This window comes from Daphnia pulicaria, chromosome 3, assembly GCF_021234035.1.
Source record: "Daphnia pulicaria isolate SC F1-1A chromosome 3, SC_F0-13Bv2, whole genome shotgun sequence".
In the NCBI taxonomy this organism is placed as follows: Eukaryota; Metazoa; Arthropoda; class Branchiopoda; order Diplostraca; family Daphniidae; genus Daphnia; species Daphnia pulicaria.
The window spans coordinates 8,096,194-8,300,235 of NC_060915.1; the positions used below are offsets into that span (position 1 = coordinate 8,096,194).

At 42.3% G+C, this 204,042-nt stretch overlaps 11 protein-coding genes and 9 long non-coding RNA genes across 39 annotated transcripts; 11 read left to right on the top strand and 9 right to left on the bottom strand.

The window, feature by feature from the left end:
- The first annotated feature begins 9,508 nt into the window (after window positions 1-9,508).
- Window positions 9,509-17,687, top strand: LOC124329060 (vegetative cell wall protein gp1-like). Of its 3 annotated transcripts, none has more exons than XM_046788014.1 (8): window positions 9,509-9,763; window positions 9,866-10,108; window positions 12,610-13,537; window positions 13,904-14,019; window positions 15,270-15,419; window positions 16,160-16,364; window positions 16,480-16,689; window positions 16,821-17,687. In XM_046788014.1, exons 2-8 carry the CDS (start codon window positions 9,989-9,991, stop codon window positions 16,916-16,918), a joined length of 1,827 nt encoding a protein of 608 aa, XP_046643970.1. In that variant the 5' UTR covers window positions 9,509-9,763; window positions 9,866-9,988; the 3' UTR covers window positions 16,919-17,687. The 3 variants fall into 3 exon arrangements, with proteins under 3 accessions (XP_046643970.1, XP_046643971.1, XP_046643972.1); XM_046788015.1 differs by having other exon boundaries at window positions 9,510-9,763; window positions 15,270-15,407; XM_046788016.1 differs by lacking the exons at window positions 9,509-9,763; window positions 9,866-10,108 and adding an exon at window positions 10,144-11,671.
- Window positions 17,688-18,167: 480 nt separating this feature from the next.
- On the bottom strand, window positions 18,168-19,015 carry LOC124329269. Its single transcript, XR_006916716.1, has 3 exons — window positions 18,842-19,015; window positions 18,539-18,666; window positions 18,168-18,320 (listed from the first exon to the last, which is right to left on the bottom strand). It is a non-coding gene; the product is annotated as an uncharacterized LOC124329269 (long non-coding RNA).
- A 692-nt stretch (window positions 19,016-19,707) lies between these two features.
- On the bottom strand, window positions 19,708-24,463 carry LOC124329031 (breast cancer anti-estrogen resistance protein 3 homolog). 2 transcript variants are annotated; one of them, XM_046787955.1, is made up of 11 exons: window positions 24,175-24,463; window positions 23,975-24,089; window positions 23,418-23,502; window positions 22,646-22,730; window positions 22,444-22,553; window positions 22,221-22,368; window positions 21,261-22,124; window positions 21,040-21,154; window positions 20,818-20,971; window positions 20,568-20,736; window positions 19,708-20,507 (listed from the first exon to the last, which is right to left on the bottom strand). In XM_046787955.1, exons 1-11 carry the CDS (start codon window positions 24,256-24,258, stop codon window positions 20,007-20,009), a joined length of 2,430 nt encoding a protein of 809 aa, XP_046643911.1. In that variant the 5' UTR covers window positions 24,259-24,463; the 3' UTR covers window positions 19,708-20,006. The 2 variants fall into 2 exon arrangements, with proteins under 2 accessions (XP_046643911.1, XP_046643912.1); XM_046787956.1 differs by lacking the exons at window positions 23,975-24,089; window positions 24,175-24,463 and having other exon boundaries at window positions 23,276-23,502.
- An 11,011-nt stretch (window positions 24,464-35,474) lies between these two features.
- On the bottom strand, window positions 35,475-41,212 carry LOC124329076 (fez family zinc finger protein 1-like). 3 transcript variants are annotated; one of them, XM_046788053.1, is made up of 5 exons: window positions 40,755-41,212; window positions 39,718-39,863; window positions 38,816-39,626; window positions 38,237-38,418; window positions 35,475-36,879 (listed from the first exon to the last, which is right to left on the bottom strand). In XM_046788053.1, the coding sequence occupies exons 2-5, from the start codon at window positions 39,827-39,829 to the stop codon at window positions 36,266-36,268; spliced, it is 1,719 nt and encodes a 572-aa protein (XP_046644009.1). In that variant the 5' UTR covers window positions 39,830-39,863; window positions 40,755-41,212; the 3' UTR covers window positions 35,475-36,265. The 3 variants fall into 3 exon arrangements, with proteins under 3 accessions (XP_046644009.1, XP_046644006.1, XP_046644007.1); XM_046788050.1 differs by having other exon boundaries at window positions 38,798-39,626; XM_046788051.1 differs by lacking the exon at window positions 40,755-41,212 and having other exon boundaries at window positions 38,798-39,626; window positions 39,718-39,988.
- Window positions 41,213-42,836: 1,624 nt separating this feature from the next.
- LOC124329198 (lysozyme C, milk isozyme-like) lies at window positions 42,837-45,415 on the top strand. 2 transcript variants are annotated; one of them, XM_046788253.1, is made up of 5 exons: window positions 42,837-42,942; window positions 43,395-43,602; window positions 43,827-43,985; window positions 44,067-44,160; window positions 45,149-45,415. In XM_046788253.1, the coding sequence occupies exons 2-5, from the start codon at window positions 43,440-43,442 to the stop codon at window positions 45,366-45,368; spliced, it is 636 nt and encodes a 211-aa protein (XP_046644209.1). In that variant the 5' UTR covers window positions 42,837-42,942; window positions 43,395-43,439; the 3' UTR covers window positions 45,369-45,415. The 2 variants fall into 2 exon arrangements, with proteins under 2 accessions (XP_046644209.1, XP_046644210.1); XM_046788254.1 differs by lacking the exon at window positions 42,837-42,942 and adding an exon at window positions 43,129-43,211.
- A 10,885-nt stretch (window positions 45,416-56,300) lies between these two features.
- On the top strand, window positions 56,301-62,116 carry LOC124329086 (zinc finger protein Gfi-1b-like). The gene is made up of 5 exons (XM_046788067.1): window positions 56,301-58,764; window positions 58,975-59,265; window positions 59,386-60,200; window positions 60,282-60,432; window positions 61,319-62,116. Exons 1-5 carry the CDS (start codon window positions 58,617-58,619, stop codon window positions 61,582-61,584), a joined length of 1,671 nt encoding a protein of 556 aa, XP_046644023.1. The 5' UTR covers window positions 56,301-58,616; the 3' UTR covers window positions 61,585-62,116.
- Window positions 62,117-82,954: 20,838 nt separating this feature from the next.
- LOC124329289 lies at window positions 82,955-94,937 on the bottom strand. The gene is made up of 3 exons (XR_006916736.1): window positions 94,856-94,937; window positions 87,362-87,367; window positions 82,955-82,964 (listed from the first exon to the last, which is right to left on the bottom strand). It is a non-coding gene; the product is annotated as an uncharacterized LOC124329289 (long non-coding RNA).
- LOC124329272 lies at window positions 93,327-94,934 on the top strand. The gene is made up of 4 exons (XR_006916719.1): window positions 93,327-93,427; window positions 94,148-94,331; window positions 94,392-94,707; window positions 94,860-94,934. It is a non-coding gene; the product is annotated as an uncharacterized LOC124329272 (long non-coding RNA).
- Window positions 94,938-96,305: 1,368 nt separating the features above from the next.
- LOC124329281 lies at window positions 96,306-98,415 on the bottom strand. Its single transcript, XR_006916728.1, has 6 exons — window positions 98,324-98,415; window positions 97,904-98,055; window positions 97,717-97,766; window positions 97,490-97,650; window positions 97,253-97,412; window positions 96,306-96,496 (listed from the first exon to the last, which is right to left on the bottom strand). It is a non-coding gene; the product is annotated as an uncharacterized LOC124329281 (long non-coding RNA).
- A 943-nt stretch (window positions 98,416-99,358) lies between these two features.
- Window positions 99,359-151,831, bottom strand: LOC124329000 (rap1 GTPase-activating protein 1-like). 4 transcript variants are annotated; one of them, XM_046787883.1, is made up of 14 exons: window positions 151,789-151,831; window positions 151,043-151,254; window positions 149,447-149,814; window positions 149,291-149,380; window positions 148,839-149,042; window positions 122,898-123,000; window positions 122,144-122,239; window positions 113,299-113,532; window positions 112,514-112,657; window positions 106,127-106,309; window positions 103,075-103,313; window positions 102,003-102,154; window positions 100,755-101,884; window positions 99,359-100,670 (listed from the first exon to the last, which is right to left on the bottom strand). In XM_046787883.1, the coding sequence occupies exons 2-14, from the start codon at window positions 151,235-151,237 to the stop codon at window positions 100,515-100,517; spliced, it is 3,294 nt and encodes a 1,097-aa protein (XP_046643839.1). In that variant the 5' UTR covers window positions 151,238-151,254; window positions 151,789-151,831; the 3' UTR covers window positions 99,359-100,514. The 4 variants fall into 4 exon arrangements, with proteins under 4 accessions (XP_046643839.1, XP_046643840.1, XP_046643843.1 ...); XM_046787884.1 differs by lacking the exon at window positions 149,291-149,380; XM_046787887.1 differs by lacking the exons at window positions 148,839-149,042; window positions 149,291-149,380; window positions 149,447-149,814; window positions 151,043-151,254; window positions 151,789-151,831 and adding an exon at window positions 141,452-141,785.
- Window positions 147,309-157,739, top strand: LOC124329045 (calcitonin gene-related peptide type 1 receptor-like). 5 transcript variants are annotated; one of them, XM_046787985.1, is made up of 14 exons: window positions 147,309-147,575; window positions 147,745-147,823; window positions 148,062-148,272; window positions 154,746-155,085; window positions 155,156-155,351; window positions 155,474-155,618; window positions 155,725-155,792; window positions 155,870-155,958; window positions 156,101-156,149; window positions 156,233-156,311; window positions 156,379-156,464; window positions 156,577-156,613; window positions 156,678-156,821; window positions 156,902-157,739. In XM_046787985.1, exons 3-14 carry the CDS (start codon window positions 148,138-148,140, stop codon window positions 157,334-157,336), a joined length of 1,803 nt encoding a protein of 600 aa, XP_046643941.1. In that variant the 5' UTR covers window positions 147,309-147,575; window positions 147,745-147,823; window positions 148,062-148,137; the 3' UTR covers window positions 157,337-157,739. The 5 variants fall into 5 exon arrangements, with proteins under 5 accessions (XP_046643941.1, XP_046643940.1, XP_046643939.1 ...); XM_046787984.1 differs by having other exon boundaries at window positions 147,309-147,565; window positions 147,634-147,823; XM_046787983.1 differs by having other exon boundaries at window positions 147,309-147,565.
- A 351-nt stretch (window positions 157,740-158,090) lies between these two features.
- LOC124329056 (testis-expressed protein 10-like) lies at window positions 158,091-160,326 on the top strand. Its single transcript, XM_046788004.1, has 5 exons — window positions 158,091-158,339; window positions 158,399-158,761; window positions 158,835-159,234; window positions 159,329-159,649; window positions 159,705-160,326. Exons 1-5 carry the CDS (start codon window positions 158,106-158,108, stop codon window positions 160,268-160,270), a joined length of 1,884 nt encoding a protein of 627 aa, XP_046643960.1. The 5' UTR covers window positions 158,091-158,105; the 3' UTR covers window positions 160,271-160,326.
- On the bottom strand, window positions 160,251-164,267 carry LOC124329002 (ubiquitin conjugation factor E4 B-like). Its single transcript, XM_046787890.1, has 9 exons — window positions 164,137-164,267; window positions 162,867-164,066; window positions 162,264-162,803; window positions 162,000-162,196; window positions 161,727-161,916; window positions 161,499-161,663; window positions 161,031-161,439; window positions 160,756-160,943; window positions 160,251-160,689 (listed from the first exon to the last, which is right to left on the bottom strand). The coding sequence occupies exons 1-9, from the start codon at window positions 164,167-164,169 to the stop codon at window positions 160,393-160,395; spliced, it is 3,219 nt and encodes a 1,072-aa protein (XP_046643846.1). The 5' UTR covers window positions 164,170-164,267; the 3' UTR covers window positions 160,251-160,392.
- A 232-nt stretch (window positions 164,268-164,499) lies between these two features.
- LOC124329238 lies at window positions 164,500-166,546 on the top strand. 4 transcript variants are annotated; one of them, XR_006916609.1, is made up of 3 exons: window positions 164,500-164,514; window positions 165,486-165,878; window positions 166,007-166,546. It is a non-coding gene; the product is annotated as an uncharacterized LOC124329238 (long non-coding RNA). The 4 variants fall into 4 exon arrangements; XR_006916611.1 differs by having other exon boundaries at window positions 165,771-165,878; XR_006916610.1 differs by lacking the exon at window positions 164,500-164,514 and having other exon boundaries at window positions 165,599-165,613; window positions 165,771-165,878.
- Window positions 166,547-166,984: 438 nt separating this feature from the next.
- LOC124329258 lies at window positions 166,985-168,807 on the top strand. 2 transcript variants are annotated; one of them, XR_006916690.1, is made up of 4 exons: window positions 166,985-167,277; window positions 167,358-167,449; window positions 168,217-168,360; window positions 168,771-168,807. It is a non-coding gene; the product is annotated as an uncharacterized LOC124329258 (long non-coding RNA). The 2 variants fall into 2 exon arrangements; XR_006916689.1 differs by having other exon boundaries at window positions 166,986-167,277; window positions 168,214-168,360.
- Window positions 168,808-168,843: 36 nt separating this feature from the next.
- LOC124329290 lies at window positions 168,844-169,576 on the top strand. Its single transcript, XR_006916737.1, has 3 exons — window positions 168,844-168,897; window positions 168,948-169,041; window positions 169,158-169,576. It is a non-coding gene; the product is annotated as an uncharacterized LOC124329290 (long non-coding RNA).
- A 1,313-nt stretch (window positions 169,577-170,889) lies between these two features.
- Window positions 170,890-172,027, top strand: LOC124329236. Its single transcript, XM_046788299.1, has 4 exons — window positions 170,890-171,033; window positions 171,144-171,318; window positions 171,414-171,764; window positions 171,872-172,027. Exons 2-4 carry the CDS (start codon window positions 171,194-171,196, stop codon window positions 171,873-171,875), a joined length of 480 nt encoding a protein of 159 aa, XP_046644255.1. The 5' UTR covers window positions 170,890-171,033; window positions 171,144-171,193; the 3' UTR covers window positions 171,876-172,027.
- A 2,060-nt stretch (window positions 172,028-174,087) lies between these two features.
- Window positions 174,088-175,318, top strand: LOC124329246. The gene is made up of 3 exons (XR_006916658.1): window positions 174,088-174,178; window positions 174,308-174,607; window positions 174,726-175,318. It is a non-coding gene; the product is annotated as an uncharacterized LOC124329246 (long non-coding RNA).
- Window positions 175,319-176,110: 792 nt separating this feature from the next.
- On the bottom strand, window positions 176,111-178,869 carry LOC124329275. Of its 2 annotated transcripts, none has more exons than XR_006916720.1 (5): window positions 178,515-178,869; window positions 177,342-177,519; window positions 177,104-177,256; window positions 176,672-176,979; window positions 176,111-176,244 (listed from the first exon to the last, which is right to left on the bottom strand). It is a non-coding gene; the product is annotated as an uncharacterized LOC124329275 (long non-coding RNA). The 2 variants fall into 2 exon arrangements; XR_006916721.1 differs by having other exon boundaries at window positions 177,098-177,256.
- Window positions 178,870-179,084: 215 nt separating this feature from the next.
- Window positions 179,085-203,472, bottom strand: LOC124329022 (MDS1 and EVI1 complex locus protein EVI1-A-like). 2 transcript variants are annotated; one of them, XM_046787933.1, is made up of 8 exons: window positions 202,386-203,472; window positions 184,954-185,008; window positions 183,063-183,240; window positions 182,433-182,733; window positions 181,469-182,367; window positions 181,008-181,394; window positions 180,483-180,944; window positions 179,085-180,151 (listed from the first exon to the last, which is right to left on the bottom strand). In XM_046787933.1, the coding sequence occupies exons 2-8, from the start codon at window positions 184,991-184,993 to the stop codon at window positions 179,707-179,709; spliced, it is 2,712 nt and encodes a 903-aa protein (XP_046643889.1). In that variant the 5' UTR covers window positions 184,994-185,008; window positions 202,386-203,472; the 3' UTR covers window positions 179,085-179,706. The 2 variants fall into 2 exon arrangements, with proteins under 2 accessions (XP_046643889.1, XP_046643890.1); XM_046787934.1 differs by having other exon boundaries at window positions 180,029-180,179.
- Window positions 203,473-204,042: the final 570 nt, after the last annotated feature.

The window sequence follows — 204,042 nt, forward strand, 5'->3', positions numbered from 1 at the left end:
GCAGCCATCGATTCGAGTGGCTCTAATCGCAATCATCGTCTCCACGCAATGAGAGTATAGCAGCTCCAAGAAAGAGAGAAACGACTGCGCTGCCCAGCAACAAGAAACAAAAAAAAACTTTCAGATCCAGCGGTGAAGAATAACACTAACATATTCTTCTCGCAAAAGTTTCCGACTCACAAAATCCAAGCCGCACATTTTTCTTTTTATTCCGACCATAAGAAAATGGGAAACACATAACGAGGTCGTCGCAATGCAGTTACACCAGCATATGGGCTCCGAAGAGAATTTGATTATTCTCTTATGAATTTCCCAAAACTGTTATTCAAATCGAGTCAAGTATATAAATGACAATCAACCGGGTTCAACGCTAAATAGGAAGCTTGATTGTCTTTATATGTTATTGCCAAGAGGAGGGGAGAGAGGAGTGGATATTAGGTCCATCGTCATAAAAATTAAACTGCGAGATGTTTGAGTGTTATTGGGCGTTTGACTAAACGAGGTCATTTCATTTAGAGGAAAAAGCCAATGAGGGGAAAAGGGAATTTGAGTGCCGGAGCAACTGTATACCTGCCACTATTGTAACACACGGGGATAGGAGCGGGCGACATTTAATAGACATTTGATTCTCTGTTGGAATAAGACGAAGAGAGTTAACAATCAGGCAAAGAGTGAGAGAGAGAGCAGAAAGGACTTCTTGTGTGACACGTAATAGGTCATTAAGACGCTCATTTTCTATTCGTAAAAATAAAAATAGTAAAAACTGTTACATGAGACTCTCTCGGATTGGCTTTCTCGCTGGACTTCCCGCAAGAGGAGAAGCGACAGGTGAACCAGCCGTATCATTCGTTTTTTTATTTAAAATGTTTAATGCATTTGAAATTCTTTCTTGGTATTTCCTTATATTCCTATAAGACTACGATGATTACTAGACGCGAAGAGGCCAACGAGTCTATACTTAAATTTTATTTCATTTGTGGAGGGGCTGCGGGACATTTGGTGTTGGGCCAGTCATATGGTGCGATGCGGGCTGTTGAATTCACGCGCGCCGAACGACCGGAAAACAAGTGGCCGGTTGGCGCTGGCCACTGGACAGTGGCGACGGTAGACGACGCCAAGCCAAGCCAAGCCAAAAACAAAAAAAAAAAAACAAGCCGTGAAAATTCAGAAAGACTGGCTGTAACACCAATCTGTTGAAACTCTGGGAGAGAGAACGATTTCAGAAAGGAAAAAAAGGGGAGAAAAAAGAGAATATGTATAAGTACATTCCCTGCGTGAGTCAAATAACCAGTCTCGCCCGGAATGATGGAAGACGATTGAAAATGTTGTTGCTTGTTGTACGTTTTCAAATAACAAGGAAAGGTAGAATGGGGGAAAGAGATAGTCTCCGCTGGAAGCGATCGAAACCCCTTTCGTTATGAATTGGAGTCGGGCCCAATTTCTTTTGGTTTTGTGGAAATTTTCGAAAAAATAAAGAAATGCTCGGGATGTTCCGCATTCCCAGCGGCCTCTCCCTCTCTATCTCAGACGCAAAACAAGAATAAAAAATTCAACTTGATAATCTCCAGGCTGTTGTATATAATAAGCGGCGTGACAATCTCCTTCGGACTCTCTCCATCACATCCCAAGGTTTTTGTATCAAACGAAAAAATAAAATCCAATTTTTCGGAGAGAAGGGAAAATAGGAGACGGAATATAATGGCCGACAGCAGCGGCGCTGAGTGAACAAAGTTCTTTTTTATTTCCCCGGCCGAGAGTTCAAAATTTGGTATACCCAAATTCTATTGAATAAGGAAAGTTCTCGTTTACACGGGAATCGGTTGGGCTTGTTCGATCGCAATCAGGTTCGATGACGAACGTATCCAATTCAAAAATCCCTTTAGAGTGAAGTGTCGAGTCCACGAGTCATTCTCTTTTCCTCTGCGCCGGATTCACGGATGTATACGGGGAAAGAAATTCCCGAGAAAACTAAACAAACAGCGCCGACTGAAAGAAGCTCAGTCAATGTGCAATATAATACCAAAGGGAATAATTAGTTTGGAACGGAATTTGTTTCTGATTGTTTTGGGTTAAAATTGTGTTGCCTTTTGCTCTATTCTTTTAGAGTTGGAAGGGATAAGGCCGGTGGGGGGATGACGAGGAACGTCGCGGTACCTTAACTAGACCCTTCAGGCCCCGTCGTTCCGGGCGGATTATCAACATCACAACTTCACAACTGTCGGCTGCTAAAAATTGTTCGAAAAAATAAGTGGTTCAAGTCGAAAGAAAGACAAGACCATTGTCGTACTGAATTCGATCAGATTTTTCATCCGATTCCCCCCCCCCCCCCCCCATCTTGATATGGTTGATATATTTTTATAGAACTTTTAGGTCGAAAAGTTTCTTATGCGTATAATCAACACCACCAAATAGCCAAAAAAGGAAGAATAGAGATAAAGGTGTCCTACCTTTAAGCCTGGGAAATACGGCCAGGCATCCACAAGTGCTCCATCCGCAGTAAAGCTGAACCCACCGGGCGGGATAGGGATAAGGACGTCTTCGTGAATACACACACACACACATGGGCGTACACGGGGACAGAGGGGATTTTTAAAAAAGAGACACGTAACTCGGACGAACATCCGGGGGATTCTCCAATCAAAGTAGATGATGTTTGTCTAAATAAAAAATAAAAACTAGGTTACGAAAAACACTTACACAAAAAACAACTAAGGAAAAGTTGCAAATGATATAGTGGGTAAACTCTAACTGTTAATAAACAGGAGAATTTAAGTTTCCATGCACAACACTTCATGCGTGCAAGTTATATGCATCATTAAAATATCTAGCAGGTCACAGGAATAAAAATAACGAAATATCATTACCCAAGCAATGATGCTGAGATTGTTGCTGATGACAGGGTGGCCACAAGCAAAACTTCTGTTATGATATAACAGCATAACTTGTGGTTATGATGGCTGGCTCAGGAGCAGGACTCAAATCTGCACTGCAAAAAGAAAAAGGTTAACTAGCAAACAAACATCCATGCATCGACACATGATAAATGCTAGTCAGGAACTAACATTTCACAAATTTGGAACATTTTACTCTTCTATTAACGCTCTCATAGTCATTCTATTTGTGTTCTTACTTTTATTTGCCTGCTAAACAGCATGGCTGGAGTGTGTATTGAGCGATCCTATAAAGAGGCGCGACCAAAATTAACACGACGACCACATTTTTGTAATTTATTTCTTGTGCTATTTTTCGTGCAGCCACGTATGTTTACAAAAAGTAATCGTTCCGTTTTCTTTATGATCTTTTATTTTGTTTTCGTCTCTTTCGAAATTTCATTTTCGGAAGCAGACGACACTAAACTTCTAATTAGCCAAACTTAAGACATAGATATAATTTTTTTAAAATCGATTCACTAAATCCAAACCACTCATAAACGATAGAATCGTTTTCTCACCGGCGCTCGACATCCTCTGAACGGATCGGGATTATTTTACTATTTAATAGTTCGTCTCATCAAGTTACACTGAGCCCTTACCTTAATAACTTACACGAAACCCGCAGATAATTACTTTTAGGCCGAAACCGCCACTACAAGATCTCGCAGAATCCTCTTGAAAGCCAAGAAGGAATAAATGATAAACTCTTGAATGAAAATAACTTGGTTAAAACGCAGGTATATTGTATATACCTGTGTATTGTATACTTGAATTGTTTGAAAATGAGGAATGCTGTCACGGCTATCAGCAGCCGTTCTTGTTTCTCAACATTTTCACTACAAGAACTTGACACATTTTTCATTTCTTCTTGTTTTTATTTCCAACCGACTTGGACATATTTTTACTATCTTGTGAGTGTGCCTTTCTTTTTACCTGTCACCAGATTGTTATACAGGGCGCGCGGAGAAAGGACACACACACACATAAGGCAGAAGGGAAAAGAATATGAATGAACGACCGAATTTGAATATCCTTTTTTTCTTGTTTTTATTATTACAACTCGTACAACGAACGCATCAAAAGAAGAATAATAATCTATGCGCTTTTGATTGTGAAGTTTCCGCATTGTTTCGGCCGTTTTCCTATTCTTCCCTTTCTCCTTTTGTTTTCTGGCAGCGCGAAATATAAAAAGACGAAGAAGAAGAAGAAGTAAACACAGCGTGGGGTCGTTCGTAATGAAAGAGAGGGACCTCGTCAAATTCACGCCAATTAACGTCCGGTTTAATGATACATCGGTGAAAACTTTTTTGATGGCGGATCGAGATGAGTTCCCTTATTGTGTCGCGCACACACACAGACCTCAATTCGTCGGCGAAATCTTCTCAGTTTTTTAATTTATTTCATTTTTTCCCAAAATGGGAAAATGGTAGAGCGTCCCGTGTGCGTGCGGCTGCGCGTATAGACGAAGAAGAGAAGAAAAAAACAAAAATGGCAGAAGCGATTTGAAGAGAAACAAAAGACAGAAAAAGGAGAGCGCTCCGGTTCTTATCTTAACTCTTTGATCTACTTTTTTTTTTTCGGGGCCTCTCTTATTCTTCGCCTCGCACTATATACCAGAGTCGGTCCCAGCGCTTTGACGGCACTTTTGTGGAGGTGACGAAGATGACGAGACGCAAAAGAATTTAGAAAAGAATAGATAAAACAGCATGCACAGAGACTACTACCGGGGGTCGTGCTATAGAAGCGAGCGCCAGCTTTTTGTTGATGGCGTGCAATCACAAATTGAGTCTCAGGGAGAGTGACTTTCTAAAATATGTTTGGCTGGCTTGATTTTGTTGAGCTACTGTCGGTATATCAAAACGCATGGAAACAGTATCCATCTGTTAATGAGATGCAAACACGGCACAATATTTAGTTTCCCTTATGTCTCTTTACAGTTTTTATACAGTCCGACATCTTTTTTTTTAAGTTGTTTTTCCCCCCAGTTCGATTGCTGCCAAAGCTGCTGCCATTAGTACACCGACCGAAACTTGTTTGCTTTTTTGTTTCGTTCCTTCCCTAGCAATTTGACTGTGGAATAGGGCGGGGCGAAGAAAAAAAAACAGTTTTGTTGTGTCGTAATAAAAAGACGTTGTCAAAAGTTTCGTTCCAACTAACCAAGTAACCGTAACGAATAAAAATTGCTACCTTTTTCCATCATTTCTTTTCTTTCTTGTTTTTTTCCCCACTTTTTGTTCTTCTTCGTTCGGTCAATGACGACGTTCATTGGAGAAAAAAAAATCGGTCGGTCGAATCGTCGTGGAAGCAACGCTCCAAATAGAAAACGGGTTCAATTATGTAATAACAGTGAGCCCCCCTCCTCCTCTTCAGTCTTCTCAGCAATCAGTCGAATGCGATAAGGCTGAACCCGTTTGAGTCAAACGACTCGGTTGCTGGCAGCGACCCGCTCTATGCGCCACCCATTCAGTGAAACGTGAAAGAGAGAAGACAAAAAATGTTATTCATTCCCAAACACGGAAAGAAAGGAATTTGCAAGTCGACGAAAGGAAGAAAAAAATAAAAAGAGAATGGTATTGAATTTGTTCGTGAGAGTTCCATTTGAGCGTTTGTTTCCTGGTCTCATTGAGGCTGGCAATCTCTTGCATATGTATAGATATATTTCCTTCTTCCATTCCGAGCATCGCCATCGCTTCCATTCTTGCATTAGCCTATCACTACTTGCAAAACAAGGTAGATATTACATTCATACAGCTATGTAGATTCATCGCCTCTTGTTGTTGTTGTTGTTGTTGTATCCTCCCCCACCGTTCCCAACTACAGGCGCAACGCCCCTGCAAATGAGGACTGGCGAGGAGCATTTCACCCGCAAGCGATCGTTTGGTAATCACAAAGAGAATTTTTTTTTTTTTTTTTTTTTTCAAACTGAAAAATAAAAAAGGAGAGAGACAAAATGCGCCAACATGAAAACGAGAAAAGAAAACCGCACGATTTGACGGTTGATTTGAATTCAGCGCGGCTCACGTCGCCCGAGCCGGAGCTTGTATTATTATATACCCCCGAAAGGGAAGAAAACGAAATCAAATGGAAAACAAAGGTATAATATACAGACTGGCGAGTGTAAAAAGATATATAACAAAAAGAAGAAGAAGCTTGTAGCCTATAAGAAAAGCGCATTTATTTAGTTGCAAGGGGGAAATTCGATTATCCAGAGGCGAGAATGGAGCCCGATACATATAAAAAAATGACAATACATTTATAGTATCCCGTAAAAAATAAAACAAAAAAAGGAGGCAACGAAAGTATAATTCAAGAAAAGAAAATCTAATAAAAGCGAACAAAAACCAACACGTTGGGAATGACGCAAGCGGCGGCGGACATAATCATATTCCTAGTTCTATACTACTACTATGCCATCAACTATTTAACAAGGTAAGTCGATAAACCTCAATTTGGGCATCGTCTCATATCGTTCTCTACCTATACGTGTGTGTGTGTGCACAAGTCGACTACTCCTCTGCGTGGCAGCACACAGGTTAATGCTTATTCTTTTTTATTATAGTAATGGCGCTGGTGGAAATAATAATCTGAGAGATCGCGCCATTTACGGAGGACGGAGCGGGGGATCAATTAACCGGGAGGCTGTGTGTTTTCTCCGTTCGTGTGGGCGATCAGAGAGTTGAACGAATGTACACTAGTGATGGCTACAGTAATAGCGCCAGATAACGACACACATAACCATCTCCGACACGCGGGAGTCGAGTGTGTATACGCTCCGTTATGCGCAATTGAAGAGAAAGCGGATCAAATGGACGTTGATGCACGTACAGCGCGGCGACCTGGCGTCATTTTTTTTTCCGAGTGAAGAAGATGCGCCAAAACAACAACAACAACAACAACAACAAATTTAAAGAAAGAAGAAAAATTAACACAAGAAGAAAAAGCGCATCGGTGCCGGGCGAGATTCATCGTCTGCTCCCGCACATTTTTTTGAAATTTTCTCTTCCGTCTTTTTTGTTTTTTCTTCTTCCCCGCGTTGTTACGTAATATGTCTGGTTTGGGGTACGAGCGAAAAAAGACACAAGGGGCCGTAAGAAACGACAACAAGGCATTTCTCGAGAGAAAGAGAAAAGATGTAAGTTGTTGCAAGACGGATTTTTGGGAATTCGGCGGGGACGGCACGCTGAGTTCGGACGCCATAAACAATTCAGTCGGAAATAGTGGCAGGCCGCGGGAATTTCGAAGGATCGGCCTCCCATGCATTTCGTACTGGATTAGAACTCATTCTTCATCTCCGCCAAGCCGAAAAGAAGAAACGAGTCGGAGGCAAATAAAAATCTCGTGCAAAGTATTTCCCTGTTGGTTAATTTATTGAGCAGGAAAAAACGAAATGAAAGAAAAAAGGAAAAGGGAAAAGGAAGAGATATATAGGTGGTCGCACTTGTTATATATGTGTTCCACTGTTAAACGGTGGATAGGAAGAAGGAAAACAAAAATCCCCGAGAGGTGGCCCACTAAAAGACACTTTGCTAGGAACTTGCGGCAGTTGCTGTCGACGTCAACTTTCGCCAAAAGTTACAAGAGTAATGGACCATTTCTCTTCTTCTTCTTCTTCTTCTTCTTCTTCTCTATTTCCTATAACGCCGCTGCTGCTGCTGCTGCGCCGAAAAAGGAGTGTCGTCTTTTTCTTTTCTCTTATCTTTATATTCACCTATTGAACCCAATTCCAAGCGTCTTTCTCGCATTCTCTCCTCGTCTTATCGTATCCGGATACATACCCCCCCCCCCCCCCCCCCCAATCTCGTCTCCCTTTGATTTGATGGACGTGAATTGCGTTACGATCGTTCGAAAGACGCCGGGAAGTGCAGCGCGCCGTTCAAATTTTAAAAAAGGGCAAAACCAAAAAAAAAAAGGGAAAACAAAAAAGTACTGCACCGGCACGACTCAATCAGGAACGACGTCAATAACAACCGCAACAAAACATTTGAAAATGTGAAATATCTTGTATTGTTTATACATTACCAATACATAAATTGTCTATTCTTTAGTAGCCTTTCAGATATATTATTCTCCGCCCCCATTTCGTGCGGATGTAAAATAAAATAACCAAAAAAAAAAAAGTCCTCTGAATCTCTTGTTACTGGTAGATGTAATAATCCCGAAACGGCCAAGTCACGATCTTGATGCGCCTTCAATCAAAAGCGTTTTCCGTGTAGGTGCCAGAGCCCCTCTTTGCCCCCCTTCGTGAATCAAGAGGTGGCCCCTTCATGATTCCCCACCGTCATTTATTTGAGCCTATCGCCCATATTCATTTTCCTCCCGCAATCTCTCCGAAATAATGTTGACTAGTGCTCACAACACGCCAAAACAACAGTGGTACACAATCACGATCTAGTGTTTGATGTTTTCTCTCTCCGTTCCGCATGGCCCCGTGAAAGATCGCCGAGTGCGGCGCATAGTACACAGCTGTTTATTGGCCATCGGACTAAAAGGCTCTGCATAGGTACATGTAGGAATGGATGAAAAGAGAATCTATATATATAAAAGAAAGAGAGAGGAGAACAAGATTTCTCGATAGACCGACAAGTGAGAAATAGGAAAAAGGGAAAATGAAAAAGTGTGTCAAAGTAACAGGTCATCCTCATTCCCAATACCTGTGGCGGAAATACCTTTTAGAGAAGAAGAAGAAGTACCCTGAACTGGACAGCTCAGCAGCAGCAGCAACAAACGAAAACAAAACCTAATCGATCGCGAGGCATTATTGTGTCCGTCGTTCCATTTCGGAGAGAAAAGAGAGAGTGTTCCAGCGACAGATGCAGGTTTTGAGGGCAATCTGATGCTGAGACTTTTTTTTATACTTCTAGGCTGCTGAGCTCAATACAAGGTTTATTTGATACGCTTTTGTACATGGCAGGACGAGGGGTTCGTTCTTGATTCCATCCCCCCGACCGCCGCACCGGAATCTACCCTTCATGTCCGTTGGCATTTTATTTTGAAATCTAATAAATATTTTGATCAAAACATTTCTTTTTTTCTACCCTCCCGATTCCAAAAATCACGTACGAGCTTCTTTTTTTTCTCTTTTCCATATAAAATCACCCGATAGTAGATCCCCGGCAACTCCTAGCTAGCTCCGTTGATGTATACATTACGCTAGACAGATAGTCAGCCAGCATCTGAGAGAGCCGGGCGAGCTGCTGCAGCCTTGCCTGGACAGACACGCGGCCCGATATACTACCTTCTGCTGTTTGTTGGAGAAGAGAGAAAAAGAGAGTCTAGGTGTCGGGGCGGGCGGAGAGAGAGAGAGAGAGAGAGAGAAGGTAGGCGGCCCCAAGCCCGACTGACCTACATTTTCCCGTTTCCCTTCTGAGAAGAAGAAGAAGAAGAAAAAAAACCCACCAGCACCACCTTGCTGCTTATAAGCTTCTCTACGGCAGAGTATAGTACTACTGACTGAAATTCCCTATAGTCTGTGGAGAGAGAAGAGTGGGGAGGTGGGCGGCAAAGGGGATGGCCAGCCACCACACGTAGCGATCGAAGGTGAAAGGGACTCCCTTATATATATTTAGGCAGGAGGATTTCTTCAACCTGTTCGTACACGCTCTTGAGATATCGAGCAAGGACGGTGGTGCTCCAGTGTGCTCCTTCATTCTTACATTTCGTCGCTACAGCAGCAGCAGAGAGTCCAGCCAGTCCAGCAGCCAGCTACAGCAGTGCGCTACTACACCTCGTTTGCTTCTATTCTAGACAGCCGGCCAGCCGCCTGCAAGTGCAACGCTCGTTTCCCTAATAATATCCCGGACTAAAAAAGCAACAACTGTCCACATCGACAGGTGAGCTGTCTAATTCTTTCGCCCTCGTTCTCTACCTTGTTTTGCACAAGACGGAGAAAAGATAGAACCGCAACTACAGGTCGTTTACCCAACCAACAACAGGTACTACCTGCTGCCCAAACGATTCCATTCCGCCGCACCGTTTTTTCTTGTCTGTCGAGGGGGGAGAGAACAAGAAGAAATCCAGCGCTCACGCCGGTCAACTTTTTACCGAAAAAAACCAAAATGATTGCTGCCAGAGGCTCTGTCGTCCTCTTGATTGCTTTAATGCTTTCGTCAGCCTTCTCCCAGGAACTGTGGAGCCAAACGAGAGTTAAACGAGATAAAGGTGGCCATCATCATCAGGTAGGATGACCCCTTTCAATATCCTTTTTTTTAAATTTGTTTCGTCTCCTTCCCGAGACACCACCACCCCCCAGAAAAAAGAATAAAATATTTCACATCCGCAAGTGAAAAAAAAAAAAAATAGAAAATTCCGACACCAGTGCGACGATTGTCAACTAACTCCTAAATCCTTAACCCCAAAAAATGAATTAATAATTTTTTTCTTGTTAAATCCTGTACATATAATTTGTCGATGCAGAGTGAGAGTAATTTTGAAATTTATACAGTGGGTTTTTTTTTTTTTTAATTTGATGTTGAAGAACAAAAAAAAAAAACCATACGGTCTGGTGACCCACAGAGCTTGTCCATCACATCCGGTTGGTTTGGTCTGGTTTTTTTTTCTTTCTGACGCGCCGCGGTCTCGGGAAAAAATTTAGACTCTTCTCTAGCCGGTGGTTGAATAATTCTCCCGAACAAACTGGGGCAATACCGTCATAGTAATAACAGTGGTACATGCAGACAGTACATACATAGCCCCCTGTCAGTCTAAAGTAATCAGTGGAAGATGGGAAAAGGAAGTCATTCCGCCAACACTTTGTTAGCGCGCGCTGATTGCCAGATGATTTGGTAGTTTGACAGCCGGAAGGCGAATACCTTTCGAGAACTCTACAGTCAAAATAATCCGCCCTGTACAGTAGAGAGAGAGAGAGAGAGAAACAGACTTGAACGATCGGATCAAGTTTCTTTTTCGACACTCGGCCGTCCGCTGGCCTTTGAGATTTCCTTAATTCATTCGACGAATAATCTTTCAGTGAAATTGATGGATGGTGGCGGAATCACAAAAAAAAAAAGAAATAGGGGAGAGAGAGAGAGAAAAAAACAATAAGATAAACGAACTCGCACTCTACACACAATCCCGACTTTCTCCTCGCAGCCAGCTAACAATAAATCGTGTGCATAATTTCGTTTCTCTTATTCGTTTTTGTTTGGCCACTCCGGGCCGGCCGTCAGCTTCCCGTTGTTGGCAGTTTTTGTTTATTTTCGAACAGGGGGGGGGGGGGGGGGGGGTTGTAAATGATTGGAGAAAACACTAGACAGTCGCTACCATATCAATCTCGACGGGCAAGAATCCTACACGCGAAACGGATTTTCGTGCGTGTGGCATTGATACAAAAATAAAAAGGAATAGCCCAAAAGAAAAGAAAAAAGAACGGGTTATTTCATTTTTTCCATTTGATTACATAACCGACACGGGTGTGTCTGTTTGAGTTTTGTACTAACTTTCATTGGGGGGGTCCCATCGTCTTTGATGTTGTACGTACACAGGACGTAGGGCGACAACGTCAGCAGCCACCAGCTACTGCCGGTCCCCACCGGTACGGCTCTAACGTTGTCGTCAGACCAACGACGCCGCTAACCAACAACAACGTCGCCCATCAGCAACTCAGCAGAGAGCAGAGTCTCCAACGTCAACAACATCACTTCCGGAATCCGCCGGTGAGGGGGAGGACGGAACTGCAGCAACAACACAAGCGAATGGTTCACTCCGGCCAACGTCGACCCGTCAACGCTAATCAGTTATCTGTATTAACCCCAAATTTAAGCCAGAGCTAAAAATTATTGCATTCATTAAATATTATTCACCGCAATCTCTCGGAACGAAAAAAACAAAAAAAAAACATCCCGTCACGGTGGGAAACACGGAAAAGAATTCTTGCGGGAGCACATCACGTCACTCCTTTTCTCTTTACTTTTCATTAATTCCCCATTTTTTTATTTTAATTTTTTTTTTTCTGGTCCATTAATGCACACACAACTGCCATTTTCTTCGACTTCCTTCCTCCTGCTTCTTGCCCTCCTCTCGGTTTTCTCCGAGCCAAATCATCGCCTCCTTAATGGCGAGTTCATGAGAACACCTTCGACCCCGATTTCTCCTTTTCGCTCTCTTCTTCTTCTTCGTTGGTCGTGTGTTGTTTGCCATCAGAGAGACCAAGAGAAGAGTTCCGCTCTTTTACCATGTCTATACACCCTGTCGTCTTCTTCACATGTCTATATATGTCGCGCTCTACACACGATCTACTATATAGCCATAGTGTGGTAGTAGTGTCTACTACTACTGCTATACTACTACACCATTCATATTCTAATTTTTGTTTCTTTCTCTCGTTGACATTCCAGGCCGGGACCTTTGATCTTTTTTCTCACTCGTATATCTTCTTCTCCTTCTTTTTTTTATACATATGTTTAAGCATTGATTAGAGGGGTTGGCACACGGGCTCGTGTTATTGTTGTAGTACCTGCCGGAAAGAAAAAGTTTCTGCGTGTGTTTGTTGTTTGTTGCATATTTATCTGATGATGTCGACTGAAACTAACCTCAATCAGACGTGACACCAATTTTTATTTTTCAAATTTGATTTCCCATCTATTCAAAAATTGCACTCGTGATGATGATGCTGACGTGTTGGGAGAGTACAGTCGTATCTAATTAGAATTGTTCTCACTTGTTTTTTTGACGCAAACAGCACGGACCGATTGGACCGACCCAGCATTACGCTCAACCCCAGCAGAGCCAGAGACCTTCTTACATTCCGGCCATTTTGCCGATTTACCTGCGCCCAAATTCCATTATTCTGCCGTCGCCTCCCACTCAATCCTACCAACAGCAGCAGCAGCAGCAACCCAGCGGTTACGCTTCAGCTCCTGTTCCGGCATACAATCAAGGGCCACCACCGGCCCAGTACCAGCCTCCGCCGCCACCACCACCACCTCAGCAACCCCAATACCAACAACCACAGTTCCAGCCTCCTCCTCCGCCGCCACCTGCTCCTTACCAGCCACAACCTCAGTACCAACCTCCTCCTTCACCAGCAGCTCCTCAAGTCGCTCCACCACCGGCACCTTATCAATCCGCTCCTCCTCCTCCTCCTGCCCCAGCAGCAGCAGCAGCACCATCTCCTTATAGCGATGCTCCTCTACCTGTGCCTCTCTACGCCCGTCCACCTCAGCAGCAGACGGCCGCCCCGGAAGCTTATAATCCGCCAGCTCAGTATGAGAGCACGACGCCCGCTTCCTACGAGGCCGCCCAACAACAACAGGAGCCCGAACAATCCGTCCAATCCGGCAGCTACGCCAACTCGGAACCCGTCACCGTCCCGCCGGTGATCGAGGAATCCGCCAGCTACAGCACGTTGGCGCCGGCATCCGTCGATCACGACATCCACACCAACGACATTGCCGAACTCCCAGTTCCTCCTCTGCCCGTTCCTGGCGCCCTCCCCGTTCCCGGCGCTCTTCCCGTTCCTTCCGCACCTTCCGCCGACGGTGGCAAAAAGGAGGAAGCCTCCCAGTGGACTGAGGGCTCAATCCCGTGGAAATTGGAGAAACTCGGACTCAACACCTTGAACGACCTTCTGGTTCTCTCCGGTTTGGACGAAATGTTCGACAAAGAAGGTGAGAAATCGGTTGACGCAACACCGTCGATCCTTGTAGGCACAAACCAACATAATAACCCGGATCCCCCTGGAATTTGCATAAATGCAAATCAACCCGTCTGTCTGAATCCCAGTTCCAGACAGGTTTTTTCTCTTCTTCTTCTTAACTTGTGTAATAGCGCCCGTCCAGAAATATTTCCAAATGAAAAGGGAAAATGTGACCTGCTTTTTCTTTTCGGGTGTATAGACTCTCTCTCCCTCCCTCTCAATGCGCTGTAATCAAAGCGACAAATAAGGAGAAAAGAGATCAGAACCAGCAGAGAAAGCAATTTAATCCCCTCTTCTTCTTTCTTTCTTTCTTTTTTCCTTTTTATGTGCCCATCAGGACCTTTTACCGTTTTCGTGCCGGTTGACCAGGCCTTTGAGATCCTCATCCAGAAATTCGGCGGTATGGAAAAGGCTAGCGAAGAGTTCAACAAGAACCCAGAACTCCTCAGTTCGGTAAGTTGATTTCATTTTCTTCAAATTTCAGATACTTGCCGGCGACGATACCCGATACTCTCGGAGTCTTAAGAAAAGCCAAACAAAAATGAAGTTATCAAAAGGATGATGATGGCCAGGTTCTCGCTGTCAAAAAGATTGACGGCGTATAGATATAGTATTACCATTGGCCCTAATTCATTGGCGGATCGCAAACGGTATTATCTATCCCCCAAAATGGATTTAACATGCGCTAGCCACAAAAAAACCACCAAAACAAACAAACGAAAGAAAAGAATCGAGAGACACCGTTTTTATTTGTTATCAAATGTTGGTGTTTTGGCAATTGACCAGGGAGAGAGAAAGTCTTTCGTATTCCAACACGGGCAGAAGAAGAAGAAGAAGAAGAAGGGAAAAGAAACGTGTACACAGACCATGTTGGCAGTAGTACCAGTCAGCAACAACACACATAGCTATTTTTGGGAAAAGTCCAAAAATGCTGGAAAATACATAAGGGGCCGTCTATCCACCTTTTTTTTCTTCTTTTCTTTCCTTCTTTAAATCTACAGGTATGCGGGGCTGGGCGCGGACCCGGCAGCTCCGAGGCATCAGTCTGTACCTTCTCTCTCTCTCTCTCTCTCATTTTTTATTTGTTGTTTTTTCCTTCTCTCTCTCTCTCTCTCTCTCTTCTGCCTAGGAGAAAACGAAATTCTTCCTTTTCTCTTATTGAACCGGTCGTCTTGAATGATGGCCGGCCCCTGTTCAGACACACGCACAGGTGAAATGGGGCCCCTTTTCCCCGAGCCCACTGGGCAAATGCACCACTCGGAAAAAAAAAAACTTTCACCGGGGAGCGTCTTTTACACGCACGAGAGCCTCTGCGCGCGCCACTCTTTTTCTTTTCTTCTTCTTTTATTTTTGGGCCGTTGGAAATGTAGACGCACACGTACGTATACAACGTGTCTACCTGTTTCACGTCGGCCGGCAGGAATGTTTGGCTGTAAAGGGCTCCTCACCGCAGAAATGAGAAGACGAAATAAATGGCACGTTGACGTTACTAAAGAACAGCCACTTGTTGTTTTGCGGTTTTCTTTTGTTTGTCTCCCTTACTTTTCTCCTTTCTCTCTCTTACGTGTGCAGGCCTGTCAATTTGATTCATATCGCGCAGTGCAGACCCATTTTTTTTTGCTTTTCTCCCTTTCGTCTTCCTATCGTTTCTAAAACATTATCTCGATTGACGTTATGTTTCTCTCTTTGATTTCGCGAAACAGCTGCTCAAGCACCACGTCGTGGCCGGTTCCATCCCGTCGTCCTCCTTGCAGAACAACGGCGCAATGCAGAGTCTGCTCACCACACCCCTGCGAGTCAAATTCTACGAGTCGGAAGACAGCGAGTGGCGACCATTAAAGGTAAATACTCAGGTACTATACTCTCATCTTTGAAAAGAAAAAAAATTCTGGCTTTGGATTTTTTCGTCGTCGTTTTCTTCCGCTTGGTTCGGGTAATTTGCGGTCTCTTTTCGTTCAAGTCCGCCAGGTTTTATTCATTCCCACCTCGTCAGCTCGATCGTATACACGACAGTATTAATAAAAACAGAGAAAAAGAACACACAACTTTCTCCTCTGTTGTAGCCCATATAGAGAAGGCAGTCACATAGGCCTCATCGCCAAATGAAAATTATTAAAAACAACATCTCAAATAAAAAAAAAATAAAAAAATAGGGGACAGCAGGTGGTCATTCACGTTGCTACTGACCCTGTTGGGTTTTTCTTTTTTTTTTCTTAAATAGTTTTTATTGTACAACAACAGTCTCTCTCTCTCTTTCCTATGTTAAAACATGTCGAAAGGAGACGGTGCCTGTGGTGGGGCTGCTGCTGTATCGACTGTGTGAAAGTTGCTTAATTCCTTATATCTTTTTCTTTCTATGTCCCTGTAACTTGTTGATAGGGTTGCCTAACAATTTCCCCCAAAAAGGTTTTTCCTTTTTTAGTTATTTTCTTGTTGGGTTGGATGAGGGAGAGATTAAAATGACGCATGGGGAGATTGAACGTCCAAGGGAGAAAGTCAGATGACACGGCCCTTTTTTTCTTATTTCTATGTTTTTTTACTTTCTTTCCTTCCTACTAAAATTATCTTCTTCTTTTCCTTTGAAATCCGACAGGTGATCACGGTGAACGGTGCCCGTGTCGTGAAACCCGACATTGAAGCCACCAACGGCGTTATCCATATCGTCGATCGAGTGCTCTTCCCCGTGCCGCAGGCCGACATCTACAACACGCTCAAGACCGATCCTCAGCAGCGATACACCACGCTCATTTCCGCGATCGACAGAGCGGGACTGACGGCCGTTCTGGCCAATCCCACGGGTAATTTTCCCTTTTTTCTTCGTTCTTTCTCTCTCTTTCAACAAGGCTAATGAAATCAAATCACCGTGATGATGAGAGAAAGTATTAACACAACAATTTGTTTTTTATCACGCAGCCGGACCATACACGGTGTTTGCGCCCACCAACAAGGCTTTCTCACTGATATCCCGGGCCGAGCTTAACGGAATCCTGAACGATCCGGCCAAATTGACCAAGTTGCTCCAACGTCACGTCGTCCAAGATTTAATCTACACTTCCGGTCTCCAAGGTTTCCAGAAAGCTTACGCCCTTGATTTTGAAATCCTTTACATCTACCACGCCAAGGGTGAGTTTTCTTTCACATACTAATGGAGATAACGCAATCTCTCGTCTGATTTCACTTTTTTAATCAACACGACGACGACGACTAATTTGTTTGCATGATTTCTCTTGACACGAATCGCGTTTCGCCAACAGGCATGACCAAGGTGAACGGAGCCAACGTCATCGACCAGGACAACACGGCGCTGAACGGTGTCATCCACACCATCGATTCCGTTTTGGGACTTTATTGATTGAGGGACCGGCTGAGCCGCCTCTAGTCATACCCCGAAAACTTGATCGACTGAAAATAAACGAAAAAAAAAAAAAAAAAAAACGCAACAGTTCTACACATAAAAAAGTAGCGCTAGAATTATTCTTAAAAAAAGAAAATTAAATATGTTTCCTTCATTTTCCTACACTTCATCGTCCATCTTTTCTTCCTACTTTACATCTTCGCTCTTCGTGAGTTTGCCCATTTGCCTTGGCCATCGCACTTTCAAAAGTGTCTAGCCATCGACCCGCAAAGCATCCCCCCCAGTATACTATGCGAAATAAAGTTTCTCCTTTTTTCCCTCCTGAAATCTTTTGAAACATTTTGTCCATATTGTTACATTTGTGTCCAAGGTGGATGACATTGTGAGTTGTTTTTGTTTCGTTCTTTCCTGATCCACCCATCAGCCATTTTTATATATCTCTCAATCGTCATTTTGCTATACAGAAAGAAGAAATGTTACTAATTGCCAAGCGATTGGCGAGATATTACGTCCTCTCTCTCTATCTCTCTTTTTCTTAACAATATTTTACCATTTTGACATGTATCCATCCCCCGACCCCGAGTATTATGAACAGAAAAATAATAATAATTGAAGTAAAAAGAGAAGAAGAAATAAGACAAAAAAAAATGTATGTGCTCAAATGGCCAGTCTGTTGGTTGGCAGTGTGTGCAAAGTCTTAAACTTGGAAATTAGCATTTTGTGCGCACGCGGCTGAGGGACAATAAACATGGTTTAACTTTAAAAACAAGATAGTTTCAATTATTTGTGAATAATATGGCCACTACAACAATCATAAAACCAAGTTATTTACCAGGAAGTGCCGGTGTGGTGGCAAGAACCTCTTGGTGAAAAAAAATGGCTCTAGTTGCACTTTGCTTCAAGTGTTTCAAGTTCAAATATTTCTGAATTTGATTGTTTTCCCAAAGACAAAGTTGCGAGGTACAAAAAGAGGCCTGATCTGTGCAGTGGTTCTTCACGAGAGCTATTTAATCGTATTTAATGAACCCTGACCGAAAAAAAAAAACCAAAAAGGGCAAAGGAAAACAGTTTCAACCAACTGCATGGCCCAGGAATATCCGTAGCTACTCCGCAACGATTTATAATTATAAACGCCACTCAATAGTCAGAATTGAACGAAAAAAATGAATGTGTCCTACCTTTAAGCCTACAGCCAGGCCCAAGTGTCCACAAGTGCTCCATCCATCCGCAGAGAAGTTGAAGTTGAATCCACCAGGAGGGATAGGTAAAAGGGAGTCCTCGTGAATACACCCACACTCGCATGGGCGTACACGAGGACAAGAAAAGGAAAGGGGAATTGAAGAGATCCTTAACTCGGTCGATACTGGAAGTTTCTCCAATTAAACCGGATGCTGTTTATCTAAATACAAATTTTCAACAATGAGTTATGAGAAAAAATATTTACAGAAACAATGACAAGCAAGGAAAAGTTGAAACTGAGACAGTGGGTAAACCATACCCTAATTGTTAATAAACAGTAGAATTGAAGGTTTCCACACTGCAGTTATGCAAGTCATGCCTCATTAAAAAAATCTGGCAGGTCACATGCAGGTTAATAAAAGTAACAAAAATGATTACCTAAGCGATGATACTGTGATTGTTGCTGATGGCATGAGGTCATCAGTCAAAGCATATGACTGGTGGATGACTGGTGGTGGTCCAGCACAAGAAAAACTTTGCTGTTACGATGGCTAGCTCCTTCAGATCTGCACAGAGGAAAAGGTTACAATACAGTGCAAACAGTGCAAACAATCTGCCATGCAATGACAAGGGGATAAATAATGCTAGCAGGAAGTAAGAATTCACAAACTTGGAACAAGTTATCTATTCAATTCAAGCTCCCATAATCGTCCCATTTTTTATTCTGCTGAGTATATTTACCCGCCAAACAGCATGGAGTGGAGATCAAGCATGGAAGACACCAAAGTTGACATAATGAATGATGACCACATTTCGTAATTTTATTTTCGTGCATCCACAAAATTAATCGTTCCGTTTTTTTATGAAATCTTATTATATTAAATTAGTCTCCTTTTCGAAACTTGTCTTGAGTAAACTTATGTTTTAAAACGAAAACAGCAAAGCAGACGACACTAATCGTCTAATTAGCAATACTTAAGATATCGATTAGAATTTATTAAAAATCGACCCCTTAAATCCAAACCGCGAAAAAGGATAAAAGTTGTTTGTTTTTTCCCGCGCTCGACATCCGCTGAACGGATCGGATCGGTGGCGACCAGTGCTGAAAAACCAAGAGTCTATTTGACTTATAGGGCGAATGCATAGTCTCGACAAAAATGAGATTATATTTTAAACTATTAACTTGCCCACCAAGTAAATGGAATGCGAAAGAAAAAAGAAAGAACCATGCAAATTTGAAGAGAAAGCAAAAGAGCAAAATATCAAAGTGAAGTGGATCAGGAGGTCGATTGTCACATGAAAGTTCGGTCGTCGTCTCTCTTACTATTACACACGATGGGACCGATACCAAATGGAGACGAAGAAGATAGTAACCCATTTCGCTCTGGAACTGTACCAAAATACGCGACAATAACGGTAGCGCACCTCGTTAAAGTAGCCTAATTTGGCGCTTAAAAGTGGTCGACCGGGAACAATTGAAATGGCTTCTCGTATAGATATAGTATGCTGTGCTCTGTTATAAATCGAACCTGTAATTTAGCCGGACCGAACTCACATAAAACTTTCGCAGCAGTTATGATTTTGTCAGACACAAAATATATCTGTGCTATAAATAGAAACATGTATTTTCTCGACCACCCAAAACGTAGCACCTTTTCACGAGTTAATGGCAAAAACTATATAATGTGTATACTGTTATCAACACAAATTGGTCATAAAATATCGAAACCAATTCGAAAATCATGGCGATTTGGCGCTTTATCGCCTTATTATGGTTTTTGAGATCAGACGGATAACTTTCCTTCAAAGAAAAAGATAGTAGTACTATAACGCAGAGGAATACTATACAGAACTGGGAAAAAAAATAGCGAAATCATTTCCAAACGAGTTGGACACGAGCGGATGATCAACTGGGTTCGCGGCTTTCCGACAGGACAGAGAGCACTTGCTCGAATTTGACGTAGCGTTGCTCCCTTTCGGCCGACACACCGCGGCTACCCCATAAGAATTTGAGGTGGAACTCGGTGCGGAACACATCTGTCAAAAATTCGTCGATGGTGGAGACTTGTTCCAAAGCCTTTCTGCTGTTGCGCAAGTAGAGTGGCAGATTGAGCGACCAAGATCGTATCAATTCCATGTGGCTGGCCAACAAATCCAATCCGAAATCGGGACCCGTCGACGACAGGTGGAAATTGAGTAGGGGCAACGCCACCTCGTCGTCGTTCATCAGAGAGTCCATGGTGACTGTCCACAGGAGGATGGCGGAATGCAAATCGGGAATGGTGGTATTGGGAGCGTGTGGCACGACTTCTGCTCGGTGACTGGGTCTCAAACGGGTTTCAAAAGTGTAAGCCGTCGATGTGTGCAGCTGTCGCAGGGCATTCCACGTCGCCGTCAATCGTTGAATCTGTCAAATTGGGTCATTTTATAATTCACCATTGAATTTTTATAAAAATGATTTCTATACCTGAGGCATACAGAGACCGAACATCAAACCGGCGAATCCGTACATGTTGCCCAGTGCCGTTTTGCTCTCGATGGCGACTTCAATCCACAGATTCAGCATTGCCGTGCGGTCTTCAATTGTAGGGCAAGTGAGAATTGTTACTGCCACAAATAACCTCAGACAGTGTGTTCTGCACAGAAAAAAAAACCGCAACCAGTCAGATAATATAATAGTTGCGTCATAATCAAAATGGATATTGCGTAATATATACCGTTCCAGAAGATCCAGGCGTAGCTGATCGCCATTGGGTAAGGCGCAGAGTTCGATACCGGATGTGATCCCACGATCGCTGTAGTGACTCTGATAGTGAAACAGAGTGTGATCCAAAGCCGGTTCGGGTAAACCTCCCAGGATATCCAGATCGGCTGCAATACATTCATTTTTATTTAATTGAGTTTTCGGTTGTAGTTGAATAGTTATTTCATGTTTTTACCGTGTAATAGATGAAGGGCTATCGACTTGGATGAATGCGATTCTAATACGGTTGACAATCCCTCCAGAGAAGTCACGTCCAGCGGCTTGTTCTCTGAATTCGGCAACAAGAGCGTCTGGAAAGGAGGGGGAGAAATGAAAGTTGTTACTTTTAATCCAAACAGAATACGGCCTGAGAACATAAGACGCATATCAAACTGCTATCAATCGCAATTATTATACCCGAAAGTTGCCAACGTCGAATAATGTTGGAAATTCACGACCGAGTGGTGATGGATGTTCATCATTGACGTTTGATTGATCGCTCGAATCGCTAATCAACTGGTGCGGTTGATTGAATGCGGCTTCGGCGTCGAAATCGCAGCTCCGCCGATCCAGGAAGGAGTTTCGAGTCATGGATACTGGCCGCTTTGCCAAATTCCCAGCTGCCGCTCTCCTACGTGGCAAAGTAGCCGGAAGCTGGGGCAATTGGGGCAAGACATCAACTTCTTCACTGTTGTTCTCATCTTCAACATCTTGGCCGGCACTCTCCGAAATCCGGTTGAGAGGCTGAGGAGGAGCAACAGCAGCCAAGTCGCCCGATGGAATGTCGACGTCTGGCGGGAAGATCTGCGACGGGACCCGGCTGGGTTTGGGAGGACATGCAGGTGACGCCCCTGGCTGGATGGACAGTGAAGGATCACTGGGTCCCCGCCTCATCATCACTCGATTGGAGGCAGATTGTGTAGATCGGGGCAGCGATTGCGTCGAGTACTCGCGCGCTGTCGGGTGAACCATCCGCACTCGACCCGTCACCGCAGGTGTTAGAGGATTCCTGCCGGAGTACAGGTTAGTCGAGCCACCGTATTGGCTCGCGCTGCTGGCCGATGATGGATGACAGGATCGCGAGTCAACGCTGTAGCGACTCGAGTACAACGAAAGTGGTTTCGTTCGATTGATGGGCGTTGTAATTTTGGCGCCGGTGGCGGCCGTCACGGCCTTGCCACTACCGACGTAGCACGTCACCAAATCTGAAATCGTTTCGAACGGCTCCTCTTCCAATTTGTATTGAGTCGACTGGTAGACCGTGTTGGCTTGGATGATCACCTATTAACAGATTCCATTTAGTGAGGACAAATAATGAGGTCAAATGCTGGATTGAGGCCGGGTCGCCCTAGTGTTCTTTTGTCAAGAGCTTTTTACCTTGTTAATCATAAAGTGTAGATGCCCTCCAAAATAGGTGGAGAGGACAAGGTCGCCCGGCTGACCTGTCGAAGAATCTCGAATGAGGAATTCGCCATCGTTTTTCAGCAAACTTTCCGCGTGGCTCCGGGGAATCGACCCGTGGTACCTAAAAGATCAACAACAAAAGGGAGAAAGTTGGTAGGGAAATCCTTGGAACCGATCAATGCGTGCATGTATATACCAAGCGTGAGATTCGAGACATCGCCCGTCCAGTCCGAGTTCCCATTCCAACTGGCGGCGAAGGCTCTCAGCTTCCGACACTTCTGCGCTGGAAATGTTGTCGTAATCTTGCTGTCAACAAAACCAGACCAAATATAAATAAAAGGATTTCGTTTATAATAAAACTGTGTTAAGGTCTACATAGTACATACTACAAGACTTACCATTTGTGAGATGTTGAGAACACTGGCACTGTGCTGCTGCAGCAGACTCCTGTTGTGCGCCGACTGCGCGAATTCCGAACGCGACCTGCGCGCACATCAAACACTTTTTTTTTTCTTTTTCAAATTATTTTTCAATAGAAGGGGAGGGAATCAGCTGAGTCGTGTTGAAAGGCGATCCTTTTTGCTCAGTGAACGACCAACAACGCACTCGCCTCGGATCGGAATTCAATGATGACTAATTCTCAGCAGAGGATAAAACTTCAAACTGAAAATTTTTTTCAGTACAAAAGGAACCCGGGGCGAATGTATCGAATGCTTGACAGTTCTCTAAAGCTCTGCTCGTTTGAACCCCCAAACTGATTGGCTTGCTTCGTTGAGATTTTCGAAAGATATGTGTATCAGCAGACTAACTGTGGAAAGCTATCCGTTTCCCCTGGCATCCTCTCGCTTCCCTCCATTGATACCATCAACAAAGTTGGGAGGGGTGTGTTTGCCGGCTGCTATTGATTTTCATCTCGTCTACCCTCCAAACTGCTTCCCCTCCCCCCTCCCAGCTCAATGGAACGGAACGCTATTTTCTCACGTATTATTCACAGACATAGTGCGACATCTAGTAGTCGTAGCACTTACTATACTACTCTCCTTCCCAAAAATGTCTTTGCGTGACTCCCGTCCGCCCAATGGAATAAAATAAATAATAGAATAGAAAAAACAAAAAATAAATATTGACCAACGACGGACACATCCTGTTTGACTGATTTCCGACACCCACCTGAATTTAACCATGCTGGCGTCATCGACGGAGGAAGTAGAAAAAGCCGGCGAAATTCTGGGTTGGTTCTCTTGTTTTCGGAGTCCTGGAATTTCAGAATCAAAAAAGGTGAAATCATATCGAAGATAATGCGAATCATATCATCGAGCGAGTCGAGTGCATTTCATTTCTGAAATGTCGGCAACATTATCAGAGCAAAGCTTTGCGCATTACAAAACTAATAAACAGCACGCAATCTTTCGAGCTGCATCGAACATGGGCCCCGATTTTGTCGATCTGTGTAACGTTGAAGATAAGAACATTTGTTTGCTGAGGCACAGGTGGGGAGGGGGGGAATCGAAATTGATACAAAATTGGTGCCGTGTCAAGGTGAGTGGCTCGCGACGTGAGTTTGACGGGCTTGTGAGCACGAGAGCGCAAGCCCTGAACGAATCACGCGCTTTAAAACCGGCCACTTCCGGTATTAAGCAAGTTGTTTGTTACTTTCTGGACATTATTTCCCCTTTAAACACTTGTTTAAAAAAAATCGCAAGTTAAAAACCATTGAAAACACTTACGAAGATTATGTTTTGCTCTGAGCAACACAAGGCTGGAGACGATTTTGGCCCGGTGAGCGCTGTTCTTGATTCCAATCTGATTCATGATGGCCGATTCGTCCAGATGGAGGATATCCTATCAATAGCCATTAGTTGCCGCCATTAGTCACTTTGTCAACAAGGCAGCTGTGATTTTATCAAGTTGTAGTGATGTAGCCTACCTGTACGCCATGGTAGCCTTCGAAAAGATGCTGGTACTGCAGCAGATTTAACGAATTCAGCCAATATTTAATATCTAAATGCATTTCGTCCGGTGTGCGTTTTGTATTTTTCCACTCACTGACTAACCGCTGACGAAAACGTGCCGTTGACTGAAAGCCAGAACGAAGACTAGTCTCTCCTATGGTACACACTCACCTGAACCGTACATAATCAACAAGTAGGAAGCGGTTCTAATCTCAGGCGCCGGGCAAGAGTCAGATTTCCACTCTGCTCCTAACCTCGGCATTTAAAATAGTTTAAAAGCCTCGGGAATAAATTTCTTAATGGACTCTCATAGAGAAAGAGATAAAGACACTGCAGCCGCTCTGCGTTTTGATTTACTGTCCTTATCGGCTTCATAGAACTACCTGTCTGGTAATATCGAGCAGTTTCAGAGTGGATTATTATATATGCCCAGTCATGTAGACGTAACACGGGAGCGCGCACTCGAAACCTTTTCTCAACCACCAAAAGTTATCGGGCCAATGTATTCTTGGAAATAAACGTTATTACACATCGCATTACACCAGCAATTGAGCAAGTACCGGCAAGTACAATGGTCCACTGATAAATCGCGTCGATTTCTATACCATAATTCGGGAGTTAATCAGCCTTAAAAAAAGATTAAAACCGGACATTAAAACATGTTGCTTCATGTTGTTTTGCACGTCACGGTGCTGGCAATATTTCAATTGTTCTAATATTGCTTCAAGGTTTTTGAGTTGCATTATTCCTGTGATATAATACACCCCACTGCGTGACAAACGTGAACTAGGGGACCGAGTTCTCTTCACGAATCCTAGATGGCGAGAACGTCCGTGCGCATTTCAATAATAATTGACGTCTAATAGTAATTTTCTGTTAGAGGATATAATCCTTCAACTTCAACGTGAAACATAAGTTATTTCCTATTGTCGACCGACAAAACTGCAGTTACTTTCAAATAAAAGAAAAAAGAATAACATGCGTTATAAAAATACAGGTCCAAGGTAGAGCTTTGGATTCGCTGCTGTTAAATGCCCGATTTTTTTACGAGCTTTGGCACCGTCTGGAAGCCAAATTATTTTTACTCTGGTAAAAACCGTTTCTTTATTCTTCAATTGTTCCCGGTCGCAATCTCCCGCATTAAAATAACTGAACCGTCCAGCAAGGAGCTGGACTAATATAATATCATAAAGCATCCACACTATAATATTAGCTACAGCGAGCGCGCTGTATAGTGAAAATGTATCAACATATTTTATGTAGGTGCTGGAACGAGAACGGTTGGAATATAACAAGACAAATGGAGGACTTTGACCGCAGCTTATTTATTTACATTAGGAACTGGGCGTAACCACAGATGCTACTACTACATCTACTGGATGAGCCGTTCAACTCTGAACACATGAGAGTTTGGGAATGCCAACGGCCGTTGCCGTCGTCACAGTCTCAAAAGCGCCGTGAAATCGGCGGCTAAATTAGCGTATCGCACATATTCCGGACCGTCCCGTCCGGTTTAACTACATATCCCTTCCGCTTCCGCACGAAAAAATGTAATTATCTCCAACGAAAATGTAACAGCGAGGAATGGGTATATAAAAACAAGACGAAAGGCCGGGGAAAAAAAATCAGCCAACAGGAAAAGGTTATGGATGGGGACGATTACAAGTGATGAACGATCCTCGGGATTGACAGCGGACGATTCGCGTGCATGATAACTGTTTATTTGAATATTTGTGCCCGATGGGCCAACCAAAAATTAAAAAACAAAAAAATAGTCTAAGGGGAAAAGGGGCTAAAGCCACCTGACGCTGGCACTGATGGCCAATGAGTTCCGTATGGCCGGCCACCAATTTGAGTTCATCCACCACCACTGAAAAAAAATAAAAATAAAAACGAAAATTGAAATAACTTTTCTTCAGTATAACAAGCAAGGACCCTTTGGATAGGCGAGGGATTTTGAACCTTTTTTTTTTTCTTCTTCTTTTTCCTTTCTTTGCGGTAAACGCAGCACGTAAAAGAGTATAGCTAAAAAGGTTTAAACCAGCTGTTGTCGCGTAGGTTCCAGCCAGGAAAAACAGTATCGTTTACTTACAATATATCCTCGACATTATTAGTTTTGCCATTCATTTCAATTACAAAGCTCAATGGGCGGACCCACAATGTTTCAAACTGATTGTTCTTATACAAGGGGAGGCATTATATTCATTCTTTGGCTGCTTTGCGTGTCCAATACCTGCAGGTTTCTTCTTTGCGTCCCCCTAATATTTGTTCCGTAATTGAACACGCATTCGTCGGTTGACAAGTTCCTAATGGACACCTATTATTTGATTTAATTCAAAAATTCCTTGTGGCATATACCCGTCTCGACATTAGTTTTCGGTCATCAATTCGTGTAAACGATTAACGGTTTCTAACGAACATCTACAGGTACCTTTCTAGAGTCTAATCCCAAATGCCGTTGTAAATAACGTCAGCCTTATTATAAACCCAACATAATTCCAACAAATGAACTTTGGACGTAAATTATATTCATCCAGACTTTTATCTTTATTAGAATGGGGGAAAACCAAATCACTTCTACCTACGTCAATGAAGAGATATCCTGATATCTGTACTCCAAGTTACATTATTAAACCCACGAATAAGACTTAAGATTATACTTTTAACGGCATTGTCTGAAACTTAAATTGTGTTGACTTAACCTGGCCGCTTTTTCCTTGATAACAAAAAATCCCATTCGTCTTGTCTGCTGCTACTTGTTTCTTTCTTTTTGTTTTCCTTTTTTTTTTTTGAACGATTTGACACTTACATCTGACCGCAATAGGGAATAATCGCCGCAATTCTTTTACATCGATGGACTTGTTTTCGGTACGTGCGTATTGACACGTTATTTCCTGTTGTTTTCTGACGGAGTTGTGGCTTTTGGCCTTCTATAGCTGGAGCTCTACCGATCAATGAATTTTACCAAAAGCCAATGACTCCTCGAAGCGGCTTTCTCCGCCCATCTTTGCCCCGTTGATTTCTCTTATACACATCGTTATATCATTCCCATTTTTCGACTTATGCATTCATCTCTGTATGGGCACGGTTTTCCTCCTTCCTATATGCGCGAAGTGTCGATGATGATGTTCAGACACATTCACTCGGATTATTTCATACCCAAATCATCCAAGTGCTGCATTACGCTGCCGCAGCGACCGTTGGCACGTCCCGTGGTTCTTTCCGTACTGATACCAGTTCAGCCAGATAAGGCCGGCAACACAGACATTGTGTGCAGCGCGATATAGACACCTCGCTGCTCATAGAAGAGACGTAACGCCTAATTGTGTCTCGATATGATATCTCTTTTGGCTTCTCTCTTTCACCGCAGATGCGATCACGCTAGCTCTGCAGTTCAAAGCCAATTGTAGCGCATCGTTTTCCGCAATAAAAAACAGCCGCCTTGCTCTAATGGACTCCTGCCTTTTCAATGCTGCTGGAGAGAAGAAGAAGAAGAAAAAAAGAAAAGAAGACGAGGGCAAATAAGCGATTTCATATGGTTGCGTAGATATACCGGACGGAAAGCGCGCATCAGCAGCTCCGTTTCAATTGCTGCTGATGTGGAGAGCCATCGGTTTACTTTGGGACGACTCTCCTTCTTCTTCATTTCTTTCATTCCTTTTTTTCTATTTTTACGGATGGAGGACAATTACACTCGGCCACATTGTTCGTCTCTCTATAGACTATCCATCGTCTCAATCTATTCTGGGCGGAACGATATAGGGCCCCGACTGATGGCCGATGGGGATAGAATTTGCTGAGGCGTTCAACTTGATCAGCGTTATGACACGTGGAAAACGGCGGGGAAGCGCTTATTATGCCGTTAAAGAAAGAAAAAGAAATAAAGTTACAACCGAAAGCCAATTGGTGATTTATTCAGCGCAGCCGGGACTGCCGGGTGTAATGCGCAAAAAGGAAGCACAGAAGATCGCGCGCGCTTGATTCGCTCTGAATAAATTTGAGCAGTGTAACGCTAATTCGGCTGCACTGAGAGCCTATAAACTCAGATCCGTAACAGTATAACTGTCTCTTTAATAATAATAAAAAAGAAAAAGAAAACAATAAAAAAGAAAACGGAATGAAAAATGGGAAGGAGCAAAAATATGGGCAAAGACAATTTATTCATCCCTTGGTGGAAATGTGACCGAAACGAAATCGAGATGGAAAATATAAGATCTTCCCCGAACATTTCTGCAAAGATATTTTATGCACACACGGGGAAATTTGAAGGCGATGAAACGCGGGTTTGTCCGCGTCGAGATCCCAGCAGATAAATCCTTTGGGGAGCGTTTAACATTCAATAGAAGTCGGAGGAGAAATGCAGAGGAGTTCAGCAGTCGACCCTTTTTTTTTATTATTATTTCGTTTTATTTCACAGACAGTCTAAACGTTTATACAACAGCTGCTTTAGGGAAATCAACTTACCAGCGACGACATGCACGGAGCCGAGAAACTGTGCACGGGGATATAATAGGAAGTGTCGTTTGGGTAAGCGGAGCACGCGCTGACTATGATACGATATTTATACTATCTATTCTCTTCCGTCATTTTCTGGTCGTTCATATACGCCTCATTTGAATTTCAACAGGGTTGAATGAATAAGCGGCCATACATATAGACACGGAGCATGGCAGCAGCAGCAGTATAGTTCAGGTTGTGAAGCAGAAGTGTCCCTCCCCTTGGAGTAGATAGAAGAAGTGAACGCAGCAGATGATAACGGCTTGAGGGGGAGGAAATGGGGGGATGGGGGTGGTCTGATGACATTAGTCGTACGACAATTGCTACCTTGTCGCAACAACTCGACTCGGACTGATGTATGTGATTATAGATTGACAGATATATAGCTTGCTGACATACAACTGGCAATCATGACCTCCCCCTCCCCAATCACGTTAGACACATCACGCTGAACTTCTATACGGTCCCCCCTTTTATCTCCCGTGTCGCTCTTCTCTGTCCCTCTCTCGCGCATACCAATCAAACGCCACCCGTTTCTTCCTTTTTTTCGTTCGCTTTCTTTTCTTTATTTCCCCGTTTGCAATGTCAAAATGTTTCATGGTCCCGAGACGGCCATCGTTTCACAGTTAGTTTCATCGCAATTCAGTTTGATTGAAGATGATGGCGGATTGGGAGCAAAGGGGGGCGGCTTCGCGGGACGAACAGAAGAAGAAGCCGTAGCACAAATTTTGACGTTACACACGTAATAAGTCTCTCTCTCTCTCGCTAGGCTATTACCTAAATATTGCTGGGCAATGTCTCTCTCCCTTTTTCGTCGCTGATTGGCCCGTCGCTTCGCCCCCATGCAAGTCAAAGACAACACAACGTCATTACACCCATCAGCAGAATAGTATAGCTGATGTCTTAGTGCTGTCAACATGTAAGACTAGACAAAATTCGACGTCGCTTGCTAGGATTCGCTATCATAAAAAAGCAGTGTAAACTTATACCCCCCCCCCCTCCGAATCCTTTGCTTTTCATATACAGCAAACTATTAAGTCTAATATCCTATCAGCTCGCCTTTTTAAAAACAAACTAGCTCGTACAGGTATACGGCTTCCGGCGTTCAATGACTTTCGACTACACGTCCATTCTATCCCTGCTGTTGTGTTCGACCAACCACGACTCTCCTAAATGGCAATCGGTTCCACAGTCGGCCGGTTCATAATCAAGAAATTCAGGAGTTTCGGTTATTGTCTTTCATTCCGACACAATGCGCGCTCAATTGCCGAACCCAATCATCTCAATTGTGAACGGGATGACAAATAATTGGCGCTACCCCGGCTACCTAATTCCAACACTGAAATAAGTCTCAATTGTATTATAATGGATCAAATTATTTCTAAATTTGATCCCACCCAAGAATAAATTTGATTTTGAAATAATTCTGGTCCCGCATAGTTGGTAAGATACGAACCAACAGGAATAGAGGATAACAATAAAAGACGCGCAACACAAACGGGCCATCGCAACGAGGAATAAACCGCAGCAGCGAATCTTTCACAAGGTTTTACGAGTCGAGCTATGACAAAAGGTGCTGTCTAGCTGCATATCTTATTCTGTTTGCGTCTACACACGGCAGCATTGAGTCTCTACATACATGTAGGTGATATTATAAAACATTTACCGGGTTCCATACTTGCGAAAGCAGTACAGTAAAAGTATTGCCACAAACTCGTCCATATACTGCCGTGTAATATATAGGCGGTACTACCTTATTTCCAAAAAGGGGGAGGAAATAATAGACAGGAGACGTCCGGATGAAGCTCGTCTCGTTTCCAGCCCCAGTGTGGGAAGAAGAACACGTGTCTGTCTCTGCTGCTCTGATAGAGCGAGAGGTGATACTCTCTCTCTCAGTTTTTCTTGTTTTTTTTTGTTTCCTATACTTCCTTTTTGTATTATTATTATTCTCAGCCATTTGGCCTCTTGTGTCGACGAGTTTCTATCCGCTCCGTATGTATACTTGATGGATGACTCGGCAGAAACTCCGGGTTAGGAAAAAAACACACAGATGAGATAGTTATAAGAGGCCTCAATACGTATACATACACTTACCCCCCTCGCACTATGTCTAGCGTCGTCATCATCACCCTCCGCGAGATGAGCCCAGTCGGCCCATATAGAACACATTCTCGTAATTAATATTGATATTTTCCAAATCGATTCAGCTCTATTATTCAGACCGATATGAAGGTTGGGATAATAGGGGCGGGCACACCCCACCGTTAGTGTTGTCACGGACTGGTGGTGGTGGTGGGTTGAAGGGGTTTGGTTATGAAAAAGGACAGTAGTAGTATGTAGTAATACAGAAATTCCCGGCTCTACCATCCGTCGGGTTCGGACTCGATGATTCCAGCACAAATGCCGCTATAGTCCCGCTATATGGAACTTGCGGGTTCAACAAAAGAGCTTATTGCCGGCGCATACCACAGACGGCACACACGTTAACCGGCCGGCCGATGGTCATCAACATGCCGATCCTGCAGCAGCCAAAGGAGCGGAGGAGCCTTTTCTTTTTCTTTTCCTGCTGCATCGGCCGCGCGGGCAATGGGACGTATAATAGGTGTGGAATCCATTGCGACGCGTGATGCTTTGGTGCGCGGATTTCTAATCTGTGGTTCATTTATTATCCAGGAGGAGGGTGCGGAATGAGACGAATGAGAGCGTCGTCACCTATTCACGAGCGTCGTCCAGACACATAGCCGCCCACCGCGGGTTCGATGCTCCTGTTTGTACGGTGGAGTGCATGGAGCGAGGGGTTGAATTCAGGATTTAATATCTATGGGGCTCTCTTTTACCGGGTCATTTATTATAATAAAGCCCAACTGCGCAGTACATTTTTTTTTCTTTTACTTTATTCTGTTGGGGGGAATAGGACTGAAGAATTCCTCATTTTTCCACGTCGCTCAATCACATCGTAATTTAGACTTTATGGAGCTTTATGTTGTCCGAGTTCATGAAAGATACTCACAACTATGTGCGCGTTCGTCCCACACGTGTGAACGACTCGCCTGGAGAGAAACGGACTGTGTCGTAAAACAATCACAAAACATCCAACAGTGTCATTATTACTGCACCACCAGAATTGATACGGGGCACCAGATTAAATTTTTTTGAGATCCAATAAAAAAAATAAGCGCTGGTGGTTCTCTCTCTCTCCGCGTGATGTACTGAATGAACCGTGCAAACAGCTATTCGCGTTATCATAAGAAATCACATATAAAACACATGATATTCGAATCCTGCTGATGACGCACGACGACAATGACGCACGAGCGCCTTTTGTTTTATTGAGGCTTTATAATGCTGCTTTCAAATCGCGAACGGATTGTAGTCTGACCTTTTCACATGCGTTCGAACCGGGTTCGAACATGGAATTAAGCTTTCTTTTGATAATCGTGTTGTTGGTTTACAATGTCCTGTCCACACGCATTCTTGTATGTGTTGTACAAGTCGGGGCTCATCCGCAATCAACTATCATAGAGCGACTAAATAATCTTGATCATAAATGCCTGTATCCACAGATTAGATGTAAAATAATTTGGTAGACGATAATCAAAAAGCGTGCGGTATTATTCGTGTCTACTGCTTTGAAATTCCCCATTACGTGTATAATATAGACCCGCTCTGTTATCCCGAGGCTTCGAATGAAGCGACTGCAACCAGCATGGCCAACCAGGACGTGAAGACCTATTAGGACCTGCTGTATGTAATACGTCCAGAAAAGGCTATTAGTTACCGCTTTTTTTATTTTTCGTTAGCGGATTGCGCTGTAGGAAGTTTGGTAGATACTTACTTTCTCCGGGAGAATCAAGGGAAATAATTCACGGCTGTACATGCGTATATATATAGATCTAGTCCGTTCTAGTCTATAACTAAGTTTCTTGTTTCGTCCGAGATACACGTACACGTTTCCATTCTTCTTATAGTCCGATGTAGTAGTATATTGCGTAGATGGATTACAAAACATCGTGTTCTCTTTTACTTGCCTTTTACTAGGGGGGCCTCATCTTGTTCTGTTACTCGTCTTTTTAGACCCCCCTTGGGAAGGTATGTAGGAACGATATGTACTATAGTATATATATATAGAAGTCCGGTCTGGTCAGTTGTTCTCTCTGCTTATATTCGTTCTCTTATTACAAGTGGAAAGAAAATAGGAACGGAGGGCTTTGCGACCGTGAAAATTCAGTGTCAGGTGTCGAGTGGAGAGAGAACAGCACTTGCGGCTAATTCGATTAACTGCAATCCTTGGAATCAAAAGGAAAAAAAGAAAAGAAACTTCCGAGTTTATGATATCTACACAGGAGAGCAAGGAAATGGCGCAAGAAATTCTAGCGCAGGATATAATGACTGGATGGCGCTTGTAATTTCCGGCTCGTCTCTCTCAACACACCCCCGGTGGTGTGGTCAGTTCCTTAATCATTTCTGGTTAAATGATCCAGCGCGCAGCAGCAACACTACATAATGATTGCATCCACCGCTGATTACTGCTGCTGTGGGGAACATCGGTGTCATATTCGATACATTCTCCCCCGAAAAAGAATAGAAAAAAGTAAACGGATTTTATAACAGGATTTACAGCTATGTAACACGTATTACATGTAAGTTCAGGATTGCTCCTGCTGCCATCCCATCACCAGTACAGTGTATGTGTGTGCCCAGCACTCTTTGCTTGATATTTGCCTTTGTCCGCAAAATGGATTTGACACACACTGTCTGGAGAGTTCCTGGGCTTAGACACACACTTATACTATATACAGACCAGCACATGTATTGTAGCGCTCTCGGTGTTGGCTAGCCATTTCGATATTAGATAAAGCGATAAGAGTAGTAGCTACTGCGGTAACCCGACTCTTTTTTGCGCGCTAAAGGCTGTGCGGTGGTACATATACACACATGTGTCTCTTATAATACGCGGAGAGATAACTGGATTGATGCTGGGGGCCTAGCGGAGCAGCCTATATGTAGTGCTCCTATTTCTGTATATAGAGTTGCGTATGTGCTTCACTCCACAGATTATATCGAGCCTATCAAAATATAGAGGGCCATCCAGATAAATGGGATAAGGTACATATAGTAGAGAAAATAGAGGAGAGAAAGAATCAAACTACTTTCTTCTCGGGTGTGTGGATGTACTGGAGGATCTTTGCTGGAGCCAACACACAAAAAGGCCCGAGCGGTGCCGAGTGTGCTAATGCGATTGTGGGTGGAAAAAGGGGGGACCAGTCAAGTACACACACTCGTCTGTACACTGCGTCTGTAGTTTAGACATGAACGGGGAGGGAACCAAGAGAGAGAGAAAGAAAAGACGTGAGCTGGGGGGGCCCATGCAGGTTATGTGATTTGCTCCTCTGAGCTTCTATTCCGGCCGTCTCCTGTATATTTTCTCTGCGCTACTTTTTATAAAGCAAAAACAAGACATTCTCCCGCGGGAATCCTCGGGGAAAGAAGAAGAAAAGGACGGACTGACTGCTGACTCTTTCCAGAGGTTCCTTCTACAGTTTCCCGATACAGTTTCCACCGATTCGGGTTGCCTACTGCTGGGACCTTCTGCTCCGGCTGCCCTCGACAACATTGGGCTCGACAGCTGCCAGCCAAAAAGCTCACTTCTTGTTTGACAGCATTCCCTTTTTCTATCCTTTTCTTTATCCACAAACACACACAAGTCGGCATCGAACGCGCGTTCGTTCCATTACACAACAAACGCAATATGACGAGAGTGAAGGGTTTCCTTTTTCTATAACTTACAATAAGAACAAAAAAACAACCTCCGACGGCATGTCATTCGGATGTCGAACGTTTCTTCCCCCCCTTTTTTGATGATAATAATCTTCCAAACGTCTCGACGTGATCTTTTCTCCTTTTGTCAACATATGGAATCCCGCGGCTGACAGCCTTTTCTACATATACAATCACGTGAGGCCTTTTGTGGAATGCCGTCTGCTGATGGCCAGCTGCACTAAGTCGGCAATGAAAAGATAAGAAAATCTTTTCTTTCTTATATCTCGGGATAATGTCGACTGCTATAGAGAGGACGACATGCGGAGAATCTCCATCCAGTCCATCCATCGGAAGTCGTCTAATAATATGAGATCGCCACTATAATAATTCTCAGGCGCCGTGGAGAGATACAGAGTGAAGCACGCGACATATCCAACATGTCACTGTGTGTATAGCTCATGCTGTCCAGTCCTCCCCCCTTCATCCCTTGCGGGACCATCTGTAGCATCGGTTTATATATCTATGCAATCTCGATATCACATTGACATTAGCGCAGATATCGCTCTGATTCCCCATGAGAGATTTTTCTCTGGCCCGCTCTGTCCCTTTTTATTTTATTTTTTTTACTTCGCAGCAGGAACAACCGGCCGTCCGATTTCTTTTGCCCTTAACGGACAAGTTACATCGTGATCCCTCCCCCTGTTTTTTTTTTGCCCGACTGTTTTCGGGACGCATCAGTTATGCATGGCGCAGTCTACCAAGTGTTGCCATCCGAGGGCTTGGTGCGTTTGGGTGCATATACAGCGGAATTGTTAATAGCAGACAATCAGTCATTGTCATTGTCGTCACCCTTGCCAATGGCCCTTAACGACTGGCTGCTAATCGTCGCTTTTATTCCCGCGCTGTCCCCATCGCACAGATAGACACTAACACCACATGGCGTCTCTATATGTGCTATAGAGTTCATATACTAGGCCTGTGTGTGGATAGCGCTGTGATTCTCGACAATTATCCTAGCTTGAAAATCTAAATGAATAATTATCTCCGACTTTTTCACATTCAAAGAGTAGCGTGTATTTTTCAAATATTTTATGGGGGGTTGTTTTTAGCGCCGTAATTAAAGAAGGCTTCTGACCAAGAACGGAATGCATTAACACCAAGTATACAAACATTTACAGATAATTTAGAATTGTGGGTTTCGGATTTGGCTGGGTTCGGAACAAAAAAAAAACCAACAATTAACTTTGATTTAAAAAGACCGAAAAAGAAACAATAAAAATTTCGACAAATAGGAAATAAATGCAAAAAGACACACTGGAACAAACAACTGGAGGAATAATTGATAACGTCAGTATACATATATATACAATTAAATTTATTTATATGTTCATGGAGGAAATAAAAAAAAAAAAAAGTCTGAAATGACCAAATTGTTTGACGACTAAAAAATTAAAAAAGAAGCCAAAACATTCGGGTTTTTTTTATTAACTCGGAGAATCCAATTTGGTTTAACTACTTGTGGTGCGACGAAAGTCTACAGAGGAGGTGATATTCTGCCGATTATTAGACGTGAGAAAAAAAGAGAGAAGAATGGGAGCAATATCTTCACACCCCGGAACAACAGCAACACACACAAGTTATTATTATACACGATGACTTGTTTATCGGCTAGCACAAATATAATTAACTAGGAATTGCGGTTGTTATTTCTCCGCGACCATCATCATCCAAAAACAAACAAAACCAATACACACACGTATACATCAATGGGAAATAGAAACAGGAATCCACCATTTGAAAAAAAAATAGTTAAGCCGATTGGTTTACTGGTAGCATGTGATGCTTGGCCATGAAATCCTGATGCTGGCCAATGAATGCCGGATGATTAGCGAGGAAATTGGGCAGTCCGGCGGCCGCTGCTGCTGCGGCAGCGGCCATCTTGACTTCGTTAGTGCTGTTGATGAGTGCTCGCAAGTGATCCTTGTTGGGGGACGAGTGGAAACTGTTGAAATGGGCCAAGGCGGCTGCCACGACCGAGGCGGAGGGCGTCGACGCCGGATGAGGATGCTGTTGTCGGTCGGAATGATTTGGCTGCTGATGGAGCCCGGCGGAGGTGGATGCGGTCGTGGTGGTCACAGAGGCCGCCGATGTGGCGGTAGTCACGACCATCGACGTCGAAGCGTTGTTGGACGTCGCCGTCGTTTGCTGCTGGGTCGTCGTCGCTGTGGCCACCGTCGTTGGTGGGTAGAGCTCGGCGTGTTGGCTTTCACGGTGCCGCCGCAGGTCAACTTTGCGCTGGAATGCCCGGCCGCAGTGGTCGCAGGCGAACGGCTTGTAGCCGGTGTGCTTGCGCGAGTGGGTGATCAAGTTGGACGATTGGCTAAAGGCTTTCCCGCAGACGGCACATTTGTGCGGCTTTTCACCTGCAGCGCAACCCGATCGAAAGTGAACAAACGGTTGAAATTTTGCTCTAAACGTATTCATAGAATCACATTTTTCTATTGACCGCAGGAAAGAAAGCCGCACAAGGATAAAGGGCGGACTTGATTGGCCCGATTAGCAAGATCGAGTGTATAAACATCTAGTATACCCGCAGCTGGACGAATAACGAAAATCGTGTCGCATGACTATATATTTTTAGAATAGGTTATACGATCCCGGTTAGGAGAGTTTTCACTTGGTTTTCGTTATCGTAACGGTGTCGAGTCTCTTTTCTCTATTTAATGTCCTTAAATGGAAACTATGCATTTCGTCTACACTATATTTAATACTGCTGTATTTGAAACAAAGAGAAAAGAAGAAGGGAGAGAGAGTATAAACGATTGGCTCAACCGCAATCATTGGCGACAATTGAAGTCCGTGCCGTATATACCCGGTGCGTTGCTGTCCCGCGTCGTAAAAATCAATCGACGGACCCCCCACCGACGCTCCACTTTGCTCTTTTCTCTCTTATTAACGAAACTCTTATATAATGTAAGCGCATCGGGCTAGCTGTATAGGCGCTATGGCAACTGCTGTTCCTACACGCAGTACTATAGATACATATACAAGAAGGAGGCCATAACGCAATTACGTTGCCAGCCAATAAGGAAAAGATCAAAGCCAATCAATGTGGGAGAGGGCATAAGGCCCTCCCAACAAGAGCCAACCTGCTAAGTGCTAACTGCGTGTATACACACGAACTTTTCAGGTTGCCAGTATGAAAATTGGTCCGATATTCCTTGTCTTCCCATCGACGCCGGTCCAGGCCTTGTGTGTTGTGATTCCATTTACAGGGGGAGTAAAAAGGAGGGAGGGGAAGCCGAGGTACGTATACTACCGGGGAAATCAGTTAGAATAACCACGAAGGGTGATGGTTCGGGTTGGAGGACCTCTACACTGCTCTCAGGGATCTTTATAATTGGGTTAACTTTTTTGGGCTGGGAAGCTGGGAGACCTTTATCTTCCCCTGCGTGCTGCTGCTGCACACGGGTGCGTGTCGGGGCCTCGACGGAAATAATATTTGCGCTTATTCTGGTACATATAGGAAGAAAAAGTGATGGGCGAACAACGTTACGGGCTGCGCTGAAAGTCAGGGCGAATGTCGAGTGTTTGTCAACTCTTCAGATTGTCTCCCCCATTTCCCTCACACACTATGTAAGCCACTGTGGACCCAACTCTTAATTCTATTTTATTTCTTTTCCCCTTTGACGGTAATCCCGCATCAAGTTTGAATGCAGTAAAAGCTTAAAGATTTCAGGGATTTGTGAAGGGGGGAAAAATAAGAAAAGAAAAACATACCTGTGTGGATGTAGGTGTGTTTCTTCATGTCGGATTTCTGGTGGAACCTTTTGCCGCAATACTGGCAAGGATACGGCCGGGTGTCCGAGTGGATCAGCAGGTGAGTCGACAGCGTCGACGACCGCTTGAACGTCTTGCCGCATTGTCGGCATTCGAACACTTTTTCCGTGTTGTGCAGCGACCTAATTTATGGCGTGAAAATAATAAAAGAAAAAAAAAATAAGAAAACGACCGTTTTTTTTTAAACATTTCAAAAATTTAACAACCGACTGGATTATTCAAGCAAAACACTATCATTAGATATACTACTCTTATAACATTTTTTTGGGGGAAAAAAAGGTCTATATTTTAAGACTCGTCATGCGCAGCGTGTTCATGAAATCTTTTCACAAAAGTCGTTGTGAAATTCCAGACATCAAACTTGAATCAAAACGTCCAACCGCTGTGCCAAAATAGGTAGCTACAACTCGGTTGGCGCGATTACGTGAAATATTTGAATCGAATGACACAACACGCCGCCTTGCATAATGATATCTATGATTTGATTGTGAGCAGACTGACCGGCTACAAAATACGGACCGATGCTGATTGAGGCTGATCTCGTGGCCGAACGTCTTGTTGCAAACGTCGCAAGCGAACGGCCTCTTGCCGTTGTGCGAGCGGCGGGCGTGAACTTCCAGGCCGTGCGGAGTGGAGAACATTTTCTCGCACTTGACGCAGGAGAAATCGGCCGAGCTGCCGCCGCTACTTCCGTTGCCGCCGGCCGACCCGCCGCCTCCGCGGTGGTGGTGGAAACACTCCAGCGGATACGGATGCTGATTCCCGTGGTGCGGATTGTTGCTGGTCGGTTGCGGGAGCCGACGAGAGTTGAAAAGAGGATCGCTTGACTGCGGATGTTGCGGCGGTTGTTGTCCAGCCGGCGGAGCCATTCCGAGACCGAATGGAAGAAAATTCGACCCTCCAGATGAGATGGAACCGAACGGATTTTTGGACGCCAAATCCGGTGGCAGGAACGATCCGTAGCTGAGGAGGGAGAGTCGCCTGGACAGGGCGTCGTTCATCCGCCGGCTGAAGGATGAAACGTCGTTCATGTTGTTCAAATTCTTTAGATTGCCGGAAGATTCGCCAATGATGACCACCTCGTTTCTCGATGGCTGTCGATAGTTGACGGATTCGCTCAACAGCGAGCGGACGCTAAAATTCCGCGTAGGCGACGACTTGGGAGCGGCGGAAGGAGGTGGGCTGGCGGCTGGCGGCGGCGGAGTATCCGACGTATCCAGGGCGATGGGCCTCCATAATGTGGCCGTTTTGATCATTGGAGGCACGGCCGAAGGTGCCTCTTTGTCTAGAAGTCGATCCATCCCGAAAAGTTGGTGCGGAATAATCGTGTCTAATAAAACAATCGCCGTAATTTTGATTATAATTTTCAAATGATAACAACACACACACGCCAACCAAAATGTTGAATTCGAACTTATTACCTCGAGTCGTCGATTGATGCGATTCCGACGAGGGGGGACGTTCGTCTGTCATCGCAGCCGTTGGTGATGAACAAAGATTGAAATGAATCTGAACGTTAGGGCGAACAATCATTTCAGTTTGTACCCGAGTGGGCAGCCTTTTGACCCTGCGAGAGCCAACGATAAAAATATTTTCAAAAAAACCATCGGAACGACACAGACAAAGCTAGGGAAAACACGAGACGATAGGAGAGATTCGAACTTTGTGATCATCAAGGCCCTTTTTCCCCCACCCGATGGGATCTTAAATGACTGTGCTTATTTAGTAATCTCGACTCGCCTCACAGAGTTCAATTTCGGTATCAACACGTTCATTCAGCTCGGCAGATTTCTGGGGTTTAGGTTAGATTATCCTATACCCCGCGTTACGTCAACAGTCATCCCAAATACCTTTTTCTTTTCTTTCTCTCCTAATAAACGTGGTCGACTGCTTTTGTTGTTCAGATAAGAATTTTCACACGCACACACGCGATTGGGGAGATTAGATCAGCTGATGTGTTTAAAACGGGTGATGGTGTCACCAAATAAAGTCCAAAAAAAAAAAAAGATTACGCTCGTCCGTAAATCAAAAGAGCTCATGTGGTTCACTGGTTAAAAAGCCAACGGACTTGTGTTCGCTCCTGTAATCAGGGGAACGGCAAACACAAAAATCTGACGGCCTCAAAATGTAGGCATTTGTATACGTCCTCCGTGTGTTTCATCGGAGGCGAAATCTATACTACTCACACGATTGAGCTTGTTTTTCATATATACGTTCTTATCGCATTTTGTCAACGCACGTGTTGAATGATTTCTTCTCTACTGCGGCATTCGGAAGATTGTGTCCATTTCGAAGACAAGATTATAAAATCACGCGTTCTACCTCATATTATTATACACCCGTCAAAACTGGACGTCATGAGATCCAGAATAATCTTTCAGCTTTACAAAATAAAAATGAAAACTGTGCATCGTACCAAATGAACTTTATATGTATTTTCGTTTGATTCTTTTTTTACCTTTGGTGGAGCAGACGATGACGGCTATCAAAGTGGGTGTTGTGCGTGAGGGGGGGGGGGGAGAGTCGTGAACTGTGGTTGTCGATCGGATGAACTTGAACGTCAGACTGAGCCGGCGTTCGTGAGCGGAGAACGAAGAAAAGTGCGAGGGATCACAACAAAAAAATAAAACACTTGGCTGGGGCCGGATGGGAACTGCTATCCGGCAATGCGGATAAAGAGAGAGAGATTGAAAAGTCGACGGATTTGCGCTCGGCACTGGCAACTGAAGAAGCAAAACGGAAGCTCGGAGGTGGGAGGAGAGATTGACGGATGCCACCCCAGTCCTTGTACACTATATAGACGGGAGTGAGATGGGATCTCTCTTCTTCTTCCCTTTATTGAGGTGGTGGGTGGGTGCGAGCGTAATCAAGTCAGAGAGGATCAGACTTTTGGCTGACTCCCCCCCTCCCAGTTCGATCCACGTGACTATGGAGATGCACGGAGAGAAAGAACGAGAGAGTCTTGATCGTTCTTGTCTCGACTCGGTGCTGCGGACGCACAAGCGCTGGCGCAGTACATCACGGCGGATGCTGGATAGTAGCGAAAGCTGCTGCTCCAAAGGATGAAAAGAAGGTGGGCGATCCGGAGATGAACTGCGAAACCCGGCCATCATCCGTCGCCGATATTTTCCCTTGTGTCGACCGACACAAAAGCGGGAGCCGAGCTGCGATTGGATGAGCCGGAGGAAAGCGAGCGGATCTGGTTGGTGGACTGCCCGTGATTGTTGCCCACCCTCTCCTACCTCTTCCACCCTACACATTATGGGGCCGCACCCGCCCTCTATTCTCCCACGTCGGCTCTCGCGTATACTTGCCTCCCTCCCGTATGCGTGCATGTGCGCGCGCGCGCGCTTCCTTCCCAGGCCAGCCCGCAGCAGCCACCGCCATACCCGATATTTCCAGTTTGCGCTCTCACTTCTTCTTTTCTTCCGTCTCGTCCGACATCCACCGAGGGACGTCACTTTTTTCAAGACGTAGGATCATTTATCTCAATTTACACGGCCTTGTAAAAACAACTAAGCAGCTAGAAACCCGTGTAATTAAGGGATTCTGACCGATCAAAACTGGACTCGACTGGTTTTTCCGTGTACATTGCTCTGCTTTTATTCCCCCCCCCCAGTGATATCTATTCAGCCGTTTTTATTTTTTAAATTTTATTGCTTGTTTGTGGACGCTCTATTTGACTTGCTTATTCGATACCTTGTCCACAGCAAATTCCCCAGAGATAATACGACTCGAAATCACTTTGAACCAAACAAGGCCATAGTTGATCCTATATACACGGACGCGGACGTCATTCGTGGCTGCAATCTTATTTCAAACGGCGGACTCCAGCAACTGCGGGCGATGACACGTTCGTTGTATAGCCTGGGCAGGAGGGGCCAGGCCGGCCAGGCATTTAACATGATAAAGCAGAGCGCATTCCATCTGGACGAATGCCGTTATTATTATTCAATTCTCTGCTGCCGTGATGCCATATTTATCCCGTTCCACTTGGCAGCATATGCCTAAAATTGCCTATGGCTCTGTCATGATGCCATGTCTGTTTCATGAATTATGCAAATATATATACTCCAACGCACGGGGTGTGGAATCACTTCTCCCCGTGTATATTCCTCGACGAATCGTCTAATTCGATTGCTGAGTGTTAAAACTCTCTTTTTTTTGTTTTTTGTTTCTCGTGAACTGATTGGAAAATCGATGGGCGAAGACTTACAACTCTCAGACATTTAACAACATCATCGCGTTCCTTTTTTCCCTGTGTCTTTTCTTAACATTTTTTCCCCATTTTTCGCTTTATTTTATTCTGTTTCTGTTTCTTTTTTTTTCCAGTAAATTTTGGAAAGAGTGGCTCGGACGACGATCAAGTCCAGCCATTTCCTGCTCCGTTGGAGGACACCCGGTCGGAGCTAAATGACCCGAACCGGCCAGCAACGACGACGAGACTCGTTACCTGCACAATCTGCGACCCGTTTTTCTTTTTCTTTTTTTCCCCCCCCAACCAAAAAACTCGTTATTCCTATACACATCCAGTTCAATGTGCAGAAGAAGAATTGGACTGCGCTGCTGGTTAGTGTACTCTCCAAACGCTTTTCCCGTCCAGTCGGTTTCGCTCCGTTGGCAAAACCAGCCACGAAAGCAATAAGGTAAACGCAACAGACTAAACTCGCCTAGTTCAAATATTTTTTTTTCATTTATTTTCTTCTTCGCTCTCCGGCCGAACCTTTCCAGTTCGTTAATGCATTGAAACAAATTAAGGCTTATTTTTTTGTTTTCTTTTGGTTCTGTTAATTCTTTATCGTTCTTTTGAACCCCAGTTAATATTTTAATAGGCAGGTTGGACGCTTGGCTCTCCACTTGGATTCGAACGGTGTACGCACGGGCCGTTGATCGGTCGCGTGTTGTGTGTACTCTGGTATCTCTCCAAAACCCGTATTTAGTACTGCACAAATGTGTGATAATTACAGACGCAAATGATGATGACGTTTTTTTTTTGTTCTTTTTGGTTTTACATTGTTTGGCTGAGTTGATTGCGCAGGACATTGATCCTACCACTGTTATATTCCTCTCTGCTCTCTTGTCCTTATTATTATTATAGAAGAAGAAGAACAAGTCCAGCAACAGCGCCCAGCCAATTACAGGAATGTTTTCAAGTGCAACGTCGCCGTTGTTTACGACTAGCGTGTTGATGGTGTTCATGGCCTCTTGGTGCGTTCCAGCCGGACGGGCCCAAACCTACGACAGATGCCAACTCGCCCGCGATTTACTCCACAAATACAAACTGCCGGCCAATCAAATCTCTCAGTGTACGTACGTTGTCCTGATTTTCCACAAAACATTGAAAGCGCTGCTGCTGTTTGCTCGTTGATTTTTATCGATTTACAACGTCAAGGAAATCGCGGGCGGATAAATCTGCTCCGGGGTACACTCTATAGAACTAACGATCTTTTATCCTTGTGTGTCTTTTTTTTTTCTATTTTTGGGCGAATGATTGGCCGTTGGCGTTGCCGGTTTTCGCCTTGATGCTCAGGGATCTGCCTGGTGCGCTGGGAAAGTAATTTCAACACGTCAGCCATCGGCTCTCTCAACTCTGACGGGTCGCTCGATCACGGACTATTCCAGATCTCCGATCTTTTTTGGTGCGATCACCAACAGGGGATGGACAGCGCCTGCGGCCTCACTTGCGAAAGTATAATCATCTATTCTTTAACTAATTCATTCAAGTTGAAAAAGTTTCAAAAATTTTCGGTTGGGATCATATATATCTCAGGTCTAAGAAACGAGGATATCAAAGATGACGTCATCTGCGCCAAGCGAATCTTCCGCCAACACCAACACCTGACTGGAAACGGTTTCAACGCATGGTACGGATCACTCACAATGAAACTCTTATTAATATTAATTTTAAGTAACTTTTTTATTTCTTTTATTTCTCGTGCAATTAAAAAAGTATCGAAGCAATCAAAAATAGTTTTGAGTATACGGCTATATAATAATGGCCGCTAATTTCCAATTGATTATTAATTCGGAATTTAGTAGGATAGAAACGGTAAGGGCTTTCTGGTGGCCGCACGAGTTTTACTTTTATCGATTTTTCCTCGTTCGTTTGTTATACATTTCTGCGCAGAAAGGAAGAGGAAGAAGAAAGAAAGAAAAAAAGCTCGAAGAAAAACTATACAACCAGAAACCGCAATTATAACATAAAAGAAAAAAAAAAGAGCATCCGCGAGCACACGACCGGTGTAAACGCTGTGCGCAGTGCTCTTTCGATGCAACGTGTCGGAAAGCCATCAAGAGAGAGAAGTGCTTGGTTGGGTTCCGTATGGGCTGATGGTTCGGAAAGCTAAAAAAACACACACACAATATAAGATGATTGCAGTAATTCAAATCAAGTTCAACAATCGCTTCGATTCTATTCAAGAAAATTTAGAAGAACTTGCAGTATACTTACACCAAGTTATAACGAGATTAGAATCTCAAATCTGAAACGGATCAAGAACTGCCGAGCCTGAAAAAAAAAGATTTTTTGTCGAAGAAGAATGTCGTGAATGTCTGACACGATTTTTCGTTTCTTCTTACTGAAGGATGACGGCCAGAGGGGGGGAATGAGCGTGTCAAAGACCGCGAAAGTGAGACATTACAAGTGTTCCATTGGCTTCTTGACGAAAAGAAGCGCGTTGGACGTCACTCGGTATGCGAGCTGTATTACATCACGCATTTCGGTTATAACACGGGACTGGATGAGTGAATTTTCATTCTGGAATTCCGTTCTTGATCGTTTTCTTATTCTACTCGAATCTATTTTTTAAAAAAATTTTCGTTTCTTGGTTTTGCTTTTCTGGCCGTGCGCAGGGTGGCGTGGAGGCTTCACTGCCAGGGCGATACGGATTCCTACACGGCCGATTGTAATACCAGCAGCAGCAGCCCATCAGCGGCCAACGATTCGTCGGGCGCCGATCGGGAGCGGAAACCGCAATTGGCCGCTCAACCAGAAAACCCGCAACAGTCCAACAGCAACTGGCTCTGGTCCCCGTTCAGTCATGCATTTCCGACCGGTTGGCTTTTCTTTTGAGCACACAGAACAGAAAAGAAATAAAACGAAACTTACACACACACGTACACACATTTCTATCTCATTTTTTTTTCGAGAGAGAGAGAGACTTGGCAGTATAGATGGCCATAACATACTTTTATTCTTTTGGCGTGTGCTAAAGGGAAAGAAGAAGAAGAAGAAGAAGGAGCCCTGATTACCAGAACCAGAATGCGGAACCGTCAATATCTATAACTCTTTTCTTCTGCCGCACATTCATCATCGGAGCTATTCACTCCACCCTCTGCTAGAAAAAATAATGTTATTCTCCCGTATAGGGGTGAATATATCAAAGAGGCGATATGTTACACATTTCTCTCTCCAATCAGCGTGAGAGGGAGCCAGGTGAAGTTGGCCATTACAGACGGTCTAATATGCCGGAATGATGGCGGTTGTATAGGGAAACGGCTACACAGGATGATTCACCCAAATCCAGTTTCGACGTTTAAAGGCGATAGTAGAGCGCGGAGAAAAATCCCTGCGTCCGCCCACGTCGCTCCATAAATCGGCCGGCGGTACATTATAACTCTTTTGACGTTGTGCAGTATAGCATCATCCTGCGCCCTTGACAGGAGCGACATATATTTTTTTATTTTATTTTTTGGATATTTTACAGCAGAAGACATAATCCCGTTTTCTGTTGGGCTATATAATAAGCCCAGGACGGTCGTCATATTTCATCCGCCCTTGATCCAGAAATCCAGATGGTAAATCAATCAAGAAAAGAGGCTCGGCGGATGAGTGTGATTGGTGGTCGCCCACACACATCTCCGTTGTTTATCCTTTGAAACTTTATATCCTGCGAATCATCACTACTCTCGTCTCTAAATTTCTACTCGTATAGCCTTTATATTGTCTCGTGAAGTGAAATCACGATGCAAATCAGCACCGCAAATGGGCTATGCAGGGGGAAAGAAACCAGGCACATTGTAGTCCAGCAGTCATCGGTCCGCTTGCTGCCCCTGTTTTCTTAGTGATTGAAAGAATAGAGCGGGGCCGGGATAGAGAGAACGAACGATCCGGAACGTCGAGGGACATAATCACGCGCTCTTCTTCGTCGACTGCCGCCGCGATGCGCCGGAATGTTCTTCTGCAGGGCCCATCACTGAAAAAAAAAATAATAAAATGCTGTGTATAATTATAGATAGAGAATAGCATCGATTATCCACACAGAGTTGGTCTTGTGTGAAGAGACAAGTGCGCTCCTTATTTAAGTAACTTTTTTTGGGTAGAGAAAAATAAATCGAGGATGGCAGGAGCGGGGTCGCGCTGATTGCGTTTTTACCTTTTTCTTTTCAAAGGGGGGGGGGAGGCGGCTGGAAGGAAGGCGAGTGGAACGCGTGCCGAGCTGCGGTGTGCGGGAGAGAAGAACGCGCCAGCGATTTATTTGATCACCGACCTCGCGCGAGCGCGAGCTCTTGCGGTTATACTCGTCCCGAGACAGACACAGTTTCTCGCCTTTTCTGGTTTTCTCTCTCTCTCTCTCTCTCCGTGTGTGTGATGCTCTTTGGCTTGATATTCTTCTCTTTCTATTATATCCAAACGGTTCCACTTCACGACCGACTTACCAGCAGCAGACGACCAGATATGCCGGAGCCAAGCGAATTTCATTATTGTCTTCATTTCTCTTAGACCCATTGAGCGCACACTCTTCTATGATTGTGCTAGAGCATGATTATTGGCTACACTTGTGTTTCTTGCTGGCCTTCTCTTAACGGGCCGTTTGCATCCAACGGGGAAATGTCATCATCCATTTGTCAAGCCAAGAACAATTTTCCCATTTTTTTGTTTCTTGTTCGTTGTCGACTTGTCGGACATTATGTATAGTGCTCCGGTATTCTTCTTCTGTTTTTCCTTCTTCTATACTCTCCACCAATCGGACGTACGGTAAAAAAACGGCAACTACAAATTGCTTCCACAACGATTGAATGCTGTACGACAGGGAGAAACGAAAAAAGGGGAACCGAAAAACACTCCTGATGGTTAAATGGAGAAGAAGAATAATGGTAAGACAGTGGCCGCGGCAGTTGCTGGGATAAAAAGGACAACGCGAGGTAATCACGAGGATAACCGGCGTAGCGTGACTGATCCATCCGGCCAGAGCGCTCCCCTTTAAAAGAAAAAAAAAAGAGTTTCGGAAGGGGGGAAAACAAATTTCCCAGAGAGAAGTGGATATATAGCGTCAGTTATCCAGCACTTAGCTAGCGTGATTGCCGCAAACACGCTCTCCAACGTCACATGTATATATATGTAGGCTAACTCTGTATGCCGATGCACCTTGGATACATACACGCCCGATGTTCACGCGCGTTATTCGACTTAAGGAGAGAGAGAGAGAGAAGAAATGGGCAACTAAACTGACGAAATGATTTGAATAGGACATGCTAAAAACCTTTCAATCGAGGAGATTGAGCGGCTTCGAGTTAAACGCGTACAGCCAACAATAACATTCGCTTTTTTCTTTTCTTTCTTTGAGTACTATACCATATATGTGTGCCGAGAGTTCGACGTAAAAGTATAACAACCCCGGATTCAATTTCAACCTTTCTCCTAAATCGGCGATGGTATAATATAATCTTATATCGTATTTTTCTTTTTTTTTTCCTATTCTTGGCTATATAGTTGATGTTTTTCCTAAATTTCCCTTTGGCGTCGAGCCATGACTTTTGGGTAATCGATTTGATTCCTGTGTGTATAGATATCACGTAACTGTTGTGGTGCAATAATCTTTTCTCCGACGAACCGCTGGCTTCGAACTCTCTCTCTCTCTCTCACTTGCACAGTGTGTCTCTTTTAAAATTCCTATCCGCGGTATTATTATAGATAAAAGTCAACTGTTCTGCCTAGCTTGGATGCAGTCTCGTGAAAGCAGAGCGTTTTCTATATCAAATGATATGGATTTAACCGACCGAGAAAGAACGAAAGCTTCCAGCTATAATACAGCAGCTATGGTAGACATCAGGTTGTGTAGACTATTGTGTCCGCCATCGTGGAGTAATACCCTGGAAAACTTTCACGAGCGCTAACATCATCCCACACGACAATTCCCTATAAGAGCGTTGATGTTTTACAAGTGTTGACTATATCCCCGGACGAGATTCGGTCAAAAACGAGATCGTAACGCCAGGTGGGAAAAAACCCATCATCAACGTCGTAACATTCTAAAAACTATCGCCAGCTCAGTCCAGGAATTTTTTACACAAAGAAAACAAAAAAAGAACATCAGCTCATATAATATACGAAAGAGGCAAACTTTCTCCACAGAGTGTTGGCCACGCCAAATGAACCGAAGTTTTTATTCGACTTTCATGTGTGGCCAAAGTGTATTTTTAAAAAAGCAACAAAAAGAGATTCCTCCGGTTATAGTAGCTATAGTACATGTATGCGTACGGGAGGAAATATTTGGAGTACCCTACATTCCAGTAGCAGCCAGCATATATAGGAAACGATTTCATAAATGTATAGGACAATATAAAACACGAATATAAACATATATATACGTGCGTGTGATGGTCATCAGAAACTCACGCCCAAACGTACGTGAGCTGCGCATTCAGTGGTCGGCTGTGGATTTTCTAACCGGCCGCAACCTACTTTGATCGGCCAATGAACGGACGTCATCAATGTAAATTGTTATAGCCGGAGCATTTTGAGTCTCATTTATTTGTGTGATATTTTATTTATTTTATATTTTTTTCCTCTTTTAAACCAGCAGCACAGCAGCTTTCTTTTTATCGAAACCAGCAACGCAAGAAAAATGAATCACTTGTCATCTGCTTTCTTTCTTTTTTTTTTTTTTTTTTAGAAAAGTCAAGGAAAAAACTGATATTTGAAGCTTTCCTTTGTCCTGATCCTCTTACCCAACCAGATTGTTTGTTTTCTTTTATTCGGGCGTCTATTGAAGATATCCAAATCACTATGATACTCTGGGGATGCGTCTTTGAACGAGTTTATAATTCAATCAATTGATGGCCGGAGCAGCGGAAAGGGCCAAAACTAGACATAGGAGGGGCCGGCTGAGGGAAATGATAGCGCGGGGAGTTGAAAGCATCCAGCTGTCGGCGATAAGTTCTAATTAGCCGGGCGCGCGTTGCCTCCGTCGCAGAACGATTGCGGAAGAGTAGTACAGAGTAGTGTAATGCACAGACAGAGCCGGGGAGAGCTGTTTTTATTCGTATATTTTTCTCTCATTTCCCATCACGGCGGATGGGGAGCAGCGGGCTCCGGAATGACGTCCGCTGGGATGACGACCGATCTCCCCCCCCCTTTTTTTGTTTGGCCGCCTCCCTGATGATGATTTTTCTCTTCTCTCTCATCGCCCGTGTGTGTGTGTGTGTCATCAATTACACGTCCAACTGTGTCTATTAGATCCATCAGCGGTTGTATGTGTATCATTTATTATATTGTTTTTCCTTGCGTAACCTTCTTCATCATCTCGATGGACTACGTAGTCGACTTGCCTTTATGGAATAGATCTGCCGTCCGTCTATCCATATCGGCCAGCAGGCTGGCCAGGCTCCTCAATCGAGCAAAGAGCAGAAAAACGGGAGAAGCTATAATCAGAGAAGGGAATCAACTGCACTCGGCCACTAAATTGAAATGGTTGCTGCTGCCGCTGCTGCTATACTCCTCATAGGGCGCCGTCCAATTGGCTGCGGGTCGTCCAAATAAAGACATCATACGGCGGGCCAATCAAACTTGTATGTCCGTCTAGCTAGTACTATATATCTTCAAATCCAATTTCCAAAAAGGACGGAGGTTCTCTTATTATTGACTTAAACGAAAGGTTAACATCATTCCCTCTTGACTTCCAAGACTGGGTCCTGTAGGGTCTTATTAGATGAAGGTTTCTGTCTTAAAGTAATTATCTGCTAGGTTCGTGCACATTTTTACTTTTATTATCGTATATGTGGTAGGATCAGCGTAACTTGTTGAGACGAACTATTAGATGCTAAAATAATCCCTAAAATGATTCGGTTTTAACCGCTTTTATTGTTTTTGAGCGGTTTGGATTTAGGGGGGAGGTCGATTAATACTTTCTATCGATATCTTAAATTAGAAGAGATTAGTGTCGTCTGCTTTTGAATTTTGTTTTACAAAGTTTCGAAAAAGCGAAAGAGACGTACGTAAGTTTTAAGATTACAAAGAAAATGGAATCATCACATTTTTGGAAACGTACACGTGGTGCACGAGAAATAACACACAGCAAAATAAAATTACTAAACTGTGGTCGTTTGTGTCAACTCTGGTCACGTCTCGTTATAGAATCGCTTAACACATTCCCCATGCTGTTCAGCAGGTAAATTACGAAAATACAAATATAATGCTAATGGGAGCTTCAATAAAAGAGTTCAAAACAGAAACCAAAATAGAAATTCAGAAACCAGTTCAAAATTTGTGAGATTTTAGTACCTAACTATAGCCATGGTCATGTAAGCCCCCTGTATGGCAGTTTGTTTGTACTGTAACCTTGCACCTTTTGTAACCTTGTGCAGATTTGAGGCTTGAGTCAAACATCATAATAACACAATATGCAAGTCTTGCTTGTCTGGTATTGAACTGCCATCAGCAACAATCTTAGCATCATCGGTAGGATAATGATTTGTGTTACTTTTATTCCAGCGAACTACAAGATTTTTGAATTATGCATGACTTTCATAATTTCAGTGTATTGCATGGAAACCTACAATCTCATTAATTTATCTCATTAATTAAAAATTACTTTTTCCTCCTGTCTAATTTTCAACTTTTCCTATAATTTACTTGTTGTAAACATTTTTTTCATAACCCATTTTTAATTTTTAATTATTTAGATAAACATCATTTTCTTTGATTGGAGAATCCACCAATGTTCGGCCGATTTACGTAAAATCTCCTGTTTCCCTTTCTTTAAATCCTCGTGTACATCCATGTGTGTGTGGGTGTATTCACGAGGACACCTTTTTTCCTATCCCGCCTGGAGGATTCAACCATTGTGCGGAAGTAGACGTGGATGCCTGGCCGTATTTCCCAGGCTTAAAGGTAGGAAAATTTATCTCTATTCCATTTGGTGGTGGTTTAAATCGTGACATAGTACGGATTATGATTATTCCTGAGCTATGCGGTTGACTATTTTTCTTTTCGCCGTTTTTGTTGACTCAATAAGCGTTAAATTAACTCATTTGCAGAACGACTGCAGATCAGGCCCTAGGTTTTGTAACTCACATCTTTGCCCGTGGGTATTCAAAAAATTCAAAAAATATTTGAACTTTAATGTGCAACTAGGAAATTTTTTAGCCAAGAGGGACAAGGCACCTCCGCGTTTGGTCGGTCATCTTCATATCCAAATAACGGAAAAAAGCGCACCAAAAGTTACGATCGAGCCTAGGTCAATTTTCTTTCCGTATGTTGTCCGAGGACCACCATCATCATCATCATAAAGAATGAAAGAAACAGAGGGGTGGTAGGGTGGGGGGAGATTAAACTGATCAGAGCCGCACAACTGACCATAGAAGGGAAATATTATTATCAGGTGAGGAGAGTTGACCATTTTTCTAGCTTCACCTGTCTTCATATTCATTATACTTCTTTTTTTTCTCTCTCTTTTGAAAAAAAGAAAAGAAGGGGGGTTCCTCCTGTGTATACAGCACGTGCCATGTGTGTGTGTGTGTGTGTATGTATGTATGAAGCCCCGGTGGTGGTGGGGGAGGTTACGGATGGCCACCTTTCAGTCGTTGACTTCCTGCCTTCTCAAATCAACTCTCTACTGCTGCTGGCTGCTGCTGGCCGTTGTTTTTCTGTGTTCCATAAGCGAATAACCGCAGCCGTAATAAAAACCCGTAGCTTATCTTTTTTCTTCTTCTCCTTCGCCTTTTAAAATACCAATTCATTTGATTACAATTCCAACGTTATACGTGCGATATAGGCCTGTAAGAGTCTGAGGCAAAAAAAAAAGAGAGAAGATGTTTGTTGACCAATAAGCAACTCGCTAACTTTCCCAGCGATTTCTCTCCCGTTTGTCATTTCCCACGGCAATAGAGGCGGAGATACTGTAAAATCTCATTTGCATCATAAAGTCGTTATAGACGATTATATACTGTACGTATTGTGTTTTAGGCTGAGAGTCGCTTAAAACCCAATAGAAATAAACGGGCGATTTATAAATATTATTATACCCATCCTGTGCACAGACACAGACACATCAGGTTACTACTACAACACGGGTGACTTATGGGGGGTTATTTTTCTACTCCATTTATCTCTTCCTATGTATTAGATATCCCCTTTTCGCCCCGCGTTGCATTTTGTTTCCTTCCTTCCTCTTTTGTCTGTTATTTAGTTAACGATGATGCACGCGTGTGTGTGTGTGTCTGTTACCTGTACAACAACAACACAAAAAAAGATGAACCGGTGTTGTTGTCCCCCCCCCCTCTCTCTCCAACTCCAACCCCCTCATATGAGGGTGCTGCTTGCCAGATGACCCACATGGTATAAGTCATTTTACACTCATCACGTGCCTCCTGATAAACATTTCTCTCTCTCCCTTTTTTCTTTTTCTTTTTTGTTTCGGTACTTTTATTTTTTTTTTACCTTCGTTTACCCCTCCCCGTTTTTCCGTACAGTCATGACTTTGTGTGTCTATTCTAAAATGCACACAATCAAAAAGAGGGAATTTTTTTTTTCTCTTTTGAAATGATGAGATATGCAAAAGCCGGCGCTTAAAAGGTCTAACTCTATTTGAAGTGTGTTGTGTTATTTATACGCGAGACGTATGCCCTCATTTAGAAGGTTTCAAAAAGCTCGGCGGTTGCCTATTTTTTTCATATTATTATTTTTTATTAATTCATTCATCTGTGAAGCGAAGACGACATGAATGGGCAATTGAAAAAAAAAATTGCAGAGTCATCATCACTTTCAGAATTTTTGAATGACGTAACGACAGAAGGGAAAGGGGAGTGATAAGAAACGATACACTTTGATATGCAGATGTGCAGACTCGAATGTCTTATCATACTGAATAATTCATACTAAATTCTATTTGACGAAAAGTTGCGTTCATTACCGAATTTTATGTCCAAAAATACTTGGGTTAGTATTTGTCGCATTTACATGAATGCCGAGTCATTCAAATGGCAGTTACGCGCAGTTACGTTCGATTTTTATTACGTCAGAAGATCTCGGCATTCCTCTGGTGCTGCTGGTCCGAATCAAAACCAAAATCAACTGCCGCCGTGAATCCGTGACGGTGATTGCTGGGACAGCAGGTGCGGGTGGTGAAGGACGCACGGCAATTTCAATTAAAAATCGTCTAACTTTTTTTCTCTGACGGCGGAGCAGCGCGTGCGACATCCGCAGAATAATAATAATAAAATAAAAAAAGGGACAATTTTCCATCCATCTGTGTCCCGGGAGAATTATAAGGGGCGTGTACAGTTGACCCTTCAAAACAGGCCCCCACACGTATTTTAAGGCAAAACAAAAAAGAAACGATGTTTCAATGGGGTGGGGGGAGAGAGAAGTGGCAAAGGTCGATGGCGTCGCTTACCTGCTGACTCTTTGGGTCGCGTCAAAAGCCGAAGAGGGGGGAGACCCCGATCACCTGGCCTCTTGGCTGTCCAGCGCCCAGTCAAGGAGAGAGAGGAAACCTTGACGCCGTTTAAAACACTGAAGAAGAGAGAGAGAGAGAGGGGGGCACAACACACACACGTTATAGCCTACACACGAGCTATTGGAGAGGAGCTGCTATAAGGATTGAAGTCACTGGCGTGTCAGCACCTGCTTCCGCCAAGGAGTGTATAGGAGAAGAAAACGGTTTCTTCTTTTTTTGATTGTCTTTTTCGCTTATCACACAATAGGGAAGAAAGATAGAGAGAGGATTGCGTATAGTTTTCTTGTTTGCTTCCTGTTTTTCAGGTTTTCTTCTCGAGTCGTCGGTCGGATTTTCTTTGGCCGGCTCGTGCCAACTTAATTCAAAGGGGACACAGAAATAATAAATAGAAGCGCGGGGCTTCATCAGCTGCTGCTACTGCTGCTGTTCTAGACCTTATCGTCGTCCCCTTGTAATAATCCTCGGGGATAATATTCTTTTTCAGCTGCAATCGCCTAATACGTACTTGTACACCGTCCATTAGCTAAGAAAAGTTATTTTGTCTTATATATGCAAGAAACAAACACCCAGGAAGGGGAAACGTATTGCGTCTTATTATATTATTTTTCATTGGGCGACCGGCTGCGCGTGCCCCGTCTCCGATTTCTTCCCCTTTAGTAGACGACACGATCGGAGTTGAAGAAGAACTCTTAATGGCCGTCTGCTGCCACTGTTGCGTCACACATTATATCCATATAGTTTGTAAGTCTGTTTGCTAAACGAGATAGCGAAGAGTCGAGTGGTTGTACTATTAGCTACTCAGCAAACGTTTGCCATCAGCGCGGGCGCGTTTAAAAAAAAATAAATAAATGGTTTTGTTTTTGGCGCTCGTGTTAGTCCTTGGCTGTTGATTGTTCTCGCCCGGTTTTTACCCCCACTGAGCACATATTGACCGACCCACTTGATGGGCAACCAAACACAAACATTGCCCTTCCAGCATTCTCTCTCTCTTTCTTTCCCGTCAAAACATAACACCGGTATAACGAAGTGACACGAAGGACGTGAAGGGGGTGAGGCTCTCCAAGGTGTCAATTGTACACAACAAAAGAAATAAGGGGGAACATGGCACACATATTGACGCTTGTCTCCGAGTCTCTACTATCGGCTAATGATCTGTACGGTACCTTTTACCCAATCAGTCAATCCGACGTGTCTTGTAGGTGGTGCGGCGGGTTGGTCGTTATCAAATCGAAAAAAAGTGGCAGAGAATCGATCACGCTCTAGTAGCCACTAAGGTGAAAAAAAACAAAAATAATAATTTAATTTGGGTTACGTCAGATACGCAATCACGAGAAATGTTCGGCATTGGACATTTGTTCTTCAAAGGCCCAAGCGCCAAAATGGTTGTATGCATATATGCGTTACGTAATTGCTGTCAATTAGGTAATAGTCCTTGGAGGACGCGGAACAAAATCGATTTTTTGCGGTTTCTTTTCTCTCTCTCCCTTCAACTGCTGATGGTTTTTTCGTTTGACAATTAATATGACGGACGCTGGCGTCTTCCCAAACTAAATTTCTTTTGTGTTTTTGTCTCTCCCAACTGTTGGCCAACGACTCGATTAGCCCTATACTCGTCTGCTAAATTGTTTTTTTTTTTCTTCTTTCTTTCTTTTTCCGAGGTGAAATCTAATTATAGCGTATTACAGCCTTAACGGGGTGGCCTCTCTGTCGGCAGCTCCAACCCAAAAAAAAAGGACAGTTTAAAAAATCGTTAAAAAATTGAGAAAAAGAGGGAACAAATGGAAACACATCGGACCGATATGACCAGAGGAAACAAAAATAGAGAATAGACTACATTACAGGAGGGTGGAAATAAATTTCCCAGTTTGACCAGATGGCTATTTAGTGATGTTATAGACATATAATATGCAGCAGTTGTTGCAAAAGGCAACAAGCCAGCAGCAGCCAGCAGCAGCAGGAGCTACTACTAATATCCCGCTGTTTTTATTGTGACGACGAGTAGGAACTTGTATATACGTGGATATAATATCGTGTCCGCATAAAAATCGGCTGTCGGCGAGGGGGTTCTATAGTGCGGATAAAAACAGATCGTATCTCTGTATCCCCGGCAATATTTCTGTCGCTCACGAAAGTCTCCTCATATCATGTGGATTATAATATTCCGTTCTCTCTTCTATTTCTTTATTGAAATGGACAGCAACGTCCCCCTCGCACTCTCCCTCTCTCAACATGTGTCGAGAAAACGAAAGTGTGTTGATAAAAAAATAAATGTCTGTTGACAATCGACTGGAAAAAAAACGACAAATTACTACCAGTCAGCATTAAGTTTATTCTCATAAATATTCGGGGTCGGTGACAACACCTGCCCAGTTCGCAGCCGCAAATAAAAACGTTATTGTGTTGACTGTACCGTCTATTACATCTCTGTAACAAACCTGATTAAATAGACAGAGCAAACGACTTCTTCCCACTGGGCTCTACCCACCACAATAGCTGCTAGCTAGGTGGGGTCGATAGTATACGCAGATAACGAATCAGGTGAACAGAAGAGCGAAATCTGGACTAGCGCGTTCTGCGATTTGATTAAATATTTAGTAATGCCGTTTAATCCAACCTGTTTTTCTTTTTCTTATTGACACAAGTGAATCATCACATTTCGGGTTCTACGTGATGACAAACGCGCAGGTGAAAATGTGGGTCTGTCCCATTCGTCAACAGATATATACGTGAGCGTTCCGAATGGGCGAGGGCTCGGGGTCTGCCGAGGTTATTGGGTTTGTCACTGACGCCAATCGCGGCAAGCAGCAACGAAATGGCACACACAGAAAAAAAAAAATGAGGGGCTGTTTGGTATCAGTTAAAACGAATCGTCAATTGCTCTGACTGTCACTCGAGACCAACACGAGCAGAAAAACTTTCAACCAACCCGGACTTTGTATGTACGTATATATATCCATTCACTTGCAGCTCATGCTAGGCAACAGTTGCCATGACTGGACACAGCCGTTTGCGTCGTATCCGGATCAGTCCTGCGTCACTGCAGACCTCGGCAGACGTCGTGCAAAGAAAGGTGGATCCCCTCCCCCATCTAAAAATATAAAAAAAAAAAAAATGTGGAACAGAAAGCGTGGAAACGATTCAAGTGTTTCAAAGTGACGACTATACAACCTTGACTTGATTGTAGGTTGGTATACATAGTCGCCAAACTGCGTACGTGTTGGACGCCCGCGTTCATTGGATTTTGTTTGTTTCCTTCCATTTGAAACTCCCCTCCTCTTGCCTAAATCACATTTTATAACAGATTTTGATTCAATTCAATCAAAAAGAATTTTGAAAAAATATAAAAGAGAGAAAGGGCCAAAAAACACAAAACAGCTGAGAAATGGTGAAAAGCGACGGACGCCATTGGTTCAGGTGTGGCGGGCGTCGTCATAGCGACGCCAATCTGGATAAACCAATCGCTGGCGCCTCCGCACGTAACGTCGTGTGTCCGCCGGGGCTGCCGTGCGTAGCATTTCTCTCCGCTGCGGTGGTGAGTGCTGGTAAGAGAAGAGGAGTAATAAGAGGTGGGTTTCCCTCCCAACCACCCACCCGAAAAGAAAAAAAAAAAAAACACAACAAGAAAGAGAGGGGGAGAGCTCCCGCCGACAACAGCAGCCAAACGGGGCAGAATCAGGTGAGTCAAGAGGGTGGTGGGTGGTTAAAAAAAAACTACCGTGTAGTAGGTACTACTGCATTTTTTCCGTTGCTGGATTTTCCCAATCCGCAGCGCAACAGCAACAGACTGGAACTCTCCTCCCCCCGCAGGCCATCCAGCAGCTAGATCTCCACCCCCTTCTCTCTCTCTCTGCCCATATGGAAAAGGCAGCTCTCCTCAATCCTCGTACACATACAGTTTATCTATCCACCTACCTTTATCCATCTTTGCTTCTTATTCTGCTGGCCGCCTATATAGAAGCCAACTGCTTTTTTTTCTCTCTCTCTTATAATATTCCGAAGGGTTGATTTTTTTTCTCCTACCTCCACCTGGGTGTCTTGCAAGGTGTTGCAGCCAACAACCCAAAAAAAAAGAAAAAGAAGAAGGCAGTAGGAGGAGCTTTAAAAAAAATAATAATCACAAAAAAACTTGAGAGAGTTTCGAACGAGTGTCTTATGCGAGCCGCTGTGCCAGCCGACCGTCTAGTTCAAGTCCTGACGCCGTCGTGCTCAGGTGTGCAAATCACCTCCTCACCTCTCTCATCAACGTTTAGCCCATCTCCTACTGTGTGTTTAATCGAGTCGTATTGTTCAATCGTTTGATTTCTTCGAGACCCCCCCCCCCCCACAAACGACGAGTTGGACTCCCGAATTTTTGGTGGCCGTTTCTTGTCGAATTGATTTCGGGGTTTTTGAACGGATTTAATTCTCAGCCCAGTTCGGTTCACTGGGAATTTTTTAAACTGTGTGCTGCGCAAGTGTACAATTGCGGTCGACTGGAAGTTTGTTCTTTTCTCCAAACATCCGCAGTGTTGTTTCTCGCATGGTGATCGCCAGTGTGTCTAGTTCAATCTCGAATTATTTCCGCAAAAAGTTTCAACGGAATTGTTGAAATTGATTTTTTTTCGTTGTGTTTTCATCAAACACTATTCACTTAAAAAAACAAAATGTACGAAAATTCTTCTTCGCCCGTGTCTGCTCGCCAGCAGCAGCACGAAGCTGAAATCATCCGGCGGATGAGCGCCGCTCGATCCAGCGCATTCAACGTCGTCGCCCCCTATTCCCTGGAAGCCCAGCAGCAAGGCATAAGCAAAGGTAAACGTCACCTTCTATTGTTGTTACGTAAATAGCCGTGAGAACAAACAAAAGAAATCAAACTAAATATAGATAGCGGCAATAATTCGTCCAAATCTGCCTACAACGGTCGAGATAACACGTCATATTTACATCAGAATATCGCAATCATTTGAATTTATGTCCGTTTTTGTTTTTCGGTTCGATTGCGCCTTGGTTTGACCCGATAAGACGTGGACGGTGTCGGTTACGGAGCCAATCCCTTTCTCGGTTCATTCGGTCTACTTTCGACATCTTGGCTGGTCTGGTCGATACAACAACAACAGCAGCAGCAACAGCAACAGCAACAACAGCAGCAGCAATCGCATCAGAATGGAACTGCAACTCCCAATTCGCCCAATCCGTTCTTCTATCCGTTCGGGGCTGGCCATCCCCTTTTGCCCAGCGCTGCATTCCTTCGAGCGTCGCTTGCATCGGCCCAGCGACCGGCCGTACCAGCCCCTCAAGTGACTCCACCCTCAGGTATGTAGAAAACAAATCAGTTTCTTTAGAAAAACAAACAACAAAATAATCCCCCCTCATCGATCGATAAGTAACAAAAATCATTTTCCATTTTTTGGGTTGAAAAATAAAACAAAACAGAAGTGCCGGCGAATGCCAAGTGCCGATGGATCGATCCACAACAGCCGGCCCCCGAGACGCCACTCAATCTGAGCACAAAGCCCAAGGCTAAAGGGATCTGGTCGCCGGCCAGCTTGTGCGAGGAGGAGCAGAGCAGACGGACAACGACGACGACTGGCAAAATTGCTGCCGCTCCGACGGCGGCCAGTTCGCCGGATCGATGCGATTCCCCCCAGAAGGCCACGTCACCGGATTCTCCGCCCCCAAGCGGCCGGAGATCCTCCGAGGTGGAAGACGGCAGCAGCCCTTACCACTACCGGGCCACGTCGGCCGCCGCTAACGGGACGGCTCGGTTCGCCCGCGGCCCGACGGCCGCCGCTCTCTTCCGGCCTTTCGACCCGTTTTACAGCATGCGATTGCCGGGTCACGGCGGAGTCGGCGGCAGCTGGAAAGCGGCCGACGACCAGCACCAGTACCAGCACCATCAGTACCACCACCACCATCAGGAGCCGCAGCACAGTCCCCAGGACAGCCGGCAGAGTTCCGGCGGAGAGGAGAGCATCTACTCGGACAACATCAAAGACGAGGACATGACGGCCCATTTCTGCCGCGTCTGCGACCAGTCCTTCTCCTCCATTGCCGCCCTGGAGGCTCACGTGCGTCAAAATCACTGCGACGTCCTGATGGACGGCTCGTCCGTCAGCGGAGACGGCCGCGACCAGCACCAAAGGATAAACATGGGCGCATTCCCTTGCTCCCGCTGCCCCAAAGTATTCGAAATCGGCGCCAGTCTCGAACAGCATTTAGCAACGCACCACGCCTCACGTTCTTTCCAGGTAAAACATTTGAATTATCTCTTTCATATTTCATTGATTGATTCAATTAAATAAACGTCTGAAATGGTGTGATCTGTCCAGTGCAAGCAATGCGGCAAGACGTTCAAGCGGTCGTCGACGCTGTCGACTCACCTGCTGATCCACTCGGACACCCGGCCGTATCCTTGCCAGTACTGCGGCAAAAGGTTCCACCAGAAATCCGACATGAAGAAACACACCTACATCCACACAGGTATGTTGTCGTCTTTTTTTTTTTTTTTTTTAGAATTTTTCAATCAATAATTGTCCGGAGGGCGATTTTGCGGTTTGGATGGAATCCACCAATCACACGAAATGAGGCTGGATATACAGTCGGTTGAGGTTTTTTCCCGTAGATTAGGAGCAATGTGAAATGCGCCGCGGCCTTATACAGCGAAATAAGAGGCCGACATAAATGTAGGCTACTGGGTATTTTGGGCCGGCCAGCCAATCAGAGTTGAAGACTGGCCAAAAAGCCAAAAAGGGAAATCTTAGAAATGCCTTGGCGCAACATGGATCTTTCTGGCACATAACTCGAGCAAGGGCGGACTAGAAATAATAAATATCAGGAGCCAGCAGGTGAAACAGGAGAAGGCCGACAGTCCGAAGCTCCTATAGGTAAATAATCGGCTGCGCTTCCTACACACTTAAGAATCGACTATGTATAGACCCTGGGAGAGAAATATCTAGCGACAGAATTTGAGCTGTCGTGCACCGTTTGAGCTCCTTGTTTGTTTTGACGATAGGGTCGTCGCTTATCAGGAGCACTGGACGGGTTTCGCTAAGGAGAAACTTTTCGACTCGAGCCATCACGCCCCCGTCATAATATCCATCCACCCCCCAGTCAGCAGCTAACAACTCCCTGAATTTGATCTAATCAGATTTGATATTGATCCATCGCCTCATATCTTCTAAGAATTCCAGGGGTTGTTTTAAGACCTTCGGCTACCCGATCCAGCCGAACTGTAGTATCAAAGTCAAGTCGTCTTGTATCTCATTCGAAATAATTGGGAGTCGTGTCCAGTTGGGAGCCGATCCGAGCTGAGGAAATGATGAGTTGTTGTTGTTGTTGATATTTGACCGTGTCGATTGTTTTGCAGGTGAGAAGCCTCACAAGTGCATCGTGTGCAGCAAAGCCTTCAGCCAGTCGTCCAATCTGATCACCCACATGCGCAAGCACACCGGCTACAAGCCGTTCGCCTGCGGACTCTGCGACAAGGCCTTCCAGCGCAAGGTCGACCTGCGGCGGCACCGCGACAGCCAGCACCCGGCCATGGCCCACCTGCCGCTCCCGCCGCCTCTCCCGCTCAACAAGAGCGAGCGGACCGGCAACGCAACCGTCGCCGGCACGGCCAACATCGTCTGATTTCGTCTCCAGCTCAGATGAGAGACGAATGATTTATTATTACAAAATAATAACAGCATACCGGCCGGATAGATAATCATGATGTTATCTATATCGAAAAACCCGTCAAGTTATTGCTGCCCACTACTCTTGTACATAATTATGCGACGACTAGGGAAATCTGTAGAATCTGACGACACACAAACACAATCCGTGCCTTTTTCTTTGATTTTTAAATGAGTTGAGATCAACCCAAACCAATGACGTATTTATAATAATTCTAATTTTGATGTATAGGCCTACTTGACTTGTTGCCCTATAGCTCACTCTCTACTCTCTCTCTCTCTCTCTCATTCAATGGCTCACAGTCTCTCTCTTTTACACACACACACACCCCACGCCCTCCTCTATATTATACATATATGAATATCATTATTATAACTATGTAGCCCCGTCGTTCCACTAATCCGAATCGCTTTTCCTCTCTAGTCTCCTATTACATGTAAAATGCCCCTCCCCCCTTTTCATCCGCAAAAGACAAAATGAGTTGTTATACGTCATCATATTTTTCCCCTTTTCGCTCTTTTCTCAATTAGGCCCAATATTATTTGCCACTCTCGATCGCTGTTGTAATCATCATCGCAATTTTTTCTATGTGTAAAACTTTACTGACTATCTCCCATCCCCCGAAGAAAAATTATCTCTGTATAATGAAAAAAACAAACAAATCATTATTTGTCATTTGAATGTAATACCCAGTAGTCCATATTTACCAGAGTAACCAATAATGAGACAAAGAGAAAAAAAAACGACACGCCCAGTTCATTTGTGTTTTTGCAAAGAAATAATTTCTTTTAAATAGGAAAAAAAAGGTCAAATGTTTGTCGATTTGAAGAAAAAAACTAAGAAAAAACAAAACAAGCACCAGATCTCGTCATTTTCACGTATTTATATTTCCAAATAATAAAGGACTGTGTGTTACTCGTTGAAATTCCTGTTATGAAATATTTTCAAGACTCGATAGGAAGAAAATCCCTGAGCCCCCCACACAAGAAAGAAGATAAAAGCTACTGTTGCAAGACGGGGAGAAAAAAAAAAAAACAATCCGGAATACGTCCGGCCCGGTGTTTGTTTTTTTTTTCATTTTTGCGCCGTAAAAATAACAAAGAAAAACAATCGACTTTAATTATTTGCTTCATTTTTTATCGTTTCAAATTTTTTTGGCCACTTTTTTTTAAAATTTTCTCTTTGGTTGTCGCCCGAGTTTGTTGTTGTGAAATGGCAAAATCACTACTATATATCACTAGACCGCAGGTATTACACACACAGATATGGATGTCTCTAACGCAACAACTACTCCTCCTGCGATTGAGCAACGGCCCCCGGATTCCCCTCGGTTGCGCCTATACGATGATGCACCTGTCTCCTCACAGCCGGCCCCGGTGTGTGTTTTCTTCTTTATATTTCATTTGATTTTATATACGTCCCCCCCTCATTAAATGAAATTGAAATTTCTCTTGTACCTTTCCGTTGTTGTACATACTACATACAAACGACACACTTGACTGCTATTATATACCTTTCGTATACATTGATTCGTGTTTGATGTTTCAATTGGAAATACTAAAATACAAGAACCCACAGCAAATGAAAAAGAGACATTTTATTTTTTCCTTTGGAATTCTCGTCAAAAGTCCGTTAGCGAGACGTAGTATCCTTTTTAGAAATCATGGTGTCGTATTGTATTCAACAGCTTAGAACAGGTCGATAACAGACAACGACACAAGAGTCAACCAGAAGAGAAAGAAAAAGGCGAGATATGGAATGGAAAGAGGGGGGGTCTGTTATTTTCTATACATATAAGCCAGAAATAAAAAAAGAAAGCTGACGAGGAGAGTGTTGTACCTTGTCTTGTGTTGTGTGCCGCGTGCCAACTGTTTTACCCAGCCCTTATAGTATATACCCCATTCCAAGATGGTGGGCGGGTGGTGCTCGTTCCTCCACCTCAGCTCATCCCTTCCTTCTACCTACTTTTTTTTCCAACCGATTTTGGAATGGAAGGAGGAAAGAGAAGACATAGACACACACACAAAAAAGGAACGCTGCTGCTGCTGCTGCTGCTGACCACCTGGTTTTTCTGAGTGTCTAGTCGGGTGGCGAAGGAGGAGCGCGAACAGGAGGCAGGTGATTAGGTTAGATTGTACCTATACCATCACTGGTATATCTCTGGATGTGTCTTTCTTCATTTCTTTGTTTTCTTTTTCCGTTAATTTCCGACTTTTTAAAAAATTCCATCGTCCTCTCCCCTGTGTCAACTGTTTCCTTAAAAACTTGTTTTTTTTTGTTTTTTGTTTCTGGTTGCAGATGTTTCGTCTGCCCATATATAAAAGTGGGGGTCATATCTCTCTGTACGATTAGAGCGCTCAGATTACCAGCAGGCCCCGGTGGGATTCGATGACCGTATCGATGATCAATAAATGAAACAATGGCATACGCAAATATAGTCTACTTCTTTTTATGTTTAAAAAAAACAAACATCGATCGCATAGATTGGATTTCACAATTCCCCTCTTTTCGCTCGAGTGAGAATAGAAAACAACAACAGGTAATAATCAGACGCTGTAATAAACATTCGAGGTAAAAAAAATAAAATAAAAAAGAAGGCGGGCAAATTACATTTTAAAAAAAAAAGCTTCCCGAGAAAAACTTGATTTTCCATTTGTCTATACATTTCAGGGTCTTGTCGTTGTTATTGTTAGACTATTATTCCAGCCATTTCTTCTTCGTTTTTTTTTTCTATTTTTCCCTTTTTTGGTTAAATAAGAGACGCGTGTCGGTCGCGTGGGTCGAAAACTGGCGTCGGCTACCACATGCCCACTCTTCCATATCATAACCGTGACTTCAATCTCCCATTATATATACCACCCTCTCTCCTATTTTTTTTCCACCCTCTCCCGTACTATATACACACACATCTACCGTGTGTGTGTGGTAAAAAAAAAAAGGAGTCACGTGACTGTTATTAGTTCCGCCGCTCCTAATTTGATAGCGCCGGACTCTAAAAGAAAAAAAAAAAAGGAAAAGAGCAGCCGGACTTTTTTGTTTTGTTTTTAAAGAGAATTTTATTGTTGTGTTTCCTTTTTTTTTCGGTTGTTGTTGAAATATTACATGAAAACGCTATATAAGGGTCGATAAACACACATCAGTCACAACAGCAGAGGCCCTCAAATGATTCAGATTGACTGACACACACACAGAGCAGCGACGTTCTCTGCCTGCCTGCCATTGGCTGTTGCAACTCATCCGAGCAATCAAAGTGGCCCTGTTCTATTTTTTTTATATTTTAAAAATCTTATTGTTTCGCGGCTGATTGACTTTTGACGAACGAAAAACAACAGTCAATGGCCAATCATGCCGCCAGGTGTTTGCTCTATCATTTGTGGGAGTGTGAGCGGCGATCATCATCATTATTAGTCATCGATTGGTCATTTGCTAGATTGTCTTTTTGTTTTGTACATGTCCAGCGCGTTTTTGTCCGTGTTTGCGTGTCGACTCGTTATCATCACGGCCCGGCTGTTCGCCTTTTCCGTCTACTTTGTAATGGCCCATACGTCTCTGTCTATTGATTGGACACTTGTGGAAAGAGAGAGACTAATAATCATCATCCATATGTCAGTGGATAGTCCAACAGTGGGCTAGAGCACAGTCTATCAAACGGTATAGGCGCAGGGGTGAGAGATAGCTTTTATTGAAAGTGCTGCTGCTGCCACTGCCAGCGCTGCCTGCCCTTGCGGCCTAATAATTCAACAGTCTGCTATATAGGCTTCGCTCATCCACTTTTATGGGCGACTGTATATACCTACCCCCACCGCCATGGATGGCGAACGAAATAGAAATTTACGGGGTTGAATGTGTCGGGGGTGACAAGGGTGTCGCGTGCCGCAGTCTATAGCACTGCGGCCGCCCGTGTCAATAATAAATGACGGAAGCGAATGTCAATATGATAGCGCGCGGGCGGGCGGGCGGCCGGTGGGGCCCGCTTGTGGCTTTTCTCCTCTCCTTTTTTCATCTATGTATTCAGACGGCGCGTATATATAACACACGGACGGGTTGATAATAATAATATAGCTCTCCCCGGGATAACTGCACTCTCGAATTGCCGGGGTCCCGGATTGGATTGCTCCGCGATGCATTCCCGTCCCATTTCTTTTTTTGAAAAAGAGGCAAATGAATAGACAGGCAGTTGGGGGGGGGGGGAGACACATCGATTGAAGAGGATTGAGGTCGCTCATCATCAATTGATATGAAACCTGAACCATCAAAAAAAAAGGTTCGTGATGGCAGTTTTTCATAGTCCAACATCAGAGAAATGCGGACGGGCCGTGTACAAACACGAAGGATCTATTTATATTTGATGCCATCTTGTTTTTATAGACACACCTTCCTATTTCCCAATTTTTTTATCGTTCGATGCGCGTGGAGTGGAGACCTGTGTGATCTACAGTATATGTAGACGTCGAGGGTATATAGAACTTGCATATAATTGTTTGCAACCCCCCTACTGGGGCCCAGACCTCGGTTTTCTCACGCCCGGTCATCATCCCCCATAATATTCACGGCAACCGCACCGACCGCGGCCGCCGACGCCGCCGCCTGCAAAACAAAACAAAAAAAATGAAGCGCAAACTGTGTAAAAGTGCACACGGCGACACACAACACCTGATGATGTCAACCGTGAACTGTATGCGATGTCGCAATAATTCCAAATGCGATTTCCCGCTGGGCAACAACCGGCAGAAAAGTAAGCAGCAGCTGATCACGATCCCGCATTGGACGGGGGCAAATAAAAACCATCAAATCTTTTCCGCTCACATGATTTATTTGCTTTTCATTGATTTTCCCCCCTGTTGTTTTAAATGAATAACCTTCAAAATGATCAAAGTAAAGAAAAAAATTACAGATAACAATTACAGTCGGATTATAATTGAAGCCAATTAAACCTTTTGATTGCTTTTGCGAGAGCCGTTCGTGAGTGGCGTGAGTTTCAACAGCGGAAAGAGAGAAAGAGATGGATGATTTTCTGCGCCCATTCCCACCGTGTTGTCTATTTTGTTGATGTTTGTACGGGATTAGACTTTTATAGTATCTCTCTCCCCCCCCCCTTTTATTTTTCCCTATTTTATTCATTTGAAAAAATTTGATGGCGTGGCGGCGGTGCACCTTTTCTTGATATTTTCTGTGCGAGGGGGGGGGGGTAAAAATTTCTCACCAGCACGCTATCGATAATGGATAAGGCGCATTACATTATCGGCCGCCCTGTGCATGGCTACTATCGGCACATGAAATATGCACAAAAGCCCAGTTCATTTCTCTATGCCTTTCACTCTTTTGGCCCTTTGTTAGGAGGAGAGCTATACACAGTATAGCTGCTCTGTGTACACACTTTCGTGTGTCTACACTCGGTACGAGCAGACAAAGTCATTTTTTTCCCCCCTCCGTATATTCCGTGGATAAACTTTGTTTAGATATGCAGACGATGGGAATATTCCGTTCGGCCCTGCAACTCTGACGATAACTACTATACGCCCGATGATGGATTTAATGCAACTATTATTGGATTGCGGCTCGTCACACGGACACGTCAAGATGTTCATCATCATCGTCCAAATAATTCACACAACACAATAAGGACTCGGCCCATTCTGACGTGTTGCCACCGCGCGCGTTTCAAGTGTGTAATCACGCTAATGGTCACTATATATCAGATGCTCTTCCGCACACAGCACAGCCCTTCTTTTCTTCCTTTTTTCCCTCTATATACTATTTTATGGTCTTTTTTTCGGGGGAAAAAAGGGGGTGAATGTCTAAATTTTCGACTCCTCGACGCGTCGATGAGGACTCACATAGTAGTCCGGGGTTGGAGCCGCAGTTCATCCGAGCAGCTGTTCAATTCCCTACAGCTCTCGTATATATTATTATTATATCCGATGGCCTATCCACCTATACACACGCCATAGACATTCAACTCTCGATAAGGATTGCTGCTGCCCATAATATGTGTACAGACAGACAGAGTGTGTTGTGTGTATATTTATGTCGATGTGTTTATATGTGACTCGGGACACATGCAACTTGCGAGTCGGGAAAAAAAAAAGAAAAGTGCCATATTCTAGTCAACATAATTGTGACATGCTGTGCCCCACTGCCCCCTCTTATTCCAAACCCCCCTGTTTCCTTATGTAAGATGTGTGTAGGCATATATAACAAAACTATCCAAATTTCTCCCCAATAGATTCGGCTGTGACGTATTGCCCCTCTCGCATAACAACAAATCGCACCGATGGAGAACCAACCTTAGAAAACATTAGACGGGGAAGTTTCACGCATAAAACACTTGATTTTCACCCTTGTGTCTGTACTTTTATTGTGATCTGTTTCATATTTTACTCGGAGGGGGGGGGGGGGAAACAATTTTTGCGACTAGGGGTCGTTCCGGGTCGTCGCAAGTATGGATTTTCTCTTTTATCCCCAAAATCCCCATTTGGCCCGATGTGCAGCGTTTCAATCAAGAATTCATGAAGAGGCCGCCATCATTCAAGTGACATGTGTACAGCCGATCTACAGCGTTACGACGATGACGAAGAAGATACGCGCACTCATAAAAGGCCGCTCTGATGCATATATAGACACTCTCACCCGTGCTATTCTAAAACGTAAAAATACCATACACGCCCTTTTTTTCCTTGCGCATTTCTCCTTTCCTCGCCGTGAAAACCGATCTATAATGGGCCTCCTTTTTATGGGTTACGCCGTGACCTTTTTTTCTCTCCCCCCATTTTGGACCGTGTGGACCGACGAATATGACTGCTCTCTATACTTTGGTGGTTTGGCCGGGTTTGGCTCGGCTGTGCACGGAAAGGGGGTCGCTCGATATAGCCAGAATCTTATATGACCGCACGGGATCGTTTTTTCTTTCTCTTTTCCCCTCTCTCTCTCCATTTCTCGTTTTCTGGCACTTTTCCTGATTGGAAGGAGAGAGGGGAAAAAGAGCCGCAATGTTTATATGGGAAATAGTCTCATATGTATTAGAGTCTTTAGTCTGCATAGTATATATATAGTAGTAGTCTACATATACGGTTCATATAGTAGATATAGCGTAGGCAATTTCTGACAATTCCACGCAGTTCGGGAGAGAGAGGCCGACCACCAAGATTGATTGTGATTCATTACTCTTGCGTTATAACGAGGGGGGGGGGAGACAAGGAGAGAGTGAGAGCTGGCAGCCAAGGAAAAAGACAGAAGCAACACTTAGCTGCACATTCCGTGTTTGGCGGCAATCAAGTTGATCCGTGCCGGAATATATCCAAGTCCTGAGCGTCCGCTCCTGACCAGTTAATAGATATGATGCCGGTCGGCAGAGTTTATACAGGACGCACGAGGACGCATTAGCTCTGGTGACGCACTGAAACAAAAACTTTTAAAATAATAATAAAATAAATAAAAAAAGACCAGAAGATGGAATTTTTGGATCTCGATCGGACGTTCGTCTCTTTATTGTTTTCATTTTCAGATTATTTTTAAAGAAGGGTGGAGACAGATCGTTTTTTTTCATACGGTATTAAAGTTGCTTTTTCTTACCCATAGATGGCTTTAGTATTAATTTAGCCCAATAGGTGGCGATCCTATTGAAGTGGGCGCCTGCCGCCTGGAAAAATTGTGGGAGAATGAAGAATTGAAGATGACGAAAATAAAAAATCTGTCTAGTAGTACAGTCAATCTGACAAAAAAAAAACATCAAATTTGAAACTACGTGTTAATTTCGATTTTCTTACAGTAACTACCTAAAGTTTCCGCACAGCTGAGAGAAGCTTATGGGAAAACGGGTTTTTTGAAAATTCGCCAAAAATCAAGTTTTTGTCGGACGAAAATGATTTTTGGACAGGGAGTTCTTAGACTTAAGGTTTATAAGATATATTTTTGGGGGATTTTTCCGTTCACGGGAAGGTCCCTTTTAAATTGAGAGTAAAAGTTTCGCACAGTCGAGAGGGCCAGTAGTAAATGTTACTACTTTGGCTTTTATTTACGGGACGGAAAATAGGGCTAGAAAGGTTCATTAGGGCTTAAAAAAAAGAGCATCGTTAGCTCTATAACCTCATCTATAATTTCATGCTATTCGAGAAATCACTTTAATTTCGATGTGAAAATGTACTGTTTTCATTTCTCAGTTATTTTCCCTTTGTTCCCGTAGTTGCCGGTTTTTCCAAATACCGAGATTTTAACAAGAGAATCGCCACTCAAACCATGGTGTATTAGTATGGTGGGGGAACTTATGGTTGGAATCGGCTATCTCGGCTGAAGCCAGGGGTCGGCTATGATCAGCGCTGCCTGGTGGACAATTGGGTGAACTATGAGCTATAAACGGTCTGAAAATTTTCTAAGTCCGATTGCACATTGCTTGTGTACTTATAAAGCTATAAAATCGAAAAAAAGAGTAAAAAACAGCAATTAAGTATTATTTTTCAAGCTTTAATTATTTTAAAGTTAATAGAAAAAAAAATAAGTCACGACTCTTGGAATCGAATCTTAATTCTTTAGAGTCGCAGACCGGGATTCTAGCCACTGTGACAACCGGCTGATGTAAATGCCGTAAATTTAAAAAAAATATACTATTTTTCAGACGAATTTACAAAAGAAATTAGTATCTTGGTTCATAGAGGGCACCAAAGAAGTGCGACCAGCCCTGCAATTGGCTGTTAAGAATTTCGACTTTTCCACTAAGCTCCGCCTCTTGTCCGGAAACTGGCTTCATTCGAGATAGCCGATTCCAACCATAAGTTCCCCCACCATACTAAACCACCATGCTCAAACTGTCTTTAGGGTCTGTTGGGGTGGTCTCCCTCATAACGTCAGCCTACACCTATCGAAAGGGGGTGGTCACCCCAACATACTCTAAAGGCAAAGAGGGGGAAATTTTGTTTTCACGAGCGCTAGGTGGCTAAGGTGGCTTATAGGATGAAACCCGGCATGGCCGAAAAACGAAGAAATTTTAAGGAATTTTTTCCAAAATTTCAATCGTTAATATCTCGGCTTCTGAGCCGAGTATCGAAAAAACATGAAAATCGTTTAGAGAGGTGGGCATCATTTTGAAACAATTATAATATTTCTAGGTGCAGCAGTTGACGAGAAAACTGCTACACAAAAACCGAAAATAAAATCCAAATTTCGGCTTACCCCCTCTCAGTTTTTTTGAAATATCTCCCAAATTACAAAAGTTAGGCGATTGCGGTCTTTACCATTCGACTTAGCAAAAAATTTTGCACCAAACCCATCTACTTCTTAATTTTTAGAACCCCCAGCGACGATTTCCGCTAAATAAAAAAACCCCAAAACGGTCTCTTTGAGTGGCGAATCTGGCGATTCTCTTGTTAAATGTTAGGGGCATGGGGAGAAAAAAGACAGGCATAGAGGTGTTCGAGGTTGCCATCTTGGATAGTTTTTAATTCCCAGTTTGGTGCAACCACAACCCAAAAGTTTTGACATTGTCCACAAGAAAAGGTTACGAATGGAAGAAAGTCAAGGAAGGGAAGAATAGAATGGGGAAGAAAGGGGTCGGTCTCTCTTTTTTCACTCTCCCTTTGTCTTTCCATTCGTACACTTTTCTTATAGCAAAAACTATCCAAGATGGCAACCTCAAACCACTCTATACTAAAAATTATAACAAATCTTAGATATGGGTTAAAATAAGACTTTTTGTCGAAAGGTTTTGAAAAATAATGGGATTGCTGGGCTTAGCATCGATTTTAATTTTTCGACTGCTGATACCGTAATTAGGCTTCCCCCTTAGCCCTGGGGAACTAATGCCTTTAAATTTCCTTAGAAAATAGTCCATCCCTATTGATTTGAAATCTGACGTCTTGAAGGAAACTTAAGGCGCATTTTGGCAACACTGTATGATGAGAGAGCCAATCACACCGAAACGTCGGGTCGGGTTCCACCGTAGAGACCAGATAACCACATCTGGCAATGCAGCAACCAATCCTCCCCTAACCTATTAGATGTTCCTAACAGTACAGAGCTCTCAATCTCAAGCTACTCAATCTACTTTGGTCTCTTATCATCTCATGTAGTAAACCAATGCTCCCCACAAATATATCTTGGTCTAAATCCACGCAATGGATGTTACCAACTGGCTAACTTAAGTCCTCGCTCTGAATTCTGTTCACATGGTTTATATATTTACGTAGTTACTTATCTACACATTATTAGTTCAATCCACGCAAGTAACATTTGTCCACACTTGGACTTTAAAAAAAAGTTGCAACTTAGGTACATATATCTTTATACACTTTTGTCCATCCACAGTGGTTTAAATCAAAGCAATGGCTTGAATCCATGCCCATACTTAGAAGTTTAAGAACTAAGAAGTATTCCGTAACTATTTTTCCCTCTTGCTGCCTTCTTGCTCGTCCTTTTTGGCGAAAACATTGCCAGTGATTGATTTGAAAGAAATATAAAATATTTTTCGGTAAAATACTATTAGGCGTTCAGTGCACAGTCGCAGCAGCAAAGGAAGCGGTGTTGTGCAATTTCCTCACCGCTGGCAACAGTTACAGCTTCCACTTAAGTGAACATCACTTTTTTTGCGTCCTCTGCTCTTTGCAAGTGACCTCAACAGAACGACTAGGCTAATCGGGCTTGGAGCACAAATGTTGCCAATGGAGGGAACCTTTTATTGAAAACAAGACATGCAAATTTTATCAATAAAATTGCGTAAGTCATCAATATTTATGCAAAAAATATGTGAGGATGTAATAACTTTGCAGCCTTTATGAAGATTCTTAAAGAAATTTGTGATCGCCTCACTGCCTCTGTATATCGCTACTTTGGTGCAGACGTTCTCGCTGGGACAACGTCTACATCGGACAACCTTTGCAAATAAATCAAATATTCTTTCAATTTTGGAGGAAAGAGAGACAGAATGAAAACTTACAATTTTTGGTTTTCCGGATTTTAGTAAGATCTCCGGCTGGTGGAATTTCAAATGTAAGTAGGATTCCCAATATCAACCAATCACTGTTTCAAGTATTCTTGGATTTGGTGATCTGGGGGGTTAGGCAATATATTCAAATATATTTGAAAATGCAGTACCTTTGCAGACTTTGTGAAGTTTCTTGAAGCATTTTTTGATAGATTATGGGATTTTTTATTTGGTTAAAATGATGCAAAAAAATTGTTTTTTACACCGTTTGGATCGATTAACCTGAGAAAATAAATCGCAGATGCTAAAGAATCTCGAAGGAAAGAGTGAAAACAAAATGGGTGTGCGACATTCAGGCCCAGTCATTCAGGCCCGCGACCTTCAGGCCTACCTTTTTTTTACGTGCCTTTCAGGCCCACCTTTTTTTACGTGCCTTTCAGGCCCAATTTTGACGTCATTCAGGCCCAATTTTGACGTCATTCAGGCCCAAGTTTTTTTTAAATATAAAATCATGGGAATTTTGTCATTTTCGTTCGCAATAAAACGTCAATGTTCGGGGGACAGGTGGGTCGGTTCGGTTCGGTTCGGGTTGAAACCAAAATGTGTCAAAAAGCCGAAGATGGGAATCCCCGACACTTTTATTGAAGATTTTTTTTACACGCCTGGATAAAAGAAAAAATAAGTAGAGGAAATAGCAAGTTAACCAAAAGTTACCAACTTACTTTGGTGCTGGAGTATGATATTTTGGGATATCACCGACATTTTATGGAGTTCCAGCAGCAAAAGATGTTGGAACCAGAAGATGATCTAATATAACATCTATTTTAGCAAAATCCAATATCCATATTAATCTTATAAAAGTTCAAAACTGATAAGCCTACAGCAAGAATATCTTCTTCGTCGAGGACTATCCGTGGGAATTTGGATCAGATGAGGCGAAGAAAAAAAGCATCCTCATACTTAAACATGTTTTTTCTAATGTACACATTCTCCAGCCAACAACAGGCCAACAGTTTCTTAATCATCGCCATGGAGTTACTTACCCAGTGGGCACGATGGTGTTCCGTCAGCTCATGCGAATGGGTCTCGGATTGGTTGTTTCACAGTTTCCGCCATTCCTCGGGTGCTGCCGTTCCAGAAAAGTAAAAGAAAAAAGAAGAAGATTGTAGGTCAAATAATCAAAGCGGGAGTGAAACACGAGGGACCATGAATAAAACATGAAACGAGATGATGGGAGGAGGAGGAGGAGGATGATGATGTTGATGATACCTGATGAGAATTTGACGAGTAAATCCTAATGCAAGAGCGTATCGGCGACGAGGCCGCAGCAAATATTTCGAAAAAAGACGTCAGCCAGGTTCGACGAAGCTAAGCTGAATTGCCTGCGACATCGCTGGGCAACATCACATGGAAAAAGAAAAAAAAAACAGACGAGCAAAAAAATAATGGTTAAAAGAAACTCAACAAAATCAAACAGACTTTTTTTGTCAATCCACACAAGTCGAACCTCCTCGGGTTGTGTAATTTTTGGGCTGCCTTTGATGCTGGACCATGTCTGGAATAGAAATAATTATAAAACTTGCACAGACTCAGAATTAACTTCCAAGAAATATCTGAAGACAGATGAGAATCAGAAAACTAAAAATCAAAACCATTGTTGCAAATAATCAAAATTCATTTCCCAGGAGTCAGAAGTCGGAGATGTTTTGTTTTGCGCGTGGGACGAGATGTAAATAATGAAATGGTCATTAGTGTCGTTTCTATACACCACTGGCGCTCTGCTTCCTTTTTTACTTAAGGGGCGTATAGCAACGACACTAATTTTCCGGCCTACGCCAGCTGATAGAGGTTGTAAACCGTAAATGAAGTCTTCTGTAGTCTCTTATTTTAGCAACTGGGGAAATTAATAAATCTGGGAAAATTCGGAAATGGTTCCGATCATAATGGAAATCTTACAGTTAATTTATAAAAGGGAAATGTAAAAAGGGTTTGAATATAAAAATTCCTTCTAAATAATTAAATATATAAAAAGCAATATGAAAAGCCCATTTGCGCCATAAGACAACACGGCCGGCGTCGGAGTGATCCGATACTTTGTGCGCCACTTTTCTAGGCATAAAAAATAGGGGAAAAAATCTGAAAAAAATTCAGACAATAGAAAAGACGTAAAATGACATAAATCCCAAGTTTGGTGAATTTATGTCATTTTTTCGATTTTTGCCACCCGAAAAACCCATATGAAAAATACACGCCGCCTTATGGAACGGCGCGGGGTGATCCCATACTTATGGAGGGGACTGTATATAAGGACTTCTTTGTCACAATCAACACACTTTGACATCTAGAAGCTCATCCTTTTCACGAAGTAGCTTATCCTTTTCGCGAAGTAGCTTACTCATCCTATGCCATTCTTTCGCGGTGCAGCTTGGCCTCCGAGTAAATCTGTGCTGACTATAGTTTTAATTTGTCCCATTAGATATGACACAATCTTTCATGGAATTTGTACACTTTGACTTCTAGAATTGAAAAAAAAAAGATCATTGGAAATAAAAAAAAAAGTATGTAAGAATGCAATACAAAATAAAGTCGTTTTTTTCCCTGGCTCTTCAACTATTCAAGGGGGGGGACTGATCCTCCAGATTCGAAGTTATTCGGGCTTTCTTGGCATCATTTGGCTGTTGTTCTACACTTCTTCTTTTCCGTGAAGCCATAATAACAACATAAAATGAAATAAATCACAGAACTGCAAGCACGCAGAGCTATCTGAGTACATTATTTGACCACTCAGATTTGTAGAGATTGCTTTATTTCGAGATCTAGGAACACATTGTAATTATATGCTCAACAATTTTAAGCCCGACCTAGATTTTTACTGGTGCCCACCTTTTTCGGCGCTTCAATTTGGGAATTATTACCTTTTGTAGGAAGATATTAAAATTAGAAAAAAGACGGTTTGGAATTATGTTCCACTAAATACAATCAGGACAAGCTTATAACCAAGAAAGTTGTGATCTGTGTCATCATAGTTAACATATTGAGTTTCATGTGATGACGCTGAAGGACATCCCACAAGTATTGCATGAATAATGAACCTATTTCATATTCCATAGGTTTACATTTTTCCGTGGAATAAAGTATGTTTAGACCTAGCGAAACTGAAAGATACATATCATTCTCTCAATCCCTGTATGCTAAATTTCAAGGTGTTGTGGCCCAAACAACGAAGAATTAGAAACCACATTGCTTAATTCTCTCCCTCTTCCTTGGAACACGACGGGGCATATGTGAAAACTTCTAGGTCTAGAGAATTGTTTGATTTCGAAAAAACATACAATTACAATCTGAAAGAGCTGCAAGCAGCTGTTGGACGTCTAAAACAACTTTAAAAAATCAGTTCGGCCGAATTTTTGCTGTCCAATTTTATCGTGTACAGGCACTTCAGTCGCCGAAAAAAGGCAAAATTTCACCACCACTGAAGTCTGTGGGGACAATTCTGGCTGGCAGAATGCATACATCCTTTCCGCGTAAGTAATTAAGAAAATTCAGATCAAGCGAAACTGATGAAATTACAAATAATTATGTCAAAGTCTGAATGCTCTATATCCTGGTAGTGTAGCCCAATCTACGCAAAATTCACAATAAGTAGGAACCACACATAATCCCTCAGCATCTGTCTTTGAATCCCACAGACCTGACGGGGTCTCTGTTGAAACTTATACACCTGGTTAATTTATAAATTCGTATAATTTGGCTAAAACGAAATATTTCTGTGAATGTCTTTCCATATTTCATCAAATTTATTCTGTTGCTTTATTACTTCATCAAGGCTTCTGTAAAGCATGTCACCCAAAAGGGGCTCTTTGCATTTGTGACATATAGTATGTGATGGGGGGGATGAAAATGTGATATCATTCAGTAAAATTGCTCGGGAAAATGTCTGTGGAAAGCTTACAGAAAACTGTTTATCAATTTAGCGGAATTAGATCATTTATTCATTGAATCAAATTTTTTTCCAAGTCTGCATGTCATTATTAATATGAAATACAATTGAACGTTGTGTAGTTTACATAGCAAACTTTTGATCAAACCCAGCATTTAAAATCGCAATGCCCTCAAGACACACCGAAAGGCCATGGAATGGGTAACCTGTTATAAAAAGTAACCTGGTAAAAAGTTACATTGTTACATTGTTACATTGTTAACAATGATATTTATTACACCATGCACGAGTTATGATAATAGATATCATTCCTTTTACAACATCCCGTTCGATATTTACATTGTACACATCTCTTAAGTATCCATTTACATATTTCTCATATGATTCAAGACTCTTTACACTTTCTATGGGTTGTAATTCAATAAGTTTGCTTTTATTTATAATACGATATCTTACATTACAGTGACAATCAAAACACAAAACAACGTAAATACACTTGATTTGCAACAAAAAATGAAATACTTCAATATATTAGCTTAAATTTAACAGATTAATTCATTACATAAGTGTTGTACCCATATAGAGTTTGCGCATTTTCAAAAATTCCATTTTAAAATTTCTATTCTAAATAAGCTACAGTGGTCCATTAATTAGTGGAAGAAACTCAAATTTTTTTGGCGAAGTTTTAATTTCTTCTCTAAAATTATTATCCACATCTCTAATTGCAACTTCTTTCATAAAGATTCTTTCCGAAACTACTAGTATATTTTACGCAGAAAGGCTTCAAAATTGTTCGATGATGCTGTGACTTAGGTACATATGAATTTTTTACACATTTGTTCCTATTTACACTCTGGTTTAAATCCACGCAATTACTTGCATCAATTCCCAGCCTTAAATTCAAATACTACAATCAACAACTACAAATCCAACACGTCATCGCCACTACCAAATAATTTTTATGTAAGTCAACAACGTGATTGCTGGTCACGTTGTTTTTTTCTCTTACCACCGAAAAATCTATGCCATGTTTTTTCACGCCAGGACGAGGAGAACGCCATATTATATCCATGCCGTGGTCCCCGCCTAACATGATCCATACTTTACACTCCATATCCACCTATATCCTAGTTACACTGTCTCTGGTTCACCCTGAAACCCATACCCACGCCAGGCTTTGTTCCTTTATGACCACACCTGCTATCCGCACCGTGAATTATTTCCACGTCATACATTATGCACCCACAACTGATCGTCGGGGCCCAAATCATAAAAACACACCTTCAATAATTTTTCCATGATTTGTTTCCATTACTTACCATATCATAACTCAAAAATAAATTAGAAAAACAAACGATAAAAAAGACAAATTTTTAATTGTTGCAAATAATTTCTTTCCCCGAACAAAACAATTGGAATATCTTTTTCTTCATTTACTTCGGATAACTCCATATCAGGCGAATCACTTTCTCCAACACTCTCATTGAAAACGGATATAAAATCAACGTTTTCTAACCAATTAAAACAAATATTTAATAAAAAATAAATAATACTTAACTAAAAATAACAACAAGGATAAACCAGCCTTACCGTCTTCTGTAAATTCATCACCTCCTCGATAAAAACAACGTCGTTTCTCGCTGGTGGATTCTGCAGCTCTTCTATTACTTTCTCCAAGTCTTTCTCAAAATCAACGCTTTTTAAAGCAAAATTAAGGTTTCTTTCTACCGACTGCATATGTCGCTTGACTGATTCATCTTTTTACTCTTAAGACTCTAACAACGGATGGTTTAGGTACAGGAACACAAAACAGCCAACAAAAAACGTCCCGCATATGGAAATTCCTTGATCCACATCCACGCAGGATCTTTGATTACGGTGTGTCCTTTCAACCTCATCGCCTTTCTGGGGCTTCCATCGGTCTCATCACACGCATCAACTCCCTGATCCACACCGTGGCCTGTCTCTTTTTGCAATTACTTGGTTACCTACGCTGGAGTCTGTTCCCACCCCTTGTTCATAAAATTTTGCATTGCAAGTTATCCATTTCTCTATTTGCAACTTTTTTCATAACAATGCTTTCCGAAAATGCTAGTATACTTTACGCAGAAGGGTTGCATCATTTTTCGATGGAACTCGACTTGAGAAAACGTCATAACTTTATTTTTGGTTTTCATTTTTTAATAAATTTGTGCAAATCAGGCTACTGGTTGTCCAAGTGGATTAGGCAAGTATATGGATATTGAATGTGGCAAAAACGGTGCCCATATACCTTAGTTGCGAGAAACCCAACCCTTCTTTAAGAAGCTAGAGTGGAAGTTTTTAAGTTTGCTTCTGTTGCTGCTGAATACAAGTGTCCTATTTTTCTTGTAAATTACTTTTAATTGTAAATTACTTTTATGCTTGAACTAATTCAATTAAATGTGAAGTAAGTGTTGATGTAAGTGGACCATATGATCAAATTGAACGCACAATATTTCTTGCATAAGAAGAACTTGTGCCACTATTTTTTACTAGCAATCCGTGCAGGATATAATAGAGCAGTACGCTTTAAAGACATTTATGTTGAAGAAATTAAGGTGTAATTGAGATTGTTTGTACTACAAATAATGTAATTTAATCCACACTGTAACTTAGGTCCACGTTTTGGCTGTCGTCCACACCATTACCGCATAACAGTTACCTATGTCTACAACATTGTGATTGTTGACCACACTTGCTTTTTCTCATACTACCACAAAATGTGTGACATGTTTTCTTCACGACGGGACTGGGCTAAGCCAGATCCCATCCAAGCCATAGTCCCCACCTAATATTATCCATACTTTTCTGAAGGCTACAATCCTTTAAGTACTTACACTGTGATATAAATCCACACTAACCTGGTTACACTATCTCTTGTCCACTCTGAGGCCCGTACCCACGCAAAGCTTTGCTCCTTTATGGCCACGCCTGCTATACCGTGAATTATTTCCACGTCATAAATTATGTTCCCACAATCTACGTCGTGGCCAATATCCTCAACACACCGTCAATAATATCTTATAGAAAAGGTCTCAAGTAGGATTTTTTTACTTCTTTAGGCTAGACATTCGGGCAGTTTTTTGGGGTTCCGAAAGATTCACTAAAGTTAGCAATAGTGCTATAACCATAAATCTCTTTTCGAAATAAACTAAACATTCGTGAAATTTAGGGACGATTAGGTATAATTTAAACGAAATTCAAAATTTGGTCCAATTCGAGAATTTTCGTGGACAAAAACGTTCACGAAAAAAACTGGATTTTGGACCATTTTCATAATTTTCAACCAACAAATGAAATTAAACCAAAATTTGACGAGAATCACGAATATCGGGTTCTTTTGAGCCTCCAACTTCTACTAACTCAATTTTGGAAGCTTTTCGATTGACGTGGAACATTTATGGGTTTTATTGCGTAGATTAATCATAATTTACCAAAAATTATTAGGGACGTTGGATAGAGTCTGGCCAGGTCTAAGAAAATTTCCACTCACATTTTTTTGAATTAATTTTTTTTATAATTGAGCAAAAGGGCATATTGTTATAAATACCTAGGATTAAACGAGAAATTGTTAATTGAAATCTCAAATTTTCCTAATGGACGGGAAATTTGGGTCCTGTGCTGACTGTAAGAAAAAATCACGGTGTATGGAAAATCTAGAGTAAAAGTGGTTAATGCTATAAATAATTATACCAAAAAATAAGGAATAAAAAGTTTTGCAAAAGTAAAAAAATGTTTTCTCTATATTTTTAGTATTTTTTGAAATATTTCGTTACCAGGAAATGGAAGAAAACGGTAAATTTTGGAACAGTAGACGCGTATATGGACAACAAATTTAGAAAAAAATTTGTTTCGTTATTTCCCAATGTCTGTATAACAATCGACGCAGATTTTCAAGGCAAATCGATTGATGTGTAAGATTTATGAGTTTTGTTGCTTGGTTTAAGCATTATTAACCAAACATTATTTCAGTGACGTTTGATTGAGTCTGGCCAGATCCAAAATTTCTTGTTAATCCTGAGGCCCGTTTCCACCCCCGGGCTTTGAGTCCTTAAGGCATAACGTCCTCGATTTGTTTAAATTATTTACCATATCAAAACTCTATTTATTAATTGGAACTATCGATCATCAAAGGATGCTTCAATAAATGTTTTTTTATGGGACTTACAGGAACAGGACTTGAGAAGGGGAATTAGTGCTAACAATTGTTCCCTAGCGTTCCTTGCCTAAGTTTAATTTCCCCAGTAATGATAAGAAACGCTCGTACTGTAACGTTTTTTAATATGAGGAAGCTGGACTGTCTCATTTGACTAGAACGTATGGGTATTAAAGTATCCCTGGTTTGTTATTTTAATAAATGCTTGAAATGATTATTGGACTGGGTTAGCCTACTGGCGTTCAGCCATGAGTTAAAAACTCATCTTTTATGAAATTACTTTATTTTGACAAGTAGGGATCGTCCTCTTCTGGGTCGTTCCCTGGTCCGGCCAAAAACAGAGAAATGAGATTTAGGAACTTAACTCTGTAAGTACCTATATTTTGGGTATTTAGAACTCTCCACTAATCACTGGATAAGATAAAAACTTGTTTTCTAAGTATAAAATAAGTATTAGCCTAAGTATTCTTTGTTGTTTTTCCGTTTGCTGTTTGTTGATTTACTTGGACCGCACCATTTTTCCAATATATACACCTCCATCCCCACTAGGTTGTGATTGTTCTCAAATACTTCTCTCTCTCTCCTTCTCAGCTCGTTATCCGCTTCGCTCATCCTTTCTCCTTCAATTAATCGTTCAATACCTCCACACATTTTTTTATTGGAAATTTTTTGCTATGGATAAAGTTTTACATCGCTGTATATATTGTGCTTGCTGGGAATTTTCTATGTGTAAAAAAACTTCTCAAAAACCACTGTCAACTTATGGCATCATTGGCATTGTATCTACTCTCCTATTTAAACTCCTTATGCCTAAACAAATCCCCCTTAACAACAAATACATCGATTCAACCTTCCTTCGCCGTCGGGTGACAACAGGTCCAAGGGACTATACTTATCAGAAACTCCCTTGCAGCAAATTAATTACATCTTTTTTTTACACTGACTTACAAACCAATGATCTTCATTAAACTTTCCAACTCTGTTTTAGCTTAATTTCAGAAGCTGTCACACGCCTTATTTTAAAAAAATTAGCACACTCATTTTTTTTAATCCAAAATTTACCATTACCAGAGATAATGGCTTTCACCCTTCATTAAAAATACTTGGACCGTCAAACACCAATTATCATTGGTTCATGATGAAAGAATCATCCAATCATCCCTATCCCAACTCTAAAATCGTGATACTGTCCCATTTTATCTGTTCCATGGAAAAATAATTTCTGAAACGAAGAAACTAGCACTCCGCACAATTCTATATCTTAAAGGCTGCTGATAAAGGCTGTTACACTGTTATATGGAATTTTAAAGATTATGATAAAGCCAACAGACAGTTATCTGATCAATATAAGTAAAAAGAACTCTCTCAAAAGGAATTCACTTGAAAATTTAAAAACCTAAAGCAAACAAATTGTGCTACCTCTGGAAATTTACTCGTCCCTCCACCTCATAACCCCCACTGAAGACGAAGCCATCTGCGACCGTCCACTTACTAGCTCTAATTTCCATTTTTACCAAAAATCCATAAAAACCTGGAAGCAACATGTAAGAAGTTTCCTGGTATACCCAACGAAGCCATTACTTACCTTTTGAATAAATATGTAACATAATTAAAAAGCCATTACTCCAACTCGTCTCTGACGCTCTAAAAGACACTCGGAATGTTGTTCAACAACTATTACAACTACCATCCATACCCTTAGTGCAGTATTCTTTACTGGTTATATGGCCGACGTAACCAGCCTCCACCCTACTTTCCCGTGAAAACTTGCATTGAAGTTTCCACCAGATTTTGTGGATAACTTTTCTTTCCAGAAAGAAGTAGTACTTTTTTTCTGAAATTCTTACTCTTGTACTTACTAACTCCATAATAAGCTTTGAAACAAAACGTGTTATTATGAATTCAAGGGTACGGCTATGAGAGCATGTATCTCAGTATATTTTACTGCTATGCGTACTACACCAGAAACCAACTTATTGATAATATACCCTAATCTCTGATTCTCTTCTTACGTGATGATTTTTTTTCATAGTTTCTGACCCCAAAGAAATTATCCTTCTCATTAGTGATACTAATATCCGTTATGAAGTAAGCACACCATCAAAATCTCAAAATTTCTTCGATACACGGTTTCCATCACTTCTAAAAACACAATCCTTTAGGAACCATACTATAAAGTAAGCTTACTTACACCCAGCTTCCACAAATCTACGACATTCCATTAATGCGACCTTTTACTCACAATCACTTCGAATCCGACGAATTAAATTCACTACATACTTTTAGCCAAGATAGGAGAATACTCACTAATTTCCGCAATATGGGTAGAAGCAGTAAATCTTTTAACTTTCCGAAAAATACTCAAATTTGACGAACTCGCACATCTGCAAACGACAAATAATTCCAGAACTTTCTTCAAATTCATAACCAACTTCAAGAATGCAACCTGCTGGCCTGCCGTACAAAAAACACAGAACACCCTCCACTCTAGTATCCTCTTACATTACAGTGAACCCGATCCTTTAAAAAAAAATAGTGTACTTTTTTCTTTCAAAACCCATGAAATTGGATCTTAGGAACGAGAAAACCTCTCATTCTTCTGAACACAATGTTCAATAAAAGAAACAATTTTTTTTCCTTCCAGAATTCATCTTTTACCCTCCCATTCAATCAAAATGAGAATAATTTTTGTTCCCAAAATTTGTAACCACACATTGTGCCGTGTGCTACCAGCAAGGTACTTTTCAAATTTAGACACCTTGACAACTTTACGGGATACTCAAGGAACTTTCTTTTAAAATTATGTGTTCTACAAAAACCAACTTTAAAAAACGTGAATAACTTCCTATTACCTTACAGGACTAAAAGTTTCTTTCCCCAGATTAACTTATTGATACCCACCATATCCCCCCCCCCCAAAAAAAAATAACCTTACACTTACTCTCACCAACCCATTGATCACAAGTGGGATCAAAAAATTTATCCTGAACAAATGACCATACCAAACCACCCCAATCAGTATCGGACCCCTTACAACTTCGTTATGAACTTCATCTGGCCTATGAAAGAAAAAGAAACATGGTCAACCACTTCAGCTATAGCCAACTGAAGTTGATGAAGCGAAGAAGGAACTTCATATGACAGAGCAATAAGGCCTGTAAAACGCGATCATTGATTATGTAAAAATGAAGGCTGCATCTTTTACGCTGTACCTCAACGAACGAAAACTAGAGGCCCACCTTCCCCGCCAAGAAAACAGACGAGAAGTGGACGCCAAGTAAAGCTACCGGGCATCTACGATGACTTTGAGCTAGATTCTTCTCCGAGGAGCGGGAAAAAGAGGGATGTTCGTCTCGAAAATCATGGTCAGGAAAGTCCGAGTGTTATAGTTTGAGGAAGAAAGAAACGCAGAGAAAAAGAAGGTGATTCGAAGAGAGGACAAAGGTGGTGCTGAAGAACTAGACGGCGGGTGGACGACGGATTGACGTAGCTGAAGAAGAGAAAGGGAGAGAAAGGAAAGGCATTGGTGTGAGAGGCGAAGAAAGAGACGGACGGTCTTGCTCAGAATAAATAAGTGTTTATTGTCGATTTATTTTGTTGTTTTGCAGACTAAGATTCTTGCTGGAGAATTGTGTTTAATCGGCTGTAAGCAAGTTGCTTACCTTTAATCCAGACGGGAATTAAAAAGGTATTTGTGTGTGTGTCTACTTTGTGTGAGTTATGGAAGGGAAAACGTGGATCGTAACAATATATATATGTATTTATATAGTAAAACAAACTCAAATTCAATACAATATTCCAGATGTCCAAGTGTTTGGAATGCAAAGAAGACAAGGACGTGAATGGAGGGGCTTTAATTATTCGTGAGTGCCCAACCCCCAAAGAACCAGAGCAAAACGATACCCACATAAATCAGCAACTGCCTCAACAATTTCAAGGTCCAACCCCCCCCCCCCCCTCGAAACAGAGTCAACCATCGCAGAGCTCCAAGAGGAAATTCGGCAACTGCGTGCCTAATTGAAAGGTACGCTTCAAATTAGTCTTCCTGTTAGTGTTAGATGTTGAATCCTCTTCTTGGAGAAGAAGTTGACGATTCCTATGACAAATATTCCAATGAATCTTCTTGATGGCCAACGCCTTTGTCTTTTTCCTTTCTAGTTTCTTCTTCTATTACTCTCCATTTGTATCCCCATTCCTTTTTTTATTAAATCACCCTCTTATCATTTTAATATTGTGGCTTGGATCTGTTTAGCCATGTTTTTAACTGCTGATCTTTTTTTTAAACTAGGAATTCTAGTAGCTAGCTTTCAAAACTTTTATCTTTTGTGGGATTCGAAACTGTGCAATTGCGACCACCTCGGAGGGATGGGAGATTTCGAAGACACAGTTGATTATGTTTCCGATTATGATGGCTGTCCCTTTGATATTGCATGGCTTGATTGTGCTTGGGATATGCTGGATTGGCTAGAGACATTTATCTAAGGTAATGTTTAAATTATTTGTGCTATAAATGTTTTTCTCATAATATTATGTTTTGTTTTGTTTGTTTGTTTTTTTTTAATTTTTTCAGGCAATCTTAAAAAAGACCCTGCAGAAGCTTTTCAAGAAAATCTTCACCAATTTTATGCAGGAAATTGATCAAAATTACGATAGAAAAGTTAGAGGAAGGTCGCAAGCTCATTGGGTCAGACATTCAAGGCCGTTGTTGCTTTGATTGATTCGGCTATCTGGTTCAAAGATCAATATGGACCGTATGCTGAAGAGTGCGCCGAGAGTTACTATCATCTGCCCTCCTTGAAATGGCTGGCACTGAACGTGAATTGAGAGAATACCCAGACAATTTTGTTTGGTCACACCTATTGGGTCCCGGACTCCTGGACCCAATAGCCAAATTGACTTTTGAGTCCAGCCACTAGGGGGACATCGCAAAGTACCATTTTCTTATTTCCGCTTATTTCCTATTTATTTCAAACGCACGGGTGTAAAAAATTGGAATTTTACAAAAAGGGGGGTGATTGTGTGTAGGCCTGTAGGTTCATACTTCAAAAGATGTGTGCACTGTGCAGATACTTTCCTAGCTGTCAAAAATGGTTCTTCGAACCGGTTAAACACGGACCATTAGTTGCGACTGAAACTAATCTCTGTCTTATTTATTTGTAGTGTCGAACAACTCAAACAACTCCATCCCGAAAAGTCTATTCGTTAAAGATCCGCCAAGGGAATTAGACGAATCGATTGCCAACATCCGGGCATTCGCGGAGGAGCTGGTCTTCGACGATCACAAAGGAAATATCAAGGACGCAAACCGTCAGGGTTGGCGCCTGTTGCAGCGTTGCTTCCCGCTGAGTTTCTTCACACTCACGGGTTCACCTCCGCCCAAGGCCTACCTGACAGAGACTCCCAAGTCGAAGTGGTAGATCTTAAAGGCTGAAAGACTTGAGAGAGAAGCATTGACTCTCCTGACCCCGGAGCAGCGAGCTAAGTTCGACGAGGACGAAGCGATCATCCGCAGGGACAGAGAGGTGCAGAACGCTCTAAGAGGAGAAGTTCGCGCGGCCAAAAAGAGGAAGCGGGACGCGGTGGAGGAAGCAAAAGTTCGCCTGGTAGAGAAGGAAGCGATAGAAAAGCGAAAGGCGTACGAACGTTCTAAACTTCGTAGTGTTGACTCTCTAGCTGATCAGGGTAACTCGGTAGCCCCAGTCAAGGTTCCGTTTGTTACACCAAATGGAGACCCGGTCCTACCAGGAGACTCCTTAACCGGCCTGTGGACAGCCATCGCCACAGGAAAATTCGCCATCCCGGGTTCGGCAAGCGACCCGGTGACCTCTGGGATTCGGGCAGTGCTGGCTAAGCACCTGAATCAGGCACAAACTCCGCAGCCATCGGCCTCGACGAGCCAGGCAAAGGTAGTAAAAACACCTAGAAGGTTACCGGCAGCTGGAAGGAAAAAGGCGGAAGCTTCGAAAGAAGTTCAGGCCCAGATCCTGAACCCTCCGGTCCTTCTAAGCCCAATTAGCCCCAAGCCAACGAAAGGCAAGGCTATAGCCCGGCCGAAGCCCGTGGCGAAAGACGCGCCCGCCGCCAAGAGTACGCCCGCCAAAGATTTGAGGCTGATTCTCAAAAGGTTCGACGAAGAGAATCCAGGCATTACGCTTGTGAAACTCCCGAAGGCCCGGTGAAAATCAGCCATCAACCCTCCCACAAAGGAGTTGGTAGAAGCGGAAGTAAAGCAGGCGGCGAGGCGCAATAGTCTCAGATCTGCCAAAGATCCTGAGCCAGGCGAATGAAAATGAATGAATGCTTAATGAGGTAATATCACTGTCGAAGGAAGAAATATATATTGTATTTCACTAATACATGTACTTGTACCATTTACTACTCACGAGGAAACGACATGGAGCAGCTCGTCGATTTCTCGGAAAGCTTTTGATGAATCTTTTCAATAGTTTCGTATTAAAAAAAAAATGAAAAGATGAGGCAACAAACAAATAACAAAACAAATCGTGAAATAGGCGCTAAACGTGTGAAATGAGACGACGATAACAAGCCAACACAGCGGCGGATCTCCCTTCGACACGGCGACGTGTCTACTAAAAAAATCAATTTCTAAACAAAATTTCCCTCCTTTTACTTTTCTTTTTATTTAAAAGAAAGTCTGTCAAAGGGAAAAGTGTAGGCGGTTTTTTTCTCCGACGTCTCTTACACTTTTCTAAATGTGTCTGAAAGTTGAAGGGGAGATCTCTCGGCATTCCACTATCATAGATGCCGAGGAAATATTGCCTAGCGTGTTATCCGGCTCTCTGTGTGTGTAGGGGAGACTGGAGTAAAACGGGACACCGGGTCAAAAGGGACAGTGGGGGGAAAAATAGTAGATGTTAATAAAACTGTAAAATTTTTTAGTATGTTATGTAAATCTGTATAATCTAATTTGGCATGAAATTTGGTTGGTTTTTGTCAATAACTGCATGAGTTATTGACAAAACAAAAAAAACGGTTTTTTTTTAGAAATTTTTGTCTCCGCCATTTTATGTTTGAAGAAACAAATAAACGCTAATGGCATGTAAATTTAATATGGAAATGAAGCTGATTCATTTCTTGATCGTTTAAAACAGAAATTATAATTTTAGATCGATTAGTTTAGACAGTATGAACTTTAAAAAAAAAGTGTCTAAACCGGGAAATCGGGACAGCTGTTTTTGGCTAATTTGGGACAGTTACGGACCAATCAGCGTACAGCATTTTTAAGAGGCTCGATTTCGTTACCTAGCAACGCAGGATGTCCTACTGCTCCATAAGGGTTTTTGTATTTATAAGAAAAAAGGTTCATTAACACAATAATCAATTTGAAACATTTATAAACTCAAAGAGTATATGCAGTGAAACACTTTTTCAATTTTTTTTAATTTTATTGATGAATTTTAAGGCGAAAACGGAGGACGTCCCTCATCACCCACCCCAGTGTCCTCAATTACCCCCCAAAATAGGCCCCTCCCACAAATCTGAGGAAACTTTAAAGGTATTTTATGGGGAAATGGTTCATTATAAAATTATATAAAAAATATGGGGGGTTCATTACAATATGGAATACATAAAAACAAAATTTTAAAGAAATTCAATAATTAGTTTGGGAGATATAGGGGGGAAACAAAAACCGTCCCGTTTTACTCCAGTCTCCCCTATATTAACAACGCCACCCTATAGAGAGATAGAGCGGCCTTGTGCCCTGCTATATAGCCTGGGTTTTGTATTATACATGTCCTTATCTGGGAATCTCAACAGTCTCGGCCAGCAGCTTTTTCTTGTGGGGGGAGAAACAAAAAGACTTTGGACTTTGGTTGTTTTTTTCCCCCTCTCTCTGCTGGACTTATTTTTATGTGCTGTAGTCACTACGGGAAACAAATGACTGTAGAGGCCATGTAAATATATGCCGTGTATTCGACCCTATAGGTCCCATTGGCTACGGCGTATAAAAAAATAAAGTTGGGAAATAATAAAACAAAATTTCCTGTAAACCCGAAAGGCAATTAAAATGTTCCAAAGAAATTCTATATAAATTTCTTAAAGACATTTGATTTGTTTTTTTGTTTTTTTTTCGTATGGATATGATTATTATTCGATATACGAGTCCGCGCTTGTGTATTGCGTGTCCCGCCGTTCGGTTCACGGAGTTTATCAACGATATCGAACGGCCGCTAATCCGATCTGAGCGGCTGCGGCGGCTGCGGCGGCTGCGACCCAAACGCGAAAGAAATGAAATGCGAGGAGGACCGTGAATATGTAAAAAGGCCCTGCAAATTACGGAGAATCCAATCAGATGCGCACATGTACACACGCAAGCCTGGCTTGGGATGATGTGCTGGTAATGGAGAGGTTGGCCAGTCTTGTCAACAGCCCGAAACAATTCGACGAAAGAAACCGAGAATCCCGCGCGTGATGGTGCTGGAATTTCATCCCTTTTTATTATTTTGTTTTGGCCCATCAGCCCAATGTCATTGTCGGTTCATTCGTAGGTTAAGAGTCAGAAGATGAGAAAGAAAGCGAGGAAGATGATGATGAGCACTCAGAAAATTATGTTGTGCCCGTAGATGCCAGTCACCCTTCTGTCGAAGGAGGTAATACATAATTTATTTCCCTAAAAATGTATGTACTTGTACCATCTCATTCGTAGGTGAAGAGTCAGAGGAAAAGAATGCTGACAAGGAAGAAAGTGAGGAAGATGATGATCGAGAGGAAAGTGAGGAGAATGTGCAAGGAGATGCTGGCAAAGGAGGTGATATTTATTGTATCACATTAAAACATTTATCATAACTTTACCATCTCATTCATAGGTGAAGAGTCAGAGGTTGACAACAATGTTAGCGAGGAAGATGATGATGATGAAGGGGAAAGTGAGGAGGATGTTCTGCGAAATGCTGTCAAAGGAAGTGATATATTGTATCACATTAAAACATTTATCGTAACTTTACCAAATCATTCATAGGTGTAAAAGTTGAAGGGGAAGAAGAAAAGTCTGAGGGTGAAGATGAAAGTGAGGCGGGAAAGGAAGAGGAAGAGGGAGGTAATCCTGGTGCTCAGCCTGAGGATGAACCGATGGAGTTGGAGTGTGACAGAGAAGACCGCAAGGAACGAAGTAATGAAGGACGTCGTGAATGGAAAGACGAGCGTAAAAGGAAGGATCGGGTGCCAGAGGATGGTTTGATGGTTGTCAAACACCGAAGGGAGGACGACGTTGGCACAGCAAGAAGGTGAAAATCCTGGAGAAGTTCAACTCTTACTCTGTCATAACTCATGACCGAGCGAGACGAGACTGAAAGTCCGAAACAATCACTCTACCAAAACCCTTTACGAAGACACAGTTGATTCTTTTTTCGATTGGCCTTTGGCCCTTGGCTGTCCCTTGGATATTCCATGGCTTGATCAAGCTTCGAAAATGCTGGAATTAGCCAGAGAAATTTATCTTGGGTAATTTTCAATTATTTGTAAGCAGTAATGTTTTACTAATTATGTTGTTTTTGTTTTTTTCAGGCAATCCTAAAAGACCCTGCAGCAAAGCGAAAACTTGCAGATACTCTATTTAAATTGGCAGAAGTAGGGCTAAAATCTAACATTAATGCATAATTTTGTGCTTATAACTTAACTCGGTTTTTTAAAACATTTATCAAATATTATATTAAGTAGAAGGTGGAGGAGAACAATCAGATCCTCTCTGTACCTAATGCGGCGGTGAAATGACAGCGAATCAACAGTAATTGTCGTCTGCTACAAAATCGGACACAACGATGCCATGTAATTATAGTTATCCTGTTGGCCCTGTCTGTGCCATGGTGTATTAGTATGGTGGGGGATCTTTTGTTGGAATCGGCTATCTCGAATGAAGCTAGTTTCCGGACAAGAGGCGGAGCTTAGTGACAAAGGCAAGCCAATTGCAGGGCTGGTCACCTATTCTTGGTTCAATTCTTTGGCATGTCATTGGTTCAATTCTCCAAATTGTCCACCAGGCAGCGCTGATCATAGGTGACCACTGGCTTCAGCCGAGATAGCCGAAGTTCCCCCACCATACTAATACACCATGTCTGTGCTAAAACCCCCATCTGGCGACGGCTAGGCAATAGGGTCGTTGCATGAAATTTTGATTTCTTTTAAACATACCTTGTTAGAATCAGTTTTTTACGCTGATTCTCATGGTATTTTTTAAATATTTTTAAAATGAACCTAACTGTGTATTTCTAATTCAAAGTTCAAATAAGCGCAGCCTCCCATTTCAAAACGGGCCCCCAGCCATTTTTTAGGGGTGGTGCTTAATTTGTGATAAATTTGTAGACGACGCTCACCAAAATCACTTTTTTCGTACTGCCTACGGCTGACTACAACCCTCTTTCGCCCTTAGGGCCTAAAGGCGAAATACAAAAAGGGTGATTTTGGTGAGCGTCGTCTACAAATTCAAACTACAATGACTATCGAGTGGAAATAAATCTTAAAAGATTACCTGATAACTAAGGAATGTAGTTATCTAATTAAGAATAGCAACTGAAGATTATTGCAATGAGAAAATAAAAACTAAAACTAAAACGGGCGAAACTCCATAAGCCGCCATGCAAGAACTGTTACGTCTGGTTCGTGGCCAATCAATTTTTCACAATTTCAGCGAACTGGCGACTTCGGACGTTAGCCAATTCTATATGGGAAATTTACGGCTGTCATTGGGAAGCGGGAACTAAGACCACCTCTCCATACCCCTGGTGGCAGTTTTGTCAGAGCTATAGAATACTGGTAGCGCCACTGCCATGTTAACTCTTCCTCTCGGAAATTTTATCTGGGGCTGAAGCCAACTTTAGCAATCGATAGTGAAAATCGGAGCTAATCGGAGCTAAGATATCGATCTCGCTCCTTGCCACTCCTCCACTTTTCCCTCCATTCTTATTACCATGCCTATACCCTACTTCCCCACACACCCGCCGTGGCGCTTATAGCTAAGGAGCAGGGCAGGCAAGCTGGCTTCACTTCCAGACAAAAAAAGCAATAGAAGTGCTCGCCATATGAGTGGCGGTACCAGTATTCTATAGCTCTGGTCATAGTTAAAGAGGGGATGGTTTGTTCACGCACTAGAAATTTCCCATAAGGCTCGATCCCAGGTTGCCACGATAAATGGTAGTGACACCAAGTGGATTTTCTCCAGAACTATGTCTGAACACGTTTTTTTTCTAAGTCCTTGCGAAAGAAAAATAATTAGGATTTTTAAAAAAATGTAAAAAAACTCGCATTTTTTACAGAATCTAGGTATTCCATCAATTTCGCTTTAAAAATATAGAAAAAAAGGAAAATAAACAAATAATCTTATTCCTGGTTTGAACCTACGCCGTCTCACATTGGAACTCGTCGCTCCTCCAATTTAGCTATCAACTTCTTACTGGCCTGCAAAAAAAGCTATTCATAAACCCTTTTAGGAAGCACAATTCAAGAAAACACGATTCAGTAACGCTACGCTTGGCGGCAGGGGCGTCCCTAAACTGCGAAAGCGAAACGCCTAAAATGCGGAAAAGCTGTGCGAAACGGACCAAAATTTTGGGACCGTTTCGCGGGACCAAATGCCGGAGGGCATACTAAAGAGCGAAACATCTTGCGAAACAAAAAGTTTTCCTTTTCTCCACAGAGGTCCAAATTGACGGAGATTGCCGCCATTTTTCATTGTCTCCCGCTATGATGAGGCATTAAAGGAGGAAGGGGGGCAATCAAATTCGATTTCTTCGCCACTACCCCTGTATGTTTTCATGCGCATTTTACGATTATTAAACTAATGAAAGACATAGAGCAGCAGCACGTTATGGTGATATTTTTAAATAATAAAATATTAGGTAATGGCCCAGGGATTATACATTACATTAAATAATTTTAAATTAACCAGTAGGTACGTGCTCAAAGAAAGAATCGGCCATAACAGTATGAGTGCCTTATATCAAGCTAAAAATCAAAGCTACCATGTTCCAAATCAAGCTAAAATTTAATCAGCTAAAACTTTCCTTAAAATTAAGAATGTTAATCTGATTGATACTGATACATGGAAACGAGAAGTTCCATTAATATTTTTATACCAATCTTCTAATTAAAAACACCTATTGCATATTGCATTCAAGGTATTCCGTATTCAACTATTCATGGTCAACACACAAATAGACCAGCGGACCAGCCATAAGGTGCGCGAAACTCGAAGTCTCGAAAATTTGAAACTCTTAACAATTTGTTTGTTACGGCTTCCATTGTCGTCTGCTACCAAGACGTTTACACTGCGACGTTTCGCAAACACCGATTTCGCAGTTTAGTACGGACCCAAAGACTAAAATGCGAAACAGGGTCCCAACTTTTGGGTCCGTTTCGCACAGCTGTTTCGCATTTTAGGCGTTTCTCGTTTCGCGTTTCGCTTTCGCAGTTTAGGGACGCCCTGGTGGCAGCACTATTTATCGTGGCAAAGGACTTTGAAAAAAGCCTGAAAAACCGAGGATCTAGCTTATGGGAAAATTCTAGTGCGTGAACAAACCATCCCCTCTTTAACTATGCTCTGGTTTTGTTATACAAGTACAAATAGCCGCCGCCAGATGGGGTTTTAGCACAGACAGGGCAACTATAATTATATGGCATCGTTGTGTCCGATTTTGTAGCAGACGACAATTACTGTTGACGCATCAGGTTCAGGTACAGTCGCACAGAGAGGTTGTGGTTGTTATCGTCCCCCCATTCCGCAATCGGTGCCATAGGATTTACTACGTTTATACTGGTAACTGTGTTTTTGGTGTGTCCGTTTAATAAGTAGTAAATATCTAATCTATAGTTAGTACAGTAAATATCTATAGTTAGTATAGTAAATAAGAGTATAGTAAGGTGGCAAGTGGCAACTACTGCAAGTTTACCTCTGTCAGGTATTGCATTTTTCCTATGAGACCTTTTGACGAACTGGAGAAAGATCTTGAATGGCTGCATTAAAGAAAAGTTTACATCGTCGATCGAAAGTTGAGTGAGTTGACTTGACATTTAGTTTTCTCATTCTCATCTAGCATCTGCCTTTAATAGAGTTTAGATATCTGGTAAGTTAATTGAATAATTGGTTCTTGTAATGTTGTGGAATGGGATAACTTAACTAACATGTGATCATAGATATAGATATAGATTGAGTATGTGAGTTTGTGATAGATTTATTAACCATGACTTTCCATTTTAAGAATAAGTGGCATGTTTTTATTAATATCAGAACTATTTATGTGTTAGTAGTTGAACTAAAATCTTAATCATCAAAGTATAGTTCATAAACTTTGTTGAATAACCATTCTGCTGCTGTATTTTATCGACCAAAAAAATGTGTGCAAGATCTCAAACCTTTCTAGTTTTCCAATTGTATTAATATCAACTATGAGGTTCTAAATGCAGTGTATTAATAACTTTGAAAAATTAATTTTGCTGTTAAGTCATATATCTAAAACATTTGTTAATTGTGTTTCAGGTTTACAACCAGTAGAATAAACTGATTGATTGTGAGGATGGAGAGAAAATCTTTTGGCTTCACACAGCTGAGGTTCATGACCAAGAAACCTTTATTAGCAGAAGGAAATTGTGAGACTACTCACATTTTTACGTCAATCCTTTCTTTTGTAAGCCACCACAGCACACTGCAACTTCTTGGCAAAGTAATGAAACAGGTGAACTTGCTCATCATAAACCTTAATATATGGGAGCTTGTTTTCCAGGTTTCTTCCATAGCACACTGAGCTCACCTACCAACCTTCCTATCGATTTGTTCACCTGCTTATAAGAAATTCGAAGAATATCCTTTCACATCGAGTATCAAATCAACAAACTGGCGGGGTGATGACACAAGATCGCCTATTACACCTGCGGCCAGTCCTCGTGTGACATCGCATCCGGCTTCTTTAGAAACGAGTGGTGAAGTGGACTTCTTATCCATCGACCACATATAACCGCCGGTCTTCCAAGTTTCTTCCAACGTCCATTTAGTTCACCCGCTTCAAAATTTTCTTTTACGCCTTCAAATGAATTAAATGAGTAATCTAGTTTCCTGTAAATGTTGTTAAAACTATAGTTATCAGATAGTGTTGCCATAGAATATTTGGGTGAACTCCATTTGAAGGGATTTTTTTGTATTTTATACAAAATTTCCATTGATCAAACATTAATTTCATTTTGGTCATACATAGGTTTATGTTTACGTAGCAGTGATGTTGCTGTCCAATATGGCATGTTGTTGCAGCCTATAGACTGGTGAAAGATTTTTTGCATCGAGTTATGCTGTTGCTGTTCCTTGGTGCCGGACGGACTGCTGGTGTGGTGCACAAAAGTTACATCCAGTTTTAATTGTTGTTTGTGTTTAAATGCAGTTAACCGTTTATATGTTGAAAAGGAGCAGAAAAGTTCCTTGGTGTTAAATCGCTGGCGTTGTGCTGCATAAGTTACATCCAGTATTTTGTTTAATTGCTATTTGCGTCTATGAAGTTAACCGTTTATATGTTGAGAATGAAAAAAAAACTAGTAATACGGGGAATTTTTACGTTGAAAAAATAATAAACATGCCTTCGCGGTTGGGAAACCAGCGAGGAGGAGATTGGGGGTGGGGGGTGGGTAATTGATTTTCATTAATTAGAAGAAGTCGTGGTTTTTTTTAATAAGGTAGAAAAATCCTTTGTCTATTACATCCACATACCTACCTACATATCCACATCTATTCCTCAAACCCCAAGCTTCCACCAACATCCACTCCTTAAACTCCCATTTCCCCACAAATGTCAAATATATGTAATATGTACATATTATTGTTCTATAAATAAACCATTTTTGTAAAATGTTAAATTTATTTTTATTATTGAACACTTACAAAATAAACAATTCATTAAACAGAGCGTCCGGTTCGAGACAATTTTTTCTGTGCGAGGCTTTTTAGCAAGCAATCCGCCACCCAATTTGACAAAAAGTGATAGTTATTTGCTTTCACGGAAATTGCGTCAGACGGTTAAAAAATTTCTAGTTCATCAATCTCATGTAGAAATTTGCATCTAGTCTACTGGTGAAAATTGCGATTATTTAGGAGATGTGTTAAAAAATTGTGAGTAGCCAATAAATTGAACTAATTCGCTTCTTCAGAATATTTTGAAGATAGATCACAAGAAAATCTAAAAACAACAAAATGATCTAAAACCAAAATATTCAGAAAAAGTGGATTAGTTCAATTGTTTAGCTATCCACATTTGCTTTTAACACATCACCTAAATTAATCAAGCTTAAAGAATCGCAATTTGCACCAGTAGATTAGATGCAAATTTCTACATGAGATTGTTGAAATAGAAATGTTGTAACCGTCTGACGAAATTTGCGAGAAAACAAACTTATCACTTTTTGTCACATTGGGTGGCGGATTGCTTGCTAAAACTCGCACATCCAGTGTCGGCGTAGATCCAGGGAGATTACCTGGAAATGGAAGAAGAGAGAAGAGTGCGAGGCAAGTTTTACTGGGGAGCGATTAGTCATACTAGGCTTCCGGGTTAGACTCATGACCCTCTAAAAGTTTTCGTCGGATCATGCGCCTTCCAAGTCCCCGTTCGACCAGAGCCCTCCCCTCCTCCTGGTTTCACAGCGGGTGAGTGACCACCGGCGGGCGTTGGTTAGTGGTTAGTTAGGGAAACGGAGCCACAGAAAAGAAGGGAGCCCAGATATGCACTTGTAATTATTAAATGATGTAGCCTACCTTATGCTAACTGGCTGTAGCAAATCACAATCCCAATTCTCGTTTCAAAGAATTTCGGTCCCGAATCAGAATGGATTCGATAAAGCCCATCATGACCTACAAGAATAATTAAAACAGTTATTAGTAGTTCACAATAATACTCGAAATCGTCCTTAAATATAAGATAGGCGTCAAGGCAGAAGAGTCCTTTAAATACACACAAAACTTGAACAACACACATTAAATTGCTTGAACCTAGCTCGAAACCTTGAGAACTATACAGAGAACGAAGCTCACTCGCTAATGTAAATTTTCCGGAAGTATACCGGAAGTAAGCGATAGCTCTTCAACTGTTGAGCTGTCTTCAGATCAAACCAGATATTCGTGGTCATCATGAAATTTGCGGTCGATTTGAAGGGATTTAAACGAAAACCAAAATCTGACCGATTTTCCGATATTTTTCACTGACACAGGCAAACGACCCCAAATTTGACGAGGATCACGAATAATTGGTTATTTTGGGTGTCAAATGAATCCTCTTCTAAATATTACCTGATTCAGAAACCGGAAGTAGACAAAAAGCAATTTATACAAAATCTAACAAGTGAGCTTTGTTGTTAGAACTTAAAAAATCACCTAAATTTTCTTACATTAACTCCGAAAAATATTTTTAGGAATGTGCAAAATAAAAGAAACTGAAGCTTTGCATGCTGCTTCTGACAGCTGAAAACCGATCTTAAGGCCATGCTACATGGTCATATAATGTCAAAAGGAATGCTTAAAACAAAAACGTCCCTGCTCTATCTCATTGACACTCAAATAATCTTAAAAAAAAAAATAACAATAAAAACAAAGATAAAATATACTCGATACCTACTCACGTAAAGTAATACTCTCGTCACCAAAATCACCATCTCATCGTCCTCAAGGAAACGCCATCACACATCGCAAACAGCCAAACAATTTGAAGATGAAAATTCCGTGCTATGTAGAGAGCAGGGGTAGTACAAGTCGATTGCGTAGTCGAATGATGCTGGTAAAAAAATAGAATCTTTGTTGTTGCCAGTTTCTTCATCACTGAAAATAGCAATAACAACTGTTTTCATTTACATGACTTGTGTAGCAGCACAGTTTAACCTCTGTTTAAACTTTTTGGAAGTTTACTGCATGCTCTTTGTTGGGAATGCAATAGTTGGGAATGCAACAATGATTACTACTAGATTAACTCAACTGCTTCGGAAGTGCCAATTACATAAGTGTCAAGAAAGAATCTGTAAAATAAAATACATTAAATCAGCTTGATGTTGGTAGTAAAATAATCAGGTTATTGTGATTACCTGCTTTCATCCCAAATTTTGGCAATAAAACTGATGCTTGGTATCTGAACCTGTGGATAAATAAAGTAAGGAACTTGTTGATTAGAAATTTATCTGAAGGATAAATACACCCATAATTAACATCTCTGATAATTGACATGGAGTACGATTTCAATATCACACCCCCTGTGAGCTATAACTTACATACCTCATTTAATGATGAAGTGCTGCTAGTTAAATTCTGAAGTAGTTATCAAACTGGACAATCCAGCATATTGCAGGGTATTGAAGGCTTGTTCCTTTGGAATGTCTTGGCAATGTTATTTTTCTCAGATCCACTTCATCTCTCTTGTCTTGTTTCTATTAATAAAAAATACCGGAAGACATGAATAGGCTGACTACATTAACCCATATAGAAGCAATTTCAAACTTCAACTCAAAGGAAAACATCGAAGTTGAAAATGATATAAACAAACATGGCTGAAGCACTAAATTCAGCAGAGAGATGCAACAAAGGTTGCCTTTCGCTTTCTCTTAGTGGAAGTTGATAAAATTCATGGGTTCGAACTATATGGACGAAATAGATACATAAAACATAACTCAGAGAATTCAAAGAAGCATCTACTACCTGCCACTAACAGATGATATTTAGTTAGCGTTTAGTTTAAGCGTTATTTATATTGAAAATAGACGTCAACTTTTCCTCTTTAAGTCTAAACATTTTCGTACGCACATGTCAGGTATTTGTTGAGCGTTGACTTGTTATTGTTCGCGCTGTCATCTAGCGGTAAGTCTCAAATCTTTTTGTAAACGCAAAATTGTTTGTCTCACCCTCTGTTTTTTTGGTCTCGATTATACGCTAGGTGGCTGGTGGCTAATAGTCGATTAGCAAGTCAAAATTTGAAGAAAAAAAAATAGGTCACGTGAAGGTGAAGGATAAGGGTAAAATAAGTATTGCTTTTCTTTCTTCTTCTGTCTTTCTTTTTTAAATTCCCGAAACCGAAGGATTCCTGAGTATATTATTATTATTAAAATTATTATATTCATATTTTGTCATAAAGAAGGTTCAACCATGGGGAAAAAATCGGGAATTTTTTAATGGATAAGTGCCTAATCAAAAAATATTACTGGATTTAAAAAGAAAAAAAACTCAGTTATTTAAAAAAAAGGTGGCATATTCGCATTTTCCAGGTTAAGTTATAACACTTCGATTTGATAAGATGCACTGAATACATGTCAGTTTTATGGATAAAATTCATAAAAATCACAAGGAGGCGACAGTTCTACTTCTACACAGGATGTATTTTACTTTTGTCAACCGCGGCAACGGGAAAGGTGATTGTAAAACTATTTTGTTGATTTTTTTATATTCCGTAAGTCACGAAAAGTAGAGAACATTAAAGTCCCGTAATAGGGAACTCTTTGATCCGTTAAATCACGATTCACGAATGAATACCTGTCTTGTCAAGGTCTCATTAGAATCCTTTGTAGTTCGTAAGGATTATACACTCTTTCTCTTTGCAGCGGAAAATGCTCTTAGCAAGTCAACTATTAAATAAAGCTTTGAAGCTTTGATGACTTATTGAGTTAACGATTGAATGCACAGATATTCCCGTTTGAAAATAAAACGACAGCCAAAAGAGAATGGATTCTTTTCCATGGCTTCTTTTCGGGTACAATTTGTGGCGGGTGTATTATATCAACATTCATGTTGTACATACAAGGTGTCTATCAAACAGCAGTTTCCAATAACGCGTAGCGTAGCGAGGAGGTGGGGAATAGGGGGGCATGAAATATAAACAGGATTAAATCAACTGAGAACTCTTTACCAAAAACAAACAAAATAAAAATGAGGCGCAATGAAAAATAACTGATCAATACAAGGAGGGAAGCTGATTGTCCGCTTAGGGAAAAACTGTGTGAGTTTGTCGTGTTTTGTACGTGTTTGTGTGTTTACATTGGGGGGAGGGGGGAGAACCAGTGATAATTGCTAATTTTCGTGAGAACGAGCGGTAGAAACAAAAAAAAAACGAAGGAATTTTCAAAGATTCTTGTGAATCAAACACGTTCTCTCGGGAATGACTTCAGCGGTTGTTTTCTATTTAGTGTAAGACACAGAGATGGGATTCACAATGTAAACGAAGTATTTGAACATCGTAGTAAATCGCATTTGACTTAGAAGAAACTGTGCACCGTGGCCATGCACAAACGCAAAAAGGTTGACCAAATACATCAATTGTTTTTTTTTCTTTATAACATTGCATTCCCCAGCGGTTCTTTCCTTCGCCGTCTATCTCCCAGTTTCTGTCGCTCTTCTTCTTCACTGGGACTGACACAAACAAAAACCAACAAACATTTTCTAGATGATCCGAACGTGCGTCATACTCAAAAATATGAAGCAACGGTCTCTTTGGTAGGTAAATATATATATATGTATATATATATAACAATGAATACGATAAGCCACAATCAACAGTGAATGAAACACAGGAATAAGATAGGATTGTTACTCCTTCCTCTGATACAATCAATCCGAGAATTTCGCGTCATACGATCCCCCGTCCAGGAACGCTCAAGAGAGATAACAGTTTTGGTTATACGGGAGAGGCAAGTGGGACAGAGATGGACGAGAGGGCAAACAAAAGGAAGAAAGAAAAAAAAGGAAAAACTGAAAATAACGAATGGGGAAAAAATGTGTGATCCATCACGTATCGGAAGGTGTGTAGTTGTCGTTGAATCAATGATGCGTAGTAGATATATATTTTTAAATTTTGTTGAGATATGATGATACGTTGTATGGAGGACCCTCGTGCCCCTATTTAAACAGGAGAACCCTCGTAAGCAGACATGGACGATGTAGCCTGGTGATCCCGAAGGATCAAGCGTAAGCGCTGGAGCTCCTGGCTGGCCGTGATCAGCTCCGAGTGCAACTGGAATTCACGCTCCTTTAATCGCTTGATATCGCGCTGGCAACTCTGTTGAAAACACAACAATTCAATTAGATTTCATTTTTCTTAAATGAAAAATCCCAGCGTCAATACCAGGACAACTCTACTTACCACGTTCTGTCTGAGTAGTTCTAGCTTGTCGAACTTTAGCTTGTTGACCTCCTGTTGAAGCGTTTCATTTTGCCGGATATGTTGTTGCTCCTCTTCCGGTTGGTGATGACCTGGCTCCGACTCGCTGTTGTTACCATAGCAGGAACACGACTTGCCGCTCAATCTCTTGGCCGTGGCCGGAGTTTCAGCTGATGACAGGCTCTCCATTCCCGTGTCCGAGTCCTCGGTGGGCGGACGCGGAGGTTGTTGGTGGTGGATTGGATTGGTTCCAGTCATCCGCGACCCCGTTGCCGCTTGGTGAATGTTCTCCATCTCGATGCTGTTCAATGACGAGTCGTCGCTATCAGGGACGGTCATACGAGCGATTCGCGAAGGCGGAGTGTCCAGCGATGGGCTAGTAGACGGCGAGGCCATGCCAACCTGTTGGACGGCCAACTGTGAGGACAGAGATGACGATTTGTCGGCAGCCATCAACGCTTTGGACGGGCCGCTCATGTTGCTGCCTTTGCTGCTCAAACGCAACGTGCTGGCCGGAGTGGAGTCTGACGAAGCGTTGGACCAGTTCATCGAACCTTTCTTGTTGGACGCGCCAGAGGCCTGTGCGACAGCACCTTGTTCTTGCTGAGTTCGCCTGGCCGACGACAGGGCCTTACGAACCGTGTCGATAAAACGAGCGCCTCCGCCGACGGGCGCCGTGTGCTGGCTGGCCTCCGTTTTGGCGGGGGCTTCAGCCTGAGATGATCCGCTTAGCAGTGGCGACGACAGGTGTAGGAAATCGCAGGTTTTCTTGTGAAGATCATCGACCAGATTGGACAGCAAGGCCGTCCGAGTCCTCAGTTCGAGCCGGGCAAACTTTTGGGCCTTGTAGCAAGCGTTTTCGGCGTTCAGCAGCTTGGTGAGGAGGAATTCGCGCAGCTCTGGGCCTTTGCGCATGACGGGCGGGTCGGGCAACGTCGGCCCGAAAAAGTTGACGCCGTCGCGAGCCGTGACCGTGATGCGGTAACGAACATTGGGTGTGCACGGGTCGATGGGCTGCACTACAATGAAGGCGTGCAGAAAGTGCGAGGCGATCATGTCCGGTGCAAAGGGCGTGTTGTCTTCTTGGAACACCACGGCGACTATGTCGTTTCCTAAGGGAAAAAATCAGGAAAAAAATCAGGAAACGGGTGACTATAGTAAATCAAAATAGCATTTTTTCGCATCCATATCAATGACTTGTGCTGAATTCCAGTCTGCCATCTGTCTTACCAATATGCCGCTTCCTTTGCAGCTGCTGGGGATCGTTCTCCGTATAAGGAAGGAGAGGCGCCACATGGAACATGATCTCCCGGTCGCGAAATGTCTCGTACAGCGAGTCGACGCCCGTCTGGCCAAACTGCGTGTCCAGACCCCCACGGTACCTAATCATAAAAGAATCAACAACAAAAACACCGTCAGCACAGACGAAAACAAAAATATTAAAACAGAAAAAAAAAAACCACTTGAACATTTCTTTCTAAATTTGTTGGAGGCGGATGAATATGCCCACCGATTTGTCTACAAACTACAGGGTATGAGCAAAAAGGCTAACAGAATGATGATGGTAGCTGTAACACCACTGCTGTAGGCCTATTGAATTGCAAATAGAAAGTTGGGTGCAATCGTATGTACGTATATATACTAGTGTTCCCAATGGGCAAATAAATTATCCGGCCGTTGTAACTATAAGAGCAGGGGCTTCATAAATCTCATCATTTGTTTGTGTCGTTCGAAAGCCGATCCTTCAAAAGAAATCCGCAGCAACAGCACGGTCCGACTCGCGTCATCAATTACGGCCATCTCATCAGTGCATAATTGGCCGCTGGCTTCCAGCCGAGAAAGGATAAAAACGGACCCCGCCAAACGAGAAAACACGGCAAAACAAAACACAACAAAAAAATATGAATAGAACAGGTTTTATTATAATTTTTTCTTCTTCTTCTTCTTTCTTTTTGGTCCGAAAGAAAGATGCAAATTTGGCAAAGAGAATCGACCCGGCCAAGCGTTGTAAATAAGCTCTAGCACTAGCACATATTGGTTATTCAGGACCCACCCGCCATCATTCATCATATTTCTCTCCTGCACATCTCCGAGATGGGGTTCTCTCTCTTTCTGTATAGTGTCTCTCGCTGTGCTATCTCATTTGTTTCTTTTTTAGGTCGTCATTTCCAAAGCAAATGCGTTGCTGCCTCTGTAACGCAAGGCGCGACTCGGGGGATCGTTTTTCATTTTCTGTGATGGGCGAGCTGCTGCTCCCCATTGTGACGCGAGATGATGTGACCGATGGCATTCATTTATTTACCCTTTGTGATCGAGCAGGTGGATCCTCTTGCCCAGGACGTCGAGGAACTCGTCGAGAGCGGGGGATGTGCCGTTGTTGGCGAAAATGTCCTCCTCGGTCGTCTGGCCGAACCGCTGGTGCAGCAAGCCGAATTTGAAGTGGTTGACTAAGACGTGCTCGTCGTAGGCGGCGATCAGCGGCGACGACTTGGGCCACGAAACAGGTACGAATTTCTCGGTATTCAACTCCTCGCACAGCAGCTGCAAGAAGTAACGGGGCAAAAAGGAATTTATAAATTAATAATGACTCGAATAATGACGGATATAATAATAATACAATCGCCGTTGGAATCTGGAAAAAATCCCACACGCGCTTTCATTTCAATGACGATGGAAAAACATTTGAAAACCAAAGTTCCAGGTAGTGGATGGAGAAGAAAGCGCGGAGTTATCTCGAGTTGCAACACAACGCACGGTACTATATTGGTATCGACAATAATAGGGTGGGTCCCAAACAACCCAGCAATCGTCGAGTCACGGACTCTCGACTTGAGCGCCCATCACCTTTTCAGGTGACTTTCTTTTTCTGTGATTTCTTCTGGCTCGTCGCGCACTCGGAAAAAAGGATAAAGATAGACGAGAGCTTGTGTGTGCATCAGCAGCCAACTTCCTTGACACCAATCAAGCCAGCATTAACCCCTATTTGCACTGGTGTGGGTATTTGATACGCCACCCTCTTGAACGAAAGAAGAAGAAGAAGACGAGAAGAGCTCCCTTTTGAAACTTTCTACTTTCCCGCCCGGTCGTATCGCCGGTTAAAAGGTTTGTTCGTCTCGGAGCGTTAAATTGTGTACGCGCGCGCGCGTACTCCTCGGCTTCGTCGTTTTAATTGGTTTGCTCGGAAGAAAACTGGCCCTCCCTGATGTTATTCGAAACGGTTTCAACATTGCACGCTTTGTCGGCTGCCTTCTTCTTCCAGGGTTGAATTTTCGACGCTAAGACCCTCACGATCTCGTGGTTTTTTCTATCTGAAGTTCTGACCCGCTTTCGGCGTCCATCATTCAAATAACATCAGACGGCAACGAATCATCTCTTATTCCTCGAGAGGAAGTCGAGGGGGATTTACCTCTGTTAATCGAGGAGAAATAAACACCCGTTAACCGAAACCCAAAAAAAGAACTCGGCAAGTTTCTTTTATAGACGCTTTTCGTATTCTAATCTCTCCGCGTTCCTCCAACGGCAAAACTAAACAACAACCAAAAGAAAACCAAAAAAGAAAAGAAGAAAATATTATACTGGACATGAAACCCTTGCGCGCGAGCACCCGTCCCGTTTGAATTCTTCTTTTCACATTCTTGAATGTTTTCGACTTTTTTTTATTGTTTTGGTTGTTTTTTGTCTTTTTAAATGTGTGTGTGTGTGTGTGTCGAACATTTCTGTCGGCAAGTCGTGAGAGATCAACATCACCCGAAAGGATTCCTTACGGAACCCATTGAAAATAAATAAATTATCTCCCAACAACTCGCGCTAGTGGTTTACCTGTATCTTTCTGACCACACGCATACACAAATAGATGTTCAAAAACCCCTTTGATGACGTTAATAGCTTTTGTTCTTTGAGTAGGACACACACACACACAAGAGAAGAAAATGAGTGGGAGGTGGTGACGGTGGTGGTTGGAAAGACAAAACCGAGAAGAAAAGGTAGTCATTTACATTATTAGAGCTCTAGCGCAAAGAGTCAAACACCAGTCGGTTCCACCAGATGGTGCAGACATTCGGAACCTTATTCAAACCCTTCATCTTCTTTGGGGTTATTTTTTTGTGCGTTGCGTACACGTCCGTCTTGCTTCGTTACGATCCCAACACGAAAAGAATGAGGAGATAAAGAAAAGAAAAGATGAAGCAAAATGAACGGTAAATAGCCCGCCGGTGGTTGGTGGCGCGTTAAATGGGCTGGGCTGATGACCCAACCAAAACGAATGCATACTATATACATCCTATCCATCTTCTACCTTCATATTTTTTTTCTCCACCAACTTTTTTTTTTCCTGCTGCGGCGGTTGTCGTCACGGCAGAAGGCGCGTCACCACGAAAAAATGAAAATAAAAAACCATTTCGAATGGGCGAATATAAGAAAAATGGTGAATGAGGCGGAGGAACTATAGCAGCAGGATATGCATCAAGAACGACGGAGAAATGGGTGTCGAAACCTGGCGCACATTATTGCATTACAAACAAGATTCCCACTCCAAGGACACAAACCCAAAAGTTCCTTATTTATCATCTTTTTCCCTCTCTCTCTCTCTTGTTTCTTCATTTTTTCGTTTTTTTTCTTGTGGGTTCCTTTCGGTTGGATATGGCCACGCCACACGTCACCGTTGGTTTGTTACAGCACAGCGTCAGTCCTACCTGGTGGTGGTGGTGGTGGTGGCGTGGGTTCCGTGTGGTGCCTTGCCAAATGCAAAGGTTCACTGCGGCGCTATTTTCGTTTGCTGCCATTGCGATGACAAGGCAACCGAGAAGGCCAAAGAGGAGGAAGGAATGACGGAATATAACGAGAAGGGGGGAGGAAAAAAAAAATGACGTCCGCAGGCGAGAGGCCAGAATCCCGGCCGTTTATTCTCGTTCCTGACTCTTTTTGAAAGTTTGTCGTGAAGAATAGGCGAAGAAAGAAACGAAAAAAAAAAAAAAAATATTCGTGAAGGTGGCGGACGGTTACGACACAAGATGGGGGGGAAGTACTCGACGACATTCGACACCCAGTTAGAACCTTACACGGTATGCGAGAAACCATCTGGCACGACATCCGAAAATGCCGATTCCATGGCAACCGACCGAGATACGACAGGCAAACATGTCGCCTCCGCACCTTTTCCAACGTTTTGACAAAGGCGCAAATCTGTAGCGCCATCAGGAGGAAAACTAGTTGGCAGTTTTTCCAATCAAAACAAAGTTATCCGGACAGACACACGACACGTATAACGAGAACGAGAGAGACAAGTCATAAAAACAAGAGGGAAAAGAAAAAAGGAACAGGTGGGAAAATGAAAATGGGAAAATGGACGGACTTACTTTGGCCATGCGGTGAGGCGATGCTTGGTCGCTGAGGCAAGTGGCTGGAACGACCTCGTGTAGCGTTCCGGTTTGTAAGCGAAGGATGAGCCGGACGTAATCCTGTCCGGCCAACATTTCATGTTTGACCGACAAAAGGACCGGTCCCAGCGCTTCGTCCTGAGCCACAAAGTTCTGGTGCTCCTGGAAAAAGAAAAAAAGAAAAATCGATAATTTACGCGTTAACGACGAGTTGAAACGAAAAAAAAGTTCAGAGAGCCGTGAGCGACACGCTCACGAAATTACAGAGACTTGTGTCACTATACATTCTTAATTGGTCGGCTGAAATAGAGTAGGTCTCTTTCTCTGTCGTCCCCACAGAAATTCATTAGACAAGAGGAGGATCTACTGGCTGCTTTGCTTGGTGGTATTCTCGACTTACGGCCATTTCTCTGTCTCTTATTCGAGCGGAAGCGGCCTCGGTAAGACAGCGAGGGGGATTTACGACGGACATGAGAGGTAGTGAGGCATTCCCACGACGCTTCTCCACGTCATTATCAAACATTCACACACACACGTATATACGTAGATAGGGGAAAAAAAAGGAAAATAAAACCCCGAGCGTCAAGGACGTCGTCGGCCATCTCTTCCCACGGGTGGCATCTTAGAAGCGGATGGATTTCCCATCGTATCAAACACGGACGGTCGACGATAATCACGGAAAAATCTCACGTCGTCTGTGCGGTCCTTTCGTATTAAAATAATAAGAAAAGAAAAAAACCGGAAACCACTAAACAAGCCTTCACGTTGTGTAAAGACTCGTCATCGCCCTACACTTCCCTTTTTTATTCCGGTAATCGGAAGCGCTCCATCATCATCCGTGCAAGATTGCCATATACTTCCCAACCGCGAAACATTGAAATTCGATGAAATGTGGTGCGCTATACACCTTTCCCAATAGTCTCAATTTCTCTCTTTTTATTCTTTTTTATTTTGGGCCTCTCGTATTGTTATTGCCATATACATTTGAAACTGTCTTGTTCTCTATTGTCCACTGATGTATTGTACTCGAATCTATTTAATTTTTTTTTCCCCTCTTCCATTATTGTTGTTGTTGGTGGAAAAAAATTGTTTTTCCTGTTTTTGTACCGGCAACGCACCTGTCTATTCCCCTACTCGTACAAGGTAGAGTGGGTGTGAGACAAGATAGATAAAAGAGTGTATCAAACCCAGTTCCTCTTGATCGCCACATGCGGGTTCGAACACCTTCTCTCTTCTTCTTTTTGGAGAGTTCCTATCTCACAGTAAACCCCCCCTGCCTAGCAGCCGGAGTGTTGAATTGGCCAATCAGGGACAGGTGCGAATGTACTGGATAGTATATGTACTGTTTGTTAGCTGTGTGTAACCTCGATAAGGGCTTTTTATTCGTTTTGTATTTTATTTTACCAGTTGTCGTATGGGATACCTGGTGGTGTGTCTTTTTCCCCCCCAAGCGACCAGCAACTTTCCCTACGCACACGGCCGTGTTCCACATCGTAAAAAGGAGAACACCTGGTGGCCAGGTACGGTACGACGATATAGACAAAATTTGAGACTGGGTACTGTGCAGTGTACCATCCATTAAGATCCGATAAAAAGAATTACGGAAAGAAAAAAAAGAAAGAAAAGAGTTACTTATCGGCCGTGTTTTTCACTACGAATTTTATCGGCCATCAAGGGATCTATTAGCTGGAACGAAAATTTCCAAACTGTTTTTTTCTTTCTTCTTCTTCCTTGCCACCCGATAGGTGTTGTTATCCATTCCCCCCTCCATTTTTTTTTGTGTTGTTGATTTCGAAACGTTACGGTATCAAAATAGTAATCGAATGAGTCATTATAATCGGTGAAAAGAACGAACTGGCGTAACGGAGCTGTCGTCACTCAATTCATCTTGTGTAATAGTGTGAGGCTTGTGAGCCGCATTTCGTGTTGCGAATCAAAAGATTTGGAACGGAACTAAACAAAAACAAATTATATAGGACATGAAACTACTTATCATTATTATTTTTTGTTTATAAATGCCAAAAAGGAAAAAATAGAGTCAGCCCTTTTCACGATCCCGACTCTCTTGTTTTTTTTTTGTCTAGTTACGTGTTCGCCAAGGCGTTTTGAAACAAGTGTTGTCGCCGTCATGGACCGCGAGTGAGTAAAATCAACCGGTGGCCCTGAACACATCTGGAACGACGTAACTGTTACACCGCTTTTTGACGTGTATCGAAGAGGGTGTAATAGCTAACTTCTTTTTTTTTCTTTCTCTCTGTTTAAAGAATACGACCGAGTCATTTGAGTCGACCCCATTTTTCGTCCCTACGGCACGAAAAATGAACATTTTTTAAATGATCTGACCGCCCGTTTTTTTTGGAAGAGGAAACGAGAGTTTTTCTTTTAAAAATGGCGGAAACAGCTGGAACTTCTTTCATTTCACATGGAAAACTCCCTCGTTTTTCTCAGTGTCGATATAATCCCCTTTTTAAAAAGACACACACACACAAAAAGAAAAAAGGGAGTTGCCTTTTTTCTTTCTCAACTCCCCTCCATTTAATGGCATTAGGAAAAAGGGTGCGGACGAGTTCTCGTTTTTCTTTCCTCGTCGTTTTACTTCTTTCCGTTGCTCTCAATGTAAAAATGAACCAAGTGAAACGAGGGAGAGATGATAAGACAGAAGGGGGACTTTGACCGGATGTACCGGTAGCGACTTCTGCTATCTGTTTTTTTTTTCCCCTCCCGTTCCGTGCCTGCCCATCCACACACTACGTCATTTCCCGTCCCTACCTATATTTCCTACCTTTACCAAATATGACTTGACTGTCCTGTACATATCCAGCGATGAAATGGATTCTTTTTATTTCAGTTTGGTTTGCCGGGTTTTCATTTTCATTTTTGGCGTGTTGCCTCTGTCATCGACCGTGAAAAAAGTTGGAAGAGTGGTGGGAGGGGCAGAAAGAAAAAAAAAAAGTGAACTAAAATAAGAGACGGACCACTTGATAATAGTAAAAAGGGAGGAAATGTTTGTGGACAGGAAAGGAGCGAAGGCTTTTCGCCTCTGGTAAATGCGGATATGGCCGACCATTCAACTCCGCTAGTCATTTTTACGGCCCATCCGTTTCCTTCCTTTTCGGGTGGGTACCCCCCCTCAATAAAAGAAATATGTTGTGGTTTTCGCTTCCATCCGTCTCGTGTTTGATATACCGTCGACTTTTTCCAAGGAAATAAATAAATAAATAAAATAAAATAAAAACGACCACTCGGCATATATGGAAGGAAAATGACCGCACTGGGTGGATCGAAGAGTCTCATCCGCTTCCATGCCAACCATGTAGCAGCGATAGATGCGTCAACCGTGTCGCATGCCTGCGGTTTTTTCTTTTTTAAAGGGCAAATTCATCAGGCGATAGATACCGAGAATATAAGAAGAAGACAACTGACCATTATCAACGGAAAAGAGCAGAATCCAAGGTCTGTTACGACTTTTGCTATCTCGTTCCTAATGGCTCGCGCTGCCGACGAAAAAGGGCATCTAGCATCATATGGAATAGAGTCCGTTTCGGCTGTTGGGTGTCTTGTGTCTCTCTGCCTGTTGTACAACTACATTGTCAATCGGGATCGCGCCCATGTGAAAAGTGAAAATGCATTAAGCCCTTCCTTCCTCTCTACTTTGCGTGGCGTTCTAAAGGTCGTCGAGAGTGCAGGATAGAATCCAAAAGGGCGGCATTCAAAAAACAATTCTTCTCTCTCTCTGTCTCTCTCCCCCCCGCCATGGCGCATCCCAGAGGTTGTGGCGGAGTAAGAAAAAAGAGCAACGTGTTCACACGGGAACCCCAACTTCTTCTTCTTCTTGTGTCTGATATTCTTCGGTTGGATTCCCTGGATTTCATCCGCCGCGACAGCACTATGATTACACCAATGATGATGCTGAGCTGCTTGTTTGTGCGTTTCTCCCCTCTCGTCCCCATCATCCAGCTCAACCCCCACAACACTCTTGTAAAGGCCCTTGTTGTTGTTGTTCTTCCGTATCGAGGGAGTTGAGAGAGAATAAGAATTTAAAAAAGAAAATAAGAAGGCAGCAGCAGAGAAAGACTATTCTTCTTCTTCTTTTGTACGGTTATAGAGTGCGGGGCCACCCAGCAATTATTATTACCATCCCATCATAAAAATAAAGGAGAAGAATAGAAGCGCAGAGGATGATGATGATGATGAATGACGAGGGGGATGAGAGAGAGAGAGAGAGAGAGAGAAGATGTACATATAAGAACATGTTCGTAAATGCACGTAAAAGAATAACGTTTTTTTTTACTTTTTTCCCCCAGAAATTCAGCCGGTTGTTGGGTTTCGATCGGCGCCATCCTATACCCGATCGAAATCGTCTCTCTCTCTCTGGTCTCTATAGATCGTCTGCGTTGCACGCACGCATTTCTCATGGATGAACAGGCCGATTATGCTATTACGGCAGACATTCAGACAGATATTAGAGAGAGAGGCAGCAGCCGGATCGAAGGGGAAAAAGGGAAAACAAAAGGCCATCGGGGAATCCATATAGCGGAGCGATTGATAAAGAGGGGCGTAGCGAATGATGTACAATCAAGAGCAATCTGATCATTGGCCATCCATTTCGTCCCTACAGGTCGTGCAGCATGCAGGAAGACGTGGAAAAAGGCCAGGCTACGCTATGCTATATAGGTTGTTTACATGCAGATATTCCAACGGGCCAGTTGGAGGTCGCTCTGGTCGTGATTAGTTCCAAAATGAAACGAAACGAAAAAATTCTCAGAGACCATTTCGTTTGGATAGAGGAAGAACCCCCTCTATCTCTCTCTCTCTAAATTTCCTGCTTCCCACGCCCCGTGAATGAAACAAATAAACACGAAAATAGTATTTACATCTCACTTCTTTCCAGTAGATGTTTGCTTCGCCATAAAAGGCCTGACACGCAGAAGACACAAGAAAGAGGCAAAGGAATAAAAAAAAGATATAGACAAAAGTTGCTACGTTACTTTTTGTTTTTTATATTTAAGACCCCCGTCATGTCGTAACCAAGAGCGAAGGCGAATGATGACTCTTTTTTTGGGCTTGGCCAAACCGAACAACTGCGTTTTTTTCTGTTATTTTATTTTTTTCTTTTATTTCTATTCAGCAGCAGTTGCCGGGGTACTTGTAACGCCGACTGCATAAAGTGTCTATGAACATGACAAAGCTACTCATACACTTCATGTGTCCATTTAGGCATTCGCCCAGCAATATAGGCATATACTATATATTTGGGAAGCGGCAAACGGCGGATGGCCATCCATCCATCCAGCCAGCCAGCCAACTATATAGAACCCGGGTCGATAACGACGGCTTGCGTGGCTGCTGTGTTCATCGATCCGCACTTTGGTATAACGTCGTCGGGAGGTAAGAGAGAGAGAGAGAGAATCGTCGACGACACGAACTACAATAGAGGCGTGGTCTCGTTATCGATTCGACATTGATCAAAGTCCTCCTCATTTGATCTCCCCAGTTATTCCATTACTTTTTGAAAAGAGCAACAGCTAGATGATGATGGCGGACGGAAAGGGAAAGTTGCGAGAACCAACCAGCCAAACAACGGAGAGCGGTTTCAACAAAGGAACTTGATACAAAACTCAACCCAACCAACTCCTTGCATAACAGTGCCCTTTGCTGCCGACAGCACACGAATCAAGAAAAAAGCAGCTAGAGAGAGAGAGAAAAATAGAAAAGACCAAAAGAAAAAAAGATATAGAGGAGAAGAAAAATAAAAAGGGCTGGTGGTGGTGTTAGTCTACGCCGACTGAAGGTCGAACACAACCAACTAACCTTTTGCGCGGGGTGAAACGTGCTGGTCTCTAAGGCTAACAAATACTTATAATGGCGTTTCTATTCGAATCGTCATTTCTCTTGACTGCGTGGCTGTCGGCAAATGCAGCCGAGACCCACGACCCACAGCATACATTCTAGAGTACACACACACTACAGCAGAAGAAGAAGAAAAAATAGTACGCGGAAACTCTCTCTTTCTCTGTGTGTGTGTGCATACATAACAAAAGAGTCGCCGTTTTGTCGGTGTCAAATAAATATATCTGCGTGACGCGGATTATATTGCCATCGGATGAAGGTAAAAGGGAAAGTCGCCAGGTCCCGCAGGTGAGGGCGCGCTGTCACCTTTGACACGGCGCGGAAGCTGCCCATGGGCAGTCGTGAAATCCGTAACCCGGCGCGTAGTTGCGTAACACAACCCCCCCCCCCCACACGATGGAGTAACGAACGCACAAATCCCCCACTTTCTCGTTTTGTTTTTCGCAATTTTCCCTTCAGCTTAGATCTAAGGGGGGAAAAAGAAAAAGAAACAAGAATTTCTAGCGTCACACTTACTTTTCCGACGAAGAAGCGGCGATAACAACGGGCCGTCTCGTCCAGCTCCAACTTGCACGAGGCCGTCTGCGAAGGGTCGGCCGGGGCTGCAGCAGTGTCGCTGCCGTCGTCGCACCAGTACCCACCCGATCTCGGCAGCACCACCTGTTTATTAGCGACATTCCAAGAAACACATCATTCGACATTTATTTGAGACTTTTTGAAAACAACAAGGTTCGTTAAAACAAGGATGCCCGGGCGTCATCGAGCGCCGTGAGCGTTCATTACCAGCACCAACATTCGCTCGAGGGAGGAAAACAAAACTAAAAGATAACTGCGCAAATATAATATAGACCCGGTCCGGTCCATCTCAAATGCATCGCTCGTTTCTTCCGTTTTCTTCGCATTAAGTTCTAGTTTTAACGATGTGGAATGCAGCCAGCCAACCCATTTTCTTATAACCCACGTTACTTTTTTTTTTCTTTTTCTTTTCTTTTTCAAATAAAAAAAAAAGACTCGGCTCGGCTGGAGAACTCCACGCAGGTATAACAACAGCGTTCCTCACGTGCACCAGCTATGACGTCCTCCTCTTTTTTTTCTTTTCTTTTTGAACATTAAAAATTTCTATATCTATTTAATAATATATTTTTTTTTCTTTTGAGCTGCAACTGATTATCATGTAGATGGCTTTCTTTCGCCTCGATGGCTCTAGCTAGCTCTTTTTTTCTGATTTAAAATACAATAATATAAAATTCCCTTTTAAAAAGTAATTTGTTTTTGTTTTGTTTTTTTTGTTTCTTCCTTACCATGGGATAAGGTCCTGATTTGGAAAGGACTTCTTCCAGAATGTCACGCGATGGATGGGCAGGTGGAGCCGAAGAAGCGGCCGCCGCCCCACCAGACTGTGTAGGAGAATCCGCACCTCCGGTCGATCCATTGCTGAAGGCTCCAAGGTCGGTGTTGCTCCCTCGGCTTCCGCTGCCAACGCTGCCACCACTACCGGAAGGCTTTGGAGCTAATTCCAAATCTCTCGTAGTGCTCTGTAATTATAACACAACCGGAAGAGGGGAAAAACAATAAATAAATGAATAACAAATTGTGAAACGACAAAACACCACACGAAATTCTTTTTTTTTTTTTTTTTTTTCAATTACACTTGACGACGGGGTACATCTTTAACGACGCATAATCGATTTATGACATGAAATTGCGTTTTCGCCACCGCAAACTCGGAACACACACACACACACAGGCTGGTCAACAGCTAGCCCAGAGCCATCATGCTCACCTGAGTTGTGCAAATGACCGGAGCGTGTTACATATATATATATATAGACGTGTGTGTGTATAATAAATAGGCGAGGTGACACATACACACACGTACGTACACGTGTCCACCTTCCATTTGCCATTTAGTGGTAAGACACACAGACTATCGTCGTAATAACAGTAATGATAACCACCAAAGAATGCTGGCCAGAGAGAAAGAAATGTATCCGTCTCTTAGTAATAATAATCATCATAGTAATAATAACAACTGAAATCGATTGGAAGTGCTTCCCTGGGCTGGAATGGCTAATCAGCAACTGATCGATCATTCCCTGCCCAGACGGACAGGAGAGGAGATTGCCTTTATAGATCGCTTTCTTGTTTTTCTTTCTCCATCGTCACGGTCAGAAAGGATCACAGACCAGACACACACCACCACCAGCACGGCCCTGGCGTAATCAAGGCATGCACCATTTAAAGTTGATGGCATAAGGAAAAAGAAAAAGTCTTGGGGTGGAAATCATTCTTGGATTTTTCTTTCTTTCTTCTCCCATTATTCCCAGGCCACGTACAAAATATTGTGGAAAGATTTTCAATCGATTTCTTTTTTGTCGGAAAAAAGAAATGAAATGAAGAGGGAAACGCTCACACAAAAATATCCGACGTGTCAGATGACTGTACAGCTCGGATCATCTCTCTCTCCCTCCCCCCCCCCCACACACACACACTCTCTTCTTGTTCACAGTTTTTATTGTAACCACCAAAACCGTGTACACAGCTAGCGAACAATAAGATAATCCGGAGCAGCAGATGGACAATGGGCCTTCTTTTCTTTCACATCATCTAACGTGTGCGCTCTTTTTGGTCCCTCTCTTTTTTCCCATTTGTTCGGTTGTCATTGATGCGTATGTGTGTGTGTGTGTAAAAGAAAAAGGAAAGAAAAAAAAAAGCCTTTAACTATTTCCGGTTGAGAGAGCCGTCATTCACACCGTCTAGTCGCTGGTGGTTAAGTTATTTTTTGGCCACTCTTGCTGATGATGGCGATGCAAGCGATAGCCCCCAAACCGAAACACAGTCACAATAACTCTGCCCCAAAGGCGCACGCAAACGCCGCCATCAACAGTGTAGTCAAGGTGACGGGGGTCTCTTGATACGTTACACGTTGTCCAGACCACCGCAGTCCAAGGTAATGAAATAATTTCGAGTTTTAGGACCCATTGGCGTATATCGAAGAAAACGAAATGCAATCCCCACAAGAACGTCAGAACGAAATAGACAAGAGATAGAGAGAGAAAGAGATGTTTTTTGTATAAAATAAGACCGTGAGTCACGGTAGGCGAACGGGAATCAATTTATATCTCTGCCACCTACGCAGAGCCGCCGCCACCGCTGCCGCAACATTCAATAAATCGAAACATACGTCTACATTCTTCTAGACGAGTTAGTGATGATAAATAATGAGCGAGACGGTGTCGGTGGTGATGGAACGGCCGATCGATTCGTCCGGTAATTTGTTCAGAAGAAGAAAAAGAGACGGAAGAAAAAGAAAAAAGGGAGCGGCGGCGGCGGGTTATGCAAGACAACCCAAAAATCAACTTACGGCAGTGGAAAGGCGCGACTCGGATCGCAAACGCAACACGCCCATGATCATTGGCTCGTGTAGAAAAAGTTTCGGGTATTTAATTCACCAGAAGATTCACCGACTAATGCGGCCTAGTCATTCAGTAAACTAGTCACTGGCCACTGGCGGAAAGTCAAACAACAACAGTAACAACAACACTTGGATGATGTCTTTTGATGTTGTCCAACAATGTCAACTGTCACGTTTGGGGCGATACGACGCAGACGGGAGAGATGCAGCCACACACACTTTTTCCCTCTGCCGTGTTTGTTTTCGGTCTCTGTTTTGCCTTTGAACTTCAACAATGCACAAATACACACAAACACTCACACGTATACACACAGCGAGAGAGAGACACACAGACGGGCGGGTAGTTTAAATAAATAAAGTGTTGGACGTGCGTTTGTCTTTGTTTATGTAGAGACGCACCGGCCTCCCGAGCCGTTGTTGTTGAGGGGGGTAAGTTATACACAGACAGAAACACAGTACACAGTATACACACGCAACTCTCTCTCTCTCTCGACAGCTGTGTGCGTGGGGAGTTGAAGCGAGGACACACCTGGCTCCTACCTGGTCCGGCTCGAGACTGACTCGCTTCCCAACTCAGAACCGACCAGCCGGAGCTCTTTCTCTGTCTCTCTCTCTTGCCAGAGTGCGCCGTAAAAGGAAAACGCAGGGCAACCGAGCCAGCCGAGAGAGTCCATGGACCTGCACACAGTGGGGGGAAGAACAAGAAGAAGAAGAAGAAGAAGAGGAGAACACCACCCTCCTTTTGGGGCTCTGGCTGGGTCTTTGGCACACACAGCTGCTTCACCAACTCCTCCCACAGATACATACACACAGAGTCCTCGACAGTGCGTCTATTATACATCATCATTCTCCATCGACGAAAAAGCCAAGTCAACCAGCAACCCAACCGGTCGAGAGAGAGAAAGAGAATTAATAAAAAAACATTGCTATATAGTGTATAGTCAATAGGGGCGGTTGCAATCTCATTTTTGGGGTTTTTGATCGCCAAGGTTTCTTTTGAAGCGAAAAATATATTTTCAACCCAGAAAACTTTATATATTTTTTCTAATGTCAATGCGAGCAGAGTGTGAACGTCACGGGGCTTTTGAACTTTTCAATTGTCAGATTTACCGTACCGGAATAAATAATTTTTCTTTTGTTTTTTTGGCCCCTTTTTTTTTGGACTGATGTCCATTAGTCAGCGACCGGGGGCTCGTGTCGTTGGATACACTCACCTCGGAGTCGAATGCATTTTTGATCAGCATCTAAGTAACTAACAATCTATAGCGTCATGAGGCTGCTGCAACCGTTAGAAAAGCTAGAGGGGAGCTCAGAGAGTAGTACATCCTGACCGAGAGTCGAGATTCGTTACGCCTTATGCTGCCATCCTTCTAGGATGGGGCGGAGCCATTCTCAACACAACAAAAAAGAAGAAGAAGAAGAAGAAGAAGAAAAGATGTTTGCCTTCATTTGTCTGGGAGGCAAAATGTAGAGAGGGTTGATGAAGCATTGCTATAACTGGAAATAAGTTAGCGCTATGGCTCATTTCGGGTTTTTTTGTTTTGTCTTATTCTTCTTGCTCTCTTGCATAAGGCGTGACTCGACCCGAGTTGAAATAAGAAAACGGGGCAAAAGCCACAAGAAAAAAAAAGAAAAAAAGGAGAAACAATAAGAAGAGAGGCGGAGTTGTATCTCTACGTGGTTCTTATTCAACATTAATGACCTTGTTAATTAACCACAGCGTATCGGAGGGGATCTACGTAGAGTCCCTTTTGGGCGCCGCGTTCATTTTCTGTGCGGAGGGGGGAAAAAAAAGAGAGTAGTGCACTCCTCGCTCTCTCATTTTCCGTCTTGATTATAAAACATCGCAATGTGAAAAAATAAATAAATAAATAAATAAGAAAACAAAAAGCAGAATCAAGAGCACGGGATATAACCTTGGCATTTCGGACTGGCTGCTGCTGTCGGCTGGCAGACTTTTAGTATTGCCTTCCTCAGTTGAGTGATAACTATAACCGGCGGAGACCACGTCATCCTCCGAGCTATACAGACAGCGTTCGGCGTAGGTGGTGGTGGCGGCGGCTGCCGGTAGCGCCTGCCCGAGAAAGGTATACGCGTAGAGATCACTCACCGTTCGAGCTGATCGGCTCCTGTCAGTTCGTGACGATCCTATCAAGACGTCAAGCGTCCTTATCCGAGTTGAAAGGCTCGTCTCTCTCTTTCTCTCTTCGTTTCTCTCTCTCTCTCTCTCTCTCTCTTTCAAAAAGCTATAAATAACGAGCGTCGTGAACAATCAAGTCGGCCAGAGCGTGAGTAACAGTTGCGACTCTCGGCGGGCAAGAGAGGCCTGATGGAAGATGCAGCGCCGTGATGAAGGCGATGAAATGGAATTTTTAAAACGGCAAAGCGGGCGAGGAAATCACGTCAACGACAACAAAGGCAAAAAGGATCAAATGGGGAGGAAGTCGAGAGCGGACGGACGACTCGGGAAGAGCGTCACGCGAATCGTGAATCGTCGCGCGCCAAAACAAGCTCCAGTTTTACATTTTCATTCGACAACAACAATCGACAGCAACAACAATCAACTCTCGAGAGACTCGAGAGAGGCGATGCGCCCTATTTCGCCAACATGACAACCACGGGAACGGGACTGCCAGTTCGTTATGGCTAAGGGTCGACGGGGAAAACTTAAAAGGGCGGGCGATTTGAACAGATGACGACGACGGAAAAAATAAAATATAAAAAAAAAAAGATGACGGGGAGGAACGCCTGTGAACGGACACTCACGCCATGCACAACAGTTGGTATCAAAGCCCTAAGGGGGGGTCCGACCGTGCGGTCATTTGCATCAGGAAGTGAACGGAAAAAAAGGACGGCTGTATGGGCAGCAGGCTGGCACCCCTACCAGGCGGCGGCGGCGGCGCGTGCGTCTCGGCCATCGCAACGACGCCCCAAGATGAAGATTCCCCGTTACCCCCGCCGTTCTTGGCCGTCTCTTTGACGCCAGATAAATAGCAAATAAAATAACTCTGGGGGATTTTAAATGAGAGAGAGAGAGAAGATGACACGAGTTGGTATAACCCAACAACAACAACATCACAACAACAACAACAACGACGACGACTTTCTTTCGGGAAGAAAAGAAAAGAACTCGGGCGAGACTGACGAGGCGTAACCAACTTCAACCGACATCATTAACGCCCCAGTCCGGCCCGCGCTCCGTGCGAGACATGAGCGAAAGCGCGGCCTCGTCCCCAAAAGAAGAAATAAAAAAGATCAAAACCAACCACCACCACATTCAAACTCAACTCTTTTGAAAGAAAAAGAAAAACAAATCAAAGAGAAATATGTAATGTGAATATTAAGTAGATTTGTTTTTTGTTTTGTTTCACATCACGTTGGCATCGTTAGACGTGCATTTATTGTTTCCCCCCGCCATTAGACAAATGAAGGCAAAAACAAATAATGTGGGACCGGCGATTGTGAAAATCCCGAACGAAATGCAAGGACATCAACCTCAAAATAAACTCGATTATTTAGATGCCGAGTCCGATCGAGATAATGGCAGCACAAAGGATAATATACTAGAAAGTTATGGATCAGTGTGTGTGTTTTTACACTAGTCTCGTTCGATCACGACGATCCGTTCATTGTTCAATGAGAACTAAACTTGCGTGGGTTGTTTTTGTTTGTTTGTTTGTTTTTGTTTCAGTTTGTGTTCATTCTCATTTCTTTCTTTTGTTTTATTTGTCTCGTATAGATTGTACCATTTTTTCAAATTGAAAATTCAAGCACAGGTACTTACGGATAAAGTATTCAGGGCTTGGTTCTCCATTCTTTGCTTTTTTTCGATTGGGCCATGAAATGGACATTTCATGTGTCGTTCCATTGATTATGAATCGATCGGAATATAGGCCCTTGTAAGTATTGTGTATGTTCCCTACTTTTTTTACGATCCGCGCAAAAGGCCCCCACAAACAAGTCGCCCATTTCTTTTCTTCTCCGAGGAAAGAAATAGAAAAACATCTCCGACGATGAATATGTAACACATACCCAACACAGCGTGGGGTGATGGTTGAGAGCAGAGAGAAAAAAAAGAAGGGAGTCATCAAAGAGAGAGAGAGAGGGAAAAAAATATAAAGAATTCTGATACATTTAAGGGGTGTGTGCTGCTCTCTCGCCCGCGTTGGGGGTAGATATTTTATTTTATTTTTTTCCTCTCTCTTTCTTAAAGACCAGCTGGGCACATGAGCGAACGCGGATGAAATCGATCCTTCATCTCGTTCCGCCGAGGTTTTTCGCTTGGCCCCCAAGTTACGACGCGTTCCAACGACCAAGGGGGTTGACCGCGAAATATAAATAAGATATGCATTTCACAAGAGCGCGTAAATCTTCGATGCTTAAAAGTGGGTTTACCAATATTTTTCCTTGCAGAGATTCCTAGCTCGGCCCTTGTTGTTTTGACTTCCCCCCCATCCGAAGATGGAGATTGCGCGATGTAATCAAGGACGGCTGTTTTTACTTATTGGAGACCCTTCAAGAAAATCAAAACAGGCCAGGCCAGGCCAGGCCACCACATATTTCCTCCGCACTGGTTTGTTACTTCGACCGGGGATATGTTATTTCAAGACTTTGTAGTACATAGGGGGGTCTCTCTCTCCTTTGGCCTCAAGGTGGCTTGAGTACATGTATACATAATAAGAGAGAAAGAGACCCATTGGGTCAGGTTGTAAACATACCCCCCCGCAAGACGGAGCTGTTGTGACTGCCCTCAATTGAAAAAAAATCGGATTGTTGTTGTTGTTGTTCTTATTGTTCCCCTCTCTCTTTTTTATTCTGGCATTTTACAAGCGGGGCCATACGTGAAATTCATCGACTTCATCAAATGTGTACACAATCCATTTGATGTTTTAATATTTTGTGGGTTGTTTGCCATTTTAGGTTTCCTCGGCGAGTTTTATGTGGCACTCGAGTCGAGAGAGTAGCTTGATTGAAAGGTTCGGCTGATTTTATTAGGGAACACACACACAAAACTCAAATACGGTAGGGTACGAAGCTATTCGAGCCGTTGGTTTTCAAAAAAAAAATAACCGGAACGGCGAGTGGTCGGTCTCATCGGTTCTAACAGGTTCTCCTTCTTGTCCACCTCCTCCCCCCCCCCCCACCCACTATCTTGACCTCCCTCCTTCATTCCATATCTTAAACTTTGCCTTTCCCATGTTTTTATGACCACACCGGAATTCCAGACATTTTCAACGGTAAAAAAAAAAAAAAAATCGACTCCGCAATTGACATACCATTCGGAGCAAAAGTATGTTCAAGTACCTTCAATGGTTATCTTCCTTTTTTTTTTATGCTTGGGTTTTTCAATTTCTTTTTTTCTTCTTCTTCTTCCTTGTACGTTACTGCATATTTTCTCGGAGAAAAACAAATATGGAAATGTTTACATGAAATATTCAGAATCGTATTATTCAAACATACTTCAAATGTGAGTTGGAACCTGTTGAGTCCATCTAGCCTAGATGGCGCGAACCAAGTTGTTGAGACGTACGTTAGATGGCGTACGGTGCCGGAGGACAAGAAATTTCAAATACAGCCGCAATATTGCGGTGCGATAACTCATAACTCTAACCCGCAGATAAACATTTCATTGTGCAACTCTTGTGTATGGTAATTGAAAAGTTGAAACCCGACAAGTTTGTGGTTATACTAAAATATTTGCAAATCCAAAAGTTTACTTTGAGCGTCGAGAGCAGTAAGACCAATAGCTTTGAACCAAAGCGCAAACCGGGCTTTCGTATTCATCCAAGTTAAGTTCGAGTTTTAAAAAAAAAAAGTGTAAGAAACTTTCAAGTAAAATCGGCTTAAAAGTTGCTGAAACTATTCTAAAATATCAAAACTGAGCACATAACTTTGTGACAAAATTGAAGCGAAAATATTATTCTCACTTCTCTTCTCCGGGAATCGTCCTATTTAGTTTAAAAATATGACCGCTAGATGACGGCTGCTCCAAGCGAGGGCGGGTAGGACGAAAAAGGGAAGAAAAATAAAAACGACAAACAATTCAAAACCATTTGACAGGCAGTTTTGAGATCATCTCGCCGTTCCCTATTCTGACATCCCCAAATGCCAGAAAGAGTATTTTTCTCTTTTTCCTTCTTCCCTTTTTCATGTTATTCTTTTGTGTTTGTGTGTTGTGTGTGTGTTGTCTAGAAAAAGCTTGTCACGACCTGTTCGCTTCTTTCCCCGAAAAAAAGCGCTGCTGCACTGTTGTGTGTTGGTACTAGAGTTCCGACTAGCCCACAAGTCGGAAAATTCAGAAAGATATGGCAAAGTGCACGAGGAACAGATGAGGGCCAGACACGAAACGTCTCGCTCGACAGTAAGGAAAATGAAAAACGTATCCGATTACAAACACACACACACACACACACAAACACAAACAACGTCAGACAAGATTCAGGAGCGCAAGAAAAAAAGAAATCAACATGCCGAGATGGGCACTGGGCATATTTTTTCTCATAAGTTTGCCGTTGAGCCCAAAGAGAAAAAAACAAAAATCAAAATGAAAAGTAGGAAGATGAGAAAACAGGAAGACAAGACATGAACGGGGAAAAATGGTGGATGCCTCGGTTGTAGATGCAACATTAGCGTCAACATTCCAGATGATAAAGAGAGGAGGAGGCCAGAAAAAGTTTTAAAACAAATTCCCGGAAAAAGAAAAAGAAAAAAAAAAAGAAAATGAAATTTACCTGCGTCGTGAAATAGGCGGGCAACACACAGCGCTGATCGTCCAGCCGACTGGTCTGCAGCTTCTCCAACAGTTCTAGTAGTTCGTGCGAAATGGTCTTTTATAACACCAATTGGCGTACAATGCCGTCATCATCATGAAACGGAAAGAAATTGTATACAAATAAATACAAATAGAACCATACCAAATTATAATCAAGAATCGTGACCGTATAAGAAAACGAAAATGGGTGTAGAATGAATAGAAGAGACGGAAAGAAGAAGAAAAATAAAAAGCAAATTGGAGGAAAAAATTTTTTTCCGTAGCGCTGACAGAAAAGGCAAGACAAAAGAGCGCTCTCATTAAATCACGCCCGTGTAGACAGTGCGTTACCGTTGGCTGGTTGCATGAGTCAAAGAAATTTTCAAATCATCTCTCCTCCGAAAAAGAAAAAGAGATTAAGGTAAAAGAAAAGAACATCATCAGCGGTGAAGAAAAAAGAGAAACAACATCAACGACGAGTGTTTTGAATCAAATCCACGTGCGTTTGAATCGACCTCATTCTCACACTCGGAAACCAGTCATCATAAACGGCCAAATATTTAGATATATGTATAGACATAGGTAAGACAGTTTGAAGAAAGAAAGAAAGAGAGAGAAACACCTTTCCTTGTTCAACGTCAACATTCCAGTGGGAAAAGTAAAGTTGGGTAGAAAATGGAAGGAAGAAGAAAAATCTATGTCAGTCATAGCACGTCAAAGAGAAAACCGCGTACCTTTGGATTGTCTCGCGAAGTGGCGCCCGGATCCACTTTCGGGGTGGGCGTTACGTGACTGCGTCCATACACTAGTGGATCTTCCATGGTACTGCCGCTCCGCCTAAAATGCGCAGAAAGAAAAAAGAAAAAGAAAAAATCAACATTTCGCTGCGGATAAATTACATGTGTATTGCACACAGTCAGACTACTATGTCGTCGTATTTTTATTCCTGGCGGAACAAAAAACATTCAAGGGCGACCAGCGCATTCCAATATTGGCATGTCTTAAACTTGTGTCAAGTGTTTGTTCTATAAATAAAAACGAGCGAGATATGCGCACGTCTCTACTATTAGATCCAGACCAAAGTGTTCGCCGGGAGCGGCTGCATCATCGTCTATAGCAACCCAACATTCTTCACAAAGTGGCTTTATTATTATTCAATATTCTCCGACTTATTTAATAAACGGCGCGGTTTGATCCCCGCTTCGTCGCTGCGGATCCACCAGCCGCCCATGTCATACATATCCAGCGGAGCTTGATTCGATTGCTACTTTTAAGGAAGACGAAGCAAACTATAGCGACAAGGCGAGTTCAAATGGATTCCTCATGTACCGAGGGCGTAATGCACTTGTACTTGAAGCTCATCTTTTCTAGCCCATCAACCGCTGATCTAATATCTTTAGGGCGCACTCCAAAACAGAGTATAGGTAGAATAGCAAAATAGCGAATGCGATTGTCCCTTGGAAAAGCCTCAAGCCTTTACATGTACAGTGTTGACTCGGCTATATGCAATCGAATCAAAGGAAACAGAGATGGATGTACGGCCTGACTTTTAGGTACCGCAGTGTCGGATCGATCTAGCCGTGTATGACTTTCACCTTTGAATTGAACCCGGCAGGTTTAAAACCAATGTCTAAAAATAAAACTAACAATAAAACAAAAAGCCATGAGAAAGATCGAAGGCTATATAAGGGGGAAAGAAAAAACCTTCCCAACAGGAAATGGCCATTAAACGCGCCGGAACGACATTATGGAAGGTAGTAGTAGTATATAGGAAACAAGACGGAGTGGAGAGAGAAACCCTCTCCTCGAGGGAGGTCTGGCATATGCACACATATATAAAAAAGGAAAAAGAATGACCAAATGACACGCGAAACGAGCGCGCCGGGTCTCCAAGGGACCCATCCAGGCCTTTATTTTTTTTATTTTTTGCAACATCAACATAGTCTGCAAAATATATAAAAGGGGACGACGAAACAAAACAAAACAAAACAGAAAAAAAAAAGTGTAGATAGAGCTTAGGTAAACTATTTAAGGGCGTGCCCCGTTGTTCTGACAACATTGATCTAGATTGGTGGGAGGAGGATGGAAAAACCCTTTTTTTTTGTTTTTGTGTCATATCCGTGGCACACCTGAGAGAACTCTCATCTTATGCACGAAAAAGTTAAGAGGGACGAATTTTTAAAAAATAAAAAAAAAAAAATAGAAAAATAACAAAAAATCCATTAGTGAAACGTAATGACCGGGTCCGTGAGCACGCAACTTTCCCCTGGCGCCGCCCCAGCCACCACCCAAGTCTCCGCCGCGGCTGATCATTACGGGTTACGACTGGTTTCGGGACCGACTCGTAAGAAAAACCACGCCAAGAGAGAGATAAAGAGAGAGAGAAAAGAGCTCGGGATTTATTAGGAAGACGGCCGAGGAAAAAGAAAATATGTTTTTATTTTGAAGGAAAATGATGGCCACCATCCGGTTCTTTCTCCGCCAGTGGGAACGTGTCAGTAGGGGAAAGAAGGTCACAGGTCGCACAAGCCATTGTTATTGGCGACCTGCACACACAAGGATTTTTTCGGACGGCGCGACAGGTGATGGCTTTATCAGTTGACATCCTGTCAAATCCCATCCACTCGGCGTGGCACTTACTGACAACCAATAATAATAAGAAGAACAAGACCCTCTCTTGTAAAAAAAAATATAGTAAATTGGTAAGAAAAATAATAAGACGTCCTATAGGGCTTCGGCTCATTCGCATCTGCTCGTATCCGTCAGTTTTCAATCCGTCATCATCTGTTTGGCTTTGGCCAAACAGACAACTTTTCATAGCCCCTCTCTCTCTCTCTCGGAAAATAATAATAAAAAGAATATTGAAAACGAGGAAAGCTAAAAACAATAAAGGAAGGAAACCTCCCAAACAAAAAAAGAGGGCCGCTATTATTATATCCTATACTTTCATTCATCATCGTGCAGAGCCAGCGTCAATCGTCTCACGACGTCTATAACGGGGCTCAAACGCCGTGCATAAATTACAAATGCATTCCGTATTTGAGGAGGGGTGGGCGTTCCTTACCGCCGCTGCTCGTAATCACCTGCATCATTACTATATATACTCGGCTGCGCTGAATAACACACACACACACACACAGCACACCAGGCAGGGGGCTAAGGTCAAAGAGTTAACCCAGTTTCGCGCACATTTCGATTCTTTCCAGGATCGCACAGTCGTATAGTGTACAAGTGCCGTGGTGAAACGCTCTGCTGGCGTCTAGAATTATCCCGAGCCAGCTGAGGCCTTCCTCTTTGTGTGTGTGGGTAACTACACCGTGCGGGAGCAACAACCAACTGTACGCCGAAGAAAAAGAAAAAAAAAAAGAAAACAGCTTACGATATTTTTCCAGTTGCGCATATATCATTTATTTATCTGTACATCGACGTGCACATTCGTTGCGCGCATGAAGCAAACGGCCTGGTAATTTAACAGCGTGAGCTGCGTGACGCGTTCAAGGCACTGACTTTAGCCTCTCAAAAACACCAAGCCCCTGCATTTTTTTTTCTTCTGTACATTTATCGGCGATTTATTCACGAAAAGAAGAAAAAGAAAAATATCGACGGAAGGCCACAAGTTTCCTTTTTTTTTTTCTTTTCCTACCGCCGTCTACTTTGGTTATATTGATTTCCCTTCTCGTTATGTAAGGTGATTTCGTCTGGCGTGTGCCAATTTTTGACGAGATCCGAATGAAATGATCCGATTCTTATCGAGACCGCACACACACACGTGTCCTTGTTCGTGAGAGATCGACAACAACAAACGAACAACTTTTAAACATCATGTTTGTTTTTTTTGCGCTCCGTTGTCGCCATGCCAGTCGCCTTTCTCATGTGTGCAGCGGGGGATGACCTGAATACAATATATCGCCCGCCTTCCTAGTTTTCTTTCGAAAGGATAACAAGATTCCCGAGAATTTCAAAAATGTCGGACCGATAAACCTGTTCTTCTATTTCCTTCCACACGACTTGAAGAAAAAGCCACGACGCCGAATTCCCATCGTCATGTAGACACACTCACACACACACACACACAGATAGAACCTATAGAAGGATAGATTGTGTCCATGTCGAACATTTGTCTACAATAATAAGATTGATCTCGGCGAGTTGCTATTGGTTTTGGATCTATAGGGAGACGGACCGACCCTATGGGCGAGCAGTCGTGATTACGTACGAGTTCGTTTGATGATTGTTGCCGTTCGCTCGAGAGGAAGAAGAAGCGGAGGAAAAATAAATCCCTCATCCGCCGCGAAGCCCCTTTTCGCTTCAAACAGACAATTGCGCTAGAGATTCCCAATCAGCGCAGAGCCCACCCTTGGCGCAAATTAAAGCTCCGAATGATGAGAGAGAGTGTCTGAAAGAAGAAGAGAAGAAAAAACAAAGTTGCTGCTGCCCAGGACAAACAAGCAATCCCACATTACACAAGTCCGTTTAATGACGTCATTTCGCCGTTCCAGGAGCGCCGCACGGCCTCATCTTCTAGACATTCCAGTAAATATAGTCGCCGCTACTATTTGGCTGTAATTAGACTTGTGAGCCAATGAAAAACTCTTTTATTTTGTGAAACTGGCACGCAGAGAAAATGTCCCGGTCCATTGTCAACCTCTCTTTTTATCTTGAGAAAAAAAGAATTTCATTCAAGGTGGGTTCACCACCAATTACCATGCATGGCATGCTGCTACTTGGGCCCAAGGATACTACTAATTCAATCGAGCATAGCGCAAGCAATGAATCAAAACGCCAAATTTTCTATCGATTCCTTTTGTGGGGGGTTTGGGAGCGGACATGAGAAAGACTCGGGCTACTGCATTTGATATTTAAAAGGATCTGCCAAAATTAATATATCGATTGGCCAAACTGAAAAGCCAATAGCTAAGAGCTCAAGAGAGAGAGAGAAACTGTTGTGGCCAAGGGTGTTCTTCTAACCTACCGCGAAGGATTCCTGTCTATATTTTTCCCGACGAGAAATATATATAGGACACCACCAACCACCACCACCACCCAAATTAGCCTAAGCTATCAATACGGGCAGAAGAAAAAAAAACAAAAAACAGACGGCCCAAAAAGTCCTGGACTCTCGTCTTTTGGTATTTTCTTTGGCCAGCCTCCCCGCCGCTGCCGCCAGGACTTGAATGGGGCTCGCACGGGTCCCACGGATTCTTCGCTCAGCACACGCCGTATAGGAAGAGCAGCGCAGCTATAGGGAGAAACGCGCGCTATATATGTGTAATATATTTATACACGTAGGTATATATATATATATATAAAGAGGAGGAGGTCAGCACGTAGATGGATAAATACGACGGAAAATGGAGAAGAGAGAAGAGGAAAAAGAAAAAAAAAAAGTCTATAGTGATTAAAAGGCCATCACGAGCTCTCTCTCTCGCAGGGCAGCATCTGTGTGTATAGGTATTCGGCGGGAATTTAAATCGAAACAGGTCCGCGCTCGAGAGCTCTTTTTTTTTTCCCCCAACCAACTTCATCATTCATACAGCCCTCCTCTTCCTCCTTCGAGGCTTGATTTGCATACATAGACATTTTTTCTTTCTCCCAAATTCTTCTCTCTCCCTACCGACCCCGGCCGTGGGTGTGTAACAGAATGCGTGTGTGTGTGTAGGAGAGCGTGCGCCAGATAGACCATCTCTCCTGGCTTCACTCTTCCCAAAACATCATAAAGCATCTCTGGGAATCATGGGGAATTCATCAATCGGCAAAGGGGGAAACAAATTCAGAAGCTTGGAATGCTGTTGGAGCCAACAATGAACTATCGTTGGTGTAGTAGTAGTTATCCCTCGAGGAGGACGTTCTCTCTTGTGTTTTATACGGTTGGTAGTAGTAGTAGTAGCAGTTTGGATGAAATAGTAGCCCATTGAAAGAGCCTTTTCATTGGCTCAAGAGCAAGTCAATCGAGGAACTCGCAATTGTCCAAGCAACTTAAGCCGCGAAAAAAATAAAAATAAAATAAAAAAAAGGAGCAACAAACAACCGAAACGGGCAATCAAAAGGCATCCAGCGACACGCTAAAGAGATTTCAATTGAGACTTTTGCCCTTAATAATAATCAACGGAAAAAAGTGCTTAATAAGACGGGCGTCTCGAATTCGCCAGCGACAACAAGGAAATGCTTTTCACAATGCGACGACGACGACTTGGAATATATCTAGAAAAGCGCTTTGTAGTACAGTCGAGTCAAGTCTAGCGTGTCAAACACGGGCAATTAGTGCCGTGTTAAAAGGATCTAGCTTCTCTCTAATCCCAAGGATGTCGAAGAAATAGAGAAACAAAACGAAAAAAGGAAAAGAAAATAAAGAAAAGCCTCTGAAGTGAGTCTGTAACACGATGATGTTGTTCACTTGACACCATTGACGCGCGGGCCCGAGAGAGAGAGAAAAAGAAGAAGTTGGAGAGAATAATAAAAGAGACAAGGTGCGATTTTTACGCTACGGTCTCTCTCTCTCTCTTATTCTTTTTCTTCTAATGCCCATTTTTCTTTTCTCCATCTTCTTCTTTTTGAAACAACATTCAGCGTAATCACTTGACCTCTTACAACGCCCGACCCGCTGTCCTTAATCGCTGCCCCATGGTTGTGTGTACGTCATCTCTTGAAAGACTTGACACACAACGACTCTCTTCTTCTTCTTCTTCTTCTTCTTTTTTCAAGATGGATCAAGAAAAAGAAGAAGAAGAAGGAAAGACATTGAAATAACGTGGAACTGGCTGAGCTATAGAATAATGGCGTGCAGAGAGGTGCGGGCTGTGATGCGATCGCGGGACTGTGGGTCCTCTTGTGTACAACCGTTCGTGTTATACAAGACGCCTAATGGGTATTTAAACGGGGTCCGGGTGTGTGTGTGTGTGTGTGTGTGTGTACGTGAAGCCGCCGTTTGCCGCTGCTGCTGCTGCTGCCAGGGGATCGGCACTGGCCCACATAATCTGGCAGTCCCGCAATCTTTTATCGCTAAATAGCTCAAGCACGAACTACGAAAATGTGTACGAATCAATGAACTTTCCCGCCCGTCAAGAAAGAGCTAGGCATTCCTCGCCCCTTCGCATCTGATCGACTACAAGCGATTGTATAACCAGATAACATTCATTCTTCTTCTCATTCTTCTCTTTCTTTTAGGAGAAAGAAAGAAATCAAGAAAAGGACCAACAGGTGGTGTCATGATTCATTTAATGAAGCGCATGAAATGCTCCGCGGTCTCGGACATTGGCTCCACTTTCTAGAAAGTTGCCAACTCGCAAATGACCGTACGGAGAGAAAAAGCAGAAAAGACGCACTTTTGAAAGAAACACAATTTTCTGACCTGTGGACTTTGGACGAAATGAAAAAACAAAAACAAAAAACGGGAATTTGCCTGTGCAGAGTTGAAAGGGGAAAAATAAAAGAAGAACACAACGGGCTTTGACATGGCTAGAAAAAGGTGACCTGATTTCGATAAACACATGTAAACGGCCGGAAACCTCAAAGAGTTAACGACAGTTCCGGGGTCTCTCTCTTTTCTTTCGTTGCCCCTTCAATTTAGAAAAGTAAAAAAAAAAAAAATTATTTTCCAAACGTTCGAACATGCACACATATTCTCTATCTCTCTCTCGCCTGGTGTTAAATGTGGCACAGAAAACACCCAGAAAAAAAAAGGGCTATTTGAGGTTTTTTCTTCTTGAAAAAACGAACGGCGTACGGCCTCTAAAGACGCTATAAAAGGTCAAAGTTGAGCCAAGGCAACAAATCATCCAGTGGAGTGTGTATATAGACACACACACACATCTCTCGCAGTCGATTGCTTATCTCTCTCCAGTCTCCGGATAAAAACATTTTTTTTTTTTTTTTTTTTGTGAACTGTTTTCTTCCTTAGAGCCGTTTTGGTATTTATTCCGTCAAGTCGATCGTCTGGAGGGAGCCAGAAGAGGATTTGAATATAAATCCCGTAGACTCCTTTTAAGGAGAGCGGATAGAGAGAGAGAGAGAGAGAGAGAGAGACGTGTTGTGTGTGTCTATATAGAAAAAGAGATTATGACACAAGGCGAGGTTATTCTTTTTATATGTTATCCAGAGTGCCATATCGATGGAAAGAGAAGAAGAAGAAGCGGATGAAAAATAGGAGACAAACAAACAGTTTCCCTTTTCACTGCCTGTACGATCGAGTCCCCCCACACACACACATTGATGGATTGGTTTTTTCATTCCCAAAGAGATTTCGGATTTGTGGCTTCGAGATGACGATCGCATCCAGGGGGAACCGTTAAGATCAAAATAATAAAAATAATAAAAAAGAGTCGCGGTAATATAAATAGAGAAAGTGGCACCGCGGCACTTGCGTGTCTGCGTGATCCGTGGAGAAATGACGGAACCAAGTAGGGAGCGGTAGTTTCTGTTGATTAGAAGAGATTGTCGTTGATTAGTTGGGATTCGCCAGCCGAGCGTGATTTATTAAGAGCGCGTCTTTTTACCCGACGCTCCTTGTTGTTGTTGTCCTTGTCATTTTCTTTTCCTCCCCAGCTGCGCGCCCTGACAATCCCATCTTCCGCAGCTAATTCGATGGACTCTCTGTCATCAGTTTGTCCTGTCGCTAACCATATGTATCGATTGCCTTGGCAAAGCACAGAGATGGGTCCCGGCCCGGGCCGCCTGGGCCGTTTCAATCAGCAGTAGTTGGAGCCTCTCGCGCGCGCGCGCGCGCAACTTTCAATTGGCTTTCGAAACTTTGGATGCCAATCGATATATTCAAATCGGAAAATAAAATCCTAAAAATAGCGGTCCTAACAAAGTGTGTGTGGGGATATACATATAGGGATACCAAATAGGACACGCCGTGTGTCGATATCTCATTACCCAAAAGGGGGAATCCATCAAATGCTTCTTATATTTCTATCGCCAAGTCGTGATTGATTCTCTCTCTCTCTTACCTGGTGGTCTATAGAGAGACAGACCCACTCTCTCTCTCTCATGGCTCTGCAATATAAACGGTGCCAAAAGGTGTTGACCCCGGGACGGCAAATATTTCATCATCATAAAACAAAAAAAAAACAAAGAGAGATAGATTCGACCGCAAAGACATAAAAATGATACGGCCTCTCCATCCATCCATTTGCCTTTCCAAATAAAATAAATAAAGATCTATTAAACAAGAGTCAGGTATCCTCATCAAAGATAGAGAGCTCTAAGCGCACGGCTATGGAGAGCAATGAAAAAAAGAAGAAGATTCCGGGACTCGCATCAGCCATCCGGATGGAGTTACATCACGTACCACCTCGACGTGGCTCGGAATAAAAAAGAAGAGAGAGAGAAAACGATTGGCTTAACACAAGTAATGACGAACGACGGGGACTTTTTCTTCTTCTTCTCCTTTTCAAACAGAAAATACCAAGAAGAAGAACAATGCCAGTCGTCGCCCCCCTTTACTCGGATGGGAGATATCCATCTACGATTTTCAATAGGGTTCTCCTCGGATGGCATCTAAAGCGGATTGATTTTCTTAAACGTCTCTACGTTTACAAGCCGATGAAAAAGAGAGAGAGAAAAAGAAAATTTCATCAAATATAACATCAGAGGGCAAATAACGCAGAGACCCTTCCACCGGACGGGCATTTTGGGGGTCCGGTCTTTCGTCAAGGGCCGGCCATCACGTTCCATCTCTCATGGTTCCGCTCCATTATACACGACACTGTCGGTGCGTCTCGTATTTTTTCTTCCCCTCCATTTCTTCCGTCGTCTTTCAAATATACTGTAAATCAATAGAAAAAGTATTCTCCGAATGGATTGGCCGACACTGCGCCAGCGCGAGCCACACGGAGCATTCCGATGGAGGTAGAAAAACACAACATGTATATAAATTGTTGGAGAAAGAATCCCAAAAGAAGAATGGAATGAGAGAGAGAAAAGGTCCGTGTCTCTTAAACAACAACGCGCTATCTTTGTGTGTATGTGTAGGGGTGTTTTTGGCTGCTGCTGCTGCTGCTAGCTGCCACCGCCCTCCTCTTTCCTACTGGCCAGAAGAGTGCGTGATATTCTCTCTTCTTATTCTTCTTTTCTCAGCCCCCCGCGACGCTCTATAATAACCCATGGATCCTCCGTAATCGCAACATCGAACCGTCTTTTTATTTTATATTTTTTTTCAAAAAAAAAGAATAAGAGAACATACACACATACTCAAACAAACGCCGCGCGCCGTATAGTCCCGAGGCCGCCTCTGTAACAAATTGTCGTCACGAACCGGCCGACCGGACCCTCAAGGATTGAAAGATTTCCCCTCAACCCGAAGAAATCCATCATTTGTTGAGATGAGATGGCGGAATTCTTTATTTTTCTACTTTGGTCGCTTCCATCCGTTTTTCTCTCTGCTTCGATTGAGAGGAAATTGCCAATGACATCCGCAAGGGAAAATGACAACATTCTCACCGGGTCGAAATATGACATTTCCTCATTAATCAGCTGCTGCAAGGCAACTTCCACACATCACGTCATCGCCAAAAGGGTGGAGTCGTCGCCCGTGTGTGTTAGGCTTAGTCATCATTTGCTCGTTGCCTTTCAGAGCTCTCGCTCAAGAGAGTTTGTTTCCACCCTGAAATCTCTGTAATAACCAACAACAACCTACTATAGCCGAAATGGATTTTTACTACGACCGTAAGTCGACCAACCCCCCATCACCGAGCTTGGCACTCTCTCTCTCTCTCCGGAGATCGTCATCTTGAATTGGTGGTGGTGGTGCCCTCTTGCGACCTATACGACCCCATCTCTCCCCCCTCCACCATCACCAGATGTAAACACCATCAACATTTCTTTTGGCTTCTTTTTTTCTTAGCTCATACTTTTCAATAGTCTTTTTTGATCATTTAAATTTAAAAAACGACTAGGGCGCATCTGGTGTTGAAGAGCGGCATCGAATAACGGGTCTGTGTATACACACACAAGGAATAAACAAGATCGAATCAGCATCTTTCCTATATTTTTACCCTCGACTTTTGTGTGTTATCTGTGTCCCCTCTTCTTCTTCTTCCTAGTCGAGGAGGGAGCAAAACTATTTTCCTGGTAGTGCCACGACAAAGAGTCGCAACAAGAATCTTTTTTCCTATTAGACGTTAGTTGTCCAAACTTGGGGCTCTTTTGTGCTGCTCACCTCCTTCAAATAGCTGTAAAATGTGATAACGTTACGTTTTTTTCTCTTCCGTGACTCGTTTTTCTTTGAACGATAATACGTCCAATCATTTGATTAAAAAACTTCCACCCGGTTAGAGTTGCACCAATGGTATTTACCCGACTGAACAAATAAAACAAGTTTTTGTGGGTGAATTCTTCACTATTTCCTCGGCTGAATGATTTACGGAGGAGTTGAGAGAATAATTGATCCCACCGCGGGAAGGGAGACCTTTCCCACAAAAAGGGATAATGAAAAAGAAAAAAACCAGATCAGGGACAACTAGTACTACTAATTAGGATGAAACGGCCATTCCGCTGGGCGATGAGCTTTTCCTTCCCAAAAACGGAAAGAGAAAAAGAAGAAATTTGCTTACCCATCAGTGCATTCGTTGTACAATCTGCGGTAATTGACGATATTGACGGGCGATGACGAGGATGATGAGGATGTCGCTCCCGATGTGGGGATCAAAGATGCCGGGTTTGTGATGGACGACGACGTGGCCTGCCTTCTCATCGTCCCGACGTCCGGCGGCGCCGGGACAATCAAGCGCATACTCTTCTCGACGAATTTTCTTTTTCCACGAATAGTTTTCCTTCCTTTTAAAAAAATCCGACTCGACTTGCAATGAATTCCTAATTTGTCTTTGGTTTGTCTACTTTTTCCGATTGGCCTTAAACTGCCCTCCACTCTCTGATCAAACAACGATGCCACTAACTCATCATTTATCATATGCTATGCAGTATGCAGCACAAAACTCACGAGGGGTGCCAAGTGCCATAAGCACGCGCGCGCGCCTTACTGTCGAAAAAATATTCAACCGCCAACAACAAGCAACACATGCACTGCACGAACACGTATAAACACGGGGGCGCAGCAATCACGCCGCTAGATGGCATTTGCGCACAAAAGAATTCCGAGACAGAGAGAGCCACGATATTCGACACAACCATTCGCGCCGGCTGCAGCGAGCGAACTGAACTGAGAAAGAAAATCTTTTTCTCTCTCTCCCTCCTCTGAGCATATCTATATAGCTCTCTCCCCCTCTTGCACGTTGGCCACCAGAGGGCCAAGGAAACCCAAAAAATTATGTATAACTTTCGATTGTTGTTGCTCAAAAAAACCGTCATCCCAAGGAATTAATGAGCGATGTGTGATTATATTACAATGAGCCTCATCCAGAGTCCTCCCTCGTGGGATATGACGGTCGGAAAAAAAAGAGCGATGGACCCAGCAGCACGTCTCAGTCGGTTTCATTGACTCTGTCTGTGTTGTGTGTGTGAGTGTGTGGCGAAATATATTTAGTCGGTTCACTTTCAGACATTCAGATATTTTTCACGAAATAACTCGAGAATACGACCTTTTTTTATACATTTGTCATGCAAACAAATACAATATTTTTTATTTCAAGTTAAAAAAGTTAAAAAGGAAAAAAAAAAAGAAATGGGTTGGGTTCGTTTTTCGGGGTTATCTGCCAGCATCCGCTTCTGGGTGCATATGGCGCGTCTGTGTTTTCTAGTTTTATTTTGTTTTTTTTTTCCCTCCATTTTTTCGGTTGGCTCCCGCGTGTGGTTGGAACCGATTATAAAAACTGGAAACATGTTGAGCCGCGCTTTGACTCTCTCTATACATATTGACTGGATTATCACATCACATATATCCAAGTGTGTATGTGTGTGGATGTGTGTCTCGTGTTGTTGGCGTTTTTCTGAATCCGGCTAGCAGCTCCATTTCCAGCGGGAGCTTATAACACAGTTGCGTCAAACGAGCGACACCAGCCGGGGGATCTCGGACCGTCGTGAACCGATTATCTTTTTTTTTTCTACTTTTATTCCTTCTCTGTGTGGAATGGATAATGTACACACATGACGACAGAGCTATAGCTCGAATGGCTGGCGAGCTTCGCGTTACTTATGCATTCGAAATTCCGAGATCCCCGCTGTTGATCGTCGCCAAACCCCGATGAAAACGACCGAGTCGTTGATACATAATCCCAGCAACCAGTCCCGACCGAACCGACGAGGTGTAGACTTCGTTCTATACAAGGAGGCCTCTCACTTTTGTTCAACAGTTGAGAGGGGGAAGAAAAAAAAATAACCTAGACCGAGCCCCTTTTTCTCTGACGACTCCACCTTTTATCCACTTCATATATTTGAGTTGGGTATTTAACATGTCGTTTGATTACAAGCAGCTCGCAAAGGATGGCCTCGATTTTTTCGTACATTTCTTTTATTTAAAAAAATATATAAATGTGTTGGTTTCTATTTCTCGCTTTTTATTTTTTTTTTTTTTACTTTTGAAAAATTTTCTGTTCGCGCCCGGAACTTGATGGATGGGACCGGGTCGAATAAATAGAGAGGGCGAGTTTCACTCTCACTCGGCCGCGGCCAGCACAACTCTGACACACACGGCAGCGTGTTGTTTGCTGTGGCAATGTGTGACGCTTTCGCCTTTGGGCCAACCCCCCCGCTGGTCGCCTGGGTTTACTTTTCTTCACCGCGCGCTTTTTGATCATGATGAACTACCACCGACACACAACCCCACCGCGTCCATCGCGGGGCCCACGGTAATACGTCGTGAATTCACAGCTCCGGGCCCCATTTCTGATTCACTTGCTCGTTTTTCTATATTATTCCGTTCGTCTCTTATATCACACAGACAGACAAACACACGAAGGAGGCATCAACTACCGTTTCTGTGTATACATCACAGTAGGGGCCTCCTTCTTCCCATCTCTCGCCATTTTTATCCACACCCGACCGTTTTGTCTTTTTTTCGGTTTCCCATTTTTCGGTTGTTTCGAATCAGATAGTGCCGTGCAGGCTCTGATCATTCGATCCGCTATATGGGAGCCAGCATCTACCTACTATATCTGGTGAGTTTTTGTGCCTATGGGTGATGTTGTTGCGCGGACATTGTAAAACAGGCAACAACGTAAGACGAGAAAGGGAACAATCAAAAGAATAAATATATAAGAAGAAAGCAACGAGAAAAAATAAAAGGAAAATGGAAACGGCTGCAATGTGAGAAGCGGACAAGTGCTCTTGTGTGCTAGGGTTCCTTGACTGTGCCATTGTACTGCCCCACCCACCAGCCCCCCTTATACTTATACTTACTACTAAACTACTCAACAGTATAATAGAGGATAGTAATAACGCGAGCTATGATCTGATTGCTGGGGCTTGGCATCAAACATTTATCCCCCCCATCAGCACTTTTTAACAAGTCTCCAGTTGTATTATATACCATGCCCTTCTCTTCCTTCTTTTTTCTTCTTTCTTATCAATTATTCCCTTGATGCGATGCAGTGATACGTAGTCTGATTGGATTTTGATTTCACGTTCGCCAAATAGGAACCACCACCACAACAACAACTCACAGGAAAACAATAAAACACGCGAGGGGGGGAAACAGCTATAAGGTCGATAACCGGTTTCCACTTTCGCAACTTTCGCCCAACACAAATTATATTCCTTATCTCAATCATCCGAATTTATATGAATTTTTTTCTCTCTCGTTCTTCTGTGTCGACAACCAAATTTTCTCCTAGGCAAAAATTTATGTTTTTCAGGTTCTTTTTTTTTTTCTTCTTCTCGACTTTAATGGCCGAACGAGTGGATGGCGCGGACGAGGGTAGAAAAAAGGAAGGAAAAAACTGTACATAGAAATAAAAGCGGAAAAGACTCGCCCAAATCTAATGGGTCTCCATTATCGTTGCTTTGAACGGGGGAGGAGTCGTTTCAATTTGTTCCGTGTAGTGATCTCGCGCAAGAGAGAAATGGAAAGGAAGAGCTGGCCCCCATGGTGGGCAGCCTTGCGCATATTGTTATTACACAGACAGAGAGACAGGGAAACGTCGCCATTACGATTATCATTAGCCGTGAAGGCGCGCACAGTCAGTTTATGTAAGGGTATATGGTGTTGTTGTACTCTGGTGTGTACACTTTCAGCTTCTCAAAAAGCTCGTCGCTGTTATGTTTTATTACACTCAAAGAACCAAATTCCAGATGCGTGGCCTTCTCCCACTCAATTCTGCTCTGGCAACTTTGTTTCATACGAAATCTCTTAACAATCAAAGTATTCAAAATAAAAACACGAAGACATGGTTCAAGGCAGCGGCAACCGAGTCGGGAGAGATTTGGTGGCTTATTCAACAGCAGCTAGACGACCTCTGACCTTTTCCCGAAGGCGGCAGCAGCAACAAATGCGTGCAACATTCCCCAAATCTCTCGACATGACACTTGCATCTGCAAAACTTTCCCTCTTATCATTCATCTTTTCTCACTCGTTTTTTAGTTTTATTTTTTTCCAGTTTTTTGTTGATTTGTCCTTCCCAGCAGTATGAATTCAATTTTGTCAAATTCCACTTGAACGATTGAAGCGCTCGGTAATTGCGTAACTTATTCCCCGGCTCCACTTTCCCATTTTCAGCGGGTGCCTATTTTTTATCCACTCCTGGAAAGCGCATATATTGCCTACGGCTATATAAATGATTAAAAATTCAGCCAACTCTTTCTCCAAGACACTCAGCTGTATACTGAAATGTCATTAAGATTAATCGATACTACATCTTCCTTAATTTTTGAGAGGAATCAAATCAAAGGAAAAAAGACGGCTTCTTCTTCTCCTTCCACATCAGCCGAAAGAAGAAGAGTGCTAGTGTGCTAGTAGTAGTATATAGCTATAAAAGCTCTAGGGAGAGAGAGAGAGAGAGGCGGTGTTAAAAGGCCAGGGCCGCGCCGACACCCTTGCGAGTTGCGACCGCTAATGAATGACGAGTGGAAGACAGATATAGCCCCTATATAGACCCCATCAGCCATGGCGTGTCCAGTCGGCGGTATATCTCTCTAGGCTACATACTCCCTCGTCTCTCAAATATACAGACACATCCAAACATATGCGCTCTATAGTTGGCCGTTAAACTTGAACTTATAAAAAGACAACTGGAGAACAAGAGAGACGAGAAGTTTTCACAGTAGTACGCGGCTATACAGCTCGGCGACCCATGCAGAATTTGCTAATTCCATCACGTCTATTTGACGCTGTATTTAGTTGTTCTCCCGGCGCGCACTCTACTACTAGCTCTCAAAAGAATTCTGGTATTCTTGACGCTCATGTCGAGAGATTCCTACTTGATTGGATGCAGCAGGCGACGCTGGGGCTTGCACATCATTTCATTTCTCTGTCTCTCTCTCTCGCTGGACTGTGTTGAAAAGAGAAACGAAAAAAAAAAGAAGAGAGCCGACACACACAAACACACAGGGACATAAAAGACATCTTTCTAATGAAGGTGCTGCTGCTGCCTTACAATCCATGCGGCAGAGTCAACGGCAGCTGTTAACAGTTCAACTCTCCACATGTAATTAAAAAACGAAAAAAGAAGAAACGAAATGGGTAGGAGAAGAAGAAAAAAAGAGAATCAGAAGGGAAGAAGAAGAAATCACAGCAAATATAGACAATATACTAGGTAGTGTCAGAATCAAAGAAAAGAAAAAGGAGAAACGGTAGGAAAATACGAGACAAATGAATTCATTTTTTGTTGTTGGCCGAACAAAGTGACGGAGAGAGCCCGTCTGTTTTTCACGGTAGAGCGTTTTACGTAGAACATTTGTATATTGTTTGATGCATTCTATATAGCCAGTGTCTTTTTTAAATTTAAAAAAAACCCGCCGAGCTAAAACATTTGAAAACAGAAAAATTCCTCGTCTTTGAACGAGTTTAATGAACTTGCGTCATCCGATCCAAAAATTGTTCAATTTGTTTATGTTTTTGAAATGATTGGCGAGATTGTTCAATTCGATTCTTTTGCTCTTTATACTGTCGTCGTCCTATATTAGACGTTGTTTGTTTCTGTATATACCTTTCAAATTGATTTTTTTTTTCTTCGGGGGGAGAGAAAACAAAAATGTATTGCACGGAGCCCTCGCTCGAATAAACACTGATCAATACGAGCCTTTCATCTTGATTAACCAAACTGATTAAATAAGTGCTCTCATAGAGAAAAAGCGACGTCTTTGACATGTTTAGATTCGGCCCTTTTTTCTCTCTCGTTCTCGCTCGCCATACGGAGCTAAAAAAATGTCTCGGTTGGGTAAAAAGAAAAAAGGAAGAGTCAGACCAAATCAGTCCTCCATCTCCTATTTCTAGGGCTAGGCTAAAGAAAATAAAATCATCAACTTGTCAAGGGAAAAACGGAGCGCTGGGAGAATCAAACCAAAAAAAAAAAAAAGGGGAGAAGAAAAAAAAAAGGTTGAAAATTGTTTGTAAATACAAAGTGTATACCAATGGATATAGTGTATATACTAGCTCTTGAAGCTTCGGAGAAGAAGGAGAAAAAAGCAGCGGGATACCATCGAATATGGGGGGATGAAAGAGGAACGGAGACATCACAGCCAGGCAACTGAAATCCTTATTACATTTGAACCGTTTCACAGGGCGTGGGGGGGGGGGGGGGAACAAAAAAAAGAAAAAATCTCTCGGATTTCATCCGCCGCCCACATACAGAGTCGACAAAAAATAAAATGAACAACAAATAGAAAGATCGTGTGACAAACACGCCATCTATTGTGCGCTATGAAAAACGTTCGGAGAGGGAAAAGAAAAATAAATCGGACCTCCCAAAATCGATGTCAAAGTCTTACAAATATTTTGAAATTTTGTCGTCGAGTTGGGTGGTAAAAAAAGGTAGTTTTTTTTGGGGTGGGGGGAGGTGAAAAGTTAATAAAATATTTCTAAGGTTTCCTTTTTTTTCTATCATAGAGAGCCGAGCGGGATTCTCATTGGACTATCCGGTCGATGGATGTTTAACGCACCATCTCATTTTCTCTCTCGACTGATATTGACGTCATTCCAGCAGTTGATCAAACTGACATGATATGCTCAAGATCAATACCATCTCAGTACTACCTACTAAAATCGGGGGCCGGGTTTTGATACGGCCGTCGGTTATATAAGCTGTATATACCAGTCAGACATACGTATGCGGCTGGAATCGGCAATGGCGTTTCAAATTACCGATCGGTTGCCGAACCCTCGCTTACAAATCAATCAGCGAGATATAGATAGGCTCCCTTTGAAAAAAAAATAAAATAAATCTAGCTACTACTTGTGAGCGTTCAAGTTGTCGAGATTAGCTCAGCGGAATAGACGAAGAGTGCACACCGTTTGTTATTCAGTCTGAGAAACGAGTAGAGCGCATCGTCGTCTCTCTCTTTTTCTGAAATTTCCGTTTGTTGATTTGGTAGTCGCATATATAAAATAAGACTTTCTCCTGATGAATCGCTGGAATAATATTATGGGAGATATGGATTTCTTGCTCTGCCAAGGCCCCCCTCCCCATCAATGCAAAGGTTTCTTTCTCGGTTTTGGAAACCGTACCGTGCGGCGCGCGGCCGTAATATATCGGAATGCTGATGGGTTTCATCTCCCACGGTCATTGAATTTTCATGTAGATGCGTATAGCATAGTAGTCTCTACGCTAAAAGTTACTGCATAGGGGCGGATTCATTCTCTTCCGAATTTTTTCCGATGGAAAGTAAAAAAGAAAAAAAGTAAAAGGGGGGGGGGGGATGTCGTAAAACGAGAACGCAGCAGTGGCAGCTGCCAAAGAGAGCGAGAAAGAACAGAGCTAGAGAGAGAGAACGAAAAAGAAAAAAAGGGAGGAAACATATATAGAAAATAACCAGAGAAAAACTGCGGGGGGAATGATGAAGTAACCGAATGGCTAATGTGTCGAAGGCACGGCCGCCCAGCTACATGTACGAACGGATGGGGGGGGGGGGGGAAACAAAAAAATAACATCGCTGGGCTACTATACGGTCACGTCGGACATGGTGGAACGGGCATAGAGAAATTGGAAGGCACAGGAAAGGAAAGATCGATAGCTGTGTGCACACACATTCGAGAATGCCAAACGGTGAAAATAACCATCTATCCATCAACATTTGCTAAGCCTAGAAATGAAATCAAATGATTTTTTTGTTGTCTAGTCGACCAACGGCGACGAACGGACGAGGTACATCCAGGAGTGGGCGGCCATGGCCGTTTCTCTGGATTTTCTCTCTAGCTCATTTCGGGTTGCTGGAACGGAAATTCTTTTTAACTGGGCGGTACCTGCCGGTTAAGGGCGACGAAAGGACTTCCTTCCACCTCCATCCGGGCATCCGGTTCTCCAGAATGTTTTCTCTTATTACTCAAGCTCAACTTCGTTCTCTCTCTGCTGCCCAACTCCAATAGGGACTTTGAGTTTGAACTGGACGCTGATCACGTTTCACTCAAGTTACCGAGTTGTAGACACAAGCACCGCCGCCGCCGCCGCCGCCACACAAGGTAAAATATGGGAACCAAATTAACAGCAGCAGCAACACGAGTTGAGCATCATTAGATAATTGATGATGGTCGGTTACGTCGGGATTCTTTCACTCTCCAACTGTCTTACTTTTGAAGCTTAGACATGAAGCCTAGCCTAGACACTGTCATATCGAGATGTGAGTCGTTACCTCACAGATTTACCGGTAAGATAAAGTGCCCCGTTATCTCATACATGGCGACCGATATCAAAGTGTATAGAAAAGACAAAAGACTCGTGCAGCGGAAATGGTGCGATGAAATTTATCGTTGCATCACCTGACCCCCCCCCTCCCCCCCCCCCAGTCTATATTACGTGTCCGTTTATATTTTATCCCGTTTCTTTGGAACGGAGAACAATGAGGTCGATCTTTTTTTTTCGATCGGATCCATTCTCCGCTTTTGTGTGTCGTATGCAGAGATCGATATTTGTCGCCCCGATAGAAGCACATTTTCACCCATCGCAGAGATAGACGCGCGCGCTATCAGTGTATAGATATCAAACGGCCTAAAAAGACTCAAGTGATGGGAAGGTTGCCAACAACCTAGAAGAAGAACCCAAAAAACCGAGTGCGTCCTTCTCTCCCCTAGGAGAAGAATGAAAGTTTGGGGGGGTGGACATGAAAGCTTCGCGACGGCGGTGTAGATGCGCACCCTCTTGAAGCGACGCGACGCCAACCGGCCCAGCACTGATGAATAGAATGCGATGGCAATCAAGCCCTCGTTGTCGCCCAGCTCTACTTTTCCCCTCATCCTATACTCTCTATCTCTCCTTCTCTTGTCTTTCTTGTCTCTACTGTCTGACCCGCCCGTCTTTCTTTGCCCAGCTCGTCTCCATTCACGTCACCCAGGAAACGCCGCAGTGTCGCCGTCGAAGAAGAAGAAGAAGAATCCCAAAAATAAAGCCAAAACGCAACAGGGAAAACAAAGTCAAATATACTCGATCCTGTCGCCCATTCTACACGGGGAAGTGAAGACACACGTTCTGGGGTTGAACAGAAAAAAGAAAAAAGAAAACTGTCTGTATTGCCTCTAAATACGGAAAAGGAGAGAGAGCTATATGGGAAGGCGCAACGTTATAGACGTAGCCGAGCGCGAAGACGGTTATCAGTGTCGCCCAGAAACACACGGACAAGGTTCGAGCGCGATTCCAATCTCGGCTGCTGCTGCTGCCATGGGGTCTATACGGGGATGACGGCGCAGAGCACGGCTAAGAACGAAATAAACGACCGATTTTATTTTTTCGTTTTGTTTCTCTTCTTTTCTCTTCTTTTTCTCCAGAGATCAAAAGTCAGCTCCGCAGTCTCCGCAGTCTCCCGAATGGTATATTATTGTTTACTCTGGCGCCCGCAGCAGCAGCAGCTCAGGTCCCTTCTTATCCTTATCTTTATAGTTCTTTAGAGAGAGAGAGCGCGCGCGCTGAAAATGTTTGAAAATGGACATTTTGAATAAACTGTTTTGCTGGCTATTCTGATAAAATATATAGACAATAACTCGATCGGGAGAATGGTTAAACGCGCATGTTTATATCAATCTATTTCTGTCGCGGTGTGCCGTGAGCGGAATTCATTTGAATAAATCAAATCCTAAGATATAAAACGCTCAAAGTTATGCCAAGCGGAGAAGTCTAAAAAAAAAAAGTTGAAATTCGTGTCATATTCCGAGTAGATAGGCGATTCCGGTTCAAACCCACCGCCAAGTATCAACTGGGTCAATCTCAAAGGAGGAAAAATAGAAAAATAAAAAAAACGACCGACAACGCAACAGCAGCGGCCGCAAACAAAAAAAAACATAACGTTCAGCACAGATTGATTTTGACGGCGTCTTTCACCTCCGGCTGACATCCATCTATCATTCCATTCTCCCACTGATCTCTCCACATGAGAAAAATAATAGACAAGAAACAGGAGGATAGAGAGACAAACAAAACAAAAAAAAAAAAGAGAAGCCCAAAAAATGTGTGACTTAACACATCTCCTTGGTTTCGATGAATTAACTCTCACTTTCTCTCTCTCTCTCTAGAGCTCGACTCACATGACGATCATCATCTATCTCGCAAGTCCTAATAAATCAATCAAAAAAAAAAAAAAATGCCAAAAAAGGGGGGAGCCTTTCGCTTTTCTTTCTGTAAAAAGAAAAGCTCTCTCTTTTGAACTTGTTCAACTCTGTGTGCAATGTGCCGAGTGAAAATCTCTTGAATTCCCGCCCGCCCTCTGCGTCCTCAATAGGGTCGAAAGATGACAGTTCAAGAGGAAACGCCAGCCTCCTCTTCTCCTCCGTCACAAGAAGAAGCTAGAAAAAAAAAAATACCTCAAAAGTGTGGCTCCGTCACGTCGGAGAACCAAATGATTTCAAGTAACCCGACCGAGCTTATATAATATAATATAGAAGGAATTTGAGATTTCCAGCTTGAAGAATGTTCCGTAAACGGAATGAGAATGTCTCACTCAAATTAAGTGAATATTTTCAAAAGAAATGAGGTTCGTTCCACAAGGAGTAAGACCACGAAAAAATGTATAATTATTTCCGATGGCGATGTATTTTGTAAATTGTGATAATAACAAGTGCAAAATCATTTAACAATAACAGTATTTAAGTCACGGAAATCGGCGAGATCTCCGTTCTTTCTATAAAACCATCCACGTGTACATAAGATGGAGGATGCGATATGGCCACGGTCGTCGAGAATGTTGTGCGGATGGGCGCTGCTGGGTGCTACTGGGTAGGACTACAAGCCAATGTGAAACCTGAACAACGATAGAGCTCGTTATTTAGACGATGGTGGAAATGAAACGTCGGAGACGAGAGGGCGTTGAGAACTCCCGCCACCACCGCTGCTGGCTGCACCGCCGCTGGGCGGCGCCTTCGGTTAGCTGCTGCAGTTGTCCGCTGCTGCGACGCACAACATTTGCATCGACGATCGCAGTCCCGGCGACTGCCTGGCCCAAGGTTTTAGGCTTTCCTTTGAGCTGCGACGAAGGCGATTTCAGCTGATCGACCGCCATGGTGTACTATTTAACGAGCTGTGCGTCTTGTTTGGCCGGGAGAAAGAGAAAGAATGGAAAATATACCAGCACCGCAGGTCACACGACTCTATCGGGAGTCGTTACAGTCGAAACACAACCGCTCGCACTAGTCTCGACCGAAGGATTGAAGGTTCTCTGTGCACTTGCACTGCAGTCAGCTCAGCTCTCAGCTGATCGATATAGAGGCTGCTGCCTGCTGCTACTCCTGCCCTTTGTTGCTCCAATCGAAACCTCACAGGCCAATTTTAATGAACGTCCAGGCTTGCAAGCGGGCGGCTCACGTCTGAACCTCCTTCTCCTTACCTCTAGATTCTACAGTGCCTGTGTGTGTGTGTGTGTGTGTGTGTGTGTGTGTTCTGTTTCTGTAGGGGGGATTCGACCGAGAAAAAAAAATGGGTGGTTGCGTGATGAGTGTTGTCTTTCCCGCCGCTAGGTGGTGGACGGTGAGGGGAACCCTACATTTTTGAGTGGCTCAAGCGACGACAGATCGCTGATGCTATTTTTGAGGCTTATTTGGAAAAGTGGGGAGTTGGAAATGGGGAGATGAAGGACACACATGAGTGAGGAAAAAGAAATATGGACATAAAGATAACATAATCAAGCCAACTATTCGGACAAATCCTATTGACGACGACACTTGTATACACTTCTAGACATCCTCTCTGATTTGCACTTATTACGTTTCAATCGAATTGGTTTTATTAGTTTTTCTTTGAAATAATCACAAAAAGTTGCTGGTAGCTTTTCGCTACATTTAACCTCATTTCCTAAAGGACAACTTTGAAAACTGACATCGTGTTACCTGAAATGTGGTGCAACATTTGGCACCTGGATAAAAATAAAACGAGCGAGTTTAGATCGGCGCTGACCTACTTGGACGCGTCTTATCTCACAGCCCGGAGCCTCGATAATCGCTATGATGCAAGACCCGTTCTAAATGATTATTCACAAACTAAAATGATGATCGACCCTACGAATAACGTATCGACAATTCGAGATATCCAGCAACAATTCCATCAAAGACAAATCGATCATTGGAACTGTGCCCTGCGATCGATTACGAGACGGTAGCCCAATCGTGTGTGGGTCTGCGCAGGGTATCATATTGATCCACACAAGAAGCGAGAAAAAATAAAATAATTTTTTTTGTTTTCTGCCAAACCGACATGAATAAAATTGCCGTATATATATATATACGTAGTATATTGTTCCAAGTTGCATTTGATTCTACATATTCCCTCTCTACAGTTGTGTCATGTTTAGATCATCAATCTCGGCGCGTGCACTGCATGACTCCCCACAAGCGGGCCACAAACCCACCCAACAACAACTTTCCATTGTCGATTTCAAACGAGATGCAAGTTTGTTATCCTCCAAGTTACAATGAGAGCCCAACTCAGCCGAAGGCTTAGCTAGCTCTCGCAATGCCAATGCCGAAAATCAAAAACAAGAAACTTCAACCGTGATAATGAATCAAACGCGCTCCACATATTCACTGTATCCAAGAGTAGTTGGTATGTAATATAGCCTATGTATGTAACATATTACGGATCAACTCTTGCATTTTTATCGCCTGAATTCTACGTATTTCCACAACTGCATTATATCCATTTGTTATGACGTGCTGAGCCGTCTTTGCTAAAATATAATTTGCTACAGGTACGGTAGATGCTGTTTAGTCGTAAATAATACCTGATTATTAGAAATGTTGGAAATGTCATTTAGAAAATCTGCGCTTGTCCGTGCAACGCCTACATAACGTGATTAATACCAATTGGTTTAGCGAACACAAGCTACACTGGTGAATGTATGTGCATACTTTAATTGGGCTAGAGAAGGGAAAGTACTGGGAAAAATGTAATTATGCGCCACAAATTAAAACGTAACAAAAAACCAACAAATCTAAGAAACCAAATCCAACTAAGAGACGTGATTGTGAGTGACGGCTAATTAACTCATCGTGAGTGGTTATATCGTTATCTCGATGTGACCACACCCGCTTATAATACGTATACGCGCTCATTTGATGGTGGGTCCTTTTTTTGTGTGTGTGCCTGCTGGGCTTCAGCTATTTCAAGGCATATGCTTCAATCGATCACCAACCATATGTACCAAGGCTCTGCCAAGCAATTTCGACATACTTTCACCAATTCGAAATTGTCAAGAAAATTTGAATAGGACGTCTGGATATTCAACAAGCAATGCTTCTTTCAACTCGATGCACCCACACAATAAGTGGCAACGGGGAATAATTCAAAAAGCACTCGCACAAAGACGACTTGCAATTTCATTTGCAGACGCAGTTTGTGTATCCTGCTGCAATCGATGCGATGGATTCCGGAGTTTTCGGTGAATAGACGCTCGTCTTTATTCCCTCTTGGGCTTCCAAGACTGAATAAGGGGCCAGCTGGGGGCCAGGGTAGGGTCTTATTAGATGACGGTTTCGGTCTTAAAGTAATTATCTGCGGTTACTTTTTTCTTAAGAGTGGGGCTCAATGTAATTTAAAGCGACGAACTAATAGATACTAAAATTATTCCAATCCGACCAGCGGATCTCGAGTTTAGGGGGAGGGGTCGATTTTTAAAAACATGGCTAATCAGAATTAGAAGATTAGTGTCGTCTGCTATCAATTTGTAAGTTTTCTCCTTTCAAAAAAGAAGTGAAGAGAAGTTATCAGTGAATGATAATGATAACTATGGTGAACCAAACGATAATTTTTTGGGAAACTTTGCTGCACGAAACACAGCACAAGAAATTTCAAAAATATAATCATCGTGTGAACTCTGGTCACGGCTCTTTATAGAGTGGCTTGATGGTTGATGCACACTCCACACACTCCATGCTTTTTAGCAGGTAAATAAAAGTAAGAAACCAATGAAATTATTATGGGAGCTTAAATAGAAGAGTTTAACTTGTTTTAGATTTGTGAAATGTTAGTTCCCTGACTAGCATTTACCATGCATAAGCCCCCTGTCGATGCATTGCTGTTTCTTTGCACCAGTTTGCACTATGTAACCTGTTCCTTTGTGCAGATTGCAGCCATCATAACAACAAGGTATGCCAGCTTTGCTACCTGTCATCACCAGCAATCTAAGTCTCATCATTGCTTGGGTAATGATTTTCATTAATTTTTTCCTATGACCTGCTAGTTATATTTTCATGATCAGACTTGAATGGATCCAGTTTATTACGTCAAAACCTTAAATTCTTCTATTTAGTTTAAACAATACAATTATTTACATTAACATTTATTAACAATTAGGTCCCATCACTGTCTCATTTTCAACTTTTCCTTACTTGTTGATTCTGTAAATATTATTCGTAAACCTCTTTTTAAATTTTTATTTAGATAAACAGCATCCCGTTTGATTGGAGAAACCACCAATGTCGGTCGAGTTACGGATCTCCTCTTCCCCTTTGTTTAAATGTCCACACCCATGCGAGTGTGGGGGTATTTACGAGGACACCCTTTTCCCTATTCCACCTATCCGGATTCAACTTTTCTGCGGATGGAGCACTTGTGGTTTGTGGATGCCTGGCCGTATTTCCCAGGCATAAAGGTAGGACAAATTTATCTCTGTTATTCCTTTTTGACTATTTGGGGACGTTGTTTATGAGTCGTGACAGTACGGAGTACGATTATTCCTGAGCTATGCGGCTGACTGGAACTCGTTTTCTCTTGCCGTTTTTGTTGACTCAGTTAGGGTTCATTAAATAACTCATTTGAGCTAGAACGACTACAGATCAAGACTGTTTTTGTACCTCACAAATATTCTGTGGGTAAACAATCAAATTCAAAAATATTTCAACTTTAAACACTTCAAGCAAAGTGCAACTAGAAAATTGTATGAGCAAGAGGGACCTCCCGCCACCCCGTCACCTCCTCTCTAAATTCAATCGATTATATTCAACAATTGCATTCCCCCTTGAATACAATAATATTGTTGATTAAATGTTGTCAGACGCTCGCGTAATGAACAGGCGGTTGGGGTGTAATCATATACTACGGTAATGAACAGGAAGACGATAGATGGGCCGAATAAGCGATGACCATAATTAAAGGCCTGCAGGCTATGAAGGATCTAACGCGTAGAGAGAAGAAGATCTGTGGTGAGTTGTGACTTACGATTCAAGACGAGAGCTGGACGAGTGGAAGCGTGTCTGGCGATGCAGGTTCAGATTGGCTGAACGACGTACGACGACCCGAGTTGATTCCCCCAAGGTTTTCCATGATTCTTCCGGCGAAAGCGACGGAATATTCGCCTCAGAAAAAAGCGGAGATTCGGTCACGTTCGCCTCACAAATGCCGTTCGGACTCGTAGTGCTCGTTCTGTAAGGCAATTAAAACTTTATAATTGGAATACGGCAATCAAGCAATCGGTTCCATAATTTAGGCTACTCTTTGAATTTTTATTTATTTTTTTTTTTTTGAAACCGGCCCATATTTAGTGTGTTCTACGGCGGCAACGGCGCTCTCTAACTGACGTAATTCCTTCGTATAAACGCCATCTAACAGCGTTCGACTTTACTTTGTATCACAAATACGATTTTTAATAACAAACAAAACAATCATATTACCGATTATGTTTTTTGTAAATGTAATTACTATGCAGAATTCGTAAACGGTGTTGGTAATCGGCAACAATGTGCTTTACATTTTTTTTATCACTGAAAATAAACAATGAATAGGGACGAATTCTGAAAAGTATATGCGACGAAAATTTAGCGACTTACAGACCGCCAGGATCACTTTGATGAAACACGGATGTCGGTTTTTTGTTGACGTGATTAGGATAGATGAACCGAGTGAAAGCGGCCTGAAATTCAGGTGAGTCTTTCTGACTATCAAGCGACAGATTGTTTCGGGTACCGGACATCATCAACAACCGACGATGTTGAGCGGCTGACAAAGGAGCTTCTCTCCCATTGTTCCAATGAACTGTTGTTGATGAAGCCGTTGGTGATTTCGTCCACTCGCTCATTTTTTTCAGTTGCTGGAACGTATCGGATAAGAAAGCTTTTCTTGTTTTGCAATCTTGGCCAACGTCAAGTTGATAAGAATAGAGTTCCTCTTCTGATCTGCATATGTTTCTTTTGAATTGCTGTGGATTACAAAAACATTTTAAATAACAGAGCAACATTTGTAATAGCAGTTCTTTGACTTAGAATAATACGTATAATGTACAATCAATCAATTTGAAAATTTTCGAACAATATTGTCAGTTTTTTTAGAAATCAAATCAACGAAATGTTTGCTCTTTCTCAAAAAATCATTCAAAAAGAGTAACGCTGGAGTGCGCAGTGTCCGCACATTTCCTCTACAACGTCAAAAAGATGAAGATTTATGTCCCACATTCCAAGCATTTGGTATAAATCTACGTAAATTTGAGATTTATCACATAACATGACGTAAACTTGACAGTCATAAAATCCCATGGATAAAAGAGAGTTTTTCAAAGTACATGTGAAAAATAAATTTATTTGTATAGACTGCTTGTTTGAATTAAAGTTCCCATGTCTGCGAAGCACTTTAGCAGACCCGGCTTACGCACCAGAAGGGATTGCCAGGCTTCCGGTGTGTCTACATTTTTGATTGGTGAAATTTCCTTCTGACATTTTGAGGCAAGACAAAGAATTGCTGTCAGTTGTGAAGTTATCATCGTAAAATTGTAGTACTCTTATAGTCTTATAAGCTTCTACAAGATGGAAAACTGATAGTAGGTCTACAGGGGCAAGCCGGGCGCCGTAATGAAAAATGTAGGCTCAATTGAATGGAAGTAAGCGGACTACAGGAATAAGAATGACGATTTATTTTTCTGCTGTGGAGGAACTCTGGTGAAGGTTAAAAATAAATAAAAACGAATGGGTTGCCAGGTGCCGGCGTACGTACGACTTTTCCAAACAAATCTATTTTTCAGAATAGAATCAAGCGAATGGTTTGGTGACATTGGCTGGAAGAATTTGGTTACAAATCCATTGAGAGTTCATCATAAAAAATAATAAAGGCCTTTTCTCAAGGAGTAACGCAGCACCCTACGATCTCATTATTAACTCATAAAGTCAACCGCGGAGTCTTTGCTATATTACAGAATAGTGGCATTTGGAAATGTATGTTGGTAAATATTGTTACAAGCTATACGCTTTACTTTCAGTAATTTTTTGTGTGTTTTCAAAAGATTTTGGATTTTCTATTTTCTAAAATATCTAATCTCGACCGAAATACTTGCGGTCCCTGCGAATTAGATTGTTTACTATGCTAGAATTATCCTCTTTGCTTTTTTGTTCTTAAATAATGCAAATGGCATTGAAAAACTGAAGTGAGCAGCTTACTTTATTGCTTTGGGATGATTCACACGATGAAGGACTCTGCGGCAACGAAGCTGACCCACACACTTTTTCGCAGCTCTTCAGGTAGGAAATGGAAGTAGGCCTATATCGGTTGACGGATGCATATCCATCGTTCAATCTCAACGAAAGTCTGCTTTTGCGAGATTTTACGGCTGCTGTCGTTACATCGTTGACCATGTCGGATAGGAACAGTACTGACAATTTTTGAGAAAACAAATCGTTGTTGGAGAAATATACCTTATGGCAGGGTGTGTTGATTCACATATGTTACGTCGTCATCATAAAGAAACTAACAACCGATTCCATTACCCACCTGTGCACACGCATACGTATTTCAGCTGGTGTACGCAGAAATACTCGCGCAGTGGATACATTTTCGATTTGAACCCAGACTAAACTTTATTTTAAAGCCATTGGACAATGTTTTAAAAAAATTATCGCAAAAAGAATAACAAAATCGACGAGTAACTTGTGCATAAAATTCAAAGCTTGAATTGAAATTCCAATTTTATTTTATTTTTGTTTTTGAAATTTTTACTCAACCTATTGTTTCAAAAGTTTTGAAACCCTGGGAAGACATTTTCATTTTGCGCAATTCACTAATAATACGGATTGCATAATTACAAAATATTTCAGGCCCGTTATAATGACTTGCACAGTTTCCGTACAAAGTTAAATGTAAACATTATTAATTGTTTAAAATGAATATAAGCAGTTTAGAAACTCACCAGTTCACTAGCTCGAAGGGATGTCAAACTGAAAATGCAGTGTTTTATTTTTAAAAAAATGTAATCTAATTTTTTAGACGACGTTTTTTTTCATCCGTCGGATTTCGTTAATGTCCTCGTCTATGGTTAACCGCAAAGTTACGAAAAAAGTAAGTAAGAGAGAAAAATAGTAAAAAAAAAAAAATTGTGGGGTTCTTGGGTTTTTACTGATGTCGATTTACTTCCACATTGCACCACACTGAATATTTCAAATACAAATATTTCGTATTTTCTAAACTACTCATATTCTGTCGCATTCTCCGCAATGTTGCAAAGAAACGATTAGCGTTGAATTTGAAATCAAGATTTTCACCAACGTTTTTTACCAGTAAACGAGATCACGGCAATATACGACAACCAACAACATTTTTAAAAACTGGGAAGCAACATGTGCTGTACGATTATATTCAAACACATAGGATAAAATTTAACTAGAACTACAAGGGAAAATTTTTCAAGTTAGACGAATAAGACAACAGTGCAGAAAATAGGAAGATGCACATAATTTATGGAAGACGGGAAATTGTTCTCATTAATTTTCTTGTATTTGAAAATCCTCTATTTATCTGTAGGCCGGAGATGGACTCATTAATAGAGATGGAACTGTTTAGTAGTGAAAATACGTACGTATGTGGAACGAACTGCCCTTCATTTGACTGCAAATCGTTTTGTTTGGTGTAATTTTCCAGCAAATGCCTCCTATCTGTAGGTGGATCATTTAGGAACACTAGTGGTATAGAACTAACACGCAATTGCTAGATGATTGAAAAATAAATTGCCATCCTTTCTGAAAAGGACACTGAACATTAAACACAAATTTGGACGGCGAGGAACATCCGGTAATTTACTCATGCGCCCATTATGATGCAAATGTAAAAAAAAAAACTCGATTAGGTCGTCGAATATTATTTCCCAATAATGCTTGAAGCATATGTTGGCCTCGGCTGAGGATGCGCATGTCCGTAAGAGGAACTCCAAGCAGAGAAAAGGAACTCTACGAGTTTTGATCCTTGAAAAGGCAGTCTTGTCTTACATTGCATACTAGTAGCATTTTAGACGGAGTTCATTTGAGATGTTAGCATTTCTTACGCTCCAGTTCTTCTTCAACGCTACTGTTAAGTGAGTAGGTCGATCGCAACATATTCCGTTAATCAATCCACCAAGCACGACACAGTAGCAGGTGTCGGCAGGTGTTCGTCAGCTTATTACGCTAATATTATTTTTATAAACGAAGCTTATTCCTGAAAATCATTGACATTTTTTCTTTCATGTCGTATCTACGTATGTAACTCTGTTATTGCTAAATCATCGAAAAAAATCTCTAACTGGCATTACAAATTAATGAAACAAAAATTATTTTTGCTTAAACCGGAAATGTTAAGAGTCCCAATAAGATATTTATTAAACGGCATCGTATATATAGACACAGTTCAATTTAAGGTAACTAATTGCAATATTTCTAATTTTTTAAATTATACGAATAGTGATAGATTGACAAAGCTAGTTTGATTTAAAACAGACGAATTACATTCATTTTATACCTCTATACTATGTATGACTATTTATTTAAAAAAGTATAAAAGTAAAGCTAGCTTAGATTAAAAGCACTTTTCTGTTATTAGGTAAGTGGATTGTAATGATAGACCTATATGTGTACGTCAGAAAAGGAAATGGCTAAGAATAAAAGAAAGAACAATAGCGCGAGAACGAGGAAAAGGAAGAAAGGTCTTGACTCGCGAGACAGCTTCTTTCTATTAGGGATCGCCGGATCGGATTACAACAATTGATATCGGACGATTCCAACGATTTTTATTGGTTACAGCTGCGTGTGAAAATATATTAACTGGAAAAAGCACTCGACATTGCACGCTACGTCGAACGAAAAATTCCGATGGCCTTTCCTCCCATCCCATCTCCATAGAATATTTCTGGTTATTTGATAGGCCTCAATAAACGTTTAAAAATTGAAATCACCATTTATGTACTAAATACGGGACGCAAACACCACTCATGGCTGTTTGAAAAAAAATTATGCAGAGATCATCTCATATTCTCATTGTTTTAAAACAGTGATTATAATTCTAGAAGATTTGCCTACGTAATTTAACCAAGGCTGTAATGAAACGGAAAACAAATTGAAGCGCAAATTATGTAACTTGCTGACTTACTGCGCTAATTTACTGAATTAAACACGCAACTTAATATTTATTCATAGAAAAATCATTGAAGTATTTGTTCAATTTAGGTTTACCATGTCTCGCTGTTTTATTTTGCTGTTGATCATATCGCAATTGACGAAGATCAATACAATTTGTGGGCTGGAGCTGACCTCATCACTCATTGAAGAGAACGTAAATCAACGTGATGATTTTGCTGAGATGGGGATTTCGCAATTATGGGATGATAAAGAGATAGTTTACTTGAGTAATCAATCTCGTGGTCGCCGTTCAACCTATGAAAATGTTTTGTTTCAAAATGGTAGTCAATACCCCATGAAGGCGACAGACGAAAATAATTTTTGTCGCGCTCCGGACGGCCAATATTTGCCCATCGATCTCTTTGCTTTGGATACTTGCGCTCGATGCTATCACTACATCCCGGACAACCCATCTTTTTTTCACCGCAATAGCAAATGGAATCCGAAGGTGGTCAGAGTGCAGAGTGTGCAGACAGCAGGCACTTTTTATAACGTCACTTTTTTGGTCCATAACCGAAACAACTTAACGGCAAGCAAAATACTTCCTCTATTTAACTAAACACAAAGAGCATTTTTAAAATAACGTTTCCTTCATTAAAAATTTTCGTTTAATGAACAGTTGCATGTGATTTCAGAATAGCACAGAATAAAATCAGCTTTAAAAAAATATATTTTTACATTCGCCTTTAAAACAAACATTCTTTTGATATTTGTTTTACAGTTAGCCGTCGATTCTGAAGACAATGAAAGTCAACTACACATGTCTTTTATTGATTTAAAATCACAAGATAAATGGAAATCGTGTTGCAAGGCCGCTGTGGATTGCTGCTACCAAATGCTTGGATTTACGGAATCAAGCGACGTTGCTAATCAGAATCAAAATATTAATTTACTGGATCGACAAATGCACTCTGCAGCAAACGAAACTTCATCAAAGTCGAAGTATTGTCCCCCTACATGGGATGGTTGGACGTGTTGGCCACAAACCAGTCCGAATCAAGTGGCTCTTGCTCAGTGCCCCCATTTCATCTATTTTGAAACTGAGCCCCCAGCATGTGCACGTAAGTAGAAAAAATCTGATTGTCATAGCGTAACAAGATTACATCTTTCAAGATTTGTGAATAATACTAGGTAACGCCGAAAAGGTATGCACGCTTGACGGGACATGGTATCGACGTGGAGAAACAGGTGCCTCTACAGAAAAAACGAATTATAGTCCTTGCAGTCCTGTCGGCACGTTAAAACAACGGGCACATGTACACCTATATGCATATGCTGTCTCAGTTGCCACGCTTCTGCCCGCTATTTTCATCTTCTACTCCTACAAGTATGTTTTTTATTCATTAACCAAATTTAAATAGTCAATTGTATTATTTTCAGCATAAACAAAAATCATAGCAGAACTCACCTCAAAAAGAAACTAATCTTTGATCATTTATTTTGATTCAGGCAGCTAAATGTTTATCGGATACGGCTACATAAGAACATGTTCATTTCCATTTTACTGAACTCCATACTCGTAATAGTTTTCAAAGTTTTCATGATTTTACCACAAATTGCGACTTCAGGCAAAAAAGATTCTTACATAAACCAGGTATTTTTCAATAATAATTCTACAAAAAATACATGATACGATACGTGCGTAGGTTTTTGTGGTGGGAAAATTAACTTTAATAATCATCTTCATATGACATTTGCAGAATGCACTGGTTTGTCGTCTGATGTTAATCACCGTGAAATACCTGCGATTAACTAATTACGCGTGGATGTGAGTAGGATACTTGTCTATCGTACGCAAGTTTTACGAGCTGAACACTTAATTAAAAATATTACTATACGTTGTAGGTTTTGTGAGGGCTTCTATCTTCATCGATTAATCGCTGCCGCATTTGCTGAACAAAGCTGTTTCTCCGTCTTTTACGTTATTGGCTGGGGTAATTTTTTGAAATGATATAATATGTGGATAAATTCTTCGGCAAACACCCCCACTATAAATCGGTGGTTTGTCTAGAAATGGATGCACTTAAAGCAATATGAGTCGGTACGATTGAACTACTATTATACTCTTTCATTTAGTTCTTCCGCTGTTCCCAATTGGAATCTATGCCATCATACGTTCAATATGGTATTCATAAATTTAATTTAAAATAAAAAATTAAAAAAATTAAAGATTAACTGCCGAGTATTAATTGAAATGTTTGATTTTAGGTATGACAGCCGCTGTTGGATAGAACCGATTGAAGCATGGGAATGGGTATTGAACACACCCTGCCTATTTTCTTTAGTGGTATGTTTATGAAAGATAATGCAAAAATTAATTTCCATTTTCATGTAATGACAATATTTACATCTAGGTGAATCTGATTTTCTTAGTAAATATTATTCGCATATTAGTAATGAAACTAAGATCCACAAATACCGCTGAACCGAGCCAATACAGGTAAGCATTATAAATGATAAAAATAATTAGTAAGTTAGAAAAGCAAGTAAATCTTGAATTTCAATACTAAGATGTCGTTAGTTTAACATAATTAAATTTCTATCTTTTCTAGGAAAGCAGTTCGAGCTACTCTGGTCTTAGTTCCCCTGGTATTAAGGACCGAATGATATTTTTGTTCCGTACTACATTTTACTTTCTAAATTTTCTCTCTAGTTTGGCCTTCATTTTGTCGTGACCATCTATCGCCCGTCAAAAGATGGTTGCGATTGGATAGAATTTTATCATTATGCGAACGCCTTACTCGACGGATTACAAGGATTCTTGGTTGCCATCATATTTTGTTATGGGAACGGCGAAGTAATTTTCTTTTAAATCTTTTATACTAGTTACATAACAATGTAAAATTATTTTAATTTATGTTTTTTACTTCTATGCAGGTTCACTACTTGTTGAAACGATCTTACAGACGCTTTAAGGAACAGCGTTGTCTTAGAACAACCAGAAACAATAGACGAAGAAGAACTGAACGGGGGCAAGAAGAAGAAGAGGGAGGGGCGGAAGGCATTGGGTGCTCAGTTTTTCTTGGTCGGAGCAACTTTTCAACAACACACTTTTCTTTGGCAGATTGCTCTCCCAATCCACATCAAAAACCACTAATGACTACTAGTGGACGAAGCTCTGTATCGGACGAAAGACATTTCTTGAATGAGGGAGATTCTACGGTTAATGTTGTCAGAAACATATTACCAGAACCTAGTGGGCATGACAGCCTGTTAAATTCGCACTTAAAAGCGTACAATAGACAGGAAATGTATAAATTGAATTTGAGGAATCCCCATATTAGGGAAACTTGCCTCGATAATGACAACTAACAACGGTCATTCACAAATTACCCTTTCAATTTGGATTTCCTGATTTAACTTTTAATCCATAATAAAAGAAGCTACCAACAAGATTCGAATTCAAAACTAATTGACATACCGAAATAACCAACTTTGTCAAGTTTTACCGACTCTGCAAAATCGTCAGTTGCGAGGCTTCGTTTGCTGTCATATAGTTTAGTGTTTTATAAATGGGTTAAATGATTTAAAATTAACGTGTAATTATTCCCCTGCACAATTTCATGAATGCGGCTTCTTGGGAATTCTATATTATTTATTTACTGTGAATATTCATATTTTATTTCATTGTTTTTGTAACCAATTCATTAGTTCAGACAAAAAAGATGTTATTCCCATTAACGTGTAGTAAACGGAAAAGTAGCTCGTGTTAAACTAAAAAATCTAGTTTCTTTCGTATTCACTCCGCAATCCAAGTTGAGATTATAAACTTATTTAAAACTTAAACGGAAACGGAACGGAACTTTTCATGATTTCATCATCTAATTCATTCTCTTCCACTATTGCGAGATCGCGCAACAAAGCACTGTCACAACTGTAGGCGTCTGCTGTTCTGTTTTTCACACGTGGAAACGGTGGAAATACTTGTACTTGAACGTGTACTTGACTTCAGTTTTAGGTTTTTTAGTGAAACTCGTTGGCAGTAGACATTTGGTACTTGTTAGTTGTTCCATTCGATAGAAAAAGGCGTTATTTGTAAATTTTTTCTAAAATATTTGCATAGAATATCAAATTTGCCAAAATGACAAAGAGTGCAAAGCATAAAAAGGAGTTCCGAAAAGAGAAAAACAAAATAAAACTTAAGTTATCTTTTAAGGCAGAAAAAAGTGGTAAAAGGAAAAAAGGAGAATTGCTACCTAAAGGCTTAAATGTCACTGATACAAGCTTTAAAACAAAGAAAATTGTTCTCCCTGATCATATGCGACCGACTGAAGACAGTGGAATACCATTAAGTCATAGAAAACAAACATTTAAGGTAATCCAAGTTGTTTAATTGTGGAATTCTTAAGTATAATCTTGACTGCTTTCTATTAGGAACTTCTTGCACACATGGGTCATTTTAATGCTGGTGTCCAACAAGATGGCATTAATGGAATGAAAGAACTTTTAGGAAAATTTCCAGAGGTTTTGGAGGTTTCACTTTCTTCACTTTTGGGGAAGCTCTCAGAACTGATGGCTAACCGGGATGCACAAGTCCGAAAATGTTCATTGAAACTTCTAGAGCATATTGTTCAGTCCACTTCATCTGAAAAGATTACACCATTTTTCCCCCTTCTTAATGCACAATTAATGTGCTGCATGAATCACATATCTTTAGGAATTCAAAAAGATTCACATTTGCTTCTTGATATCCTACTTTCGCATGTTCCTGGCCTTGTTTCTACAGTTGCCATGCAGGTGTTTAACGATTTCATTTTATTATATGTTTAAAAGTACCTATTTTAAAAGTATCTTATTTTTATATTCACAGATTCTTCCAAACTTTCTTGAGCAAATTTCTTGCAGAGACGATACTAAAAACGGAAAGCGGGTTTTGACGATAAATCCAAATCAACGACTGACTTCGTTAAAATGGAGACAAGAAGTGCTGACGCGTGTTAATCGACTTCTTATTCTGCTCTTGGGGAAAAATCAAATAGATCCACAACAAAACTCCGCAATAATGTCATTCAGTTATGGAAAAACCTGTCCTCTGTATATGAAAAGAAATTTTTATATCCAGTTGAACATTCGTAGACCTGGTCATTTGTCCGTCAACGACAAATGTTTATCTACCCATCAGCTCCAAGAATTTATTTCTCACCTTTTCCCTCTTCTCAGTGAAACGTGGGTTGAGGCTATGGCTAGCGAGCAGCTTAATAAAAATCAAGGTAGCTATTGTTTGATTATTAAAATGTTTCATTGCCATCAGGTTCCATAATCAGTGCATCGTTTAATTGTAATTATTACATTGTTTATTTTCAGGTTATTCTCTTATTGGAACTGAAAGTTTGGCTCTATTTACATGCATCACCAATGTGATGTTCACGTTGCGGAGTATCATGAGTCGATCAGAAAACAACTTGGAATTGTTGCGTTGGTTCGAATCCGAATACGGAGAGTTATTGATTCGTAACTTTATTCAACGATTCCCTTTCTCGGCTCGTGTAGAAACTGCCCGCAACAAGAAGCAAGCATTAGACCCTCAGTGCCGGGAACAAAACCTCATTCTTTGTTTTCTCTGGGCCCACCTTGAAATGAAAAGCGCCGCCAAATATTCCGATCTCGTCTTTCAATACCTTTGTGGTAAGATCTGATTTTATGTAATGGTGTACTTTTTGTTAAACAATATTTTTTTTAGGACTTTTTCAATCTTCGGATCAGTACGTTTTTACACAAGTAGAACTTGACAAGCTGAAGGACATTGTCTTGGCTTGTTGCAGTAAAAAGAATTTAAGAGTTCATGTCGATAATTTGATAGATGTGCTCGTGGAATTTTGTAATCGTATTCGACCAGATCGAAAGGATCGACTGTATCTAAACAAGGTACTGATGAATATTGGGGAAACCATTGGTGATCAAGAAGATATGTCATCATTGAAGCGTTGGATTGAAACATGCCCATCTCTCATCCGTGATAACGCCAACATGGATCTGTTGGAGTCTATAAATCGTGTTATGAGCCGGAACGCCAACTGTTTGGCAAATGGCAGGAGAGAAGTTGATAACATCATCGCCCATCTTGAAAAAATCGACAGTAAATCTGAACATTGGAAAGCGGTTTTTGACTTCATATACTTAACGAAGAATCAAGCGTCTGGTCAACTTGAAATATCGACACTGCGTGAACAAATTGTTCAACTGCAAGATTCCGATGTTAAAATCTACGGTCTAGGAATGCTAAATATTATCGGAGCAGCAACCTAAGTTTGTATTTGCCCACAATAAACAAGATGTATTACACTTGAAAAACAATCTGGAAACCCCTTTAAACTAAATATTGGCCAAACACATTCAAAAATTCTTCTCTGACAAAAAAATGTTCGACTTTACTCTTTTTGCCGTTTCCAAGCTACGATACGGAGCTTCAAATCTTCAACAGGCATCAGCATGTCTTCAGTAAGTGGTTGACGATTAAAAGGATCGGTAGACGAATTGAGCAAGTGACGAAGGATGACGGCTCTATCCATAACCTTTCCACTAGGTAGAAGGACGGGGTCGTCCATGAGTGTATCCATAAGAGGATCACGGAATTCTTCCGGAGCGTCGCTGAAGTCTAGCTCACGTTTTTGATTTTGAAGTACGATTCGTTGCGCTTTAGCAGACAGCTCTCTCCAATGCGCAATCTGTAAGTAATGTAAAATGTTATGAAAAAAAAAAACGTAATTAAAAAGATGACAAATCTAACATACTTGAAGTGGAGCTTTGATTAGTGCTCGCTCTAAACGCACGGCCGCTTCTTCAAAAAGTTCAAAACGGAAAGAGCGCTCATCGGCAGCTAGTGCTTGAGCAAACACATCAGAATCCAAATGAAGATAGATATCGGTCAATTGGTCCAAAACACGTCGGGGTTCCCATCCATAATTATCGGCGTTTTTAACTTAAAGATAATTTTAAAAAACAAACACCACGATCAATTATTATCATCCCAAGCCCTAAAACTGATTATTCTGGAATAAATGTATACCTTTGAAATGTTTGCACTTAGGCCCACAGAGCTGTTGTAAATTGAAATTGAGCATCGCCGCTAAACGGTCGATCAGCTCAGGACGCAGGAAAGGATCGGGAACATGTTGTGTCAAATAGTGTAGCATGTCGACCGTCTCACGGGCAAGCGTCAAGTACGATTTACACATACGCTCATCCGTGGAAAGTTGTCGGAGGCGTGTTTCTTTTTGCTCCTCAGGCTGCTGATCCCACGTAGATCGGTTTTCCATAGCTTCTTGGACCTCATGGATCCTTCGTAGTGACTCAAGGCTTTCATCCAAAAGGAAAGTGGTGTCGTTCATCAGCATATTGATAAATTTGACAAACTGTTTGCCTGATTTGAGTTCCTGTATAACAGTTTCTCGGTGGATCGGACTTTGCCACAAACTCTGTAAAAATATATAAATGAATCCAATCTATTTTTGCAGAAAAGAAAAGTATGATAAACCTTGAGTATAATGCTGATGTGAAATCGGATTGTAAACTTGTCATAAAACTCTGATGCTGCTCCGGTGGACTCAACATCTGCGTAGAACTTCATCAGAGAAGGGGGTAACGCTGATTGTGAAATTTTATGAGTCAGCAATCGCTCATGTAACGTTTCCGTACGAGGCTAAAGGAATAATCAAAGAAATAAGAATAACAAGGAAATAGTTAAAAGTAAAAATTCGTATACCTGGACTGACGGATTCATCATGAAGAGCACTTCAACTAACTTAGCCACCAGATAAGGATTGTTGAAACAATGAGCTGAACAGACCAGCGTGAGCAACCAGGTCATCACCATCTGATCCACCGTACGAGCAACAATCTGAGGCATGTGCTGCAGGGCAAGTAAAAGAAATTCGGCTATATCTTCGACGTACCTACAGGAATAGATAAAAGTATTAGCATACCATAAAAATAGCTTTAATTTTGAGAAAAACCCGGATGCAATTTTTTATATTACCACTCTGGGTAGTTTGCAAAAAGAGGTGTGGCTTTAGATGGAAGAGTTAAGTTATTCGTGGGAAACATAATTTCTGGACAGAGGGTCTGCATTTCCAATTCTGCGGCCATGCTGTTAAAATGCATGTAATTGCTGATGAGTTTTTCGTCCATCAACGCAGCTTCGGCGCAAGGTTTGCTTAATAAAAGCTTTTTCACCTAGTAGTTACCAATTTAAAAAATTAATTAAGTGTGGGCAATCGAAAATCAACCATTTTGGACCAACCTGTTCTTGCCACATGGCAATAAGCTCCCTATTTCGGCGGGCTGCTGGAGTTTGACTCCATTCTGCTTCCGAATTTTGCATTTCGTCAACGAGTTTTTGATAGTCTTTAAGAGCACGCATCCTCCGCTGATGTCGTCTTGCGGCCGGCAAATATGCTAAATGCTGGGCATGCAGTGTCATAAACCAACATTCAGTAGGGAATTTACACTCCTGCCAAATGTGTCCAGAATCTGGCTGATTCAGTTGCTCGACCCACTGTTGGCTTTCTTGTGAATTCACTCTAATTTTGGTTTCATTGGCCACACTATTGCTAATACGACTCTGTGGGTGGAACGGATAAAATACATCCACTTTGTCAAGCTTGATTTTGAGTGAGAGCTGATGCATAACAGCAGCAAGATTGAGAAAAAATCCGTCACCAGCAACAAGTCGCGATTCAACATTGATCATTGAACGCTTTTCGTTTCGTTTGAGTGCAACTGCGATCCACTGTAATGTGGCCTCACGCGATCCACTGTTTGCCAAAAGCGCATAAAACACCTAAAAGAAGAAAGAAATCAAAATACGTCACCAGTGTCTTAACTAATGAAGACAAAAATTTACCTTGTGAAGAAGATTGCGTGTCAATTCCACCTCTTGTTGAAGGCTAGAAACGATTGGTCGTGATTCATTCGCGGTAGTTTTCAGTTTATCGGCGATTCGTACGTCATCTTCTGCGAAAAGTGATGTACACAGGAACGGCCCAAGGAAAGTAAACTTCGCAAACTCACGACCCGTTGCCTCTGTAAGTGGCTCTACAAGCCAATTCCCCATCTTAATCATGAGATTACAAAACGGACGAGTAGAGGAGTTGACGCCTGTTCGACACTCGCACAAATCTGAGAGGACTTGTAGGGCTGCGGTATGCGAGCTATCGGAGACTGAGCTCTGTTGAGATTCCTTCCGTATAACTAGAAGTAATGGTGAGAATATTTTGGTAAACCGGACATAATCTGACTCAAGATGATGAACCAATTCATAGAAAAATTCGGATGGTAAACTGTGTCTCTTCAGGTGTTCATACAGGGTGTTGTAATAATCCTTCTTGATTGGCTCTGTTAAAAAACCTTCCAATAATAGGGCAAGAGCAGCACACAATTCAGTCTTGATTTTCACCAGGAGCTCCTTTACTGATGAAATACTGCACTTCTTGGAATATTTCTTCATATGTTCTTCCATCCTTGTATAACAGTCAATCAAATACTGAAGACAGTTGATTTCAGAGCCTTCTTGAAATAACTGGTTTGGCTTATCCAGAGAATGCATGATGATATCTAAGGATTCCATTATCATGTCGCCAACTGTCTCCAAAATATAGTGATTGTTCACAAAGCTTACACTCGTCACAAGAGGATTGTTTGGCCAGATGGCAGATAAAACAATACAACTCTTCTCTGGTTTTCGTGACACACAAAGAATTTTTGTAACAGTTGTGTTAAGGAAGTCCTCAGTACACAAAGTATCAGCATTGGATTGGACTTTAGATGGAGTTCCTGTAGCTGGTTCATCAGTGTCCATGGCTTCAATCTTGCGTGGTGTTGCACCGTCCATGTCCATGGCTTCAATTTTTCGTGGAGTTGTACCATCAATATCCATTGGATAATTTTTAACAGGAGTGGAGGGAGTGTATAGCATTGACACATTTTCCATGAAAATAGCATTGCTTGGTTGTGATGAAGTTGAGGCTGAAGACAAACTAGGGTTGCTCATTGGAGCAACTCCAGTGGACATCACTGCAAGGCGGGCCAACCTTCGCTGGCGTATCTGCATAAATGAAATTTCGTGTAATAAGCTATAATTTGACAACCTTTTTAATTATTTCAGATAATTCTACCTCTTCTTGAGTTAGTTCACTCATGTTGGACATAAACACAGTGATCAAAGTATCACAAATCTTGCCTTGTCATTTGTATGACCAGCTGATTCGAGAGAATAAAGGACTACGGTTTCCACAACACTAATACAGTTTAGCCTGAGTAAACTGAACTGAGCATAGAAGGATCTAGCGGTCAACTTAAAAGTTGTGTCCCGACATCTACCGTAGAATACAAACAACTGCTTAAAAAAAGAAAAATTGTCGAGCAATAACAAATTATAACATGAATCGAGCTCACATTGTTTATCTGTCGTAGTGTCGGTCTGTCGGACACCCAGAAAACCTTTTATGGAATAGATTTAACCTCGTGGAAAATATGGTTGGGTAACTAACTCTGTAAGTCTTTCTCACATTTACCTCGAGGATGGAGAATTGTTGGACCTGCTAAGTCGTTGCATTTCCTAGTTCTGTTTTTCCCCCAAAAATGTCAAACTTTTGTAAATAAGGTACACGAATAGCAGATCTCTTTTTTGGAAATTCAGTTGGGTCGAACATAACGTCGAAACAGTCGGATACAAATTTGAATGTACTTCTGTGGTGAGCAATTGAGCATTTTTCAGCGTTTTCCTCTATTTCCATTGTTGGGTAAATACTCGTTAACTGATGATTCCCTGTGGGTTACGTGAAACGAGTAGAAGATAAGTTGCTATTAGCAATTTATTGAATTTTGGTTTCGCGTGTGACCTTTTTTGCAGTAATTTATTCCCCTACCCTTTCAGGTAGAGTAGAGAGCCAACACTATATAGGGTTAACTAACCCAAATACGGAGAAGGGAGGGGGGACTTTTAGGGGGAAAACCGTGCATCTGTAACCACGTACCAGTCGTACCCGGTCGTACCAGGTACGCCAAGCTCCTTCAAGGTCCCAGTCGCCCATAACCTAATTATCCTTTGTACACAGGAAAAAATGCATATCCTTACCTAATACCAATACAGTTTGCTGTGTATTATCTAACACTAGTGCTTAATCATATTCCGCAATCTGAATATTATGGATGGGCTACTATATCTTGCAATTATATATTCTTGCTGCCTTTTGGATGGATTCGGAGATTTTACAGATCAGTACTATTTTATTAAGGAAATGGACCTTACTGCCAAATGTATAACCAAAAACTAAAAATATTTAATTAACCGCATTTACAATACAGAATTTAATATTTGGAATATCGGGTCGAAAAACTAGGCTATGTATAGTTGTATACACTATGTAGGCCTACCTGCCTTTCCGTCCCGTGTAGGCTACTTTTGCAACAAAGTATATCGGGGTAAACTGCACGGCTAACTATCCATTTGAGTTTGGCAAAGGTCGTTGAAGAAAGTGTGAATGGTTACGTCGCGTCCTTGTCGTACCTGGTACCACCCCGTCATAGTTTGTGATACTCCTTATGCGGCAGCCTCTATCGTGCGCATCGACGAACCGTGAACACGTATAGGTAGATATTGGTTGAGGCCACAACTTGAACCTTTTTAACCGCATCGTTTGTCTGACTTCCCTATAACGTGATGGTCATGCTATAGTGTTCTCCTTTCCCTTGCATACTATGGATGACTACTATGCATACGATTGCGTTATCTCGGGTGAATATAAAGAGCGAAAGTTTTTGAGCAAAAATCAGTTCGTCTTCGGCGCAACAACCAGCAACAACAAGATCATTCGATCTTTTACCCACTCGCACTAAAATTCAAGCTGATAAAATGGTACGTAGGAGATTATTACGCCACTGTATATTGTGTTACGTATTACAAATCTACATTTTAAAAAATATTTTGAAACTGTATTATCACATCTAGTTTCATCTAACATACGCATCTTTGGTGGTATATAGATCATGAAGGTGGCATTGGCTTTCCTACTGTGTTTGGTTTCTTTGACGATTGTCAAAGGTGCTCCTTCACCAACTGACCAGGAAGTTCTTGACGCTGCTGTTATAGAAAATCAACCTGGTGAGGTAGCGGTAGTTGCGCCGATTGAATCTGCTGAATACGCTCAGCAGCCCTTTGAAGAAAATGAGTCCTTGGAACCTTCAGCCACTCACCATAAACGTTACTACTACCCTCATTACTACCCTCATTATTACCCTCATTATTACCCTAGATATCACTACCCCGGATACTATTACTAGAGGACTCTTTACTGGCCGATCAGTATTGCTTCAGCAGTAAAACATCAACTAATTCTACGACACCATTTCTTCCATCAGTCGATTATATACAATCAATCAGCAATACTCGCCATGTAGTCCTTCTCCACCACTGACGACGAAACAAACGTGTTAAACTCTAAATCCTTTCCCCTTTTTTACTCTTTGTAGTCGCAATATTGTAATGCGCGACTTTTGGAAAAATAAAATCTTTTCAAGCATTGATTATATATCTACTAGTTACTTAATAGTATTGAATTTTGGGAATTTAGAATGTCAGGGGTAAAAACATCTTTGAGTATTTTTGTAATTTACTGTATAAATTATAAGGCGATTTCTTATTTTTCACATTTAGCCGCGAGTCCTCGACTAGCACAACAAGGACGCCTCGTATTTTTAACAGGGTCGAATTCCAACATATTTGCGAACTGTTTTCAATAAGTTTTGAAAGTATTATAATCTCCAACATGAGAAGCAAAGATTGGCTCTACTACTACCAGTACCAGAGCGCCAGTAGTCCAGTACTACCTGCCATTTCTTTCAGCCTTTCAGGTAGTTGTTAGTACAAGATCGCTAGATATAACACAGAGATACCAAATATCCACCACAGATAAAAACCAATATCTGTGCTATTTTCTGCTCTGATCCATAGATTTTCAAGAAGAAAGAAAAAGAAGCATGAAAGAAGAAAAAGAAAATCAACACATTTGCAACATTTGTTTAAAATCTGGCAACTAATACAATGAGCAGACGAATGTTACACTTCGAGACGGTGAAAAAAGACGTGGCCTTGAGCCCTTGACAAGTAAACACGTGGCCTTGACTCCGCATTAAAACTTATTATTTGCCTATTTTTATTTGCAAATTAAACCATTTTGAAAAAAAAAACTAGTTAACACCAAATAGCAAAAGATGCATCATAGTTAATTCAAGTTTAAAACTTCTGATTTCAGTAGGTGAGATAAACTACCCCCAACCCTTACCAGCCATTACATTATTCATTGTCTTTTGCTAATTCTGTTTTGTTTCGTCATAGACTAGATGGAAAACTGTTTGTGGACCACTTTCAGAGTGATAAGATGTACCGATAAACACCACCTGACTCCTAATAATAATAGGACACTTACAGTAAAGTTATTACGTCATTTAATTTCATTTTTTGTTTCAGTTGCTGTTTTTTTGTATTTTGTACCATTTTGAGCTGAAGTCCTCATCATTGACTCTTCAAGGTTTATCTTCTTTTGTCACTTTGTCACTGAACCTTTTAGCTTGAGCAGAGCAGAACACTTTTTTTGCGTTTTTCTCTAAAATGAGTTATTTTTGTTCTTTGCGTTTGTTTCTCTTCGTTCCGACTGGTCCGACTATACTTTGTTTCTTGGAAGAAAAAAATCTGAACTTGTATGAACTAATATTTTCTTGTTTCCATTTTTGCGCATCAGTGTACGAATCAGGTGACGAAGCTTTTCTGCTTAAAATCAGGGCGTGTTAGACACTTGACATTCTCTTAAGTCCTTACTTTTTCATACGTGAACAGGAGGTCAGGAGGATATTAAACGAATGGGTGCGAAATGTTACGCAAAGTCTGTGATAAAATTGATATTCGATGCCGATGTTCTCATCTCTCGAGGCTCTTATCTCTTGAGAACTGCCACTAAAATATGATTTCCCATCAAGCTACCAAATTCGCTAAGTTGGTTTGAAACGTCAATTTTATGTGTCTAACAATGTAATAACTAATAAGGTATTTGCTTATTAGCCTTAGCATTATTAGGATAGCGTGTTATTGATAGTGGTGGGGTTCGTGACCGCGAAATCATACCCGATTATTAATGCCTTAAAACCATTTATTTTATTTTTAACATTAAACATTTTTCTGTTTTTCTTATTCATAGCAGCATAGAAGATTCCCGTTGACGGGATTCTACTGCAGACTTGGCCATTCCTGGCAGGTGACAACCTCGGGTCAATTACTCAACTGGTTTCTTGTAACAATACATGGGAATTAGGAAGACGGACATCACAGTGGACTACAATCACCGGTAAATAAATTCAGTGCTTTCATCTGCATGAAGGGTAACGTAAATGGGGAAGCGTCGTAGGTTGCACAAGCAGGGTCTGTACTATTTCATTTACCTCAGCACCGCAGTTTAGGCAGAAAATTCTCGTACCAAGTGTTCAGAATTCAAGTTGATTACTCTGCTCTGGAGAGTAGCCAATATTGAGATTTTCCAATTTTTGTTTTTAAAAAATCAAAGTAGAATCTGGGTGAACTGTAGAACATTTCACTTTAGACCGCTTCACTTTGCCTTTGGCTACTAGGCCCTACTCTTTGAATCTCCCCTTTAAGTTCCTTAGGAAAGTCCATGTTGTCCAATGTTGTCGCTACAACCTTATTTGAAAATGATTGGCTTAAATTCTTTTTTTTTATTAAGTCTTTTCTCATTTTCAGATTAATCCTTCGCCGTTGTTTCAGCGCAGCGATACCAGTTTACCGACTGTACCATCATCTTCAATCGCACGGCATTCAGTCAGCAATACTGCTCACTGACGTGCACTCCTTTTTTCACCAGGGGGAGGTAGCTATAGGGCTGTCTGTCGTGCTACAACTATACCCTTATTTGACTAGTATTATTCGACTACCCAACCGACGGCCTCACTCGCCCACTGTCTCCTACTACCCCTGCTCTCAAACACAGCACAGAGTTTCTTCAGAATATAAGGTAAGTTTTTTTTTTCCTTTGGTTGTTATAGCTTGTTATTTTAATTAGTTTCGATGAGCTAGAGCAGGGATCGTTTTCATAGTACTGCATAACACATTTCTTGTTTACTAAGCTAGATGGCTATACCATAACTTCGATCGTTTTCAGCTGTCAGATTTCGAGGAGCAGGAAATATCAAATATCTTTGTGTTTTCAAAATCAACAACGAATGTATTCAAGGGAGTACTATTTTTTAAAATAGAATTGAATTCTTTATTAAATAATAAATTTAGATTTCGGACATTTCAGAAATTTCGGTTGTTTCAATTAACTTCAGCAATTTAATGCTGTGGTTGGACTGTGGGGGCTTTGTAGACCGTAGTGGCGGTGTAACCGGACCATTTTTGGCTGGGGCAGTGTAAGTGGGAGTAGAAGGCTTGTAAGTAGGAGCGGAGTAGGTGTTAGCTTTATAGTTGGATGCGACGTATTCGGGGTACTTGTTGCATAGGTGTACTTGACGTCTGCAGTGTAACCGTATTTTTAGAAATATTTTTAGAATAAGACTCACTTCGTATTTGTCTTCATATCCAGTAGATTGGTATGCAGGAGCTCCGTACTTGGGAGCGTATTCGGCTGACCTGTAAGAATGAGCAGCAGCGATAGCGGAAAAAGCGACGATAAAGATTAACTAATAAAATCAGAAAAATCAGATATCATTTACAAGTTAATGCGTTTTAGGAAACAACGTTCTTAAAGGATTTCATACTTTCTTTGGAATCAGCGGAGTAGCAGTAAACTTACTGAAAACAGTTGGTAAAACTGATAATTTTAGTTCGACCTGTTCACGTTTTTATACGAAATTAGAGAGCATATAACAACTGACGACATGGAAAAATGGCAATTTGTCAAAAGTAATTGTTAATAGAGGTTATGCAAATAATAGCTGAGTCAAGGTAAAGGAAAATCAAAGTATCTCCCAACTATCTACTCATGTGGAGGGAAAAGTTAGAGGAACATTGAATAACCAGTAACAGTTTTGTACCATTTGAAATCAACTGTCTTTATCAGCCGGTAGGCCGTCTTCACAGGTTAGTAGTTTAGTACAATTTTACTATACAAGGCCCTAACTTGTGTCATATATAGTACTTGCGTCTATATGATAAAGCCCTATGTAGTATGTATGGGGGAGGTAGACATGTGTGTTAACATTTTTGCAACTTTTGAGAAATTATTGACCGATAAAAGTGGCTTCTAACAAGGCTCAACTGTGTGCTCATCATGAAATGAATTATGATTGATCATGCGTTTGAAACTTAGATAAGGTTGCAGTGGAATATTTTCAAAAAAGCCGACTTTCCTTCAAATGGTTCGAAATGGAAGATTTATTCATTCACCGAAGAATCGAGTCAAATGAAAATGACTCAAATGTTAATTGGTAAAAAGTGAACAAAGTTTAAGCTATAACCATTTGGTATTCATTTTGATAATGGTTGTTTTTAGACCCATCCCAGCAACGTCAACCTGCAGGAGGAAGGGCCAGTTTACATATCTTTCATAATCGAAGGTCACGGAGATCATTACGTAAAACGTGTCATGCAGTGGGGGGAGAGGTTGGGTGAGAACGGGATGTGTAACAAAACTATTTGGTATTCCTTTTGATATTGGTTTTTGCAGACCCATCCCCAGCAACGCCAACCTGCAGAAGGAAGGGCCAGTTTGCATATCTTTCATAATCGAAGGTCACGGAGATCATAACGTAAAACGTGTCATGCAGTGGTGTAGAGATTGGGCGGGAACGACACGTGTTGCTTCATTATCAAGCAGGTACAATAGCCACAAGGCTTAGGAGGTGAATAAGAGTGAGAAAAAATCGTATAAAAGGAGAGAGAAAACTTAAAAGGCTACAAGAGATCAGTCGAGTGAGCATCTCCGACACGGCAACAACTGCAGCGCACTATTTGTCACCAACTAGGCAACTACCTTCTTCATCGCCTTACCAGTTCGCAATCATAGGTAATTATTATTCATTTTTATCTCGAGTCTTGAATGAATTCTTTCTTACTTTACTTTTTGATATCACTAGTTGTATTCGAACATTAATTTTAAAATCGTTTATTCTATAGTTAAATATGGCCTTGTGTTGCTGTTGGGTGTTGCATCGTTGGTGTCGAGCATGAGAGAAAATCGTATTAAAGAAGAGAGAAAAGGAGATAAAAATTTCGTCGAGCGAACGCTTCTGACATGGCAACAACTGCATTGCACAGCTGCCTTCTTCATCTTATCAGTTTGCAATCATGGGTAAATTTTCTGTTAATTGAGTTTTGTATCAATTTTAACCGGATTTTAACTTTTTTTCTATTTGTTTATATGCTCGTTATCATTGAATATTGAAGATTTTCTAGTAAACTATTCTGTCGTGCTGCACTGCTGCTTTTCGTTGTTGTGTCGTTGATCGCTGGGTCTTGCACCACAGCTACTGCATTGAAGCCCTCAAGTATTATTCTTCTTCCCCGAGCTAGGCTACTAATAAAGCGCCTGAATACTACACCGATGCTCCAAAGTACTACTCTGCTCCCAGCTACACCAATTCTCCAGCTTATTACAACACTAAAGTGGTCGAATACTACACAGAAGTGCCCCAGTACGATAGAGTGTTCATCTCCGACACCCGACACAGCAACAACTGCAGCGCAATATTTGTCACCAACTGCATTCTTCGTCGTAATACCGGTTCGCAATAATGGGTAAATATTCATTTTTATTTCGATTCGTGAATCAATTCTATCTTGTTTTAGTTGTTGATATGACCAGCTACATTCGAAAATTAATTTTCAAATCGCAAATTGTTTAGTTAACTTACTATGGCGCCGTGCTGTTGGGAGTTGTATCGTTGATGGCTGGGTCGATCAGGGTTGTACCGATGTCTCCTGGGTGTGGTGAATATCAAGAAACAGCAGCGAAAGAATACTATACCACGTCGCCTCCTTATTAAATAACAACGTCAATACCTACTGTTCATTTACGGATTTTTCGTGAATGCTGTTCCATGCATGCTTTTCTTCTGAAACGTGAGAAGACTGGCTACCTGAACGCAAAGGTGATGGAGTGCTTGGGTGATCAGAGATCTCTCTTTCGTCTCGTCAGTACTCTGACTGGCAAGCCAACAATGTCTCCACTTCCATCCCACTCGTCTGGCCATGACCTTGCCACGAAGTTTAGCGATTTTTTTTCGCCAAAAAATCATGACGATCAGACTTGGAATCGATGCGGCTGCCGCGTCAGTGGACAATCAAGACCATCCATTCCTCAAAGATGCTCAGTTCCTTTCATCCAGACGTGAGTCCGACCGCCTTCACGTGTTTAAACCGGTCAGCCCAGATAGTGTCAAAGCTATAATCGTGTCTTCACCAACAAAATCCTGCAGTCTGGACCCACTACCAACTTGGCTCCTGAAGAAGGTATTACACGTGTTGGTGGATCCAATCACTAAGATTATCAATCTTTCACTTTCGTCCGGCGCCTTCCCTCCAAAGATGAAACATGCACTGGTTACTCCCTTGTTGAAGAAACCTTCCCTTGATCCTGAAGAGCTCTCAAATTACAGACCCGTTTCTAATTTGTCGTACATATCGAAACTCATTGAACGGGTTGTCGCTGCTCAGATTCATGAACATTTTTCGGCCAATTCTATACTGTCCGTCCATCAGTCGGCATACCGTTTGAATCATTCAACCGAAACAGCACTTTTATGTATTTGTGAGGATCTACTGGCTGCGGCGGATCGTGGGGATGGTGCTGCACTTCTTCTTTTGGATCTTAGCGCTGCGTTCGACACCATCGATCATACCATCTTGATGCAGAGACTTTCATCTCACTGTGGAGTATCGGGAGTTGCCCTGGATTGGTTTTCCTCCTATCTTGACGGCCGTTCTCAGTCTGTTGTTGTGAATGCTCTGCCATCTGACAGCGTCACTCTAACTTCGGGGGTCCCACAGGGCTCTGTACTTGGCCCGCTTCTTTACCTCGCCTACGCGAATCCTCTTTCGTCGGTGCTAGAAGGTACCAATCTTAACAACGGTGACCTAAACGTTCTGAAGATGGGTCAGTTCTCTGATGACACTCAGCTCCGGATTGGCTTTCGACTCCGTCCCGCTCCATCTCAACAGCTATCGGCCCTAAGCATGATGGCAAGTTGTGCAGCGCGCTCGGAAACTTGGTTTACTGCAAATCGGGTGAAGCTTAACGTGTGTAAGAGCGAACTTCTCTACACATCGACTCCGAACCGATCCAAGCTGATTGAAAATCTACCTCTTCAGGTTGGAGATGACTTGGTTCAACCTTCTCTAGTGGTGAAAAATCTTGGAGTGATCTTCGACAGCAATTTGACCATGATCCCGCATATCAACAGCGTGTGCAAGTCAGCATTTTTTCACATTCGCACACTGGGAAAAATCAGGAAATACCTGTCACCACATGCGGCGAAAACCTTGGTTCAAGCTATGGTTCTTTCCCGACTGGACTACGCCAACTCGCTGTTTGCTGGTCTTCCAAAGGAACAGATCCTGAGACTGCAGAGAGTCCAAAACGCTGCTGCCAGATTGATTGTCGGAGCGAGGAGGTTTGATCCTGTTTCCAACCATCTCAAAACCCTGCGTTGGCTGCCAGTCAACGAGCGCATCAGCTTTAAGTGTTTGGTTTTGGCCTTTAAGTGTCTGCATGGATATGCCCCTCCATATTTGTCATCCCTGATTGAGCGTTACAACCCACCACGGACCCTCAGATCGTCGTTTTCTAGTAATCTAGCTGTCCCACCAGGAAAACCTGGGCTCTATGGCTCGCGCACATTCTCAAGAATGGGTCCGAGGCTGTGGAACGACCTGCCGGATAACATCAAGAAAATGACGGAGCTGAAGAATTTTAAAACTCTGTTGAAATCCTATTTGTTCAGTAAATGTTATAAATGACCCAAATTGTACATATTTTCTTGAGTGACTCTACCTAAAGCGTCATTTGATCATTGTGTTGTAAAGTGCGCTATAGAAATTGAATAAAATAAAATAAAATAAATACTTACTATACAAAGGCCCCCAAGTACTACACCACCAAGACTCCTGAGTATTAAACTGCAACCTACGCTGCTCCATCTTAGGAAACATGGGTAAATATTCTTTTTGTTTTTTTGTTTTTTTATCATGGAGTTGTGAATCATTAATTCATTACATAGTTTTCTACTTGTTAACTTACAAGTTATAACTGGGAATTAATGTTCAAGTTATTTACCGTCTAGTTAACTGTGGGTCGTGCCGCTGTTGGATGTTATATCATTGATGGCTGGGTCGACCACTGGTGTGCCGATGTCGCCTGGTTATGGTGAGTACCAAACCGCAACGCCGGCGCCTTACTACACAACGAAGTCAACATACACATAATCTGTTACTACACCGAGGCTCCCAAGTACTACACCACCGAGTTGTCTGCCCCAGCCTACTACACCGACGCGTTCACGTACTACTCTGTTCCAATCTACTACCAAACTCAGGATTTTGTTTACTACACCAAGGCGAACAAGTATTACACTACAACCATGGTAAATACTCTGTTTTGAGATTTGTATCAATTTATTTATTTTATTTTGTTTTTGTTTTGTTTTTTTTTTATTTGCCAGTTATTTATGAAAATTAATCTTCAAATTATTTGCCATCTAGCTTACTATGGCGTCGTGCTGCTGTTCGTTGTTGTATCCTTGATGGTTGGGTCGACTGGTGTACCGATGTCTCGTGGGTATGGTGGATACCAAACCGCAACGCCGGCGTCTTACCAAACAACAACATACGAAGGCAGCGGAGTACTACACCACGAAGGCAGCGGAGTACTACGCCACAGCAGCTGCTAATTCGTACTTCGTTGAACTGGAATACTAAACCGAGGCTCCGGTTTACTACACTACAACCTACGCTGCTCCCAGGTACTACACCGAAGCCCTCAAGTACTACATCGACGAGGCCGCATATTGCGCTACAACCCACACTGCCCACCGAGGCTCCCAAGTACTACACCACTACTCCCACCTACTACAACGAAGCTCAGAAATCACTACTCTGACCCGACTTACTACACCACTAAGACAGCTGAATATTACACCACAAACTACGCTTCCGGATCTTACTACAAGGAGATTCCAAAATACTTGAGCCAAAATTTCTATTTGATTTTATTTATGTTTCGGTTATCTGGTTATTGGTCACTGGAAATTAATTGTTGATCCTAAATAAGAAAATAAAAATTTTCATGTGGGTAATTCTTTTGTAAGACTTTAATTCAAAGCCTTTCTTCATTGCTACAGAAGTCTTATTTGTGTTCGACATCTTCAAGGCCAGTATGTCGAGTTTTAAATTGTTTGTTTAATGTTTTAGAGGGTACTGCTGTCTTAGTCGCTCTGCATACGGACAGGTTCTTGTGTTTCGACGATGATGTTTCAAAGGGTAAGTTACAAAAGAAACGCACTGCGTAGCGTCTACTCTGAATTCAAAACTTGCAACTGTTGATTTTTTGAAATCTTAAATGTAATAGTCATGTGTCAGACCTTTGTAAAAATGAATGACTTTGAAATTGTAAGAAATAAATTGATACGATTCTTAAACAAGACTTGGGATAAATTAAGGGATAAATTAAGGGACAATGAACCAAAAACTTATGAAAAGAATTGTGTTATATTGTCCCACCTCCACCCACAATTCCACCACATTTTACAATCACACACATACATACACTTCAGTTAACCCGTTGGCTGCCAAGCCATACAACCCGTAGGTTGTTCTTCTACTACTCTACGCGTCACGTCTGAAGGATCCATGACCAAGGTGGGACTTGCCATTGCTGACAAGTCCGGGCTGACACGGTGACAGGAGAAGATGGAATGCACAACCTCTAGAATCCATCACCGTATCGACAAGGGGGAAGTCCCTATGGTGCATTGCCTAACAGGCGCCTTGCGGCGAATTTTGGGCTGGTGCGACTGTCCGAGCCCGCGGCATGTAAACCACGAGACCGAACAGCGCGGCCCGTGCTAAGGAGCTAGGGGAGAACAAAGGCGTGGCAGCCAACGGGTTAACTAACACACACACACAAAATATATTACCAACAACAAATGATGATCCGCGCTGACATTTTGGAGATACCGGCGATGTTTTGGTGTCCATCTTCTCGACTTCTCCTCTGCATGACCTGAATAAAGGCAAAACAATTCTTATTAAGTTGCATGCCAATACAAGTTACAAAATACATATAGGTACACTGATATGGTTTTTATGCTAACAACTTTAAAGACGCACTTTTAAATATAAAAACCAAAAATCGAAAATTTAACAAGTGAGCTTTGCTGGTGGAATAAGTTATCGTCAGTTTTCACTAAAAATTCCACACAATAACTGCCAATAAATGTTTAAAGAGATATGAAAAGTACTAGAATAGAAACTGACTGTTTTGACAGCTAAAAACTATCGAAAAGACATCTAGCGTTAGAAAAAAGAAACGTCTAAGTAACATTCGTTTGCGCGCAAGAAGGGCCTGATTTTGGATTTATTACACAGACACAGAGTTTAACGCAAGTAGATTATTAGTAGATAATCTACGAAAGTGAATTGTTGGTTACCTGGGCACAATCCCGTGATGAGTGACTGCAGGTGTGTCACAGCGAATGGAAGCGAACGCTGAAGTGAGCAAACTCGCCAGTGAAGCAAGAAAAGTCTAGCAGCAAAAGAAGCAGTGAAGCTGGATGAGCAGACGTCGTGAGGATAAGGATGAAGCAGAAAGCTGTTGGAAGTCCCTCTTCTGTCATGGACCAAAGCAGGCGTTTGCTCAAGGATCTCCATGCCAGGACCAAGCAATTCCAATAAAGAAACTGCGTTGTAGATTGACATTGGCGGTCGTCTCGCGATCTCAGCGACGTAACAAATAGTTCTGTAAAAAACGAGAGAAATTAAAGGGAAGCTAAAAAAAATAAGTGTGTCTTACAAAAGCTGTTGAAGTGGTCATAGCTTTTCTAAATTTTTAAGCAAGAACATAGATAGAAGCACACCTTTACCTCAATCTGTTGTAGGTGTACTTCTGCTCGTCTCTTATGGTTGTGAAGTGGCTGCTTCAGGGAATGGCACCAGCAATTCAATTTCATGACTCCATCAACCCCACCAATAAACACATTGATCAAAGGTGTAATATTTTTCAGGCAAGGATGACCCTGTTAAATAAATAGGGGTGAATTTTAAGATTATCTTCTTCCATCAATGAATGATGAGGTAGTAAGATCAAAAAGCTATGCTTACCTAAACCATATTCCTAACAGGCCACAACTTTTGGGCAAAAAAGTTGGAATTTTTGCAGCCAAAGATGTGAGAAGATGACAGATGAAGCTGAAGATGTGAGTGACAGGAAGTGTCGAGCAATTTGTTCATGAAATAGGGTACATCTTATCTGATGACTATCAGACGGCAGGTACATTTTCTAGAATTTTTAAGAACATTAGACAGTTAGTCAAGAACACAGCGAGTGATAAAAAATTTGCTACTGTGTAGTTGGAATAATCACTAATAGCTTACATATTAATAATTGATTGATTTTGCGCGGTAAAGACATACAAAACCACGAAAACAGAAAATAACACAACTCTTCACACTTTTCACCATTTTTAAGACAAATAACACCACCACCATCTATCGTCACAATGGACAGTCACCTTCAAATTTCTTGACGGATCAAAGCAGAGAAGCTGCAGAGAAGCGAGAGTTATAAAGATACAGTGACATGTTTTTCTCTGGCCAAACCGGCTGAAATCTGAATGTGAACTGTGAACTAATGGACATGGAATAATACAATGGAAAGTCATCTTCAAATTTCTTACCAAGTCCGGAACTACCCCGGAATCTGGAAATGATGAGCGATAGCTCGTCAGCTACTCAACCATATTGAGCTGACATCAAATTATAGTATATCTGATTCCCACGAAATTCGGGATCAAGTAATGCTTTTTGGCTAAAATCTAGATTTGGCCAAAATCATGAATTTTCTTGAACTCTAACTCGACTTATATTATACGTTATTTTTCAAAATTCAGTGATTTTCCGATGTTTTTACAGTCACATGAAAACGAATATATAAGCTTAATGAGAATCACTAAAAGGAGTTTCATTTTTGCGTCAGATTAAGTTTTACCAAACTAGCAAGATCAAATTAGAAAGCAGTAAAGAAACCTTTCTGTTGATAAAATGAATCAGGTTTTAGCAATTGTGGAAAATTAGCTGTTTTCCCAATTAATAATTATTGATTTTTAGGACAAAATTATTTTAAGATCGTAGTGTGAAGTTGATTACTGGGTAGTAATTCATTGCAACTTGCAAAGTTGGACTGTGTTTTTGGAACATTTCTCGAACAAACTGCTGATCTTAGTTGGCTTTTTAGAGTGACTGCAAGGAATCATAAATAAACTGTTGTGTATTCACCTGGGTGTTTTGAGGAATGAATGAAGACTTGATGATAACGGTCGGTCGAGGAATTGACAAAATGTTTCTTGTTTTTTAAATAGACCCTGCATTAGTCACCACAGGACTGTTGATTGAGTTTTCGGTGTCGACAGTATGGAAAACCAAACTCACTAAATAAATTTATACCAGAAAACACACGGTAACAAATGTTATAACAGCGTTCTTTTCGTGTCCAACACTCCCAAGTCTCAAACTCAAATGAAGAAGAGCAGACGACGAACAGAAAACAAAAATAACAACACGCCATCTGTTTTCGAGAAAGACGATTACCAGTTACTTGCAAGCGATCAGGCATGACATCATTTCTTTTGTATGACTGAGAATTGGAGTTCTTTCAAATAGGATAAGTCATGGGGTAAACACGAAAATGAATGCTTCGGATTTGAAATAGTCTTTGCAAATTGCAAGTGTGAGATGACTGAGCTGCATTTCTTTACTTTTGTGCTTTCTTGTTGCTGTTTTTCCGTGTTAATTGCTATTTTTTGTTAAAACTAGTAGCTGTGCGTAAACAGTATAGAATAGTTTTGTCTTTCGAAATGTGTACTATATTAATTGAACTGCAACATACATATGAAGAAGTCTAAATTATTTACAAAAAAAGTTGTAGCGAGGTAGACACAATGAGACTATACGAAATATAAATCATGATGCTAGGATAAATCATTAAAGGGAATCAATGAACACTAGCAAAATTTTGCTGAATCAATCCTGTTAGACGTTAACGAGAAGTGCAGTATGCGGTCATTTATTTAAGGAAAATTTACGATATCGAGAGGGCTGATCAAAACAGTGTTAGACAAGATGTTTAATTAAAGGTTGTTTTTTTTTTTCAGGGAGGCCGACACGAAATAAAATATGTAAAATGGCAGCAAAAAAGTACCAGTATGAAACTATGGACACAAGAACTAAAGTAGTACTGGGAGTGGTATACAGGGGAGGAATGAAGCAGAGCACAGAGCTACAAATACAAACATTTCTGCTCGTCCGTTTATCTTGACATCATCAGGACCACTACGCTTGCAAAGTGACAACGGAAACAATGGAATGAGATCTCACGGACATTTGAAATAATTCAACAATACGGGAAATTCTGATGCCGGGTAATAATTATTTTTATATTTTTTTATATTCGTTTGATTGATTGTTGTTTTTAACTCGCAATTTCGAGCCGGACTTGGCCATTGGTAGAACGGTTGCGATCGCCGGTGGAATCCTGGCTACTGAATTCATCGTCTGATCGTGGATGTTGATGGTGCTGATGTTGAAACTGGGCCGCCAAAAGACTATCAGCCGTCACCTGACCCATGAATTTCCGGATATCAGCAAAGTAAGACGAAGTGACGGCCGTCTCTGGTCTCACCGAACCAGAGCTTCCCAGGTGAGTATCCGCTGCATGCACCTGTTGCATCACCATCAGATCGGCTGCGGTGGCCAAACCTTCCGGGCTGCTCACCGTTACTTCCGGACTGACGGACAGGACACTGCTGCAGTTAGCTCCACCATCAACCCCGCCTGCGCTGCCATCCATTTCGTGTTTCTTCAAGTGCCGGTCCAGGTTGGTCTGCTGGCCAAAACAGCGCTCGCACAGCGGGCACCTAAGCAGCCGCATCAACCAATCAACCACTTCAATTAATTCAACGTAAAGTTAATACATTGGATTGTACAAAATACAATGCTCAAATTAAGTGCAAAACAGCTAAGTTATTTTTTATTCTTCAAAAAATTTAATAAATTTTACTACAATATCCGAAAAATTGTTTACCCTCTCCTACAATATTTTCTTTACATGAAGTAAAACTGTGAAACTTTAAATTCTCAACATCACGAAATGCAAATCGCATCTTAATCAATTTTTATACTTCATTTTTGAATATTTTAATTTTACTTTCGAATTATTGAGTATCCAAAATAGAGTTATAAGCCTACCTGAACGGTTTCTCCTTGTTGTGAATATTGCGAACGTGTCTCTGCAGGTTGGACGAGATGGAGAAGGAGCGATCGCAGTATTTGCATTTGTAAGGCTGTTCGCCCGTGTGAGTCCGCAGGTGGCGGGTCAAGTTGGCCGAGCGGGGGAAGACCTTGCCGCAGAACTTGCACGAGTAGCGGTCGCGCGATTTGTTGATCACAGAACCTGCTCCACCGATGACCGACGGATTGGAACTGGAACCTGGCGACGTTCCACTGCCGTTCATCGCCGCCAGATGATCAGAGTGCTGGTGATGATGATGGTCGTGGTGGTGGTAGGGTTTCGGTACGGAGAGGTGCGGGTTGACCGGATGTTGATGCCCACCAGAGCGCCGGATCAGATCCAAATTGTTTCGTAGGGAACCGTTTAAAGCCGACAGAGCACCAAGACCATTGAGCAAAGGCGTAAAAATCGGAGGACACCTGCGTAAAAGTACGTAAACGATGAAATAAGGCCTATAGATTTGACAATTAATATATTTATACCTCGTCGGTAACAAATGGTGATGGTGGCCTGATAGAAACGATGCGTAAGAAGGACGTCCGTCAGGCATCATCCGGTGGTGAAAGTTCATTGCTTCAAGCATTAAGGCCGGATGTATCGGGCGTGGATAAGCCAATCCGCCGTGTGATGCGACGGCTGATTGCTGCTGGTTCAGGCTATTACCGATGGAAGCGAGCAGAGATGGCGGTGGAGGAGGAGGGTAAGCTTCGATTTGTGGCGGTGCCACCTCGGTTTTGATCTCTTCAGCGCTGCTGTTGCTGCTACACGGAGCCGGTTTGATTGTCGAAACTGGGCGAGATGGCAATACATCGTTTTCGCCCTCATTTTCAGCATCTTCATCCACTAGCAAGGAACGCTGATCGCTGCTTCTGTAATAAATATGATGCCGTTATTAGATTCATGTAACATAATTAAACGGTTAATTATAAAAAGGCAAACGTACTTGGGAGTATCACGTTCGTTTTCCTTGGTCGATTTCGAGAGATCCAGCGGCTGTTCGCCAGATTCCTTCATTCTTTTCTGGTCGCTAGCCACTTCCCTGTCGCTGTGGCAGCTTCCGAGATTGCTGCTGCAACTGCTGTCGCTCCGCCTCGAGTGTCGATCCGTATCAGTTTCATTTCCTTCTCCGCCTTCATCACCTGACGATCGGAAGCGTTTGCGGCGTCCCAGCTCCGACGCAAAGCTGGATGAAGCCACCGAACTGCGGTCGTCTGTCACGTCAATGTCTGATTCGTCCGAGCCATCCTGCTCAGACGGTTGGCGATGCCGGGGTGTGGAAGTTGCGGCCGGAGTCAGGCAGCCCGCCATCACAGACGGATAAGATTCGTTGGCAGCGGCTACGGCCGCAGCCGCCGCCGCCGCCGCCACCGGAGAGAAGTGATGGCTCAATCCGGCGGCGTAGGTCGACAGCAGCGACGAATTGAACTGCGGCAGACCCATGGATGGCGTCGGTCTGTACAAGTGCATCAGGTTCATCGGCTGCTGGGCGAGTGATGCCGACTGATGACTCGGTTGCAAAGGAAGTGGCGGCGGAGGCGGCGGAGGCACCATGCCGCTTCCGTTGCTACTGCTATTACTATTGTTGTTGGTGTGATTGTTGTTGTTGTTGTGGATGGCGCTGTAAGAAGCGTGGCTCATCGGGCCGGCAGAAGAAGAGGCGGCCGCCGCAACTGTTGCCGTGTCGCAAAATCGCCGATGCTTGGCCAGCGAAGTGACGGTGCTGAACGGCTGGCCGCAGCGTTGACAGCGGATCTGCAAGCGGCAGTCGGCGTGCATGCGCTTGTGGCGACACAAGTTAGAAAATTGGGTGTAGGCTTTCAGACAGACCTCGCATTGAAACGGCTGCAACCAAAGAATAGATTTTAGATAAAGATTCGATAAATTTCTTTTGATGGTTCTTGACGTACTTTGACCGAGGAATGAATGTGGGTATGTTGTTTGAGTCCAGACGACGTGGCAAAGGTTTTGCCGCACTCGGGACAAGCGTGAGCGCGAGCGCCGACGTGAGATGACCGGATGTGGCGCTGCAAGTTCGACGGATCGGAGAAGACCTTGGCGCAGTGCTCGCATGGGTAACGCCGGCCTAGACCGTGCTGGACGACAGCGTGGCGAGAGAGGAGTGGTCGGCAGCTGAAAGCTCGTGAGCAGAATGTGCACGGATAGCGACCCAGAGGAAACTGGTGAACGCTCACCAGATGCGAATCAACCCTTAAAAAATAAAAAGAAGAAGAAGAAGAATGTGATTGTTAGAGCTGTCCGTTTATTTTTCTCAAAAAATAAAAGGAGATCGACTCAGGGCTGTAAAAGATGTAGGCACGTGGAAATCAATACGAAACATAACATTTTCTACGACTAGGAATTAAATTTGAATTCAATAAATCTGTCAGTGTTGGATTATTCAATTTCGCTTATTTTTCTGTCTGGTTTCGCAGCAGTCACATGGCCGAGACAGTGACCGATAGTTCACGCTGTATATTTTATTGACACGTACGTATGCAAGTTGACTGAAATAAAATGTAAAAAAAAAAAAGACTTACTGGTCGACGTCGTGGAATGGTTTATCGCAGACCTCGCAACGAACGGGAAGGTCGATGTCGTCGCAATCGGTAAGTCGCCCGTTTCCGTTGTGGCTGTTGTTGATGACACCAGATCCTCCGCTCCCGCCACCTCCGCCAACTCCTCCTCCAGCGCTGTGGTTAAAGTAGCGCTCGGAACCTTTTATGGCGATTTCAAATTGATAATCAACTTCTCGCTCAAACTTTGACACTTTCTAAATAATCAGACTGCACAATTGTAGACACACGAAATGTTCGGTCAGCAAATGAATTGTGTAGATAAGAGAAAACTGAACTGATGTCGACTTGGGAACGGAAGCAACTGTCTCTAGTTATATTCGTAACTCGCTCCTCTTATACATGTACTACCATTGTGATAATCGTTATAGGCTGGGCCGGGAAAGAGAATATAAAGCGAGATATAAAGATGGCCGGTGGAACAAATTTCGACAAATCACAACCACGCGCGCCGCGATGACACAGGTAAAAAAAAAATAATAATAATTGTGTACAAGTTTGCTGTATATCCCGGAAAAAGAAAGGGGGGAATATAGGTAGGTAGGTCTCTGGATCCCCTATTCATGTGTATAGGCTACTATGGTCACTCATAATCAAACAAAACACTACCGGTTCTTTAGGACACCGTGCTGTACACACGGCTGGGCTTTACTATCGAAGATTTAGTCTATTGCTGTGTACAGTGGACAATGGGGGCGTGAGAAATTTTTGATCAAACTCGAAGGGTAAAAAAAAAAAGGGAAAGAAAAAATGACAAAGCAACTGCCCTGACTGCTGTAGATGTGGTGGAAAGAGGGTGGTCAGATTCGGTTCGGTTTGTATGTATTTGAAACATGTGATGGTCTCGTTAACTTCCCTTGCGTCCGTCAAATTCAGCTTCGAACATCTGCTGCCCACTCTGCTTTTAAAAATAACTTGCGTTTGGCTTTTGAAATCAAAGCAATCATCATTACTCTATCCAATTTAATCACACTGCCTTTTTTCGGACGCTGATTTGAATTGTATTTTGTTATCACTGATGGCATTGGATAATTTTGTTTAAGACGAGTATAATTTCTGGTAATTTCTCAAAGACAATGTTCATTATCGGTAGGGATAATCTAATGGCATTTTCATCTCTAAACTTGTTTAAGAATATGCAACAGTGCGGGTAATGATAACGCCTGAAATCAAGTAGACGACGGAGTGAGACCGGGTTGTTGTCAAATACTGTAAGAATCGTTATAGAGGCCTAACGTGCGGCATGTGTGTGTGTTCAGTCTGTCGACTAATATTTATGATTCATCAGTCACGGTGGTCGGTTGACTGCACGAGAGGACGAAGGCAGGGAAGTGGTGGATGTCAAAAGGTCAGGTGCGCTTCACCTGGCTTATTTTTCGTCATTGCAACTGCTTTCTACGTGAGTCCTGCATGCTCTGTATATACGAATCACCGGCAAAGTCACCGGAACCCCAGCACAGTCTGCAACACTCGACACACACACGTAGCCAAACAAAAAAATGCGACGAGCTGCACAGATGAAACTGCTGTTGGGGGAAGTCACGTGATCCGGTCGGCGCTCTTCCTCCCACCTGCTTGACTCGCAATCACCCCAACCGTGAAAATTATCATTCTGCTCTCTCTCCCCCCCTCACCATTCCTTTCAAAAAAAGCTCTGATTTACGGCAACAGCTTTAATGTCACTTTTGTTCTTTTCCATTATTTGAAGCCTATTGGATACTGAACGAAAAACCCATAGAAATCTTTCTTTTGCCTAGGCAATAAGATGGTAGATGGCGGCTGAATTGTTATTCTACTAATTACGTAACGCTGCCGTTAGGGTATTAAAAGTACACGTGGAAGATGATGAACTTACCGGAGTCGCTGTCGGTTGATCGATCGGCAGAGCTCTCCATAGAGGCCAAAATAACCTGCATCATCATATCAAATCAAAAACCAAATTATTAGAGATTCTAGACTGCATGATTTCTGGACTTATTTATCTTTATTATTACAGTTATAAGAACGCCGCTCTGTAGTGTAATTGACGAAAATAAAAAAGGGGAACACTATCATCGGCATAAAGTAAGCTGGTAGTACTATGTCATATGGCAGCAGCAGCAGCTAGACCCCCAATGCGATGACGGACCCACACAAAAGACGACAAGAGTGGCCTTTTCCGGGGGCGTTGTAACATAAAAACCCCAACGGAAGGTCCAATCCATATATAAAGCATCCACAAAAACTGCAATGGCCGAGAGTGGGCACAAGATTTGCCGCTTGCGGTCTATCCTCAGTCTAGGGCGGTGGTGGGGGGAGAAATAAACGAAGCCAATTCGATGGCTATATAGACGCGTATAGTGAATAAAACGGAGGCATAGAATCGTATATAAGGCCTGCGTGTCTATAGGATCATTATCAGTCCATTTTGGCGTCCTGATTCTCTCTCTTTTCCCTATTATTACGTGTCAAATGGTTCCCCTTTTCTTTTTTCGTCTTCTTTGCATCTTTCTCCAGTCACACTCGCAGTTGTGTAAGCCCCTGCGACCATTAACCATTCAGCCCAGTCGGAAACAACAACTGAAATGCTTCCGATGCTCGGCTATATATCCAGCAACGCTATTCAATCGGCTAATTTGAACGAAAAAGGGGGGCGTATGAAAAGCGGAAGAAGAAGAAGAAGCTGAGGAAAGTGAAAATGAATCAAAAGAAATCAAATATATAGCATAAAAACGGGGCGCTGGACCGCTGGAGGGTATAAAAGAGAGATTAGCTCTATTGATGGAGAAGAGAGAGAGTGCGCGGGCAACGGATAGCCGGCCTGCTCGACCATCCGTGCCGTGTTAATGGCGGTCACTTTACGTGGACTACGTGACCCGCATTCAGTGGACGTCGATCTTTTGTCGCCAACAATCAACCGAGAAACGAAAATCCACTGGGCTAATGATCCTGCGGCTGCACTGCTGACTTGAATAGACGCGCAAAGTTCATTGCGCCAAGTACTGTACACACATAGCAAAGCATTGGCTTTAACATGTCTCTCTGTCCGGCTTTCAGGATCAGAATTCTTTTAATCAAGAAAAAGCCTTCGTCAACTATAAGCGCACGTTTGGCTATTCGAACCATCAATTCTAAGGATATTTTTCTTGATGGTACAACCAGATCCTACTTTACTTTTGCATGTCTATCTTAGAATTGATGAACGAAAAGGAGCCGGACAATATTGGAAAAGTCTATAAGCCTAGAAACGAGTAAACACTATCCCGTAGCGATGCAGGATGCATTTGAGTTGTACTTACAAAGGCCCTACAAACTGTACACAAATAGAGGGGCGCGCTGCCGATCGGCAATGGCGTGCCAGAGTGAATGCCGATCTATTGAAAAATTGCCAGTCCCTTCTTTATAGATATGGAAGAGAAGATTTTTATCTATGAACCCACAAATAATAGAGACGGAGTTTGCCCGTTCTTCTTGAGCGCTCGACCGCAACAGAATCATCTCCATATGGCCATCACACACACCTCCGATTTATCTTCTATACACACATACAATAATAGGCTACTGATTGGCTCTATTGTCGCCTTCCGCATTTTCCGTCGCTAGCCTACACACACACAAGTGCCCCCCCCCCCCTACCACCTTTAATTTCAAATGGAACAGCCGAAAATGGTCCGTTCTACCAAAAGGCGATGGCACGACTCGTCAGTATCTAATGACCCTAATGACAGAATCGATTTGTTGGGGTCCTGTCTCGCCCAACGCCACAGTAACTATTTTTCTTGTCAAGGAGAACGGTAGTCGGAGAATCTACAATGCACATTTGATCATCAATGATTGTCGCCCGTCGGTCTCTTCCCTGCTGTCACGAATGAATTCAAACGCCCATCAGTGGCGCAGCACATAGATACGCTGATGAAGAAAAATCAATCTGTTGGATTCGTATCCTTGCACAGCGATAGTTACGTAAAGGGCCTTATAGACTTGTACATATCTACACTTTCTTTTATGTATAGACCCTAACAACGAACTACCCCACAAAAAAAAAAAATGCTTGGCGACTCCCAACGCGTCTGATGGATCAATTTCAATCGATTGTGTGCTCCCTGGCCGGCTGGTCTATACACACTACATATGCCTCCTATTAGAATCCCTACATGTGCCAGCAACTAAAACCTTATACTGGATGGATACGGCAGAACCGTGCACGTTAAATATAATAATGCGGGATAAGAGTGTTGAGGGGGTATATAGATGGCATGATGGGAGGAGACAAGAGTAGTGGGGGGGGGGAGGTCGGTTATCCATAAAAAAACGCGGAAATAAATATACCGAGAATCAGCCTCTCTCTCTATGGATAAAATACAGTAGCCTTGTGTACAGGATTGAGAGATGGGTGGGGGGAGGCGGGAGAGAGAAAAGAGGCCGCTGTATTATGGAGTGTATATATATATAGACGATGGAAATACGATGTGGTTGTTGGTGGGTTTTGCGGGGGGGTTTTCTTACCCCATTCACATTGAAATAAAGGGGCGACGAGAGAAAAAAGAAATGTGGTGGTGCCGCCACAACAGCCAGCAGTAGCTATTCACGCTGTACACGACAGCGATTGTCACTTAACCCGCAGTATATAGAGTGCGCCCGTCTGATCTCTAAGTGCTTCCTAATGACAGGCCGTGCAGCAGCAGCAGCAGCAGCAGCTCATATATAGTAGAGAATAGAATGAGCGAAAGCGGGGCGAGATTGGTAGAGTGAGCAGAGCAGATATTGAGAATATTGTGTGTACGTGTGCCACGTTGATGGAGAGCGTCGAGCGCTTGTATAGATTTGAGACTGAGATAAAAGAGGAGAACATAAAGTTATAGCTAAAGAAAAAAGAAAACTGATTTTTCTGTACAGTAAAAGAAGAAGTTGCAAGGCCACAGGGAGAGTAGACACGAGGCAACACAACTTCTCGCTTCATGGCTATGAAAGTCAAATCAAATTAAAAGAGTTGATTGACCATTAAATGACTCGATTCATCAGCAGACGAGCGTATAGGTGTGTAGTAGTCATTCTTGTCCAAACTTCTCAAAGAGTTTTATTTGGTAGCCTAAAAAAGTTTCTAGTCTCGTATCGATCAAAGAAGATTTTGAAAAGAGACAAATTTATGACAGTTCGTGTGGCGACAACGGATGTTGTCGAGTTGTTGGGATGTCGCCCGAAATTCCTCGTGTCAAACATTGTCCAAACGGCTCAAACATAAAAGTCTATCAGTTGTAGACACACGAGCGAAGCGCAATATTTATGTAGGGCCTATGTGTGGGGGGGAACAATGACATCGGCGACGTCTGCTCGTATATAAATGGCACCGAGGGAGTAGAGAGGGGGCGGGAATTGATTGTGTTGAACCCATTAAGAGCGGATCATAACTCAGTGGCAGAGCACACAGTCACAATTCTGCCCCCCGTGCACGAAGCGATGCAACACAAATATTGTTTGTGAATGCCTTTTCTTCATTTTCACCCACACCTGGCTGTACATGTTTGTACGCGCAGGGAAATGTAATCATTGAATAACCCCTACGGAATAAGCTAAGAAAATCGTTTAGATCTCTGCTGGCCTATAAAGAGTCGACGAAAAATGTTTTACAGCCAAACTTCGTAGCCGTTTTACACTGACAATTTATATTTCGGCTGTCTGTCTCATTTCCACCCCCCTACTTCCAAATCCATTCCAAACACAACAGATATTTCATAAAGTTTCGTACAGAAACACAGGTTTGTCGTCAAATCATTCTGTTTCTATTCCTCCAAGAAAATCTGACTTTTTAAAATTCCGACAATGATAAGTTTGCAAAGTGAAAACACGAGGCAGATTTGAAAACAAACTTGCATGAAAAATAAAATGTTATGTTTTCTAATATCAGCATGACCGTTTTTTAACACACAAATCTATGACTTTACTGCAGGAACAACACTGGATTTATTTGCCCACCAATGACCTATGTTTGTTTCGCAATTGTGATAGTTGAATACTTTCCAAATTTTAAAAAAAGGTTTTCATCTCGAAAAGCAAAGGGCAAATAGAAATTGCTGTGTTTACTACGTTTTCGAATCTAAATTATTTGATTGTATTATTTATAAATTATTTCATAAATTATTTAATTGTTTTCCAGATAGATTGTAAACATAAAGATCCTTAAACAATATACTATTTAATGATTTCAAATTTTAATTTACCTTTCAGCTGAATTTCGAATATCGTCATTCTGTTTTTTGATATATTAAACTTTGTCTCTTTTTTAAACTTGTAATAACGAAAGCAAACGAAATTTTTTCTTCTAATTAGTCACCTTAGGAAATCGATCATTAAAAATCGATCCGTACCTTTTAAAATCCAAACCGTTCAAAAACGATAAAAGCGGTTTTTCTCATCCAACATCCGCTGGACGGATGTCAGGATGAGTTTAGTCTCAAATAGCCAAGAGGGGAATAATAACAGCGGAATAAACAGACAAACACGTGTCCTCTGTGCAACCTAGATATGGTACTCGGATTCGATTAAGTCTCTCTTCCTGTCGTGGAATAAAACAAGCCTACACACACACCCACCCCGGGCATATACATGCACAATAGCGGTCCATATATAGGCGTACACACAGCTGAGGTGTCTACAAATGACGAAGGGAAATCTATTAGCTCTTTGCCATGCCTACCACTATACTCTCTGTCTGTGTAGCCTACTACATATAAAGGAGCTAGAGGAGATACGAGGTCAAATTGTAGTCGAGAGAGAGATATCCGGAATGGGTGGAGTTTGGCGGGATCAGTCGACCGGAATTCTATAGAGACATTACGCATTAAGGGCAGGCCGCAAAAACGCGCGTCAATAGGCAATTGTCGTTGAATGGAAAGGGAGAAATGAGAGTTGAGCGGCAGCTATATAGCGAGGAACAAGGAAGAGCACGGAAAAATAGAGACGAGCTATATAGCGTCTAATAGAGCAGGCCATAGAGACACGTTATACTCTCCATGATACTGATATATACATATATAAGAAGAGCTCGGTGCTATCCGGCAACAGCAGCAGCAATGAAGAAGATGTCACCTTTTATTATCAGCTGCAGGCACCAAACAAACCATGTTCTATACCAATACATATTATATATAGGCGAGCGCTATAGAATTTTAACACAAAAAAAAAGGACCCCGGCCACCCGATCTGAATAGGATCATGTACAGGAGGAGGAGACCAAGAAGAGAAAAACGGCGAGCGGAATTCCCTGGGCTGTTGAGGGGAAAAAGGGGGAGGCAAACCGGATGAAAAGGATCGTTTCCAGCACATTATGCCCGACTGTGTGTGTATAGAGACGTCAATGATGGGAATAAGAATATATATATAAGGAGGTGGGACATGACCGGCCGCATAGTTTCATGTATAGCGCCGCGCATCTCACTGTAAACCTCAGCCAACACCTCCCATTTTTTGGGATCCGAGCGTTATAAGTCTTGACACACGGGCTGGGCGACTATAGAGACATGTCCATTGAAAAATAGAGAGAGGCCTTCTTTTTTTATTATTGTCTGGTATATATATATATATGCCTGATGCGTTTGGGGCGTATATATAATATGGACGCGCAGAATATTTTTATAAGAATACCACATTGTGGTGAACCAACTATTCCATCATTTCTGCTCTCTGGCGAGTCTTTATTTATTTATTCCGGGAACGGATCCTCGGCATCACTTTCACGCCCTCAAATTTCATTCAGAAATTTTAGAGCATCAAACTGTCAATTAAACAAAAATTTTAAATGCTTTTTAAATCGAGCGGAAAGGAGAAATTATTAATTTCTTTTAATGTCTGATTTGTTTTTTAAATGTAAAAATATGTTTGACGAAAAACTTCCGTGTTTGTCAAAATGTCCCTATTCTAACCCAAGCTAATAAATAACGGTCAGTGTGAAAATGGATAGAATTAAAAAAGGTCAAAGATAGCACGAACAAACACAGCTTGCCACAGCCTATATCTAGACTGTACAATCATAGAGTTGCTCCTTTCATTTATTTGGGACTCTATTCCGCCCAGCTGTAGGCCTTGTATAGCAAACATTATTAAAATGCATACTGGGTTCAAGTTGATTGGCTGTGCAGGCACGTTCAAGTGCACAAACAAAAGTCTAAGCTTCTTCAAACCACAGGTGTGAAAATTAACCCTCTCTTCGACCATCATTCTTGTCAGCTGAGGGTCACCAAGGAGGAACTCGTCTTGACCTTAGATATATCGAATTCAATAGGGAAGAGGGTAAAGCGGTAGGGTGACTCATATAGCTATGCATTATTGTTATAGATAGAAGAGATACTATCCTGGATAACTTGTAAAAGAAAAAGGAGCTGGTGGTCAGTTGGATCTATTCAAGAAAAAATGTACATCTTCTCTTTTATTCCAACAAAAGCAGCATGGCCAATGCATTTCATAGTTTGAAATGCGCGTTACATGTCTTATACTCGAGTCGGCGGTTCTCCCTTAGTATTTTTCTCCAGACTTTTGACGTGTTGCAAACACCTCGTCTCCCATTGATTTCCTTCTTTATCGGCCTTCTTCTTCCCAATGATAACGAATTGTCCCACGTCTACCCCTCTCACATGTCTTCTTTGGTCATTGAATGGAACCCTTGTATGTAGCTAGGGTCGAAATATAAATATAATAGGCGACCCGATGGGAGAAACTCAGCCCTGTACCTCCTTTTGATAAAGGCTAACTTGTACACACAGCAGCCAGCCTGGCCATGTTCTCTCTAGTGTGGGTATAAAGCGTATGCAGGGGAGATATAGATTTCAAGAGTTTGCACCCTTCATTGACGCGGCACATATGTAGAAAGAATAAGAGACGATAAGGAGAGAGAGAGAGGAAAACCTTGTGTGGACGGCCAACAAACGCGCACAGGAGCGCTTTCTCGCCGGCTGACAATTTCTATTCATTGGAAAAATTTTTCTTCTCTTCTTCCATTTTCATTTTTTCTTTTTTTAGGTGGGGCTAAAGTGTGATCAAAATAATAATCTAAAGAATGGGAGGAGGAGGGAGAGATGGCCTGCTTATTTTCTTCTTCTATTGACTATAATTTCATTGTTATTTCGTCCGTCCGGATATACAAACTGGGCGCAGAGCCTATTATTCTTCCATTTACAAGTTGTTGTTCCCATCTCTCAAATTTTGGTACAATGCAATTCAAGGTATTGTGTGATTGCGGCGTTCATATCATTAAGAAAACGGTGTGAAATCTATTTTGATTTTTTATTCCCCCAATGTTGTTTAAGCCTTTTATTATTTCGCTCAGAAATTCTACCAGCTGACAACAGAGTCCAGCAGAGAGTCCGACGGTGAAAATTGGACGGCAAAAATAAAAATGTTGTGAGCTGTTGAGCCGAAGAAACGCCCCACATAACTGCCCAAGTGATTTGAACGCTGACATAGCTCCCAATTTCCCAGACTTGTTTCTCCAGCAGCTTGTAAAAATGTAAACTATACAACCATCGTCGTTTGTGTTAACGAAAAAACTCTCTCACAGTCGTACACGTCATCACAGTGTCACGACCAAAAGAGACAACTGCCGGAGAAACAAGAGAGTCAGATGACCTACTAGTAGTCAGTTGCACCCTCTTCAGTTTAAGCAGAAGTGAGAAAAGAATTATAAACGACATGGAGAGAGAGAAGAAAAAATAGAAAAGAACATCAATACAGTTTGGACAAGAGAGAGAAATCTACTCTATACAACGGGCCAAGCTGCGTTTCCGGCCCCTTCAAACCTAACCCAAAAAACCAGCAACCGCCACCACCCCCGTCGTTTCAACCCTCCTCAATGTTATGATGGGGCGGCCGGCCGGAGAGAGAAACAAAAAGAAAAAAAATCTGCGTGTTGAGAGAGAAGATGAGGTCATTTTCCCATCAACCACCGTTTTTTTTTCTTTTCCTTCTTAAAGAAAGAAAAGAGTCTTTTGACGTTCATTGAGAGGGGACGAAAAACATCAGCCATATAGTTTTTCTTTTCTTCAATTAAATTTAATAGCTCTCTCTTCTCTTATGCCAACACCATTTTTTCTTCTCTGTTTAGTGAGTGAATGAGGAAAAGAAATAATAGGAGGAGGAAGCTCGGGAAAAACCAAAACAAATGAGAAAAAAAAAAAGGGCCATCAACCAATGAGAGAAAGTGGCCTGGCCTTCGCCGACAAGTAGCCATAATTCTTTCGGCCGAGTCTTCACATAAGCCCCGCCGTCTTACTGCGCATAGATCCAAACAAACGTTAAAAAGAGGTTGCGCGTTATTCACGGTCGGACGTTGAGTGTCGATTATCCGCTGATTTATCTCCCGAAACCGAAATAGAGAGAGAGGCCCCAAATGAGAATTGAACAGTCATAACATCACAGTTCCCACACACACATCCCTTTCAGTTAACTTGTTAATTTTTTATTAGTATTGAGCTGCTGGACTTGATTTTATTTCCCCCTTTTCATCTGATCCTCCACTTTGATTTTATTATGTAAATATAATGTTGCCGGAAAATACAAGGGAAGCAAAAAGAAACACGGCCGGTTATCCTGCCGGCCCATCTCGCCCTTTTTTCCCTTGTAATTTGTTAGTGTGTGTGTGTGTAGCGGATATTGTGTTACACACACAAGTGTCGAAGGCGGAGGAGAGAGAGAGAGAGACGGGCGTTAAACGTCAATCAAAGGAGATGGTTGAAACGGACTCACGCAAATCAAACGGACCTCTCTAGTGGCCCAGCCACTCTACATACACACACAAGGCTGGGCGTCATAAATGACGTTGAATATATAGAGTCCAGCTCCATATACCACGGCGGGGGTATATGGCCAGGCACTAAAGTGGAGAGAGAGAGAAAGGCGTCGTGTGATGTTCCATCATCATCAACTTGGGCCAGTAGTAAGACGCGTGAAACACACACACACATATATATATATTTAGGAGAGTGTGTGTGTGTGAATAGACTTTTCTCCGGAGAGACGTGGGCGACGGCCCACTCTCGGCGCCGTGGGGGGATGTGTCACTGCAGCCCAAGGATCGAGGCAATTTAGCCAGCCATCAAATGCAGCTGGAACACGGCGGCAGTACATGGTGAAAGCGGGGAGGGGGCGATGATCTATAGATCTTTGATGCAACGCCTCCCAGTGGCGGCAAGGCGCCACCCGGGGCCGGCCCTATTTTTCTATCTAAATCTCAAAACATAAGACACACGCCGAATGGGGAGACGCATCACGCAGTGACACGACCATCCCGGGCCCTAGACTGTCGCAACAGCAGCAGCAGCCGGCCGGCCGTCGCTTTCACAATGCGTTGACAATATCAAATCGTCTCTTTTGATACAAAAATAAAAGAGGCGCCACCCCCGCTCTTCTGCTCCTGATGTCTCTCCCCCTAGCTCCTATATAGCTCCTTCTCACCAATATTATTAGCAACTACTACATGTTTGTCCTGCCGAGCTGTCGCCATCGTGCGTGTACGGCTCTCTCTCGCTCGCTCGCTCGGTCATGTCGGGCGCTGTTCTACAACAACTGAGGGGGATCCATCGTGTAGTGAGTCGGCTCCTATCAGGAGCCAGACAAAATAAAAAGACTTGCGCGAGAGACAACGTGACATGACACTTGACATGACCGATAATAAAAAGTAAAAGCTCGACGGTGCAAAGAAGAAGAAAGAAGAGAGCGACTCTCATTCAATCGACCAGTTCCATACGCCACGATGATGACATGGGACCACGGCCAATCTTCTTCGCGACAGGGGGCCCACCCCCCTTGGAAATTCAAACACAAAAACAAACTTTTTTTTTCGGGTTGACAGTCGACAAACTCGACATCTTCTTCTTCCCACCCGCTGATTTTGGCTGATGCGCTTCGATATCACCAACACCTTGCTGCTCCTGAAGCTCAACAACATTCCAAGGGAGAAAAATCTATTATACATGTACTACTATGTACACTCGGGTTGTTATAGTTTGTGTATAGCAAATAATCGAGTGGCAGGCAGGGTTGATTTGTTTGGCCCTGTCTCAAAAAGAACAAATAAGAGAGAAACGTGTGCGCGTTATACATGGCGAGAGGCATCCGACCATCTTTGTCAACATCACTGTTGATTAGACGACAGCAGCACTAGTTGGCTAATACACAGCTGGAGAAAATGTGTCGTCTTTACCAAACAGCTGGCTGGGAATTAATAATCATCTTTTCATTAGATGAGAGACATTTGACTCGTTATCGCTCAACTACTCTTATGCGATGCACACACGTCATTTTCCTTCGCCGATCTGGTTGGCTATATATTCAACAATTCACACAGAGGACTTTGTACATGTTACATCTACTCGTCAGAAACAGTTTTAGTGTTTCAAAAGCAATTGCAATCTCAAGTGATTTGGCTAGATAATTCCGGCTATACTCGGTATTGGTGATGACGTTTCTGTACCATTCAAAATTGTATGTGTTTTCCAATGGTAAATTGACACCCCCGTTTTGACTCGGTTGAAATTATTTTTCTTTATTATTTTGAATCCAACTACTGCCTTGTCGGCCGGTGTTTATTTTGTTACGACCTACAGTACGTTAGATAGGGGCGATTGAATAACTAATTCTTTCGTCACCTGATGCCGTCCAGCACAAAACCTCTCTAGCTCGCTCGCTTGTTGTGTGAAGCAACGCTATAGTTAATTAGGTAACCACACCCAGACAACAATCGGTGGCTGCCGAGTCTGTCTGGGTCGGCTGCGACCCTAATTAAAAACTAAAATGTTAACTAAGAAAGTTGTTGTGGTTGTTGTTTGGCTTCCGAGAGTTACATCGCGTGCTACAAGTTCGGGAGGGAAAGAAAAGATTTTGAGCGCGCGATTTGAAAAATACATTTGAAACGTTTCGGTTTGAATCATGTGGCCGAATAGTCAGAAGGTCAAAGTGGACGCAAAATGGAACGACGAAATGAACATTACTCTCTGCTCAAACTGTCAGCGACAGCTGATGCTGGCCTTGTCTCCGGGTTCCGGCCGGTTGCCGGACGCTGTTGCCCCCACACAGCAACACGGACATCATTGGCCGACACGTCCCGCGACATCGGAGCCAATAAGCGACGCCCGCGACTTTTGAAACTCTCATCGCATCTCAACGGTTTACATTTCAAATATTCCAGCCAAATCATCTTCATCAGATCAGCCAAATGATTTGAAAAATCACGCCATTGGATATACAGTTTCATATCTAAAGTCTCTCGTTTTTATTTCAATCTCGATTATTGACTCTGATGCAGCAGCAGCAGCAGCAGCTGATGGACGAGATGGCTCATTCTGTTCACAACAAACTGAAGAGGATCGCTCTAGCGATGCGATGCGATGGAGAGAGAAGTGACAAAAAACACCGAACAAACCCGAGAGCTAGGGTGTGATTGGCATGGATATCAATTGGAGAGTGAAGAGCTCAAATGCACCCAAGAGGGGGGGGGGGGGTGGAAAGCCTCTGATATGCAACTGTCAATGTGTCAGAAGGACGTATAGAATCAGATCAAAAACAAGCGCAGACCAAATAGAAAAAAGAGAATGTGACGATAGAAGAAAAAAAAACCTTGCACAGGATAGATCCCAAGTATACTTGGGATATGTTTGCAGCTTGTCCCTCCCCAGTTATTCCCCGCTGGTTGCTGGAACACACAAACAAAAAAGGAGAGAGAAAACCAAAATGAAAAAAAATAAAAAGGGAAAATAAATATCAATAATAGCGACGACCTTTTTCTCTTTTTTTTATGATTTTTTCGCTAGCTCTTGTAATTCTCGCATGAGCGCATCTGATTGGCACCAGACAAGATTCCCATGTCGACCCGTCACATACCCGAAAAAAAAGCCAATGGCTCTAGGGGAAAAAGAATATAACAATCAAAGAGTCTATACGATAGTCGTCTCCGCATGAATATTGGAGCGGCACAGCAACGGTTTCCATCACCCGGTCAACAAAATGCAGTCCTGATTGAAACGTCAAAAAATCCGACTTGTTTTGACTGAGATAACAAAGTGACAGGCGAACCAAACTCATCTTTTTTTCGAAGCAAAGTCCGTGTGTACCTATAGAGTCGCACTTGAGTTAATAATGTTGTGTGTAAAACGAACCCAATGGCCCCGCGTCTATTTCTCGTTGCTCGGCAGTAGTCGACACCCATGTAATCAAGGCTAATTGAATTACCCGCTGCCTGGATTCAATTCCATTTTAATAGAATGTAAACACCCCCCCATTCACTTGTTCACCAATTTAATCAGGCACAATTTAAGATTTTTGTTCAGTCGGCAATTGAGTTTTACACTTTGGAATTTCGAAAGTGAAATTCCGAAGAAAAGTTCGATGGCGACAGGTATGTAGATTGAAAAATTTTCGCTGGTTGGCCGATCCAAAAAGAAGCGCTTGATTGAATTACAAGAGATGCGGTCGAGCGTTTCTGTTTTTCACAGTTGCAGCTCGCGATATCTCTCTACGGTTTCTATTGTAAACACAGATAGACGAGTAAATGTACATGGCTCTATCAAGCGGAAAATCCCGCAACACCTTTACCAACTGAACGTCCAAACAAAAAAGGGGGTTGCCCAGCCAAGAGAAATGAGAACAAACGAAATGAATCAACAAAAAATGAGCCTCCGTATTTTTCGCATTGTCGAGTTGGTTCTGATCCCTCTTGACCTGATTGCATTGAATGTTATTGCCGGCCATGGGAAAATAGGGAAAAAATAAAAAAATAAATGTTTCTCCATAATCACTGCAGGGTCTTCTTATTGATTGCCATTCAAGTAGACAAGGGCTATGGATATACATAGATTGCGATCGTTGCTCTACCAAATAACACACACAGGTGGAGAGCTATGTAGAGATGTGCCTGTGTCCTCTGCTCATCTGTCTCTGATGTTGGCCGCCTGCCCCCCTAGCGCTTTTCTCACCCGACTAGAAATTATAATAGAGAAAAGAAGAAAGCTACTATACAGCAGCAGCCGAATGAATACAATCCAGGCTGCACACACACACTACTCTGTGTGTGTGTACCAGAGAGGTGTTGGAGTGGAAATAAGAGGATCAAATATCCCAGTGGCCGGCCGGGCCGGCTCTCTCGGTCCGCGTTCAAGCGTCAGCACGGCGGAGGGGACCCCCTCCCGTTTGGCATTCCACCACAAAAGGATGAGTTCAATCAGCCGAAATAGGCTCAATAATGCGACACAACACCCGTACACCGCACTCGTTCCTTTTTTTCTCTCTCGGTCGTCAACACGTCACAAAAGACCTAACTAGCTCCGCCACAATAAACTAGCAATAGTACAAAGCTCGCGACATTCATCAGCTGGGTTTGAAATTTTCAATTTGGTTTTCTAACCAAATTTTCAAACGTAAAGGACCAAATCTCTGGCCGGTCTATGTATATCATTCGACACAATTTGAAGAGGCCCCTCTTATCACCAGTGCTCTCTCGACGTCAGTTGTGCCCGTGGTTTTTATAGAGTAGCTGTTGCTATATAGACTCTCCTATATAAAAGATACTGCGCATGAAGTAGCCTATTATAACAGCAAAAGAGTGGTGAATAGAGAAGAGACCCTAGAGAGACTAGACCCCGAAATATCTTTAGATTTATTGTAACATCAAGTATGTATAGGTGATGGACTTATCGGCAGGCCTCTCTCTATACATCAAAACTTGTCTCTATTTTCGGAATGCAATGGGATAAAAGCGAAAACAAGAAGAAAAAAAAAAGATCTATATTGGGATAGAAAATACAGTAGCCGCTGTGTATAGGCCCAATGTGTGCCGAAAGTATTTGGGATTTTTGTTAAAAAATAAAGGGAATTGATTTCGCTCGACTGCGTTTGAGATCTGTAGAGAACGTACCGAAACAAGTATAACCGTTCCTTACACGTCAATGTGTGAGTGACAGTTGATGTTCGTCGCCTCAATCACAACAGAACATTTACAGTAGCCCAGCACGTCTACAGAAACTTGTGTCTATAGATTAAATAGCTGAAACTGCCACACAACATTTGTCTGACAGTTATAGCGCCTTTAGGCCTATACACAATGCCAGCCGATGAGCCGAGAGGAATGTGCTGGACGTCACGACGGGCTTATCCCGCGATGATATCATTTGAAACAGAAAATTTCGAAACGGTGTCACAAATCTTGTTAGCTTTAACAAATTTAAAAAGGGAGAGGATTCTCAATCATCAATCGGACCGCGCCGGCCGACGTGTCAAAAATCATCCCCACGACCAGCGTATGTACCTGTGTACATATCCAGTGTGCAAGAGGATAGACACACGCACACATCTAATATATATACAGCGCGCGTTTTTTGATTATTATCTAGACAGATACAAGCGATTGTATATTATACATGTATATCCGCGCGCGGCCGCCGATAAGGGTCGTGTCACCATATAGTCCGGCGTGTGTGTGTTTGTGTGGATGCGGCGCGGCTCGGTTTGTTTTGTGTTTGTTGGGCTATCAGCGGACCGGTTCAACAAGTTTGCGCCGTGTATATTAGTGCTGTGGCGCGCGGACAAGAACGAGCAAACGTCAACTGAGCGCCGGGCCCAGGAGCCGTGAAGCGCTATCTTTTTCTCTATTTTCTATTTTATTTTTTTCCCCCAAAAAAAGAAAAGAAAAACCAATGTCTCTCGTCCAGAGTTTTACGACCGGTGGGGGGCTTTGAGCTGGGCTCTCGAATGATGGGCGGACAAGCCAGAAAAAAGAGACGCGATGGGCTATACATTGAAGGAGACTATCTGGACGATAGACGAAGAGCGAGCGGGGGTCTCTTGACAGATCTATTGGCCTTATTTCATCCACTCATACTACGGCCCGGTTTTCCCTGGCTCAACTCGGCTTGGCCAAGTCTCTCACTCTCTTATTATTTGTGGGGGCCCACCAAAAATACTGGCGGCACGACAGCAGAGGAACCCAATCTAGCAGATAAGATAACGAGGAGCACAGGGAACCCACCAGCAGGAGCAGCTCGGACACACAAGAGAAAAATAGCGCACGGAAAAAATATCAGCAAAACTTGGAAATGAAATCTTTTAAAAAATGGTCCCCAGCACCTTGTAACCATTTCAAAAAATGCGACGAATGCGCGGTATAGTATATTAGGTATCGATTGAACCGGATTTTTCCAGACACACTTGATATATCTCCCGGAAAAAATGCCCGGGAGACAACAATAAATGAAAAACTCCCATGTTTCCGTATACATTCATTAAAATTTAAAAAAAAAAGTTCATTTTTTCAAAAGTCTGGCTGGACGTCCGTGCCGGGGCTATTGACACGGACATTATATTGCTCACGTGAGTGAATGGTGTCGGTCTGAATTGATCTGATCCGACTGTTTTTGTTTTTTTTTTGTTTTTCATCCGCATAGTGTCATTGACATTGTGATTGGGATACCGAATTTGTTTAACCATAAACGCTGGCGGATGACATGAGGTTATATCTCTCCTTTCGATCGTTTCCTTCAAGGAAGGACTGAACGAAGTTTCACAAATATGTTCCGTGCGGTTCACCGCGCCCTTCCTTGTGCGGGATCGTCCCGTCTCCACCCCAATCTCGCCCTCTTCCTTTTACTCACCCATTTAGACCCACACATCAACAGGAACCAGATGAAACCGCAGAGCAGTTCGACACACTAGACGGAATTGGTTTTTCGGGTTGCGCGTAATAATAATAACGGATTTCTAGATCTCCCTCTTTTGACTGTACGCTCGTTATCTTATCATCTATGCCCATCTTTTTTCTTCAGTCGACATGTGACATTCATTTAGAGAGAGACAAGTTAAGAAATAACTGTTGATTTTCCCCCTCCCGTTTTACGACACTTTTGGAAATCGATTTTATTTTGGGAGGGATGATCGATTCAAAGCAATTTGAATATTCCAAGACAAGCGCGAAACGGTCAGCTGAGAGGTCTAAACTTTTCCAATATTTAAAATTATAATAGTAAAGCCTATGTACCGTGGAATAGTGACGGCGATGACGGATTGAAGCTGAAGCTGCCGGGGCGGAGTTTTGGCTCGAGCTTACACACACACACACACACAAGCCGCGCTATCAACGGAAAGTCATACGTCATACATTTATTTTCGTTTTTTCCCTATATAGCTTCCATATAGGTGCACAAACACTAGCTGTCGATCCTACATGGCGCAATGCTATTATATACAGCCTGTTCTTATATAGCATGCGTATAAAAACGTGTGTGTGTATATAGACGACGGAGGCGGCGGCGGCCACGGCGGCGGCCAGGTATGGATGGTGCTAAATGACCAGGTATAGCCTCCCTGTACTTATAGCTTCCAACTCCTCCCTCTTTGGCACGCCGAAACAACAGGAATAAAAATTGATCAAAAAAAGGAGTAGAGAACCAACAAAAAACCAAAGATGTTAAAGGGGTCGAAAACACGCAAATATTGAATAGACCTCAACAAGCGTGACTGAAGGGCTAGAGTCTAGAGAAAAGTTGCGGCGACGATTTTAGACATGGACAACGAGCTGGAGACATGCGCCTTATTCCTTTTTTTGTCTATATAATAATAATATTATTCCTTCTCTATTCTTTTCCCTGTAGGGGACGGCCGCATTTGTTTTTCTTCACAAACTCAAACCCGCCCATCTCAACCTATCACCCCCCCCCCCTCCCTATATTAGACACAACCGACCGCTGCTGTTGCACACAGCTCGGGACTGGGCAATATACACATATAAATTTCTACATACAAATATGTATATATTATAAAAAATGGCTATATCATAAAACACTTTCCCGCTCGTCGCCCGGCCAGTTTAAAAAATTTAAAACCAGCAAAGACAAAAAAAAAAGTCTCCGACAAATAAAAAGGAGGAGGAGAAGAGATGAATAAAATGAAAAATTTGTAATCTCGCCAATCTTTTATGGCCTCGTCGGGTGATGGTGGTGGTGGTGGACAAAAACCGGCTCTCGGCGTTCGATTCGATGCCCAGCGCGAGCAACAAATGCGAGCCCGTCTCTAAAATTCTTACGACGGGAACAAACACACACACACACAAAAAAAGGTGCCGGCAGGTAACCGAAAACAACAAAAAATCTTTTCAGTATTTTACAAAAGAAAAATAAACGATGAAGCGCTCACTTTTGTCCATCAAATTATTCTCTTAAAAATGTCAAAGCGTTTTTTCGGCACGGAATATCTATCTTGAATTGACTATCTCGAATCAACATGGCACCGAGATGATAATCAAACTAATAAATATTGAGGGATGAATGGCTCACTTACCAAATGATGATATGTGTCAATGGATAGGGGTCAAAGATAACAAAGTGTTGGTAGTAGTACTACTGCCAGACGAGCCGTTAAACGAGTTGAGCAACACTCGACTGTCGGTCGGTTATTCAAAAATCACCACTGAAGAAAAAAGTTTTGGTTCGCCGACGTCCTAGAGCGATTCGTCCTCCGGAATAATGAACCCAAAAGTTCTCTGACGGATGAAATCACACGAATGAAAATTGTCTTCCCTGTCGACGAGACGATACGAGACGATGTGCGTAGAGGATTTTTGAAACGGAGAAAGTCAAGAGCCGAGTAGAGATGCGACCAGCTGGCCAAAGTGTCACTGCGAAGATGGTCGCAGACGAGTTCACACACCCAAAAAGTGAACGGAGGAGGCTCTTCTTCTTCTTCTTCTTCTGGCGGCCGGGCCGGGCAGAGACGAGAGAGGATAGATGGGGCCCAAGGGACGACACCGCGCAGATATCGCCACTATCATTGGACGACTGTGATTGAAGCTCCACCTCTCGGCCACGGACGGCGACCAATGGGGCCGGACTCTCGACGGATGATGAGAGACGCCCACCCCTTTTCTCATCGTCGTCCGTCTCCCCTTTTCAATTCTCCTCCTCATCATCTTCTTCACGAGCGCCCGCCACCCAATTCGTGGATGATCTCATTAAATCTTGGTGGCAAGAGACTCACGCCGAGATTTGGGCGGAAAGCAAGAAGCTGCTGCTGCCACAGTGCCACGTCTAATTGGCTCGTTAAATTCCATTTTAACGCAATTGAATTGTATATCAGCTGTTCGTGTGCACTTTTGACTCGATACATTTCTCGACAGACAAGTCCAGCCAACCCAAGATTGCAATGTACTTAAATGTCACTTAAAATTTCGTTGAGGCCAACACAAGATGCACGAGGCAGACGTGATTAAAAGCACTGGTAAATCACTATGAAGACACTGTGCGGAACACTCGGAATTGATCATTTTGTCAGTTGGTTATTTCGCTAAATTTTAATTGATTTGCGTGTATTGATTTTAGATTTAAGGAGACGTTTCTTGTTGGACACTTTTGTGTAGTAACTCACCCAGGCAACATTGTGTCGAGAAATGAAATCGACCGCAGATGTCGCCTCATTTGAGCGGGAATTTTTCTTTTATTTCTTTACCTTTTGTAGGGAACTGGAGTGATTTTTATTTAAATCCTATTTCAAGGTCGAAACATTTTCAAAGAAAAGATGTTGCCTGAAATTTGCATATTTTGCGTTCAAGGACGTCGGAAGGAAGATTTGATTTGAAATTTGCATATTTTGCACTCAAGGCCGTCGGAAGTCGTGAAAATGTTTCTAGACCTAATCTACTGTCATACTATAACGTTTAATTGTCAATTTAATTAATTATACGTTTTTTTTTTTCAGTTGTAGTGACGTTAAAAGTTCCCACGTCAAATCTGCATATCACGATGAATGAATTCAATATCGATTGAAAAGTCTAGTATGTACGATCGATTAGATGACGTGATTGATTCACCACGTTGATCACAGGAGAAAAACCGCCAAGTAAATAGTCGACCAAATCATTATTGTCCTTTTTTCTCTCTTATATGTTACACCGGTTCATATTATATTGATCACAGCTCGACCTGGGGGGACACACAAGGTA

Coding starts and splice junctions, on each gene's coding strand:
- LOC124329060 (XM_046788014.1), top strand. CDS start 9,989: ATGATTGCTGCCAGAGGCTCTGTCGTCCTCTTGATTGCTTTAATGCTT. Junction 15,420..16,159: donor CATTAAAGGTAAATACTCAG/GTACTATACTCT, acceptor GAAATCCGACAG/GTGATCACGGTGAACGGTGC. Junction 16,690..16,820: donor TTACATCTACCACGCCAAGG/GTGAGTTTTCTT, acceptor TTTCGCCAACAG/GCATGACCAAGGTGAACGGA.
- LOC124329031 (XM_046787955.1), bottom strand. CDS start 24,258: ATGCATTTAGATATTAAATATTGGCTGAATTCGTTAAATCTGCTGCAG. Junction 23,503..23,974: donor CAGAGCAAAACATAATCTTC/GTAAGTGTTTTC, acceptor CTGAAATTCCAG/GACTCCGAAAACAAGAGAAC. Junction 21,155..21,260: donor TCGACGTTGGCAACTTTCGG/GTATAATAATTG, acceptor CCTCCTTTCCAG/ACGCTCTTGTTGCCGAATTC.
- LOC124329076 (XM_046788050.1), bottom strand. CDS start 39,829: ATGATTGTTCGCCCTAACGTTCAGATTCATTTCAATCTTTGTTCATCA. Junction 39,627..39,717: donor GCATCAATCGACGACTCGAG/GTAATAAGTTCG, acceptor TTGTTTTATTAG/ACACGATTATTCCGCACCAA. Junction 36,880..38,236: donor ACACACCTACATCCACACAG/GTATGTTTTTCT, acceptor GTTGCGCTGCAG/GTGAAAAGCCGCACAAATGT.
- LOC124329198 (XM_046788253.1), top strand. CDS start 43,440: ATGTTTTCAAGTGCAACGTCGCCGTTGTTTACGACTAGCGTGTTGATG. Junction 43,603..43,826: donor GGCCAATCAAATCTCTCAGT/GTACGTACGTTG, acceptor CTTGATGCTCAG/GGATCTGCCTGGTGCGCTGG. Junction 43,986..44,066: donor CTGCGGCCTCACTTGCGAAA/GTATAATCATCT, acceptor TATATATCTCAG/GTCTAAGAAACGAGGATATC.
- LOC124329086 (XM_046788067.1), top strand. CDS start 58,617: ATGTACGAAAATTCTTCTTCGCCCGTGTCTGCTCGCCAGCAGCAGCAC. Junction 59,266..59,385: donor TCAAGTGACTCCACCCTCAG/GTATGTAGAAAA, acceptor AAAACAAAACAG/AAGTGCCGGCGAATGCCAAG. Junction 60,201..60,281: donor ACGCCTCACGTTCTTTCCAG/GTAAAACATTTG, acceptor TGATCTGTCCAG/TGCAAGCAATGCGGCAAGAC.
- LOC124329000 (XM_046787883.1), bottom strand. CDS start 151,237: ATGGTCAACGATGTAACGACAGCAGCCGTAAAATCTCGCAAAAGCAGA. Junction 149,815..151,042: donor AATCATCCCAAAGCAATAAA/GTAAGCTGCTCA, acceptor TGTAATCCACAG/CAATTCAAAAGAAACATATG. Junction 149,381..149,446: donor CAAAGTGATCCTGGCGGTCT/GTAAGTCGCTAA, acceptor GTTTATTTTCAG/TGATAAAAAAAATGTAAAGC.
- LOC124329045 (XM_046787981.1), top strand. CDS start 152,900: ATGTTAGCATTTCTTACGCTCCAGTTCTTCTTCAACGCTACTGTTAA. Junction 155,352..155,473: donor TTCATCTTCTACTCCTACAA/GTATGTTTTTTA, acceptor ATTTTGATTCAG/GCAGCTAAATGTTTATCGGA. Junction 156,312..156,378: donor CCTGCCTATTTTCTTTAGTG/GTATGTTTATGA, acceptor ATTTACATCTAG/GTGAATCTGATTTTCTTAGT.
- LOC124329056 (XM_046788004.1), top strand. CDS start 158,106: ATGACAAAGAGTGCAAAGCATAAAAAGGAGTTCCGAAAAGAGAAAAAC. Junction 158,340..158,398: donor ATAGAAAACAAACATTTAAG/GTAATCCAAGTT, acceptor GCTTTCTATTAG/GAACTTCTTGCACACATGGG. Junction 159,235..159,328: donor GCAGCTTAATAAAAATCAAG/GTAGCTATTGTT, acceptor GTTTATTTTCAG/GTTATTCTCTTATTGGAACT.
- LOC124329002 (XM_046787890.1), bottom strand. CDS start 164,169: ATGTCCAACATGAGTGAACTAACTCAAGAAGAG. Junction 161,664..161,726: donor TGATGAATCCGTCAGTCCAG/GTATACGAATTT, acceptor TTATTCCTTTAG/CCTCGTACGGAAACGTTACA. Junction 161,440..161,498: donor ACATCAGCATTATACTCAAG/GTTTATCATACT, acceptor ATATTTTTACAG/AGTTTGTGGCAAAGTCCGAT.
- LOC124329236 (XM_046788299.1), top strand. CDS start 171,194: ATGAGAGAAAATCGTATTAAAGAAGAGAGAAAAGGAGATAAAAATTTC. Junction 171,319..171,413: donor TTATCAGTTTGCAATCATGG/GTAAATTTTCTG, acceptor TGAATATTGAAG/ATTTTCTAGTAAACTATTCT.
- LOC124329022 (XM_046787933.1), bottom strand. CDS start 184,993: ATGGAGAGCTCTGCCGATCGATCAACCGACAGCGACTCCG. Junction 182,734..183,062: donor CCATTCCACGACGTCGACCA/GTAAGTCTTTTT, acceptor TTATTTTTTAAG/GGTTGATTCGCATCTGGTGA. Junction 180,152..180,482: donor AACAAGGAGAAACCGTTCAG/GTAGGCTTATAA, acceptor GCGGCTGCTTAG/GTGCCCGCTGTGCGAGCGCT.